Source organism: Podarcis gaigeae (assembly GCF_964106915.1).
Source record: "Podarcis gaigeae genome assembly, chromosome: 1".
Classification (NCBI taxonomy): Eukaryota; Metazoa; Chordata; class Lepidosauria; order Squamata; family Lacertidae; genus Podarcis; species Podarcis gaigeae.
This window is the reverse complement of record NC_139678.1, coordinates 114,528,950-114,817,307: the sequence shown is the minus strand read 5'-3', so window position 1 is coordinate 114,817,307 and position 288,358 is coordinate 114,528,950. Positions and strand designations below refer to the sequence as shown.

At 42.7% G+C, this 288,358-nt stretch overlaps 3 protein-coding genes and 1 long non-coding RNA gene across 16 annotated transcripts; 2 read left to right on the top strand and 2 right to left on the bottom strand.

Annotated features, from left to right (window-relative positions):
- The first annotated feature begins 23,622 nt into the window (after positions 1 to 23,622).
- AGPS (alkylglycerone phosphate synthase) lies at positions 23,623 to 78,524 on the top strand. 2 transcript variants are annotated; one of them, XR_014557278.1, is made up of 20 exons: positions 23,623 to 23,997; positions 39,726 to 39,815; positions 42,143 to 42,233; positions 44,592 to 44,712; positions 44,811 to 44,885; positions 47,371 to 47,442; positions 47,763 to 47,842; positions 48,958 to 49,038; positions 52,472 to 52,597; positions 52,901 to 53,009; positions 55,517 to 55,644; positions 56,900 to 56,951; positions 58,875 to 58,951; positions 60,218 to 60,330; positions 63,592 to 63,661; positions 64,610 to 64,671; positions 66,331 to 66,420; positions 67,935 to 68,034; positions 68,660 to 69,848; positions 70,067 to 70,366. XR_014557278.1 is itself a non-coding variant. In XM_083708028.1 (20 exons), exons 1-20 carry the CDS (start codon positions 23,663 to 23,665, stop codon positions 74,753 to 74,755), a joined length of 2,052 nt encoding a protein of 683 aa, XP_083564154.1. In that variant the 5' UTR covers positions 23,623 to 23,662; the 3' UTR covers positions 74,756 to 78,524. The 2 variants fall into 2 exon arrangements, 1 of the variants encoding a protein (XP_083564154.1); XM_083708028.1 differs by lacking the exon at positions 70,067 to 70,366 and adding an exon at positions 74,634 to 78,524 and having other exon boundaries at positions 68,660 to 68,717.
- Positions 78,525 to 122,418: 43,894 nt separating this feature from the next.
- Positions 122,419 to 125,166, bottom strand: IFT70B (intraflagellar transport 70B). Its single transcript, XM_083708557.1, has one exon. The coding sequence runs from the start codon at positions 124,848 to 124,850 to the stop codon at positions 122,844 to 122,846; it is 2,007 nt and encodes a 668-aa protein (XP_083564683.1). The 5' UTR covers positions 124,851 to 125,166; the 3' UTR covers positions 122,419 to 122,843.
- A 5,206-nt stretch (positions 125,167 to 130,372) lies between these two features.
- On the bottom strand, positions 130,373 to 285,140 carry PDE11A (phosphodiesterase 11A). Of its 12 annotated transcripts, none has more exons than XM_083706742.1 (20): positions 283,291 to 285,140; positions 254,224 to 254,382; positions 226,109 to 226,198; positions 224,793 to 224,933; positions 220,687 to 220,751; positions 216,955 to 217,093; positions 213,899 to 213,974; positions 213,300 to 213,367; positions 210,462 to 210,554; positions 209,230 to 209,280; positions 185,737 to 185,883; positions 185,519 to 185,626; positions 174,736 to 174,845; positions 168,203 to 168,293; positions 164,892 to 164,992; positions 160,037 to 160,114; positions 156,772 to 156,835; positions 151,980 to 152,054; positions 148,719 to 148,802; positions 130,373 to 132,000 (listed from the first exon to the last, which is right to left on the bottom strand). In XM_083706742.1, exons 1-20 carry the CDS (start codon positions 284,110 to 284,112, stop codon positions 131,938 to 131,940), a joined length of 2,625 nt encoding a protein of 874 aa, XP_083562868.1. In that variant the 5' UTR covers positions 284,113 to 285,140; the 3' UTR covers positions 130,373 to 131,937. The 12 variants fall into 12 exon arrangements, 11 of the variants coding, with proteins under 11 accessions (XP_083562868.1, XP_083562864.1, XP_083562873.1 ...); XM_083706738.1 differs by lacking the exon at positions 130,373 to 132,000 and adding an exon at positions 134,190 to 135,576; XM_083706747.1 differs by lacking the exons at positions 130,373 to 132,000; positions 283,291 to 285,140 and adding exons at positions 134,190 to 135,576; positions 256,237 to 256,255.
- Positions 255,584 to 256,557, top strand: LOC310833840. The gene is made up of 2 exons (XR_014558960.1): positions 255,584 to 255,814; positions 256,475 to 256,557. It is a non-coding gene; the product is annotated as an uncharacterized lncRNA (long non-coding RNA).
- Positions 285,141 to 288,358: the final 3,218 nt, after the last annotated feature.

Here is a 288,358-nt window from a genome sequence, read left to right as displayed (position 1 = left end):
ACATTTCTCAGCCCAGCAAACTACGTATTGGCCTCACCAAGGATGATCCCTGGGTCATTCTCCAATATATTACATATAATATATTGTGTCTGTGAGGGTGAGTGATAATTTTGAATGACCCTTCACATTTACAAAGGGAGGGAGGAAACTCTGCATGTAGTTCACCAGGGAGCAAGATTTAAATCAACCCTTAACATATCTTATGCAGAATGGCTTTTATATGTTGGTGCATTAAAAAATATACATACTGCACTTGCATGCTGCATTTTTGAAGTGGCTTAGTCTACAATTCTACCACCTTGTGCTTCTGTTGGAAGTGTCAAGGTGTGACTCGGCTGATGTATCTGCATGAGAAAGGGTAGATAGTGAGAGGAACCTCCAAGCTTCCTAGATTGTCGTCCTTGCGTTGATCTGTGTTGAACTTCTTTCAGCCATGCTCTTAGGCAGTGCTGGATTACCCAATAGGCAGACTTGGCATATGCTTAGGGCACTAGCAAAATAGGAGTGCAAAAAACTGAGAATTCTTTTTTTGAAAGGAATTTACTTTTGACTTTTTTAAAAGCATTGAATAAGTCAACATGGGGAAAAATAAAACCTTATTAGACTTACTTGCCTTCCACTACACACTCTTGCCCCTTTCTGTTCTGTTCTCTTTTTGTTATTTATTTTGAATTTCATTGGAAGGGTACTGTAATGGTTATAAGGGGTTACTTGTGCGTAAGTTGCAGTTACTTTCGGCTAGATTGCCTGGGTAACCATGCCTCGGCTGACAGCCCTCACTCCGTGGCCGCTCAGTCGCTTGCAGAATCTGTCAGTGGGCGTTTCTTGTACCTCTTCCAGCATAGAAGCTGTTTGACGCCAAGTCTCCGCCTACTCTCCCTGCGCGGGACTCTTCTGCGCAAGGAAGGAGTGGGCAGAGGCGTCCCCATGCTCTCTCCACTAGTCTCGGGCGAAGAGTCTTGGAGACCCCTCTCCGAATCCTCCATCTCCCTCCCTTCTCTACTGGTGTTGCGCTGAATTCCTTCCCCCCTGCTGGTCCCCTCTCCTGCATCGCTCGGGAGCCTTGCCTCCACCTCTCGCTCCGATGTCAGTTCCCTGACAGGAACCATAATCTTTCCAGGGCTCAGGGCCTCTAAAGCAGCCTTTTTCAACCTGTGGGTCCCCAGATGTTGTTGGACTACAACTCCCATCACCCCTAGCTAGCAAGGCCACTTCTTCAGTGGCAGGGTGCGGTGGGGTTTTCCTCAGAAACCGATTTCTCCGATGGGTGATCTCCTACTCTTCTGAGAAAAACCCCACCCCACCCTGCCAATATATATAAGGGTCTGGTGACTTCTGTTTCAGTGTATCTGAAGAAGTGTGCATGCATACAAAAGCTTATACCCAGAAAAAACTTAGTTGGTCTCTAAGGTGCTACTGGACAATTTTTTTATTTCGACTGCATCAGACCAACACGGCTACCTACCGGTACCTGAATGTTGGATTATTATTTGTTGATGTTTAGTTTTGCTGTTGAGTATTGGATCCTAATGGATTGTTGAGTATTGCTTTGTTTGATGTAGGTTGCTTATGTTAGAATTATTGTGACTTTTTATATAGGATCTGATCGCTACTATCAATGTTTGAAGTTTTATTATTATTCTAATGTGTGTTGGAAGCCACCCAGAGTGGTTGGGCCAACCCAGCCAGATGGGTGGGGTAAAAATATAAATTATTATTATTTGATTTCCCCACCCTTGTTCCTGATGTAGATCTTCACTCACCCCAAGTTCTCGATGTAGATCTTTATTCCCTCCTTGTTCCTGATGTAGATCTTCACTGAATCCTCCTTCTCTGGCTGGGAAAGTGTCATTGTGTGCTACAAAAAATGTCTTGGGCTAGCCCGGCACAAACCTCAGCCATTACTCAAAATCACAATTTTCCTCTCAGTTCCCTGCATCCCTGATTTACTTAAACTTCTGTTACCATTTTAAACCATTACTTTTCCCCTTTCCGTGTACTTCCCTTCTTGCTCCCATGTCATGGCCACTGCTGTTGTGCAACTGGCCTTCCCATTTGCTCCCCTAACCTAATCTTTACTTCATGCAAAATCCTCCTATGGGGCTTTGCAATGACATTCTTATAGCTCTTTCTCTCTGTCTCTCTCTGTGTGTTAGTCTACGTAATTGTACAGCGCAAGAGTCTCTGATCTAAAATCTTACTAAAAGTTTATTTTATATTTTAAAATTTAAGTGTGGAGAACCAGAGGGAGACTGGGCTACAACCAAAGCACATTTCACTTACAACCACAGTCTGCAATGCATTGTATCTAAACAAGCCCTCTCTTTTAGGAAAACAAGAATGAAATTTCCCCTGGGGAGGGGGAAGTACCAAAGAAATTAGTTTTTAAAATTCAAATTAGTGCTGTTTTGTAAACAAAGCTGTCTTTCCTATTAGTATTCCCATCTGTGGGGCTATAAACTGTTAGCAAGCAAGCTTCTGCTTATATTTTATTGTCTTGTTATCAGAATTAAGTTGGCCTTCTGAATACATTTAAAATGAAAGCACTGTGATTGTTCTCCCCCTCCCTTGGAAAACTATTGGATGAGAAATGCTAATTACTGTTCTTAACAAGCTGAAATATCTATAAAACTTTTGGGTCTACATTTGCTTTTCCGCAACCTTCCAGGGGCCACATAAAAAGGTGGGTGAGGACAGAGACTAAAGAGAGCAGAGCAATTCTCCCACACAGTGGCGTAGTGTTGGGGGGGGGGGGGCAAAGTGGTGGTTGCCCCGGATGCAAAATTGTTGGGGGGCACAAAATATCAACCCCCAGTGCTGCCTTGATACAGCTGCCTGCTTCTGTCACTGGGCTACATTGAAAGCAGCTTCTCCATGCGAACCAGGAAGTGACGTCTCCAGACAATGGAATAACTCATATAATAATAATGTTATTATTTACACTTCGCCCATTTGGCTGGGTTGCCCCAGCCACTCATGTTTTCTTATCTCTGCAGCTGTGGTCTTCTGGGTGACATGGACGCCATTAGGCAGCTGAATGTGCATGCACATTCCCCCTTCCTCTGTGCGGCCACGGGGCACAGGCAACCCACGCCACAGCTCCCACAGCGCAGGAAGCACTTGCCTAAATTAATGGGCAGCTTCATTTCTTGTTGCTTGAAATCTGGGCATGATGATATCTTTGCAACATTAAAGCATATAATCTTTTAGCATATGCGGAAGTGTTAACTTCATTTCAGACTTGGAAGACTATACTTTTCAAAGCCACTAACAGTTGAGAAAGAAGTTTAAGAGCCAATATCTAAAATTGAAGTAGGGTACTTTGCTGTACGGGACGCAGGTGGCGCTGTGGGTTAAAGCCTCAGCACCTAGGACTTGCCGATCGAAAGGTCGGCGGTTCGAATCCCTGCGGCGGGGTGCGCTCCCGCTGCTCGGTCCCAGCGCCTGCCAACCTAGCAGTTCGAAAGCACCTCCAGGTGCAAGTAGATAAATAGGGACCGCTTACCAGCGGGAAGGTAAACGGCGTTTCCGTGTGCGGCTCTGGCTCGCCAGATGCAGCTTTGTCACGCTGGCCACGTGACCCGGAAGTGTCTCCGGACAGCGCTGGCCCCTGGCCTCTTGAGTGAGATGGGCGCACAACCCCAGAGTCTGTCAAGACTGGCCCGTACGGGCAGGGGTACCTTTACCTTTTTACTTTGCTGTACTACCTATTAGTACTGTTGCAAGCCGCCCTAATCTCCACTGAGCAGTGCACAAGATTTCAGGGCTCTTGGCCTTCAACCAGGGTCTATGTATCTTTGGGGAGAAATAAGGTGTGGCAGAATCTGCAGCATCTTTGAAATATGATTTATTAGCATAAATGTGCAATCTGGGTGTAGATGAAGGGAGTGCACAGTTTGCAGCTTTCTTATCGCAGGAGCATCTTGTCCTCCACAAACCAGCATTGCGCTCTGAGACATCCTACGTACCATGTATTTGTTCTTCCTTTTTGCCTCCACAGCAGCCCATGGAATTCTGCCCCACTCCTTCCCAGCAAACATTTAAGGTTTCAAAAAAGACAAATTTTCCCATGACGTTATATCTCCATCATCTTGGCAACTTGCCAATTCTCCTGTCCCTGCCAACTCCTGCGGGGACAGTTGTTTTGCATTGCCAATGGCCCATAATGGCTCAGTATTTGGTTCCCCATCCACTGTAGACGATGCCCTGATGGATCGAATCTGTCTGCAACGGCGTCTCCTTGCCAAGCCAGACCTCACGTTGCCGAAAGCCATTGAGGAGGCCGTGGCCTCAGAAGCTGCTGAACTCTCTGCCCAGGAAATCCGCACGGCCAGTAGCCCGCGTCTTGCTAGGGAACCATTCCCGTGCCAAGTGTCGGTTCAGAGACGCCATCTGTCGGCGATGTTCCAGGAGGTGCCACATTGCTAAGGTCTGTCGATCGGCTCCGTCCAACACCCCCCCCTCGCTATATCGCAAGTCCAAGTCTTTCCCCGGTCTGCCAAGGAAAGCTGCTTCGCCCTCACCAACTGCCACTGCCCGTCCGGAACCATGATTGGTCAAACTGACTCGCCTACGCATCACAAGCTACATGTCACCGTGCTCATCGAAGGAGCTCTGTGTGACATGGAGATTGACACCAGGTCTGCCTTGTCCGCACCGGCATCAACTGCATCTCTGACGCAGAGGGTGATGGCCTAATCAAAGACTTTGCTGTATGTAATGGAACCACTATGATTGTAACTAATGCCTTATCTCAGTGGGGAGGGGTGTTATGTATTGAAGTTCTCACCCTGGCCACTAGGAGTATCATGTATATAGTTTTCACTCAGGTCCAGTTACTTTAGGCGGGAAACCCTGGGTTGTTGTTGCTACAATGTTGACAGCCGGCTGCCTATAAAAGCAGGCCGGCTGACCTGTTTGCTGTTCAGTTCTGTTCTGGCTTGTGAATAAACAAGAACTGTTTGAAGAATCACTGTGTCGTCTGATATGTTCACCCACAACTTAACAGTTTGTTTGTCTTACCTTGTGTGCCTTTACCGTATGTGATGTCACAAAACACTCTTGTCTGTCATAATGCTAATTTCTCATTGTGATGAAGCAGATCATTTCCCCCATTCAGAGCCCCTCCAAACTGATGTTTTTTTTATGTTTCAGGATTTCAGCAGGAAGCAACAGGACATGCTGTAATGGGAAATGAAGCACGATGTCCACCCCAAAACCTTTGTGGATGGAAACAGTAGGTAGAGCATGAGACTCTTCATCTCAGGGTTGTGGGTTTGAGCCCCACACTGGGCAAAGAGGAGGCTGGACTAGATGAGCCTTTGTGATTCTATATATTGAACTGTCTGGCTGGACTGAGAACTGGGGATGAAGCATAAGGTTGGGTCTTGCCAGTGTGGTGTAGTGGTTAAGAGCGGTAGTCTCGTAATCTGGTGAATCAGGTTCGTGTCTCCGCTCCTCCACATGCAGCTGCTGGGTGACCTTGGGCCAGTCACACTTCTCTGAAGTCTCTCAGCCCCACTCACCTCACAGAGTGTTTGTTGTGGGGGAGGAAGGGAAAGGAGAATGTTAGCCGCTTTGAGACTCCTTCGGGTAGTGATAAAGCAGGATATCAAATCCAAACTCCTCCTCCTCCTCCTCTACAATTCTGTGACTCTATTAGAAAAGGAAAACATCATGAACACAAATCATAATGAATGCACAATAAAAATGATGTCTGGAAGTGCCCTCAGGTGGTTTTTGTATATTGCAGAATTCCCCCAACCCCTACACACACACACACGCACACACACACACAACTCTTCTATATTGGAATTAACATGCATAAATCACAGCAAGGATATATCTGCACCGGGAAGTCACTTCCAGTTTTCATTATGTGGAAAACAGCCTTTAGGTTGGAAACATTATGATGCAGTTAATGGACAATGGCCTTGCAAACCTTTTGAATGTTCCTTTTTTCAGAGCTGTAATGGCTTTCCCCCAGTAGCATCTGAAGCCTGGTACAGCCTTCCTCTATCTATTCATTTATTTTCATGTGTTCTGCCTGTGTTTCTGATACTGCAGTGCCCAGCAGACAAAAGGAGCTGCCTTCCCCTTTTCTCTGCAGCCCGCAAAAGCAATAGTACTGCTGTCCAATGTCAGGGCTTCTGTTTTAACCCTTCTCCCTATCAACACACAAGGGAGCCATATCGCTACATAACAAGGCACTGTAAATTAGCTTGCAAGTAAAATGATGGGATTGTCAGAGATGATGACCCACATTTTGATGAGCTATGCAGTTTGCCCATTTGTGATCTGCATCCACCGTGCCTTTTATTCTGCAGTCCTGCGTACATTTTAAGTAAGTCCAACGAAAGCAGTGAGTGTTACTTCTGAATAAACAGGCAGAGGAGTGTGCTAGAAGGCATTGGCCATCCCTTTTCAGGGCCCCTGGGGTGTGGAACCTGTTGCATCTCCTGATCTTGGTTACAACTCCCATCTTCTTTTATCACTGTCCATGGTTGTTGGGTTGAAATAAACAACAGACGAGTAGCAAGTGTCATATGGGAGGCATCTCTCGAGCATGTCTCGGGGAGTCCCTTTTATTGAATATTACAGCATTGCCACATGTGTGCTTGTTGCTGATTGGTTAACACAAGTACAAAGCAAGGGTTGCATATAGGCATTAATCACCAATAGAGAATGAGAAACTTTCTTCTTGGAATAATAGGTTTGGAATTGCCTAAGAAAGATGTTAGAATGTTTTTGTATGCCACAACTGCTGCTAGAACTTTGCTGGCCAAAAATTGGAAATCACAAGAAGTACCAATAGTGGAGGAATGGCAGATGGTGGATTTTTCGGAGCTAGCCAACCTGACTGGAAGAGTCCGTGACCAGAAGGAGGAGGAGTACCAGGAGGACTGGAAGAAATTTAAAGACTATTTAGCTAAATATGCTAAGATAATTTAAATAGAAATACTTGAAAGTACCAGATTGGCCTAGGATTTACATAAGTGATGTTACAGAATAATATGTTTAAAGTAAAAATGAAAAGAAAGAAAGAAAGATGTTAATCGATTAAGTAAATTACATGTGAAAATAGTTTTGGAAAACTGTTAAAATGATACACATTGAAATTCAGCCTGGGGGAGTCGAGGAAGTCACCCAACAATGTAATGAAAAATGGAATTATTATACTTAAGATTTATGTTTGTGTGTGTGTGTGTGTGTGTGTGTGTGTGTATGGAAAATCAATTAAAAAAATTGGAGAAAAAAAGGAGAATGAGAAACTTGCTCTGCTCTTCAGCTTTTAGTATCATCCTCCACAGTCACTCAAAATACACTCAAAGCCCTTGTTAGATCATAGAATTGTAGAGTTGGAAGGGACCACAAGGGTCATCTAGTCCAACCCCCCTGCAATGCAGGAATCTTTTTGCCCAACATGGGGCTCAAACCTGTGACCCTGAAATTAATAGCCTCATGCTCTACCAACCGAGCTATCCTACTGATGTTGCGTTACATTGCACAGTGGCACGCCTAAGTTACAGTGATCTGCTTGCACATAATAGTCGTGTCACGGGTAGATCATCTTTTCGTGGGGATTTCAAAATGATTTGCTCCTAGGCACAAAGATTTGTTTTTAAAAACAAGTTCTGAAAATTAAGTCAGAACAATTTTACACACACACAAACACACACACACAAGGGCACTGGCACGCAGGTGATGACTGGGCTGCTCAGCTCTTCATTCATGACGTCTCTGACATTTGCACAAACCCATTGCTTGTGACAACTGCAAAAGAAATGACAACAGTAACTGGGGGGAAACAAATGAATTGTTACAGAAAATAACCTGGGTTCAAACTTGTGTGAACTTAATGCATCTGAGAAAGTGGGACTTAAGTGTTATCTTCAGATATATATTTCGATGCAGCGCCAGATTCAACAAGGAGTGCGCACAAGGGTTTCCTCTAGTGCAAATGTGAGAGCAAGGTTGATGGTTCTATCTGGAAAGCTTAAATGCTTGTGTTGACAAAATGCTAGCAAAATCTGCTGAATATTTTGAAAAGTGGTTTGTCCAGCCATCTATCCACCTGTTCTCTATAGGTTGAGACACCTCTTGAGACGTCATTGCCAAACTTGGCCCTAGAAGATGGGGGTGGCAATTTTCTGCAATGTTGTGGATTATGCTCATCCATAAATATATGTAAAAGGGCAGAGTGGGCAGATCCAAACCCAACACGCTAAAAAATATGGTCACAAAAAAGAGGCCACAAACATACCTAATAAACCCGGCAGAATAAGGGCCAAAAGAATGGGTAGATTAAAATGGTTTTGGCCAGCATTTAGAAACAGACAGGGATGGTGACAGCTGTGTCTCCCTGGTCAGAGCATCCCACAAACAGAGAGCCACCACTGAGAAGGCCCATTTTTGTGTCCAGCTGCAGCACCTCCCTCAGAGGAAGCATACAAAGTAGGGCCTCAGATGACAAATGCAAGGTCTGAGTTGGTTCATGTGGGGATAGGTGGTCTTTGAGGTAATCCTGTTCTGAGCTGCATAAGGCTTTATAGATCTTAAAGACTTTTTTGAAGGTAGGGACTATAACTCAGTGGTAGACCACACACTTTGCCTGTAGGATGTGTAAGGTTCAACTCCTGGCATCTCCTCTCCCCCCCCCCTTTCAAAAACTGGTAAGATAACAGGTGATGTGCAATATGGCTGTTGCTACCAATCAGAGGTAATCTTTACCATAATAAAAGACAAAAGTGGAAAGGACCTAACAGAAGCAGAAGACATCAAGAAGAGGTGGCAAGAATACACAGAGGAATTATACCAGAAAGAAATGGATGTCTCGTACATCCCAGGTAGTGTGGTTGCTGACCTTGAGCCAGACATCCTGGAGAGTGAAGTCAAATGGGCCTTAGAAAGCACTGCTAATAACAAGGCCAGTGGAAGTGATGATATTCCAGCTGAACTATTTAAAATTTTAAACGATGATGCTGTTAAGGTGCTACACTCAATATGCCAGCAAGTTTGGAAAACTCAGCAGTGGCCAGAGGATTGGAGAAGATCAGTCTACTTCCCAATCCCAAAGAAGGGCAGTGCCAAAGAATGCTCCAACTACCGCACAATTGTACTCATTTCACACGCTAGCAAGGTTATGCTTAAAATTCTACAAGGAAGGCTCAAGCAGTATGTGGACCGAGAACTCCCAGAAGTGCAAGCTGGATTTCAAAGGGGCAGAGGAACCAGAGACCAAATTGCAAACATGCGCTGGATTATGGAGAAAGCTAGAGAGTTCCAGAAAGACATCTACTTCTGCTTCATTGACTATGCAAAAGCCTTTGACTGTGTCGACCACAGCAAACTATGGCAAGTTCTTAAAGAAATGGGAGTGCCTGATCACCTCATCTGTTTCCTGAGAAATCTCTATGTGGGACAAGAAGCTACAGTTAGAACTGGATATGGAACAACTGATTGGTTCAAAATTGGGAAAGGAGTACGGCAAGGCTGTATATTGTCTCCCTGGTTATTTAACTTATATGCAGAATTCATCATGCGAAAGGCTGGGCTGGATGAATCCCAAGCCAGAATAAAGATCGCCAGAAGAAATATCAACAACCTCAGATATGCAGATGACACAACCTTGATGTCAGAAAGTGAGGAGGAATTAAAGAACCTTTTAATTAGTGTGAAAGAGGAGAGCACAAAATATGGTCTGAAGCTCAACATCAAAAATATGAAGATCATGGCTACTGGTCCCATCACCTCCTGGCAAATAGAAGGGGAAGAAATGGAGGCAGTGAGAGATTTTACTTTTTTGGGCTCCATGATCACTGCAGATGGTGACAGCAGTCACGAAATTAAAAGACACATGCTCCTTGGGAGAAAGGTGATGGCAAACCTAGACAGCATCTTAAAAAGCAGAGACATCACCTTGGCAACAAAGGTCCGTATAGTTAAAGCCATGGTTTTCCCAGTAGTGATGTATGGAAGTGAGAGCTGGACCATCAAGAAGGCTAATCGCCAAAGAATTGATGCTTTTGAATTATGGTGCTGGAGGAGACTCTTGAGAGTCCCATGGACTGCAAGAAGATCAAACCTATCCATTCTGAATAAAATCAGCCCTGAGTGCTCACTGGAAGGACAGATCCTGAAGCTGAGGCTCCAATACTTTGGCCACCTCATGAGAAGAGAAGACTCCCTGGAAAAGACCCTGATGTTGGGAAAGATGGAGGGCACAAGGAGAAGGGGACGACAGAGGGCGACATGGTTGGACAGTGTTCTTGAAGCTACAAACATGAGCCTGACCAAACTGCGGGAGGCAGTGGAAGACAGGAGTGCCTGGCGTGCTCTGGTCCATGGGGTCACGAAGAGTCGGACACGACTAAACAACAAAACAACAACACCAATCAGAGGACACAGTACTGAAATACAGTGTACCTCGGGTTAAGTACTTAATTCGTTCCGGAGGTCCGATCTTAACCTGAAACTGTTCTTAACCTGAAGCACCACTTTAGCTAATGGGGCCTCCTGCTGCCACCGCGCCGCCAGAGCACGATTTCTGTTCTCATCCTGAAGCAAAGTTCTTAACCCAAGGTACTATTTCTGGGTTAGCGGAGTCTGTAACCTGAAGCGTATGTAACCCGAGGTACCACTGTATATGGACAAATGTTTTAACTTGGTATAAGATGACATCACTGGATAGTGTAATTATCGTCTTCTACCAATAGGTGACACTCAGTTATTAGTTTTGTAAGCCAAATAGACTATGTGGTTGGTGTACACCGGGGTCCTCAAACTTTTAAAACAGGGCCAGTTCACTGTCCCTCAGACACTGTTGGGGGCCGGCGCAGCACGGCGGCTTCGTGGTGGGGTTCTGCAATGGCTGGGCGGGCTGGATTTAGGACCCTGACGGGCCGTAGTTTGAGGACCCCTGCTCTACTGCTACAGCACTGCGGGGTGCCATACCCTCCGAGAATCACTGATCCAAGTCATGATACACAGTTGTCACTAAGTGACAGTAGAAGGAGAGCCAAAGATCTCCAAAAACCAGTTGAAGGAGAGCCAAAGACAAGGGAGCCGGTGAGAAAGCCTTGCTTGCTCTCTCCTTTGCAGCCTTCTATTTTTTTCTGACTTAATCCAGCCACCCCACTGCGCTCTGCCTACTGCAAGCAGTCCCTGTCGCCATCACTGCATGCTGAAGGCGGCCTAGCATCGCACAGACCTCAAGCGCAGCTTCCGGACAATTTTGAATGTGTCTTTTTTGAGAGTCACAATTCTGTAGTTCGGCCAGTTCCATTTGGTAAATCAGATCAGCAATTTATCCCTCGGTCTCCTTTCTCCCTGCCCTGATGTGTCCTGGCCTTGGGCCTCCATCTCCCCCAGGCTCCGTGGTAAACAAGAGCCCCCTTGTTTCCCCACCCCAGGTTTCCTGACCCCTTCGCTTCTCTGGCGGGGCCTTTCCCTAATGGCCCCTCTCCGTGGCAGCTCAGCTCTTCACACCCCCGCCCCCCATCCCTCTGGCCCTGGGGCTCCTGTCCAGATGGGTCTGTGTCCGTCATTCAAGCGGGGGGGGGGTGCTTCCACGGAACCTCCCCTGCCGCCACTGCCACCCCAGTTTCCCCCTTCAGAGCCTCTCTTACTAGGCTGACCCCAGGCCAAACTGAACTCCAAGTTGAGGTCGATGCGCCTCTAGGCCTCCCTGTTCTCCTGCTTCAGTTTGTCCTCCAAGCAGGACAGTTTCTTCTCCAGCGAGGATGCCGCCATCTTCCCCTCCTCCCCCAGAGCCACTGGCACTGTTGCCACCATGCAGCCAGAATACACAAACACTGCAGTGCGCACGCACCGAAAGGACCAATCAGGCCACCATATTCTCCTCCTCCTCCTCTTCCCACCGCAAAGGCTCAGCTCCAATTTTGCTCGCTGTGCCTGTTTTGCCTCGCGGCTTTTCCTCGCTTTATGCCTGCGCAAGGGCACTAAAGCGCTGCCCGAGCTCAGTAACAACACGGCCGCGCCATCAGTAATATTTTGGACATTCTCCTTGCCAGTACTTGTGCATTTCGGGTGAGCCGTGTTTAGGAGGCTGGCGGGCCGGATCCAAGCTGCGGACCATAGTTTGAGGACCCCTGGTGTACACTGTACAAATATCTCAAACCCCCCCCCCCCGCCAAACCAAACCCTTTCATTTTGAAATAATCACCCTTATGTTTAAAATGAGATTGAAAACCAAAAATGGACTGGAGTTTTTCAAAGTGTACCTAAGAACAAATGAAATCCTAATAATAATGTATAGGGTCATTACTAGATAGGCATATGAATATTTAAATAGCGATGTAGAGGAGAGGAAGGAGTGTTTGATAAATATTTCCGTTCTCATTTAGAAAGAGGGAGAATAATGCATTCATAATGCCATATAATGATGATTAACTACTTTGTGATCCAGCCATAATTAGGGAGGGTACTTATTGGCGCCCGCTAAGAAACATTTTCAGTCAGTATATCTCGCACTGAAGAGTTCTCTGAAGAACTTCCTTAGGAAGGATCTGGTCTACTGACATTAATCATGCAGTATGGAAGAAATTAGCTAGCAGGATGGACCCAAGTAATTATGCTCTGATTAGCACTGTATTGATCCAAGGGCAATTAGTTGAATGACTCAGGCTGCAATCCTAAACACTCTTACAAGGGAGTAAACTTGTCCTCCTATAGGTGAAATAAGTAAAAATTACAGATATACAACTAAAATGTAGTAGATGGACTGGGAAGCTGGGTTCATTCTATCAGTTCCACTGAAAGGCCAGTTCCATCCAGCCTCCTCGATGGGATAACTCTGTTGGTAGAGCATGTGACTCTTGATCTCAGGCTCTTGGGTTTGAGCCCCACATTGGGAAATGATTAATTGTCATTTGGTAGCTACAATTCAGGCTGCCTCCTGGGAAGGAGTCATTATAACAAGACCAGCTCCATCAGGTATCTTCTCCTTTCAGCTGATTCCATTTGAGATGGTCATTGTAAGAACTGTTCTTTGAGAAGAATAGAAGCATAACCATCTGAACCCATCCCACTTACCATTCTCTTCTCCCCCTCTTTCTTCCTAACAAAAAATAAATAAAAATAAATGCTTGATGAATTAAAAACAAAAATCTATTCTACCCTGTTCCCTCTTTGTTTAAACCAATTCATAAACCAAGAACTTATACACTGAACACTAACAATAAACCATATGTTGTAGATATCACTCCACATTTATTTTGATTTTTGTGATATACAAATGACATGAGAAAACTTGGTATACTTATTTGTATAACATTATTCTTGTGTAGAAAACCCAATAAAAAGTTATTTTTTAAAAAACTGTTCTTTAAGGATTGACACCTGAGTTTGCTTATCCCCCCTTCCTCCCCCCCCACGCTTTTGTGCCTTTTTTTTTTTTTTTTAGTTTGTAAAAGACATCTAATTGTTTGTATGTAAGCTGCTTTTTGAGACTTTGGGCTGAAGAGTGAGGTAGAAATGCTTTTAAAAAATATTTGATTGAGTTGAACTACATGTACCTCTCTGTGTGCGTGTGGCAGTGAGGTAATGTGCAATCAAAGACCCAGTACTATTTTTCAGTGGTTCTATTTCATGCCCAATCAGCATGAAAGGGGGTCTTTTTAAGCCACTGCATTCTCCAAAGCTAGACTTTTAGGAACTCTGAAAACGCAGGGTGCTTCAATAGAGGAGTGTGCAAGTTGTTGTGTACTGTGGAACTTTGTGGGAAACACAGCACAAGTCACTCGGAAACAATGGAGCGCTCCAAATCATTGGCCCATGGAAAATAACAGATCTAGCTGAAAGACAACGTGTGGAGCTTTGCAGTGATTGTTGCAATGGATCCCTTCTAGTATTGTGCAATTGTAAGACAGTTGTATAATCTAAGGTTGTATAATTATATGTTTGTTATATAATCTAAATTGTATAATCTAAGAAGGGGCATGGCTGAGAGGGATGTGGTAATGACTTTCATGAAAGGGCCCCTCACTTCTGAATTTGCCACTACAGTAATGATGTGTAGGTGTGTTAATGTAGATGGCCACATAAGGGAGGGTATACACAAACCTATTGCGGGAGGCCCAGATTTAAGAAAAGGTTACAGTCTGGCACACTCCATGCGTAGGATGGGCCTTAATTTCCTTGTGAAAGCAACTTCATACATTATAGCACCTGAAGGGACCAATTGCTGAAGGGACTTTTGTTGAGGTGAACAAGTGTAATAACTTACCTGAACCAGCTTGGGGCAACAGACAGAAAGGCAAGCTATTCTTCTCTTAACTGATTCCTTATTGAGTAGCTGCCTGTAGATTGTCCTCTCTCAGGCTTTACTTCCTGCTTCTTCTCCAAGGCCCCCTCCAGACAGCACTTTTTGTTATGTACTGATGTTCTCACCCTGGGCCAGCTGGGGGATACTGTAGATAGTTATGCAAATGAAGGATCGAAAGTGACGTTCAGTGATTGGATAGTTTGTATGCAAATGAAGGATCGAAAAGTGACATTCAGTGATTGGATAGATTTAGAAAGCTGCAACAGTTACAATTGTTCTGGAGCTCTATATAAGCAGGCTGACTGAGCTCCTCAGTTCAGTTCTGTTCCAGCTTACAAATAAAGAGCTGAGCGAGATGAAAGAGCTTTGGAAGAATCGCTGTGTCGTCTGATATGTTCGCCCACAACTTAACACTTTTATTGTGGGTGCCTATAATAACAAAGAGCTTGACTTCAATGTTCATTTCTAAGGGCTTCGTTCTGGACCATCTGTTCCTCTTCCTCCTCCTTGCAAGTGATATAAAAAATTGGGGTTTGACTTTTGCTGCCCAACTCCCCATGGGACTCTGAGTCCCCTAAGTCCACAATTGGCCAGAGATGAATGGATGGAGGCAGGATGCAGTGGGAAGCAAGGCAGATATTTATTTTTTCTGTTGCAGCAGAGTCCCCTCCCCTCCTTCCAAGGAGAGAGAGACCCTGAACAAAAGTATGCAGGAACCTTTTAAAGACTTTTGACATTGCTCAACCCCCTTAGCCAAAGACCACCTCAAATTCATCATACGTACATCATAGGAGGCGGTCTACAGCAGAAATCGTGCCTGCCAGGATACCTGATAATGGTTGCTGATTGCATTACTTGGGCAGTCTGACCATTCTTTCGTGATGGTTAATACTTTAGTTCCTGAATCCAGGTCATAGGCTCACCGTAAAGGTAAAGGGACCCCTGACCATTAGGTCCAGTCGTGACCGACTCTGGGGTTGCGGCGCTCATCTCGCTTTATTGGCCGAGGGAGCCGGCGTACAGCTTCCGGGTCATGTGGCCAGCATGACTAAGCCACTTCTGGCGAACCAGAGCATGGCACGGAAACGCCGTTTACCTTCCCGCCGGAGCGGTACCTATTTATCTACTTGCACTTTGACGTGCTTTTGAACTGCTAGGTTGGCAGGAGCAGGAACCGAGCAGCGGGAGCTCACTCCGTCACGGGGATTCAAACCTTCTGATTGGCAAGTCCTAGGCTCTGTGGTTTAACCCACAGCACCCTACTAATACACAAATAAGCCCTTAAGACAGGATTTGTAGGCAAAAAGATAATGGGAAGGTTTTCCCCATTTGCCTTCCTTACCGCAGAGGAATATTTGAGGTCATTGGGAGAGTCAAAATGGCTTAAGGATTGCTCTCCTGTACTAATTTCAGACACATGGTTTACAGTATATTTAGATATGTCAGCATTAATTAATATTTATTCTATATTTGAGACCTTAGAATTCTTAAAACACAAGATGTTCTTCTATTCTCCAGCATTATTGTCTGCATTCCTGGCATTCCATTGTTTCCGTCACTGCTGACTGCCTTCACTGTTTTGTTTTTAAAAAACCAGCGGAAGTTTATTGCATTGGGATCCCATGGGAGCCTACGCTCCCTATACAATTCTGCTTCAGTGTAAATGGGTTGTCTTTTTGAGGAAGGAAAAGCAGACACAAATAAACCAAGTGGGGGTTCCAGAGGCATCCTGGCTTTTAGAGATGGACAGAAAGAAAGAGATTGTGTGAGAGGGCAAGGGTTGCAGTCAGGAATAGGGCCACCGACTCTCCTCTTAACTGCTGCTGCCTTCTTTCTTTTATGACCAAAACAGTTTGAGGAAGACTCTGCTGTGTTTTCTTGAGCAACAACAGCCAGGCTAGAAACCTGAGAAGGAGCTTATCTCAGAAAGGCTGAGGATGGGTGACCAAAGGAGAACAAACAAACTCTATATTGTGATTTATGGCAACAGTATTTCTCAATAGGCTTTGAATGTCAAAGGCAGCTCCTTTGCATTGTATATGAGGAGTGACTATCTTGAAATCATTAAAATTAATACTGGGGACTGTCACTGGAAACATCTAATGGTGCAATGGCTTGATATAATCTTTTTTTGTGGTAAAATTAGGTGTTCCTTCAGGTTGCTGTAGATTGGAATCAATGCTCCAGTTTCATTAATACCAGTGAAAGTAGGTTGGTTACCCAGAGTTATTTGCTTGAGACATGATTCTTCATGTGTGAAAGATCCCGTTTTTGAACCAGGATTTGATGCCTTTGGTTCCTCCCTACACATTGTGTTTCACTCGCTGGATCATCACCTTGTCGTGGTGAGTGGGCTTGCACGTTCCTATGACCCTTGTGAGCGAAGCCATCAGGAATCTCGTATTCCCAGCAGGGTCACCCAAGGCAATAAGGTCAAAGGGAAGGAGCTAGACAAAGAATGATCCAAGAAGTCCTCAGCGGCAGAACAGGCAGATGATAACAAGCAGTATGTTACAATGGCTATGAAGGCGGATGAAGGCTGCAACAGATAAGAACCTACCGGTCGTCGTGACTTCTCATGCCATCGGAACAGAGCCCTACTGCGAAGACTCTGTGTTGGTCAGCGTGCACTGATCTACACACATAAAACAAATTCACGCACAGGCATCTTCCAAAAACCCATCCCAAATGCCAAAAGTCCCATGGCGATCAACAAATGACAATGGGGGCAGGATCGTGAAATCTGGAAGCCCCTAGTCATGAACCGGCACATGGGCAGCGGATACAGATTCAGTCGTTCTGACTCAAGGAACGAGGCAGTTGAGCAGCTTGGCAGCTGTATCCATGGCTGAGCAGCCCTTTTTAGGATCCACTCTACTAACTCTGAAAAGGGGAGGGGCTAGAAAAGGTGCTCTAAACATAGTCTGCCTCCCTTTTTCCCTGACTGGATTACCGCGCCCAGTGGGGTCACCACCCAGTGGTCGTAAAAGACAACTGAACTTGTGGAACACAGAATATTCGGACTTTGTCAGATAGCGAGTGTCCTGAATGCAGAATTGCCATCATTGCAAGAGAGCTGTGACATTTTAACATCGATATTGCCGTGCTTCAAGAGACTCAAAGAGCAGGTGAGGGACAACGGATAGAAGAAAAAGGAGGCTACACATTCTTTTGGAAGGTCAAAGCACACCAGTGCAAGTAGATAAATAGGTACTGCCGTGGCAGGAAGGTAAACAATGTTTCCATACGCTCTGGTTTACGTCACAGTGTTCCGTTGCACCAGAAGTGGCTTAGTCATGCTGGCCAAATGACCTGAAAAGGACAAACGCCAGCTCCCTTGGCCTGAAAGCGAGATGAGCACCACAACCCCATAGTTGCCTTTGACAGGACTTAACTGTCCAAGTATCCTTTTCCTTTTGCCTTTTTTACCTTTTACATTGTGTTCCAGTGAAAGCATGTCGTTGGTGATCCAGATTGTTAATCTCTGTTCCTCTCAAAATATTACTGTGTAGCCTTCTCTAAATTAGAAGTGTGAGAGAACAGCTTTTATAGAAATATGGGGTGGAGACCTATTCCACAGAATCCAAAGACCTATTCCACAGAATCCAAAGACCTATTCCACAGAATCCAGAATGCTAAAATGTTCCAAAGCAGTAGCATCCTCCCCCAAAATTCAGGTTCTGTGTATCAAAAATATCTCTAGATTTTCCTCTTTACATGCATGGAAACACAATCCATTACATAGAGAAAGCATCAAAGCCCAGATTCCTTGCATCACAACATTTCCGGCTTCTTCACACCTCACAACCCCTAGCAAAGTTTGACTTACCATTTTTCAGCCTCCGGAAAGGAAAAACCATACATAAACTTGCACGGGCACACACAAAGGTATAATTTTTGCTGTGTAGTCGCTAATATATTTTCCTGGCTTAACTTGGAACTGTTATCTTCAAGGTTGGAACAAACCGCTTAAAGCTTCTTTATTATACTAACAGCTTAGGTTTTTAAAATAAAACATTTCAAAATGGAAGGACAGAACATGGTAAGGGAAAAATACAGTGATGCATAGCTCACTTGGTAGAGCATAAAACTCTGAATCTCAGGGTGGTGGGTTTGAGCCCCATGTTGGGCAAAAGCTTCCTGCACTGCAAGGGGTTGGACTAGACGGTCCTTGTGCCCCTTTCCAATTCTATGATTCTTTAAAATCATTATATGTAATAAGTAACAAATAAGTGTAAACAAGCATTGACTTACTAGGTTGTGAAATACAGAAGTTTGTCTTTCATGCTTTTGCTTTATTAGGGTTGTCTACTTACTAGAATCATTTTTAGATAATACTGTTTCATCGTGACCCCACCCTTGAGCCAAGATTTTATGGCCTTTGTGTCCTCACTACATCCAACTACATCCAGTGAAAACAAATGTTGTTGGTGATCTAGATTGCTCATTTCTGTTCTTCTCAAAATGTTCCCCAAGGCGAAAGGTGAAGTTGGTGAACAAACTTAGGGTCAGGGAACTGCCATCAGTGCCGGAGGGAGAGAGCAAAAGCCAGATGGATTATAGAGAGCCTCCAGGGATCGGGAGAAGTAGCTCATCTTCTGGGGAAGAGAATAAACGCAGCTTCAGTGGAGAGGAGGTGCAGGAGTCGGAAGTGGCGAGGCGGTCACAGGACTCCTTGCCTGGGAGAAGCAAGGAGGGAAGGGGTCCTCCGCTGTCCACGCCCTCGTTGTGCAGAAGGCTTTCGCGCAGAGTGGGCAGGCGCAGACTGGGCGTAAAGGAGCTTCTCTGTTGGGGGAAGTTTAAGAAACGCCCACTCACGGATTCTGCCAGCGATTGAGTCAGCCACGGGTGAGTGGGGCTCCTGACAGATAAAGTTTACTTTGGCAGCCCAGCCAGGTATTCGCAGCCAGCCAGGGAGATATTTGCCTGCTTGCTCACGAGCAACCCCTTGGAAACATAACACTTAGATTATAAGTTATTAGAATTCAGGATGGATTCCTGGTAGCATTCTGAACTCTTATTTGCAACATCATATTTCAAAAAGGACACTTCTGCTTTGAAACTCTGATAAACCTTTTTTAAAAACAACAAGAGGCTTCTAATAGCTTTGTGAGAAGTTTATATTTTGAGGAAATCTGCAGAAGACCAATGAATTTAAGACAACAAAAGAAAATCCCCAAGTAAATAAATAAGTGAAAGGCTTGAGAGAATGGATAGCCCTTGAGTCCTTTTTAGAAAAAGTTAATAAATTAACAGTGCAATCCAACTACACGTACTCAGAAATATATCCTACTGGTAAATACTGATGAGTGAAGGATTGCAGCCTACATAACCAGCCAACCATTATGAGACCAAGTAGTTATTCAAGGTAGTATGTGCCTGTCTGGATGAAAATACAAGCTTTATCTTCATCCCAAGGTGTTGGCTGTACAATTTCTTGCAATCCTCATTCAAACGAACTCTCTGCCTAATTTCACCATAAGGATTATATTTACATCAAGTCATTGCATCACCATGTAAATACAGTTTGTGGGTATTGTTTACTGTACTGTACTTTCATGTCCATTCTGACAATCCTTCTGTGGGTTTAAGAAGGTTTTCATTCAGGGAGTGGGCAATGGTTTTAATTAAGGATTACTACATGAAAATTTCATAACACTTTGTTTAGCAAGGTAGTTAGAAGTGGAAATGAAATCTTTTAATAATAATGGTGCGTGTGTGCACGCGCTTTAATTTCTCAAGAGAGCTAGGCACGCAGGTCAAACCAGAGCAAACAACGAGTGTGATACAGGCACAGCAATCCAAACTAAATCAATCCAGTATGCTTAGTGGCTGCCAACAATATTGTTGTTTAGTCGTGTCCGACTCTTCGTGACCCCATGGACCAGAGCACGCCAGGCACTCCTGTCTTCCACTGCCTTCCGCAATTTGGTCAGACTCATGTTTGTAGCTTCGAGAACACTGTCCAACCATCTCGTCCTCTGTCGTCCCCTTCTCCTTGTGCCCTCCATCTTTCCCAACATCAGGGTCTTTTCCAGGGAATCTTCTCTTCTCATGAGGTGGCCAAAGTATTGGAGCCTCAGCTTCACGATCTGTCCTTCCAGTGAGCACTCAGGGCTGATTTCATTCAGAATGGATAGGTTTGATCTTCTTGCAGTCCATGGGACTCTCAAGAGTCTCCTCCAGCACCATAATTCAAAAGCATCAATTCTTTGGCGATCAGCCTTCTTTATGGTCCAGCTTTCACTTCCATACATCACTACTGGGAAAATCATAGCTTACAATATGCTGCATCCAAGCCCAGCTCAGTGTTGACTGATACTGACAACAGCCAGCAGAAAGTGCCTGATCTCAGCGGAGGACCAAATATTTGCAGCATCTCTAATGCCACCAGACACATTGCCCACTAACTGCTTCACCCCAACTCTCACATCTCACGAGTTGTGCCAACAGCAACAATTGATCTAGTCTTGCTGCCAACACTAGTGCTACTTGAGGGGGCCTCTCAGCATCAGGTGGTGGTCTGTCGCCCTCTACCAAGGGTACGGCCTTCTCCACTCTCTCTAAATAAATAAATATATACATCCCTAATTGATAACAAATCCAATCCAATCCAATCCCAATACAAACAGATAAGACCAAATTACATTTCAAATTAAAGAACATTTCAGAGGGGCTTCCCACGTTCTGGATTTCTGGAGAAATTGTCTCACACATTCCCCCCCCCCCCCCCCGCTTTCTTCGCTGTTGTTATGCCCGTTTCCAAATTCCGATCTTAACCTCTCAAAATATCTTCAGTCGCCGGTGCATATCTCCTCTCATATTAAAGAAATCATTATGTCCATTCCCCTGCTGGAACACAGTTTAAGACATGTTGTTGTCCATCAATAAGAATTCTCAGCGCTGTCTACCTCCCAAATCTGGCCTGTTGTACAAGTCTGCTTCATTTACAGGTTAAAGACGCCGTACGCTCTCAAGTTGTTTAACAAGCTGTTATTCCAACGTTTTTTTGTAGCCCATTTCCTGAGCTGACCTTGTGGATGGGGTCCACGCCAGTTTTACCCGTGAGAATGTTTGGGGCTATTCTTTATAGTCATTAAGTCTGCTGCTGGGTTCCTGTTTGGGAGTGGAACCTAAGGAAACAATATCAGTGGGAGCATCACTTCCTCACTGGTACGACAGCTGTTCCCCATAGTGCCCTACTTTGGAGGGCATAACCTGATTTGGTAGCACTGCTCAAAAGAATTCGAAGAAACAAGTGCAAATACATCCCCATCTTCTTAAAAAAAGCAGTGGTTTTAAAGCACTGTACTGTCTTCACTTGTCAGTACAGAGCGGAGCATCAGAGTTAGCAATGCAGACATTAATGGAGATGAGTTTATCTTGAATTTACTGCTGGAATAAACGATCACTGCTTGAAAGTGAGCCGACACTGCAGTTATCCAGAGGTTATCTTCTTTAATCTAAAGATTCTGCAATTGCAACACAGAATGCTGGCAGCCAAATGCTTTTGGAAGTCAAGTATAATGACTATATTACATCCATATTGTTCCAGTTGCATAGGCAACTACCTATTACTTTCCCAGCTCAATTTAAAGTGTTGCTTTTGACTGTTCCTCCCTTGCTTTGGATGCCAGGTTATTTAAAACACCATGTGCACCATTATGAGCCGGGTCCTGAAATGGGCTTGGGAGCATCTACTCTGTGGCCTGCCCTCAGGATGAAAATCTTGGCCAGAGCAACAGGCCTTTTCAGTAGTGCTTGCACATCTTTGGAACCATGTCCTTTGTGCTTACCTTTAAACTGACCTTAAAACGCTTTTCGATTAACCTAGGATTTTATAGATGTTAGCTGCCACCATTTTTATGAAGTCAGTTTCGAATGATTTCAATGATGATTTTGATTACGTACTGTCACATGCTATTTTTTACTCTAAACTTCTGAAAACCACCTTATTTTGTTTTATTGAAAATGATGTTTGAGAGGAAATAAAATTAATTTGAGAGGAAATGTGAACCCTACTGCAAAAGCATTTTAAAAATACAAATAAAAAATCCCCAAACCATAAAGGTAAAGGTACCCCTGACCGTTAGGTCCAGTCGCGGACGACTCTGGTTGCGGCGCTCATCTCGCTTTATTGGCCGAGGGAGCCGGCATACAGCTTCCGGGTCATGTGGCCAGCATAACTAAGCCGCTTCTGGCGAACTAGACCAGAGCATGGAAATGCTGTTTACCTTCCCGCTGGAGCGGTACTGGTCGGCAAGCCCTAGGCTCTGTGGTTTAACCCACAACACCACCATAGAGAGCACCTGACAAACTAAGACCCATGTCCACCAAAAACCAACGTCTTACTTAACAGGGTCGGACCAGATATTTTGATGCCTGAGGCAAATTACAAAATTGCAGCCTCCTCTGCCCAGCCTCCCTGCCAGTGAAGAAGGGCTGGGTGAAACAGGAGCAAAGGGGGAATAATATCTGGTTGGTCTGCCTAAAATCATTTAGTGATAAATTTAGCTATTTCTTCTCTGCTTTTGCATATCAAACAAAACAGACGTAATCTGAGATTTGAGGCTATAAGGAATATGAATCTTTTTTTAAATTCAATTGACATAAGTGTTTATTGTTATAAGGAAGGGGTTGGATAGTTTATACAAAAGAGTTTATTCTAGAAACTTAAAACATTTTTGTGTGCAGCAACTGTTCACTGCAAACGGCTGTGTCCCTGAGGGGCAGCCTCTGGCTGTGGAAACAAAAGACAGTTAAATCAAGAGAAGTTGCTTCACAAATCGTTTTTGTTGATTGTCGACTGCAGCAATAAAACCGCTATCACAACTTGCCAAAGCACAGCAGATGTGGTTTCAAACTGGATGTCGAGATTCCTGTGGGGTTGGACTAGATGACCCTTGGGTCCCCCAACTCTACAACTCTATGATTCTATGTGATATATATTGGGATCTGCTCTGCTCCATGGATCCTGCCGCCTGAGGTGGCCATGGGTGAGCCGGCCCTGCGCCTAATAAATTGTGCCGGCCCTAAACATTCCTGGATAGCTCTTTTTGGTTATCTTTTGATTTAACACCAAGGTGGCAGGTTCAATCCCTATGTGTGCCAGCTGCATATTCCTGCATTGCAGGGGGTTACTAGATGACCCACAGGATCCCTTCTAACTTGACAGTTCTATAATTCCACCAAGGCGACACCTCTCGCACAGGTAAAGTTTTGCAGGACGGTTTGACCTGCCTGTGTCGCTGGTGGGCCAGGCCCAGGGCCAAGATTCCAACGTTAAGCAGGGGGAGGAGCCAGAAGGGGAGGTGGGCGGAGCCACCGCTCGCGGGTTCCTCTCGTATTGCCCGCTCTCCCAAACAGACTCAGCAGATAATGCAGTGGATAATTTGGGCGGGAAGGGGGGAGGGGCTGGGCTGGGCCGCGCACGCGCGCCGCGCGGCGGGACAGCCTATAACTGCCGCGGGCCGCCGCGTTCGACCTTTCACCCTGACGCTGAAGGCTCAACGCGGAAGCGCGATGGCGGCGGCAGAAGGGCCGGCAGGCGGCAAGAGCGGCGCTTCCCCGTCGGCTGCGCACCGGAGGCTGCGGATCCTCTCGGGCCACCTGAGGAGCGGGCCGCCGGAGGCGCACCTGTCCGCTGCCCAGTGCCGAGGGCGGGCGGCGCCGGCGCCGGCTCGCCCTCAGCCGAGCACCTTCCCCAAGAGGCGGTAAGCGGGTGGGGCGGCGGGGGAAGCCTGGGCGAGGACGCCAGCTGGACGGGGGCTTCCCGAGACAGGGGGCAAGGCCTCGCCCCACCGCCCCTCGCGGAAAGGGCCCGAAGCCGGTGCTTTCCTTGCAAGAAGAAGGGGACGGAGAGGCAGGAAAAAGCCGTTGCCGCTTTCCGCTATTCCTCCCTTTGGCCTCATTTAATTCGAAAAGAGAGTTTGGGGGCACACTCAAGTCTCATTTCTCCATAACATCTGAATTAGGAGATCATATGTAGGCCCTGGGCTAGTGCCTGGGTTATTAAATCTAGCCGACAGGGTCTGATTGGTTGGGTCCAGAGCATGGTTAATGCTTCATTACTTGCGGGGGGAATGGTCTCTGATGTCTTGAAAAAGGTAGGTGTGTGGCTTCTCCTAAAGAAACCGACTTTGAACACCTTAGACTGGAACAGCTGTTGACCAGTAACAAATACACCCTTTTGGAGGATGATGGGGCAGCTACAAGCATGTTTTGATAGCAGATTATTTAGATCTGTTCTAATCTGGGTTCAGGTCTGGCCATGGGACTGAGTTGCCCTTGGTCTTCCTAATGGATATTTGCAGTGGGTGGGAGAGGGTGTGTGTGAGCTTGATCCTGCTTCTTGATCTATGGCTTTTGAGACCATCAACCATGGTATCTTCCTTGACTGGCTCAAGAATGGGAATTTGGAGCACTGTGTTACAATGATTTTGGTTCTGTTTCTGGGACTAAGGAGAGTGGGATTGGGAAAGTACTTTTCAGGCTTCTGGAGGTTACGTTATGAGGTGCTGCAAGGCACTATTTTAACTCCATTGTTGTTCAACACCGATATGAAGCTGGCAGGAATAATCATTAGGAGTTTGGAAACAAGGTGCCAGCAGCATGCCGATGACAGACAGTTCTATTTCTCCATAACATTTGACTTGGGAGAGAGCATTGGAATCTGCATGAAAGCAGTGGCAAGGTAGATAAGGAAATATAAGCTGCGTTTGAATCCGGGCAGGATAGAGGCACTGTGGGCGAGTGGTTCCTGTGCCTAAGAAGTTGCTATGAGCTTCAGGTGCCATGTCCAAATAAAGAACTTGTACACTTGTCCCTACTAAGGTATGAACCCTATACAGTGGTACCTTGGGTTAAGAACTTAATTCGTTCCGGAGGTCCGTTCTTAACCTGAAACTGTTCTTAACCTGAGGTACCACTTTAGCTAATGGGGCCTCCCACTGCCACCGCCGCATGATTTCTGTTCTCATCCTGAAGCAAAGTACTTAGCCCGAGGTACTATTTCTGGGTTAGCAGTGTCTGTAACCTGAGGGGTATGTAACCCGAGGTACCACTGTATAAGGATACAGCTTGTGCATTATACTGCAGGGAAGACACACCCACTCACACCCACCCACCTTCCTGTGTTGGACAAGAAATACAAAAGTTGAGTGGGCAAGTCAGTTGGATGGTAATGTCCAAAGTAGCTCAGATTCAGTTTCCCCCATTTCTGTTACATGAAAGTCTTGAAGACCAAGTTAAATAGGAGTTATGTGGGGGTGGGGTGGGGTGTTTGCAGTGTATATATCTATGAACCTGTAGAGAATAAACCCATTTATGACAGCATTTATTTAACTTAACAGTGCATTTGGTATTTCATATTTCCATTATTGAAGATTATACTAATATGACACTACAGTAGTGACATCTTGATTAGTAGCTGCTGCTTGGTTAGACCCTGAGTTCCTTGTTTGAATGCTTGAAATTTAGTACAGTGGTACCTTGGGATGCAAACGGGATCAGTTCCGGAGCCCCGTTCACATCCCGAACGGAACACAAGACGCGACGGTGCGTCTGAGCATGCTCATGCCGTGTTTCGCCGCTTCCACGCATGCGCGTGACGTCATTTTGAGTGTCTGCACATGTGCGAGCGGCAAAACCTGGAAGTAACGTGCTCCCGTTACCTCCGGGTTGCCGCAGAGCGCAACTCGAACGCGCTCAATCCGAAGCGCATTCAACTCGAGGTATGACTGTATTCCTAATTAATACTTGACAGAACATGAACAGGATGGGGTAGAACAGCCAGGTAGTCAAAACTCCTGTCTGTTTAAATTTTGGTGAACAAGCAGGGCAATGTGACTGAAACACTTACCAGGTTGGGTGGTAACTCTTTCTCCTGAACAATTTTCTTAATTAAAATTACATACAGTATGCATAAGATTTCCCCGCAAGGAAATAGTGCGTTTTTGTGGAGAGTTCATTGGGAAAGCAGTGCAAGGAGAGTGGTTTAACCTCCTTTCCACAGTGCCACGGCCCAGATCTGGATTGGATTCTCCTTCAGCTACTATTTGCTGAAATTCTAAGCAGTGGAACGTCCACTTATGAATCTCAAGCATCTTGTCTTGTTTGGCTTTAAGAAACTTGTTGACTTTATCTAGATTTACTCTCAGTGCATAGTGCCAACAGCTCCCTCTCCCCCGATACCTTTTCTTAAGAAATCAACCTTTTATTTAGGTAAGGATATTCAGACTGTGAGGTAAAATGGTTACAAAACAAAATGTGAATTACTTTGCTTGTTAAGGAAGTTTCCTGGTGGGCAGTAGGAGTTCATGGAATGTGTCAAGAGAAGAGTAGGGTAGGTGCATTGTGAAAGGACTGGGGTTAAGTGAACAGAAAGATCATACCTTAAATGACAGCAAAGCCCAGTATACAATGATGTGCATTATTGATAAGTATTATGTGTCCTGCTAACATATTATCACATGATCTCTTTAACCCCTGCTTTGCCCCTGGCAGGAGCAGACTTACTATCTAAAGTACTACTGACTGTATTTTCAGTCATGAGAAGCCAGTTGCCCAAGGCAGATCAGCCCATAGGCAAGGAGGCCATTAGCAGTTTTTGACTCCTACTTGTTCCTATGATTAAGTAAGCTTTTGCATGACAGCATTGATGGGTTCAGGTTGTTCCCGAGGCCGCAGGTAGTGCAGAATGTGGTGGCCCTATGCAGCTCAAGCCCAGTATACTTGCCCTGTCTTAACCTTTATATACCCAGTAGGTTACTGCATCTTGCAGGAGCGTTTCTCCGTCAAGTTCTGAAGATCTCAAAAGCTTGCTCTACAGTAACAGAGAGCTATGGCTCTTCTGTGGAGTGGCACTCCAGTTGAAATGTGACATGTACCTTCCTTATGCACTTTTTTTGGAAACAACGACATTCTTGTTCCGATAAGTAATTCCAGCTAGATGAATAGGTTTCTGCATAGGTGTCCATTCTGTATTTCTTGTAAATTCATCTTTCGTTAGTTTTGTGCTGTTCTGTTACTGTTTTTAATGTATTTGGGACATCACCTTGGGCATATGTGAAAGTGAGAAATAAGAACAACAACGTTCTTAAACACACACACTTCTCTTTTTTCTGCAGCTGGAGGTTGCCTGGTGGAGAAGGAGAAACCATTGGCATTCCAAAGGGGTGGAGGGAAATTCCCAGCTGGTGGATCAGTTCCAGAACCAAGCCAACCTCTGTGGGCCATTAGATTATACCTCCGCAGTTCACAAACCTATACTGGTTCCTTTTACCATCAAAGAGGAAGCAGAGGCATATCTCTTAGTGCTGTGGTTCATAGCACTAAGATCAATATGTCTGTTCTTAGTTCAGGAAAACCAGATCTCCATGCCTTATGATGACAGGCAACAGGTGTGTGTGATTTGCTTTTCTTCTGCTTACTTCCAACAGGGACATAAAGCAGGAAATTTCAGCAGCACCAGGCATGGCATGCAAGAGGACTGGTGTCTTCTATTACTGTGTTTCTACATTCACATGCCTCAGTCAGGGGTCCTGCTTGCTGTAACTACTGAGACCAAGAAAGTACCCCAAGAAAGTCCACTGAGACTCCATAGCTGCTGGCAAGAAATGTGTTTTTGGTCCCCCATTACATTTTGGTCCCCCCATTAGGCAAATGAGTTGTCATGCTAAGTCATACTCAAACCCATTGGAAGAAATGGTCCTAAGATAGTCATGACAGTTTTAAGTCCACTGATTTCAGTGCATCTACTCAGATTATCACATTGTTGGCAAGATCCATTCATTGACTCCCTTAATTTATACTACAAGTGAAACTTCAGACTGAGTGTTTTGTATTTTTGAAAGTCCCTTACTTTCAAAGTCTCCCTTAAAGACTTTTAAAAAAAATGGCTGTAGATTCTGTTGCAGATCTTTAAAGAAGAAAATGTTCTGCTGCATATATTTTGTTTGGGTGATATTAGAGGTCCACTAAGTTTGGATGGGCTTGGTACTTGGTTATTGTTTCTAGTAGCCAAATTTTTGATGCTGTATGGAAGCAAAGTACATATTGTCTTAGCCATGTAGTTTCACATTTCAAGCAACACATTCATCAGAGGATTAAAAATAGAAAACAATAAGATGAATTTTTTTCAGAGTTGGAGAATCTCTTAGCTGTTTGAAAAACTTTCTTCAGTATGTATCAAGAGCACATTTCTTACTTCAATCATTATCAGCTACTTAATGGCATCTCCTCTTAAGCCAACTGTCAGATCATATTTCAAATGAACATTTTAACCAACAAGAGAAAGTCTCAGTAGTGATTTATAGGAGTTTCAAAAATAATTGAAGAAAGGAGGATTTGCTGGTCTTTGCCCTAGGGACTGAACTCCAGGGTTATTGTGGGGTTTGGGCAAGGTTATGTTTTTTCCATTCCCCCGTCACTCATCCACATTCCTCAAAGATTTCTTGGGCGCACGGCAGGGAGTAATCCTTCCAGAACATTTGGAAATTAATTCCTGTTATCTTTGTCCCTCGCATATAATAAGATACAGTAGCCATCACGAATCACCACTTAATTATCTCTGCCAAGGGTCTTGACAGAGATGACTAACCAGCCATGAGGCCTCCCCGGAAGTCCTGAAACTCACTAGATTTCTGTGGTTGTAAGTTGTTTACAGTTTAAGTTTTTGATACTGTCTTAATTGTTGTAACCTGCCCTGGGACACTGGGGAAAAGTGTGAGATGGCGGCAAAATTATTATTATAAGCTGCAACCCAAGATAAAAGGGCACACCTAGCTACTTTAAAAGAATTGAGATTCACGGATGCTGTGATTACTAAGAACCAGCATGGTTTCTCAAAAACAAGTCATGCAAGACGAATCTCTTTCCTTCTCTCTCTGGATAAAGCTACAAGCCTGGTGGATCATGGGAATGCTATGGATGTTGTGCACCTTGCTTTCAGTAAGGCTTTTGACAAAGTTCCCCATCATATTCTTGTAGAGAAGCTGGTAAAATGTGGGTTGGATGAGATAACTCTCAGGTGGATTTATAGCTGGTTGACTGACCAATCCCAAAGAGTGCTCAATAACTGTTCCTTATCCTGGAAAAAAGTGACAAGCGGAGTGCCACAAGATTCTGTCCTGGGCCTGTTGTTGTTCAGCATCTTTATAAAGAACTTGGACAAAGGAATTGAGGGGATGCTCATCACATTTGCAGATGACACCAAACTGGAGCTGCAGACAGAATCGGGATTCAATATGACCATAACAGATTGGAGAACTGGGCCCAAATTAACAAAATGAAATTCAATAGGGACAAATGTAAGGCTCTTCACTTAGACAGGAAGAACCAGCTGCACAAATATAAGATGGGGACACCTGGCTTACTAGCAGTACATGTGAAAAGGATCTAGGGGTCTTAGTAGACACAAGCTTAACATGAGTCAAAAGTATGATGCAGCAGCAAAACAAACAAAAAAAGCTAATACAAAAAAAAATCCTTCCAGTAGCACCTTAAAGACCAACTAATTTAGTTCTTGGTATGAGCTTTCGTGTGCATGCACACTTCTTCAGATACCATGCATGCACACGAAAGCTCATACCAAGAACTAACTTAGTTGGTCTTTAAGGTGCTACTGGAAGAATGAAAGATGGCAGACTACCTAAAACTTTTTTTGAAATGACTGACAATGTGGACTTGATTGACATATGGAGGGTTAAGAACCCCCTAGGAAAAGAAGGGACTTTCTTTTCTGAAGCTCATCTGACATGGACACGAATCGACCAAATATGGATAACTAGAGGACTGGCACCCAAGACTAGAAAGGTGGAAATCTGCCCAAAAACCTGCTCCGACCAAAATGGAATTGAGACTAAATACAACCGGATCCTTCAGATGGAAAATGAATGACACCTTATTAAGGGACGAGAAAATTGTTAAGAAGGCCCAAAAAACTTTGAAGGACTATTTTGAAATAAATTTAAATACTACTGTGGAAAAAAGAATAATCTGGGACGCAAGTAAAGCAGTCATGAGAGGGTTTCTAATACAACAAAATACGATCAAGAAAAAATTCTGGAATGAAAAGAAGGAGAAGATATTGGAAAAAATAAGAGATGGAGAGAAAAAATTAAGATCTAGGCCAAAGTCGAAGGAGGTGCTGAGAGAAGTGAAATTTTTCCAAGCACAATATTTGAAATTGATAAATCAAGAGGTGGAATGGAAAATTAAACAAATGAAACAAAGATCCTTTGAATCAGCAAATAAGTGTGGGAAACTGCTAGCATGGCAGTTGAAAAAGAGACAAAAACTTAATACTGTTACAAATCTAGAAATTGATGGGAGAATGGTTCAGAGACCCGAGGAAATTAGAAAGTGCTTCCAGAGATATTTCAAAGAACTTTATTCACAAGGGCCACAGAAAGACTCGGAGGTGGACCAATTTCTTAAAACCAATGGATTACAGAAAATACCTCAGGAAATGAGAACAACCCTGAATAGTAACATTACACAGCAAGAAATTGAAAGTGCCATTCAGAACCTACAACTAGGCAAATCTCCAGGCCCCGACGGACTTACCTCCAAATACTATAAGGTTTTGAAAGACTATTTGATACAGCCTTTGTTGGAGGTTTGTAACCAGATTATGGAGGGGAGGAAGGCACCGGAAACGTGGAAAGAAGCCTTCATCACATTGATACCCAAACTAGAAACTGAAAAGACTCAGCTGAAGAACTACCGCCCCATCTCACTCCTAAATGTGGATTACAAAATTTTTGCAGACATTTTGGCAAGTAGGTTTAAAAAAGTGCTTAATGAAGTGATCCATAAAGACCAGGCTGGCTTTCTCCCTGGTAGGCATTTGTTTGGCAACACAAGAAACATCATCGATATTTTGGAACTTCTACAAACAAAATTAAACACTAGAGCGGTGTTAATCTTTATTGACACGGAGAAAGCCTTCGACAATATTTCCTGGATGTTTATGAAGAAAAACTTGGAAGGGATGGGAGTGGGGCGGGGGTTTGAAAATGGAATAGAAGCAATATACTCAGAACAAAAAGCGAAATTGATAGTAAACAATGTGGTGACAGAGGAGTTTAAAATTGAAAAAGGGACACGGCAGGGGTGCCCCCTATCCCCCCTATTGTTTATTTCAGTTCTGGAGGTGCTATTGAACATGATTAGAAAGGACCGGTTGGTACAGGGAATTGAGGTCGGAGTGAAACAATATAAATTGAAAGCATTTGCAGATGACCTGGTATTAACATTGCAGGAGCCTGTCTCTAGTACTAAAAGAGTGTTAGAATTAATTTCGGACTTTGGTCGGGTGGCGGGATTTAAGCTGAACAAACAAAAAACTAAGGTTATAGCAAAAAATTTGACAAGTACAGAAACAGATGAGTTTGTGAAAGAAACAGAATTAAATGTGGTTAAAAAAGTAAAATATCTAGGGGTGTATCTGACCTCCAAAAATTTGAATCTGTTTAAGGACAACTATGAGAAATGTTGGTTAGAAATCAAAAGAGATTTGGAAACATGGTCAAGATTGAAACTTTCCTTGTTGGGCCGAATAGCAGCTATAAAGATGAATGTATTGCCAAAAATGTTATTTTTGTTTCAGACCCTACAGATCGTGGACAAGGTGGAATGCTTTGGAAAGTGGCAGAGGGATATTTCTAAGTTTGTTTGGCAGGGCAAAAAGCCCCGAATAAAGTTTAAGATATTAACTGATGCGAAAGAAAGAGGGGGATTTGCCCTGCCAGACTTGAGGTTATATTACGAAGCTGCAGCCTTCTGCTGGTTGAAAGATTGGATTTTACTGGAAAACACTGATGTCCTAGATCTGGAAGGGTTTGACAATGCTTTTGGGTGGCATGCATATTTGTGGTATGACAAGGTTAAAGTGCACAAATTGTTTAAAAACCACACTGTCAGGAGAGCAATTTTAATGGTCTGGACAAAATATAAAGACTTATTGGAGAGTAAGACTCCGAGGTGGCTCTCACCGGTGGAGGCCAAGGCACGTAAGAGACCTAATATGGAAGCCAATTGGCCTAAATATGGGGAAATTATTGAAAAGATTGGAGACAATTGGAGGCTGCAGAGCTTGGAAAAACTAAAAAACAAGGTGCGAGATTGGTTGCATTATGCACAAATTCAAGAGGTTTTTAAAGTAGACAAGAAGGTTGGATTCCAGGTGGAAAAATCGAAACTAGAGACAGAATTGTTAGAACCAAAAAGTAAACTACTTTCGAGAATGTATAACCTGTTGCTTAAATGGAATACTCAGGATAAGACAGTCAAATCCGCCATGATAAAATGGGCGCAGGATTTGGGGCATAACATCATGTTCGAAGACTGGGAAAGGTTATGGAACACCGGAATGAAATTTACGGCATGTAGTGCCTTGAAGGAAAACATTATGAAAATGATATACCGGTGGTACATGACCCCAGTCAAGCTTGCTAAGATATATCACCTGTCTGATAATAGATGCTGGAAATGTAAAGAGGCGGAAGGGACATTCTTTCACCTCTGGTGGACATGCCCGAAAGTGAAGGCCTTCTGGGAAATGATTCCTAATGAATTAAAAAAGGTACTGAGATTTACCTTACCTAAGAAACCAGAGGCCTTCCTTCTGGGCATGGTGGACCGGAGAGTGTTTAAGAAGGACAGAACTTTTTTTATGTATGCCACTACAGCAGCAAGGATTCTGATTGCAAAATACTGGAAGACACAAGATTTACCCACACTGGAGGAATGGCACACGCAGTTGATGGATTATATGGAACTGGCTGAAATGACTGGCAGAATCCGAGACTTGGGAGAAGAAACATTCGAGGAAGATTGGAGAAAATTTAAAGACTATTTGGAAAAACATTATAAGTTGTATGAATGTTAAAAAATGCACCTTTTAGGAAATTCTAGCTTCAGTAATGTTAAATTCAAGAAATGGAAATTAAGGTACAAGGAGTCAGAGATAGAATAATGAAACAACTTTATCGTGTTAAAATGAAAATGTACATGATTTGGGTTATAATACATTTGAAATTGGGCAACATGATAAAAAGGAAGATACAATAAGTATTGAAATAAGTTAACAAATTGCAGACGTTATGTACCACAGAGAATGCAGGGTTGGGAGGATGTGGGGAAGTCCAACAGATTTGGAAAAAAGGGTAAGAAAAATTTGTAACTTTTCTTTTTGGCTTTTATAATACGTTCTTTATTCTTTTTTCTGTACTTTATAAAACTAATAAAAAAAATACTATAAAAAAAAAATAAGGTGCTACTGGAAGGAATTTTTTTTGTTTTGACTATGGAAGACCAACACGGCTACCTATCTGTAAAAAAAAAAGCTAATGCTAAGCTGCATCAGCAGAAGTCTAATGTTCAGATCAAGGGAAGTAATAATAACACTCTATTCTGCCTGGCGGCCTCTGGTCCATGGGGTCACAAAGAGTCAGACACAACTAAACAACAAATTCTGCCTTGGTCAGACCACACCTGGAGTACTGTGTCTAATTCTGGACACCACAATTTAAGGACATTGACAAGCTGGAATGTGCAGAGGAGAGTGACGAAGATGATCAAGACTCTGCAAACCAAGACTTATGAACAGTATAAACTCTGATATATCAGTTAGGTGGCAAATGGCTCCTTAAACCATTTGGAAGTCGCCAAAACGGAATGTCTAGTTGCCATTTTGGGGCCAGGAGGCTTGAAAGTTGTATTTTTCAACACGACTTCTTGATTCTTGAAATTTGCTCTGTGCAGATAAAATAACACAAATAGAATACTACAGGATGTGTTGCTAGCATGTGAAAACAGGCAAGTTCCAAGGATACCCAGGCATGCACCTCCACATGGTGGAGGCATCGGGTGCCATTCTGGCACCCGGGCATCTTCACTTGGTCGCAAGTGGCTGATAGCCAGGTGCAACATGCTTCTGGTGAATTTCAAATGCTGCTTATGAGGAATGGTTGAGGGAATTGGGGATGTTTAGCCTGGAAGAGAGGAAATTAAACAGCCATCTTCAAGTATCTAAAGGGCTTTCACATGAAAGATGGAGCAAGATTGTTTTCTCCTGCTCCGGAGGGTAGGACCTGAACCAATGGCTGCAAGTTGTAAGGGAGGAGCTTCCAACTAAACATCAGGAATGACTTTCTGATAGTAAGGGCTATTTAACAGTGGAATGGACTCCCTTGGGAGGTTGTGAATCCCCTTCCTTGGAGGTTTTTAAGCAGAGGTTGGATGGCCATCTGTCATGGTTGCTTTAGTTCAGATTCCTGCATTGCAGGGCTTGGCCTTGAGGACCCTTGCAGCTCTGCAACTCTGATTCTTCTTCTTCTAATATTACTACTACTACTAATAATAATAATATTTCAGCCTTTGGCCTGAGCCTCCAGCACTGTTTTTTGCTAAAAATTTGAGAGATAGTGCCTTTTGCATACGTATCTTAAGTACTCCGTGAGAGGTGTGAGCTTTCTTTTTCCAGGTAATCTCTGTTATAGTAGGTCTAATTTGAGACGAATGAACTGTCATCTCCTTATCAACACGATGAAGCCTTTCTGTGGTGCAGTGGTTAAGAGCGGTAGACTCATAATCTGGTGAACTGGGTTTGCTTCCCTGCTCCTCCGCATGCAGCTGCTGGGTGACCTTGGGCCAGTCACACTTCTCTGAAATCTGTCAGCCTCACTCACCTCACAGAGTGTTTGTTGTGGGGGAGGAAGGGAAAGGAGAATGTTAGCCGCTTTGAGACTCCTTCGGGTAGTGATAAAGCGGGATATCAAATCCAAACTCCTCTTCTTCTTTCTCTTTTCTGATCTTCCATATTTGTTAGAGTTGTAAATGTTTGTTCACGGCAATATATCATGGAGAGTTATAGAAGAATAGCCAATGCTCTTCAAGAGAGTTGTGGATATTGTTTCTGGTTGTATATCCAAAAAGAGTTCAGTGACATCTTTCTGTCTTTCATTTTCAAATTGTGATCGCTCAAAATGTAGGCCATTTCCTCCTCCTCATTCAGTGTCAGTCCTGTATTGCTGCAATTCACAGAAGTGCCTCAGTATTTGTTGACATTAACTATTCTTCCGTTAATTTTATCACCAGACAAAGGAATTTCCATAACTTGTTATTCAGCATCCTTATCAAATTTTTCACAATCAAGCCACAGACAGGCTTAATCAGTTTTTCAGCTGCTGTATGTGCTTTGTTGAGCAATCAATTCAGTGAGTTGGTAAGATATAATTTGCATCTTACCTGAGACTTTACTCATTTTTCGAAATATGATCGTTGGCATTTCCACTGTTCCAACTGCCTTTCAAAATACTGAAACATTGCATTTTCGTGTGTTTGGGGGCCATATTGGAATTGGAAAGCTTCTCACCACAGATCAGACACATAGATTGAGGGACATTTTCATCTTCAGTCCATGTGAATCTGAGACTTGGATAGCTATCCACATATTGTTGACTAACTTTCTTTTTTAGAGGTCTGCTTAGACCTGCTACTGGCGTTGAATTAAACTAGTCTTCTCCAGTACTCTGTTTGAATGGTGATTCTGGATCACAACTAGGATTGCTTTCAGCATCACTTGATGCTCATGCTCTCATTTAAAATATATATCCATATTCTGCAAATAAAGAAAGTGATTTTGATACTATACAGTACACTGGAGTGTTCAAATGTTAACCACTGTGTTAAGTTGTCTGTTAAGCTATGGTGTAACATCCACATTTATGATAGTTATCAGATTCAAGTAATGATGTGGGTGGTAGACACACCATGAAATTGTGTGTCTTTTTAAATAAAGGTGGCATCAGATTTGGAATTGTTTTCATAGGTAGATGTGCTTAGATATTTTAATTGTGTGTTAATTTATCAGTGACATGTTTCCCAACCTGGGCTCATTTGGAAGGATGAAGGGATATAAATAAGATAAATACATAAGATCGTTATGAAAATGACATGGATTAGCAAGGAGGAAGGAAGTTCATTCAGTCTGCTGGTGTGGGCGTTTGGAATGGATGTCATTTAAATTAATTTGTTTTTATGTGCTTTTAAATGTGTTTTTGAGAATTGAGGTGTTAATTATTTTAAGCTACCAGCACTGTGGTGTATGCATTGCATGGGTAGGTTAGAAATTCTCAGATTAATTAATGGAGTCAGTATTTCTCTGTCCAGAAGGCAATCCGTGATGGTTTGTTTTCGATTTAGCTGGAACTATACTGCACATACTCAATTTGAGGGGTGGAAACTTCTAAAAGCTCTCCTTATTTTATTTATGTATTTATATATTAAGCTCAAACAATTTCATAGTATACACATCTGTCTGCCAGCGGGATGCACTTTGCTTGAACAATGGGACTTCCCCTTCATCTCCTTCCCCTTGCAGTTCCCTTGTGTGCCTACCCAGACACCTGCAGAGAGTAGAGGGAAGTTCTACATGAAACTCGATTTTACCTATGATTTAGATTTTAAAGATTGGGGGGGGGGGATATGAAGGTACTGAAAACTATTAACCTGCTCAAATAATTATCTAAAAATATATGTATCTAAAATTACAGTTGTGGTAGTTAACTAGTATTGTTCTTGAAACATGAGTTTGACCAAACTGCGGGAGGCAGTGGAAGACAGGAGTGCCTGGCGTGCTCTGGTCCATGGGGTCACGAAGAGTTGGACACGACTAAACGACTAAACAACAATCTGTTCCAATTTCCATATTTGTTTTGTATTATTTCCATTGGCTAGATTACTAATTCAACCATGCATATTTTTTTTCCCCAAACAGACAGCTTCCCACTAACATCACCAGAGTTGAAGTCAATTGTCAATGTGTACCTTAAATCTTAGGGGATGCCGGTCACATATTTTAATTTAGGGATGTGAGCTTCAATGGCACGATTAACAGAGTGGGGAAATCTCTGAAAAGGATATGGTAAGAAGATGTCTTTAGATAGGATGGCTTCTTGGAGCAGTATTCATTTATTTATTTTCTTTTAGTATTCCTTTCAGTATTACCTTTATAGACTACCTTTCCTCCAAGGAGCTCAAGGTGGCCAATACATATTTCTCCCTCTCTATTTTTATCCTCACAACCACCATGTGAGGAAGCTTAGGCTGAGAGACTGTTCATTCAGTCAGTGTCCTAGCTGAGTGACTTTCAAATGCTTTGTCTGCTTCATCAGACTGGCTAGAGAGTATGAGATGTATTTGTGGTGACCCAAATTTCACTGCAAATTTTGACAAATGGGGGGGGGGGCATTCTTGATGTCAGAATGAATGGTGCCCATCATGCAAGGATGGTGCCTGACATTTCCACTATCTGGGGATCAATGGATCAGTTATATTTTTATCTGCGCGATCAGAATGAATTTCTGGAATCAATTTGCTTTTTCTGTTTAGCCTCAGCAGAAGTCATCATGAAGGAAAAGAGGTCTGAATAGGCCAATATATATGTGGACTGTCCCTGAATCAAGTGACTTTTCTTCTTTAAATTCTCAAAGCTCTTAACGTAGCTCACAGTTGTCATCTGAACTAGCTAGATTTTTAACTGAGAATCAATCCCAGTCAGTCCATCATTTGAAAAATAAGATTTTAAAGCCATTGTGCCCCAAAATGGCAACTAGAAATTTTGTTTTGGCGATTGCAACTTTGGTTTAAGGAGCCATTTGGCACCTAGTTTATATATGAGTTTCTAACACTACTCCCTGACTTAATCTGTATGAAGTGGTAGGGTCCAGAAATGAAATCCAAATGACAATTGGCATGTAAGAAACACACATTTAATGTGGCTGAAAGACACTTTCTAACCTTTTGCGGATGAATGAAGTTGAACACTAGTTACATGGCTTTTTTGTAATATCTGCTTGCTTTGATATGAAGATCTTACAAAAGGATTGCCTGTCTCATTCAAATAAATGGAAATATTGCCACCTTGTGGGTGGTGCTTTGTGTGCCATACTGTAGCTCCCTCTTTATAACATTTCCTGATAACATCTGTTGTTGGATTGTGAACAAATAATCTTCCCAGACCCTTTGATCATTCTTCCCTGAATGTCTCCTCTCTCAAATGGTGTGTGTGTGCATATGCATATGTTGTAAGTTTTGTTGCTTTGTAAAGAAATATTAGTGCACTTTTAAAATTGGCAGCGCAAATCATAAAGCTGTATGTTTTGGATGGAGGAGTGTTTTAGAATTACTTAACATCCTGTTTTAACATGCTGTTCTCACAGTTTTAATTTTTCTAAGCATGGTTCTGTGGAAACATTTTGGGGGTGATTTTCTTAGCACTGTAGAGGAATACATCGAAGCAGCAAGCTGTCACTGTCACACCAGATGTGTAGTGCACTTGAGTTTTTGTTTTATTCTTATCAAAGTTAAACCGCCAGACACAGTTGCAATTCTAGTTTATTTTAGCTAGGTTAGGATTGCCTTTATTGAACATTTGCTCTAGCAAATTCTCACAACAGGTCTTTCTGCACACCTAAAGGGTGGGAAACTCAGGCTCTGGGGGCAAATGTGGCCCTCGGGGCCGTGGTCTGGCCCTTGAGACTTTTCTAGACATATTTTTCATCATCCTTGCTTCACACCCTCCTAGAGTGATTTTCTCCTGGCTGGAATGAGTCTGTGCACTTCGATAATGCATCTTGGTTTCCTGGATGGCGGGTGAGAGAGGGTTGTGTGAATTTGTGCAGAAGCTAGTCTACTGTACATAGGTAAAGTTTATATTTATTGCTCCACCCACGTGTGCCTGCGGTTTTGCCTGCTCAGAAGGAAATGTAGTCTTCAAACTGAAAGGTTCCTTATCCCTGGCATATACCCAGCACTCTGTTGCATAGTTAGCCTCACTTCAGGATGCAGATGTTGCATCTACAAATTTCATTCTAGCTTCGCCTGTCCCCTTCTTAAGACTCTTCTAAACTGTGGGAGCAAGTTGCTGACAAACAAAAATCTTCCCTTCATTTACAACAATAGCATGTGGTGCTTCACAGTTTCAGCTGTCACTTGTCAACATACCTACACACCTATGTCGTAACTCTGGGTATTCCGTTAAGTAAATCAGGTTCTGGATAATGTCCTTCTTCAGAATGTCATTAACATAAGAACATAAAGAACATTAAGCATCCTATTCTCAAGAGTGGCATCCAGACCTGTGGGAAACCTTCAAGCACAAGAGAGCTGTCTCTCCCCGTCAGCTTCCAGCAACTGGTGTTCAGAAGCATTGCTGTCATTTTTGGTATACAGAAGCATTAATGTAAGAAAAATGAGTGTTTATAAGCAGCTAAGGGGCTACATACAGCTTTGTACATCAGTTATATAATAATGCAAGCTGATGTAATGTTTCGTCAGAATGGACAGTATCTTAGAATTATAACGTTGACAAAAATGAGCAAACAACACAGTGAACTAACAAGTCATATTCTTTTTATCCTCCTTTCCCTTTTAGGCAAGAAGTTTTTAAGTGGAACGGATGGGGTTACAATGACTCAAAATTCATCATCAATAAGAAGGGACAAGCAGAATTCACAGGGAAAAGGTAACATCCTTGTAGATACATAATATTTCTAAGGGATGGGGGGCAGGAGGGATTTAAAAGCACGAAATGGATATTAAATAGTAGGTGAAGTAATATCATTGGCTTTTGGGTGGGTTGCCCCTGTCAGGTATGTGGTCTGTTGGTTACCTTTATGTGAATAGTTCATCAGTGGCAGACTAAAGCCAAAGCTGTTACCTTGATTGTTGCGTGGATTTGTAGAAAAGGGAGGGGTGATTGGCGTGTCTGGCCACTTCTACTAGTCTGTAGTTTTTGGAGGCTTGGCTTTGTCACCCAGATTCAGATACTCGGGACATTGTCTGACCCCCGTCCCAGCATAACTCCAATCCCATAGGTGATCCATTCCCTTATGCACACCTGTTGCTTCATCCTACATGAGCCAAGATGTAAGAAGCTGCTGGACTTCCAGCTCCCATCAACCCCGGCCACCATGGCCAAAAGTCATTGATGATGAGAGCTGTGCTTCAGTCATGTCTGTAGAGCCACAGGTTAGTTAACTACAAGCACCAGAGGATTTGTCGGAATCCTACCCTTATTATGTATACAGATGAGTTAATTATTCTTTATGTGAACGTAAGAGGGACCCTACGTAAGAGGGACCCTACTGAATCAAACCAAGAGCTCATCTCATCCAACATCCCATTTCCTATAACAGCTGTATAGATGCTTCCAAAAACCCTGTAAGAAAGGCAAGAAGGCAATAACTTTGCCATCCTGGTTTCCCTACTTGGCAAGGATGATCACTGAACGCGGAGATGCTTTTTTGGCATCAGTTCTCATACCTTTTTTATGAGAGGAGACTTCTCCATGAATTTGTCTAATCATCCTCTATAAAACTACTTAAGCCACTGGCTGTTGCCACATCGTAGGATGGTGACGTTCATCAGCTATTTATGTTATGTAAAGGTGTGCTTCGTTTTGCTAATCCTGAATTCATTTGTCTAATACTTAAACCATTTAAGCCACTGGCTGTTGCCAGATCATGCGATGGTGACTTTCATGAGCACATGAAAGGTGTACTGCACATTTTGTGAATCTTGAGGCTATTGCCCAATTAATTTCATTGGGTAAACCAAAGGTCTAGTATTAGAGACGGCTAAACTTATTTCCATTCACTTGCTTCACAGTTTGCATAACTTTTATCTTTAAAAACTACATCCATGTCTTTTTTTCTGAACTAAAAAGCCACAAATGCTGCAGCTCTTCCGTATAGGAAAGATGCTCTAACCCTTGTTCGTCTTGGCTTCTCTTCCCCAGCTGTAGTCTCCTAGTCATCTTTTCTTCAAAAGAACCTCATGCTGTATTCAAAATTTAGCCACACCACTTTTCTTAAAGTACTGCAGCGCTTGGATTCTTCTTTTCTGGAAATAAGTATTTGTAATTCCTCCTGTAGTAAACTTGATGTCAGTTAATATGATGACTTCTAGTTTTTGAAGGAATAAATTCTCTTCAGCTACTGTTTAGTTTTTCAATCTAATTTAGGTGTCCTCCCCTGCAGATTAATCCCTGAAAACTTGAAGGAAATAGGCTTCAACTTCTGATCCTTGTATTTGTCCTGTATTTGGCAGCTATGCGCTAATTCTCTTTGGATGCTGTCTTTGGGGCATCCTGAACTGTACACAATATTCTAAATGTGAGCATGCCATGAACGAATGCAACTGTGGCTTTTTATTTCAGACCTATTCAGCTATTTTGTTGTTTATTTACCCAGACCAGAGAAATATGTGGGAACTCTTTAATGTGCTTCAGACTTTGCTCTGTTAACTACCTTCTCAGGCAACAAGTAGTTTATGTTGCAAATCACCAGATAATTTCTGAAAAAGTTAAATAGCACTGTTCCCAATACCAAACTTTGTGTTACTACCAAAAACAGCAACCCTACTCTCTGGTCATGATTTTAATTAACTACTATCTGTAAGAGGGTTCTTGTCACCTCACTACTATGTTTTCTTCATCTTTGATGGGCTTTCAAAAAGCATTTGGACAATTCAGAAGTATATAACTGTACAAAACTGGATGTTTATTTGACTCGGGATTATGAAAGGTTGTTGAGCGATACTTTCCTTTGCAGAAGCTGTTCTGGCACTTCACCCACAAGACTGATTCTTCTTTCTGCTTAGGAATGGCTCATATTAAAACTCTTTGCAACTTAGCTGGATAGGTGAGACTGACAGATCTATAATTTCCTGGATCCTCGGTCCCATCCTTCCAGAAATTACATACTTTTTGTGTATATTTGAACAAATAAAATACTAGATTTGTACTAGCTTCAGGTTAGAAAGAACTGACTAAAATTCTTTCGAATTCAGGTATCGGCTAGGTGGTACGGTGTTGCCTTTTTTAGTAGACTGGATGGAGAAATATATGAGCGGAAGTCTGGAGCATAAAAGTACTTCTAGAGTAAGTATATAAATGAACATCTAATTTGGTGTAACTCAGTGCGACTTCTAAGATTCCTTTGCATGCAGTTGGAATAAGGTTTAACCTCTGATCCATCGCCATTGTCCTTTTTGTACTATCTGATATCTGAGAACTTGGGCAGAGGCCTTTCCCAAGCTTGCTACCAGTGCCCTGTGGTTCCTTACTATATGGTTCAGTGTGAATCTGTGTCTAAAAATGAAGTACCTTATTTAATCTGATTTGATTAGGTTTCTTTCCTCTGTAACCTTTCTTAGTAACGCTACATTGCTTCCTTTTTGACACAGGTTGAAAATCCTTTTCTTTCAACAGACTTTTAGTGTTTTGCTTTATATTTTTATTTTTTAAATCTATTTTTTATGATGTTACGATTTACTAGTTCTCAGTTGCTCTGTGGATAAAAACGCTGGGATAAATATTGAATAGCTAACATACTAATACTATGTTTCTGCAAGATTTCTTGGTCACTAATTGTTTAGACATTTGATCAGTACCTTTACACCTGCCCTTCAGATACTTGGCCAATTAAGTATAGATGGGCATATTAAATATAGATGGGCAGGTACACTTTTAAGTTAATAAAATTACAGTACAGGTACCTGCTAATTCCAGATGCCCTAGTTAGCTGTGAAGCATTGAAATTGTTCTCTGTACCACTGGTCTCCATCGTTTTTAGCAAGTGTGCCACAAGTCAAGTCCAAAATGAATGTGCCAAGGTCCTTTTACTTTGGGACAGTTTGACTCAGCTAGCATGGGGGGAGGCAGAGAAGTCCCCTCCATGCCATAGCTGGGATATAAGCACTACCTACTCTTGTCCACAAGTGTCGCAAACCCCGCAATCAACAGGTTAGCAATTTGATTACCAAAGCTGAGGACATATTTATTTTTAGCTAGTAACATTGGCACAAATTTAAATGTATATTAAATCTCCTACAAGAGATTGGATCTTAAAGCATGCTTTTAAATCCAGGGGAAAGTGTGTCCTGGTTGTCAGCTGGAAGTTTGGGAAGCAAGCTGGCATGATACAACTTGGTTGCTGTTGAGGTATAATCCTGCCCCTCTGCTTTGCAATCAACCCCGCAATCAACAGGTTAGCAATTTGATTACCAAAGCTGAGGACATATTTATTTTTAGCTAGTAACATTGGCACAAATTTAAATGTATATTAAATCTCCTACAAGAGATTGGATCTTAAAGCATGCTTTTAAATCCAGGGGAAAGTGTGTCCTGGTTGTCAGCTGGAAGTTTGGGAAGCAAGCTGGCATGATACAACTTGGTTGCTGTTGAGGTATAATCCTGCCCCTCTGCTTTGCCTGCATTCTTACGCTAAACTGCATTTCCAAGTATTTCAGTAGAACTTGTCTAGAACAATTGCTTTGCAGTGCAATTGTTAAAGCGTTTGGGGCAGACCTAAATGGAGAAGTAGATGTCTTTTCCAAGAAAGATAATGTTATGAAGTATAGCCTGAGCTCAGGATCTCCTAAAAAGGACTTGCATTTCTACTAGAGTGAAATGGAAGTGGGTTGGATAAATACAATTAAAACTTTCAGTTCTTAGAGCCTTTACCTTCCATTCATTAAGTGTAATCCACTTCAGACCAATATTTTAGGTCAGTGATACTTGATGGCTAGAGTAGAAGCACCATGCAGTAGAATATCCCTTTTTCAGTAGAAATCTGTCTGATGCTTGTGCCTCTCAGCTGGCTGCAGCTCAGGCAGGCAGAAATGAAGCAGGGAGAAAGCAAGTGAGATAGACATGGTACCCTCCTTTTCCTTTAACACCATTGATTCGTGCAACCCAGATGTTGACACAGGTAGCAGAAAATAAAAGTCCTTTGAAATATAACAGTGATGTTGAATGAGCTGAGCGTTGACCACAAGAAAGGTAAAGGGTTTTACCCAATTTCAACACCAGTAAATGGGTTTGAGTCATACTTTCCCTTTGGCTTCTGGGAAGAACTATCAATGGTTTGTCCTTCCTGCACCTTCCCTAGGACTATTTAAAACCTTTGTGACCCGAGGAAAGGTTGAAACAAGGAAGGCCAGGCCAGGAAGCTGTTGCCATCAGCTTCCAGTCAGCTTAAGAAGACTGCATTCTCTAGCACTTTTTGGTGTTAGTATTTCAAAATTGTGTATCGCCCCGGCTGCCTTGTTAGAAAGGCGGTATATATTTGCAATAATACAGAGAAATAAATAGTTTGAAAGGGGACAATACAAAAATGAATTGGTTTCCCAAGAGCTTGGCATTTCTCTTCTTGTAGAAGTACCTTGCCTCTCTGCGGGAGTTTCTTCTTCTGAATAAGTGCACTGAGCATAGCTGTGTTTTTCTTTTACATTGAAGGCATCCTTGAATCTTAGTGATGTGCCTCCTTCTATTGCAAATGAAGAATTTATCAAAGACCTCCAAGCTGCTAAAATATCATATACCCAAGAAGCAGAAGCTAGGATATTCAGAGCTCATGGTAAGAATACACACACGCACACGAGTGCATTTTAACTGTATGTTTATTTTTTAACTTGACATCTTTGTAAACATCGCCCCCCCCCCTTTGTACTTTAGGTCATTGCTTACATGAACTATATAAGCTCAGGGAAGGAATGTTTCAACGAGTTCCTGATGTAGTTGTATGGCCAGGTAAGCTCTTTAGAATGTTTTTCTCATTCTTCAAAGGCTTTCCCCCACCCTGAAGTCCAATATAGCAAAATACAAATCTGGGGGCGGGGGATGAACTTGGAAATGATATTGGAAAATCATTTCCAATGATATTGGAAAGCACTTGCAGATGTTGGCAGAGCACAGAATCTCATCCAGTACTTGGTCCAGGAATGTTGTTTGGAAGTCTGCCAAGAATGCTGCTTATGCAGCCTGGTGAAAAAGCCTTTGCAAAACACAGGCTCTGCTTTACTTGTTTGGTCACTTTCCTCCAAAGTGAAAGAAAACAGTGTCAAAATTTGAAAGGTAGATGCAACATGGGCACAGGATCAAAACATACAAACACGTGAAAGACGTGGAAGCTTTTTTCAGTGTGTGCAAACCTTTAATTTTCTGAAGATGAAATAAAGTTCTGATATGGTAAGCTTTCAACCAGATTTTCACAGGCAACGGATTCTTGCTAAAGAAAGAAACCTGAGCCAAGCTAGCAATTTCAAGAACACGTAATTTGCTGTTCAGAATGCATTACATGGGTTCTTGCTTACAGTTTCTGTGATTTACTGGCCTTTACCCAGCTGGCTCCTTCCAGCTGTGCAACTTAGATGCTGGGAAAACTTGGCTCAGTATCCTTTATTTTTATTTCTAGTTGTTAATACCAGAACACTTGCTGGGGTGCTTTCTGAGCATTTTCCAGAGAAACCAAAGCTTCTTCATTTATGCTCCATTGAAACCAACATAGCAAGTTAGTCGAAACCAACTGGAGAGTTTCATGACCCAGTTTAGATGGATTCAGGCCACTGCTCTAAATCAAGATATGGACACCTTTCCTATTGACTGTTCTTGCTAGTTCATTTTCAACTTTTTTCCAACTAGCAGAAATCTATAGGGAGGAATGTAGCGCTAGGTAAGCTTTTCAGATTTCCAGGCAAAGTAGTCCCCTCTCTCCTTGCCCCTTCCTTCTGGGGGTTCTCATGACCTCTCCAGAGCCAGTGGAGTCCTTATGCAAGCTTCTGTTCCTGGGATGATTCATTGGTTGAATCTAGCCCATACTTTGTTGTCTGTAGATATACAGTATTTTTCAGTGTATTGGACAAAATTTTTTGACTCAAAAATCACGTCAAAAAACTGGGGTCGTCCAATACACGGATAGTGGCATGGCTGGGGGTGGGGGTGGGAGAGAAGCTGTGCGCTGCCAGCCAGCTCGTTGGCGGGAGTGCAACTTCCCCCAATGCTGCTGTGCGCAGGAAATGATCTAGGGAGTGTTTCCTGCCCGCAGCTGCGGGGGGGGGGGGGGAGAGGCTCAACAACTTTGGGCCATCTCCCCTCATTTTCCTAAAATTGAGTCCCCCAAAATGGGGGGGGGGTCTTATACATGGGGGCGTCTTATAGATGAAAAAGTACAGTACTTATTTGCACCTCCATCTCATAACACTTGGTGCATCCATAACTACTTCAAGCACTAGAGTTTTTACCAGCTTGGGCTGGTGCACCAACAATGTCCCTTCCTCCAGAAGCTGAATCTGGCCAGGGTTGCTTTTCAGTAACCTCCAGACCTGAGTACCATAAAGCACTTAACACCAGGCTGGCCTTGAAAAGCTTTTGGAAGCATCAGCTAGTGCAGACTCCTGCCACCAGATGGACTAACACCCACCAACAATCAGAGCGTATTGCAGAGAGGGACCAGACCAGTTGCCTATTGATTTCTGGGCTTGAATGCTGGTTCTTGCTGCTTGAATGCCCTGTTTGGGACTGGAAAATCTTATAGAATGCCTTTCCTTTGTGCACTCTGTTCAGTGTCTAAGATCCTGACTTGCAATCCCACACCAAAGTTCATTCAGTTTTTGCTAGAAGCAGGTGTTTTCCAGTTGTGGCATCAACCTTACGGAATGACCTTTCCAGAAGAACCCATTATGCACCATCATCTTGGACCTTCAGGTGCCAAGTTGAAGCCTGACTTTGTAGAAAGGCTTTTGGCTGGCTGTTGGTTTTACTTTCCTCCTGTGTTATTTCTATTTTCACGGCCTTGCTTTTTTGAGCATCTGCTAAATCTGTAATTTGCTGTTACTTGAATTGTAATTTTGTTGTGAGGTTCTTTTTGATAATTTTAGCTTTTTGTATTTTGTTTTTATTTTAAAAAAGGAAAAGTGTAAGCAACTTTGGTTCAATGTTTAAGAGGAACATGTGAAAAATTCAGAACCAAATAGATGATCTGGGCTCAATCCATTTTTGCTAGCCAGTATTGCATATAGTTCTTCCCTGAGCCCCAATATTGGTGGTGCAGAGACTCCTTTTCATCTCATAGTGAAAGTGTCCAAAACATTGAGACTTTACTTCCTTAACTCTAGTATAGTTGTGGCCTCTGACATCACTGTAACAGCAAGCCGCTGTGAAATACTTTAATACATTTAAATTTTAATCACTGTCTTAATATATGTTGTTAATTCTCTATTTATACTTCTGTTTATAGACTGCCATGATGATGTGGTTAAAATTGTGGAAATAGCCTGCAAGCATAACGTTTGTATTATACCGTATGGTGGTAAGTTATATAGCAATTTTATGCCTTAAGGAGAATAATTGTCTTGTTTTCAGTGGCCAGAATCCAAAGTGCTGCTTCAGACATAGCTAATGGCTTTTGTATGCCCAGTGGGATTTATTTTTATTTTTATTTTTATTTTTATTTTGAAGAGCAGACTCCCTTGCTATGTTGCGTTTTGCTTGAGGAAGCCTCATCCCAAGTTCAAATATAGCACTGTTTATTTCTTTAAAAATGATTTGAGCCCCATAGTTAAGTATCAGAGAACCAGTATGAAGGCACGTGAACGAAAAATAACGTCAATGCGTTTCTTGTATCTGCAGGAGGAACAAATGTTTCTAATGCTCTTCAGTGTCCTGCTGAGGAGAAAAGAACGATTGTTTCATTGGACACCTCACAAATGGTATGTGGAAAAAGCATTTTCAGGCAAAACTGTGTAGAATGTCAGATTGTAAAAAGTATTTCAAATACCAAAAACATAACTTAAGCTGACTTCCCTTACATGGTAACAAAGACTGTGGGGAAGGTGGCAATGGACATCTTTATAAGGCCTTGAGTATTTTTGGTTCCTATCCAAAGAGTTAAGTATTTTGTAGGATCAGCATGCTTGGTAGCAGAGTGAAGATTTTGAGCCTGGCTTTCTCAAGTCCCAAGCCCAGCACTCTTAACCATTATGTTACATTGGCTGTCTGTTGGGAGCATAAAGACTGCCACTGGGTTAGATAGCTAATTGATTTCATAAAGCATGAACTAGGGCTTTCAGCTTTCGAATAACTTAACAGGTAAGTTTGGAGGGGGTGGATTATTTCAGTGAATATGTGCAGCATAAAGATGTCATTACTGAACATCAGTTTGTCCAGAATCCTTTGTCTTAAAAGTTCTGTATAAAATCCCCTTCTGGTTTGCGCATAGGGTGGAGCACTGCATGGCGTGGTGTTTGCCATACTTGCCCAATCTCAGTTCATAGTGCAACACTCAAGTAACTAGGACGAGGTGCCCCAGGAGAAAACAGGATAAAGTTCAGCCATTAATATCCGAAGTAGGCACAAGCACATCTTGTTCCTTTTTTAAAAATCTAGCCTCTAGCAGGATTGAGTAAGAAAAAAAAAATCACCTGTTAATCTTTTTGTATCCTTTACTACTCTGAGTACTTCATCTGCAAACAATTTGCTTAAGACCGTATTGATTGCATTGGTAAATTGATGCATAGTTCTTATATGAATCCATGGGCCTCAGTTCCCTGCGGATATTTTTGCTTTAGGCTATTGGGCCAACATCATTACAATTTTAGTTCCTGTGTGAAACAGTAATAGTTCAGACAGGCAAAAAATACGTATGTTTACACCTTCCCATTTCCAGCCCCTGAAGGCACAATCCTATACACGTCTGCTTGGAAGTAAGCCCTATTGTGTTTAATGGGGCTTACTTTCAGGTAAGTGTGTGGAATTGGCTAAACGCTGTTGATTTTGTCAACTATCAAATCATTTCACAAGTCTTACTTTGGTTTCTTTGTAATAGAACAGGATTCACTGGATAGATGAGAAAAATTTAACCGCTCATGTTGAAGCTGGCATTGTTGGACAAGACTTGGAAAGACAGGTATCTTCTTTGAAAATTACTTTTGGTTTTTACATTGCCAAATGTACTGTGTATATCTTCCAGGTTATTGAGTCAGCTCTGTCTTAATCATTATACCAGTTCGTGTCCTGCAGACATGACCGCGCCAGGGTAGATGTTGCTGAGTTGGTAGTGTGAACATGCTGGGAAAATGAGCTTGGGAGAGCACGTCTTTGTTTGAGACTTGGTTCTGCCACGTGATGCCTCAAATCTTCCTGAGATTGTGGAAGGCATTGAGGCACCGCTCCTGACATGTGTAAGTTTCCCTTGGCTCACTGCCAGAAAGCAGCATGCCCAGCACACAAGCCTGGTGGGACTTCATCTTGGGATTGGTTGTTAGCATCACATTCTCCCAAATGCTTTTGGAGAGGCGAGCCACTGCTGTAGCTGCCTTGCCAGTACACCTATCCAGCTTGGTGTTGATGGAGAAGTTGCTGGTTATGGGGGAGCCCAGGTAGACAAAACTGCCTACCACCTCAAGCATGTGGTCACCAATGGAGTGCAGGCAACATCCTGACCCAGGATGTTGGCCGTCAGGGTGGTGTTAAGGTTGAACTCCATGCAGGCTGGGACAAAATGGTTGGTGAGACTCCGTAGAGCTTCCTGAGAGTGTGTTGTCAATGCTGTTACAAAAAAACCCTCATAGATAAGGACCCGCCATACTTTCGTTTTGGTGTGGAGGCATGCCAGGTTGAATAGACCCCTGTCGCTCCATGAATGGATGTACATACTGTCTTCAGTTGAGCTAAAGGCATATGAGAGCTATGGGGAGAAGAATACGTCAAAGAGAGTTGGGGCAAGAATGCAGCCCTGTTTCACATCACTCTTAAAGGGAAGGTGTCAAAGGATTGCTATAGATCAGGGTTTCCCAAACTTGGTTCTCCAGCGGTTTTTGGACTACAACTCCCATCATCCCCAGCTAGCAGGACCAGTGGTCAGGGATGATTGGAATTGTGGTGCAAAAACACATTTGGGGAGCACAGCTGTGGAACTTGTCTAAAAGCATTCTCAAGTCCTACATACTTTAAAATATGTTTGAATCGTTAACTACTTGCAATACTTAGTAATAGACTTTCTGTAGACGAGTGGTCCTCCTTTAAAAGGGTTCTGTAGCTTTTTCCAAAGAAATGATTTTTGTTGCTAACTACGAACACAGCACTTTCTGATGAGATGGCCTTTCATACTTTTTATTTTTATATCCTCTTACTGTTTGATGTAGTATTTTAACCTTTCCAGAGCTATAGCTTTTTTAAAAAAAGGTTAGAATTAAAATGCACAGAGCATATTCTCTTAATTTAAATGACATTTTTCCAGGCTAGTAACTTCGGATGTTTCACTAACTGTTCCATTCTTGAAATGCCACAGACTCTTGTCCCACTAGAATAAGGCATAATAGCTTCTTTTGCTGCAGCTTCTTTAAAATCAAAGCAATTCCTGCCATTTCTCTTGGGGGGGGGGGGCTTCTTCTGGATCACAAAGATTGTTACTCAGTGTATATTTTTATATAATCAGAACATATTCACAGCACTTTGGTCAACATATGAAGCATATTCAAGAGGATATACTCAAGTATTGTGAGTGTGTCATGTGGTCCTGTAGGTGTTTCTCTGCAGAAATATGTGATCTTGTTCAAAAGAATTTGCATAGCAAGGGAATTTGACATTTGACAGTGTTAGTCCACAGAAGCTCCAGCAGTGCCTATGCTTGCAATCTGTCCAGAGGATGCTAGGGGTTTGGAGTGGTTTTTATTTTATTTTTTAAAGCTTACGTTTCATATTTCTAATAATAAATTCATATACCCTGCTGGTGATTTAAACATAACCCTCATATAATGTGGCTGTTTGGGGGGGGATCCTTCTTTCTTGGTGTTTTATAAGAGGGTAGTGTATAGTATACATTTATAAGTAAAACCGTCTTTTTGCTAGCACACAGTCTTGTGATTTACATTTTAAGAGCTCAAGACTTGCTGTATTATCAGATCTTTAAGATAGGGAATGCCAATCCCTGCATCATTGAAATGTCATGGTGACCATACTGTAGCATGTAATAAAGCAGAAGAAACTGGCAGATATATTTATATATATTGCATTTAAGCAGTTCCAGACGCAGAGCAGCAACACTGCATACGTGGACTTTCCCTTCCTCTCCTCACTCCTGCACCCTGAAAATCTGCTCCATACTGTCCCCACAATACTCCAAAGCAGATTTTGGGGGTGCAGTGTATTTAATTTAATTTAACCAATGGTGTGTTCTGGTGGATGGACACAGTTGAGTTTTACCCTTATTATTATATTACTAAGAGAAGTTGTACCAGAAAATACTTGGGAGCTATTCCATCTCATAGGGCATTCTTGAATAATCCATCTCTCAAATGTTTTCAGCACATAATGTGGTTTCAAACGCAAGCCCATGTGACCAGTTCCTGTGCCAGTTGACATAAAAGACTGCTCTCCTGAGCAGTTTCATTGGGAGAGCTTTGGGGGGGTCAATGTATAAAGGCGTTTCATTCCATTTTTGAGGCAGTGCAGATGGCAAAGCCCAACTAATAAAGAAAAATGAAACCAGTGACAAATGTGTAGAAATTCCTCATCTGCATAGCAAATATACTGTAGTATTGCACATAGAAATCCCAGCCAGATGGTTGTATATTAAGTTGCTTCTTCTTGAACGAATGGAATATAATTGGTTGCTCAGGATTTCTACAGACCCAGCTGCATATTACCAGAACCATAACTAAGTGCTTGCTGTATTGTCTTTTAAGTGAAATCTTTTGAGCTGTAGTCTTCAAGCTAAAATTGTGTCATGTCGAATGTTCTTAATAAGGTATCAGATTTAGGTTTTTTGAACTGTGGGGATAAATAAGGCAAAGCTAACAGCTACGTTTAATACATGCTACTGAGACCTGGGTCCAGTTCATACAATAATCTTCAGCTATTTTTCACCCTCTTCTGATTGTGTATTCATGGGCACAGTACAACATCAGCTTGAGGTACGTTTCTTTGCAACTGTTTTTGCAATAAGGGTGGTGTTAAAAGTACTGCCATGATAGAATCGTAGAGTTGGAAGGGACTTGGAACAGTAATCTAGTCCAGCCGCCCCCCGCCCCCCTGCAAACGATGCAGCAGTCACAGCTAATGCAAACAAATTGTCTCATTGGTGAATCGTCTGTGTACTTCTGGGTGATTGTATACCAGAGGGTGATAATGTGGAGAAGATTTGGTAGCAAAAAGTACAGTTCTGTTTGGAGTAATCATGTTCATGAAAGCAGATTTTATTTTATTGGTGCAAAACAGCGGGCTTTCCTGCCCGTCTCTGGAAAGACACACATCTACAAAACCAAATTCTGGAGTTCAAGTTTCATATCCTTAGAAAGCTGTCCGTTACACAAATGCTGTCTTCTTTTTCACGTGTTTAGCTGGGTGAAAGCGGTTACTGTATGGGCCACGAACCAGATTCAATGGAATTCAGTACACTTGGAGGCTGGGTGGCAACTCGAGCATCAGGCATGAAGAAAAACATTTACGGAAACATTGAAGACCTGGTAATAATCCCCCCCCCCCAGCAAATGATCTCATTACTGTTCATCGGTGTTTGATGCTTGTTCTAGTTCTAATCTTTTTGTCAGTTAGTGGAAACTTAGGTTGTTCTGAAATTCCAAAGATAGTTTTTTTTTAAAAAAAAAAAAAACCCCAGTCTAGTCTTAGAGAGGCAAAGTTGAATATTAAATGTTTGGATCAATAGTGGTATATTTGGGTTTAGGCTAATGATGGTTTTGGTATGCTCACACGCTTTTGTATGTTTCAATTCGTATGTAATTTTTAGGCAAATATATTTTATTATACAGGTGGTTCATATAAAAATGGTAACCCCAAGAGGTGTGATACAGAAAAGCTGTCAAGGACCGCGTATGTCAACAGGACCTGACATCCATCATTTCATTTTAGGATCTGAAGGTATGCATCAAAATAGAATTGCAGTTTTTGTGTGCAGTTGTTTTGAGCCACAACTCCTCTCATCCCTGACCATTGGCCATGCAGGCTGCAGCTAATGGAAAGAGTCCAAAACAACTGGAAGACATTGGATTTGAAAGGGCTTATTCCTTTTGCCATAAAGAATAAGATTTCTGCGGTTGATGCCGTTAGATGCAGTGCAATTTTAACACAGTACATATAGCTGTAGACCTATTTTGGTGTGATGTAATAATTTGTACTGCTAAGGAAGAGGCTGGTGCCTTTTTCTTGGAGCAGCGCCAGATTAGTAATGCCTCTTGCTTAACGCTAACTCTCCTGCATCTTAGACTGCATTTCTAAACACACTACAGTGGTACTTCAGGTTACATACGCTTCAGATTACATACGTTTCAGGTTACAGACTCTGGTAACCCAGAAACAGTACCTCAGGTTAAGAACTTTACCTCAGGATGAGAACAGAAATCACACGGTGGCAGTTGGAGGCCCCATTAGCTAAAGTGGTGCTTCAGGTTAAGAACAGTTTCAGGTTAAAAATGGGCCTCCAGAACGAATTAAGTACTTAACCCGAGGTACTACTGTATTGAGTAAGCCCCACTAAACACAGTGGAACTTTGACTAAGCATATCTAGGGTGCTTTTTGCTTTAGCTACTCCTCTTAAAAGTCATTATAGCTTGGATTTTCTGATCATAGAAACTCTGTGTTCTATGTAAGGTGAAAAAACTAAAACAAATGGAACATCACAGCATTTTGTAACAAGGTAGCCCTGTGTATGCAATAGGTAAAAGGTGAAACACCCCTGGATGGTTAATTCCAGCCAAATTTGACCGTGGTGTCCGGTGGTGATCTCTGCTTTCAGGGCAATGGAGCTAGCATTTGTCCACAGACAGCTTTTCTGGGTCATGTGGCCAGCATGACTCAACCACTTTTGGGGTAACGGGACTCCGTGACTAAAGCTAGAGCACATGGAAACACCATTTACCTTCCCGCCACAGCAGTACCTATTTATCTCCTTGTGCTGGTTTGCTTTTGAACTGCTAGGTTGGCAAGAGCTGGGACAGAGCAACGGGGGCTCATCCCATCGCAGGGATTCGAACTGCCAACCTTCCGATCAGCAAACCCAAGAGGCACAGTGGCTTAGACCACAGCGCCATCACGTCCCTGTTATTCAATAGGGCATTACAGTACAGAGTACCTAGTTTCCTAGAGGTGCTTCATTTGCAGTGGACATCCAGCTAAATGCTGTACAAGAGTACAGAGATAAAAATTCTCTGTCGGGATTAAGTAGGGACAGTATAACTCTGGTGCGCTGTGTTTGCTGAAGCGTTAAACTAATTTATTAAAACCGTTTTAGAGTTCTCATTTGGAATAAGGGAAAAGTGATGGACACATGACAGATAATGTGAAATTGCCCCCTTTTTAGTCTACATTGTCATTTTACAAAATCTGTGCAAGCCTATCCCGTCTGTGCAAGCGTATCAGCTTGCTGGACAGAACAATTCCCTCTCTCCCAGCCCCTTTCTCCTGACCTCCCCAGAAGCCATTGCACTGGGCTTCAATTGATGCTGACACACAATGATGCACAATACATTTCTATGAAGAAATTCTGAGGCACTCTGTGTTGTAGTGCATTGACCCATTTTATTTACTACATGCAGTAGCTCGGTCATGGTGCCAAACTATGGATTGACTTAGTTATAGATTAGAACCCAGACTATTTTGACTACCAAACATACAAGGCAGCCATAGTTATAGAGCTGCCGGATTGCTTGCAGTTTCTTTCTGTTCAGCACACTTCCACTGGTTGGCTGGGCACACGCTGCCTTGTTTCCCAGTACTTTTTTTCTGTTCTGTTTAAATGATTGGCAGGTGCTGTCAAAATATGAGAAAGCCTCTTTTGATGTTCTGCTTGATGCTAAACAGTGCAAAACAATTTCTTTCTATATTGGTCCTTTTGGAAGAAAAACACCTAGCACACTAGTTATAACTTGCCCCTGGTGCTTATATCCAGTGCTTTTTTTCTTCTTAAAAAAATGTTTAGGGGTACTCTCATTTTCCTACTCATTTTGAAATACTGCCCCTCAATGAGGCCAAACATAGATTCACAAAATGTTTAGGGGTATGCGTCCCCCCAGAAAAAAGCATTGCTTATATCATAGTTTTAACTACACTACATTGAAAGAGCAAAGCTTTCTTCACATTATGATGGAACTTTAAAATTATATCAATATTTCATCTTATGAATTGCAATATTTCTACAGTTAGAAACCTAATCCTCACAGTTTGATAAATACTGCGTTAACGGAACATTACTGCGCTAACTGAACACTGCCATTTGGAGGTTCTGGAATGGGAAATATTTGTTAAAGAATTGGGCATGGTTTTCAAAATAAACAAAGATGGGATTCTTAATTTTGCCTATTAAATCACAAAATGATTTTTGTAAATCTTTTGATAATAACAAAATGACCATTTCCCTCTTTTTATAAAGGAACCCTTGGAGTGGTAACAGAAGTTACAATAAAAATTCGACCAATCCCTGAATACCAAAAGTATGGGTCTATAGTATTTCCAAACTTTGAGACAGGGGTGGCCTGTTTAAGAGAAGTAGCAAAGCAGGTAAAGTAACCTTATCTTCAAGTTGTGTTTTATTGCACTTTTTATTTATTTATATAAAAAAGAGTAGTATCAAAATGCTTTCACTAGATGGCATGCTAATGCTCTGCTCTGCTGTCTTTTTCTTGAGGCTGGGCAATATGCTTAAAGGGGAAATCTCCCACTAAGCTTCTGGGAGATTGCTAAATCGAATGTTAAGATTTTATATTTCTCTGGTTTGCTTTCCTGGATTTAGTATCCCACCCCCCACCCCCCACCCCCCGGCTGTAATTAGGCAGCAGCTATTGCTTCAAACTTGAAAACATTTACAAATTAGCATAAAAGGGCTTGGGAAACTATTGCTAGCATACTGAGTTCAGGGTGAGATCTGGGCCAGTTAAAGTATTCAGTGTCCTTATTTAACAAATGACTCATTGTAAAAATGTTGCCCTTTACGTCCTTCTCCCTCTTCTTTATTATATTCCCCAGTCAGTCCAATAAATAAGTAATTCCCTTATTCTGTACCTTTTCCATAGGTCAGTCTTTGTTTGTTTCCCCCCACCCCCTTTGTTAGAATACCTAGTTTCTTGGGTATACACAAAATGTGTGTGCATCTGTCTGCACACAATTATCTTTTGCACTGCATATAAGTTCTGTTCCGTCTTTCTCAGTTAATGGTTGTATCCAGCTAAGTTCTACTCAGAGTGTAGTCTATTTCCATTAATTTCAGTGGGTATCCTCTTAGTATGACTAACATCGTCAGCAACCCAACATATATATATATATAAAACCATTTGCTTACAATTTCTTCTGTTTTATTATTGACATGGGGAACACACTCTTTTTAACAATGACAGGGCATTATTAGTAGGTCCTAGAAGGTACGCCAACTCTCCTCCCACTAAACTTGAATATTTCCCGCATTGTTCCAAGTAGTTTCTAAAACCTTACATAGCATTGATCCATAGAGAGCTGGTTCTATATCTTAAATGTATGTATTTGAGTCTGGACAGACTACAAACAGGGGTATGCTATCAAAGGCCAGATGTTGACCTAATGTAATACAATGCAAATTTTGCAAACCACATTAATCTTAATCAGTCTAGGCCTCTGTGTTAAGATTACCGAATGTGTTTTTTTACAGCATGATGTAACTCCTTTATAGAGGTTCAGTATTTGACTGTATTTCATCCCATGCCAGATTTTTCTTTAAAAAAATACACAATTGCTTTACTTTCTATCGGTGTTCTTTATTCACATGCAACTTGTCTCTTTATAGCGATGTGCTCCTGCATCCATTCGCCTTATGGACAATAATCAATTTCAATTTGGTAAGTTTTTACTAATTTTGCTCATGATTTGCTTTTGTAAACTTGCGCCGAACCTTGTGGTCTGATAGCGGGTATTCCGTGACCTTGGCGATAGGGGATTGAAAATTAAAAATGTGCCCCCTCTTTTCCATACTCCCTTGTCATTCTCCAATTTTTGCCTCTCCCAGCTTTGGTGCCAGTAACCATGGTTCATTGTAGTGACCAATATCTAGAGAACTGCTCAGCTAGTTCTGCATGGCTAAGGCAGTTTTGGACTTGTGGTTCTTGAGCATCCCCTGCTGCCTAGCAAACACCTTTGCAAATAAGTTGGTTTGTCAGCTGTCAAGGAAAAAATTCAAAGAGCTTGACCTCTTTGAATCTAGACTTGGTTAATTCTAACCCAACATTGAAATCAGAATTTAAAGGGATGAGGGCACGATCTGCAGTTGGTTACTAATTCCAATGTTTTCAGTTCATTCCTTTGTGCCATTCATCACTGACGTCAGATGGAGTTGATTATGCAGTATGGATACTTTGATTATTTTCTACCTTTCTGCTGACTGCACTGGGCTCTCAGTGACTCACATAAAATCCAAATGCAGTCAAAACCATTCTTCAAAATTAAGATTGTAGTGTCTTAATTTATTGATTCCCCCCCTCTTTAATTAAAAACCTCTTGATCAACTGATCAGGGGCACCTTAATTAGACAACACATTTTTAAGTGATTTAAAACATATATAGTCTCATTTATCTTAGAGGCATTCCTACCTTCTCTCGCACAAGAAGAAATGTTTCTCCACACACGCATCATCTGAAAACAGAGCATACTTAGTTTTTCCATTCTGTTTATTAGTATGCATACTTTGGTAGGTTTAATCAATTAAAACTCACATTATTTTTCAGTTTCTTTGATTGGATGGTGTCCCTAAAGAGAGAAAGCTTAAAAGCAAGACAAAAAATAGACCCCCATTGTACTGGCAGCAGTCATTGTACTAGCAGTCTCCCCCAAAAGCTTGTTGAAATAATAAAAAGAACCATCTTGTGATTCTTACATCTCTTTCCTTCTACCACTACTTTGTTGGTTTATTCTCTTTAAGAAAATTAGAACATTTTTGGGCAGACAGAGCTTGACTGAGGAAGTTGACTTAGGGCTGCAGTTAATGAAGAAGAGCATTTGATTGTTCTAGAGTTGTGGGAGCAGCCTTAGTGAACAAGGGTTCTTTGTTGCATTGGGGCGTGAAATACCATCTCCCACCCCATTCTGACTTGTCAGCAAAAGCTAGATAATGTAGGCAAAAATAATCTGAGACTAGGTAAACATCTCCTAGCACTTCTACTATAGATAGCATTGAGTCAAAGTCTAAGATTGTTATAGAAGTAGTTGTGAAAAATGTCTTACGTGAATGTCTCCACTAGATGAAAAGCTGATCCACAAACAGAACTTCAGCGCTAGGTTTCTCCCATCGGTGTGTGTGTGTGTGTGTGTGTGTTTGTGATCTGTAAAATAAACCGCCAAATTAACTTTTGAATGCATGAATATACAAGTGGCTTCTAAACAAACAAAAATAGGGAATCTACCTGACTTTATGGACGGGACTGGGGAGTAGCAAATACGCCTGTTCTCTGTAGTGCAGAGGTAGTCATTCTGTAGGAAAGAGAATCACAGACTCCTATTTTGATGTACTTTTGTAAGCAGGCAAAGAATTAGACTTGACAGATTTCACCGAGTTTTCAGATTTCTTGCATTTATGCCTAAACGTGCAGGGTTCCCATAAGTCCCTTGCAACAGTGTTAGTGGTAAGCTTATTTTGCTAAGAAATGGAACACTTACTAATAAAAAACTTTAAGCTCCAGCTTTTCAGTCACATTTCCAAATAAAATTCTGAACTCCATTAATATAGTTGTCTTACATTTTTTTTTCCTTTTTCCTAACTCTTGCCAAGGACATGCTCTTAAACCACAGGTTTCTTCAATTTTTACATCTCTTCTGGACGGGTTGAAAAAATTCTACATCACAAAGGTATTTAATTTTTATCCTCTGCCTCTAATTAATTCAGATTCTAAAAGCTTTGGACACACGTGCCTGCAAAAGCACACTGTATAAAATTGCATGTTAGGTCTTCTCTTCTTCCCCCACACCAAATCTTAACCTGGATTTATTTATTTTTTAAAAAAAATGTGCTTAATGTCTACATTAGTCCAGAGTCTAAGGGTGCAAATCTGCCAGCTGTTTTAGTTGAGAGTAGTAGCACAACGGGACGCGGGTGGCGCTGTGGGTTAAGCCACAGAGCCTAGGGCTTGCCGATCAGAATTTCGGCAGTTCAAATCCCCGTGATGGGGTGAGCTCCCGTTGCTCAGTCCCTGCTCCTGCCAACCTAGCAGTTCGAAAGCACGTCAAAGTGCAAGTAGATAAATAGGTACCGCTCCGGCAGGAAGGTAAACGGCGTTTCCGTGCGCTGCTCTGGTTCGCCAGAAGCGGCTTAGTCATGCTGGCCACATGACCCGGAAGCTGTACGCCGGCTCCCTCAGCCAATAAAGCGAGATGAATGCTGCAACTCCAGAGTCGGTCACGACTGGACCTAATGGTCAGGGGTCGCTTTACCTTTACCTAGTAGCACAACACAGGTGGGGAAGAGAGGTGGGAACTTCTGGTGTCAGAGTTCCTGCATTTATCTGAATGAGAAATATTTTTGCGTGTGCATTGACTTGTTGGCCTCATTGACTTGTTGGCCTCTACCATTAGGGTTGGGGGAGGAAAAAAGCGAAACCACACACGCCAATAGGTTGTTCCTGCTAATCTTGATGCCAACATATTAATTCTGTATCCTCCATTATTTTAGCAGCAGAAGTTTGTTGAACTTGGAAAGTTTCAAAATGAAATTTCATTTTCAGAGAATGAAGATTCACTTATTATCAGAAACACCCACATGGCAGTAGTTGTAAATGGTTGCAGAATAGAAAATAATGGATGCTTTACAACACTTCGGTTGCTCTCCCCCCCCCTGCTTGCGTTCGTAAAAGTGAATTTTCAGATTGGTTCTCTTGACGACATCCTCTTGAGCGTTTCTCTTAAGTATCGCACTTTCAAATATGTGCCATGTTACCTTGCAGTATGCCTCTTGTTTATGCTAAAATGCTTGTGAATCTGCTTTAGAAGAGTTGTATTGTGTTCAGAATAAGTTAGGAACATGAATATATTGTAAATGACTTAAAATGGTCGATCAACATGAATAATGGTATCTTGCTGTACTACCTTCCTATAATGGAGATGCCTGTCTTTCCACAGTTCAAAGGATTTGATCCCAATGTGCTATGTGTCACTACCTTGCTTTTTGAGGGAGACAGAGAGAAGGTTCTTCAGCATGAAAAGCAAGTTTACGATATTGCTGCAAAATTTGGGTATGAAACCTTCATATCTTAATAGTTAAGCAATGTGTTGAAAAGTCCAAAATCTTTGTAGAGCTGAAAACCAGAGGCCTTTTATGAAAATTTATGGAAATCATGAGGTATCATGCATTTTTTCAATAATACAAAACCATTTTGGAAAGTGAGAATGAAATTGTAGACATTAACTAAGAGGTTAGTGCATAAAAATGTACCTGAAAACACAAGAGAGTCATTTGAATTTGCTTGAGCAGAAATGTTTGTAGGGACTTAACTGTGATACGAAATTGAATGCATTTTGCCATAGTCCAGTTGAGGTCAGGGCTATTTCCTTTTCTCTGTAGCACACGAAAGGGACTTTTGTGACACTAAACAAACAAATCTTAACGCACTGAAGGAGAGCATTGTTTTGAGCATTATACCTTAATACTGTGCATTATTGACTAAAGCTGTGACTCAGGCCAGCCTGTTTTAAAAAGGAAATTGTATTTAATCAACAGAACTTGATTAATTATATGTATTCCACCTCCTGTCACTGATTGCTCTGTGCTGTTACAAAGGAACAGAAAACATTTCACTTTAATAACAAGCTGAGTAATGATAGGGTGGTTTGTGTCCATCTGGTTTGATTGATTACAGGACTAATCAATGAAACCACGGTGAAGATATTTGTCTGGGCCACAACTTTATTTCCCATTTAAGCAAATTATTACTTAGATCACTGTGTTTAATGGGGAAAAACAGACACTTTGCAAATGTTCTGCGTTACAGGTTCACTAACCTAATATCTGAATGACATGTTACAACGCTCAACCTCCCATTCTCACCAAAATGTCCTTTCAAGAAGCAGTGAATTGAGATTTAAGGGGCAGGCTGATAGGGGACAGAAGTAAAACACCTTCTGAAATATAGATACTTTGTGAACATTAAGCAATTACAGGATAGCCTGGCAGCTTAAAAAGTAGGAGCTGTCCTGCATTCTTGGTCAAACATCTCTGCCCCTCATCCTTTTCTTCTGTTTGCTACCATTGAAGCTAGAAGATGAGGAGAACTGGAACAGACAGCCACTGTTAGCTGTTTTGGCTACTACCCCCAAAACTCAGCTTGTTTCACCTAGAGGCTGTTTTCCTTGTACTTGCTACCTCTTTGCTCTTCTGCCAGAAGAACAAGGGGATAAAGTGTCATCAGCTTATCCAAGAATATCCCACCATGTTGCCCCAGCTGTCAGCTGTTGCCCATGTTGCTAGAATACTGCCGGGCTGCACATGCCTGGTTGGGTTGCAGAATTTTCTCTGCCTCAAATGTGCCAGTGAAACTGAAAATGCAAAAGTCAGCTTACAGGTCAAGTGCCTATATAGCCAGCAGCACAGCCGGGCTAAGCTGCCATTTCGTTTTTCACTGGGGGGACCCCTCACTTGAGGGAAACAGGCATGTAACAAAAACCATGCTTACATGCTGTTTGCATAGAAGTGTTCTCTTTGGCCCCTGAGGTCTTTGAGTTGAAGCTGCATGCTGTTTTTCATTCATTACCATTTGGTATTTGAGAAAAGCTCTTAAATAAAAGAAAATGTTCCTGAAAATCGTGGACATTTCTCTCACAATTTCTATCACACGCTGCTATATCTGAGCAGGCTGAAAGCAAAGAGTAAGGTTACCGTAACTTCCGTCATAGAGCTTCAACATGCTGATGACAACGTAGTGTGTGCATGCTCAGAGGATGACCGCCAAACCATCCTAAATATCTTTGCAAAAGCTTATGAAAATCTTGGCCTATCACTCAGCATCCAAAAACCAAAGTGCTGCACCAACAAGTACAAAATAACCCCTCTGCAGCGCCACAAATCCAACTCAATGGTGTAACGTTGGAAAATGTCGATCACTTCTTCTACCTGGGCAGTTATCTTTCCACAAGGGCCAACATTGATGCTGAAATCCAGCATCGCCTGAGCTCTGCGAGTGTGGCATTCTTCTGACTGAAGTGCAGAGTGTTTGAGGACTGGGACATTCGCAGGGAAACCAAAATGCTTGTTTACAAAGCATTTTGTTCTACCAACCTAACTGTATGCTTGTGAAACATGGACCACTTATAACCGCCATCTCCAACTCCTCAAGATTCCATCAACGGTGTCTCCAAAAATTTGTACACATCACTTGGGAAGACAGGCGAAATAATACCAGTGTACTGGAATAAGCAAATATCACCAGTGTTGAAGCAATGATTCTTCAATATCAACTTCATTGGACTGGTCATGTTGTGCAGATACCTGATGATCGTCTTCCAAAGCAACTGCTCTATTCCGAACTTAAAAATGGAAAACGTAATGCTGGTGGTCAACAAAAGAGGTTTAAAGACTGTCTCAAGGCAAATCTAAAAAAATGTAGTATAAACACCAATAATTGGGAAATACTTGCCTGCAAGCACTCCAATTGGAGAACAGCCTTTACTAAAGGTGTCATGGGCTTTGAAGACACTCAAACTCAGGACGCAAGGGAGAAATGTGCTAACAGGAAGGCACACTTGTCAAATCCACACCGCAATCAACTTGCGCCTGGAAACCTGTGTCCCCACTGTGGAAGGACGTGTGGATCCAGAATTGGCCTCCACAGTCACTTACGGACTCATTGTTTAAACCGTGTGTATGGAAAGACAATCTTACTCGGCTATGAGTGATCGCCAAAGAAAGAAAGAAAGAAGTTAGGTAGTCTTATTTCATACTGCCAGGTAGCAAAAATCTCTCCCTCTTGTCTCTTTCGGATCTCTAGGAGGCCTCAGCTCTATTTTTAAAACTAAATGAGGATTATGAAGGGAAGCTGGACAAAATCTAAATTAGATGTGCCTGTTCTTTAAACCTAGCAAACTAGCAAAAATCAGAAGGGTAGAGGTGACTGTTGCTACTTGAATTTTAAAATAATAAAAGTAAATGAGATATGACTGCCTGTCACTTTGATATTTTGTTCCTACATGCCTTGCATTTTATTTTTCCTTCAGAGAAAATGAGTTTAGGCTGTCCTGCCACTCTGTTATTTTTTTGGGTCAGCTTCTCAAATACACACACATTTAAACTTAATATGTATTTATTTAGAGCATTTGTACCCCAGTCTTCAGCCAAAATGGCTCCCAGAGCAGCTTCCATAAAAATCAATTAAAATGGGGTATTTTAAACGGAACTTAATTTACCTGCCTAAATTCTTGATTGGAAACCACCATGCTGTAAACCATTTCATGCCATAGGAATAACTAATGTAATATGATATTTTACTGTCCTTAAATTATAGTGGTCTGGCAGCTGGAGAAGACAATGGACAGAGAGGATACATGCTAACGTTTGTCATTGCTTACCTTCGGGTAGGTCTCTTATTTTATTTACTTTTTTAAAAAAAACTCAGTTTCCCATTATGTATTGTGCTGTTGTGTATATGAGACAAGGAAGGGGGGGAGCTGTTGCATATTTTAATGGTTCAGAGTTTTTTCATATACAAAAGAACAACATGCATATTGGGCTACTCCGCTTTCCTGTTACACTTCCTAAAAAATTGTGCAGTTGCAAACTTTTGCCTACAGGATGCTTTCGACCCCATGACAAATGAATCGGTCAGCTTTAGTAGTTTGGGAAGGATTAGATGGGGGAGGAAGTTTGAATCCAGGTCTGTCCACATTCTCTCCCCCCACCCCACCCCAAAACAGCTTGAACAAAGATCTCTCAGCTACCTAGCCCTGAGCATCTCATTAGGTAGATATATGAAGGTCAGTAGGCACTGTCAGGAACAGGCCAGCAATGAGGTGAGGCCATTTGATTTTGGCAGCAGATCTGACCCCACCATTGCACTGTTATCGAGGAGAGGTGAGGGGAAGACAGGGTCCTAGAGTCGTCCCTCCTGCTTCCCAAGGCCCAGTTAGTGCTTTTCCAGTTTGGGGAAGGAGGTAGAAGGGCTCTAGGACCCTGGCAGAGTTATGCCTCCTTCTCAAAACCCAGTGCATCACTTAGTCTGCTTTGGGGACTCAGTGGCGAATCTCTTCCTGATTAAAAAAAACAACATTTGACCTGATAACATGTCAGCTGTGTTCCTGATGTCTAAAGGCTGAAAAGACTCTAGCAATTTGAAGTAGTTGGTAGAATAAACAAATTTACGCACTAGGTCCTGGGAGTACGCTAGGTCTCTTTGACAAATTAATATTCTCAGAATATTAATACACTTGAATGTTTTGGGTTCTGTAATTATACAAAATAGCAGGTTTGAGGCCTATAGATACATAACTTTAGGAGTTCTAATCTGCAAATGATCTCCTCTATAGGACCTGGGCATGGATCATTATATAATAGGAGAATCGTTTGAAACGTCTGTTCCCTGGGACAGGTAAAATCAGTTCATTTTCTGTTTTTGCATTGTCTGAAGTTGTAAAAGCTGTGCACCATATGAAAAGGGTCACAAAGGTTTTGAAAATTATTAAGGTGAGATTATACATTTTTCAGGCCATGTGTGACCTACTTTTGCAGTAGAATTTCTAATGAGGCTTCTTGTTGAATTAAACAAGCCACTGATTTTTATCCAAGGATATATTGAGAAAACAGCTAATTTCTCTCAGCTGATAAGCAAGTGAATGGCTTCCTGTATACATAATTGTTTTCCGTAGACTATCCAAATCTAGTCCTATTGTTCTACAATTCTAGGAGGTCGTTGGGCTCAGATAGTATCTAGAGCTTCATCATGTTCCACATGCATAGTTGTTCTTAACTGTTATCAATTTCCAAATACAATATTCATGTCCTACAACATGCATAAACACAATTTTCTGGGTTAGGCCTTCCATTTGTGAGAAGCTTCTCTATATCTATACCGTATATTACGTAACTTTGACTGACTTCAGGATCATGGCAGTTTTGAAACAACAAATGTAGATTTAGTTCACGTGAAATACTTGCATCCCATGCAAACAGTTTGCAAGCCATGCCCATCGACATCTTAAAGGTAAAGGGACCCCTGACCATTAGGTCCAATCGTGACCGACTCTGGGGTTGCGGCACTCATCTCGCTTTATTGGCCGAGGGAGCCGCCATACAGCTTCCGGGTCAGGTGGCCAGCATGACTAAGCCACTTCTGGCGAACCAGAGCAGCGCACGGAAACGCCGTTTACCTTCCCACCGGAGCGGTACCTATTTATCTACTTGCACTTTGACATGCTTTCAAACTGCTAGGTTAGCAGGAGCAGGGACTGAGCAACGGGAGCTCACCCCGTCATGGGGATTCGAACCGCTGACCTTCTGATCAGCAAGTCCTTGGCTCTGTGGTTTAACCCACAGCGCCACCCGTGTCCCTATATCGACATCTTATATAGGAGCATTTACAAAGTAAGTGTGGGCCATGTTATCTGTTGCAGGATTAACGTTAGGAGGAGCTTGGCAGAAATATATGGTATCTGCTTTGTCAGATTATGCAGTACATACACCTAACTAGAAGAGGATTCCTAAGTAGTGAGCTGTTGGGCAAAATATTGCAATAGATGCCACAGCTGTAACAAAGAAGGAAATGTTTTTGAGAAACAAGGAAATACAGCATGCGCGCGTACACACACCAGCACTGTGTTCAAAACTCTTCCTCCACCAGGAGCAGCCCATTAGTCCTGGAGAGCTATGTGACTTTTTACATTTCTTTTCCTCTGTAAACTCAGCCATTTTCTTTTTGCATTGCAAACGTTAGTATGTCTAAACATTGCATTTAGAATCCTACTCAACTTTATTCTTTTCTGGCAACCTGTGTTTTAAAGCAAACAAGCTGAATTTAACCTTGGCTCCCTAACATTTATAAACTTACAGTGCTGACAGATAAAATTCCACAACAGACTTAAACTTAGAATCATTTCTTTTAACGAAACAAAATGTACTTCAATTTAACATAAATTGTAAAAAAAAAAAAACCCTACTGAAATGCAATATAAATCTCACATAAACCTCTAATAAATATGTACAGAAAATAAGCGGACATTTCTTTCAACTTCTCTGTTATATTTTGTTTCAGGGTTCTAGATCTTTGCCGAAATGTGAAGGAAAGAATAGTACGAGAATGCAAAGAAAGAGGCGTTCAGTTCCCACCTTTCGTTTCCTGTCGGTAAGACACATTAAATTTCAGCTGCCTATGAAATTGAATGTAATCAATCTAAATTAAGGGCAGTAGCAGTCTTGATATTCTTTTGATTTGAGGTGGTTGGGGGGAAAGGGCCAGATCTTGGTTTTGGGACACCACGACCATACTGTCTGATAGATCCACCCTCTCCCGCTACCCAATGCCAGGATTGGTGGTGGTTTATCATTTTTTTCCTGTACATATGCAAATACCAAAGTGTAACAGTGTGTACATTATGGCATCGGTGAAGCAGAAGTGTACGTAGGTCAAAAAAATCAGAATTGTATTTCTCATTGTGTTGCTACTTTTCCCCTTTTGGCCCTATTAGTGAGTGCTGATAGCCATTTTTACCTAGTAAAGCTATCTTGTATTTACCGTATTTTTCGCTCCATAAGGCGCACCGGACCATAAGGTGCACCTAGTTTTTTTTTTGGGGGGGGGAATCAAGAAAAAACATCTTATCCCCCCCCAGCCCCAAAGAGAAAAAAGCTTCTCCCAGAGCTTCTGGGGCTGTCACGGGAAGCCTAGGGTCCCCCCCCCCCCAGCCCCAAAGAGCAAAGAAGCTTTGTTTTTAGCCGCGGGGCTGAGGTGGGGGAAGCCCGAGCTTCCCCCGACCCCAGCCCCCAGAAAAGGTCGGGGAGCGGCGGCAAGGTTGCGTGCAGCCTTGCCTCTGTTCCCGGAGCTTGCGGGGCTGGCGGGGGAAGCCTGGGTTCTCCCCCAGCCCCAGGGACCACACATTCGCTCTATAAGACGCACAGACATTTCCCCTTAGTTTTTAAGAGGGAAAAAGTGTCCTATGGAGCGAAAAAACATTTCCCATTGTCCATAGCATAGCTGTCAATGTTTCCCTTTTTTAAAGGGAAATTCCCTTATTCCAAATAGGATTCCTCGCAAGAAAAGGGAAAAGTTGACAGCTATGGTCCATAGTGGTCTTCATCAAGCATAGTCCTTCCCTTTCTTGCACCTCGAGTATTTTAATGTGTTAAAACGAAATTGTGGGTTTCGTTTTTTAAGAGGCAGCTTTTGTGCCTTTCTGGTCATTGCAACTCAAAAAGTATATTGTAGAGTTGGGAAAGGTTCAGACAAGGGCAAAACGGTCCTGGGGATTGGAGTTCATAACATGATACGTGGCACAGAGAAAGCAGATCGAGAAAGGTTTTTCTCCCTCATTACACTAGAACTCTTGGGCATGTGGTGAAGCTGAATGTTGGAAGATAAAAGCAAGTGCATAGTTAAATCATGGAGCTTGCACCTACAGGTGATAGGCACCCAATTAGATATCTTGGAAAGAGCATTCAGCAAAGGTTATCAGCAGCTGCTAGCCCCAATGGCTATGTTGTGCCTCCATAGTACACCATCTTGTCAACCACGGTGAGAACAGGATGCTGAACTCAATGGGCCTAATCCAGCAGGGTCGGCTTACATTATTATGTATAGAACAGTGTGCTACTTGATCTAACAAATACCATTTTTATATATAAAAAAAAAACAACTCACAGGGTGACGCAGACCTACGATGCTGGCGCCTGTGTCTATTTCTATTTGGGCTTTAACTACAGAGGATTAAGCGACCCTGTTCACGTTTATGAAGAAATAGAGGTAATTGTAACTATTCGTCGCTTTCATGTTATGTAAAACTTGGCTGTAGTAACTCGTTCACTATAACAAGTAAAACTGCAAGTTAGAGGCGGACACCTTGTGGTCAGAGGTTTCGCTGATGAGATCCTCCCACCAGGAAAAAGTGGGGAACAGTTTCTGCTGATTGCTCCCCCCCACAAAGAGAAGCTGCTCCGGAGGGCTGGGGAAACCTACAGAACAAGGTCGGCAAGGAGAAGTGTGGAATTGTTGTCCCCCACCCCAACCCCTTCCTCAATTCCACAAACAGAAGGAGCCCTTTTTGTAGATGGCTCCAACCCTGCATATGTCAATATTCCAAGCTGAGATGCTTCCTTATCTTTGCCAGCCTTTGAGAGGAGTTGTACCTCCTTCATTTATGTGGACTTCCAGTAACGTGTGGTGGAAACCTATCCCCCAATAGGGGGGCGGGATACAACTATTTTGCAATATGCAAGCCGATTCTAAACTTGGCAGAATGTGTAAATAATCTCGATTGCATTGTGTTGTTTGTTTGCTAGTATTTAAAACGAATGAAAGGTGTGTGATTATCCAGATTGCTACATCAACATTGAGCTTAGTGACTAATTAAGTTATTTGCATTCTTTAGATGTCAGCTAGAGATGAAATCCTTGCTAATGGAGGAAGCCTGTCACATCATCATGGAGGTAATGTTTCCAGTTGCTTACATAAGCAGTGTTTGATACCTGGTTTTGTTAAACCTAGCATTGTGCGGTTAAACCTAGCATTGTGGTGCTACTTGTGTTATGCAGGAGAGCTTTGGGAGACTTATCATGAACACGACTTTCAAGGTTTTGACGTGGTTATCTTCTGTGATGATGCTGAGCTTGGTTCAGTCCATGTTTTAAAGCGAACTGATCTGATTTGCATTTCATGCGCTAATACCCAGATCCATAACACATAGCTATCCTTCAGATTGCACACTTCTCCAAATGTTGCGACACAGTTAAGTAGTAGAAAATGGGATGGAGCAGACATATGACTGACCACATGTGTGAAACTAAGTGATTAGAAATAGACCAATACTTCCAACCCTAGGTAACTCCTATTTTAAGTGATTGTCAGAAGAGATATTCTCCTGCGCCCCAGCCAAGGGGCTGCCGATGAAAACCTTTCTGCCTCAGGAAGGTGGCTCAGGAGCACATTAAGCCAGTGCTTCTGGATCTGCACGGACTCCCTAATGGTTTCTGAGCACAAGTTGATACGGTAGCATCGGTAGCTAGTTGGCACTAGTCTCCCTCCTTTCCTATATGCCATCATTATAACTGCAGTATGCTAAAACCAGTGGTCTGACAGTTCTTTATCAACCCTGTGCTGTCCGTATGACTGGCGAGGGTGTAGTGGGAAGGAAGTGTCTTGGAAGGAAGGTAGTAGTATACCCTGAGCTGCCTACGCCGTCACGGACTGTTCCAAGGCTGCAGTATTCAGTTTGGGGTTAGGCCATGTGGGCGTCTTGCCCCTGCTGTCTCATTGGTTCCTCTGGCCCTTCAAGGGTACAGCCTGACACTGCAGCAGAGAGCACCACACACCAGAAACATGTTGAGACTCTTAATCTCAGGGTCATGGGTTCAAGCCCCATGTTGGGTGAAAGATTCCTGCATTGCAGGGGGTTGGACTAGATGATCCATGTGATCCCTTCCAACTCTAAAATCCTATGATTCTATGCATCAGGATAAATATATAAGTATATTCAAAATGTCTTACGGTGGCCTGTCCTGATCCCAGAGATAGAAAAATGGCATGCAATACTGTTGCAAAAACTGAGCGTGGGAGAATTTGCTAGAATGGTGTATAGTGGTACCTCGGTTTTTGGACATCTCCGTTGCCGAACGTTTTGGTTTTCGAACGCCGAAAACCCGGAGGTAAATGCTTCCGCTGCGTATCTGTTGTTTTTCACATCTTTCTCTGTTGACTTGGCAGACTGCCCTTTGCACCTCGGTTTTCAAATGTTTCGGAAGTCGAACGGTCTTCCAGAAGGGATTACGTTCGAAAACAGAGGTACCACTGTACAAGGAATTATGAATTCAATGGCTATAATCCCGGCACATTGGGCGCTTTTCCCCTCCATCTTGTAAATCGCCTTGAGATGGTTGTTTAGAAGGCAATTAATAAATCAATGGTGTCAATCGTCTTCTATGGCGTAGATCACATGATGAAAAAACCTTGAAACTCCCATTTCCCCGCTTTGCCAATGGCGTTTCTGTGGTGATCTGATCTAATATTGTGTGTTAAATTCCTCCTGTGTATCTTAATGTTCCTGGAGTTTACTGTTCAGGATGAAACTGGTTGTATCCTTTTTAAAAAATTATTATTTACTGACCTTCAGGCCTTCCCATGACATTCCCAGCATTACTTTTTAGTTCCTCTGTGAGGAAGAATATTGATGCAATTCCTCTTCAGTGTTTGCCCTATAATTGTGATTAATAACAGTTGCTTTCACTATCTGGAAACAGACAGCCTGGTTAGTCTGCCTACAATCATGTTGTGATAAATGGAGCTATTTTAACTCCGGTTTTGTGTATCAAACAAAACAGATGTAGTCTGAGACTTGGGGCTATAAGGAATATAAAGCCTGTTTAATTCAATCTTCATGGTGTTTGTTGTTTTAAGGAAGGGACTGAATAGTTTATACAGCAGAGTTTATTCTAGAAACTTAAATAGTTACCATTTCCGCATGCAGCAACTGTTCACTCTAAGGGACACGTTCCTGAGGAGCAGCCACCTGCTGTTGAAACAAAACTTGAGACACTTAAGAGAAGTTGCTTCAAAAAAAACCCAACTTCATAAATAAACCAATAAAGAACAATAAAAAGGTTAAGTATATAGGTAGCTCGTTTAACCTAAAACTCATTGAATGCCAACCTTCAACAAGAGCTAATAATAGAGAGAACATGGCATAATGAATATGCAATGTCAACTAAGGGCTTGAAGCAAAATGCTCAGCGAAATTCTCCTTTTTCCATCCGATGGTCCTCCATCCAATGGGAGCATATTTTCATCAATTGGGGCAACTTGGGTGTATGTTCCACACTCCCATCTAGAGCCAGTCTGGACTTTTTCTTCTTCCCTTCCATGCCCTCATCACTATTCTCCAAAATGCCAGAAAAACAGGGGAGTGTGGATTGCGGACCTTTCCGTGTCTGAGACTTGCATTAGCAAGTCTTATTTCTAGTCACAGGCTGCTCAGTGTTGCCAGTTGCTGGTACCAGTCTACAGATATGTGCTGGGGATTCACCTAAGCAGTCCCATCGGTGGAAGCCCTGAGCAAGGACTTCTCCTTCTGCAATAGTCCTCTCCTCCCTGCCCCGAAATTGACTTGGGGAAGGGATTGGGACAATGCCTAGAACAGTGTGTGTGCGTTGTAACATCTGGCAAGCTGCAGTGCTTGCACAGACTGGAAGAGTTTGATGTTGAATTGCACCCCTCAGATTATGCTAAGCATAGCAGAATGTTATAACACATTTTCATTGATGATCCTGGAGTGTTACGAGTATAAGTGCCCAGAAGGAAAACACCATGTGTGGTGAAAAGGCTCTCAAAAATCTACCAAAAGTTCTAGGTTCTTAAATACTGTTAGTGATTAACAGTGGTGTCCAAATTTGATGAAGTGAAGGGCCATGAGGGCCGGCCAAAGTTGTTGACCTTTTTTTAGGATTAAGTTGTTGAGGGTTTCTTTAGGATTTTACCCCAGGAAATAAACTGCCACAGGGGCCAGATTAAACAGAGGATTTTGGACATGCCTAGATTAAAATGTCTTAGGCTTCATCATTTTGTGCCTGTTTCCATTGAACATATTGCTCAGCTGATATGTGCACACAAGGTTGTGGTTAAAAGCCATTACCCCCATTTAGATGATATTTATGGGTTAATTGAACAAATGGTGGTTGTGCATTTTCAACCCGCAATTGTAGTTTAGAGTCTCAAGTCACCTAACTATGACATCAGAGCAGACCAGCTAATGATATTAAGAGGGAGGGAAGGCAGGTGAAAGCAAGTATTGCAATGGATAACTGGTCAGGACTGCAAATAAGCCTAAATGCAGCCTGTCAGCCATGATAGGCTCTACACTAATTATTGCAAAAAAATACTCAATTACTATGCTACAGGTTGTCTTGCAGGCAAAAAGCCTACAAGACAGAAGCAGATCTAGATTAAAGGCACACTCACCCAGTGACTGCTGCATGAACAGATACTTTGGATCTGTGAAATAGCCATCACATATCAGCTATCCCAGAATGGTCCAAGGGAGTTCGCTAGTAGAAAGTACTCACTGAGAAGTCATGGATTTATGCAGCCAGGTGGACAGGAAGTTTGTATATCTCTAGCTCAGTGGTAGAGCACTTCCTGTGCATGGAAGAATCCTTGGCATGTCCAGGGAGGAATGAGAAAGTCTCCCTGCAGGCCGGAAACACCGGCGAGCCATCTGATTCAAATATTCTTTTTGTTCCTCAAGGAAGACAAAATGGTGTTGCTCTTTTTTTAAACGAAACCTTGGTTAGCCCACATAGTTGTGGATAAGCACTAAAGACATGCAGCTTGTAACTTTATGGAACAAAGGGGTTAATTTTTTTATCATCAAATGCGTTCATAAAGGACCACCAGTGTCCGCCGTACGGCTTCTCCTCCCCCCCCCCCCTTGGCTTTCCGGTTCGCTAATCAAATGTATGTTAGATTTATTATTGCAAAAGTATAAAGCATAGAGAATGTGACAAGATAGATGTGTAAATTATCACTCTGACAGAACTAATGATGCACTCCGAGCACCTTCTGTTTTCAAGCACTTGGTGAGCGACTTCATTAAATATGCAATGGCTGTTTGGTGCAGCGGCTGAGAGATCAGTTCAGTCCCTCGTGGAATTGCATTATGACTGGAGGTGGGGGAAAGGCAGGCATGCTAGCTGTCGGACATCCTGCTGTGGCTTTAATGTGCTCCATCTTGTTGGACCAGTTGTTTTCGGTCTTCTTGAGACAATTACATCCATAACCACAGGATACGTTCGCCGAAACAATATTACGGATAATAGCAGATAATAGCATAGACTATTCATTGTCTCTTTAGCTCTAACTGGAATGTGGGTGGCTGGACTTGAGAGATCTCTGCCGTCCTTGGAACAGCCTTGCCAAATTGAGAATAGGAATATGGTCACAGGAAAAGGCCCATCTTTTTCTAACGAAATGTACATTTTCCATACTCTCTCCAAACCACACTGCTTATACGTTTGCGGTTGCCATATGAATTTGATGCCAATAATTGGCTTGTGCTTTTGCCAAATACTTAGAAAACAGATCAGGCTTTTTTTTCTCCTAGCCATTGCTGTTCAGTCAGCTCTGCAACACGGTTTGTATTCCTCAGAGAGAAGAAACAAAAATGCTCTGCTCTCCTTTGGTAATCCCCATCATTAATTATTTGAACGACACTTTAGGTAGAATGGGCCATGCAAGATGGGTTGAATTTAGTTGCAAATACGTGGAAGAGGCAGGGGCTGTGGCATATTGGCTTATACAAATGGATCGTGCCCTTTGTTTGTTTGTTACATTTATATCGCGGCTTTCCTCCCAACGGAGCCCTGGTTGAAGCTAGCAAATATAAATGGGTGTCTGCCTTGATAAGTATTTTAATTATTTAATTATTAAGTAATTAACAGCCATTAAAAGACACAACTGATGGTTAATAATAAAAAAATCTGTACTTTTATGTTGGAATGTTGTAGATCCGCAACTGTATTTGAATTTTTTTTATTGTTTCATCTGGTCGCCCTTGGGCTCTTTGGGGAGAAAGGGTGGGGTATAATTTTAATTAATAAAATAAATAGATTATCATTGAAGTCAGAAAACTGAGTTATGATATCCTAGGCAATATGAGTGCTAAGTCGCACAAAAGTCCTGGCAACTGTCATGGCGATCTTCGTTGTACACATAGTTAACAGCACAATCGTATATATGTTTACTCAGGCGTAAGTTCCATTGAGCTCAGTGGGGACATCCTTCCAGGTAACTGGGTATAGGATTTCAGCCTTAAGTTCAACCACCCACTTTTGTGAGAAACGTGCTTCCTGGCTTGTTAGCCAGATTGTTTTGATTATTATTTTTTTAGTAACTTCCTGCAGCTGCATCCACTTTGTGCATGTTTAAGTGCTCAACATTTAAAAAGCCTCTTTGTATGAAAGCCTACATATTTTTGTATATCTAAAAAAGAGTAAGCCTTAGGATTGGTGTTTCCTTTGCCGTATCTCAATATATCCTGCTCACAGCGTTCAAAATATATGCAGCTTTAATTTAATTTTTAATGTGACGCACCATCTTGGCTTAAACTTTATCTAAATTTCATACTTTGTAAAGAGAGTAGGCAGTGTGGAACACAGGCTTCCTCTGGGAGTACATCGAGCTTAATGAGCTTGATAGTCTGGTGGGCTCAATAAATCAAATAAAGCAAAACATTTCTCATTTTTGAATAAAAGCATTTATCACCCAGTGTTTGTTCATTCATGGTCACAAGATTGATTGGCTCCTGCTATTATGGTGAATATTAAAGACTTTTTCCCCCCTTCCCTTTTTCTTTCCAGTGGGCAAGTTACGGAAGCAGTGGCTGAAAGAGAGCATCTCAGATGTTGGCTATGGGATGCTGAAATCTGTCAAACAATTTGTGGACCCCAATAACATCTTTGGAAACAGGAACCTTTTATAAGCCTGGTTACTATCCAAAGTGAAATTACACACAAAAAAGCGATCGTTTATGAGTCTCATGGCTATCCCAGTGTCCAGATATAGCGTGGACCCAATTTGAAAGCTGTTTACTCCTTACATCTTTAATTTTCTTCAGTTAAATGTGATCATACAATTTACTCATAGCACACTTCCCACAGAGTACTCCAGAACGTTTCTCACACACAACCAGCCCAAAGTATACTGATGTCAATCTAACTGATAACCTGTTTGGATGGCTTCCCCTGCTATAGTGCAAGAATAGCTAAGGCAGATACTAAATGTTTCTGTCATAGGAGACGTTCTTGACAAAGCAACACTCCTGAGAAGCAGATGAAAAATGGGTTTATATTTCTATAAAACAGCTTTTCTATTGAAATTTTTAAACAAACAGGCGATGAAATTTATGCCATGCTGCAATTTTTTTAAAAAACAAAACCCGAAAATAATTTTGGATTACTAGTTCCCCCTATCTGGTATTACTTGAAAGCATTAGTTCACAAAGTGTAGTCTCAATAGCATTTGTAACTTTATGTTCTGAACAATACTTACTGACTCCAAAAAGCAAACATTTATTTTTAAATACAGAAAAACACACTATATTTTTTAAACAAAGTGTAGTGCTTTCATAATTTTGCCCTGCTGATTCTTTTACAGGGCAAAATTTCCCAAGTAGACAAATGGTCCTGTTAATTCTGAAGTGTAATTTGGAGTTTCGGCCATTTCCATTCTGAAACAGTCTATTTTAAATTTTGACTCCTAGCTATGAGTGTAATAATTTAGTCCACAAAAATAAAATGTCATGCTTTTCTAAACAGTATCAGAAAGCATTAGAATGGAACCTACCTTAGAATTGTTAAAATAATTTAATTCTGCCTATAAATACCTACATTTTTAGGCACCAGTTATTTGTTTAAAGTTTTTTCAGATATATATATATATATATATATAGAATACCTGAAATTGTGACACTCACCCCCCAAAATAACGTTTATGTTAATGTCTGCTAGCAATTGGTAATAAATGTGAAGTTTAAATACATCTGTTAAACATCCTGTTCTGATCTCCTAAATTTTTGCTATTTAATCTTAACCCAGCATGTCAACTCAAAGCAGTGTATGGTCAAATCATAGCTACTGCATTCATGCCCTAAAACACCTTCAAAACAGACCCAATGCATAATATCTCATGACGATTGTCAGTTTGCTATTGGTCTTACCAGAACTCATGAAAGCAATCCAGATAGTCCTTTTAAAAATTTAATCCACAAGAGGTTTTTTTTAAAAAATTGCAGCGTGATAGGCCTGAACAATTACTCTCTACTAAAGTCTGTACCTATAGTAAACATTAAGACTGAGCACAACATTAAGATTTTTGTTTCTTAACCATGTACAAGGTATCCTCATTGGCAACAATCTGGTTACACCAGGGTACTCAGTTTTGTATTTGATAGGAAAAAGAGTGTTTTCATGTGCCTAATGAGCACCATATCTAGGATCAGATGTTTGTTTCAGGGAATAAAATTGCCTTTTTGATAGCAAAAGTTTAATTTCCTGATTATTTTTGCTTGCTCTGACCAAGTTTATTCTATTTCCAAATGTGTAGTTTCACTTATGGTGCTTAATTGATTTACTTAATTATTATAGGCTTCCTAACCCTTTGTTACTGAAAATTGCACAGGGAAATGCCCTATGGGGATATTTTTCATAAGTTTATAGATAAATAGATGACAAGGAGTGTTCAAATCATGAAGTATAAACTTGTGTCTTGTTCACACTGTCCTATCTAATGAAGTAACTGGGGGGAGCTGCAAAAAGTGGATAGGTTTTGAGGGGAAAGATACAATGCAGATTACTGTGAACATATTGTAAATTGCTTTACTTACGTCTATTTTGCTAGACCTTTTTTCGTTTTCTTCCTTGTTGAAATGGTTAAATTGTTTGGAGCGTTAGCAAGAGCACCTGTAAAACATATGCAAGTGTGTGAGTGCTAATTCAAAAGACTGAGATGCTCATTAAAAAGTGAAAATTTTCAAATGGAAAGCTATTTACAGTGTATTCATGACACACCAACAGGGCCAAAAGTATTGGTGAAGGATACGCAAGAACATCCATTTAGCTTTCTCTAATGGCGATTTGCAACATCCTACCATCTTTTCACTGAAGTTGTAAGACTTGAATCACTCACTCTTGACTAGGCTTCCAAAGGACCATATATGTGCAACCATACACAACGCCAGCATTCTGCTGGCCTTCAGGAGTGACATCTGGGAGGAGATGGCAGAGAACCCTCCAGATCAGTATCTAGTGTGGTGCTAAGGGTTGACCAAAAATGGAGGCAGGTATAGAGCTATTTTAGAGGCACACACTTGGTTTTGGGGCGCCTGGCCATAATCTGAACCCTCCTGACCATTCATTTTGCTGAAGGTTCAAGATGTCTGCAGTATTGCAGTGCCTCATGGTAGGGAGGAGCTGGCATTCAAAATGCAACACTGCTTTCCATGCCCCCTTTCCATCTGACCAGAAGCAAACGAGAGGGGTGACCTAGAGATTCTGTGTTCTTGCTAAAACCATTGGAACCTCTCATTGAATGCTAAGCTGGTGAAGCAGAGCCTTCCTTGGTTGCTTTTAAGCAGGGGATGTGTAAAAACAACAACACACCGCTGCATGCTGATTGGCAAATCTGAATTCCCAGCACAATGCTGTGAGTGTCTTCAAATAAGGGGTGACTCAAATCCCACAGGACGTACATAGTGTAACTCTTTGGATTCCTAGGATTTTTTAATCTTCTGTTTAAAATTTGAGCGTTGTAGCTGAACTGTCAGTGTGATATCGGGGCAGAGCATAATTCCGTTTAAAATATGGCATAGTTGGCCATATTTTCATTTACTCTTTTACTCCAATGCCACAGTAATGGGCAGGATCCAAAGAACCAGGAAACGTATTCCACACACCTGAGGCCTTGAGTGGTGCTTGCATGCATGGAGAATTGCAATCTGTTTAAATCTGTTAGGAGTTTCCATAGCAGTTTGTGGTGTTGTGAAGGGGAAGAGAACCTAGAATCCCACGGGTGATATGTGAGCTGTGTTGTGTGCTTTAAAAAAAGCTCTTTAGGTCCTGGCTAAAACCCATTTTCTATTTTGGCAGAGTTCACGCCTGTAAAACATGTTACTGACTGTTACATCTTTTTGCAATGGGGTTAGAAGGTTAGATGCAAGGTTCTTGCCAGTCCATAGGTTTTTTGGTTCAGAAATCTGTGGGAAAGTTGGGTTTCCTTCTTAGGAATTTTTTCACACTGAGGGGGCCTCTTATTCTAAGGACCAAACCAGGTTACGTTAAGTGTGTCTATGCACGAGAATCATAGTGGTGGTTTTTAATGGCAGTGGAGTGGCAATGTGGGTCTGGACTGCAACACAGTAGAGAGCTAACCCCTTCTGCTACCCCTGCAATATCAGTCCAAATTGGAGTCTGCCACAGCTGCATTTTTGTTGTTATTATTGCACACGCGAAGACTTATGTAACATAACAACTTTGGGGCCCTAGATTAAATTCACCAGTCTTGTCCACTAGAATACTAACCAACTAAAAAAATACAATTGAGCTTTTGGCTCATAGCGGGAAACCATGTTTATCATATACTGAACAGGTAATTGTACAACCACAGTTATAATGTTGAGATTATAAAAGCTTATTAATCGAACAAAATGTTCCTGAAATTTCTCCTTAAGCTGATTAAATTAATACTTTTTCAAATGGCTGGTTGTTTTTTATTCATTGCCAAGTAACCAGAGAGGCTACAGCAGCACCTGAAACTTTGGGCATCTTATGGAAATAAAAAAGCTTAAGGATGTGGATCTGTAACATTAACTGGGTGGATATAAGCTCAGCTTTGGGGGAGGAAAGGAGGTTAGAGCAGGCGTAACCATGGAAGAAGACGGCTGTTTTCAGGTTTTAAGAGTGACCAGCAACTGGTGGTCACTTAATATCTTGGTTGATGAGGCAGCCTCAGAGTGGTTGGATTTCTCAGATTTTCTTTTTTGCCTACCCTATAGCAGCCCCAGGGATCTATATTAGCCTGGTACGTTTTGGTGCAACAATGGAATACATCCTATGAACTATGCTGTTTTTGGCATTAAACTTGATTTTTGTGTGTGAGATGGATGGGCACATATGATCTGGGGTGGTTTGGCTTAGCAGTTTAGGCTCGCCAAGCAAACCTGCAGTTGTTTGGGGTGGACACAAAAAGGGGAATAGTGTGTGACCTGCGCAGTCAAACCTCGGTTGTCGAACTTAATCCATTCCAGAAGCCCGTTTGGCTTCTTGAAATGTTTGACAACCGAGGCATGGCTTCCGTTGGCTGCAGGAACTTCCTGCACTCAAGTGGAAGCTGCATTGGATGTTCGGCTTCTGAAAAACATTCGAAAACCGGAACACTTCTAGATTTTCGGCGTGTGGGAGCTGAAACGTATGGTAACGGAAGCATTCAGGAGCCAAGGTTTAACTGTGTCAGCCTCTCTAATATCTTCCTCCTAGTTCAGGCAGGCCAGCACTTAGATGCAGCCTGTGTGATTATTATGCCCCTGCACTTTTTTTATCTTTGCTACTCAGTAGCAGGACAGGCAATGGAGGTTGTTGTGTAGTGGACAAGGGCCTCAAAACCAGCAGAAGGTCCATCCCACTAACATTCCCATTTCACACAGAATATCCTAGACTCAGGATTAGATGCAGCCTAAGAATATACATGGCCTACCTCTTCCTGATTTGTTAATTTTTTTTGGAGGGTGTGTATGGCAAGATCCTGAAGGCAACACTGCTCAGTACTATACAGTGGTACCTCAGGTTACATACGCTTCAGGTTACATATGCTTCTGGTTACAGACTCCGCTAACCCAGAAATAGTGCTTCAGGTTAAGAACTTTGCTTCAGGATGAGAACAGAAATCATGCTCCGGTGGCGTGGCAGCAGCAGGAGGCCCCATTAGCTAAAGTGGTGCTTCAGGTTAAGAACAGTTTCAGGTTAAGAACAGACCTCCGGAACGAATTAAGTACTTAACCCGAGGTACCACTGCATTACTGAAGCTGCTAAGATATTCAGGATCATTCCATCCCAATAAGTATGGGTACTGTCTCGCTCCAGTTGTACATATTAGCTGATAGAATATAAACTCCTGAATGTATCAGTTTAAACTTCAAACCTCACCAAATAACTACATTGGGAAATGACTGGCGAGATCCAGAACAGACAGTTGGATAATTGTAATGTGTTTGTCTGGAAGGAGCAACACAGGAATGGGTGAAGGAAAACAGACACTTGATGTTGACACGGAACACGATGCGAGTGCAATTCATCAATCCTGAACAGATGGAGCCCTAGGGAGCCAGAGGCAACAACCTGGGCCAAATACAGCAATTGACCTTTATCCCAAAGGCAAGAATGACGAGGGTTTCATGTCGCAAACTTCATTAGGAGAGAGATCCAGGGAACCCCGACTCCCCCAGCAGCAATAGCTTTCAAAATGTGATTAGTACATTTCCCCCCTCTTAATTGTTTTTTATTGAGTTTTGATACGGAAAACACCCAAATAGCACACAATAAGCATGGCAACCTTTCAATTACATCACTTGCAAATGTAAAAAGTCCATAAACCGTGTCTCTCTGATCAGGCCATTTGTCTTCTGCTATCTTCCGACAACAGTGCCGCTGGTATAACTGATGCATGTTTATGAGAGACTGAAAGGAGGGGGTGCCTACACAAACGAGGGGAAAGGAGAACCAAAAAGAGCAGGAGAGGGAACTCTAGTGACTAAGTAGGTCAGGGATAGGGGACCTATATGTTGGAATGGTGCATCCAAAATACTATGCAAAGGGTTAGTGCTGTAGTATAGAATTTTGAGATGACACACACAGGCATTTTTTTCATTTCAGTTATCAACTGTGAGTTTTAACTGTGAGAGCAGCAAGTTGTGTTGTGCTATGCTGCTGCCTGCCTCAGAGCCAATCTGTAAATATCAGTCCGTCCCAGATAAAAATTCTTGTAAATATGTTTCAGTAAGGTAAGTATCACCTGCCTCTCTTCTACATTCAACCTGATGAGAGCAAGTACAGCAAGCAAAAGTCGTATGTTCCTTTTAAACTTTGAAAGCAAGTATTGAATGGTTGTTTTTTTCTGGGAGAAAAGACAACTATAACTATTTAAAAGAGTCAAACGACATGGGGCAGCTTCCACACAACTCTGTAAAGTATAATTACAACATCATCATCATCATCATAATTTATTATTTATACCCCACCCATCTGGCTGGGTTTCCCCAGCCACTCTGGGCGGCTTCCAACAAAACACTAAAATACAATAACCTATTAAACATTAAAAGCTTCCCTAAACAGGGCTATAGCAGCCAACAGATGAGAGCTGGGGAAGGGGGGGGGTCCACTATTAAGAGCTACCTTTGAGAGAGGACTCTGCACTTTCTCTGTTCTTGTTTTTGTTTAGATAGTTTTTTATCTTGCTGTATTATGAAAAAGCTTTAATAAAATCTTTATTATTATTGCTTTATTTTTGACCATAGGCTGTGATTAACACAGGAGTAAAAAAAGCTCCTGCCAACCTAGCAGTTCGAAAGCACGTCAGAGTGCAAGTAGATAAATAGGTACCACTCTGGCAGGAAGGTAAACGGCATTTCCATGCGCTGCTCTGGTTCGCCAGAAGTGGCTTAGTCATGCTGGCCACATGACCCGGAAGCTGTACGCCGGCTCCCTCGGCCAATAAAGCGAGATGAGTGCCGCAACCCCAGAGTCGGTCACGACTGGACCTAATGGTCAGGGGTCCCTTTACCTTAAAAAAAGACCAGGGAGGATAAAAGTGGCTGTTGGCATCTCTCCGGGAGCCTGCACATTCATGTAGGTCCCTGTACACCAGGGATGGAAAACCTTTCTTTCAGCCCATGGGCCACATTCTCTTCTGGGCAACTTCCCAGATGCTGGTGGCAGAAGTGTCAGCTTGGCCCCGTGACCATGGGTACCATGCAGCGTGCATGGCCCTGGCAACAAAATTTGTGGGTGCCCATCACCTTTATGGTAAGGTTACCAGATGTCCCCATTTCCTGGGGACAGTCCCTGGATTTACAAATCAGTCCCCTGACAAAATCCATTTATGTAATAGGAAGTTGAAAAGTGTCCCTAGATTCATTCAAAAAAAATCTGGTAACCTTACTTTATGGGGAATTCGGTGGGACCGGGGAGTTGGCACCTATGGCTGGGTGGGTCAGAGGGAAAAACGGACAGAGGAATGAATCTATTTTGTATTGTTGTTATTATGTAAATTTTCACACGGCCCTTCGTCCGAGGATCACGGGGCAGTTTATAATATAAAACCAGAAAAATGCACATAACTTTTATGCTAAGCTAGTTTCTACACGCACTCCCACACTTAAATATCTGTCCTCCATTAGGACCAGCAAGAGGCATATATAGTGGAAATGCTGGGCCTTCTCGTGTGCTTTTCAAGTCTTTAAAATTTGACTAGCACTAAATTACTGATTGGTTGAAGGCCCTGCCAGCAAAAGAACTGCAAGCCTGCTTCCTTTTAGAAGCTTAAGATAGTGGTGTCTGAAAGCTTTGGAAACCTCAGTTTTTGAAAATAGCTGCTGGTTTTCCAAAACCCTTTCACTTATGCTGTTTTTTCCATTTATTTCATTCTCTGCACTTCAATAGTTTTTCTCCATTCATGCTGACTCTTTAACAGCTGTGGACTTCACATCCCAAGTGCGGGGGCCTGCTTAGCCTGGTCTATATTTTACCTTCACCTACTTTTCTGGAAGCAGTAATTCTTTTTTGTTTTTCTTCTCTTTTTCTATGTTTCCTGAAAACGGACATTAGAATTTAATTTATTTTCAGACCACTGTATCACATCAGTCTGAGCATGAACTGGCAGTAAACATTTCCAGCTGTAACAGGGGACTCATCCCCTTCCTTTGTTCCTCCTTTGCTCCCACTTTAGGAAGGCAGGCAAAGCTAGAATAAATTAAGAGGAACAGAATACTAAAAGATTTATTAATAAAAGTGATTTGGGATCCAGCGTGTGGTGGCTTGGCTTTTTCTAGTGGGCCAATTGCAGAAAATAAACATATGTGTTTTTAAAACTGTATGCTTCACTTTTTATTAAATTTGTTATACAAATGTGCGTGCGTGTGTTCTTTTGACGGTACCAGCAATGAGGACTATTTTTTAAAAGGCCAGTAGGAGACGTATCAGCTTTAGGTGAGGGGTAATGGTTTTCTGGGCATAAGTGCCCATCTGTGTCAGGGGTGGTAATCTTTTGTGATACAGCGCCAGGCCAAAATTTGGCACCACCAAATGGATCTTCTCAGTTATGGATCTTCTCGATATTGCTTCCCCATGGCTTGGTGCCTTGTGCAGGAAACCCCCCCCCCCAGAGCGCCCTAAATTCAGTGTTAGCTTTGTATGGTAAACTGGAAAGGGTCTAAACTGTTACATACCCTTCAACATGCTTACCTTAAGATCTGGGACATGGCCCCTCTCCCATGTGATAGCCTCAAAACGTGTTTTGGGGCTCCCTGATATCGCACAAGGTCACGATCCCACAAGTTTTTGGGCTCTGTGATCGTGCGTTTTGGGGCTCCATGCTGAGAGCATGCTGCCCGAAACTGGGGTGCCCCAGTTTTATTGGAGCAGTTGACAGGTATGCTATCACAACCGATGGTGGTCATTTTAAATTCTTTGTCATATGCCCCTACAACTGCTTTACAGGAGAGATTCCATGCCTTAATTATTTCAATAAGAGTGACAAAGATTAGTCCTTTAAAAAAAAAAGGTGCTTTTTATGAAGTTGTGTGTTGATGCAGATCTGCCTTTTTGTCTACAATATGTAGAATGACTTTTCATATTAAGCAACAATGACAGTAGGAGTTTGACAGTTGGCCTTTTGGTATGAAGACATTAGAGACATACTTTTTTCCTAGTACTGTACTTACTTAGTCGCGTGAACTGTTAAGCCTGGGTTGTTGTTTTTTAGATAAAGGCTTTTCACATTTTCCCCTAGTGGGGTAGTGGTGCTTGCAGGCCTGCCTTAAAAAAAGTGTTTCTTAAAGCATTGGTTTTGCAGCTAGAGTATGTGTTTTCTCATATTTTGCTTAAATGTGATTTTCCAGCCATTTTGATGCATGTGTTTTCTAGAAGGAGTGCAATGTGCCATGTACGCAGTTTGGGTTTGGAGGTGTTGGGGCAGGAAATCACTTGGGAGTGTGGAATGTTAAAAGCAAGCGGAAAATGAGGACTGCAAGGAATGAAAGCTGGACGGGTTGACTGATGGTTCACAGTTGGGAGGTGGTAGAGCGTGCTTTTGAATTATGGTGCTGGAGGAGACTCTTGAGAGTCCCATGGACTGCAAGAAGATCAAACCTATCCATTTTGAAGGAAATCAGCCCTGAGTGCTCACTGGAAGGACAGATCCTGAAGCTGAGGCTCCAGTACTTTGGCCACCTTATGAGAAGAGAAGACTCCCTGGAAAAGACCCTGATGTTGGGAAAGATGAAGGGCACAAGGAGAAGGGGACGGCAGAGGACGAGATGGTTGGACAGTGTTCTCGAAGCTACAAACATGAGTCTGACCAAACTGCGGGAGGCAGTGGAAGACAGGAGTGCCTGGCGTGCTCTTGTCCATGGGGCACGAAGAGTTGGACACGACTAAACAACAACAACAAAGAGCGTGGAAAGGGATTAGCTGTCTGGGAGTGGTTTTTGGAGTCGACTAATTCTAAGTGCTTTGATCCTTCAGCTTACCTCAGTTTTCGCATGCCTCAGATACCTCCAGTTAACCACGAAGAGTCTGTTGGCGAAATTCTCACGGTCCTTGAAGCTGCACTAACTACAACAACATCTTCACCCAGAGTCTTATTAAACGCTCAGTAAGGCTATGTGGTTGGCACTGTGGGTTAAACCAATCGAATCCCCACGACGGGGTGAGCTCCCATTGCTTGGTCCCTGCTTCTGCCAACCTAGCAGTTCGAAAGCACGTCAAAGTGCAAGTAGATAAATAGGAAGGAAAACGGTGTTTCCGTGTGCTGCTCTGGTCCATCAGAAGCGGCTTAGTAATGCTGGTCACAGGACCCGGAAGCTGTATACTGGCTCTCTCGGCCAGTAAAGCAAGATGAGCGCCACAACCCCAGAGTCGTCCGTGACTGGACCTAATGGTTAGGGTTTCCTTTACCTTTAAGGCTACATACACATGACCAGCTTCAAAGGCTGCTAGGCCAATCTTTTTCTCGATTTGGATCAAAGCTGGTATTGGGGGGGCATCTGAAATGCAGTAGTATTTCCTTTTTAAAAAATGGCAGGATAGATCCAGCATAAATATGGATTGTGGCTAACACTCTGTGTGTGTGTGTGTGTGTGTGTGTGTGTGTGTGTGTGTGTACACAACTTCCCAAACCAGCAATGGGAACATACTAGATGCAGAGCAAATGGGAGATTAAGATTGTGACTGGGGCTGGACGGTACTTACAGAAGGCCTGTGTTTTCACTCCATTTTTTCATTTATTCCACTTTTAGAAAGCAGCTTTCTCGCAGCTTTGCCCCCAAAACAGACTGTCAGCACTGGTGTAGTTTGACTGCTTGCAGGGATGAAAACTTAACAGGGCTGTTGAAAGACTTTAGGGAGGAGCACACACATTACATAGTCCATAATACACTACACTGAGCCTTGTGGAATTTGAAGAGGAATGTTGAAAGATGGAATATGTCACAACCTGAGATAAGTCTTTTAACTCTGCAACAAACACCTTTTCCACACCTTCATTTTTAGAGTTAGAGCAAGTTGAAAGGGAAATGGCAGCTGCTTTTCATTCAGATATGGAGAGAAGAATTACACAAATTGCCTCAAAGGCGATGAATGGCTTACAGATCAGGATTTTAATCTAATACTGTCCACTGTCTCCTCACCAAACCCTGCCTCTCTGTGTCTTGTCTTTTTAGTAAGTAAGTCTGAGGACAGGGCCTTTCTTTTCTTTTTCTTTTTAATTGATGTGAGCAGCTTTTAAAAGACAACACTTGTCTGGATAGCAATATAAAGGGTGGCCGCTCATGGGCAGCCCTTTTAAATGTACTCTCTGTGCATAGACCACTGATAAACAGCTCCCCTAGTACAGGCATGCAAATGGCTCTCCTGGCTATTTTGCCAACGATATAGGTCTCTGGAAGAGGCAAACAAAAGGTCACAATTATCACAGTAATGACAATTGTGATTTTGTAGTTGCACTGCTCAAGGTTGTGAGCGTGCCCCGCCCCCACTTCACTCCCTACCCAAGTAGTTTTGGAATTTCATCACTTACCCAACAGGCATTTAGGTCATAGGAAAATATGGCAGGGTATGCTGCCAGGCTGCTCAGGAAGCAGTTTGCATGCTAAATTAGGGATTATTATTGGCTTGAGGGGTGTGTTTGATCTCACTTGTCAAATACAGGTGATGTGAAAGTCAATGTATTGCTTCACACCTCAACTCACCTCACCTCACCTCAACACACACACACTTTCACTTATATGTATTATGCAGCTATGTAATGCATTCTCTCTCCTGTCCGTCTTCATGCGTAAGTCTGCTTGAAGCAAGGAGAAGCAGTCCTGAGACAAGCTGCAAAAAACAGTCCTGATTTTAAGTGAAGAAGAACTTAGGGCGTATCCGCACTGAACTTTCCTCCGTGCTTTCCAAGCGTAGTCTAAAAGCTCTGTGTCCAAACACTTTCCTTTTCCTTTTCACCTCCAGAGCTTTCCCCACAAAAACAGTTCAGCTCTTTAAAGCTGAATTGGAGCAAACAGCAACCCTGTGGAAAACTCAAATTTCCGTTTGTTGTGCTTCAGCTCAAAAGAGCAGGTTTTTGCGAGGAAAGCTCTGGGGCCCCCACCCACCCACCCCCAAAAGAGTGCTCGGACACAGAGCTTTAAAGAGTGGGTCAAAAAAAAGTTAGGCATGCAAGTATTCCAGACAGCTAGGTATCTCATTTTAAAGTTGGGCTCTCAGCCACTATACTAAAGCTGCACCTGCAGGCAAGGAGAGAGAAAGATATTGGATCTGCAAAAGACCGTCACTGGCTTTGCGTTATAATTATCATAGTCAACAACTTTGCTGCTATGGAGTATAGGAGTTGTGTTAACAGAATGAGGATACATACACGAAAAACAGTGATGAGTCAAAGAATGACTAGGAAGCAATAGGACTGGATTGGGGACAGTTTCTCAACCTACACAATTTCAGCAGATTTAAAGGAGATTTACTTTAGGAACTTTGGCCAATGGTATTGACAACTCGTAAATTTAACGTCATATATGGACTGAAGTCAGGCAAATGTTGGAGATAAGGATTAAGTAAAGCAGACTATACACACGTCTTCTGGAACTGCCTTCAAATACAAACATTTTGGAACTTGGTATAGACCAACATCTTGGATAGGTTAGGATACCCCATACATCCCCTACTCAGTTCTAACCTTGGTTATTTGACGAATGTGATCTCGGAAAGCGATCAAGAAAAGCTAGTCAACCTTATAACAGCAGCAAAGCTTATGGCAGTTAAAAAGCTAAATAAAGAATATACCACATGATTGGAGGGTAGAAACCTGGTTCACATGGTGTAATTTGGCATAATAATAATAATAATAATAATAATAATAATAATTTTTTTATTTATACTCCGCCCTCCCCAGCCAAGGCCGGGCTCAGGGTGGCTAACAAGCAATAATAAAAACAAGTTGAATGAATACAACTTAAAAACAAGATTAAAATACAACATTAAAATATTGAAACATTAAAAATTGTTAAAATGCAGCCTCATCACAGGAGGAGAAAGGAAAAAGAAAAAAGAAAGAGGAGTAGGGGAGGGAATCAAATTGGCTCCAAGCCAAAGGCCAGGTGGAACAACTCTGTCTTACAGGCCCTGCGGAAAGAAATCAGATCCTGCAGGGCCCTGGTCTCATGAGGCAGAGTGTTCCACCAGGCCGGAGCCAGTGTTGAAAAGGCCCTGGCTCTGGTTGAAGCTAATCTAACTTCCTTATGGCCCGGGACCACTAGGGTGTTGCTATTTATGGACCTTGAGGCTCTCCGTGGGGCATAGCGGGAGAGGTATGCAATACCTATGCAATAGGCAATACTACCCCTTGAGCAACATGCTGGCAAGTTTGGTCTAGTCTAGTACAAACCCCTGGGCTAGGGTCAGTGAAAATGCGATGCACAGAATCTCATAGCCTGTTTGCGGTAGAGATTCTGACGAAACATCGAGGGGAAACCCTCTGATGGCAAGAGCTGCCTGGCAGTGGAACAAACAACCTCAGAAGGTGGTTGACTGTCCCTCACTGGACGTCCCCAAGCAGTAGTTAGATGGCCATCTGCCAGGGACTTCCCAGCTGCAACTCCCACACTGCATAAGCTTGCATTTCTCTCCCTAAGGTCCCCCACTGTAATGTGGGGGAACAGCTCTTGAAAGTCCATCGACAATGAGCACAATGTTTCCTGCTGTCTACATCGCCTCCAAATGCTACTTCTGCCATTTGAGCATTGTTTGTTGCTTCTGTAAAGCACTGTCATTCAAAGGATTGCAGAATAAAGCTATGAGAGGCTCAGGATCTGTTTCCACAGGCACTGTTTGTCCATAAATACATTGAGTAAATCTTTCACAAGAAAATAATATAGCAATTAGCTCTTTCTCAATCTGTGCATATCTAGATTCAGCATCAGTGAGCAGCTTTGATGCATATGCCGCTGGTACCCAGTCATCAATATTTTTGAAAGAGCACGGCACCCAAACCAGACTATAAAGCACCTGCTGAAATCCTGACACATCTAGTTGGGTAATAGAACTTTAAAACTGACTGACTTACAAGGAGCTGCTTCAAAGCATTCTGGGAAACAACCAGTTTCCGATTCTTGTGCCATTCATTTTCCTGTTCCAGAAGCTGCCGAAGAGACTTTGCTGCTGTGGAAAAATTAGGGATAAATTTTCCAAGATAATTCCCCCCCCAAAAAAAAAAAAATCTCCAAACACCCTTCTTTGACTGTGGACGTGGCATCATGTTTGCAGACATTTTTTTCCCCTTTTCTGTCTGGTTTTACACCTTTAGCAGAAAGAATGTCTCCTATAAATGTCAATTCTGTAACACCCAAAATTCCTTTTCAGCACTTTCAATGTGGCCTTTTATGCTAAACCTCCTTGGCTGACATCAGTCTGCTAAATTCCCCTGAGAAACAACGCATGGGTGAAACAGCGTTTCATCTGGAATAGCAATCCACAAGCTTCCTGCAGTTCAGGAAACAGGCTCGTCGGTGTTCGCCAGAAAGTTGTATTTTATGGTAGATTTATCACATTTGTTCTGCTAGGACATTTGCTTCATTTTTATTCCAGCTGCAATTTCTGCAGCGAGACTGGTTGCTGAGGTAAACTCATACTCAATTCATTATGAGAGTGTTTGGTGTCTCTTTAGTGAGTCTGTGGCAGCCATTTTTAAGATGCCACATGCACTGGCAGAAGAAGAGGAGTGCGAGGGGAGCGCACCGCCCCCGGCAGCGCGATCCCGGCAGGGTGCCATCGCAGCTCCCCCCCCCCCCCAGCGCTGGGCACCCCGTCCCCACAGGCGGCGCCCCCCGCCCCCAGGATGTGCGCCAGCCCCACCTGCTCTCCACCCCCACCCACCCTGCCCCCAGGACACGCACCAGCCCTGCCCCCGCCTGCTCTCTGCCCCCGGTGCTGGAGAATGAAGTTCTGCCACTGGCCACATGACTCCTTGGTTGCTCTTTGTAAGCCTAGTCATCCTGAACTGAAACTAGACAAGGTATCCACTAGTATTTATTGTTCTTTGTGGGGAGGCTTAGCTGTGGGATTTCTGCAGCCACTCAATACACTGTAAGGAGAGACACTGGGCTTGCTGAAGTTCTGTAGTTGTTAAAGTCACAGGAACCTTCTTTGGGTTCATTAATGAATCCAGTGGTGTCTGCAATGTCTCTCTCTCTCTCTCTCTCTCTCTCTCTCTCTCTCTCTCTCTCTCACACACACACACACACACACACACACACACACACACACACATATATATATAACCTGGCTCCATCTCTAACCAGCTCCACTCCCATGGACAGAAGAGGGTGGGCTGGGTCTTCCTTCCTCTGGAAGCAGCTGGGCTACCTGCAGCTATACCCACATCCTCACCAGGAGCAATGTCTGCAAAGCGTGATAAAGCAAAGCGCAATAAAATGAGTCATGCCTACATTTCGTGCAGGATTCCTCATTTTTCAGCGTACGACAGCACTTCCCTTATCACATGCCAGGGGAAATATTTGTGGCCTGCACACAAGGTAAAAAAAAGGGGGTAAAGGACCCCTGGACGGTTAAGTCCAGTCAAAGGTGAATATGGAATGCGGTGGTCATATTGCTTTCAGACCGAGGGAGCCGGTGTTTGTCCACAGACAGCTTTCCGGGTCATGTGGCCAGCATGACTAAACCACTTCTGGCGCAACGGAAGACCATGACGGAAACCAGAGCGCATGGAAACGGTGTTTAATTTCCCGCTACAGTGGTACCTATTTATCTTCTTGCACTGCCATGCTTTTGAACTGCTGGGTGGGCAGGAGCTGGGATTTGAAACACCAGCCTTCCAATTAGCAAGCAGCAGCAGCAGCAGCAGATGTTAGAACTGTAGTGAGCAGGAGCAAAGCTAAAGCCACGTTGTCAGGGACTGGCCTGATGGGCAGAAGGACTGGTAGAGACCTCCATCTCAAGAGGCTTCTGGGCAGGTGGAAGATGATGCTATTATGGTGGTGGTGGTGAACAGGACACTCCTCAGAAGAAGCAGCCAAGAGTTGGGAACAGGAGCAAGCTTGCAAAGGCTCTGGTCCTGAACAGAGACAGGACTCTGAAGTGGGAGAAACAGTACAGCAGACAGTGGACACTACGTCACTTGAAAGCCTGATGGAACCTCCTTTCTCTGAAGACCAGGCAATTCCTTCCTATCTTAGAGCAGAGAGCCAAACAGAAACAGAAAGATTCCATTGCCGGCCACCATAGGTAGTAAGAAGGGGGTTGGGAAGCTAGAACATAACGCAAGCAGGGAGCGTGGAGCAGGCACTCTGAGCAGTGTCCTGAAATTGAGAGAGCACAATTCTCTCTGTTTGTATTCTGTTGATTTAAATAAAAGAACTGGAAGAAGCTCTTTGCATCTCTGATTTCACTAGGCAGCTAGCCTGTGGGTCATGGCACTTGTGTTTGGTTGCTTCGACATAATGGAGGTGTGGGTTGTTGTTGTTGTTGCACATCACATACTTGGGTTGGTGCCAGAAAGCCACACGGAGCTTTTTGTTGCCATCCATAAGTACTTGTTCAGTTATCAAGCAAATATCCGCCCACACCAAGGTAAGCAGGGCACAGTTGGGAGGCAGCAACAACCACTATCCCATTATACTGTGCAAGGAGAAACTATTTACCCAAATAGAAACCCCCTAGGCAGTGGCGTAGCGTGGGGGGTGCAGGGGGGCTGGCCGCACCAGGCGCAACATCTGGGGGGCGCGCGTTCGCACTCGCAGCTCTCTGCCCCTACCTGGCTCACTCACTCTCTCTCACTGCAGTGTTGGCTGTGCGAATCCGAGCCGCCGGGTCGCCGCCCACTGTGGAGGGGGTGGGTGCCAGGCGTGCGGTGCGGAGAGAGAGCGAGGGACTATCTGGGGGAGGGACAGTGCAGCGGTCGCCCAGCGCAGCGCAGAGTGCGGGAGAGAACCACACCAGACCAGACCAGGCAGCAGCAAGAAGAAGCTGGCAGCGGCGGCAGGTTAGGGGTTAGGGGGCGCAAATTACTTGCCTTGCCCCGGGTGCTGACAACCCACGCTACGCTGCTGCCCCTAGGGCAAAACTAGGTGGTAGGGATGAGAAGAAAGTAGGTGCAGGCTCAAGTTGTTTCTCTTTTAACCATTTCTACCTGTCCTTGAGACACTGGGAAACATATTGCCTTGGAAGGTAAATTACTCGTCCTCCCTCCTTTTCATAAACAAGACTATTCCAAAGGTTCCCTCAACCCCAGGAGCAGAAAGGGGACACAAGTGGTTGTAGAGGGAAGGGAGAAATGGAAGAGTCTTCCATTTCCATGGAAGAAATTCTGTCAAGTTGTTGAAAGGAAAGTTAGGAGCCAAGTGAATCTCTTCCTGCCTGTGCAGAGGAGTTGCTTGAGATAAAAAAACTAAGTAAAAGAAAATAAGCAGCAGGAAGATTGAGCTTGTTATTCTAAGCCAGGCCTGTCTTCTCTCACCTGTTTTCTCCCATTGTTTTTGCCTGCCCCTGAGGCAGTTCAACTGAGTTTACATAGCCTCATGCAGGCATCCAATGAATGATTTCTAACTAAAGTAGAAGGGTTGGGTGCCGCCTCCTCTGCATTGCACCTTTCTGACCTTTTAGAGCCTGAAAACCTTCTTTTCTGTGAATTTCACACGAGGGTCGGGTCGGTGGTTTGTGGTTTTCAGCTCCTTAATCAAGGGGTTTTGCTTTCCTTTAAAAAAATTGCATGTGTGTGTGTGCGTGCACAAATACAGACATGTCACCTGGGAAGTTGGTAAGACAGTGCTTAAGACAAGACAGGCCTGTTTCACTAATCTCACCCCTTAATTTTTTCTCTTGTCAGCGTCACTGGGGAATTGGTGGCAAGGGTGATGATATGAGCAGAAATGTGTGCAGTGTTAAAGACGACACTAAAGTCACCAACCACTCCGTCACACCAAGCAAGGCAATAGTTCCACGGCTATTTCACAGGAAATTATGCAGCCCTTGTGCTGCTGAAAGCTTCTTTTTCCTCAAAAAGCAGTAGCAGTGAGAAAGCACAAGAACGCAACAATTTGAGATAAAGTCGTACGGATTCTCAAGAATTAAAAGAGGGCAGTATTTTGTCAATACTAGATGAATAAAGGTTTGGTGGATGCACTTTGTGCCTCTTCTATGTGGTTCTGTGGGGCATTTCATATTCCTTTGTTTTGTCATGCCCAGATTTACTACTATAAATACACTTGACAAGGAACAACCACAGGCAATCTCTTTTGCTCATAACATATTATGAGTTTGTCTTAGTCATGCCTTGTCTTTCTGTGCATGCTTAAAACAGCTTCTGAGAAACCAAAGTGCAGGTGGAGGAGAGAATGAGGTACTTGGATGAGAAAGAATATTCCGAATACCATTTGCCATCAACACCCAAAGCACTGTGATGAAGTATCTATTGGTGCCGGAGTGTGTTGCTTGCTCTACCTGACTGCCAGAGCTGTAGTTGGAACACTCTAAAACATGAGACAAAAAAAATAATAATCTGTGCCAAACACGATTCATACAAATTCTTAAAGAGGCAGGGAGAGAAGAAGGAAGAAAGAAAATAATAAATAATGGTGGTCTCAAGTGCGTCAATATTTTTGATAACTCCCCAGAGCTAGTGTAAGTCTTTCCTGACCCCAACTCCTCCTAGCCCATTCTGAGCCTCCTGTGGCTGCTTTTCATTTAAAAGGAAGTGTTATAAGAAAAATGGCTCCCTTTCCCTTATGGGGTATGGAGCCCATATAGAGTCCTTAAGTGGTTTCCCTATCGGTAGGAGAAAACAGAGGCCAACCAGAGTATATTGAGAAGCAAAGCAGCTAGTAAGCCTGACCTTTATTCAAGGAACTGTTGCCACAGGGTCCCCCCTCACCACACGCAAGAGGGAGGAGAACCCTGAACAATGGTGCGCAAACCCTTGTATAGACTTTTGAAATGGCCCACCCTGTAACCCAAGACCCCCCCTCAAAAAAACCCCACAGAAATCCTGTCTGCCAGGATACCTGTTAATGGTCACTGATTGCATTACCTGGGCAGTCTGGCCATTCTTTTGTGATGGTTAATACTTTAGTTCTTGAATCCAGGTCACAGGCTCACCCTACTAATACACAAATACACCCTTAAGACAGGATTTGTAAGCGAAAAGACAATGGGAAGGTTTTCCCCATTTGTCTTCCCTTACTGCAGAGGTGTATTTGAGGTCATTGGGAAAGTCAAAATGGTTTAAGGATTGCTCTCCCATACTATTTCAGACACGTGGTTCATATATTTAGATATGTGTGCATTTGTGAATGTTTATTCTATATTTGAGACTTTAAAATTCTTATAACAGAAGAGAGGAATAAGAGGATACAACTGCATAGAATCATAGAATCATAGAGTTGGAAGAGACCACAAGGGCCATCGAGTCCAACCCCCTGCCAAGCAGGAAACACCATCAGAGCACTCCTGACATATGGTTGTCAACATCTAGCATGTAACATCTAGTTTGGTCCTAAAGTTGCCTTTTTGGATCCCAGCTCACAGTGATAACTTTTTATCCCATGTTCCATTGAGACCATATCTGTAATATATATACCCTTGTTGAGTTAATTCAAATCACAATTAGGGTATTCCGTTTCTGGGGTGGCAGTGCAAAAGCTTCCTGACAGATAGGCCTGCAACTTCTTTAAAAGGTTGCCTATGCAATGTTGGGACATAGTTAAGGTATCTTAACTTTTAATTGATGTATAGTTCTTATTTTAATTGATGTATATGCAGATGAAATTATTTCCCAGCAGGGTTACGCTTTGGCAAACAAACAGGTTGCTTAACCCAAGCCTCAAAGCCAGGTCATATGTTAAAATGGTAATAAGATGGCATGCTCCATCAAAGCCCGGGATGTCCCAAGCAGCTTCACTGAAAAATGCAGGAGGTGTGCCCCAAAATACCTTGAAAAGTTGCCTATGACACTGTAATGCAACTCTCAAATTGTGCTGAAGTGGCAAATGATTCAACCATCACACCTGTTCTGCCCCATTTGCAGCAGTTCCCCACGAGGCAAGAGAGCATGTTGAACTTTTCAGCTTTCAAATTCCCCAAATGAGGGTTGTTAAAAAGTTGGAATATGACTCAGGCATTCAAAACACATTTTGGTTAAACTAATATAATTAGCTTTTGCTTGGTAAGTAACTACATAAAAAATATTGACTTGTTTACACCTTTGTGGAATTTTCAATAATTTTAAACTTGTCTTATTATTATGTTTTTGTGAATGTTTTGTGGATATTTGTAAAGTTGCATAAAAATCATGAAAAATGATTGCCGTGTATTCGCAGTACATTAATATTATTTTTTTATTTATATATTATAAATATTTCATATTAAATTGTATAATACAATTACGCACACACTCACAGAGTTCACTAATGTTGTGCTGTAGCTGCATTTGCTTCTTACACAGGTTGAAGAACCTTCATCCGTGTGTTAAAAATGACTACTGCTACTACCACCCTGACCAGTGGGAATTCACTTACAGTGGCTTCTAAACACACGACAAGACTGGAGACATTCACGCATATGGGCAACCTAATTGGAACTGGCAGAGAGTTGTTGCCTTCTGAATTCCCGGCTCTGTGAGACATTATGAGGTGTGGGCTATTGCTAAGAGAACAAAGTGCTAAGGATGTCAGAAACCACCCAGCAGTCAGTCTTGCAAAGGACATTTACCCCAAAGTGCTTGAAAAGTGGGAACGAACCCAGAGCTGTCTTTCCCATTGGTCTTAGTGGTTTGTCGTGCCAGGGCGCCGCCTCTCAGGGGCGCCCCAGCGAGTGGGGGAGCTGCATGGTTTTGCCTCCCCTTTCCCTGCACACCCGCCAGCTGTACCCCACAAACTATATGGCTGGTGGGCGTTCAGCTTCCTTCCCAAGCCTCCGGGGGAGGAGAGTGATCCCTGCAGAGGCTTAGGATGGAAGCGGGTGCCCTGACGCCAGACAGCATGTCCGCCAGCACGTTTTCCTGCTTGATTGCTGCCGCCGCCACGCCAAGGATCGCGGTGGTAGGGGAGGCAGAGGACATTTTCCACCGCCCCCTCCCTTGCTTTGGAGTTGGGTGGTGTGGGTTTGTGGGTACCCCCTTTCCTCTCTTTCTCCCCCCCCCCCGAGTGCACATACACAAACACACACACCCGGCTCCTGCTCCTCCTCCTCCTTGCACCGCCACCCGGTTCAAGGTGTTACTATTAGTATATAAAGCCCTTAACAACCTGGGGCCGGTTTACCTGTGAGATAACAATCCTGTTGTTTAATTCAGCTGTGACACAGGATGCAGGACACCTGCTGGGACACAGGTGGCACTGTGGTCTAAACCACTGAGCCTCTTGGGCTTGCCGATTGGAAGGTCAGCGGTTCAAATCCCCATGACGGGGTGAGCTCCCTAACCCTAACCCTGTCAGTAGATTTCCCCCCCATCAGACGCAAGGATTTCACATTTTGAGGAAAGTGAGGAGAAGGAACAGGGAGAATGCAGGAGAAGCAGCACATGAGGCTGCTGCAATCTTAAACCTGCTTACTTGGGAGTAAGTCCAGTGGTTCCACCCCTAAAAAAAGGTCAACAACTCTGGGAAACGGGGGGCGGCGGAGGGATGTTTGCACCATGGTGCAGGATACGTTTAAGACGGCCCTGAACGAACCAACCGTTCTTTCGTTGCCTCCATTGTAAGTTCACGAGTCACATTTTTAAAGAAGATCCCAGAGAGCTGCGAACAAGCTGAAAACATATCTCCAGCTAGAGGAAAGCTAGATGTCAAAGAAGTTTTTAGCTCAAAACTGGACAGGCATTCTCAATTCCCAGTGTGAAATTTTTCTCTGCTCTGAATTTGGCTGCCCTGCAGAAGCTGGTTGAGAAAAGGAAGGTCACGTTAACTGCACATGCCCTAAGGAGACGAAGATCCCTGTGAAGGAACTTGCTTTCATTAAAGGTCAGAGAGAGAAGACTTGTTTTATTGAACCGTATCAGATTGGCTTGCTAGATCTGCCTGAACATAACAGACAAGTCAAAAAGCAGAAGCAGCAAGATGACACTTTGCTGAATATAAGCAGAGAGGTTAGCAGGATGCTTCAATACCCTCAAATGGAATAGTTTTCTCTGCTGATGAAAGTGAAGAACAAATAGCTGATGCCCTGGACGGAAATGATAGCAGTTACGAATTGGCATTAGGAAAAACAAGTACCACCTCAATTAAAAAAAGACAGAGTACAGCATGCTAGAAATACATAATATTGCTACGCAGAGCAACAGATACAGAGCTGGCCTGCATGCCACAGCTACCCTCACTTTAGGCATTCTTTCGTGATCACTGAAGACGACAAGAGATTTGTAGTTGATCACAATGAAGTCAAGAGGGCTCAATAAAAAGTTATTAAATCCCTGGATCAGGAATGAGCTTCGTTAGAAGGGTGAAATGAACTGCATCTTCTTTGATGGCCATGAAGACAGAACTAAAGTTAGGCTGAAAGCAGATAATTAGGATCAGCAGTTCCGCAGCATCATTACAGAACAGCATTATTCTGTGTACAGTGAGCCAGGTGGGAGATATCTCTACTCCTTCACTCCAGAGAAAGGCCCAAAGAGAGGAAAAACCAGCTGAAGTTATTGCTATGAATCTTGTAGATTTCATGGAGGAGAAAGGCATTGCTAAAAGTCTGCAGGCCATTGGAGGCGATTCTACAAATGTTAACACTGGCTGTCAGGGCGGTACTGTGCATTGGGTAGGGGTCAAGCTTGGTCGTAAGCGGATCTGGTTGGTTTGTGCTCTCCATCATTCAGCAAACTCTCAACTGGAGAACCTCTTACTTCATTGACTGACAGTGTCAAAATGGTCCTGTCTACTGATCCAGGAAAGCACCATGGAAAGCTCCAAGAAAGCAAGTTGCCCCAACGAAGACATGGACTGAGACCTTAGGAGTCCCTTCACCCAGTCTACTTCTGCCACCCACCTCCCGCCCTGTCTGAAGAGTCTGAATCCTTAAAAGCCCAACCTGAGGAGGAACACTTCTCCTTTCTGATGTGGGATGAATCAGCCTCATATAACCAGCATTCTTAGCTCTAGTTTATGCATGAAGGGGTTCAGACAATAGAGTAAGCTGTTTTGCCAGACTTAATTAGGTGGTGGCCCCTCACCTTGAGAGGAAGGGTTAGCAAAGCTTTTGCTCTCCCTTTTTTCCACCATGTGAATCTGACCGGAAAGGACATCTAGGCTTATCGCTCTAAACCTAGACCATGTGGTTTTAGCAAGTCATCTCTGTGTTGAAAATTACGTTTTACTGCTTGTGTTTTCTTGCTGCTGTATGGAAAAGCACATGAATCTAACCTTTGAACAGTGTGTAAGTGAACCATTTTTAACTTGCCGAACTGTGTATGGTCTATTTCTATGCTAAAGGGGAAGCTTTAAGAGTGACTTAAAAAGGAGTGTTTTAAAAGTCTAACAGCCTATATTTCCATGCTTAACTTTGCTGTATGTTTTGTGATTTTAAGTTTCTGTTGGGCTTCTCTCACCAAGACAACATTTGCCCCAAACCTGGATCGAGGCATCTAGGGAATTCTTATTTTATTGTTACCAAATAAACAACCAAAACCAACATCTATGGCTTCCCACTTGGTACACCACTCTGTGCCACTGGACAGGCACAGCAGAGCAGAAGATAACTGACTTCTTGGGCAAATCAGGCTCAGGGCAAGATGCAGTCTCCCCTGACCACTAGTCTCAGGTTCAGCATCACTCCAGTTCCTCAGCTGTACACAGTCATTACATGCACTTCTGATTTGAGGTTTAATAACACCTGTACAGTGGTACCTCGGGTTACAGACGCTTCAGGTTACAGACACTTCAGGTTACAGACGCTTCAGGTTACAGACTCCGCTAACCCAGAAATAGTACTTCAGGTTAAGAACTTTGCTTCAGGATGAGAACAGAAATCGCGCGGTGGCAGCGGGAGGCCCCATTAGCTAAAGTGGTACCTCAGGTTAAAAACAGTTTCAGGTTAAGAATGGACCTCCGGAACAAATTAAGTTCTTAACCCGAGGTACCACTGTATTATACAGGTATTATACACATACAAACATAAACATCACAAATGAGGGTTCTTAGATGTTAATATTTCTGCAATAATTTTAAGAGGTTTATACAGCTAGATACACAGAGATTTCTCTAAGCATTACATCCACTTTGAAGGGGAAGTACATGTGTGAGTGTGGGGAAGGGATTCCTTTCATATGTATTTTTTATTTATTTTTTGTGGGAAGTGGGGGTCAATCTCATATTTACTGATCCCAGGGGGGAATCTCTGCACATGCCTGCCGACTCGTTGCTTATATTTTATGGAGCATGCAGCAATGACAGCATTTACAGGGTGGCAAAACTGAATTTAAAAACAAATTGAATCACACCTTCTGGCCACCACAGCACTTTCTGAATACGGCAATGAGGACGAAGCAGGCAAGATGCAGAAACGCTTATTGGCTCTGAATACACAGGCCAAATGTTCTCTGTCTGCTTCACCTCCCCTCCCCTTCTCCATCACTCATTTCATTTCATAAATATTTTAAACTAGTGTGGCAGCAGATGTAAGGCATGCCTGACCTCATGTGCCTGGTAATATTTAGTTCATCTATGAATCCATATTGCTTTTTTAATATAGTTGATAACAGATAGCTTTATTTCTGGGCTGTTTCAAGGAAACAAGAGGCACGTTAAGACTTAGACAATGCCATCAACTCCATTTGGTGTCCAGGCAAGAGGCATGCATGTACATTTGTATAGAAAACTCAATGCTGCCAGATTTCTGCAGGCGGCTAAATCATAGAATCATAGAATCATAGAGTTGGAAGAGACCACAAGGGCCATCGAGTCCAACCCCCTGCCAAGCAGGAAACACCATCAGAGCACTCCTGACATATGGTTGTCAAGCCTCTGCTTAATGAAACTGCTGGGTTGAGTCAACTGGAAAACAGCCTTGTCCTCCTCTTTGCATTGGTACTGGGAAGATGTAGGTACTGTGAATTGGTGGTTCCCACATCCAGAAAACAGGAAGGTGGGCTGTTCTAGACGGGGGTTGCCCTTCCTCTGAAAGAGCGGGTGCACAGTCTAAGGTTTCTTCTAGATTACAGTAGTGTTAGTGACAGGGAGTGCCTTTTTCCAGTTCTTGCTGTTTTGGCACTGATGGCCATCCCCAAAAACCTGGACACTGCACTATAGTTACTCACTATGAAGTGCTGCCCAATAGCAAGACAACACAATCCAAGCTTTCCCGCCTTGGACCAAACAATCAGCGAAGGTGGAATTCCTGGATTGGAAGGGGGCGGAACACAGAAACCACTGGGTTAAAGCTGACCGAAAGTCCAGAGGTAGCATTATTATCAATTTACAATGGGGTGGTAGGTTCATGGGCTATGAAGGACTTGCTCACAAATTGATTGACAGCTGCATGAATTATGATAGCTAGGAAGTGGAAGGAGCAATCAGAATATAAAATAGAAGAATGGTATAAAGAGGTGTGGGATATAGCTACTAATTATAAATTAACATGTGCCATTAAGGTAAGACGGGGAATACGCAGGTGAAATGATTTTGAGGAGATATGGAAGGTGTTTGTAGAATTTGTACTGTCAAAACGGAAAGGGGTCAAACCATCGCAAGAGGTGTTGAAATTTTGGGAGGTTGGGTAGTTACAATCGAATGGTCTCTGTGGTGGGCTGCACATTTTTATTCTTATTTATTTATGATTATTGCTTTGTCAAAATAAATAAATAAAAATAGGGGGTGGGAATGAAGTGGGGGGGGCAGCTAATTAGTGGCTCATGAGATGGTGTTTTCCAGAACTCCAATTTTGTCACCCACGAAGAATGTTATGTTCTAAACATGGAAATACAATAGGTTTGTGTATTTCTGAAGCTGCAAAGATGGGGAGGGGTCTGAATTTGAATGCATGTCAACTTTTGTAATAGAAGAGTGATGGTCGGACACATTACTTGCTTCCCTGTGTTACTGAGGCATTGCTCAGTTACATCTAAGCAGCCAGTTTAAGGCTGATGTACCCCCTAAGTCTACATTGGTGCTTTAAGGTTGCAAATCTATACACACCTGCCTCAGAGTACATCTGACCATTGAACTTCTGAGCGGACACATGTCGGAGCCAATTCGAGCGCAGCTGGGTGTTAAAAAGCATACAGACCCACCAAACGTAGGGACAAAGTTATCCCCAGTTCCAGCTATTTTACCCTCATTGCTTTCAATACCTTTGGTCCCAATTCAAGAGAAACCTGGTTGAATTCGTGTGAAGCTGAACAGACCAGGAACTTTACCCCTGCACTTTCAAAGCTTAACAGTATAGAGTGGGTCAGGTTGTGAGAGGGCCATGTTTCTTATTACTTCCATTCTCAAAAATGTGCTTTGCAGGAAAACCCCGTGCAATAAGCAAACAAACGTGTTATTTAAGCGAATACTTTAAATACCGTACTCTTATCCCTTTCCATTCTGCCAGTGCCTTTTAAAGAGGTATGTGTGGGTTTAAATTGGACTGGAAAGTAATTTATGTGTAAATGCTGTAAAATGTCTCCGTCTTTTAGTCGCTGGGCAGAGTACAAAAGCTCCAGAGCCTTTTAAAAGGCATATGAGTTTAGTATACTGTAGCAGCCCCTCTCCCTGGCAGCTTGCACGATAATGCTTGTATGCTTTTCTTCACCAACACTGCTCTTTCTCTCCCCCACCCTCTTTCTTATGCATTGTAGAAACAGAAGAGCTCTTTCCTTCTTGTTGCTAATATATTTCCATCCCTGTCCATTCATCCAGATGGGCCTGATGTTGTGATGTGAACCAAGGGAACACACGCGCCAAAATTACATCGTGACATTGACAGCAGCGGTGAGGCACTGTGTGCATTATGTATGCCTGCATTTATGAAAAAGTTACTGGCTTGCCTGATTGAAATATTCATATATTTTAGCACATGGATAGCATTAGCTGTTACTTTAGATTTCAGCTGAGGCAGGCTGCAATGGTTAAACACCTGAATTCTCAATAGGCACAGTGGGCTGTAAAATTTTACAACCATGAAGTGAGGGGATTGCAACATGTAGATTCCATTAAGAAAAAAGGGGGTGGGGTGGGGAATCTGAAAGTATGCTGCATTGCATATTTCAGCGATGTTGTCACTGAGTTGATTGGTCTGACTTTAGTTATTAGCTGTTACTAGAAGCTTTCCACTGAGAAATGGAATTAGATTTGATAATGTTTCACTTGTTGCTTTATTATTATTCACAATCCTGCTGAAGCTAAACTGTTATGAAATGCTGCTCTTTTTTTTTTGTAATGTTAAAGCTTTTGTCGTTAAGAAAAACTAGCCTGAGATGAGGCACAATAGTGTTTTGGAATGGGAAGAGGGCAGCCTATGTTACTAATACTTGTGTCTGTATCTTTGAATTCCACAAGCCCACCATTGTTGTTTACCAGAGCATTTTCCACACAAAGACTGGTTTGATGATCTTGGCAGCATGCTTAACATAATGGTTAATTCAGTTAGTAGCCACTACTCCACATTTCCATGGAGATTATCCTGAGAGATACCTGAGCCATTTTGTACCTTGAAGATAATCATATTCCTGCATTGCAGGGGGTTGGACTAGATGATCCTCAGGGTCCCTTCCAACGCTGCAATTCTATGATTCTAGGTTGTGTATATGAAACAGAGCCGAGAGTGGATTTCATGCTCTTTATTCAGCTCATAGTAATGAGGAGGAATGGAAGTTCCCCCAGGATGTCTGCCTTATATACATTATTTACACAATGGGCCCCACGTGATTGGCTAATTCCGGGATTCTCCTGTAGGCCAATCAGGTTGCGGATTCCCTTCCACCTGGAGCTGGATTGGGCGGCTCCTGTGAACCAATCAGACTGCTGCATTCTGAATCCTATTATTCTAGGACCAATCAGACTGCTGCCTTTTGGATTCTATTCAACTCAGTACATAACAGTATATATGCTATGTATATATCAATATTTGAGTCTTTGGGGAGTCTCATAGATTTCACTAGTGTTTTGCTAGGCTTGCCATACGTTAGGAAAATTCCTGGCATGTCCTGGTTGTTTTAGGTGTAAAAATGGCATCGGGGGGAATTTTGCCATATCGGCAAAATGTCAGTGAAAACCCAGGTGTATGCTCAACAATTTTGGTGGTTTCCTTAAAAAAAAAAAAACTCAAAAACTTTGGGGGTGTTAGTTTTACTTTTTGAAAAATGGCAACTCTGTGGAAAGGGGCTGGCTTCCCCCATAGCTTTTTAATTTTTTTAAAGTAATCCGCCCAAAAATTTTGATCAACTTCATGCTGCAATCACTATAAACCTTTTCGCCGTGATCTATATTATCTGACTGCTCATAATGGCAGTTCGACAGATTTGAAGTGTGTCCATTTTGTGTGTTGCCCTTTAATAAAACGTAGATGTGTGTTGCCCTTTCAGAAACCACAATGACTCCAGTGGAACTAATGGATATATCAGGGAGCAGATATATCAGAAGCCTGAAGTGTCTTTTTTTTCTTTTCTTTCCAGTCTTCATTCAGTAAATCAAAGTGTACGATGCTGCCTGCCTGATGCTTGAAGGGTCAGGGAGACTCTAAGCATAGCACTTCCTTCAATGCCTTCCAATAAAGCAGACACTGCAGTCAGCAAATAACCAGAACAGTTAGCCTCAGAGTGCCTTGCCAAAAGAAAAGATATACATGGTCATGAACGAAGCCTTTGGACCCACACAGAGGGTTTCATCCAATGTTAGTCATACCCAGTGTAGAACCATTGAAGTGAATGGCTAAGCCAGAACCACAAATTTCACATGGTCTTCTCCGAGTTGGCATTCGCTGGATACAACTCAGAGTACCTGACCTCCCCACTCCAAAAGCAAGTAGAAATGTAATCATGGAGTTCCCTGCATGGTGCAAGTCTCACTAGTCTCAGGTTCAGCATTAGTTCAGTTCCTCAGCTGTACACATTCAGTACATCCGCTTCTGATTTGAGGTTTAATAACACCTGTACAGTGGTACCTTGGGTTACAGACGCTTCAGGTTACAGACTCTGCTAACCCAGAAATAGTACCTCAGGTTAAGAACTTTGCTTCAGGATGAGAACAGAAATTGTGCTCTGGTGGCACGGCAGCAGCAGGAGGCCCCATTAGCTAAAGTGGTGCTTCAGGTTAAGAACAGTTTCAGGTTAAGAACAGACCTCCGGAACGAATTAAGTACTTAACCCGAGGCACCACTGTAATAATACTTTAAAAAATGAAATGTGAATAAAAATGGCCTCACAAGAAGGAGTGCACTCCCTACAGCACATCTATAGTGTTTACTGCGCTATACTGTAGACTGGTGTCTATGTACCCCCTTTTTCAAGCAGCTAGAAGTTCAGGGTACCTTTTCCAATTTCCTGTGAAAGAGGCTTATGTCATCAGTACAGGGTAGCTGGCTATCTCTAGAGCCAACAGTGTCTCTTGACTGAGTCTCCCTTTTTGTAGGTTGCAGCTACTGTGCTGCTCCCCGTGTCGGGGCACCTTTAAATTCCCCCCTGCTTGCAATATGGTAGTTTCTTCTCCTATTGTATGAAAAACGAGCAGTATGTCTTTTCAAACAAGAAATAGGACAATAGCATATATCGCCTTTAATAGAGAGTGACGCGGACACTAAGCCGGCGTATAATTATGATCTGTAACTCACAATCTTAATTACAAGAAGAGAGAGAGGGGAGAAAAATTGAATTAGTTCATTAAGGCGGTGGAAAGAAAATGTGACCCACCTGCCAAGTGGCAAGGTGGAAATAATTAATCTGGTCGTTGCAAAGGAAAAGGGGCATTAAAATGCAAAAGCCTCTGGCGGGATGCTTTTAAATTAGGCAATTCTGATTTACAAGTGGCGCATTGTATCGTCAGACCTGGCTTACATGTTTATAGTAGAATCCTATACACAACCACTGAACTATGGACCTGACTTATACCAAATCAGACTATTTGTCCTGTAACCCAGCATTGCCTGCTCAGACTGGCAGCGATTATCCGCAGTCCTGGACAAGGAACTTTCCCATCAATGCTGCCAGATCCTTTTTAACTGGATGGGGACATGGTTCATTCTACACGCAAAGTGCAGGGGCTTAAACAAATTTATGGCTACGAGTCATGAAGGTTCTCCTGTACTAGTGTCTCCAGTAGCAGACGTAGTAGGCTTCTGAATACAAGTTGTGTGCCAAGGTCCTTATATCCTGCTTATGGTCTTTCCAGAGGCATTTGATCGTCCACTACGAGAACAAAATGCAGGGCTAGGATAGACCTTTGGTCTGATCCAGCAGCCATGGATGTCGCTATTTTCATCTGAGAAATGTTGGAGGGTGCGGTGCTCTACAACTGGGCTATAAAGTTCCTCCGTCTATAGTCAAGTGGCTGTATCATCCTTGAGGCAAGCAAAATTGTGAGATGATGCAAAGAAAAGTCAGTATTCCACACTCCCTTCCCCAATTAGGTGGCTGCTTTTTACACATGTGCATTGATTAACCAATGGCTTGTGAGCATACATGAGCTAGCAGAGGTGAAACATCACAGATGAAATTACAGTTAAGTGGGTTTAAGTGTCCTTAGGTTAACTTGGACTGTGGCCAATGCTTTTAAATAGAGTCAGTTCATATGTTTGCTTGTGAGTCACCTATGTTGAGTGACAACGTGATGAGAAACAGAATAACGAACAGGCATGTAGGAACAAGCCTAAAGTCTCCAGATAATCAGGGAATAAAGGGAAAGAAGAACTTTTGATCCATTATGTAATGATGATCAACTGGACTAGGCTATCTACTTGTGCATTGCCATAAAAGAGGATGCAGACTGTCATAAAATTAGCATATATGAATTTATAATGCAAATTTAGAAATAATTACTGTCCAGATGCTAACTGTTAGTGGGAAAACTTGAAGGTCCCTGGTTTTCTTTCTAACTGGACTTGGTTCTGACAGCCCTTGAGGCAAGGTACACCTTGGGTGGTAGTCAACTAAGTTTTACTCATTTTTACACCTATTGACTAATGGACAAGGACTGTACCTGACCACTTAAAAGAGCAACATTATAGAATTTCTTGTGGTTTGAAAATAGGAAAAGCTTGAAAATAAGAGAGCTGGCTCTGCTTACGGTTTTGAGACTAGCGATGGCCCGAAAGCAAGGCTTTGAGGCTGAAATCCCAGTTTGCGGCCTTCTTCCTGCCCCACCCCCTGCCCCCATTCTTCATAAAGCCATTTACCCTTTTTCAACTCCTGAGACACTGACATCTCTGAAGACATCTCAGTCTATTTATGGCCTCAGATACCTCAAACTCAGTAGAATAAGCTGAACTCTGAGGTACACCAGTGCATATGCTCTGTGGAATTGGAGACAGTAAAACAGTTACTTTTCTATAAATACCAGTAACTTCTCTTGACATTTACAAGCGTGTAAGATTCTTTTACAGAGTCCATGATCGCTGGAGTGTTTAGCAGATCAGTGAACTGTGTGTCTGCAGTGAAGGGGCTCAATGCAGGTAAAGATATTTTACACTCTCGCAGAAGCCCTTGCAAAAGTTTAGGACATTTACATTAGTGCCAGTAGATTGCCAAAGCATAAACTGAAAAAAGAAATATGAGTCAATGACTGAATGGGAGCCTAGAGCCTGAGTGCAGTGGCTTGAAGGAATATACGGATGTTATTGTTTTCTTTTATCTACGGTATATATCAAGTCAAGACACCATTTCCTAGTTTGGAGAACAGTTTTGTCCAAAACATACTTTCGGCACCTCCAGTTGCTAAGAAAAGTAATTCAGTAAAAGGAGGAGAGTTCAGTGGAAGATATATTTATTTGCTAAGTGTGAGAGTTGGCAGGCTTGCGGGAAGAAAATATGTAAAACTTAGCAAGAACGAGGAATTTCTGTGATGTGATTAAAATAAGCAGCATGTTTTATATAACCTCTGCAGGAGCCTGGGGGTTGCCTCGTGTGAAGAGATGGAGGAAACAGCTGGAGCAAGGAATCAAAATTCCTGTCAGTAAGGCAAGCTCACCTTGGTCTGCTATGAAAACCACAGCTTCTTTTCCTATATATCTGGGCAGATTCCTTGCAAAATCTTGAAAGATCACATTCAAGGGATTTGAATGTAAGTTCTTTTATACACCTCCGGCAAATTTTGTTTGCCCTGTTCTTAGGCCAAAAAAGTAGGCAAAAACAATGAGCCCTAGTCTGTACCAAATGCTACTATCATTCATCAGGTGAAAGCTCGTCTCCTCTGTTAGAAGTAGTGTGCCCACTATGCCTGTTTATCATGATTTCACAACTAGGTGGAGAAAATGTGAAAGTCCAAGGTACATCACATTCAGCACCTCTGGAGAACACAAGAAGATTTACCTGCTTTTCCAACTCTATGACTGATTGGCCACATACCACGCCAACAAAATCACGTATCCTCCATTGCACTTAAGGCAGGGTGGTCCAACATACATAGCAAGGGCTGCATGCATTTGACACCCCTCCACACGGGCAGCCCTCACACTGCCTTCTCAAAGCTGGGTAAGGAGACTCCGAGGCTTTGGAAAGGAAGCATGAGGGCTCTGACAGGGTCTTAGTCATCCTTATTCCTTCCCAAAGCCTAGTTAGAACTTTTTCAGCTGTGGGAAGGAGGTGGGAAAGCTCTAGGACCCTTCCCAATGCCTGGCACCTCAGTCAGCTTTGGAAAGGCTTTGTCAAATGTTAGCCTCCCCACCTCCACCACCAACAAGGCAGTGTGTGGCTTGCGGGTTCCATGCCAAAGTATACTTAGTATGAAAAGTTGGACCGCCTTGACTTAAGGTGTAAGGCCACTTAAGGCCACTTCCTGCCCTCTGATCTTGGAAACTTCCCTGAATAAAACAGACCTGGGGAATTGAATGCAAACAAGTTATGCTGATGACGTCCAAGGCAAGGGTCTGCAAAGGGGTCAAGGTTGCATGCAGTACTGGATTAAACCATGTGGAGGCCTCTAGGCAGTCGAAATCTCCCCTTGCATTGAACTAAGAAAGTTTGTTTGTAATTTTCTTTCAAGGTCAAATCAATATTATTTTGATCCGTTGGAGTGGGGCCCATAGGCCTATTTGGGAATCCGGCACTGGCTGCATGTGTCTATGTCTAGTAATACATTAATGTATACAAACAGCACATTTACAACAGGGATACAGTGGTTGGGATCCAGTTACTTTACATCCTGTTTAGGTTTTGCCCAGCATGGCTTATACTGCCTTATAAGCAGAATCTAAGCATCTCCCTCCCAATGCGGTATTTCCCATGGTGGGCAAAATGGCATTTTCTCAGCTTCTTGCTGGCAACATGAAGTTTTCTTCTCCTTCTCCTCCTTCTCCTTCTCCTTCTCCTTCTCCTTCTCCTTCTCCTTCTCCTTCTCCTTCTCCTTCTCCTCCTCCTCCTTCTCCCCCCCCCCACTAGGAATTTCTATTGCTCTCGACATTGCCAGGCACAGTATTGATGTAGCAGATGAGCGCCACAGATATAAATTTGCTCATTTCCATGGCAAATACACCTCTACCCCACAACGTACTGGGGCCTTTGGGGAAAATTTTAGAAGGCAATTAAAAAATATGTATAGTTGAATGCCGCTGCAATCTCTGAGTGGGGCGAGTTTCCAGGAGCTTGCCTGGAGTTCAGTTTCCTCATACTATATTTACTCATATATTAAACCCGAGCCTACGATGGAAGGGCTCACAGCATTAACACCCCAAGAAGTTCTTGCTTCTCCCATAGTCACAGCCTTAGTCCCAGTAGAAATCAGGCATGGTTCTATCTCACAGTTGCCCAGTCAGCTGAAGGCGAGGAGCCCACCCATTTGTCCTCCGGCACAGAACCACTTCCTTTGTTGCCTTGGGGACCCGTACTTAGGCGATTACCTCATCAGGAAGTTGGCTTGGCTATGCTACCAATTGAATCCTTGTTGGATTCTGGGCTTAGAAGGGACGCAGGCATACAGCTAAATGCCGCCGCCCCCGTCCAACTCACAACACTGTTTTCATTATGTCCCCCACTATTTTAGAGACTAAATTCTCTGTAGTTTTGTTATCTAGCAGGAATTAATGATTATATTATCATATGTATTTTTTTTAAAAAAATCCCTAGTGAACAACAAATCGGGCATTCTCACGATAGCTCTGACTTTCATTTTGTGAGATTAAAAAAAGGGGGGAAATACCGTATTTTTTGCACCATAACACTCACTTTTTTTCCTCCTAGAAAGTAAGGGGAAATGTCTGTGCGTGTTATGGAGGGAATGCCTACGGGTGGCAGGGGGGATCTGCTACAGTCGTGAGCAGTGGATCCATGGTTCCCCTTCCTTCCCTCCTCCGTGGCTTGCTTTGAAAAAGCAAAGTGTGAGAAGAACCGCTGAGTGGGGAGGAGAGAGGGACAGAGAGCCTGCTTCTTTAAAGGAGCAAAGCAGGAGAGGAGAGGAGCCGCTTACACGAGTGTAAGCGGCTCCTGTCCGGTTGGTTCCTTTAAAGCAAGCAGGCTCTTTGTCCCTCGCTCCTCCCCACTCAGCTCGCTAAATAGCAGCAAAGTTTTTCAGCTCGCTAAGCCGGAGATGAGCGGGGAGGAGGGAGAAAAGCAGAGCCTGCTTGCTTTAAAGGAGCAAAGCGCATGAGGAGAGGAACCTCTTCCCTTATACCCCTCTTCTGCATTATTAGCAGCATCCTTCTCCACCCACCCCACACATGCTCCTTGTCCCTTGAGTGCTTTTCCTTCCCTCCCCACTTAAAATGTGGTTACAAAGCACGGATCCACATGGATCCTCAGGATTTTTGCATTGGGCTACTCCAAACTCACTGTCATATCACATGTCTGTGGCCACAGCATGAACCACAAAAATCATACATCCACTGTTTCGTTTAGAATATTTTTTTTTCTTGTTTTCCTCCTCTAAAAACTATGTGCGTGTTATGGTTGGGTGTGTGTTATAGAGCGAAAAATACGGGTAATAGCAGTGTAACAATCCTGCAGATGGATAGCTAAGAGTCCCATCTGATTTACTCCCAGGTAAGTGTGACCAGGTATGTGTGCATAGCATGGGTGACTAACTTGTAGCCTGGGAGGGGTTGAACCCCTCTCACAACCAATTTTTCTGTTAGTTCAAGACCTCACTGGTTTTGGTAGCCCTGGCAAACAGAAAAAAATAAATGGAGACAGTGTTCTGGTGTGTGGATTGTGTGGCATGTGGTTCTCCAGAGGGTTGACCAGCGTGGATGAAGGACTCAGGCCAGGAAAGGCTAGGCATGCTGGTATGTATAGGATTGATCATGATTTCTGTTTGTTTATTTTAGCCTAACCCTTTCCATCCAGGGAGGCCAGAAAAGGCTAACCATATACCGTATATACTCGAGTATAAGCCGACTTTTTCAGCACATTTTTATGCTGAAAAAGCCCCCCTCGGCTTATACTCGAGTGAAGCAGGCGGCAACGGAGGAATGAGCAGCCCAAAAGGGAGCCCAAAAGGAATATAAGTGCCTCGGCTTATATTTGGGTCAGCTTATACTCGAGTATATACGGTAAAATGTTAAAACAATACCCTAGCCTCTGTGATTTTAGGCAATGCACTTCCATTTTGCAGTCCCTGCCCCTGCCCACCCCCAACCACTTTACAGTGCAAGTCCACTGAGGGGGGGAAAGTCCAGTTCAGTTGAACTTGTATCCGGGAAAGTGTATATATTGCAGTCTTAAAGAACTAATGAAAAACATTGCCCTAGAGCAAGACGATTCCTCTTTCAATAAAACTGAGCTCCCATCCATTCCACGAAGGACAAACATTAGGCTCTTATCCCAGACCTGTGGCCAGTGCCACTGTCCCATTAACTTTAGTGCTAGTAGATAACTCTTTAAGGCTATTAAAACGTGTTTGGAGCCGTTGGTCATCTTGGAAGGAAGGGGATTTGCACTCTGAAAGGCAGTTTTCTTTTGTTAATTACATAGAATGAAAGTCTACCGTCTTTCAGGTGTTAAGAGCATTTCCCTTTTTAATATAAGAATGCTAACTGCGATCTTAAACACATTTGCTAGGCCTTAAGTCACATACAACTCTGTTGACTTTCCTCTTGGTACACCAAGTACACTGAGAAAACTGCTCAATTGCCTGCATTCCCCCAAAGGAGCAAACATTCAATCTGAAGATGCTTCTGGATCCAGCTTTGGCAACAGAGGCCAAGTAGCCTCAAATGGCTAAAAGCATCTTCTACCAGCTGCACTTGATACAACAGCTTTGACCATTCTTGGACCAGAGGAGGTTAACCACAGTAATAATAATAAATAATAATAATAATAATAATAATAATAATATTTTATTTATATCCCGCCCTCCCCAGCCGAAGCCAGGCTCAGGGCGGCTAACAACAATAAAACAGTACAACAGTACAACACAGCACTCTAAAATCATTCATTATAAAATTAATTCAAATCAAACCAATGGCAACCATTGGGCCAGAGCTCCGCGAAGATTGCCGAAGGAGGGAGTCAGGCTGTGCAAGGCCTGGTGGAACAACTCTGTCTTGCAGGCCCTGCGGAAAGATGTCAAGTCCCGCAGAGCCCTAGTCTCTTGTGACAGAGTGTTCCACCAGATCGGAGCCACAGCCGAAAAAGCCCTGGCTCTAGTTGAGGCCAGCCTAACCTCTCTGTGGCCTAGGACCCTCAAGTAGTTGAGGCATTGGTGACATCAAGACAGGATTACTGCAATGCACCCTATGTGGGGCTCCCCTCCCCTACGTAGGCTTGCAGTCCACAGTACAGTCGTACCTTGGAAGCTGAATGGTATCTGTTCTGGAAGTCCATTTGACTTCCAAAGTGCGGCTACTGATTGGCTGCAGGAAGCTTCTACAGCCAATCGGAAGCCACAGAAGCCCCGTTGGACGTTTAGCTTCCAAAAATAGTTCGCAAACCGGAAAACTCACTTCCGGGTTTGCGGCATTCTGGAGCCAAAACGTTTGAGAACTAAGCTGTTCAAACACTAAGGTACGACTGTATACACAACCAGAGCTACGAATACATTCGGTGCATAAGATTGGTGATACTGTTTCTTCTTCTTTACTATAAAAGCCGCCAAGAGGTTACAAACAGCTTTTAAGCAGCCCGCAAAGGCATGCTCTCTAGTGCACAGAACTCTACATTTCCGCAAGGCAATAATTTTAATTCCCAGGAATGCCTTCTAGAGGCCTAGAATTAGGAATTACCAACTGCTGACCATCGTGAGCCTTCAGCTATCTCTGTCTATAACGAGGAAGCCACACTGAGCTCAGACAAGGAAGTTAGGCCTTGCATGTAAAATCATGGCTGAAGTAGAGTGGTGCTTCTAAGTCAGAAGGCTTTTCTGCTCCTAGTCACACATGATGCGGCTTCTGTGCCTTCTGTGTGAATGAGTACTGTAGACCGGCTTTGTTTCATTCACTCTGCGTTCCCTCTTTTATGCAGGGAGAGTTCAGCAGGCTGTGGTATTCAGCTTTAATGTTATGAGAATGCTGACCTCCTGTGGGAGAACAAGGCTCATGATTCTGGAAGCCAGTGTGCAGCTGACTAGCACCCTCTAGAGCAACACAGGAGAATGGTAGGCAACCAAACAGCCTGCCTGCCTACAGACTGGGTATTCTAAACACACAAAAGGCTTAACACATGGGTAGGCAAACTAAGGCCCGGGGGCCAGATCCGTCCCAATCGCCTTCTAAATCTGACCCACGGACGGTTCGGGAATCAGCATGTTTTTACATGAGTAGAATGTGTCCTTTTATTTAAAATGCATCTCTGTTTTATTTGTGGGGCATAGGAATTTGTTCATTTCCCCCCCCCCTCCAAATATAGTTCGGCCCCCCACAAGGCTAAGGGACAGTGGACTGGCGCCCTGCTGAAAAAGTTTGCTGCCCCCTGGCTTAACACAAGGCTTAAACAAACACAAGGGTAAGGGTGTGTGTGTGTGTGTGTGTGTGTGTGTGTGTGAGAGAGAGAGAGAGAGAGAGAGAGAGAGAGAGAGATTGAATTGTTGTTTTTATTTTAATAATATATATTGTAGTTTTTATGTTGATCTTTTCTGTGAACCGACCTGAGACCTCTGGGTATAGGGCAGTATATAAATTCAATAAATCATCATCATCATCATCATCATCCACACTGCCTCTTGTCCCATGGCTTCTCGAGCCCACAACTGTGTAACGCTTCCTAGAAGATATACTTGCAAGTCTTTTGTGATTAGCTGTGAATTCCTCTACACTGGGCAGTTGCAGAACAATCTTATGCATGTTCATTTGAGTTCAATAGAACTTCCTCCCAAGTTAAGTCAGAGGCACTGTGAGCGAGTGGTTCCTGGGTTTGATCAATGGATCAATTGCTTACCCTGGTTGGGGTTGGCCTCTCCGTGATGGAGCTGGTTCGCCGTTTGGGTTGCTTCTGAATCCATCTTTGTCACCGGAGGTGCAGGTAGCCTCAGTGGGTAGAAACGCTTTTCACCAGCTGTGCCTGGTATAACAGTTTTGGCCATTCCTGGAATGGGAGAACTCGGATCAACCACAGCTCAGGCATTGGCGACAGCAGCACACTCCATGTGGGGATTTCGCTTGACCCAGAGACTGCAGCTAGTGCAGAATACTGCAGCATGGTTGCTGACAGGAGTGAGGCCCTGGCAGCATGTAAGATCTCTCCTCAAACATTTGCACTGCTTGCCAGTTTGTTACCAGACCTACGACTCGGCTACATTAGTAAAAAAACACACCAGCATTTTGAATGTGTTATAAACATGCAACACAAGATGGCGCTGGAGAATAAAAAAAAATTCTATGCAGTTTTCCATAGCGTTTGTTTTGTGTGTGTGATAACGATTTAATTTCTGACTTAATTATAGCGGGGGTTTTCTACCCCTAGTTCTAGCAGGGGCAAACATTGACCTTTCAAATTTCTGTAGTACCCTGTGTGAGGCCAAAATTGAGCACCTCATAACCTCTCGCCTGCTCAATTCACTACGTCACAGTTGCGACACCCCACAGTGCCTTCTAGGCTTGGTGCCCAGTGTGGCGGAACCAGTTCTGCTGTCCTAAATCTGCATCTGGTTTGAGGAGTAAATATTGGTATATAAAGCCCTTAATGACTTGGGACCTGTTTTCTCGTTGGGGCACTGTCTCCTGTATGTGCCCACTCAACTGCTTTGATCTGTGGGACTGACTGTCAGTGGCAGGACTATGGAGAGGAGGAAGGGGATCCTAGTGAGGGGTGTAGCCAGGACTGGGACACACCGGGGCAAGCTGGGGATGGGGAAGAAGAGGTTGGTGTAGAAAGTACTCACAGGGTGATGGAGGATGACGAGGGGATGGAAGTCAGTACACAGGAACCAGAGCAGCAGGCCCCATCACCAGAGCCGGAGGGGCCCCTGTCTCCACGAACACGGTGGGCTCTGAGGCATAGGGAGAAGCATGCAGGGTACTCCAGGAGGCTGAGGCAGACAAAGGCCCACAGCTCATCTCCCTAGCTGGCCAGGTGGGGCTCGCTAGCTCTGGGAGGAGGAGTGTGATTCCTCCCTTGGAGCAGGTGAGGGCACTTGCCTCATCAGCCCAGGTGCTGCAATCAGCCTGCAAAGTCCAACAGGGAAGCAGAGCTGAGATGCTCTTATCTGCTCAACTCCCCATGTTGATTGATCTCAGCTTGGATGCTCCAAGATCTCTGTCTTGCCACCAGGTAGGCCATGGATTTCTGGACATTGACATTCTTGCAGGTGCCATATAATACCCATTCTGCACTTGTAAGAAATTGACTGCTCAGTGCGGTGGCACTTGTCTGTTGGCGGGCTGCGCTCTTTTTAACATTTGCTTAAAATGTTTCTGTTTAGGCAAGCCTGTTCCAGACACATAGATGTTGAAGTGTTGTAATTTATATTGCTATTAATTTCAGTAAGCTTTAAATGTTTTAAATTGTTTTCAACTGTGTTTAGGGATGGTTTTAATATTTCTCGTGGGCTGCTTAGAAGTTTTACTGCCGTCAAGTGATATATTCGTATCGTTATATAATACATAAATAAATGGCAGGGGGGGTGGCCGAAATAAAGTGAAGGGTGGGGAGACATATCCACCATCGGTCTATGGTGTCTGGCAGATTACACCCAAAGGAATCCCACCTCTGGTTTATTCCTTATTATCTTCTGTCTGTTTTGCAATGACTGTAATAAGGTTTCCATTGCTAATACTTGTGTTGAAATTGAACAGTTGAGCAGCCTGAAAAAGCCTTCTATTAATGGAATGCTTTGCTAGAAAATCAGCTGCTAGGAGCTACAGGACTATGTACTAATTGTGCCATCCATGCTCTAATGTCTGCATGGTCACGTGGCCAAGGTCTGCTTAAAAGTGGAGAACTCGAGGTTCCCTGAGAACATGTCCTTCCACTCTATTTCTTACAGGTAGCTGTATTTATTGGAATAACATTATGTGCTTGCCACTCTCTGAGTGGAGAGACAGTGGCGTAGCGTGGGGGGTGCAGGGGGGCCCGGCCGCACCGGGCGCAACATCTGGGGGTTAGGGTTAGGGGGCGCAAATCCACTGGTTAGGGGGTGCAAATTACTTGCCTTGCCCCGGGTGCTGACAACCCAGGCTACGCCACTGGAGAGACATGCCATGAAAGAGATTGATACAGCAGCAGGTTAGTCAGGCTTCCCTAGGATGGGCATGACATGAGCAGAGCACATGGAGAGAAAGCATGGGAGGACGGGGTCCTGACTGACTCCAGCTTCAAAAGCTGGAGTTGCTGAGGAGGCCGGAGACCATATTGGCTGTCTCTGAGTCTGAGCTTTTACGGCTACTGTCTGCCATGAACCACCATTGGCAGGACTGGCAGCAACAGCAGCAGATATGGCCTATGCTCCTGATTGTTATGTACTGAAGTTCTCACCCTGGGCCAGCAGGGGGATACTGTAGATAGTTTTCACTCAGGTCCACATATGCAAATAAGGAATTGAAAGTGACGTTGAATGATTGATAGTTACAGAAACTTGTTACTGTTGCATTGTAGTTGAGCTCTATATAAGCAGGCTGGCTGAACCCTTCAGTTTAGTTCTGTTCTGGCCTGTGAATAAACAAGAGCTGTCTGAAGAATTGCTGCGTCATTTGATATGTTCACCTACAACTTAACACTGATAATAGCTCATTCTCTCATTAATTGTGCTGTTTTAAATAAGCGTTTTATATTTGACTTTCTTGAGTAACGTTTTCTTTTGAAATGTCTAAGGTAATATCCTGGCTGCATTAAATGTGCACTCTGTAGCTGACCTCTATTGTAATGTTTTATTTTGAAATCTTTAATGCAACGTTTTAGTTTCCTATTATGTTGCTTTGAATGCGTACCATTTTTCTAGAAAAAGAGGTGCCAGAACTTGCAATGAGCACCTCCCTCATTCTCTTAGGATGGCAATGGTGCCTACCTGAGAGGTGCCAGGGCTGAAAAAAAGCCCTGTGTATACTTTATATTTGACTTTCTCCATTAATGTTTTGTTCTGGACTGTTTTATTTGATGCTTTAAAATCTGCTTTGAGATTTTTTGCTTAAAACACAAAGCAGCATAGAAATGAAATTATTATTATTAAGGAGGCCGCTATCTGCTGTGATGGGAAAACAGGAAGAGGGAAAGAATGTGTTGTTTTGTGTATCCTTTCGTAAACTGGGGACGAAACCATGCTTCATATATTTGCTGCTACTATAAAGACTTTTAAGTGTAAAGATTTCACAGGAGGGAAGTTGTTACTTTTGGCCAGAGGCATTCCTTGTTTTTGATACATTCAACCCCGTAGGGCTGACCCTCCCTCACATGTATATAACCAATATATCTTCCCGCTCCAAGGTTTTCAAAGGCAGCTGAGAAAGGAGGCATTGCGCCATCAGGAAACTTATCCACATCTGATCTTGGCAGTAACTCCTCCTGCCTGCTGTCACTTCTTCAGCTGGGTGGGGAAGGATTGTAAATGACTGAAGGGAGAAAAGATAACAAAGGAAGCGAAAGAGGAGGAGGAGGGAGAAGACAGATCTTTGATGTCTTATCTTCCTGCGCACACTGTGACATTGAAAAAACAACAACCCACCTGCCACAACAGGGTCACACCATTTCTGTTCATAGGCCCGATTCCTGTTCAGAAGGGCAGCTTGAAGTCTGGCATAATTGTCACTGGTTTCCCATGTCAGAACAGGCTACCTGGTGATTAGTTTTTTATATGTGATCTTCAACTTGAAAAGATACATTAGACCCTCCTCTGTTTTTTTGAAGGAGCCAGCCCATCTATAAAAACAGATATTATAGTTACTCACAGTTTCTTATCCAATGAACGCTGGTTGCATTCACGCTGCAGTTTATCCTGTCTTCTGGATGTTTCCTCAACTGTTGTTCTGACACATAATATTTGTGAGCTGTCACGCGATGTAAAAAGCCTCTTCTGGGAAACTAATGCAATACAGCTTAGGTTTAGCGCTCATTTCTGTGTTATTTTATCCCCCTCCACCTAGAAAATTGTGGGAGTTTTGCATGGCAATTTTCCCGCCTTTTTCGCAGGTTCATGCCACAGCTGTCAGGAGGCATATCCCTGCCTATTTCAAAGCTTGTGCCTTTTTTCTTTCTTTCTTTCTTTTGCCTGACAAGAAAGCATGCTGGTATTCCACACAGAAAGTCATGCCCAAAGGGTAAAACCTAGAAGAAATGTGGAATGTAGAGGGAGAGGAACGGCATGTGTGACAGACAGGTACCCAAAACATGGCGGCGTAGTGGTCAAGATGTGACGGAACAGGCTTGTAAAGTATGAAAGGAATGTTAGGAAATGGGACAGAAGCACCAGCCTTACAATCACTTGAGCTAATGCAGGAAACCCTACGTGTCAATACCAGCTTTAGTGCACCAAACCTGACATACTGAAGAAGGGCAAAAAAAAATTTAACTAAGAGGCATGCATGAAACTGCGATGGTTTTTAAGGTTCACTTCCTGCCTGCCCCAAAAGAGAAGCATTATGTCGTCGTCTTCTTTCGCGACCACTCGTAGCCGAGTAAGATTGTCTTCCATAAACATGGTTTTAAAAATGAGTCCATAAGTGACAGTGGAGGCCAATTCTGGATCCATATATCCTTCCACAGTGGGGATATAGGTTTCTGGGAGGGAGTTGATAATGGCGAGGGTTGGCCAAGTGTGCCTTCCTCTTAGCGCCTCCCTTTCGTCCAGAGTTTGAGCGTCTTCAAAGCCCATGACACCTTTGGTAAAAGCTGTTCTCCGATTGGAGTGCTCACAGGCCAGTGTTTCCCAGTTGTCAGTGTTTAGTCTATATTTATTGAGATTTGCCTTGAGAGTCTTTGAACCTCTTTTGCTGATCACCAGCATTATGCTTACCATTTTAAAGTTTGGAATAGAGTAGTTACTTTGGAAGACGATAATCGGGCATCCGCACAACATGACCAGTCCAACGAAGTTGATGTTGAAGAATCATTGCTTTGACACTGGTGATCTTTGCTTCTTCCAGTACACTGGCATTAGTTCGCCTGTGTATATATGTATTGTCTATATGTGTGCTTGTGGTGCTGCAACAGAGACAGGTATAGAAGGGCATGAGGTGCATTGTTGGGGGGCAGAAATTGGGAGGGAAATTGATTTTGGAAGCAGGAAATTATTAAAAATGGAACAGTGTAAACCTGCCCCCCCCGGCCAAACTCTGTCTTGTATACCTTCTGTGGCCTTGAGCAAGTCACTTGTCTCTATCTAGTATGGTATGCTATTCTACGGAATAGGTAAAGGTACCCCTGACCATTAGGTCCAGTCGTGGACAACTCTGGGGTTGCAGTGCTCATCTCGCTTTACTGGCCGAGGCAGCCGGCGTTTGTCCGCAGACAGCTTCCGGGTCATGTGGCCAGCATGGCGAACCATAGCAGCGCACGGAAACGCCGTTTACCTTCCCACCGGAGCAGTACCTATTTATCTTCTTGCACTTTGACGTGCTTTTGAACTCCTGGGTAGGCAGGAGCTGGGACCAAACAACGGGAGCTCACCCCATTGCGGGGATTCAAACCACTGACCTTCTCATCAACAAGCCCTAGGCTCTGTGGTTTAGACCACAGCGCCACCCGTGTCCCTCATTCTAAGGAATACACGGGGTCAAAGGTGTCCTTCTGGTCTTATTCTGATGTCCACCATACCTCTGACCTCCCTGACCAGAGTGGGTGACACTTACAGCTAGGGCTGGGCGACATCTGGTTTTCAACATCACAATATTTCACCAGCTAAGCATTGTGATATAGTGATATATTGTGATGTCCAAAATAAGGATGGAGCTATGTAGAAGCATTGGCTGGCTTCACAGTTTCCCCAAGGGTGATTTTTTGCATAGCAACCCCCCCCCCCCCGTTTTATTTTAATTTCATGATTTGCGATATATGTATTGCCAGGTCAGAAATTATGAAACCGGTATCACGATATGAACCTTTAAACCGATTTTCGGCGGTATGTTGCCCAGCCCTACTCACAGTTCACACTCAAAAATCCAAGTTGGTGACCCCGGGTCCAACAGTATCTAGTCAGATACCTTTGTTTGTCTCTCCCTTCTGGGATTCAGAGGCAAAATACCTCTGGTCCTTAAACTATTGTGGCTAATCTCTATTGATAGAACATCTGCCATAAATCTGCCTAATTCATTTATAAAGCAATCTAAGCTACTGCTTCTTGTGCCAGCAAATTCCATAGTTTAAGTACTTTCCCTTGTTTGTCCTTAACACACGATCAGCCAAATTCATTGAATGATTCAAGCCACATTCACCAAGTTTCAATTGGTGGGGATGGGGGAAATTCAGCTATCCACTCTTTTTAATATACAATAGAGTTCAGAGGGCACAATGGAGGCACGGTGTGCTGTTCCCCTTCATAGCTTACAATAATATTTGTGGCTTTGTTGATCCTTATGTTAAAGTAACGGACAGGAGCTTGACATTCCAAGAGGTGATGCTGGCCATGGAATCTTAAAGGCCAATTCTGAAGGTGAAAATGGGCAGAGCACATAAACACTGCCACGTAGTCAGCCATGAATAAAATCATAAAGAACTCTTCAGCCTCCTTTGCATTGCTTAGAGGGCACTCAACATTTGAACTCAAGCAAATATGCATGGGGATCTGGTTTTAAATGTCCACTGACTTTTACAGAAAATGCACAGTGAACATTAAACAAAGCCCTGCTATTGTTGCCCACAGCCTTTACTCCATTCTCTATAATGTGGGGTGACTTTTAAAAACTTTTTGTAAAGGTCACACTGTTTATACCGAACAATATATAGTACAATTCTCCCTGTAAATTAGAAACATGCTCTACTGCTTGCTGCTCTGCTCCATGAAGGTGAACGAGGTTTGAAATCGTAGACCCTTCCTGATGTGCAAGCAATTGTGGGAAGCAATTTAATATAGGGTGGCAGCAACCAGTACCGCATGCTGACTCTAATCACGTGGATCACCACCAGTCTTGCTAGGCTGTCATCATGTGATGAGCCCAGAATTAGCACACTTCCCAAGCAGTTGTAGCTGATAATGCTCCATGCCACCATATGACTGACATCTACAAAGGGCTGACTCTCTCTGCATGATTATGGAGTCATCAGGGGGGATGTTTTCCAGTGTGACAATGGGGTCAGTGGTTTTCACCCATACAGATAGAGCTTGGCGGCTGTTGCTCCTAAGTCATCTTGGAATGAGCTACAGAAGGCCATTCCATACTTTACTAGCAGCAAAATGGGAGCTTCATTACCATGCCATCACTCCCAATAACGTTTGAGGGAAAGTGATCCCTTGGGTGTGATTGACAGTGCAGTTACTTCACATCCCTGCTTTGCTGGCCCTGTCCATACATCAGCTTCTGTTCAAAGTTGCAGGGAGCAATGTGGGAGATGGCATGCTATATCTGCTTCCATGCCTCTGCTGGTACAGTACCAGAACCGAGAGAGGTTTTGCTTCAAATATTTTATGATTTCAAACCTCTGTATCATTAGATTTCGAAAATGTGCCCCAAGTGTATGTGCATTAAAAAAACCTCCAATCACAGTAAATTTAAAGCAGGTCTTCTACATTGACACACACTCTCGTTTGTTTTTATATGTATTTTTTCTACCTGCATATACCGTATTTTTCGCTCTATAACACGCACCAGACCATAACACGCACATAGTTTTTAGAGGAGGAAAACAAGAAGAAATTCTAAACGAAATAGTGGATATATTTTTGTGGTTCATGCTGTGGCCACAGACATGTGATCTGACAGTGAGTTTGGAGTAGCCCAATGCAAAAATCCTGAGGATCCATGTGGATCCATGCTTTGTAACCACAGAGGAGGGAAGGAAGGGGAACCATGGATCCTCTGCTCACGACTGCAGCAGATCCCCCCCGCCACCCGCAGGCATTCGCTCCATAACACGCACAGACATTTCCCCTTACTTTCTAGGAGGAAAAAAGTGAGTGTTGTGGTGCAAAAAATACAGTAAATTTTAACAGAGAGGCAGTGTTACTTTACTCTTTTGACTTCTGAAAGGTGGTATACATTGTATCCTACCATTGGATACATATTACAATACTCAAATTTACTTGCTAGTTTGGTTTCTTTTTTAAAGACATATTTTCAATCTGCACTACTCTGGTTATATAGCAAATAACTCTTCACTGAAATGTATTTTTAATACACCATTGTGTCTTTCTAGTATACTATAGGGATTTACCACACTTAAATACCCACATGTTCACTTCTCTGCCAGAACCTGCCATTGTTCAGTGGCGCATCACATTTATGAATTTGAGGCCTTTTCTTGTATTAACGGGGGCTCAGTGCCAAAATGGCATGGTGAGGAAATAAGATATCCTCTGATGCATACCTGAGGCCTCTCACAAATGCACAAGCATGCAATTTATCCACTTCAAAACTGGAGATCACAATAGGAGTTTCCATGCAACTACACTGCTCCCACACCATGCCATTTCAATATCCCAACACCCTGCCAATGACCGTGGCCTAAATTATATACAGATCCTGAGACAAAAACATAGCTAAGGCTTTAAACTCACATGTGGGGAATATTTGGTCATTCTATGCTTTGGTTCTACAGATGTTGCTGAACTTACAACTCCAATCATCCCTGGCCATAGTTACTGGGGTTGATGCAACATCTGGAAGGCCAAAGGTCTTCCACACCTGCTTCCCTGTCTGAAAAAGGGTGGTCAGCAGTAGTGATGTTGTACCACTAGGTGGCTGTTTCTAAGAGGCAAGTGAGGAAGCTAAGGCACTGGACAACACACACTGCACTGCAGAAGGCATCAATAACAAACAAGTAGCACCATCCTGGGTAGAGAGACAACTGCACAGGCAAGGCATCAGCAACTAGGGCCCAGCCTGCAGAGGCCACAACAGTTTCCCAGCACAGCAAACTATAGCATGAAACCCCCAGGTTCCATCTTCTCCACCACATAACCAATTACCTAGGGCCCCTTCCACACAGACTGCTTGTTCCAAGAATTGGTCTCCCTTGTAAAGTTTCTAGATAATGGAGGATCTTGAGTTGCTGCATTCTAGCTTCCTGTTCATAAGGTCTCATGACAACAAATGGTGAGGAAGAAACATAATATGTATACTAAATCTTTACCTTTGTCATTTATTTCCCTGAAGAAAACTGGCCACCAAACTATTTGGTCTGTTGGATAAAATATGCGAACATAGGTCTTACCAACTCATCCCTTGTTCATTCCAAAGTAATAAGACAACATTTGGATAGCACAACTTTCTACTTTATTTTGCAAACCTCACTCTATTTACTTTTGTTATATTCTTAAAATATATATCTGTAATACAATGTCTTAAAAGGAAAAATAGTAATTAAAAAATGAACAAGTGGAGCCCAATATTTCAGGGTTCTTTAAGACTCTAGTTCAAACTAGTGTCAAGCTAGTTCAATATTTCCTGCCGAGTTTGATAGGTATAAGTATGCTCCAATATTGAACAAACAGCCTCTGAGGGTCTTACCAGTTTTGTATTAATTTGATATAAAAAGCCCATTTCCATTTCAAACGCTACAACAGACTAAATCGTAAAAACAAGAAAATGAAATATATGTATGTAGTATTTTGAATGGCCCCAGCACCTCACTGTTTTTCTGCTCCCTGGCCATTTTGTATAGGAATGTCAGAGCAGTTACTTATTCCACCCGGTAACTTCATACATCAGTGCCCTCAGCTGCCTAGCTTCATAGGTAACAGTGTTCTTCCCTGTGTGCATTTTCTCTTCCTCAAGAGGTTGTTCAATAACAGCTGGGATATTTCGGCCATACACTTCACAGTGCTCGAGGAACTGGACACATTCTTGAATGACACTGTCACGTACCATGATCACATGCTTGCACATATTTTCCAACAATGACAGGAAACACCTTTTGGCATAATACCAAGTGTCTGTACCCAGCTTTTTATTGTAAGGCTCCAAACTCTTAATTACCCTTGAGATGCCAAAGTCAAAATTCCCTTTGGCACAGTAAAGTGTCCCAATGACTAGGTTGACAATGCAGAGGTGATAGATCTTTTTATCGGGCTCGTGGTAAGAGAGCTGCTCTTCTTCCTTTTCAATCTTCCTCATCAGCTCCTCTGCCTCTTCATTTTGACTAGTCATGATGTAGGAAACACACAGGTTAGCCAGCACAATGGCACTGACCTGAAGGATGTTATCATAGTGCTTCTTTACAATAGGCTCATAGAAACCAATGGCCTCTTTGTATTTGTTTTCTTGCATGAACAATACATGAGCCACATTAAGTTTCCACACTTCATGATCTTTGCAGAAGTCCACTGACTTGTGGAACATCTTCTCCAGCATGGGATAGTTCTCCATGTCCCAATAAATCTTGGCTTGAGCCATAAAGACAGGGACATATCTCTCCAGTGTCTCATCATATTCATTAACTGCCTTCCTTAGAGCTTCATCATCACGATTTTTCCTCGATTCCTGCACCTCCTTGGTCAGCTTTCTCAGCTGCTCAGTCAGAGCCCCTGCCAACTCATCAAGCTTATGGAACGCCTCCTCAGGGGCAGTTTGGCAAGTGATCATGGCATCCAAGAAGTTGTACAGATAGGGTGTGAGAAGCTTATAGGTCAGGTGAGCGTTCTCAGCCAGCACATCTGCAGCCAGGTCATAGTACTGATACTTGCAGTAGAGAAGGAGCAGGTTCCCAAAAGTTTCCGGCGGGCAGGGGTTCTGCTGCAGAAGGAACTGCAGCTTCTCGAAGCCTTCAGTGGGCCGCCGGTCCATGTTCATCAGGGCTTGGTTGTGCAAGGTGACCGGGTCCAGCTCCTCCTCAGCCCGGGGCGGCATGTCCGTGAGCGCCTCTTGCGCCGCCTGCAAGTTGCACAGTTGGTACTCGATGGCCGCCTTGAGGTTGAAGGCCTCGACCAGGGCTGTGCGGTGCAGGAGCAGCGTGTTGCCCACACTGCGGACATCCAGGCCCTCGGTGTTGGTCCCCACGCTCAGCTCCGGGTGCTGCTGCATGCCGCGCTCGATGATATCTGCAATGTGCTTCAGGGCTGGGGCATACTGCTTGGCGGCGTAGCAGCACAGCGCCATGTTGTAGGAGAGCTCGGGGCAGTAGCCCAGCACCTGCATGGCGGACGCGAACTTGCTGCAAGCCTCCTCATGCTGCCCTTCCCGGTACAGCAGGCAGCCCATGTTCACCTCGGCGTCGGGCAGCTCCGAGGGGTCTTCGGCGGCCGCGGGGCTGCCTTCCGTGGCGGCTGCCAGCTGCAGCTCCACCAGGGCCTTGGCGCTGGACAGGTCGCCCTGGGCATAGTGCGTGGCGGCCTGGAGGCGCAAGGCCCGGCTCTGGAAGGCCGGCACGTCGAGCAGAGGGAGCGTGGCGCGCAGGGACTCGGCGTAGAGGCCGGCCTTGTAGAGCGCCTGCGCGTGGTACAGCCGGTACTCGTGCAGCTCCGGGTGCAGCGCCCCGAGCTGCTCGTAGCACTCGGCCGCCGCCGCGAAGTCCTGCAGCTGGTAGTAGCAGTAGCCCAGCAGGGAAAGCCCTGCCCGGGAGCGGCAGCTCCTCTGAAGCTCGCTGCTGAGGATCCCCACCGCCTCCGAGAAGCGCCCGGCCCGGATCAGGCCGTAAATCGCAGCCGTGAACTCCCCGTCCGCTATGGGAGCCACCACCGAGGCCATCCCTCTCGAACAGGCCGCACGCAGGGAAGCGTTACCTAGGCAACGCGCCGCTGTCGGAAGCGGAAGCGCGTCGGCCAACGGGCGTCGGTTTCTGTGGCAACGGCTCTGGAGGAGTCAGAACCGCCAGGAAGAAACGGCCTTCCCTTGCGCCCTCGGGTATTCACATTTTTGTTCTCAATTGTTCTTAATTTCCCGCCTCAGCGACGTGAGGCGATATGTTTTGAAACAAGCAAACAAAATTCCCTAAAAGGGGGGGACGTAAATTGCGAGCGGCGTGGACTTCGTCTCCCAGAATCGTAAGTGACGAGCATTCTGGGATATGTAGTTCCTTTCCGGAGAGGCGTTGGGAAAGAGGGGGCTCTTTTCTGGGTCACGTGACGCTGGCATAGTGGGGCTCGCCCGCCCGCTCTGTTTTGCTTTTTGGCTGTCTGGCGGGCGGGCTTGAGCATTGCGGCTGCGGGCTTTTTGAGTTTGATGCAAAGGAGGACAGGGCTCGGTGGGAAGGTTTAGCTTGAAGGGTCGGACAGTTCCTTCGTTTGTCTGTTGGATTGTCTGCGTGCTTGTACAGTAGTTATTTACGCCATGACTGCCTGTCCTTTGAGCGCTAAAAGGGGCAGATGGAAATAAAATTGGCGTATAATTGGGTGGGTCGGCTGAGAGACTGTGGCTTATGAGAAACCTCTAATGTAAGCTGCTGTTAATATCCCGCAGAATGGCTGGGCAGGGCATGGGTAGGAATGCTGGGACTCCGTGAGAGGCTTACAAGCACCCTGCAGTATAGTCCAGTGTTAATTGCCATCCATATTGCATGTTGAGATGGGTGTCACAACCACCTCCCTATGTTAAAGGTAAAGGGACCCCTGACCATTAGGTCCAGTCGTGGCTGACTCTGGGGTTGCGGCGCTCATCTTGCTCTATAGGCCGAGGGAGCCGGTGTACAGCTTCCAGGTCATGTGGCCAGCATGACTAAGCCGCTTCTGGCGAACCAGAGCAGCACGCGGAAACACCGTTTACCTTCCCACCGGAGCGGTACCTATTTATCTACTTGCACTTTGACGTGCTTTCGAACTGCTAGGTTGGCAGGAGCAGGGACTGAGCAACGGGAGCTCACCCCATCACGGGGATTCGAACCGCAGACCTTCTGATCAGCAAGTCCTAGGCTCTGTTGTTTAACCCACAGTGCCACCCATGTCCTTTACCCCCCTATGTTAGCAACGCCCCATTTCAGATGGGGACCAGAGCTGGCAGACAGATGCTCATTAACAGCTCTCCAGTGAAGCTTTTAGAAACGGTCACCTACTTTATTTTCGCTGGTGAAATGAGCTTCATCCATCCTTTTACATTGCAAACCAATGTTCTACTGTTTTAAACTCCTAATTTGCTCACAAACACCCATTGCCTGCGCATGTGGTCACTTTTTGCTGGCTTCTAGCAAAAGATACCCCATACCTCCAGATGACAGAGAGAAATCTCATCAAATTACCACCACCTCTTTCATTCCCCAACTATTAAGCTGAATCCAGGTGTCTTGTGTTCCCTTCCTTCTGTGCAAATGCATCCTGCTTTTTACTACCTCAAGAGATATTGAAGATCTGAAATCAATGTATAAACCAGTGTGTGTGTTACTTACTGTAGTTCTACAGTTCTATATGAGTGACAGAAGTTGTGCCTATTCACATTCCCTCTAACACAACAGCTAAAAAGTACAGGGGCTTGTTCTTCCTTTGTATTTGATCACCCATTGAGATAGTAGTGTGAGGTAAAAGAGGCAGGGAGAGAAGAGATCAGGAGGGAGCTAAAGCATGAGTAGAATAATAAATTGTAGAGTTGGAAGGGACCTCAAGGGTCATCTAGTCCAACGCCCTGCAATGCAGGAATGTAAAATTTTGAAAGAAAAGGGCTGATAAGCAAAGGATCTTCCGTTAGAGTCCACTAATCTTTTACCTTTTCAAAATGTTTATCCAAACAAGTTTTACAATCTGGTTATAGTACCAATATGCCACTACTCTGTTTAGCAATAATATGCTCCTTATCCATTGGAGGACTACCATGGCTTAGTTTCTTACTCTTTGAGGCACACACAGTCATAGCACAAGAAGTCCATGCAACAATAAGCAGCCTTTTTGGGAACCGAATACTTCCATATCATCCTTGTTTTGCTTCATGGAACATTATGCTTCTCAGCCTAATAGCTGAAGTCACTAAAATATTAATACAAGCCCCTTTCAAACCTTTGCTTTCAAACCTTTATTACTATTTCTTTTTTTTAAAAAAAGCCACTCTTTAGGTGTTTTTAAAGTTAAAGGTTTGGAAATCGACATCATGCAATTAAGCATTATTTTTGGTACAAAACACACATAAAGAGGTGCATTCATGTGTGCACTTAGGGTGTATGTGACTCTTACATAAATATGTAGAGGACTGCACAGTAAGGCACCTTATCCCATGAGGAAAACCACATAGCTATGATCACAAATGGCAGCACTTACTTTTGTTTTAACATTTTAGACATTAGAGTCAGCATTGCAAGTTCTTTCCATGCAGTATTCTTCCTGATCTGCAGGCTGAAGAAAGCATTCCGCATAGACAGATGGTCATTTTCAAATGAAATGAAAACACAAATCACAAACCAGAGTTGGCATGGCCATTTCCTCTAATTTTCACTGTCCAACTTCATTCACTTTTGATAGGACCTTAGGGAATAGAAGCTGGTAGGCAGCACTTTTAGTAGGGTCTTTTAATTAATGCTGTAATTTGGTTAAGCAATAAACGTAATGCAGTGTTATAAAAAGCCACGGAATTAACCCTTCATGGGATTTTACTCAAGTTGCTCAAGAGCGTTGTGAACAGCCTAGGAAAAAATGTAAGGCTAAGGGAAATCAATCCTGATAAAAATTTAGGCTTCTGGCTTCCAAAGGTGGTGAATAAAAATGCACATCATGTAAAATCTGTAATTTGGGCAGTTCCCTAACATTATTGTACTCAAGAATTCATTAAAAAAATTGCCCTTCTCTATAGTAATGTGGTGGAGGGGCACCACTTGTAGCAAAGAAGTGTGTACTTTTAACTCCCTGCGCCTGTTGATTTTCAGGGGTAAGTGGTGGGTGGGAGAAGGATGAGCCGTTTCCTGTCTGATGCTTCTCTTTTGGTAGATCAATTGGAAAAGCAAATATGAACTCACAGGCGTGGTGCCTAAAAAATATTACAGTTTCCCTTCAAAGGAAAGTTCAAATTGACCCCATTCTGCCACACATCATCACAAGGAAAAGAAGCCAAGAAGCATGCAAGTTGCATGAGTGAGATTTTTCTACATGCCCGGAATCTTGCAAATATTGGAAGAAGATGCAGTCTGAGCATGCACTTATGGTACCTGGCAGAAAGATCATTTGAAGATAGTAGGACATTCACAGGGTTATTCATCTGTAGAACAGAGGCCACAAGAACCATGGCACAGATCTGATACCATTCACACACCCATGAAAATTTCGTATTTTTAAAAAAAGGAAAGGAAATGTGAACACTAAAGCTGTCTTCTCTTTTTATGTCACTGAATAACCACTAAAAGTAAGCTGTGAACCCTAATTTTAAAAAAATGTGAGGCATCCATTTAGTGATTTATTCTTTTATTTAGTGAGATAAAACAAACTGAGTTACCCATTTCAAAAACATGCTGTTATAAAAGTTGAATTGGAGTTGTTGGATGAGCTAAGGCAAACCAATGGAGTGAGCTGTAGTAAAGAGGCAGAAATAAATAGACATATATAATCGTACAAACGCAAATTCCACAGAATATGCATGTTTATGGTACACATGATTCATTTGTGGGGTTTTTTTAAAACCTTAATTAAAATATGCTCTCATATACAGACATATTGACAGGCAGTCTGTAACAGTATCTCTCACACCGCTGACTGGTGAAACTCTTAACATGCCCATAACCTCAAACATCAAAATTAGAAAATGTTAAAAAAATTATTCTTTAAAAAATGATCAACATGAGATATTCACACATAAAAGCAAGACATATCTAGTACATAATAAACAATCCCATAGTAACCCCAAGCCCCTCTTTATTATATTTAGTTTGTATCGGGGTGGTAAACCTGTGGTCCTCCGTATGTTGTGACTACAACTCCTGTCATAAGAACATTAGAAGAGCCTGATGCATCAAGCCAATGACCAAACTAGTTGAGCATCTTCTCACAGCCACCTGGGGGAAACCCACAAGCAGGATTTGAGCACAAGAGCACACTCTCTCCTGTGGTTTCCAGCAACTGGTAATTAAGAAGCATTACTGCCTCCAGTGCATTGGCCATGCATGGTGGCTGGGGCTCATGAGAACTGTGGTCCACCCACATCTGGAGGACCATAGGTTCTCCATCCCTGAATTTTGTATTATTTTGGTTTGAATCCTTTTCACCTTACAGAAACATGCCAATTAATTTTTCAGGTTGAAACTGAGGCAGGGATAGAATGGGAAGAGGACCAGCTCTTCTTCCTTGATTGCATTCTCATACTCTGGCAGTCCCTCTCTTTCTTTCTCTTGTTCATGTATGAGCTGGTATGGCATAGTTGAAGGCATGCAGGACCGTAGAGCCTTGGGCTCAAATTTGGACTTGGCTAATGTAAGCTCTCTTACTAAGTTAGGACCAGTAACAGTCTCCAACCCTAACTTGCCTAATAGTGTTCTGAAGGATACCATTATTTTTTTTATAACTCCATGTATTGTGCCTTGATGTTCTTGGGTGGGCAGGAATTGCTACAAATGTGATTGTTAAAATAATGCCGAATTGGTATATTGGTCAAATGCCAAATAAACAATTACATGCACACAACATATAGGATGTGTTTTGTTTTATCATGGCACAGATAGCATTATTACTATGTACTGTATCTGGTTTGAATAAACTACTGATTTTGACATCCTGTAAGTTTATTTTCACATCAGATACTATTGGCTTCAGTTCTTTTAAAATGTAAATAGTAGAGTTGGAGGGGACCCCAAGGGCCATCTAGTCCAAGCTCCTGCAATGCAGGAATCTCAACTAAAGCATCCATGGCAGATGGTAATCCAACCTCTGCTTTAAAACCTCCAGTGAAGGAGTCTACCACCTTCTGAGAGTCTGTTCCACAGTTGAACATCTCTTACCATCAAAAAGTTCCACCTGATCTCCTTTCTTGTAAATAGAAGCATAATGTATGGTGAGTAATATTTTAATGGGAAAATTCTGCTAATTATGGAAGTGGATAAATTGATTACTATCTGTGTTCAGTGCGCAAGCTAGTTAGTGGGATAGTATTCCTTTCCTTTTTCCAACAATGACAAGTTACTTCTGTTCATATGAACAATCCCACATTATATTTTTCATGGCTTTTCTAACTGACTTGAACAGTGTCAGAATTAATATTTACAAGCAGCAGCAAATAAAATACGCTTCATGAGTGACATTACCTCTCTCTGCGCTCATTTAGAGGATGGGGAGAACCTACACTTTTGTGAAAACTGTTTTTTTCTATTTCCCCCACAACTACATGTATTTGGAAGCTACTGTACACTCTTGTAATCAGAAAATACAACTGTTAGATCAATGCTATTGTACATTTTATCTAATACACTTACTATGCAGGTTTGTCTATTTACCTCTTGGTGTCTAGAATTATAGAATAATACAAGATGGGAATCTGATTGCTAGATCTAAATTTAAAAACTGGGGCTCACTACTTAATATGTTTTGACTATCTGGCAAGCACTAGGCAAGTACAACCACTTCCAAATCCAACAAGTAACTCGGGTACTCAAAATATTACAGTATAGAATTGTAATGATTCCCAGCTTCCAAGAAGTTGCTTCAGTATGTAGGAATGGCCTGGTTCACACCTAACACTAAATCATAGTTGTTTAGCTGGAATATAGTTTGTTTGAATGTGTGAACCCAGCCCACCAAACTAACTAGGAAAGCCATTGTTTCTTGTCTGCTTGTGAACCATTGTTTAACTAGGGTTTGCCATAATCTCTGAACCCAGCAGCTTTGCTTAAGCATGTTTTGTTTGTCCATCTTACCAGCGATACTTGTTAAGCAACAAAAGCACAGGGCAAGAGCAGCTGGAAAATAAACCCTTGGCTTATCTGCTTGTCTGTGAGATGATTCATGGTTTGTTGAACCATTGGTTAAACCACTGTTTAGCATCATGTATGAATGCAGCCAACGCCAAATTAGTCAGGAGAGGGGAAGGGAGTTGAAGGGAAGGGGTGAATCAGAACCACAGCATTAGTCAGCAGATTCTGAATTTTGATCCACAATAGAAAAGATACCAAAAGACATCGGAAATAGATGGAGGCAATTACAAATAGCTGTGTGATGGATGGTTGACATTGTTAGGGCTTCGAATGTATGTCAGCTTGCAGTGGTTTTGCATTCCTGTCACTGCCACTGCTGTTGCCATGGGCAACAATGTGCTGAAGCCAATAAAAAGGAGAGGAAATGAGGGAACACTCAACCTTGGAAGAAGCTGTAGGTTATGTGCTATAAATTATGTCACACTTAGCAATATGCTGTATCAAAATTCAGGAAAGCTTTATGCAGCTGCCAGGACCAAGTCAATCACAGTGTCTGTTTTTGCCATAAAGCACATATTATATAAATAAGCCTTATGTGGTTTAAAGCATGCCGTCCCAGTTCTTTATTTATTATTGGGGAAGAAAAGGGGAGGGGAGGTAGTGGAGAGGTAACAAAAACAAGTTCAAACAGTGCAAGTATTCATCTCTGTAGCAAGTAACATGGATTCCCCCATTCCCTGTCTGCTCTTTGGCAAAAGAATTTAGCTGTTTTGCATTTTTGTTAAAATAACATTGTTCATTTCGTTCTTCAAACATTACTACAAACAGAAAATAATATTAAGGTTTGAAGATCATCTGGTAATATAAACAGATTTTCAAAAATTCTTTTGTGAACTTTGTGCTATACAGGAGGTGGCAAATCTTTGCTCCTCCCTCCAGTCTTAAATCTGTGTCCGCAGCATAATAATTCAGGATTCATTCCCACTGATGTTTCTGCAGTGCAATTCATCTACAATGTTTGCAGGCCCTTCAAAAGTGGATGAACATAGCACCTTGTTTTCTTAAGTCAGGTGGTATTAAGATTCTGAAATCCTAATATAAGAAGTATGTTTAATACTGATTGGCATGCATTCAGAAGACACTACAAAAATTTTTTTTCCTTCCAGTAGCACCTTAAAGACCAACTAAGTTAGTTCTTGGTATGAGCTTTCGTGTGCATGCACACTTCTTCAGATACACACTTCTTCAGAAGTGTGCATGCACACAAAAGCTCATACCAAGAACTAACTTAGTTGGTCTTTAAGGTGCTACTGGAAGGGGAAAAAAATTTGTTTTGACTATGGCAGACCAACACGGCTACCTATCTGTAATTCAGAAGACACTGACAGAGAACAAGCAGTACGTTTCATATGTCTGCATTTGATGCTTACTGTATTTAGTGACAATTTGAAACCAACATACCTATATAATACAGCCAACAAGCTCTATCTGCATTCACACAAAACCCTATGCAGCTGCACAATATAGCCGTGAATGTTTCTGCTGTATTCTGCATTAGAAGAGGGTGAACACTCTTCCTTTCACCCAGGACATCACTGTAAAAAAAAACCACCTCCAACAAGTGCTTATATGCAACTACTGTGACATCAGGGAAACTGCCTTGGTACATTTCCCTTTGATTTGCTGGACTTACATATAACTATTCCCCCCGCTAAATTATTATTATTTCTATGATTGCCCAAACCCCAGCTTCAAGGATGAACGGAATGTGGAGGTGTCAGAGAGAAGGGAAAGGGGCGGGTGAAAGAAGAATACTGTGTAACATGACTAAACCATTGAAGGTTTATACATTAGTAAATATCCTAGAAAGACGGGGGGGGGGGACGACTTAAGAGTTGGGCAGTTGCATGTCATGAGGCTAAAAAGCTGTCCTACCTGCACTATAGGGGTATGGTACAAGAAGAGAGAAAAGAAGTGGGATACCTGAGCCCTGTATAGGCCATACTGTTTTCTCCATCTGATCCAGCAGCTGTTCCAAGTTATTACAGGCTCCTTCACATAAGTAGCCCTTTCCTTTCTCCCACATAACCAAATGGTCGATATTCACTCCTATGGGTAAGAAGAATGCTGCAGCTGGGGACACTTGCAGTTAGGGCAATTCCTCCCACCTTTTCTACACTGGCTGGGCTGGCCCTCAATAAGAGCAAGTGCAGTACGTCTTAGTGCATAGAACACACAAAGATGCACGGCTCCCTGCCATGTAGGGAGAGTTCAAGCTGAGTAGGGCTGTGGATGTTTCAAGGCTGGGGGGTGGGGGAGCTTTCCCCTGCTGTGCTATATAGCTCTAGAGAGGGCTGACAGCCTCCAAACCTGAGCATTTACTATTATGCATGGGCACAGGAAAAAGGATTCTCATTCCTTTGCTCTTCTGAAACATATAGTGTGGGGGTGGATGGGTGTTTAACTTCGTGGTGCCCCCCAATCTCTTCCTTCAGGATGCTTACTGTTAAGAAGATTGAAATGGGGAGCAGAAAGAGAGGTCATTTCTCTGTTGTCTGCCGATTCCCATTTCTTTTTTTCTTTTTTCTTTTTTGTTCTGTGTTCAGCTGGCACTTGTGTCTCAGCAGCTGTGGTGGCCAAAGACTTAATTAACAGCCTGACAGTCTACCTGTGCATTTTCATTTCTGCTTCCCCCACTCTCCTCTCCATCCCCCATTCTGGAAATCCTGGAAACAGGTTCTTGTCAAGTGGTTTGGTTCCTTCCAAACCCCCCTCCCCCTTTTACAAAAATCTATACTTCTGAGTACTTAAGACAGTGCCATGTGTACTACCACCCTGGGAGGGTGATAAAAACAGAAAGTACAGGCAGCCACCATTCTGTAGGAAAATCCCAGGTTGCCGTCAGTAATCCTGTCTATTCAGAGGTCCAAGCTGGCATGCTAAGAATGTGAGTTGTGTGGCTTTGTATGCAGCGTGTAAGATGCAGAGGTAAAGCTACCTGGTCTCTTCAGTGAACACCCAGCTCACATAATTAAGAGCTGGGGTCTGGTCGTTTGGTGAAGCAGTTGCACGACACATTCACCATGTGGTGAGCATTGCTTGCTGGTACATCCATGTACATCAACATGTGTAACTGGTTGTATGAAATGAACCTGAACATACCATGTAATTCGAATGCTAACTAGGGAAGAGGATGTGATTCAGCAGCAGCAATGCCATTCCAGCAGTACTGAAATTTTGCTAAATATGATGTGCTTAAATAAAAGAGCATTCATTTCCAGTGCAGGCAACTCCACTGATATATTTCGGTATTAAACATAATTCACACTGATTTCACACAATACGCAAAACGTTCACTGTATCCTCAGTACATGCAATTTTTGACTTGATTTCTGTTGGCTGCAATAATGGATTAGGCCAACATGTTATTGTTAAAAAAACTAAAAACTAAAACCAACCTGGACAGAAAAAAGCAGAGGTAGTCATTGCTCCATTTGTGACATACTCCAGTGTCATACCAATCTTTAACAGTAATAGTCAAAGTTAATGTGATTCAGAAAATATACCAGAAAGCCATGTTCATACCCTATAGTGCAAATTCTCTACCAGAAGGCAACAGATTTCATTTTTATTATGCAATTTTCATGAAATACCATTGGTTTTTTCCTTAGGGCGCAAAGCAGCTTTAAAAATGTTTAAAACAAAATTCTAAAGGAACCCAAATTACCATGCAGAATTTTTACCTTTATAGAAGCTTCTGCCCGCAGAACAATTCAAATTGCATTGCTAGTACGAAAGTCTTAAGGAAGCCAAAACAGGTTGGTGTTTTTGAATGTAATGAAGTTCATATCTCCTCTTCGATAGAGCAAAGACAGGCAGTTCTAAAAACCCTGATCAATCATTTGAAGCTTTGTTGTAAAAAAAGCACACACAACCAAAAACCCCTTCTGTAGAATAAATACAATGCAGGCTTCTCTGAACATTCAAGCACAATAAAAAGGATAACTATGAGAAGTGCAGGTAATAACTGGTTCATATCAGTAAATGCTGAATTAGTGCAAACCCAAGTTATTATTACAAACTATTCTCTCCCGCCGCCCCCCCCCGAGCCCCTTGCAGATGCCTCAGTCATTTTTACAAAATTTCAGCCATGCTCTCTCTTAATTAAACTAAGCTGTAACCTTCATTTACGCCAGTGCTTTATGACCATGTTTGCCATCTTTCAAAATGTCAGCTTGAAATAAGCTGACCGAATACAGGCTGCACCAAGCTGCTCATGTCGCTGCAGATACCAACAGAATTGCAGATCCTCCCTTCAGACCAAGTGAAATTCCAGGAGAAAAAAGGCCTAAACCAGCCAGGTTGTTTTCATTTGAATTAAGCATGTTCGTGACAAAGCATTTGTTTTGTTTGTTTTAAAATGACGCAACTAAGCTTTAAACAAGCCTTTCAGACACTTCCTATCCTAGCAGCAGGAAAACATGTGCAGACTTAATTTATGACCCCCCGAGACATGGCAAAGGTAGAAGAAGAGGACGGCGAGGACGTGGTGGTGGTACTGGTTGCCTGGGAATGCAGTCTTTTTTGGTGCAGCTCCTCCCACCTATTTCTATTGGCCACCACCGAATCCATCATAGGCTTCAGTTTCCCGTTCACTTTCACCAAAGCCTGGGAGAAAGCAGAAGAATAGGAGTCACAAATCACTGGGTTAATAGATGCTCATTTCAGTCCACTGAAAATACAGAATCTTTGCTCAGTTCAGTATTCCCTGGAGCTCTGTGAGATAGGTTTGCTTCTGGAACATTTTATGAGACATGGCATCTTTTTGCTGATATGTACTATTCTAGAATAGGGACGCGGGTGGCGCTGTGGGTTAAACCACAGAGCCTAGGACTTGCCGATCAGAAGGTCGCGGTTCAAATCCCCGTGACGGGGTGAGCTCCCGTTGCTTGGTCCCTGCTCCTGCCAACCTAGCAGTTCGAAAGCACGTCAAAGTGCAAGTAGATAAATAGGTACCTCTCCGGCAGGAAGGTAAACGGCGTTTCCATGCGCTGCTTGGGTCCACCAGAAGCGGCTTAGTCATGCTGGCCACATGACCCAGAAGCTGTACGCCAGCTCCCTTGGCCAATAAAGCGAGATGAGCGCCGCAACTCAGTCGGTCACGACTGGACCTAATGGTCAGAGGTCCCTTTACCTATACTATTCTAGAATACAACTTTTAATGCAGGAGCAGGGAATCTCTGGCCCTACAAATGTTGTTGGTCTCCCAATTCCCATTCCCTTTAGTCACATCGCCAAAGGCCAAGGATGATGGGATTTGGACTCCAGCACCATAAGGAGGACCACAGATTCCTCACTTCTGGTTTAGCAAGCCTGGGTCCACAAAGTAAAATGTAACCACACACACATCCCTACATCCAGACAAGCAACAGACATTATCTCAGTTCAAGCACTAGAGGTGGATGAAGATGTGGCCTGAGGAGGGGCCCAAGGGTTGTAAAGAGTAGCCTGACTGCATTCTTCTGCTGGTCCTGAAGTTCTCCACTTCTACTCTATGGGATCCTTGGAAGAAAAGGGGACTGCTAATGTGCTCTTCTGGAAAGCAAGTTAAAATCATGCAAGTAAAGTAAACCACCTTGAGCACAAATGTATCTGAGGAAAAAGCATGCATACATTCATAAACTGATTATGACCATGCCTTCTATCATTCATACATATAGAACATTTTTATGTATATTAAAAGAGCCTAGCAACTCAGGTGTGTTCAGATTAGCTAACAAGGATGAGGGCACTTGCCAGCCTCAAATGCTCTTCCTTATTGCCTTAGGGTTATTAAAATTGAGTAAAATAAATTGAAGGGGATATTTCCATGGTCTTTGATTTTTCAGTCATAAGTAAAGTATAGGCAATTAATTCTATAGAATAGTGATAAAATATATAGTGTAATTAAAAAATACCATCGTTTGTTATGCACATTAATCAGGTGACATTTGGACTAGAAAAACTCTGAAGGCTAGATTTTATGTATAGGGTATAAAATGCCTTTCTTCAGAGGCTGCTTTGATATTTAAGCCCTATTTGTACATTTTAATACACTTTGGCTTTGGGACACAGATTCACTCTTTTAATTAAACAGACTACTATAATTCCTATGGAAATTAGCCTTTTAAAAATAATTCAGCCACCAAAGCATTACTCTCAGACTTTCTGGATACAAAGTACACTATTTGGATTTTATATCTGCCTGAGATGTAATTAAAAACTCATTTGATTACTATATATTTTGGCTCTCTTTTACTTATTAAATCCTTGTAATCAATTTTCTTTTATGAAGCTTCTGGGAAATTATCTCAAAAGCAACACATTTCTCTTCCCTCCCTGCAGATTCCTTGAACATTTACTAAATAACTTTCTTAGCACCTGTCCGTATCTGAATCAATCCGCCAATTTATTCCTGAGCTGCTCAGATCTTTTGGCTTCAGTACAACTGAGACTCTGTACCTTCAGCTCTTTGTTCTATGTACTGTGTGCCATTTTGTTGAATGCCAGTTGCTTAGTGCTGGCTTTGTGCAGACTGTTTCTCTCTTAATTCGTTCCCTTAAGGATTCTGATAGTTCAAAGTTGTTACCCAACTCCTACTCTAACAAAAATGTAACAAGTTTGAGTTTGGCTTGGTCTCCAAAATCTAACCGTTGCTGGATGATACTGGAGAAGTAAAGTCATACTGAGGATCTTTTACGCAGACAGTGAACAACTACCATTGGAAAATAAATATTTTTCCTGACTGTAGCCGGTAACCATCACATGTAAATATCAGGGCAAGTCATTACAGGTAATGTAGTTTTTGTACAAAAGCACGTGTGGAAGAGAAAACGGGGGAATTTCATTGTAATATTCATACTTTATATTTGGTTGGTAGTTCATTAAAAAAAATTCACGGGCGAAACTTCCTTTGATATTATGAATGGTTATAGCTCTTCAATAAAATGGAACCATTGTGGGCTGGTTCACACTATGCATTTAAAAGCAGTCTGGATGTCTATTGGGTATGGACTCATGTGGACCAATGTGAAGCATGAACTGGGGACATGATACAGTCATGCAGTCTTTAGGGTCATGAATCAGAAACGTATTTGGGAAGCTACTCTTGGAAGGAGGATCCTGAGGAAGCTAATACAGCCCAAGGTTCATGAGTACCTCATTCCTGGGCCATCTCAGGAAGCATAAGGCGACAAAAATGGTATGGTGAATCAGGCCAAAGCTGCACCTGGTCCACCATTCTGATCCTAAGGTATATGCTTCTGGAGAGCCCACAAGCAGGGCAAGGAGTCAACAGCTCTCCCAGGAACCTGTGTTATACTGAATCAGCTCATAGGTTCATCTAGCTTAGTACTGTCTTCATACAGTGACAGCGAGTGGCTTACCAGAGTTTCAGACATCAGCTTTCCCAGCCCTGCCTGTAGAATCCAGGGGTTTAAATGGGAACCTTTTACATACAAATCATGTGCTCAACCACTGAGCTATTAAGTACTCCTTCATTGTTGTTCCCTGGCAACAGGGATTCAAAGGCATAACTATCATGGCTGCTGATAGAGATATCCTTCATGCATTTGTCTAATTCCCTTTTAATGCCATCCCATCGGTGGCCATTACTACACATTGTCAAGCCAATTCCACAAATAAAGTAGTACTTTATTTTGATTGGAGCCTACTGCCAGTCAATTTCTGCCTTATGTATAAATTCATACCTCTTGTTCTCAAAACCATACACGTTCTTATATTTGCAGTGTTCATTTGCAAACTATTTTACAAAGCCCCGTGCTTGCCCTTGCAATTCTGTGAAGTGGGTCACAATATAATATAATATAATATAATATAATATAATATAATATAATATAATATAATATAATAATATAATGATATGATATGATATGATATGATATGATATGATAATATAATATAATATAATATAATATAATATAATATAATATAATATAATATAATATAATATAATATAATATAATATAATATAATATAATATAATATATTCCAGGGCAGTATTACTTCTAATAAGCAGATGGGGGCTGTGACTGAGACACAGTGCTTTTCTCTAGGTTGCCATCCCTGGGACAAAGATGGGACTTGAACATAATTCTTGTGGGTCCAAGCTGTTAACTTGGGGAATTGTTTGGGCTTTCACATTTCTCCTTCCCTGAGGGGAGGCAGTGGCCACTGGGAGATCTGTCATTTGTATCAAAAGCAACATTTAGAATCATAGGTCAAATACACACCATAGATGGAATTGAGCATTGCGCTATTACGAACATTGTATCCGTGTAAGCAGAACAATTCCCCTCTCCTCTCTCACCTGTGTGCTGTTCTGGGGGGTTCTCCTTTAAAGCCATTTACTTGCACTCCTGCCAACCTAGCAGTTCGAAAGCACGTCAAAGTGCAAGTAGATAAATAGGTATCGCTCCGGCGGGAAGGTAAACGGCGTTTCCGTGTGCTGCTCTGGTTCTCCAGAAGCAGCTTAGTCATGCTGGCCACATGACCCGGAAGATGTACGCCGGCTCCCTCGGCCAATAAAGAGAGATGAGTGCCACAACCCCAGAGTCGGTCACGACTGGACCTTTTACCTTTACTTGTACTCCCTGCCCACTTCAGAAAACTCAGAGCTAGAGCATCCCTAATAGATGTCTGACCAGCCTCTGCTTGAAAACGTCCAATGAGAGACAGGCCAATACTACCTAAACAATTGGTTCCATTTCTGAACTGCTCTTACTGTGAAACAGTTTTTCCTGGTGCTCAACCAAAATATTCCCTCCTGCAACTTAAGCCCAACTAGTCCTACCTTCTTCTGAGGCAGCAGAGGGGAAATCTGTGTGCATCGTAATTTTAAAGCACAGCACATGACCTCCCCTCAAATAATCCTGGGAATTGTAGTTTACACCTCACAAGAGTTCCTATTCCCAACATCTTTTAACAAAACAGAACCCTTAAGATTCTTTGACGGGAAATCATATGCTGTAAATGAGCTTGTTTCCCCCCTGTTCTAAGTAGCAAGCCCTTCGGATATTTGAATGATGTTATCACGTTCCTTCTCAGTCTTCTCTAGCTTAAGTACACCCTTCAATCTGTCATCATAGGACTTGCTTACAAAACTTCAGACGATCTTCATTGGCCTCCTCTGGATCCCATTCCAATTTGTCTGCATAAATGTATAGCACTCAGAACTGGACACAGTATTCCAGATGAGATCTTACTAATGCAGAATAAAGTATTACATCCTGCAATTTAAGAGCTATTTTACCCAACAATGTTAGACACCTGTAACTTAAGAGCTTTATAAATCAAGCATCTCTCCTTGCCCCCTAAAACCAGTTCCAAACTGGTTCAGACAACAGTGTGTCACCCAGTGAATTACAAGCAGAACTTTCTGCTGCAATGTAGATTTTTCTTCAGGGCTCCCATCCAAATATTGACCAGTTCTGACTCGCCTGTTTAATTCATGAGCTTTGACAAGATAACAGCACACAGTCGTCTTTCTGCAGATCTAACACTTGTAAAGTGTGTATGTGCAATAAGAACATATAAATTCTCTTTTATTACTGAGCAGAATATCAGAAAGCTACAAGCCACCACAGTCACACTGCTCAGTAACCCACTGGGTTCTAATTAATCATTTTTACTGAGGCAATTGAAAGAGATCCTGGTGACTAGAGGAACTCAAAGGGGGCAAAAGGTGTGAGCATGTGAAACTCCTGCAGAGGTTAATAGAGTCAAAACTGGACTGCGGCATGTCTTTTGCTGACTAGGTTATTCTATAGAATAAATGGGGAATCATTTCACCTCCTAAGGACCCTGGAACTTTCTCAGTTCAGATAAATTATGACCTTTTTTTTAAGGGCCACTGTAAGGATGGAAGTTACAAGAAATCTGGGGCTGCCACGAAAAAACGTAAGTTCTATGTACAGTTACCCCCTTTTGCTCTGTGTAGCTCTCTCTCTCTCTCTGCATGTAGTACAAAAGAAGGTTGGAGACTATCCGCAAAACAAAAAAATGAGCAAGTGCTTCTATATCACTATGAAAAAGAGAAAAAAGCAACCTGGTTACCTATAATGGTTATGGGAATGAGATCCAAAAATGTGCCAGAATTAAAGCAAGCAAATTTCCTGTTGCTGAAAGTTAAATCACTTAGAGCACAGAGATGGGAGCTTCTACTGAAATATGTACCCAGGTCATGAGGTGCCATGTTTGTGAGTCAAATATTTTGTTGCTCCATAATAACTTCATTAAGGGACACGGGTGGTGCTGTGGGTTAAACCACAGAGCCTAGAACTTGCCAATCAGAAGTTCGGCGGTTCGAATCCCCACGATGGGGTGAGCTCCCGTTGCTCGGTCCCTGCTCCTGCCAACCTAGTAGTTTGAAAGCACGTTAAAGTGCAAGTATATAAATAGGTACCTCTCCGGCGGGAAGGTAAACGGTGTTTCCGTGCGCTGTGAGATGAGTGCCGCAACCCCAGAGTCGGTCACGACTGGACCGAATGGTCAGGGGTCCCTTTACCTTAATAACTTCATTAAAATTGAGGATCTGGTCTATAATCTCTTCTGCAAAGAGTGGCTGCTTCAGATTAATGCATAGGCAGCAATCCTTAAAACATTCTTACAGAAGTAGCCCTAGCAAAGATAGCTTGAGAATTGTAACCGTAGGCTTCCGTTTGCTCCTGCAATTCGCCATATCCAAAGAGAGTTGGCAAAACACGAGATGACTAACCATTTACTTTTGGCATTTCTTCCACACAGCAATCAATACTTGCTGCCTTGCTGTTAAACAGATTTTGAAAATCTCTTCAGTCCATATCAGTCTCTTTTCCTTAGTTAGTTCTTTAGATTTACCCTCAGCTGGGAATTTGCCAGCCAGATGTAAGCTGTGATTCCGGTTTGTTCAACACTTACTGCAAGCATTCAATCCATCATCATTTCTAGCCCTTTTCTGAGGCAATAGAGTTTGCTCTTTGTCTTTCTTGAAAACTGAGTAGCTGTTAAATTATCCATTAATCTTCTTTCAGATTTGCTCCAAGTTTTGTTTTGTTTTAAAACGGAGGGTTTACTTCATTGGCCATCTTTTCAAACACATTTTCCAGCTTCTCAGTCTGTCTCCTCGGGTTCTAAATAGGCACCTTGCCCTCTCTGTTCATTTCTACATATCGCTCAGCTAATTGTCACCTCTTACTCGCCTTTTCACTAAATGAAAACATTTACTCGCCTTTTCACTAAATGAAAACATCCCAATTGAAAACATCCCTTTTGTCAACCTATTATTCCAACCTATACAGTCGTACCTTGGATCTCAAACGCCTTGGCTCCCGAACCATCAAAACCCGGAAGTGAGTGTTCCAGTTTGCGAACATTCTTTGGAACCCGAACGTCCAACATGGGCTTCTGCAGCTTCCAATTGGCTGCAGGAGCTTCCTGCAGCCAATCAGAAGCCACGCTTTGGTTTCCGAACGTTTTGGAAGTTGAACGGACTTCCGGAACGGATTCTGTTAGACATCCAAGGTACGACTGTATTATGCTTTAGAGCTGAAGTCATTATCCAGCAGTTTTGTCCTGTGCCCCATACCTGCCATGCAATATTTCCACTCTGCTGAAAGAGAAAAGAACATCAAACTTAATGAAACAAAACAAATCCATCATGGGGGTGGGGTGGGAAACTTATAGTCTCAGCAACTATTAGGCTCACCAGATTCAAAACCAACTTTCAAATCCACTGTTCAATTACAGAGAAACATAACAAACTTTCTCTTATAACCCTGTAACCCTCTCGGGAGGGTTTGCTTTGATTGGTATTAAAGAAATCTCGAAGTAATCAAGGTTGCCCCAGATCTAGTCAGGCATGGTTGCCTCCTTTTGAAGTTCCACCCCCTATTTCGGTTGGCATCACTTCCAGGAGATAGAGAAATCTTGATGCCACTGTTCACAAATAGTTCCTGGAGGTGCACGCATTTTCCAGGCCAGTGGGAACTGCTTATGAAAGTATGTGAAAAGTGGATTATCAAGAGTTCCATTTGTAGTGCTTAAGCTTTGTATCTTGTGGCAATGGCCTCTTTCACATCCTGTTTGCTAAGGAATGCTGCTCCTCCAGCTTCTTCAGATACTGAACAACTGGCACAAGTGATTGTGGAGGGCACAGAAGTGCAATCAGCATCCAAAGCAAAATGTATTCACTGCACTACGTTGCCTACTGCCCGTTTGGTTCACAGCAGTACATTTACCACCCCCCAGCATTTTGCTTTTCATTCAGCATATTGTGCATAAATTAAAGGACTTGTTACAACTGCAGCGTTCCGTTGGCATCACCCAACAGAGTCATTTAATTACAGGGTCACACATAATCTATTGCTTAATGATGACAAGCTAGAGAGGACATCAAAACGTTTTTGCTAGCAGCTGAGGCCATTATGCATGCCCTTTTGTTTGTGTTCCAAGTGTATCGTATTTGATAAAGAATGTTTCCGAGGACTTTCATTTTCCTTCTGTGTTGTGATGTACGAAGCACTGAGAAGACATATAGTGACAAATGCAACCTGACCCTGGAGGGTTGAGATGAAGCAATGTCAATTCCTTTACCCTTTGTACTGCATTCACAGGGATTTAAGAAGGCTCTTTCAAATCCTTGAAAGGAGCATCCCATCTGGAATTCCAAAAAGAGAACAGAGCACTTACAGAAGCAAAGATGCTCTGGATGTCTCCCACAAAAACACATCCTGCTCGCATTCTTACTCAGACAGGGGCAGAGTGCTTGGCCTCCGACCTCTGTATCCTTCCATCTCATGGGGTTGCCGTCTCTGCTTAACAACGCAGAATGGTAATAGGTTGGGATTCTTTTTGGCCTCTTTTGTTATCTGCTATTTCTCATAAGAAGACCCCTGTCCCTTGTGTGTGAAGCACTTCGTTATAACTGAATTGTAGAGAAAATCAGAACAGCTATAAAAATGCCCCTTTGTGCAAACAAACAGACTGCTTTGATTTGAGTCGTTTTGGGCCAAACAGACACACTTGATTTGCTGCAGAGAAGCAGTGGGTTTGGACAAGGTGCTTGCTCCTTTCCCCCTGCAAACCTACCACCACCACTGCAATTCTTGCCACATTCTGGGTTCAACGTATGCTTACCTCATCACAGGGACAACTGACTGGGCACAAAGTTGTAGAGGAAAGAAACAGAGAGCGAGGAAGGTTAAGCTAAGCACCTCTTCCACCCACTTGCCCTCTGCATGCTGTGGCCTTCCCTGTTGCTTTGCAGCTGTTTGGCAATAACCCAGGTTCTCAGACTTGGATTGATCCCTGAGTGACTGATTTGGCCCTTTCCTTACTGCACTGATTTGGCATCTTCTGTTCAAGGCAGATCACAAAGACACACAAATACCCACATTTTAGACACTCATCACTTTAAGCATAAAAACAATGACCACATTTCCTCCAAAGTCTTACAAAGCAGGAGCTGATCCTATCCAACAGAAAAAAGCAAAGACTTTTTAGCAAATGAAGGTAACGGCAAGACAAAACAAGCTGCGAATAAACTAGTTAAGTATAGGGACTATAGTTCCCACGTATATTCCATGTGTGACATTTTGAACTGTAACATACTGGAGCACATTGAAATTAATGCTTCTCTTCCAGCTGCATGCATTTTCCAGTTCTGTAAGAAAATCCTTGTTACCAAATGATGAATTTGAAACCATATTTGTTTGGTAAGTGACTTGCACAAATAGAAGGACTGCTAACTGATGTTATTTCACAAACTGCGAAGAGTTTTGTGATACCTTAAAGACTTAACACATTTATTATGGTATAACATTTTATGGACTTGAGTTCAATTCATCAGATGCATGTAGTGTTATTCTGAGATGGCAGGTTTATATCTATACAAGTAGAAGGAGGAAACGAAAGCCGTGCAAAGGGAAAATTAAATGCAAAAAACCCGAGTGACAACATATGTAAAATAATTACTGCAACAAACTAGCATAGCTAACCCTTCAAGAAATTATTTCAGTTTTAGCTGTCTTGGTTTTGTGTAACACAATCTTAAGCAGGGGTCAGCAGACTTTTTTTGGAGGGGGCTGGTTCACCACCCCCCAGACCTAGTGGCGGGCGAGACTGCACATGCCTGCAGGCCTTAATTTGCTGACCCCTGATCTTAACATAGTTACTAGTCAGAAGTAAGTTCAACTTAATTCAATGGATTTGTTTCCAAGCAAGTGTGCCTAAATCTACTGCTTTGTCCTAGTCATTTGTTTTTAAAGGACAACACATTCTGAAAGCCGTATGTAGCAGAAATATACCCCACATTTGTATCGCCACAAAAAAAGGGGTATGAGAAAAGAGAGGCTGGCCAGGAACAATGCAGGATTAGGAACAACAACTAATCAAGTGATGTATAAAATAATAAAGTAATGTGTGTAGGTGATCAACTACTTTAAAAAAATAACCATACATCCCTATACCATTGTGCTACTTTACAACATGAAGCTGGAATCATCAGATTGTGCATCATCAGTCAAGCAAAATATGCAGGGATGACATCAGGATTTGAGGTAAGTTTTACAACAGATTACAGAGAGGGAGAGCACAACATACAGCTGTTCTCTTAATGGGATGTGCAGACAAACAGACTGGGATGATTTTGGGGGAGTACAGTGGGGGAAGCCCCGTTCTGCTAGCAGGAGCCTTCGCACTGGCTCCCACTTGTGGAACTCCTTAGTTGCATGTGGCTCATTGTACCCTGAATGCATGTTTGCTTGTTTTTAATAGTGACTGTGAGCAAGCCTGAGCAGCACTGGGACTGCAACGGGTGGGGGGGGGGCACGGTTTAACCTGGCCTTCCCCTATCTTGGGTCCCCATATGTTGTTGAACTACAACTCCCATCATCCCTGCCCATGCATGAGTTGGGCCCTGTTGTAGTCCAACCCTTCCCTTGCTATGGTCCTGATGTAAATCTCCCCTCAAGCTGCTACTTTGAACTAATGGCAGCACCAATGGGAGCTTCCTTTCTGATGCAAATAGAAGCTAGAGAAGTTGTTCACCAGGACCATGGCAGCAGGAAAATAATTAAACTCTCCCGGTCTACCTTTTGTAGTCCCTATGGTGCTCAGGTTCCCCCACAGCTGCTAGTAACATTTTTAAACACACACACACACACACACACACACACACACACACACACAAAATCTATCATAATATTTTGTGTGTGGCCTTGCTACATTTGTTGTAATATGTGGTGTCACTAATAGTGTCAAAGATGAGGCATAATAGATAATAAGCACTCTAGAAACTGAGGAAGGAATGGCCCAGAAAACAGAACAGCAGAGAAAGCTGTTCTCTGACAGTAAATGCCTTTATACTGTCAGCAGGCATGTACGTATCCAAGCATTTAGCTGCAAATGGCAGAGAGGGAGGAAAAGAAAGAAGGAGCCCAGATTTTGCACAAGCACAACATGCTATGCTACCATATCTATTACATTCTGTGTTTAGACAAGTTATTACCATTAAAAGCAGGATTTGTGTGGAGGAGGGAAGAATCCCAGAACTGGAGATGTCTAGATCATGATGTCCTAACTTAGGCTTCTTAACCATGCATAAATGGGATTTACAGTGCCTCTATGCATCATTGATGCAATGGCTGCCCTGGAAATTAAGACTCAGCTTTATATTCCAGGGAGCATCTCACTCAGTGTGAGACTGTGACATCTAGTTCTCTGTTTACCCCTAAGGCTGGTATGGCATTAACTTCAAGTTCTGACAATGGAAAGAAAGAAAGAGGGGGGGGAGAGAGAGAGAGAGAGAAGGAAGAGGAGAGAAGAGGAGAGAGAGAGAAGGCAGGAAAGAAAGAAAGAAAGAGAGAGAGAGAGAGAGAGAGAGAGAGAGAGAGAGAGAGAAGCTGAGCAACAGATTAATAGTTGTGCAGCATGAATCAAAGGCCATGGGGGAAGAGAGTTAGGATTCAGTTGTGCCTCTGTTGCCCAGATAACTCCTGCAAGTTTGGAGCTAAGTGGTGCTCTTAGTGTTCCTATTCAGCCCTCTCACACAGCCCTCCTGAGATGCTTTTCTTGCCCGTCCTGCTTACAAATTCTGGCTCTAACAAATCAGTTCTTCTGGTTTAATAGACAATGGTTTTCTTGATTGACCAGTTCCTAAATTTCCCTCCTCCTAACTTCTTCTTGAACTTATCTAAAATGTGACATTTTAAACAATATGTTTATTACAACTTCATTCAGTGCCTAATTGTATTTTGATCTGAAGCTACCAATTATAATTGCATTAAACTTATAAGAATGAGCCATACGTTATACAGCCAAGTGAGCTGAACATCAAGTCAACAGGGTGCAGTGAGGGTCTGCATGGGGAGGGTCTCAATAGTGAAGGACTTCCATAGGAACCACTGAAAAATCTATGTGTATGTGTGTGTGTGTCCGCCATCCAAACCAAACATGTCTGAAAGTCACATTATGCATATAAATGGGTGCCTGCAGCGGGGGCTTTGTGTTTCCTGCTTTAAACAGCAGCTCTTCTGTGATGCATTTGAGAACCAGGGCCGTCTCAAGCATATCCGGCACCGTGGTGCAAAGCCCCCCCCCCCCCCAGTTTCCCAGAGATTTTTAGGGAGGACGATGCTGCCGGTGGGGCTGGAGGAGGCAGGCAGCAACTGGAGGACAGCTCCTCCGGTGGGGAAGAGGCGGAGGCCGGATGTGGCGCCTCCCGGCTCAGCTGGCCACTTCGTGCCGCGGTGGCCATGGCAGACGGAGGCTCCGGGCGCAGTGCTGCTTCGGCGTGGCTTGGTGGCAAGTTGATGCCAGGAGGTGCCACGTCCAGCCTTCGCCTCTTCTCTAGCACCCTCCAGAACTTGGCGCCCTGGTGCCTTGTGCCACTAGCCTCTATGGGTAAGACGCCCCTGTTGAGAACTGTCTGAGATACAGTGGTGCCTCGCAAGACGAAAAAACGTGCAAGACGAAAGGGTTTTTTGTTTTTTGCGTCGTTCCGCAAGACGAATTTCCCTATGGGCTTGCTTCGCAAGACGAAACATCTTGCGAGTTCTTGCGAGTTTGTTTCCTTTTTCTTAAAGCCGCTAAGCCGTTAATAGAGCTGCTAATAGCTGTGCTTCGCAAGATGAAAAAACCGCAAGACGAAGAGACTCGCGGAACGGATTAATTTCGTCTTGCGAGGCACCACTGTACTCACCAAGTTTCAGCAGCAATTCTCTAATTTTGAACAAACGAAGTACCCAAACCCTGCAACCTTTGTACCAGAGCTAAAATGTGCAAAAGGTTTAAAGCATTAAATGTGCAGACGAGGGAGACTGGGGTGGGTGGGTGGGTTACTTGGCGTGAGTGTAGCCGGGGTGTGTGCAGGTGAGGGCAGCTGCCTCCCCTAAATCAAGTAAATAAATAAAAATACTTAACTAACTGACCAACTGCATCACAGGTAACTTAGTTCTGCCCCACCCAACATAATACTTCCCCCCCCCCCCAATAAATCCTGGCTATGCCCATGTTACTTGGCTATTTTATTTCTCTTCCTTACTGACAGAGGATAGAGATTTGGGCCTCATTAGGCACACATTTATTTTACTACATTAGAAATGCCTCGGCTTCTTTTCCTGCCCTGTAGAATGAGTGAGCCCAGGACAGACCTCATGAAGATTGAAAGATTGAAACCTCCTGCAAAGCTGTTACGTAACATCTCCCTTCTCCCTTCTGCAGAGAGGCAGGGCCAGCCAGCCTCCCACCTCTGCAGCAGCGGTATGTAAAATTACCTGATAGAGAGGCGTGCAGATGCTATCAATCCACTCCAGCTGCAATCGAGGCAGTTCATCTTTCCTGTTCCGATCAAAAATAGCCTGAATTGAAAGAGCGGGAGGGAATGAGAGGTTGAAAGTGGAGGGATATGTCATGCTTTATTACTCTGCAGTATTTTACAGATGTTGCTTCATATCCCAATGCTTTGGATCCAGGATCAAATTGGTACAAACTGAATGCTTTTGAAAACCATAATCAATCTTTATGCACACTTTCCTATCTTTTGTCTACGATGGAAAGCAAACCATTTATTCTCCGGCCCTGTTTACAGCATATGTAAGTTTAATTTATTTGACTGTTATACCATGTAATTCCTTAACATCAAACAAATCTACCATATTGTTGGCAGCATTCATGTTGCAGGTGGAAGAGAGGAGGAGGAGGGCAATGATAAAGACATGCAACTGTCCCTGACTTCTCTTCATTCTCTTGGGAGGAAGATGTGCAGTGCAAGTCTATACATGTCACTGAATTCAAGGGGCCTTGCTTCCCGTTAGAGACGGGGGAGAAATTCTGTTTGGTTCACTACCTAATTTGCACTTTCTGGAATACTACACTGCAAAATTTCGAGGAATTTCACACTCCGCGAAATTTTGCAGTGCACTTTTCCAGGCAAAAAGAGCATTTATTATGGCAAATGGTGCGTTAAAATGCATGTAAATAGCGAAAAGAACATGAAAATATCCATTTTATTATGGGAAATGGCATGCAAAAATCTATATATTAGGAAAAAATGCTTAAATCTAAACTTAAAGATTGGAAAAATGAGAAACCAAGAGAAACTGAAATTGAGAGAGAGGTCCATCAGTACTCCCAAGTAAGTGAGTTTAGGACGGAAGCTTCAGTGAATGATCAGCATGGGCTGCATTTCTTGGAAAATGTGTTGTTATGGAACAGAGAATCTATTTAGAAAACAAACTATTTCCTCTTTCTTTGTTTTGTTCATTGGGAATGTTTCTTCTGGGCCCAGGCCTTCTGGGTGAGTGTAGAAAAATCAGCAGCAAAGGCCAAATTGGAAATAATGAGCAGGAGGGCTATAGCTTATTTAGTGTTCTTTGTTTGTTTTTCATTCCTAATAATGTAGTTTTATGTGTAATTTGTCCTGCGCTTAGCCACAACTGAGAGATGCATCATACATACTACATGTTCTCTTCCTGTCATTGTTACCACTATCAGTAATATTCATTATTTATGAACCACTTCAAAGTTTTAGGCACTATAAAAAACCAAACAACTAAGACATGTCCTGTTTGCAGGCTTATAGACTAATGAGAAAAACACCCAGTCAACCCCTGGAAAAAAATAACTTGAAATGGGCTGATAATTTTTTGTAAGGGACCCTATTTATTATGCAACTCAACTCGGCTTTCTCTCAAGACCCAAGCAAATTATTAATTAATCAATGACTCAAATTATAATATCCCCTAGGAGCCCAGGGTGGCCAAAACAAAGGAAAGGGCTCCCTGTCCTGTGAGGATAGCAACTGACTCCTCCCCCTAGTGTGCACATCAGCTCTTCAGTTCCATTTGCTTTTGTCTTGATTTGCACATGGGAATCACCAGTTCAGGTGCAGTACAGAAGACCTTGGATGTGGCTTCTGTTACCGTTCATCCTACTGGAAGAGACACTGCCTTATGTCTTGGCACCAGTGTAAACAATCTACAGAACTCAGTGGCAGAACACATTCTGGCAGAGGTGGCGCATCTTGTCTTGCCACTTGAGGCAAAACAGGAAGTGTTGCCCGGCCCTTCAGCTTGCCTGCATTGCCCAGCTTATTGCCTCCGCTGCCCATTTCAGGAGAGATTTCAGGTGAGATCTTGGCCAAAATTGCCAATATCTCGGTTGAAATTGGCACCAATGCTGGCAGGGCACCACAGGGTGACATCTCGGGGGTTTCTGCTGCCTGAGGCAGTGGCCTCACCCTGTCTAATAGCTGTGCCAGCCCTGCTTCCTGGACTGGACCTACTCCAGATGGCAAGTGGGGCTGCATCTGTCAATGTTTATTCACTGGAAACTCCTCCCTGTTATAGTACATGTCAAAGAGAAGAGTGAACCAGGTGTGAATCAGTGGGCTAATAATGTTGGTCATTTTAGTCAATGATCAGTTCAAAATAGGCTACTTGTGGGGAAAACAAGAGTTGCTGGCCAACACTATATTATAATACCTTTGCGTGCTCAAGAAGTGTTCATTTCAGGAAAGATGCACCACATAAAAACGGACAGAAAAAACATAAAGCCAATCTTGAAATTGTGCTTGCGCATAGAAATATCTCTGGTTATTTCTGGTTCAACTTCTGTGCCTTAGGAAGTTTGACTCATTGATGTCAAATGAATTCACAAGATAAAACTGAGGACTAAATAAATTTATATTGCCTGGAAACGTAGTCTAATCTGTTCTTATCTTTCCCAGTTATCCATTTGTATTTTTATGGAAACCAGGTAGGTGCTACTTGACAAAATAACTATTTTCTTTCTTCTTCTTTTTAAAAAAACAACTAGCGATTTGTTATTCAAGAATACAGTAAGCACAATCAGGGTCCCTATTTTTGTTTTCGCTTTAAAGAGTTTAGTTCCTTTTTGGACTCTTTTTTACACTTTGTGGTTTTAATTGTTACATACCGTATATGCTCGAGTATAAGCCGACTTTTTCAGCAGATTTTTTATGCTGAAAAAGCCCCCCATAGCTTATACCCGAGTGAGGCGGGTGGCGGCAGGACGAGCGGCCCAAAAGGAGCCCTTTCTCGCCACTGGTCCCGCTGCCTCCCGCCTGGGCAGGCACAGGAGTCGCAGTTGGGAGAGGCGCTGCACTATGCTGTGCCTCTCCCAATTGCTGCTCCTATGCCTGCTTTTGTGAGCTGCAGAGGCGGCGGCAGAGGGACAAGCGGCTCCTTCCTCCTCCACCACCTTTGCCGCTGTCGGCGGCGGAGGAACGAGCAGCCCGAAAGCAGCCCTTTTGGGCTGCTTGTTCTTCCTCTGCTTGCCACCACCAGGTTTGTGGTGTGGTGAACGGGCTTATATTCGAGTCAATAAGTTTCCCCAGTTTTTTGTGCTAAAATTAGGTGCCTCGGCTTATACTCAAGTATACATGGTACTTGTGTGTCTTTTCACATTTGTATTTTAACATCTACATTCTTTAAAAAAACAACAGCAACACAAACAAATTTCTTACAGTAGGTTCTCATTTTTACAATGAACTCTAAAATGAGTGGTGAACTTACAGAAGGAGTGAGTTTGAGCTCAGATCTCTCTCTGTCTCCTTGTTCAAAGAACTCGCTTGTTACCAGTTCGGCAACCTAAAACAAATAGCAAATAATCAGTTAGGATTCATATTATTTGTTAACAAATTTCCTGACTGAAACCCTGATTAACGAGCAGAAGAATACGCCCAATTTTAAATATATGGTCGCCTGCAGTCTTTGCTGACTCAGAGCTGAAGTATTTGAATACAGTGGTACTTTGGTTGACAAACAAATTGGCTCCCAGATGCAACTGTTTCGGTTTGCGAACGTTTTTTGGAAGCCGAACATCCGACACGGCTTCCGCTTGAGTGCAGGAAGCTCCTGCAGCCAATTGGAAGCTGTGCCTTGCTTTTCGAATGGTTTCAGGCATCGAATGGACTTCCAGAACAGATTAAGTTTGAGAATCAAGGTACCACTGTAGTCTAAAAGTTACTCATCACTAACCAATAAGTACCAACAGAATAGGCACCCAAATAATTTCAAGGTTGTTGGGATTATATACCAGGTACAGAAGTTTTGGGTGGAACTGGCACACCCATGTACCAGGGAAATCTGGCTGTTAACTCTAGCTTCTCTGCTTATTGTTTCAACTGTGTACATTTCCGATCCATTTAACTTCTGAAATACAGGTGTCACTTCTGTCTTCTGCTCTGAACCACTTAAAACTACCATTTGCATGGACTGAATGGATTGGAGCTAGTCTTCTTTAACTTCATTCGGAGAATGAGAATTTAAATGGGAATGCAAAAGTTGGCACTACTTACAGGTGCCGCACAATACCCATTCTGCATTTGTAAGAACCTGACTGTGTGGCAGCACCTGAACTTGGGAACTCCCTGCCCATTGAGATCAAGCAGGCACTTTCACTGTACAGTGGTACCTCAGGTTAAGAACTTAATTCATTCTGGAGGTCCATTCTTAACCTGAAACTGTTCTTAACCTGAAGAACCACTTTAGCTAATGGGGCCTCCTGCCGCCGCTACGCAATTTCTGTTCTCAACCTGAAGCAAAGTTCTTAACCTGAGGTACTAATTCTGGGTTAGTGGAGTCTGTAACCTGAAGTGTCTGTAACCCAAGGTACCACTGTACTCTTTTCGGATGCCTGCTAAAAACGTTAAGACAAACCTACCAGGTGCTTAGAAAGTTGAGGCAATTTCAATCTGTTTTAGTATTTGAACTTTTTTAGGTTTTAAAGAATGGTTGTGGGTTTCTTGATTTTATTTTATCATTTTGTAAACCGCTTTGAGGTTTGTTTGTCAGTTTGTTTACAATCAAGCTGTGTATAAATTTTATGGAATAAAATAAATAAATGGCACCAAGCTCAAACTGGACAAATAAATGTCCTTTTGAAAACATGTGTTGATAACCTGGCAGCGGCGGAATATAAGCTTAGCCACTGAACTCAAAACTAAGTGTTTCCTTTTTATACCACTGCCATGTGATGTGTGAATGGAGTCACTTCAAAGATAAGCCCCTCGTGAAACTTTTTTTTCCGGGGGGGTGTGTGTGTGTGTTTTGGGGGAATCATAGCTCAGGGGGAAAGCATGTTCTTTCCATGCAAAAGTTCCCAGATTCAACCCCCAGCATCTTCAGGCAGAACTAGTTAAAACTGCTCTCTGAAATCCCAGAAAGCTGTTGCCAGTCAGAGCAGGCAATACTGAGGGTTGGTCTAGAGCAGGGGTGTCAAACTCAAATTCATCGGGGGCCGCATCAGCAGTTTGGTCACCCTCATGCGCTCAATATAAAAACAAGTGGAGGTTTCCTGAATGCATGTAAAGTGGAGGTTTCCTGTGTAGAACGGCCGGCGCCGCTAGAGGGCAGACGTTCTCTGGCTTTTAGGCTGCCGTGCATGCGCTGAAGAGGCGGCTTTCTTTTGTCAAAAAAAAAAAAAAAGGCGAGAATAAAAGGTGAAGGCTGGCGGCCGGAGGCGGCTACACGGGCCACATGACGAGGTCTGGTGGGCCGGATTTGGCCCGCGGGCCTTGTGTTTGACACCCGTGGTCTAGAGGTATAAGGCAGCTTCCAAGATTTCCATGCTGCCGCCAGACAGCTGCTTTGGAATGATACTGAGACAAACCATAACACCGGTCTTGAAAGACCTACATTGGCTCCCAGTACGTTTCCGAGCACAATTCAAAGTGTTGGTGTTGACCTTTAAAGCCCTAAACGGCCTCGGCCCAGTATACCTGTAGGAGCGTCTCCATCCCCATCGTTCTGCCCGGACGCTGAGGTCCAGCACCGAGGGCCTTCTGGCGATTCCCTCATTGCGAGAAGCAATGCTACAGGGAACCAGGCAGAGGTCCTTCTTGGGAGTGGCGCCTGCCCTGTGGAACGCCCTCCCATCAGATGTCAAAGAGATAAGATGTCTTCTGAATGTCTGATAATTGTTTAAGGCAGCCCTGTCCGGGAAATTTTTAATGTGTGACATCTTAGTGTATTTTTGGTCTTTGTGGAAGCTGACCAGAATGGCTGGGGAACAAATAATAAATTATTATTATTATTATTATTATTATTGGAAGGTCTGGCTCACATGGAGACCTCGTGGCCCACAACAAGGTGTCATTGTTCAAGGGAAGCACCATGCAGTGGTACTTGTAGATTTAAGCTCCTTTTGCATGGCAGCCACATTGTGAGAAGTAACCTGTAAAACAGCTTCGTTTAAATAAAATAAATGTAGCCAGTATTTTTATATATATATATATATATATCTCCTACTTCAGAGTCAGCTACATATATCTTGGTTGTACATGAACATCTAATTATAAGAAGAGATTAAGAATGTTTCGACACTTTTGTAATGTTTTATCTACTTCATTGATTTAATTTGCCTTCAGAAAGAGTTAGGTTATAAATCTAATTGAAATAAAGCTAAGGATACATATGAGTAACTTCTGGAAATATGCAGTGTTCTTCTGCAAAGTTAATCCTAATTGGATTTTCAGGTTGTGTTTCTACAGCAATATGCTTTTAAAGAAACAAAAAACAAAACCCGAATGTAGTATCATTTCACAAAAAAAATAATAATGTAAAGATGCAGACAGTAAGGGACGCTGGTATAAACAGGCCCCTTGGCTATCGATGTTCTCTCTGTTGCTAATGTGTGACTACACAATTGCACACTATGTGTTGAAAATCGTATTGGAGATCATATACTATCTGAAATGACAAGTAGCATAATTTAATGGTTTTCTAGCTTATACGATCTGTACTATCCGAAGCCATCATCCTAGGGAGAACACATTGCCTAATGGTCAGCAATCAGGTTCTTCCCCCTTGCCAGGTGTCCCCCACCCTTTTTTTACAACATGTGGGCTGAGTACATACACCATACATTTAAATCACATTTCTGGAAACTGTAGTTTATCCCTTAGGTAAAAGTAAAGGGACCCCTGATCATTAGGGTCCAGTTGCGAACGACTCTGGGGTTGCGGTGCTCATCTCGCTTTATTGGCCGAGGGAGCCGGCGTACAGCTTCCGGGTCATGTGGCCAGCATGACTAAGCCGCTTCTGGCGAACCAGAGCAGCGCACAGAAACGCTGTTTACCTTCCTGCCAGGGAGGTACCTATTTATCTACTTGCACTTTGACGTGCTTTCGAACTGCTAGGTGGGCAGGAGCAGGGACCGAGCAACGGGAGCTCACCCTGTCGCGGGGATTCAAACCGCTGACCTTCTGATCAGCAAGCCCTAGGCTCTTTGGTTTAGACCACAGCGCCACCCGCATCCCTCTAGTTTATCCCTTACAGAGCTACAATTCTCAGCACAAACTACAGTTCTCAGGACTCTCAGGGTGCTTTGAATGTATAACATGTATGGAGTTAAATCTGTTTATAAGAATGCCAACGTTAATGAAAAAGGAAATACAGTAAATACAATCCTGGAAAATGGGTATTTAAAAATGGGTTCTTTTTCAAAGACATTGGGTATTATTCAAAAAAGTTTTACTAATAATCAACACACTCAAATTAATGCACATGACTACAGTATGTTAGGTCAATTAATTGCAATGGGTGTACTCTGAGTTTAAATGTCACTCAGTGCTATATTCTGGAGAGAGAGAACACGACACTCCTGGGCAGGCAGTAGGTATTTCTCCTCTGTGATATCAACCATTTGACATTATTATCAATTAGCTATATATCAATGAGGATTTTAGATGGCATCGATTAAATTACTAGTCTCTTTTAGAGTTGGAAGCTAATCAAATTATAAAGAGGAGTGAAGGGATGCCCTGCAAATGAATACATGGAACCTTTTACAAACGTTTGCTCAGGACCAAATGTTCTTTTTAAATCTATTTTTGTATTTAAAAATATAAAACATATTGCCAACTGTGTGTAAAGCTTTCTAGGTATCTATTCCCCTAAACAGTCCACACTTTTGAAGCTCTCCTCCAATGATCCATACTTAGCATTTTGCCTTCAACATTTTGTGGTAAGAAGGTGGTTCAGGATCTGTTGAACAAAATAGGAAGACGTTCCCTCTTACATTCCTGTGATTTTATATGCAGTGGAAGAGTTAATCTTGTGGCTCTGATGATGGAATCAGAGGTGTTCTTCAGACACCTTAGAAAGACTTAGTGCTATCAAATAAACATGAACAACGAAAGCATTGGGCAACAGAACCATGCCCAGCAGAAAATCTGTGTTATTTTAAAACACAGCAACACTGCTGCAAATTGATTGCATATTTGGCCCCTTCTATGTCAGGTTCCTGGCAAAACAGTTGCATCAGTACCTCCTCTTCCTTGCCCTGCTATTAATCATGACTTGCCTGTCTTGAAATCTCCCACGGTTTGGTCGCAGCTCCAAGGTCACAGGCTGTCATTAGCATTGATCTGAAAAACAGAAATGAACAATACAAGCTGAACAAACCTTTTGTTACTTTCCTAAACAAATGCGCCTCAGCTACATAACTTGTTTTAAACAGTCAGAATTAGCAACTTCTTCCCTTAGAGAAGGGACGGCACAGCTCTGAATCTCAACAGTCAGCGCCGTTTTTAATGCCATTAGATATAGCAGAGCTAATGCATTATAGATCATCAGATAATGAATTTTCAATGCTATCCATTGAGTGCTACAAAAGAAACATGTATCACCACGGACTAACTACTAATTTTGCTGCACTTTGACTAATAAAGTAATATTTATAATATACAGGGCAGCTGGGGTTCTGCCATGATGTAAGAAAAGGAGTTATTACACAATAAATACAGATTGGGCTAATCTATTTGCCTACTTATAAGTGACTACTGTGGTAAGAGAAAAGCTATAACCATGAGAGGCATTCCAGACATTGTTTAAGCAGTTTCTACGGTTCATCTGCAATAAAAACCCCAAGATTTACAGTAAGGACTACACTGTTTCACTGTAGTTTAATACCTGGCTACAATTATGTTTTATAAGTGTTGGGAGAAAGAAACTATTCAGCTGGAGAAAGCATTTATGTACAGTACATGATGCAGATAAAACTATGAGGAAGCTCAGATGAAGAACAAGGACAGTGGAAATAAAAGAAGTGGCATATATACTGCCCCGGCTCTAAAATTGGGAATGAGTGAAATGATATGGAAAAACAGGAAATGACCCGTGCCTCCGCTAAAACACAAGGATCATTCCCATCACATGAATAGCTCCATTCATAAACGGCATGTGTGCATACAGGAGAAAGCTCACGGGATGTTTCTTTGCTCTTTCACAAAAGTTTCTTGGTGGATGTAGAGTGGTGGGTCTGATGGGGCGGATGTAGGGAGGAGAGTTGTGTGCATGTGTGTGCAACAGGCATTGTGGGTGGCGCAAGACCTGCCTGACACAACAGCTACATAACGCCACTGGAGAACATCAGGGCTGTCCTTTCAGCTATACAGTGGTACTTCCGGTTGCGGACGGGATCCGTTCCAGAGCTAGGGTGGGATCCCGAGGTTTCCACAACTGGAGGGACCGCTTCTGCACATGCGCACGTGGCGGTGGAGTGCTTCTGCGCATGTGGCAAAACCCAGAAAAATACGTTTGCTGCATACGTATCCTGAAGGATACATAACTGGAGGTAAACGTTAAGTTGAGGTACCACTGTACAAAGGACTTGAGACACACACACACACAGAGAGAGAGAGAGAGAGAGAGAGAGAGAAAGAGAGAGAGAGAGAGGAAAGAGAAAATGGGTGGCCCACTCGCTGATGCCCCTGGCAGTGCTCATTTCTGGCTTCATCCCTTCCCAGTACCCCGGAGCGAATGGAATTCTCTACTAAAAAAACCCAGGTTGCCCACCTGCAGCTTAGCTAAATGTTAATTGCTAATACCTGTAACAAAAGAGCTGCTTTGAATGGCAGCAATTTTGGGCAACAACTAGATGGGCAAGGAAGGAATGCTTAACTCATCTGTCTCCCACCCCCCTTTTTACTGCAGCTCCCCACCTATGCCACTGCCCCCCCCCCATGGAGTGCAGCTTTGCGAAGGTAAAGAATGTGTCTAGAATGCTATGGGGGTGGAATGAGAGGGAACCGCAGCAGAAAAACAAGGGGTGGGAAAAGATTAAAGTGCCCACTCTACTCTGCTGCTGGAAAGGGGCAAATTGGCAGATCCTGGTTTCTCTCAGTTTCTCATTTTTCCAATCTTCATTTTAACACCATTTTGATTTATTTTTTTAAGTCTTCATGACTTTACCAGCATTTTAGTGAGAATTTATCTTAATATAATGTTTTAATGTAATTTTCCCTAATATAATGCAGTTTTGCAATGCCATTTCCCCTAACACAACACATTTTAATGTATTACTTTCACCAATGTATGCATTTATGGACACTTTACTTAGCATATGAATTTTAGCACACATTACTGGGGCTGCAGAACTGTGTTGCAAAATTCAACGAAGTGTGAATTTTCAAGGAGAGCTGTGATTCGGTTTGCATATTGCTTCAAGACGTACACATTTCTGTAAATCTCTCTTTAAAGGTGAAATGAAATGAATTTCTCCTGCTGCTACTCAACTTAAAAAGCTGTCACCCTGAAGCAGCTTTTGTGCAACAAAAATGGCCATGCAACAACATCTTGGGCAGACCCTAGTTTGATTTCCAAGAGCTTGTTAATGTTATGCTGCTATATATATGGTATATATATTCATAATGTTCTGGTTGCTCGTCCCAGGGTAAGTCTGTTGTGTGACATAGTCATTCTGTGGGCTGAGGAATGCATCATATTTACCAGGGAGAGTCATTCTGCAACAGACAGTAAATAGCTGGATTTTCCTTGACTTTTGAATGGGAGAAACCAAACAGCATGCAAGGTAAGTGGCAGACCTCCCCTGCTCCAGCTAAGGATCTTATAAACGTGAAAGCAGTGTGTGAGATGGAACAATAGAAGCAGGTTTTGCTACAGTGAGACAGATAAATTGCAGCCTGAGAAAGATGGAGAGTAGGTATGCTTCAAGCTAAAAAGAAGAAAAAACTGTGGTTGTTGGTTTCCTTACTGGGCATCTGACACAAGGCAGTAGATTTGCTGCTTTTAGGGTTGCTATGCTTTCTGCCACTACCTATATCCGATTTGTATATTTGTAAATAAACCCAAATATTACAAAAACGTCACAAGCCTGCTGTCATCTATCCTTCCAAAGGAAACCAAAGCTGGGTAGGCACAGTCCCCAGAAAATCTAATCACTCAGAGGAGGAAAGTATAACAGTACTTGTACAAAAATTGTGTACCACAGTAATCATGGAAATCGTATTAAGAGTCTCCACACTCTTGCTCAGGGACATCTGGCAGAGGTTAAAGACTCAGTGTGATGACAGCAATCTCCATGGTGATTTAGGCATTACATCCAGGCGAGGGATCGCTAGTCTTGGAGAGACCCTTTTAGCAATAGCTGTGCAGATCCCAAGCCAGGGACCAGTGTAGGTGGCCACTCTAAACAGCGTCGCTGGCTAGCTCTAAACTTCCAGACGCCTGCAAAGAATATGGTCCTCCGTTGCTGCGGATAGTCTAGTTTCCCACAACAATCTTGATAAACAAATGTGCTGCATACCCAACCCAGATGCCTCACTTACCGAAATATCTCCCGCTGGCTCTTAACATTCCAGTTGTAGTCACCTTTGTTGACAAGTTCAAAAAACTCAGTCCTCCTCCTACAACAAAATGTATCAGTGGAAGGAAACAAGAACATTTATAAGACGTTGTTGTAATGCTTTCAATGGAATTTTGTGTGAGAACATTGTGCTTCACGAACCAGTAAGGTTCTTCAGAAACCACTGAATTGGCCCTCTCCTCTTATTCCCATCAGTGCAGGTAGCAAAAGACCTGGGGAAAAGCTTTCCTCTGCTCCAGCATAGTAAAAAAACTGTACAGTCATACAGCTTAGTTCTCAAACATTTTGGCTCCCAAATGCCGTAAACCTGGAAGTGACTGTTCCGGTTTGTGAACTAATTTTGGAAGCTGATCGTCCAATGGGGCTTCCGATTGGCTGCAGAAGTTTCTTGCAGCAAATCATAAGCCAAACTTTTGAAAGTCAAACTGACTTCTGAAACGGATTCCGTTCGACTTCCAACGTACAACTGTAGTTGCAGGATGAGTTCTTACAGCAGTTCATCAATTTCATAGTCTCCTGATTGTACACTAGCAACAAGGATGTAATTATGGAACATTATTACTCTGAAGAATTAAGTATATTTAATAAATGTTCATGTTTTAGAAATACTTGCCAAAGTATATAATCTTCCCTGGCCCTCAGTCAAGTGCTGTACAATCACAGACAATCAGAGCCCTGCCCAGCTATAAATCTCACTGAATGGTGTTGGGCCAGTCATTATCTCTCAACCTAACCTCCCCACAGGGCTGATGAGGATAAAACAGCATAGCCCTATGTGTCTCTCTCTCACTGAGCTTCTTGGATAGATGGTGGGATACAAAATAAATGATAAATAAGTATATAATTATGAAAATTCTTGGCATGTGACTTTCTTTTTCACACCAAAGTGTCTTAAAACATTCGGTGGCAGCTCTAATACAGAGATTTTATATTTCTATGAAGAAACACAAACTTTGAGTGAATATATTTTTTTTATACAAACAATGCCTATAGAAACCAAAATGCAGGTACTTTCCTATGAAATGAAATGAGAATATCATATTGATGGGGGAAAAGTCAGTTCACAATAGAGCTATATAACCAAAAGCAGCCAAGAGGGTATTAAAGGTAATTTAAACTTTGGAAGAAGATATGTAGCTTGCAATATACCGTATTTTTCGTCCCATAGGGCGCACCTAGTTTTTTTGGGGGGAAATAAAGGGGGAAAAATTATTCCCCCCCCCCCCAACGCGGGGCTGGGACAGGGGAAGCCCGAGCTTTCCCCGACCCCAGCCCCCAGAACAGGCTGCTATCCGCAAGCCGTGGGAGAGCTGCGCGAAGCTCGAAGCCTGGGGCGTGCTGAGTTCCATGGCTTGCGGATAGCTTCCTAAAGCCTGCATTCGCCCCATAGGACGCACACACACTTTCCCCTTCATTTTTGGAGGGGGAGAAGTGCATCCTATAGGGCGAAAAATACGGTAAATCCTCTGCATTATTTGATGCGAATTCTGGAGCTTGCATTGAGAATCACCACACAATACAGAGGATTTGCATGGTAAATATTACATGTTGCAGCCATTACGTGTATTCTTGGAAGCCTTGACATTGGGGCAGTATCATATAAACCAGCTCTCAGGCTTCCTCAGCTAAAGGCAGATGACCTGAGAAGCACAAGGAAAGTTGGCTTATTTAGTTTCTTGCATTTTTATATCTCACCCTTGTTCCATCATGGAACCCAAAGCAAACACCCATTCAAGGGTTAATCCAAACCTGCTTAGCTTTGGGGTAGCCTCATGTACTTCCGACCATAAGCTGGGACCAGTTCTATCATAGTGATAGGCATCAACGGAATGACTTTGGGACAACACAATGGGTTAAGCCATGTAACTTACTGAAAGACAGTATACAGACAGGATCTGAAATCTTGATATTCCATTAACTGTGCTTGGCATAGGGTCTTTTCACATTTGGAATAGTTTGGCTGCCACTATCCCATGCTGCTCGCAATTACAATTTCTACCCTTAAGTCTATAATGGTGGTTATATATATCAAAATGGGGTTGATGCCACCAGTATGGACCATTACAAAAGGCAAATGACCTTCTAAGGTCAATCATTAAAAGGAGACAAAAGAACAATCTGTGTTTTTTAAAAAAATGATCAAACTTTCTGTTTATTTAATATAGTCTGCTAATGAAGACTGAAGTAATATTTTTTCTCCTTTGCACATTTTGTTTTGTACATCCTATCAAAAGTTCATCCTGTTCATTTCTCTCATGCAGATTCATAGCATGATGGTCTAACAGCCCCTCTGGGAATGAGTACTGCAGTGATGACAATTTTAACAGCCCAGACTAGCTGGGCACATAGGCTTTAAATCAATCTTATCCGTAGCTGTTCCCATGCAACGCCGCATTGCGTCAGCGCTGCACAAGGTGTTTTTGAGAGTGGCTCCTTGTTTTATTTAACTAAGAAGAAGGCAACTGCAACTTAAAACACATTTTTCTCCTTCTTGAGGAAACAAGTAACACATTTGAAAATCCAATTTCCCTCATTGTTCAGAATCCCTTGAGCAATGTGTAACAAATTAAAAGAGTAAATAAGATCTTCAGCTGCAATCAAAACATGACCTTCCTGCGCCCATCTTAAACAACTCGTTTTTTAACATCATAAAGGTAAGACAGGTTTCACAAGCATTAGCTTTAGCTAGGAGTGTGGCAGAACACTGGATGCCTTTGTAGCACCTTTCTTACGCCTGAATGTCAAAGAAACGAATGAAGAAAACCATCAAAGGGGGATTTTAGTATTGCGGCAGCTGGGCTCCTGAATTAGATGCACCACTCACAGCTAGCCACATTCAGATTTATTCATTTCAACCATTTATATACTGCTCGACACCTTAGTCTCCAAGCAGTGCACAGTAAGGATAAAAAGATACACTAAAGATAAAATCAGTTAAAATGAAAATTACTTTAAAATGCTTGCTGAAATTATTATTATTATTATTATTATTATTATTATTATTATTATTATTAGCTCTTCACTAGGTGCCAGAAGTTCAACAGATCATCCTGCCTCCCACAGAGAGTGACCACCAAGCAGATGACTCCAGAAAGCCCACAAACAGGGTTTGTAGGGAAATTACCCTTTGCCACTGTCGGCTCTCTAGGAGCTGATAATCAGTGCCACGGCATCTCTGAATCAGTGTTAGAAACCCAGATCTATTAAGCACGGCACCAAACAGCTCCTTGAACTAGAGCTGCCATTTTTGGGCCAGGCAGCTCAAAAGTCGCATTTTTCAATACCACTTTTTGGTTCCTGAAATTCATTCCAATTGTGCAGATAAAATATGTAATGAATAGAATTCTACAGGATGTGTTGCTAGTGTGTGAAAACAGTCAAGATCCAAGGATCCCCAAGGTACGCACCTCCAGATGGTGGAGAAGTCAGGTGCCATCCTGGCACCTGGGCACCTTCACTTGGTTGCACCTGGCAAATTTTCGAACGCTGCTCTGAATATGGGGGATTCATTTAGCTGATGTGCCCAATAGCTTACCGATAGACCTGTCCTTGAATTTGTCTAATACCCCCTTTTTAAAGTCATCTAAACTTGTGGCCATCACTAAGCCTGATTCACACCACCTGAACATCACCTTGCAGCCCCCAGCTACAGCTGCTAGTTCTGTTTCTTTTCCTGTGTCTTTTAACAACATGCACAGCAGGCCAAAATTCAGCAGCTGAACGTTTTCTCAGCAAGGAGATATTGTACTGGGAAAAGCTTCACCCGGTATCAGTATGTAACATCCTTGAACAGCCGCTGGGGCTGTGGTACTCCACTGCTAACATCTGCCCCGTGACTTCCCTTACATTTTTCTGCTGGCAGGCAGGTCTGCAATCGGTGCCAGATACCACCATTTGCATTCCCCACAATGCCCCTCACATCAGCATTGAGCTGATTTAGCATCTGCCATTTTCCCTGCTACCAACGCCCAAAGCAACATTCCTACTAAGGGTACTTTGTTGTCTACCTACAGGAGCGTAAGACTAAATCCATTTATTCCAATGAGTTTACTCCAAGTATGACTAATGTTGGGTATCACTCAATTTTATGTTTGAACAAAATCACATCCAGTGAGACCACACATTCTTCTGATCCAGGGATGTGACTCTGTTCAAACACATTGGCTGATATCCAACCTGAATCACACCTGCAGTGCAACCAAGGAACTTATTCCCATTCACTTTAGTGGATCTATTCTGCCTATGACTTAGCTGGATATGACCCACTGATGCCAATCTACAAATTCAGATTTTAAAAATCCTGTGGGATTGGTTCCATTCTTAGAGTAGACCCACTGAAATCAATGGGACTTAACTTGAGTAATGGTTGATTTGGGTCCCATTTATTTCAGTGGGTACACTCTAAACATGTGTTAAGGCTTTTATGGAGCTGTGCAACTTCATTACAGAGATGGGAAGTTACAAGCTTAGAAGATCCCCAATTAAAAGAGCAAAAAACAAACCCACATGGAAAAGAGAAAGGAGAAAACCTAGCTCCCACCAATGCAATTCTTCCATAAACAATGAAGTGGTTCTGTTTTAACTTTGTAAATTAAGTATATTGTACATTTAAACAACAGAAAACAGTTGCACATAACATACTGAAAACTTTCAGAAAACTAAAATGCACAAGCGCAAGAGTAAATACCTCAAATGATAATTAAATAGTAACTGCTGGTAATATGTGCCACATGCCCTCACTGGTATTTAAAAGGTCGTTAGGAACTGTAGCTCTTTCGGATTTCCATTTGTCAAATTCAGAAAATGCCAATACCTACTCAAAATAGAGAGTGAGGTCTGTTGCCAATATTGACTTCTTCAGAAGCTGCATAAGGTCACTGTAATCCTTGGAGGACAAGTTAGCAAAGATGTTGTGACCCTATAATGAAAGAGATAGCAAAGCTAAATAGCTTAGAATCAATAGACTGTTTTGAAAGGTTTTCCAATAGCTCCGCAATGTGTGTCATTATTACAGCAAATCTCTCTTTTTATTATGCATACTGAAATCATGACAAAAATATTTTCATCAGCCACTTCAATTAAGATGTTTTCCCAGATTTTTCTGCTAGACTGAAATTATGGGCAATTAAAAAAAAGGATTATGCACGTAAATGTAATATATGTAACTGATGAACGACATACCTCCTTTCCCCCTTTTTCTTTTTGCAAATGCCTTTGAGACTATACTTTAGAGAGGTCTACAGGCGACAACAGATTGTTGTTAGGCTGTTGGCCCAATGCTAAAGATGTGTACATAATTTCCAGTGGTTTCAGTGGATCTTAGTTTTCCCTCTTAAGTATGTAGGAATTACACTGCATATCTATTTCTAGGTTATTCTTCCCCTTTCTGAGGTATATGTGTGTACTTCTCTTTGCAGGCTTGCAGTTTATGTGTGAAAAGAACAGCCCAGAAATAAACCTCTGGCTGTCTGCCTCAGATTACCTATTAAAAGAAACTACTTGTGAATAAGAGCCCTAGCTTGCCAATTCAGGGAACATTGTGGGAAAGTTAGCACTACTTCAATGGGCTACCAAGTATATGGAGAAACCGGGGCTCTCAAAACCAAAGGAAATGTCATCCCCCCCCCCGAAAGGTAACACCGAGGACAAGGAAACCTGAAATCAAGGCACACATTGGTTTCCCACCCAGTTCTTTCTGTAAAACGAATGTAAATGCACATGGGGAGTATTATGTTTATTTTTAATCTTTTTAGGATGGACCTACTTGCTATTGCCAGGGTGTCCTGTGATTTACCAGTGAACACAGAATGGTCAAACACTGGCCCAGTTCACACATATTTCTAAGCCACAGTTAATGTTAACCATAGCTAGTAAACCACAGTTAATGTTGGCACATATGACAGATGATCACTTAAATATTGGTTCATTCCATCCCTCCAATAGAGGAAACACAACCCAGAAGAAACACAACCATTCTCCATTTGTGGACTTTGGGGAATGATGGTGGCTACTTAACCAATGTCAAGGAGGAGATCAGGGTTCAGACATAACATTAAGCTATGGTTAATGTAAGTAGCAGGAAAATGATTATGAAATGCTATTCTTTTGGACAAGGCATTTGATGCTAATACTACATACTCTTTTTTTTAATTGGATGTACAGGGGTGAGCTACACCAAAATTCAGTACAGGGAAATATACATGTCTGATAAGATCTGTACAGATACCCCACTGTTGAGTGCAATCTATTGTGTGGCAACTCAGGACAGGGCCTTCTCTGTGGTGGCATCCCAGTTGTACAATTCCCTTCCTCAGAGCTATAACAGGCACTATCGGGTCACATCCACCATACATTTAAAGCACCAAGTTCTGGGAATTGTGGTTTACCCATTACAGAGCTACAATTCTCAGCACACCTAACAAACTACAGTTTCCAAGAGTCTTTGGAGGAAATCAACGTGTCTTAAATGTAAGTATGTATGTGAGCTTTATTTGGTCTTTGTACTGGTTGAGGGAGGTTGATCTGTTAAGGCCAGCTGTAATGGATGGGATGCTTGTTGTCTTTATAATATAGTTTTATTTCAACTTGGTTTTAAATTGTTATATTGCATTTTCTAGCTTTAATGTACAGGTGTTTATGTTTGTAAGCCACCCAGGGACAATATTTCATGAACGGTGGTTAAAAAAGAATAAATAAATGTATTATTTATGCAAAGTACATTAAGCACCTGAACAGATCAATCCTGGGCATGTTTACTCAGAATTAGGTCCCACTGTGCTTAATGGAGCTTGATCCAAGGTAAGCATGTATATAGGATTATAGCCTTAGTAATTGTGAGTTAGAGAAAGACAATATGCTTTTTTAGTTTGCATATGTTTACTATTATCAAGATCAGGTTTTCAACATATTTGGATTCGGCAAGAAGCAGTGTTAACTGAAGCAAACAGAAAAAGCAAGAGAATATAAGAGCTGGGACCCAGAATAAAATTAAGAATTTGGCGCATGTGAAGGCTTGTACAAATGTACGTGCTTCTCACCCTCACCAGACTCAACAGGGAGACCTCATACTGTGTCAGAAAATGTTTCTAAGCCCCCAAATCTCAAGAGTGGTTCAGTGGCCAATGCAGAAGGGCAGGCTCTCAACAGAAAGAAGGAACTTGGAAGTCCCAATATATTTATAGAACATTTGGGGCATGACTCTTTGGATCAAGACCAAGGGTATATAAAGATTGGAACCAGCTCAAAAGTTATGGCCATCATAAACAGCTGCTAAGTGAAAGCATTATTTATTTCACACTTGGGTGTGGGTGCGTGGGGGGCGAAGCTTACAAAGAGAAACCACATCATTACCAACCTTTCTTTATATAAAGCCAACTGATAGTTTAATCTGTAAAACCAACCTGTAAAATGTACATGAGACTGCACCATCCTTGGTATTTCTTTGCTGGTCTTAGCAGAAAAACCATTCACACAGAATTTTATTTTATTTTTACAGTGTCATCTTTAAAAGCCTGCTTAGTGCTGATGAAGGAGGATGTTAGACAGGAAAAACCTATCAATAGTTTACCACACACACACACACCCAATAGTTTTGTGTTTTCTGACTTGACGGGCTTATTTGAATACCAAGAAGGCTGTAGAAAGATCGTATCATAGACTTACTGCATTAATCAAGACAGAGGCAATGTTAGTCTATATTCTGGGGGGAAATGTATTTATGATGCAGAACATTTACTAGACTACTGTGGTTCTGATGGTGTAAACAACAAAAGTCAGAAACTTTTCAATCACATTCTGGGCTGTTTGGATTTGTTTAACTTTTCTGACACAGGGAGCCAATGTTATATATTTAACAGTTTTATAGCCCACTTTTCAGGCAACAAAGCAGCTTACAAACTATGCATAAACATAAATACAGTATAATTTCAAATTACACATGCCTTCTCACAAAACCCAATGACATATGTATCAAAGGAATCTGGAGCGGAACTCAGGATCCCTTTTCTACCAGTTTGCAAAGAAAGGGACGAGTAATAGATGCATTGAACTGATAAAAGAAAAGCAGGTTTATTTTAGATACTTATATTTACATAAGGAGAAGAGGTTGGGCATTCTGCTGGCTTTGTACCTCACTCTGAAGAATCATGACAGCGTGGTTAAAATGATGGTGCTCCAGAGTAGCAGAAGTCCCGTAGAGCTGAGCCAAGGCAGATCCAATCCTGGGGGGGAAATGCAACACACACAAAGGAGCCACACTGATTCTTTCCACATATCATCCAGTCCAAACCCTGGCTCAGTGCAGGATCTGCAACTACAGCATCACGAGCTGATGGTTACTGAACTTCTGCCAAAATACCTCCAGCAAAGGAGAGAAACGCTACTCTGCTTTACCACTCATGAGTTCCTCTTTCCAAAAACCCCAGCCATGCTACAGTGAACGGTGAGAGAAGAGGGAATCCCGGCTGCGCCATGGTTTAAATTTCCCTACCGGCGCTGATTGGACAGCGGGGCCACCCTTGGGTGTGTCCCTGGCCAGCGCCAGCAAGAGGGGAGCGTCAATCTCCGCACCCCGCCGGATCTCCGCAGGGTCCCCGGATGCCTGGCCGCAACGCCACCCACTGGAAAAGGTGACCAGATTTCATACCAGGTTGTGTTTTGCTACGGGGGCAGCCAGCTAGACACTATGTCCATTTTAAGCCACTGTGCTGATCACCACCATCTTACCCAAAGTTAGCAGACAACAGCAAGGCCTGTTAGCCCAATCTAGGATCCTGTACTGAAAATGTTGGAATATAGGCTACAACTCTGATCTTTTGGTGAATGCTCCTCAGAGCAGTGGTTTTAAGGAGGAGCAAATACCCAGAGTCCTACACTTTGAAGGGGTGGGGCAAAACCTTTTAGAAAACCCTGCTTGCCTCCTCTCCTGCAGTCAGTCAGCCTGCCTTGTCTTTAACTCAGCAGCATTGCACGTCCCTCCCTACAAAAACACAAACTTTTCCCCACTTAAGCCAGATCCATCTATATCAGCAGTACACCAGAACTGCCAAGCCATTTTTATACACTTGCTCAGTTCACTTAGGACATGAGGAGGAGTCAGCCGCCATTTTGTTTCAATAAGAGAGGAAAGGGAAAGACCATCACAATTTCACAGGTATTGTCTCACAGTGAAATCTCTGCAAAGTGGAAAAATATTGTTCTTCAGTCTTTTCTGCTGGCTGACGAGAAGATGATGGAGGTGGCACCAGAAAATAACTTGGCTGTTTAACAGAATATCTGCTTAAGACATGGAAAAGGTTGAAGCCTCCTCAAATGCAAACTTACTTGCCCAAAGAAAACTGCAGGCTCCAATCCTATACACACTTGTCTGAGAATCTTCCTTCATATAGTAGGCCTTTTGAGAAAATATGCATGGGATTACACAATTTCCCCCCTCTCTTCTGATCAGTAGAAGAATTTTGGTGAATGCTCCTCAGAGCAGTGGAAGAATTTCTCTCCTGTGTTGGTAACCTACTGTTGTTGCCAGCGCAACAGTAAACACAGCAGCAAAAGAAGGATTTGCATCACATCAACCCCCTTCCTTTTTCTTTAGCCAATCAAGATGGCACCATATCAATAGCATTTAGGATCAACAAAGAGAAAAGCTAAGGCAGTAATATAATCAGAGACAGGCAAGCAATGAAGGGTTTTAGAGAAATACACTGGTATTGCACAAAAGAAATGGGGGGAACCAGTCTCTGATTCACAAGAACAATATGCAGACACTGGGCTGCCTCACACTGTGTCACAAGTGTCACCCCAGTTTGTGTAGTATTAGCAGTATTCTCACTGTACCTGTTGCATCTAGTGATAGGCCATTTTAAAAGTTGAAATTGATTTTTAAAAATACATCTGCGCTCTTCTGTGTTCCAAAAACATCTAGTAGGGTTAGCTCTGGTTTCAGCTGAACGTAAGATTGGAAAAGACTTGGATTACAATTACAGTGATTTGATTGAGGGCCCTGCTCCCAGGAAGCCTCAAAAGAGTTCATTTCATTAAAAAGGGTAGTAGACAATTGACTCTTAAATGATTAATCACTATACTCTTTATTTATCAGTGAACTGGATATCACCAATTCACCATATGTGCCTCCTACCATATCATCTTACAATTTTCTTTTGTGAGACAGGGGGTTGCATTTGTTTACATAAGAGTATCACATACGGAGCTAATGGCTTGTTTCTTTTTTATTTATGATTTATAGTCATGTTATTACAGTGCTGTGTTGATGTACTGCATGAGGTAATATTCTCCACTCCAGTTACAATAAAAATTGGCCACAATAAATGCATTATGAGATATTTATCCATACTTTCATTGCAGTTTCTTGTATAGAATTAAGTGACGTGTTATTGTGCCTGACTTGCTTACAATCCTTTAAGGGGCCTCAAATGATTCTCTTGCCCACGACCCCCAAAACCCTAGGGTCACCTCGGAATGACTTTCCTAAAGTAGCTCCTGTTTGATATACAACAGAAATGCTCTCTTGGACCACAGGTGCTTTATATACTCTTATTATAATAAATGAAGTTTTCTACATAAAGGAGAGTTGTATACATGTAGGGCACATACATTAAAAGATGCACAAAATATACAGTCATAAATCATATATATCCACGCACACTTTTAGGGTGGATGCAGCAATTACCTTTGTTTTGTGTAAAGATACTATTAGTAATATGTAAGCAAAATTTGCAAAAGGGAGGCTAGACATACAAAAAGTCTAGTGCCAATTACAACTTAATTCTTAAATGTAAGCAGCAGCATATAGTAACAAACATGCTACAGTGAACAAGAAAATAGAATGGCATGAAAATGTAGCACCATCAGCACCATGTATATCTACTCAAAAGTAACTTACACTGAATTCAATGGGGCTTACTCCTAGGTAAGCATGTACAGGACTGCAGCCTAACAGTGCAATCGCAAGCATGTTTACTTTGAAGTAGAGACGGGGGAATATTTGGTTTGTTCGCATTTTAACCTATTTAATTCACACTTCCTGAAGCAACGCACAAACTGAAACACAGCTGTCTCTTGAAATTCACATGTCTACAAATTTTGCAGTGCTGTTCTCCAACCCAGAAATATGGGCAAACGTGTGTAAATTAGGGGACAGTGTGCATAAAAATGCACGTTTGTGAAAACGTTAAACGAAAGTGCACCATATTAAGGAAAATTGCTTGCAAAATGTGTTTATTAGTGAAAATTGTACAGAAATGTGTTTATTAGGAGAAATGGTGACGTATTTTCATTAGGACTTTTTAAGATTCACAAACGGATGTTAAAATACGTTGAACTGAACCTAACACTGGAAAAAGGAAAAACTGAGAGTAACTGAAATTTGCAGATGCATCCATTGCTATTTTGACTTAAGCCCAACTATATTCATGGAGCTTACTCCCTAGTAAGCATGTTTAGGATTGCCTTCTAAAGTATGGGTACTACGATCTCTCTCTCTCTCTCTCTCTCTCTCTCTATATATATACATATATATAGTAAGTGTGTGTGTGTGTGTTGCACATCATTTAAAATGCTAAGTTCAACCATTAAAGGAAAACTATGAAAACTAATTTAAAAAGTGAGAATTGTTCGAAGGTGAAAAGCAATGGAATTGGTCTGTCACAATAGATTAATGCATGCAAGCATTTCACTTCTGGGATGCAGCCTTAAGCGAAAAGATGGGGTTTGTCGTGGTAGTGGTGTTTTTTTAAAAAAAGAAATGAGTATAACAGATTATGCTAGGAAGGAATGGGGGTGGGTGGGTAAGGAGTCTCCTAGGAGCTTATACTACAAAGCTGCCCCATACTGATATTTAATCACCATGGGGCAGCTGTATTGGGGTGGGGTGGGGTGGGGTAGAATGACTGGGAACCATAATCCCCCAGAGAAAGCCATGCTGGGATGTATTAACAGAGCAATTTCGGGGAGCTGTGATGCTGTTTTCAATCACATCCCTCTTGATCTTTCATCACACTCAACCCTGGCACTTAAAAATAATGTTAGATTTGATTTTAGGAATGAGCGCATGACAATAAATTGTGGAAGTTACAAGTCCTACAGCTGAAGCACTTGACGTGCTATGTCATGATGTGCCTTTTGTTTAAACTCTGCAGCGATTTCCACAGTATTATAGGAAGACTGTAAGCTCTCTAGACAAGCACAAGGGACAGCAAACAACAAACGATAGCCTTTGATTGATGGGTTGGTTTCCTCTTTAAGATACCTTCCTTCTTTTCTTTTGAAAAGGCAAATTGTGCATCATCCCCACAGAAAAAAAACAGGACAGGCTAAACAGGGTTTTGTTTTGCTTTTTAAAGTCAGGTTGTCTGAGCAATGATTTATTAATCTTTAATCTACCAGGGCATCTTGACAATTCAAAGGCCAGTTCACATGCAGCTTTCTCCTTCACGTAGAAACACAAGCATGTACATCTTCACATATTTATTCTAGGCTCCAGCCACTTATGAAAAGGCTCTTAAGCCTGGCCATAGGCTTGCCATATTTAGAAGAGCAAAAAAGAGGACACATTTGCCTACTTCTTCTTTTAACTATGGATCACTATGATGACACTACCCATTAAAAAAAAGGATGTGTCCTGGAAAAAGAAGACATATGGCAACCCTAACTGGTTGCATTTAAACTAGCCTTTCACTGTCGAATAACAGGACTGGGGCAAAACTTTTGCTGCCTGAGAAAGAGAATCAAATGGTGCCTCCCAAATCGATGCACACAGACTCCAAGGGTCATCCCACAAGCACCTCTTCCTCTCCCTGGCAGTAAAAGCGCAATAATAGTATTGTTATAGATTTATAGGTGCTACAAAAGTAATTAAGGTTTGTAGTGTCAAAGCTAATTTCAATGGAGGCAATAGCCAGACTCATGTGTATTTAAGATGCCTGTTTGCTGCTGTTAATCCCCTGGAACTAGCATATGCAAAGAGTTAATTGATTTAGGCAAACTTCCTGACTTGTGTATCAGCCACTACCTTTAATTCTAGGCCATCAACATGTGTAAAAGCTAATTTCCTTTGGGGTAATGTCCCATTAGCAGGTCAAAATCCAGTCATAGTCGCAAGCACCACAGAAAATGAGGAGGAATAAAATAAAATAAAATAAAATACTATTATCTATTTCTGGTTCCTCCTACAGCAACCATTTGGGTGGAGGGACATTTTTAAAATGCAACACCTTTCCGGTTGCCTTACTATTTCCCATGGTTTAAAAGAGCAGAATGTAAGCATGAATTGGTGTGGCGGATTTACTTAAACTGTACCTCACCTTTCAATCCAGTAGTAACCTTGGCTTATATAAAATACTGTGTCTAATGTAGGGTAGGATCAAGCTACAACAACAGGCTAGTGAAAGGGCAGATACTGTATATGCAAGCCCTCGCACTTACCCAGGCAATTGATACAGTGGTACCTCGGGTTAAGAACTTAATTCGTTCCGAAGGTCCGTTCTTAACCTGAAACTGTTCTTAACCTGAGGTACAACTTTAGCTAATGGGGCCTTCTGCTGCCGCTGCACCGCCATTGCACATTTTCTGCTCTCATCCTGAAGCAAAGTTCTTAACCTGAGGTATTATTTCTGGGTTAGCGGAGTCTGTAACCTGAAGCGTCTGTAACCTGAGGTACCACTGTACCAGCCACCCTTTCTTAACATGTTGTGCCCTTTGCATGTTGGCAAACTAAAGTGGTACCCGGGTTACAAACCCCTTGGGTTATAAACACTTCGGGTTACAGACTCCGCTAACCTGGAAGCAGTACCTCAGGTTAAGAACTTTACCTCAGGATGAGAAAGGAAATCGTGTGGCAGCAGCAGCGGGAAGCACCATTAGTGAAAGCGCGCCTCAGGTTAAGAACGGTTTCAGGTTAAGAACGGACCTCTGGAACGAATTAAGTTCGTAACCAGAGGTACCACTGTACAACTTTTGACTTGCTGGAGTTAAGTGCCTGGCCTGCTGTTGAGCTGGGCTGTGGGCAGCTGATTCAGCTCCAAGCGATCCACTGCTTTTGTGGATTGCCAGCTCACTGTCCTGCAAAATGGACCGCGGAGGACATAGCAAAAAACCTTCCGACCCATAAACTGGAGTAAGAGCTACAGGGATATTACAAATAAGAGGCATCTCCCCCCCGCGTTTTGTAGTAATATGTTCATATTAGCCCAGAAGGACCCCGTTTCTGAAAGCACCTGTTTCTGTTTTGAATGCAATCAGCTATGTTTCTTTTAATATTGCCTGAAAATCTGCATAGCTGCAAAACAGAACCAAGAAAGACAGATGGGGAATTTTCTAATGCTCTCCATTTTGGCATACGCAGGTATGTAAATGAATGTGGTATTCCAAGAGTGGAACAACCAGATTCTGTGTCATGGTTTTTATACAAGGCAGAAATTTACACGGATCAAGCCAAATCAACAGCATGATGCCAAAGTGATTTAAAGTTGTCGGGGAGGTTTGGGGGGGGGGAGGGAAGAATAGGAAATTATTTGGGTGAATAGTCTCTCTTAAAGGCAAGCATAAAAATACTTTGCTGTGCAAGGCAACTTAAAATCAATGCTTTCTTCTGCATTCTTCTTCTAATACATGTAAGGAAAACAAAGAATTAAGAAAGAAGTAACATACTTTGCTTGAAAGGCATTGTTTGTTCCTCTGTGGTCAAGGTCATGGCACAAACATCCCACAATCAACGCTAAAATTTCAATTTCTGTCAGAATCTCCTGAAATCCTGCTGTCTGAAAACAGGGGAAACAAATATTGATGATGTCAGTAACTTCAGTCATCCATGATGCCACTAAAAATTAAAACTGGTACGTAATAGGAAAACGTACAGAGATTGACTTCTTTATTTCTTAGACTATTTTATGCCCCCTTTCGGAGTTAAAACCTTTACAATGTAATTAAAATAAAATACATAAAATATGAAACAATTCATAAAAAATAAAAAGAATAAAACAAAACAAGCATTCAGACAAATATTCAAAGTTCGGCCCCCCCCCCCACATGGAGCTGATCTTTGGAAGACTCTCAGTGAAAGGATAATTTGATTGAATCTGGGAACAGGTTTAGGAAGCAGGGCATAACTTCCCCACTTCAAAACTGTTTAGCTACCCTTCTTGGCGTATGTAAACAAAACAAGTCAGCTAAAACAACGTTCATTTTCCCATTTTAAACTTTGGAAGTGCTTAATACAGGGCAAGAGCTAAAAGCACTTCTGAACTTTCATTTTCGAAAACAAGTAAGCACGCTGATGAACGTGAATTGCAACAATTTCTTTTTCTTGGACAAACAAGTTTGTTTTGATTCATTCATTTATTTGCTTATTTATTTAAATTTTATCTGACGATCACAGGGCCATTCGCAACATAAATATTGTAGTCTACATACTTTTGTGCAGTTGTTCTGTTCTAGAAAAAGTAATCTAAATGTAAGATTTAACGTAATTTCCATAAGAAAAAGAAAGCTAGAATAAGCAGGGTTTTAAAACCCGTTTTTAAAAAACTGTATCTATCTATCTATCTATCATCTATCTATCTATATCAATAGACAAAGAGTGCCACAGAAGTGGAACCACCACTGAGAAGGCCCTTTCTCTCTCTCGAATGCTTCCCTGTTACGCCCAATTTACTGTTCTGAGCTTTGGAACCCATGAATGTGGATTCACAGTGCAAATAAAGCACCAGCCTTGTCTTTGCCAGTAATATACTTGCTCATACATCACAATATTGCCAAAGTGCAATTTAAAAAATAATAAATGCCTCAATTTCATCAGACACTGTGCTTTTCTGATGACATTGTAACCAGGAAGCCAGTTGGCCAAATTTACCAACTGGTCTCGCATCAGTAACTGGGCCATGGAGCAGGAAGCTTTCCATCTGGTGTGGTCATGTAGTACACAGCTATCATGTTAAGAATGCCATAAGGGAAACAGTAAAGGAAGGGAAGCAGAATTAGCCATCTTCGATGCAGTATTTTGTTACTGCAATCTCCTTGCTGATCCTGTAAAAGTCTTTTATTTTTATTTTCTCATTTATACCACCCCCATCTGCCTGGTTCTCCCCAATCACTCTTGTACGAGGCCTCACTATGCAGAGATAGTTGGGCATGGGATCAAGAAGGAACCTTCTTCACCGGTGCTGATGCAAGCCTCTCCCTCACCCCGGGTCTATGCTTTAAGACTTCAGGTTGTCCTTGCCTTTGGGTACCGGGAAGGCAGTAATGGCTGGTGCTGTTGTCCTGGAGGAGAACAGCCTCTTTGTGGTGCAGGAAGCAATGGTGTAGAAAGAGGACACCAAGCCCCCAAGAACTTTTCAAGCTTGCATCCCAGCCAGGGATGCAGTAACAAGCTTTCCTTTATTTTCGCTTCCCTCCCCACCCCTACCCTCAATGGTAACTGGGGCAGATGTGAACCATGATCCAAAATATCATGGTCAGCAGGTTGGGGAAGGCTGATTTAGAGGCTTTTGTTGTCCTCAGTAGTGTAGTGTGGGCTGCCGGTGCCCAGGGCAAGTGTTGTGCCGCCCTAGTGGACCGGGCAGCTGGGGTGAGGGTGCATGCAGAGGGTGAACTGAGCCCACCTCCAACAGGCTCCTTGCCCACCACCTCCACCCACCTGCCCACTAGACCAACCCGCCTGCTGCTGTGCCTCGGCTACCAGGGCTCCATGCCTGTCGTGGGGGTGCCTGATTGCGCCCCCTCAAAATGTGTGCCCGGGGCCACAGCCCCCCTGGCTCCCCCTCTGGTTATCCTCAGTGCCCCATTCTATCCAGCACATGGAACAGCATGTTTCTTCTCTACAGCTCTGGATAATGGGACTATGCCGCATCTTTCGGTGCTAGTTTCCCCCAGTTAAACTATGTTTAGCTATGTACATTATCCTGAGCTCCTTGGACAAAAGGTACGTTAAAAACACAGTAACGAATAAGTAGTGCTGACCTACTTTGCTAAGATGGTGGAACATAACAGGTACGCTTGCAGAGCCAGCATAATGCAGCAAACCATTGCAATGTAATTTGATCCTTTTTTATTTTCTTTTTAATCACCCCCTAATCCTTACTATCTGAAGCTCTATGTGCCACTAAATCAGCTCATAGGATCAGGCTATAATTTATTAATTTTTGCTTTCAGTACAGATTTTATTTGTAAAATAAATAAAATTGTGTGCAAACTGGACGTTTCGTGTCATAATTAAAGAAGGACATTGGCTAAAAGCAGACACAACTCTTAAAGAATAAATTCAGCTGTAGTTGATAAAAAAAGAAATCTTGTAATAAAGTAGGTAAAAATTATTACAAAAGCATTGTTTTCAGTGTATGCTGTGAGGGCAGGAAAATTAACTGCTTAGTAAGGCACTAGACAAGTGATTATGTTTCCCTTTGCTTTTAAAAACTGAAACATGTAAAGGAAAATGCACAGTATAAGATGATAGGAGAGCAAAATTTATTTTCGCCCCAAAATAAATGACCTTAACTCACAAGTGCCAGAGTCTAAAGTGAGTTATGGAGATCATTTTTTCATGTGAGGAAATTAATTGCATCATACCTGGTCTGCTTTTATGTGCTTTGTTGTTAGCACACTGCATTTATGTATAATTATTTGCTATATTTATGAGTTGTGGAAAGTAAAATAAAATGTTGAAGAGTATCTGAAGAAATATGACTGTAAAACAAAAACACACACAAAAAATTGGGCTGATCTTAAGGTTGATCCTACAGTCAAAATTCCTTACTCAAACGAGTAGTCTCATTACAATCAATGAAAGCAGTCATGGGAGTTAAAATGATGGATGCGTAGGTTGCAGCACCAGGTCTGTAGCTCTCAAAGGCCAAGTCATACAGGGGTAACAGTATAAATCACGGAACGTATAAAAGGACTGCAGAGCTGTGAAGTTATTTTAAAACTTTAATGCTGCATTGCATAGCAGGACTCCCTGATGGAATGAAAACACTCACAGCCATACACAGCTTAGGCTGAAACTGTGTTTTTGAAAACTGTGCATTCCTATTCACTCTTTGTAAAAGAATTTAGTGGTTCCCCCACTTTGGGTGCTAGGAAAGTATGAATAGTTCTGTTGATGCCATGTAACAGACTGGACAAAACAAGTCCATGTGGTATAAGTTGCCACAAATTTAGCTTTAATAGCAGCAAACCATTGTGAACATTAAGGGTAACGTGCATGGGGAATTGAACCTTTCTCCCAATCAACGTGGCTTGGTAATCCAAACCTAAGAAGTCCAGCACCATAAACCTAAACGAATTGCCACTGTTTGAAGGAAGCCACCATTCTACGTGGTAGTGGGATCAGAGCCTCACAGCAAGGAGGAAGTTAAGCCAGGGATGAGAAACCTGCAGCCTTCTAGATGTCCCAACAGCCTCAGACTCCATTTTCTGCCAACCTAGCAGTTTGAAAGCACACCAGTGCAAGTAGATAAATAGGTACCGCTGCAGCGGGAAGGTAAACAGCGTTTCCGTGCCCCCTCGGCCTGAAAGGCGAGATGAGTGCCGCACCCCATAGTCACCTTTGACTGGACTTAACCGGATGGAGGTAATTTACCTTCTACCTTTACTTCAAAACATGGACATGCAGAATGCACTAATTAAAATTTTTAAAGCAACAAGAAATTATTAAAACCCTATATTTTATTTTTGGCCTAGGCCATTAGAAATAAGTTCTCATGATGGTACTCTGATTTTCCTTTCTTCAACTTAGTAACCTCAAATATAACCTGGGATTCCAGGCTCAGTGATGTATCTAAAAGCGTCTTTGAAGTACAAACTTAAGTGATTCCATAGCAGTCCTACCAGAGCAGAAATTTAGTATATAAATCATATAGATAAATACAAATTCAGTAGTGATAGCTTTATATTTATCCCTTGATCACAAAGTCTGCTTATCATTACTTCCATTTAATCTTTGATTTACATACTGAATATATGTTCAGTTTCCAAAAAATGGAAGCAATATTGGAATCAATTGTAACTTTGCATAGTATTGGGCTATAAAACAGCACAGAGTTAGACTAGATGACCCTCCTGGTCTTTCCAAGCAACATAATCTTTTATTTCTATAATATATCTTACTGAGATCAGTTTTCTATAAATGCTAAAACTTGGGGGTGCATTCAGACTTGGGGATTTTTTGTGTTAGTTTTCCTGGTTATAATGCTAGTGCTTCTGTCCTGGTTTCTAATGTTCATTTTATACTGCATTACCTGTTGTGTTACAGAACTGTGGCTTTGAGATCAAAGTATCTCCAAGTCACACAAAATTTCATTTACACCAGTGGGCATGGTGTGACACAACAGCAGACCTCATCGGACATGTCACCACATTTTGTGTGCAGGCGTGCTTCTGTTTCTCCTCGATTCCCCCATGAAACAGCAGGAAAGAACAGTATGCCAGAATACCACCCCAAATTACATCATGTGAGTGCGGGCGACGTGATCCATGAAAACTGTGGGGAAATTACGCTGCAAAACTCCCACAATTTCCCAGGTTAACAGGGTTGCAAACATTTATTTTCTGGAAGCAATTAACCTGGAAATGAGTGCAAAACTTCAGTTAAGAGTCCACTAGATTTCCAGGAGGGGCATTTATGTTGTGTGAAAAATCACATCAAAAAAACACAAAGATTATCAGGGAAGGAAACTTGAGAGGAAACAGAATAAAGTGCTGTCTGAGTGGAGCCTAGGTTAGGTGCCCAGTATCATGTAATGTACTTAGTAGGAAGTAGGAAGAAGTATTAGTAGGAGGAAGCATTAATTCATTAAAAAGAAACACACATTCTTTTCTCCCTTGCTATCTATTATTCATTATCCTTCTGTCTCTCTGAACTTGACCACACTGACATCCCCAACATCGTTTTTAAACTTGTAAGATCCACGTTTAAAGATATATAAATAAATAAAAACCAAATAACGTGTCAGTGTGTTTACTGTAATAGCCAGTAATAAAAGTGCTGAACTGCAGCTCTTCAGCATAACCTCATTGACAGTATTACTATAAAATCTAAGATAATAATATACGTGTGTCCCCCCACACATTACCAGTAAGTTGTATAAGATTATTACATTCCATAAGGAGCTGTGTAATGCTTAGGAAGAAAAATGAGCAGAATGGCAAAATATGTGCTTATATTTCAAGGTGTCTTTACTTAAAAGTGTCTATTGTTCTGGAGTTTACTTACATCATTACCACATGTAAGAACAATGCTAATGGAATGGCCATTTATGAGTACAAACTGTAAAGGGAAAAGTGATTCTTCTAGAAAAACATTACACAATGTGTGTATCAGTCACATATAAATTTATCCTTTGGCCTTTTACGTTTGGTCTTGTACTTTTAAACTCATTGGGACTGTCAGAAATCTGATGCATACTCTGTATACTTTTTGCGTAATTAAACATTCTGTTCAATCTAGGTTATTTTAACCGCAAACAACCAAATTGCTAGTCTTTATTCAGGCTTTCAAAAGAGTGATAATAGTTGCATGTAGTGGAATGTGGCAGGATCTGTTCCTCCCCTATGCACATTCATTAGAACATCAATAGAGGTTCTTCATGTATGGCTGTACATGGGATTGGCAGGGTTGAAGGGCTTTACAGATATTTCAATAAACATACATAGGTTGGGGGGGGGGTGGATCCTTCCATTGAATTTTGGTCCCACCAGCAGCTAAGGTCATTATCCCATTCTGAACACTTGAAAAAGCTTAGGTAGCATTAGAATGAATAATTCCGAACCCTTCTGGACAACATGATATTAGTCTCAATTTCACTTTTTAACATATCTTCAACTCTAAATGCTGACTAGCCAGAAGCGCAACTGTGCTAAGTCTGTTGAGAGAAAACATCAGGCCCATGCAGAGCTTTGTCTGAGGCCCAGGGTGGGAGTCTTTTTAGAATAAAGTTATGAACTAAAAGACAAAAAGAGAAGACGTTGCCAGTCCCTGGTGGGGCCCCCTGTTTGGCTTAGCCCTCTGAAGCTCTGGGCAAGTGTACCCAGCTTCCCCGCCCCCTCCAGCTGTTGCACGGGCCTGGAAAACACCAGAGAATCCTTAAAATCAATACACTTATCATTGTATGAGCATTTTGTAGGCAAAACCTACTTCATCAAATGCATAAATGTGGACTGTTATGTACTGAAGTTCTCACCCTGGGCCAGCAGGGGGATACTGTAGATAGTTCAGGTCCACCTATGCAAATAAGGGGTCGAAAGTGACGTTCAGTGATTGGATAGTTACAGAAAATGGTTACTGTTGCGTTCTAGTGGAGCTCTATATAAGCAGGCTGGCTGAACCCTTCAGCTCAGTTCTGTTCTGGCCTGTGAATAAACAAGAGCTATTTGAAGAATCACTGCGTCGTCTGATATGTTCACCCACATCTTAACACGGACAGTAGAAGAGGTGTGTCAACTGTGAGATTAAAAGATAAAAGGAGCAGATCCAGTCACTTGAAGTGAAAGAATCCCACAGATGTAGAACGGCGCAGGCACGTGCACCCTTGGTGTGCCAGACAGAACTGCACAACGCTGCGTGCCACACAATGCTGTCGCTGTGACAGGAATAATACTTATGATTGGACTTGTCCGACGTTGTGTCATTGTATTTTAAAAGCAGCCACAAGAGGGCTCCCATTTTGATTAGAGTAGCAACACTGGTGGAGAGCCCTTCCCCTGAACAATATTCCCTTTGAAACTTCTATTAACCCTGGAAGGTGAAACGCAAGTGCCTATATTGTGTCCATCTTTCTTCTGAAAGGGAGCTACCAGCAGCCGGACTGGTGGAGATTCAGAACAGCGAAGTGGCACAGAAGTACCGCTAGTACCACAGCTCCAATCCAATTCCCACCGGCAACCTGCTCCTTCTGAGTTAACATTAAAATGGTGGGATCTTACCACATCTGTTTGGGACCTTAAACATTTACAGACTTTGTTGAAACCAAGGAGAACAGCACCAGTCTGTCAATGCATTTTCAATTTTCTACTATATTTTTATTTATTTTTTATTGTAATGAGCTTAAGGTCAGAAATCTCTCAAATGAAATGTTCAACCCTTGGTTTCTATGTTTGCTGTGCTTAACATTCAAGTAGTGTCAATACTTCTCTTTTAGACTAGTCAGTCTGTCTTGTGTAGATCTGTATAATACATTTTTTTGGCATATATCATGTTGGTGGATATGGAAGAGAATTGACTCAAAAGAGCATGAGAGTAAATGCAGAAGGGAACAGAATTTGTTCTCTGTTCATGGCGAGTAGCCTGTGATCTGTATACCAATGGAGGCCTTTCATAAGATTGCTTCCAGGGCAAAGGCTTTAACTACGGACTTTATCTGCTATTGCTGTCCTCTAGTAGGCCTAACACGTCACATTATTCACACTTCAAAAAGTATGCATAGTTTTATTTTGAAGGAAACTGCAGCTGTGCAAGACCCTGATCCACCAGCTATGGTTTATTATACACATTCCACCAAAACTTGTGGCCAGTGAAGTCAGGATAAAAGTTTATATGGAAGCAGACTTTCAATTCCATCATGTACATGTTTACTGAGATAAAAGTGTCATTGTGCTCACTGCAGCTGACTCCCAGGTAAGTGTGCACAAGATTTCAAGTGTGCCTAAAACTGAATGCTCAGTATTATTGCAGCACTAGGTGTTTCTTTTCCATCAAGATGGAGCGCTACAAGTCATTCCCATAACTAAAAGTATCTTAGTTGAATATGTAAATACACACATATTCTAGAGTCGCTTCTGGAGTCTCACATCTGACTAAGAACTACACAGTGGTACCTCGGTTTACGAACTTAATCCATTCCATAAGTCCGTTCTTAAACCAAAACCATTCTTAAACCGAGGTGCACTTTCCCTAATGAGGCCTCCCACTGCCGGTGCTCTTCCACCATTCGGCTTCTATTCTTAGACCGAGGTAAAGTTTGCAATCCGGGACACTACTTCTGGTTTTGCGAGTTGCAAACTGAATAGTTCGTACACAGGGCTGTTCTTAAACCGAGGTACCACTGTAGTGACATTCCAACAAAATCCTTTTAAGGCCTAATTCATATAACCATTTGCAACTGTACAGGGACTTTTAGTGAACTTTAGGCAACCATCTCATGACAGGGATGTGTGCGTATTCCATTTTTATGAATGGGGTCATCATGCAACCTACAAAGGTGGAAGAAGGAAGGGTTGTTGCATAGCAAGCCATTCACAATGACAGATTCCCCATGACTCTCTGCCAGTGGGGGATAGTGCCTTGTTGTAGAGAAGAAAAGGTCATGTGAATTTGCTCTAAGAGTTGACACATAAGCAGTGCAGGCTGAGATTTGGGAAACAGTTGTTTGGGAAATAGCTCGCATTTGGCAGTGTTTTGACAATTAGCTGTGCAGATATTCACAGATCCACAGCCAACAGATAGACGTTTTAACCCTATCAAAGCAAAACAACAACAACAAAGACCCGACACTTTCCAAACAATTGCAATTCCATTTGATCCTGCTGTTTGGTAGTTATTCAATCCAGATGAAAAGAAGCTGTTTCATCAAACGATAAAACATGCTGTCATACCTCACCAGCTCCAGAAAGAAACCTAAAACAATTCTGGCCTTTGAGCTCCACCTAGCGGAAGTCTTGCATTAAGGTCTGTATTGTTATGAGCAAAAGCGGCAGCACAAATGTGAAAGCATTCATCAGAACAGTTATCAAGCAGGTTTTGATTTTTATGTAGCAACGAAATATAAAAATGAAAACCTTCAAATAATTTATCTGGGTTGTCAAACATGATGATGGATCAGCTTAAAGTGCACAGATGAGCAGACTGGGGGCACAATGCCATGATTTAAGTGCAAATGTACATGTGTATGTTTTATTAAATGTGGATGTCTAAGGGGAAGTGGGGAATTGACAGCTGGGAAGGACCATCAACTCCAAACTTATTCAGTGAGTGAGGCCTCATATTGTCAAGGTGTCCCTGCTGGCAATTTGTCTACATTAAAAAAAACTGAAGGTATGTGATCAGCACCTTGCATAAATGTGATGTGGAAGTAATAATTCTCGGTGTCTTGGTTAAATTTTCTTATGCCTTCCCCAAAGCCAAAGGAAATTGTTTGCCTGTCTTCATGAAGCTGGTTGTAAACACCTGCCACCGCTAAGAAATTTTGGCACCCTAGAATAAAATGTTAAAATAGCATACTCTCTTGTCCTCCCATTACATCCTTGAACCCCTGAACCTAGCAGCTCTTCTTAACCAGTTCAACCCAGGTTTCCCTCCTTCGTCACCTCTTTCCTTCACCTGAAATGTCCAGTTTACCTGTATCCTTTAACTGTTTCCCTACCACCATAATATAAAGGCTCCTGTTGGCAGCTGCAGCTTACCAGTTAAAGATTCCAGTTTCGGATAAACTGGAATGCTCACTTTACTATTCCCACTGAAGTTTCTTTGCCAGCTGCCTGGTCCTTCCTTACACTTGATTAGCAGCTCAGCGCTCTTTGGGGGATTAAAGTACGGAAATCTTCAGTCCCATTTAAATTCATGCATCTTAAATTCTATGGTTACATGCCCAAGTCCTAATTTCCTCAATGGGAGCAACACGCTGAACTTTCTCTGGATTGCAGGCACATTGGCAGAGTGGGGATTTTATGAAGCAATGACTTCTAGGTACGCTCTCTCTCTCTTTCTATATATATACCGTATTTTTTGCTCTATAAGACTCACTTTTTCCCTCCTAAAAAGTAAGGGGAAATGTGTGTGCGTCTTATGGAGCGAATGCAGGCTGCGCAGCTATCACAGAAGCCAGAACAGCAAGAGGGATTGCTGCTTTCGCTGCGCAGTGATCCCTCTTGCTGTTCTGGCTTCTGGGATTCAGAATATTTTTTTTCTTGTTTTCCTCCTCCAAAAACTAGGTGCGTCTTGAGGTCTGGTGCATCTTATAGAGCGAAAAATATGGTGTATATATATATATGTGTGTGTGTGTATAAACATGAGCTGGCACACACTGAAAGCGTGCCTCCAGTTGTGGTACAGGACCATTCGGTAATTTTTCCTCACTGTCAAAAGCCACCTACACATTATATACATATATATATGTGTGTGTGTGTGTGTTTTTTTTGTGTGTGTGTGTGTGTGTGTGTGTGTGTGTAAAACCCATTCTTTTAAGATTAGGTTCTATAACAACAAGGTCAGCATCATACAACTGCCATCTGTGGTTCCATTCCTTCACCGTGCTCAAACCCTGTCAAATGTTGCCAAATAAGCGCTGCCAAATTAGGTATCAAATTAGGACCCTTTATTCTCTTGGGCGCTTACATCTCAATATTTTTTTTTTAATGCCGTATTAGCAAGGGGAAGAGGAAACAAATGTTCGGACAACAACGTGGATAGTATCATAAGATGCCTGCCACTCAGGATACTCACAGTTAACATGGCAAACATGAGCTGGCACACATTGAAAGCGTGCCTCCAGTTGTGGTACAGGACCATTCGGTAATTTTTCCTCACTGTCAAAAGCCACCTACACAACGTCTGAAATGGAAAAGTACAAATCGCATCAGGGACACTTAACATGGACAAATGGGCACAACCACCGCCAAAACCAAAGCAGCGCCGATTATCTTTGCACAACAGATGGTTACCTCATAGTCAATTTTAAATTTCTGCACCATTCCAAGCTCCATGAACATCCGGAGGGCTGCAGTTATCATGGCGTCCGTGTCGAGGGAGAAGTCATCAAAATGGATGTTGTCTATGCCAAGCTCTGACACAAGTGGAATGTTTGCTGCCTGGAATTACCCAAAGACAATGAGAAAATTTCTCACGCGCAGCTCAGGCTCTTTCTAGCCGCACTTTCTTAGAACAAATGTTTCCCAAATCCATTTAGACAACCTAGAAATGGCAGTTGCAAAATGTATGGTGGAAATCTAGGAAGGGAGAGAAAACTACAAACTGGAAGTGCAATCCCTCTAGTATCAAAACTGCAACAAGATCCATTCTGTTAAATCTGGGATGGGAAACCTGTGGTCCTCTAGATGTTGTTGCATTCCGTCTTGCAGCATGGCCAATGCTGAGGGATGGCAGGTGTTTTAGTCTAACAACCCCTGGAGGGCCACATGTTCTCCATGACTTAAATGGAGACTGCCTAGAAACTTCACTGAAATAGCATTTGGACAAATGGCTGTGTATGTATATGACCTATGTATGCTCAGCAGAATAAATATGTCCTGATTCACAGGTTATGTTTTATGAATGCTGCTCCACCCCCTACAAAAGTCACGTGTAAAGTAGTCCTGAGCTAGCTCTACAGCAGCTGCAATGGATTTGCATTACAAGACAAACTTGAAGAAACACGTAAACGTAATAGGTTATATAACAACAATGGCAAAGTTGACCACCAAGTCCAGTATGTACAAAATGCGATTCCTTTCTAATTTCTTCATCTTCTCTTGTATTTTTCTATCTGACGTATTCCTTAGAACAGTACCATGAAACAGTCTTGTAAGTGTCTAATGAAGATGATAAGGTTGGTAGACATAAGAAACTGGCACTGGTAGATGCTGGCACAGGTAGAAAGGACAAGGATTCCTGGATATTCCCCTGTTTCGCCCCAAAGGGCTTCATCAGCTGTGTGTAGTTCCTTACTGTATATAACAGCTACATGGATCCTATTCATGATAAATTCGTGTTTTCCCCCAATTTTTTTTATTGATTTTCCAGAATTTTAAAACAAACAAACATAAATCTTAACTGTACTTACCTATTCGGGATAGATTCTTAGTCAAATAAGGTCTACCAACCTTATGATCTTCATTAGACACAAGACTATTTCATGGTACTCTTCTAAGGAATACATCAGATAGAAAAATACATGAGAAAATGAAGAAATTAGAAATGAATGTACTACGGGACTGACAAAAAAGAATCGCATTTTGTAGATACCTGTACTGGACTTGGTGGTCAACCGAATAAGCTACATTTTAATATGTTGTCACCATGTTGATTTTGACATTATGAGAAGCTGTATCTAATTTTGAGAAGTAGTTTCCACTAAATAACTTTACAATTGTTATTATACAGCCTATTACCTTTATGTGTTTTTTCAAGTGGATTTGCGTAATATAGGCATTCTAGTGGTTTTGATTACGAGACGAAGTGGCAATTCTAAACCTTGGGAGTTAAGTGGCGAAGGCGAATTTCAGAGTCTTTAAAATGCTCGTCTTTCCAAAGTTGCATCAAACACACCCTTGGCAAATCCACACATGAAGATATTTGGGTATAGCACTGGCATGGATTGTATGAAACTCCATGTGACTGCAGTGCAGTTTTGAAAGTTACATACCAGGGCTGGCAACAGATTCGAAAGTTAAAAACCAGCACGTGCCATCACTTTCACAGCTGGCTGGAAGTGCTTGCTTGTCATATCTGCGAGGGCAACCACCCAGGAAGGTTGAATAATCTGTAGATTGGAATATGGTCTGTGCAACTTTCCTGACTTCCAAGCATACAGAGCAGGTAACTGACAGTGATTGTCTGTACTGTCCAGAGCTACTCTGAGGCAACGAGTGTGGTAAAAAAAAATTGGTAATAAAATGCTCATATCGGAAGTATGAATTTTCTTGGTGCTGTAGCTTGAATAAAACTATCAGGATTTTTCAGGTGGATAAATAACAATATATAACCATTTGATCATAAACTGATGAACAAAACAAGTCAAAGACTTTTTTTTTTAATGACAGGCTTTATATTTATGAAGTTTTACCACCCTATGTTTAAAAAGAAGTGCCATAGTCCAAAATAATCACTGAATTAATAGCCAAGAGGTAACATTTGTATAAAATAACCATTTGCTTTACAGCAGCAGTAAAAGGAATGGCAGAATTATGTACGAAGGTTGGAAAGCAATTTGAATAATGCAGAAAAGGAGAAATATTATATGCGTACAACATCTATTGTCATTCTACATTTGAGGTGAAGCACTGCAAGTTTATAAAGAAGAAAATCATAGAAATTACAGCACGTGGGGTGGGGTGGGGAAAGTAACTTAAAAATGCATACTTTAAGTCCCAGCTACTCAAAAAGGCTTTTAGCTCTCAGATCTTGCATACTAACAAAACAATTGTCATTGTGACAGGTAGGAGGGATGGAGAGAGGATCCATATTTTGAAGGACCCCTGGGAAGGGTTGCAATACATCTCTGTGTGCTCTGTGCGCAGACACACATTGGACACAATCCAGTAATGGTTAATCACAGTCAAATGCCACAGAAAACAAAGGAAACAGACTTGGGGCTGAATGAAACATGATGCAGGGGGGCGGATTCCTGGATTTTATACATATGCATAAATCTTTGTGCGTGTGTGTACGCTGCCTTCTCTTGCAAGAACCTCACCACTTGCTAATACAGTGGTACCTTGGTTTAAGTACAGCTCAGTTTATGAACAACTTGGATTTAAGCCCGGAAGTAGGTGTCTTGGTTTGTGAACTTTGCCTTGGAAGCAGAACATGTTCCACTTCCTTTTTGAGTGTAAATTGAGTCCCCCGCTGCTATGGGAAAGCACGCCTTGGTTTAAGGACACTTTGGTTTAAGAATGGACTTCCGGAACAGATTAAGTTCGTAAACCAAGGTACCACTGTATATTATTTGGAAGCCCTCCTCTGGGTGTTCCCTTCATCTGACGTTTGACAGTACTGGAGAAACAGAAGAGAGAAAGCAGAGGTGGTACCCTATGGTCCTCTAGACATTGTTGGATTCTGACTTCCCCTTAGCGCCAGCAGCACCACTATGGCTAATAGTCAGGGATGATGCAAATTCTAATGCAGCAACATATGGAGGTCCACAGGCTCCAGCATCCCTGGAATAGAGAGCCCTAACCAGCCCAGTGCTTACTACCCCTCAATACTCCATCTCCCATGTAATGTTGTGGCCATTTCCCCAGGCAGAGAAAGGGGCAGCAGCTGCTTTATCTCCACAAAATCAAAACACAGCCTTTTAGGCCTGGAGAAATAAGTAAGATATAAGTTGCTTGGTAAGTTGTAAGTGGCTTTGAGTTGCCTGTGGCAAAAAAGAGGCTAATAAATAATAACAATAACCCTCTCCGCTTCAAGCTCAGCAGCTGTATTTGAGAAAGAAGGAAGGAAGGAGGGGAGGGAGGGTAGCAAGCATTAATTGCAATATCTATGAATGAAGTAAAACTTCATTCTAAGAATGAAGCAAAACTAAAAATGAATACAAGCAAGGTCAAAATTGCTGTCTTACTAATATGTAAGTGAAGAACTTCCCTGATGTTCCTGATATCTTCAAAATGTCGAAAATGAGGCTCAGAGAGACTGAGTGACTTAGGTTTGCTCAGGAAACCTGTGGCAGAGCTGAAGGATCAGTCTACATCCAGTGCAAAGCTCACTTAGGAGCCCACTGAAGCAGAAGCAAGAACACTGCACAGGTGCCACTGGTTGAATGCAGTGAAGAAGGCAAGACTGAGCTGAGAAGGTCTTTCAACAGTAGATGCCCCAACATTCTGAGGAAGAAAAATTTTATACACCGGTAGCAGAATATCCTTTTGGCAGGGGCGAAACTAGGCTTTATTTCACACAGATCAAAGACCCAGTTTGGCACCACTCACACACATTTGTGTACACACCCACAGGCGAGGAGCCTCAATGGCGTCCCTCTGGAGGTTTCACCTGAGACAAAAACAACCTCGGCTAGCTTTCCCCGTAGCTACGACACTGCTTTTTTAGCTGAGGTGACTGGAACTGTACACAGTATTCCAAGTGTGGTCACACAACAGATTTGTATTTTCAGTCCCTTTCCTCATACAGTCGTACCTTGGAAGTCGAACAGAATCCGTTCCAAAAGTCCGTTCAACTTCCAAAACATTCAGAAACCAAAGCGCAGCTTCTGATTCGGTGCAGGAAGCTCCTGCAGCCAATCAGAAGCCCCGTCAGATGCTTGACTTCCAAAAATAGTTCGCAAACTGGAACAGTCACTTCCAGGTTTGTGGCGTTCAGGAGCCAAAATGTCTGAGTACCAAGGTGTTCAGGATCCAAGGTACAACTGTAATCCTTTGCGTGGACGCGTGCAGCCCCTAGATCTGGAGCGGCTCCAACAGCATAGGCTTGGCTTTGCCTTCCCTCAGGTGGGATACCTCAGTCAGTTGTCCAATCCCACCTGGGGGAAGCGTTGCCAAGGAGACCAGGCCAGGTAGGGGAGGGATTACCTGCCCACACAATAGAGGGAGGATCTTACCTGGGAATCCTCACTTGGCTCCAGAGCTTCTCCCACCCTACCCACCCTCAGTTAATGTCTTATTTTGCAAGTTAACTTTTCTTCACAGGTATGTGGGCGCTGCTACGTTAAGGTCGCTGTTAAAGGGCCAGAAAGGAATTTCCCTGCATTGGCAGGTTTTGCCTTTCCCGTAGCAAAACGTCACAACTTTGGCGGTATCAGGCCTTGGGCGGAATCCTTTAGTCCATCTTCCTCTTTGCGGCGGCGATACCAGGGTTCCCCGTTAAAGGGGTTTTCTGAAGGGAGGCTTTGACCGTACGCCGATAGATCGTCATTGCTCTCCCCTGCGGCGGCGGCATTACGGGGGCAGCTATCTCTGCTTGAACATATGTTATCCAGAGCCGGCCCATTCCCCCCCACACACACACTGGATAACCCTGATGCTCCCTAGGTCCCCGGCTGGGGACTGGGGAGGGAGAACGCCCAATGCCTGAGTCAAGGTCTACCCACATTTGAAATTTAATAAAGTTGTGGTCAATTTAATTTCATAGCACGTTGTCTTGAGTCGTTATTCCACATGACAGGGGGACCGCGCGGGATCTGGGGACTCCGCCTGTCCACGCAACACAGAATTCTCCTTTTTCTAACAACCGACGCATACTGGGAAGGCACCTTTATCAAACGACACACTATGACCCCAAGGTCTTGTTCAGCGCGTCAGTCACCGCTTGTTCACAGCCACACTGTCAGTCTTGGACATTGCCTAGCTACCACATTGTAGCATCATGATGTAGCATCATGTGAGCTGGGCCTCCGGTGTCCATTGCACTCCACTAATGATAACAGCATCGACTTTGTTTACAGAAAATAGGTCCCCAAATCTGTAATGGATCAGTTGGGTAGATAGATCTTGCCCCTGGGTCATCTTCTTACTGAACACCCCCCCCCAAAAAAAAACAACCTTTGATTTGTCCAGCTTTGGTTTTATATAGTCATACCTCAGGTTGAAGTACCTTCGGGATGAATATTTTCGGGTTGCGCTCTGTGGCGACCCAAAAGTAACGGAGCGCGTTACTTCCGGGTTTCGCCGCTCGCGCAGACGCTCAAAATGACATTACGCCCATGGACTGCAAGAAGATCAAACCTCTCCATTCTTAAGGAAATCAGCCCTGAGTGCTCACTGGAAGGACAGATTGTGAAGCTGAGGCTCCAATACTTTGGCCACCTCATGAGAAGAGAAGACTCCCTGGAAAAGACCCTGATGTTGGGAAAGTTGGAGGGCAGAAGGAGAAGGGGAAGACAGATAGTGTTGGATAGTGTTCTCGAAGCTACCAGCATGAGTTTGACCAAAGTGGCGAAATGCGACCCACGCAGTCGCGTCTTACGTTTGCTTCAAGATGCGAACGGGGGTCCGGAACAGATCCGGTTCGTATCCAGAGGTACTACTGTATTAGGATAAACAAGGGCATGAGTGTGTCTGATTGTTTTCCAGCAGAAAAATAACACGGGATTCAGCCCACATCCAAGAATGTTGTAGTCACAATCCAATTCACAACTGCTTTTAGTAACAGGCATGGCTAGTCACAACACACACAATCTAAACACATTATTGTTTTTGCTTGTTTGTTGTGAAATATGGCAATTAGGAGTCAAACGCTTCTTGTTTCAGGCTTGATGTACTAGATTCGATTTAAATGGCACACATGTTTGTCTCTCTCTCTCTCTCTCTCTCTCTCTCTCTCTCTGAAGGGAATCTGTATCTAATTGTTTCAGCCAAGGGATACCTTAACACCCAGAGCAAACTTAGTTTTAAAGGCCTCCATCTGTTACTGTGTCCTGCTGACTGATGGAGTCTCTCTGCCCTTCACAATGCTGAATCAGCAACTCCTCGTGATAGATCTGCCGCGGCAGAAGTAGGACGTTAGTCTCTAAAGGAAACTTCCTAAGACAACCTGAAGTAAAATGAGCAAATGAGGAACTGAATAAATGGGAGATCATACCTAGCTTCTAATCTGCTTCAGTACAGAACTCGTGTTTGTTTTCTTGTACCTTCTGTAAGCATTTATCTTTTCATTCATCACATAGATCAGCACGCTGCTGGTTTTGTCAAATCCAGGTTTCTGAATTTGTGAGCACCTTGTAATACTACTAACTACTAATAATTTATTATTTACATGCCGCCCATCTAACTGGATTGCCCCAGTCATTCTGGGCGGCTTCCAACAAATTAAATACATAAAGCACAGTAAAACATTGAACATTAAAAACTTCCCACTACAGGGCTGCCTTCAGATGTCTTCCAAAAGTCAAAAAGTTGTTTATTTCCTTGACATCTGATGGGAGGGCATTCCATTGGGCGGGTGCTACTACCGAGAAGGCCCTACAATGTAGTCCAATGAATGTAGTTCACTGTGTAAAACAAGAGTGCTTTTTTTCAACTGAACATTTATTGCTTTAGATAAATTAAGGGGCAGGAAACATAGTGGATTCGGAGTAAAAGGGAATAGAATAAGGCAGGGTTATTTTAAGCTTGCAGGATCTGCTTTGGTTTGTTACAAGAATCCCAAAGTCCATCAACCAGAACCAGGTTCACACTTACTGTACTTATTATTAAATTAAGATAGTTGTGGGTTGGGTTGGGTTTTTTTGGGGGAGGGGCATGTTTCCACATGATGTCTTCATTATTCAGCTGCTATTCCAGAATAACATACTCAAAAACTAGCTTCTTATTCTCCCATAAAAATCCAAACCTTTAAAAAATAAATAATCCAGAATAAATCATCAATATTTTCATTTGTGTGAAATGGTGAGCACCACCTTATTTTCTGTGTAGAGGAAGTGGGAGTTGGTGGGCATAATTTGTGGGAACATCTGTTTTGCACCACTTCGCTCTGACCTGTGCAAGCTGTCAGTCTGTCTGTCCCAGGTCTAGGCGAAGACCCTATTCCTCTTCTTCAGTAACATAATGGTTCCCTTGCTAAGGGTACATATTCATACCAGCATTCATCTCTGCTTTACTCTTTTTTCAGATTTATTCCTTATTGTCCTCTGGCATTCCAAACCACTATTCACCTATTTCCTTGTCCAAATCTGTATTTCCTTCTCGTGACTATGATTAATGTTAAGGAATAACCCTCAACATTCACTCCATTCTTCCACGCACCACTGACTATGCTAGAATTCAAGCTTGGGCTGTGTTTGTGTTGTTTTCACCGTTTCATTGCTCTTTCTTTCTTTCCGTGTGTTTGTGCATTTCACAACTCTTTCCTCCCTAGCTGCTCTCATCAGCATGGCTTCATTATTGTCAGATTCATTTCTGTTTGTGTGCTCATGGGGGGGGAGTGTTTATGCAAGGGGAGGAATGTTTTTACCCTATGAAAACGTGTTCTCACCCTGGCTAAAGAAAAAATTAGGAACGGCTTAAGGACTCTAACTGGTTTGAAGCTTCTTTGAAAAACAACATATCAAACAGTAGTATCTTATAACGAAGTACAGGACAGATATGCATCAGGGGAACATGGATTCAAAACCCAGCACTGGAAGGAACACAGTGAGCGCACCTCAAACAGGAGTGTGAACACAGTTTTGGAGTGAGAGAAGAGAAAAAGCTGCACTTCTATGGGATTTGTATGAAGCCAAAAAAGTGCAATATCTGGTTTTCGGGTGGTGAAAGAGTGTGTGTATTGGAGTGTGTGTATTGATACAGCCAGCTAGAATCATAGAATCATAGAGTTGGAAGAGACCACAAGGGCCATAGAGTCCAACCCCCTGCAAAGCAGGAAACAAAGTGCAAATTCAGTGCTTTTTTTTTAAAAAAAAATCTCCAATAGCATGGAGGAGAGATATTATGTGAAGTAAGGTACACTATGTAAAGGTTAATACCTATTTAATAAGGTTACTTTCATATTATTATTATTATTTATTATTATTATTATTATTGAATAATGAAGCACCAAGCAAGTTAAATAGAGGGTTGAGGTATATATAGATTGCACAAGCCATGCAAGTACAAATCATTAAGAAGAAATGTTTCAACTTAAAAGAATTATATTCCATATTGCAGTTTGTGTTTATTATAATGGAGGATTATCTGTTGAGGCCAACAGCATCCATGAAAGAAGGGAAATTTGGTACATCCATGTTTTAGATACCACATAAAACTTCAAAGGGAAAGAGAAAACCGTCCTTGAAACAGCCTTTTCCGGAAAGAAGGGAAGACAGGAATGTAAACGTCTCCCGACGCCGCACAGGTTCATCACCCATTATTTTCCCCACATTATTTGGAAGCCTGTCTTTATTTGGAAGTGAACAACAAACAGCTTTCTCAGCTGAACAGTTATCTTGGTTTCAGCTCTGCTCAGCCTGTGCAAGCAACGGCTGCAGCTCTGGAAACAAAGGAAAGCAGAGAAGCTTCAGAGGCAGTGCGCTCTCTGCTTGTCCTCTGCAGACAAGAATACTTTTAGTAATGGAATTGTATCTTCTCTACACACACCCCACCCCTGCTCAGCTCTTCCCCTGCTGTGCAGCTCTGGCTTTAAAAGCCACCTCAGCGACCAAACAGGCACTATGGTATCAGGAACAACTGAGCCAGAAAAAGCAAATTACATGTATTCAGAGCACATCAATTAACATTGCCCTCATGCAGCTTCAAATGTGCCACAAGCACTTACAGCAGGAGGCATTGCCGACCTTGGCTGCTCCTGCAAGTTTTTTTTAAATTTTATTTGCATGAATTAAATGTTACAGAGCATCTGAACCAGAATATCTATCTGTCTCTCTCTCTCTCTCTCTCTCTCTCTCTCTCTCACACACACACACACACACACACAAATCCATGTTTCCCAGACATGCATATAGACCTTTTAATATTTTATCAGCAACATCTGCTACGATTCAAACAGAAATGTCAGGTTTTTCTCACTACAGTGGTACCTCGGGTTAAGAACTTAATTCGTTCTGTAGGTCTGTTCTTAACCTGAAACTGTTCTTAACCTGAAGCACCACTTAAGCTAATGGGGCCTCCTGCTGCTGCTGCTGCTGCTGCTGCTGCTGCACAATTTCTGTTCTCATCCTGAGGTAAAGTTCTTAACCCGAGGTAAGATTTCTGGGTTAGCGGAGTCTGTAACCTGAAGCGTATGTAACCTGAAGCGTATGTAACCCGAGGTACCACTGTATCTGGAAAGGTAGGAGGAGACACAATAGGAACAAATACTCGTTGCTTGAAGTAAAAGCCACGTTTGTGCCAGTAACATGGAAGAAAACCAGCACACCCCAGGCCCCATCTACACTACAAATTTATACTGGTTAATCCTAGCTTCAGCTAGTATTTGTATAGGTTGCAATGTAAAGAGACCCTTTAGGCAAGCCTAACAGCTTATACACCTGCAGCACTGCTTTTAAGCTACACCCTAGAAACACCACTAAAATTCAAAAGGTGTGTTTGGATGGTGTGTGTGTGTGTTAGTTAAAGGATCAGTCGTAGAATGCAAGTTATCAAGTTACAATGAAAAGTTTCTTTTGTCCATGCAAGCATACAAAGCAGTTCAGCAGATGGGAGTCATATGCAGCTATTGCTCTGGCAACACCTATTGCCATATGCCTGCTCTTTGCCAGCGTCACACTGCAGTCTGGATCGCATGGGCTCATCTGCGAGGGTGGCAGGTGTGTGGGTGGTCCTGCCACCCTCACATCATCCCTTCTCTTTCCCTCATGGTGATGTATTTACCCCCTTGCGTGAAAAGACCACCAAGACATGTTTTTCAGCATGAGAACTGTTAACATTTTACGCATCCTCTATGGGGCTGGCTGTTTGCTCCTCTGAGCTGAAGGCAACATGCTCTGCAGAATGCACTGCATCACAGGACTAGCCGAACAGACTTTGGTTCCAGGAGGAAAATAGGGAAATGGGCTCTTGCTGTAACACACTTGAGATATTATGCAGAAGTAAGTTGCACTGCTTACTTGCTAGCCCTGGGTTGTCATCTGTGCTAGGGGAGAGCTAGAAGCTTGGTTGGTAGAGCATGAGACTCTTAATTTCAGGACTGTGGGTTCGAGCCCCATGTTGGGTGAAAGATTCCTGCATTGCAGGGGGTTGGAATAGATAATATGTTTGGACTGGCCCAAGATCAGTGAGCTCTGTGGCTAAATGGAAATCTAGTCAGGTCACATCCAGTACTCTAACCTAGGAGTGGGGGACCTCTGGCCAGTCACAGGTTCCAGTTTGGCCCACAAGGCAGTTTCCCCCAAGCCGTAGCCACTTGCCCCCACACCTCATTGATCAGCACTATCTGCAAGCCCCATGCTCAGTAGGCAGGTGCTATCTGAATCCAAACCATGCCAGCAGACAATACTTCCAAAGCAGTTCACTGTAACCACAAGGATCCATTTATAAAAGGCCTCAGTGCAAAAAGATGACAAGTCAAATCAGCAGAATTAAAACCAGCGATGGGGAGGGCAGAGGAGCATCCAATACCAAACAACTGCTTGAAATAAAAATGTGATTAAAACCATAGGCAATCCCATGTACTTTACTCCACTGTCTGCTCTTTGGAGGAAATATTTAAAATAATATTTATTAGAGTTTCAAAAAATACATAAACTGAAAAAAAGAAAAAAGAAAAAGAAAAGAAAATTTCAACATTTACATTCCATATTTTCAACACCTTCTTTGCAGAACTTCCCCTCGCCTCCCCTTCTTGTATTCCCTGTCCAAAAGTTTGTTCAACAAATTCTTCTTCTTAAATCCTTAACCTTAGATTGTTATTATATTAAATTCACTTTATATTTCAACTTTTAGCATTTAAACATCAATTATTATACTTAAAACTTTTTCTAAGATCGGCCCAGTTCTCCCTCCACGAATTCCCCATATCAATATTAGTAACAACATAGAAAGAAAAAAATATATAATAAATCAGAATATTTTAATACACCTTTTGGATTTCCAGACCCCACCCTCCCTTCCCCGGTTTCGATCCCCAAGCCAATGTCCATTAGTCCATCTGTTATCAGCCCGGCAGTCTCACATCTGAGGCCCTTAAATCTCTCTCAGTCCCTCTCTGCCGGTTTCTTTGAAAGTCTTTTATATTAAACACCAAATCTCGGAGGGGCACTATCCCTATGATGTCCATGTTCCTTCCAGCCGGATCTCCATGTTTAAAATCTTGATTCTCAATCCTTCTGAGTCCAAATAGCCAGAAAGCTCCATCTTCCACCTTGATCAAATTTGTGAAACATAGGTCTTCAGATCCCCACAAAAGGAGATCCTTCCATTCCTCATTTTCCAATTCAAGCCCAGTTTTTATCATCCAATTCTTACTTTCTTTTATGTCCATCTTGACAGACCTCCGGCTCTCCTTTACCTTCTGCAGCATTACAGCCCCTCCTTCCTGCTCCTCCTGTTCAAATTTTTTTCCTTGTTCAGCTGCCTGGGTTTTGTAGATCAAATCCTTTTCCAGCTCAGTAGATTCCTTTGCTGTTGGCTTCAAAGTTGTGGCACTTGTAGACAAAACATGGCCTTGTTCTTGTAACTTACACAACTTTCTCACGAGAAACCTAACCTCATCCAGGCCAGCTAGTATTTTTTGGCCTATTTCCATTTTTGCAATGTCCCTGAGCCCCCACTAGAGGGATTCTGGTTATTTCAGTATTCCTTTCACTTCCGACCCAAAAGCCAAGTTAGTTTGTTTCAATTCTTCTTTAATTTCAACAGTTAACTATATTGTATCAAATGTAACCAGCAAAGACAACAGAAACAAAGTTCTCTATTTTTCCCGACTTTGACAGCTAGTTTGACAGCTGTCAAAATCTTCTATGTCTCCTCCGCAGGCTCCTCTCGCAGATCGCTCCCGGTCCCGGCATGAGTGGCACTTTAATTCAAAAAATAGCTCTTCTCCTCCAGCACAATTACTTATACTGTCAATCCGTGGAATTAATAACTTTTATCAAATAGAAAAAAGACTCTTCTTTCGACCTTAGTAGTTAAGATCCTTGCTTTATATTGTATACAATAGGGGAGAGACGGACTTCCTTTTTGCACCTCCCCCGCTCGTGCCAAATTAAAAAAAAAAGAGTTTTTAGCCCAATTTCCAAATTACTCACGGGTTGTTTTAGTCCCAAATTTTAGTCCAAATTTTCAGAAGTAGTAGTCAGCGCTCTCCGTCGAATGGCATGCGGCTTCGCTCGGCAGGGGAAGCTCTCAGCACCGCGCCGCTCCCCGTCCTCCGCTCCGCAGCCTTTAAAAAGGCTCCTTCGCGGTCGGGGAGGGCGCAAACGGTGCCCGCCGAGTCACCAGGTCCACGGGCTTCCGCGCCCGTGGTTTTTGAGGGTCCCCGCGTCGCCGGCGCGGCAGGACCCGACCCCTGTCGAGCAGATTCCCTCCGGAGCTCAGAGGGAATCCGCCATTCGGCTATGGCGCCAACCCGGAAGTCTGCTCTTTGGAGGAAATAAAGGATGCATATAGGATATACATGGTCACCTGAAGAAGTAGGAATACAGTTAAAACAAAGAACAGTCAAGAAGAAAAAAAGTGGATTCTAAAACAGTATACCTACTTTTGGGCCATGCTGTGTGTACACACGCACGCGCACACATTTATGAAAAAATATATATCACTGCTGTTTACTGGAGGGTTCTCCCGTCCCCCGATAAGAAAATAGGCTTAGGGTGTAGAATGGCTAGGTGAAAAGGGGTAGAGAAGTCTGAGCACCATTAAATACCTGCAAAGGGGAATGTCATGCTTAAATTTCCTCCTCCTACACGGCTATGAAAGTTGCCAAGACCCTGCCCGCTTCTTCACCTGCCTGCCCCAAACTGAATTGCTTGCACACCCCTTTCTGTAGTAACAAGATAATAACTTGGACTGGGGATTTTGCTCCTACAAGAAAACCCATGATGAAGTGCAAATTTCCCTTTGCCACCCCCCCCCCGCCATCATCAAAAAAGGGAAAAAGGAAATGGACCGTAAAAGACATTACATTTTATGTCTCTGATTCTGTATCAACAGCTACAAGGCTCCTTCTAAGTACTGCCTGGAGGCAATGTGCGCTTCAAGCCAGCAAGATAATTGCAAGCGACCCAGGGACCAAGCCTAGGGAGCAAGAAACGTACACTTTTGGGCAGGGGTGGGGTGAGATGAGGGGGTGTTGCTGGCTCAGGCTACAACCCTATTACAACGAGTGAGAAAATGAAGCTAAATTTTAGATCAAAGCAAATAAAATAACGTTTATTTTACATTCTATTAAGTTCCAAAATACGTGACACAAGTGCCTGAGGAAATGGAAGAGGCTTCTAAATGGCTGCTTCACACATCCCACAGATCTTTGAGATTTTTCCTCCTGAAATGTTGCGTTGGGGGCAGGGGGGGGCGGGACAAAAACCTTTCGAAAAGTGTATGGTGGAATTATTGTTTTGTTTGTCATTATGTATTTTTGTATTTTTATATTGTAAACCACACTGTGATCCTCTGATGATGGGGCAGTATATAAATGTAATAAAACAAACAAACAAAATCCCTGTCTACCAAATTCAGTAAGATTTACCAAAGAAACAAAACTAGAAAAAAGCCTACACAAATGCGATTTTCATCGAATTTAGCATGACCCTACGGATTTTTTTACAGACCCCAAGAAGTTTCAGGAAGTGTTCAGTTTTGGACCAAGAACTGTTAACCTACCTCAGTCAACCACACGCCACTGGAATAAAAAGGGTTAACTACTTCTGAATAAAACCTGTTCACACCCTGGGTTAGGTGATTCAAAGTTGAAAGGTGTAGTATTATAAATTGGCATTGTTATAATGAGACTATTATCAGACTGTAATTGAAAACTAATTAAAATTTACTATTAAAAAAACTAAATCGGAATGTGTGCATCGGGTCCAACTTGAAACAGGAATTAAAACATATTGAAGGGAGAAACCTGAAGGTTAGTATAGAGAGAGAGCAAAGTTTGAGGGCAAAAACAAGTGATTTTACCCACGTCAGTAGTTAGAATGCTGGACTAAAACCTGAGAGACCAAAGTACTAACAGCCACTCAAGTCATGAAGCTCACCAGTTGTTATGAGAATAAAAACATGAGGCCCTTAGAAGGAAGTTTGCCTAGGCTGAGCCACAAGCTCAGATTTAGGCAATGTGCTAAAACAAACCTTAGCTTAGCTCAGCACAGCATCAAAATGACTGGGGAGAAGCAAAGTGGTCGCGATCTTCACTATGGGAGCCCACACACATTTTGCTCATTCGTGCAAAGTTGTAGTTTGGTTCAACATTGCCTGAGACTAAGGGCATAAACTGCTGAAAGGACATCTGGTCCAAAGCACATCAGAAACATTAACTGTTTATTCTTGTTTCCGTGGTGTCCTACAGTTTCTACACTTCCGCTACCTAACAAAGAGATATTCCTCATTGCTGGAAAGGTGCGTAGGGATTAAGGGGGAAGATTTCCAGCTAGCCACTGCAGCTTTATTACTGTAAAAAAAGAAAAAAGTTATTGTGTCAGGCCAGGCTAGCAGATGACAGGAAGAGTTTATGCAAACGAATGATGGGAGTAGGTTCCCCCCACCCAAAAGAGGGGGGGGGAATCCTATTTCCAGAGCTTGACTTGATTGACAACTGTGGCTGAAACCTCTTTGACTGAATATAAATCAAATTAAGAGCATCTTCGAACACTGAACATGCATTTGCATGCAAGCACTAGTAAAACAAGGAAGGCTCTCCTACAAAATATGCTTTATCTAACTCTTATTCTTCTCAGCCTCCATCAAATTCTAGTGAGGCGTATTTTGTTTTTAAGCATACCCTGTGGGCTTGAGCTGTAAACTGCATTGTTAAATCACATCTTCAGCAGAGTGATAGTGAACTTAATTTTCCCCTAATGTCATCTACTTTCAGAAAAAAACAAAAAAACATATGGCTCACCTGATTTGAATGTAAAGAAGCAGAAAGAATGTAGTTGGTCAAGGGAAAAGTGGACTCAAAAATGTTGAAAACCTCTGTTGTAACCCATTTGTATCATACATGAGCCCCGCTGAGCACCATACTCACTGCATGCTTCAACACTGGGGATTTTTGCTTCTTCCAGTACACTGGTATTAGCTTTGAAGACACTCGAACTCAGGACGCAAGGGAGAAACATGCTAAAAGGAAGGTACGCTTGGCAAATCCACACCGTGATCAACTCCCGCCCATAAACCAATGTCCCCACTGTGGAAGGATGTGTGGATCCAGAATTGGCCTCCACAGTCACCTATGGGCTCATTGTTAAAACTGTGTTTATGGATGACAATCTTACTCAGCTACGAGTGATTGCCAAAGAAGAAAAAGACTCACTGCACGAGAGCTGGGAATAACATTTAAATGACCCAGTCATGGTGTGTGGAGATCTTTCCCACAGAATGAGCACACACACGATTCCTGGCAAGACGCTTATTCCGTGGCCAGGATCCACACAATCAGCACTCACCTACATGGTTGAGTCATTCAAGTATTATTCCAGCTGCATGAAAAGCAGCATGTGGCTAGTACAGAAATCTGAAAGGATTTAAATATAGTTACACTACAATTTAAACAAAACTCGCTCAGTCAAGCCTCACTCACATGCCCATGTCTTTACAACCTAATGCTTCAAACCCTCCAACATTTCTCCAATGAAAACAAGGACTTCCTAAGGAAAAGCAGGATATTCTGGGACCAAATCAGAAATCGGGATGGCTTCTGTAAATCCGGGACTGTCCCTGGAAAATAAGGACACTTGGAGGGTCTGATGCTTTGAACAGCTGCACCTGAAAGCTATCTCGTTATTTCTGTGGTGTTTAATTGATCTGAATTAAAGGTATTATGATATTTCCCCCTCCAATGGCAAAGCAACTCTTTGGATAAGACGTAAACAGTCTCTTTCTGTGTCCATGGACACCATCTTCAGAACTGTCATCCCACCTATTGATATATTTCTGTTACTAAGATAAAAGTACATGCTGTCCTTTAAGAAACGTCCCCTGATAATCTGTTCAAATCCTGCTGCTTTTGAAGCTACAGGGGCAAGATAGCCTTGTTGACAAGCTGGCCTCCCTAACTGCTGTTGAAGATGCAGGAGTAGGCCAAGGTGGTGTTTTTATGGTCTGCTGTCAAAAGAAGAAGGAAGTGTTACATACAGCCACTGCTTACAACAGGCACCACATTTGCAAATGTTAAAAGGGCACTGCTGCTAGCCTTAACTTGTATAAGAGAATATGCCCATGATGAGCATGCCCGGTTATTATTGGAGGAATCCCAAGGACAAAAGTTTTGCCAATCTGTCAAGCTAACTTCTCTAGGGTTTCGTGTGTGTATGTGTGTGTGTTTATGTATGACAAATGAAAAAGAAAAAGAAAAACCACTTCTACTAGTCAGGGGTAGGACATTAAATCTATCTGTTCCAGACTTGTAAAATCGGTGTGTTCCAGACACATTCTGTGCAATCCCCTGGCACTACAAAATGTACTGAGTATGATTAATCATATGACCAGGTTTTTATTCAAAAGAATTAGGATAAAGAAAGTATTTCCTTTAGAATAAATTCTGGGTTTTTAAAAAACTCTTGTTTTCCCCAAAATGCTGCTAACCTGACGTGCCTACCTTCTGAATCAAAACTGGAAGCGTACTTCTCTCTCTTACACCTGAAAAGGTTTGCTTCTGGACTGTGTAAGAGAAAGGCACTACCTGTTCTCCGAAGAGATGGCCTACTGTGTCCTAAGTGAGTGACTATGTCCCCGTCTGTGAGCAGATAGTTCTGTGACATCTCTGCACTGAAATGCATTGGAAAGGCAGAAGGAAGGGAGTGAAAAATCTTGCAGAAAGGAAGTTTCCTCTTTTGGCAAGGCATTTTTGGGAAAAACCTGATTTTTTAATTAGTTTACTTCTTGTGAAGCACTAGCAGTTCCATCATGGGACACTGGTGTGCCCTGGCATATAGTTTTGGAAGAAGTGGTTGAGGCGTTTTTCATCCACTGGTGAAAAACAATAATAAAAGGTCAGGAGTAGAGAATGAAGGACCTCGTTTCTAAAGAGAGAAAGCAGAGCCTGCCTAGAAGAGTGCATTTTCGCCCTGGAAGGCCTCCCTGTTTCTAACTTTATTATTCTAACTGTGAATGGGTATAAGCTAGTTGTAGTTACTTACTGACGAGGCAAGATATTTTGTGCATGCTCAAAGTACTTCCTTCTTCATTATTATTTCATGAGTTCCAGATCTGAGCTGAACTGGGGTGGGGTGTGTGGAGTGCTAAATCGCACTTTGCGCATGCGCAGAAGTGCCGAATCATGACCGGCGCATGCGCAGACGCACGGGTCGCGGACGCTGCGGGTTGCGAACGTGCGTCCTGCATGGATCATGTTTGCAACCTGAGCGTCCACTGTATAACAGGGTCACTTATTATCATTGCCATGTTCCCCATGCATAAGAGTACTATGATGACTCACGGGGGGAGCATCTTTGAGATGAGTAGCATGATGATATTAACAACTGAACCAAGGGGGGATATTTCCTTTTACGTTGTTGCATTTGCAAGTATGCTTGGACCGGTGGAAGGGTGGGGAGGGGAGACTGCCGATGCTGCCGCCAGATTCTAGCACCTGCCTATGTGCAAACCTTATTACAGTCCCAATTTACGTCAGCACTGCATTGCTTGGAATGTTATGCATGTCTACAGCAACTCTGCGGCTACTGTGAGACTTAACGTGGAGCAAGGATGGCACCCAGTGGCCAAACAGCTTCATCTCAGCTCTTTTGATTATTGAAAACATTCCAGATTCCTATTTCTCTGAAGCTGCATAGCCAGAGATTCTAGTTGAAAAAGCAAAGCATTTGCTTTGACCATATATCTAGAAACCATTTAAGAATTCCTCACATATCTTACTCGAAATTAAATTTTATTTAAAATACAAAACGTAGTAAATGTTAAATGTTCACGCTCTTTCCCCACCCCACCCCAACAACTCCAGTACAATTAAAAAGAACTGAGCCAGAATATTATGCTGGGACAAGGGAAGCCATAACATCCATTGAAGGGTAAAAAAATGAGGTATTTCTATCAATATTTTGCTAGGTGACCTATTATGATCTATTAAAAGGTATTTTATGAATGCTATTTTTAAGTAAAGGCTGATCTTTTCAACCTGATGTAGACAGGGTATAAATAAACACTGTGTGGAAGCAAGTTTGCATGTGTGTGTATATAATAATGGGTCATTTGTCGGGATTTGTGACTCTTCTTAGAGGCTTGGCTATGAACTCTACCTGAGGGTATGGTTGTGACAGCTGTCGTGATGCTCCTATACTTGAACATTCACCCCAAGCTCACTAAAGTGGCTGTGATTGTCCTTGTTTGCTCAGGTAGAAGTTATTTCACAGATTGGGATGGGGGCCGGGGTGGGTATTCAGGATTACCAAAGCCTACTTCCTGTAAATGGTCCTCCTGAGCCAAAGCATTAACAGTTCTCTTTTTTCCAATTTGAAATTGGACAGAACCAGGCTGCAGTGTCACCTCTCAGCAACTAGCCTGGGCACAAACAGCTGGGCTAGGTTGGAAAACAGCACACAGATGTGAGCTTTCAAGCTGCATCCACAGGAAGAAAGAATGTGGGTCAGGCTGGCTTACGCCTTTTCCTCTCAACAACAGAGAATGGCCTGAAGGTTGAGTGAAGACCCAAAACTCTTCATTCCTTTTAGCCAGACCTAACTCCTGCATCACAAGGGACGCAGGCGGCACTGTGGGCTAAACCACAGAGCCTAGGGCTTGCCGATCAGAAGGTCGGCGGTTCAAATCCCCGCAATGGGGTGAGCTCCCATTGCTCCGTCCCTGTTCCTGCCAACCTAGCAGTTCGAAAGTATGTCAAAGTGCAAGTATATAAATAGGTACCGCTCCGGTGGGAAGGTAAACGGCGTTTCCATGCGCTGCTCTGGTTCGCCAGAAGCGGCTTAGTCATGCTGGCCACATGACCTGGAACCTGTACGCCAGCTCCCTCGGCCAGTAAAGCGAGATGAGTGCCACAACCCCAGTCAGCCATGACTGGACCTAACGGTCAGGGGTCCCTTTACCTTTAAACTCCTGCATTAGTTGGGAATACCTTATCAGGAGCACAGTAATAATTGTAGGAACCATATGAAAAATGTGTAGAACTGGAAGACATCTAGCGGGACCATGTGTATGTGCTTGCATATGTGTGAATTAGGGAAATGTGTAATGTGGGGGGGGGGGGAATATGTATGCTCCATGTGTACCCTTCTTGGGACTGGACAGCTGAAGCTTGTCCCTTGCATACATGTGGGCAGTGTGTTGGCTTCATTGGTGGAGGGTTTAAAACATATTAACAGTTATATACTTGAGTATAAGCCAACCCGAATATAAGCCAAGGCACCTACTTTTAGCACAAAAAGCTGGGAAAACTTATTGACTTGAGTGTAAGCCGGTACACCACACCACAAACCTGGTGGTGGAGGCAGCGGCGGAGGAAGAACAAGCAGCCCGAAAGGGCTGCTTTTGAGCTGCTCATTCCTCCGCCGCTGCCGCTGCCAGTGGCAAAGGCGGAGGAGGAAAGAGCAGCCCAAAAGGGTTCCATTCGGGCAACTCGTCCCTCCGCCGCCTCCTCTGCCACTTGCAAGAGCAGGCATAGGAGCCACGGTTGGGAGAGGCACAGCACCCTGTGCCTGCCCTTGCAAGAGGCAGGCGGCGGCGGCAGGACCAGCAGCGAGAAAGGGCTCCTTTTGGACTGCTCGTCTCTCCTCCGCCGCCGCCCACCTCACTCGAGGGGGGCCTTTTCAGCATAAAAAATCTGCTGGAAAAGTCGGCTTATACTCGAGTATATATGGTATATCTATTTATGCACAAATACATGCATCTTTCTAGACTGCCTTTCTATTTCTTACATGCCCAAGACTGGCATAAAGCAGACTACATTTGTTCCTACAAACCCTTAAGATGTTATTCTGCACAATATCTTCTCTCTGCCCAAATAATAAAAAGAATTCCTCTGTGACACAAAAATACAGAATCTCTTCCTTCATTCTTATCTTTTCATTGTGTCTTTTCCTAACACAATCTGCAACACACATTTTACTGGCTTCCTGTAGTTCATCATTTGATGAAGTGGAGATTTATTTATTATCTATCACGAAGCAAAGCTACCTCACACTCATGACCTGAGAAAAATAGCCTTGCACATGCCATCCCCAAGATTGACTGAGTATGGTAGTTTGGAAAAGCATTTGTATCCCTCTCAGTTTCCCATCAGATATTAAAGGTAGAACTAGGTGTTACACAAGAGACATGGAGCTGCCTCCATATTTCTTCCTCCTCTCTTCTTAGCAACATCTACTATAAACATGTGTGATGTGATGAGATCATGCTGAATGCCCCCACACTGGTCACAGCCAATGATGAGGGCAGGAGCAGGGAAAACAATCATTGATCTGGGTGTGAGTCAGATATGGGTGTTATAAATGAGATGCTGCCAGGAAGGCGAGGGAGGGGCGGGGAAGAGTGAGAGAAGTGATTGCTCCAGACCAGTGTTTTTGGACTCCAGCTCTTTTTGGACTACAATTCCCATCATCCATCACCACTGGACCTGCTAGCTAGGGATGATGGGAGCTGTAGTCCAAAAACAGCTGGAGACCTACATTTGGGAAATCCTGCTCCAGACTCTTGTCATGCTGAATATTACTAATACTTATGCTATTTATAGGCTATTAATTTTGCAAAGAATTTCTTTGGATGAATTAATGATTAGAAATTTCTACATGGCTGAATAGTTTGAAGGCAAGAGTTGAACAGAAGCATGAATTTTTTTACCTTCTTCTATAAATAATGCAACATTCCCTAACAGAGGAGGTTTCCAATTTTCCTGGGTTTTTCTATAAGCATCATTTAATGATTAGACAACAGCCGTTTAGGCTCCGCAGCAGATGTAATGGTAAAGAAGAAATAAAAAAACAGCTGCATAATGTACTTGTAAGCCGAACTGCAACAATACAGAAATGCAACATCCCTTTCAGTATGGGAGTCTTATGTGTCAATATCATTGACTTTTCCCCTCAAAGCATTAATTCTTTTAAGCCTTAACTTGCCAACATATTGACTAATAAAAACAGAAATTGCTAATACTGGAAAGGGGAAATTGCCAGTGACACGTCTTTGGTTTTTTTGTTTCTTTGCACTCTTATATTTAGCATACTAATACTAGGAATAAAACAATGCTGGCATTGGGGGTGGGTGGAGTGAAAAATGATTTTCAGCCATTTTCAAAGCATGCTGGAGATTCAAAGAAATTGTGTTGCACTCTACACTCCTGAGTCACAGAATCCTGACTCTCCTCACTGTGCAAGCTTTAGAGTTACACCAGATTTCCCCCTTTGCAGTGAAAAGTGGAATGAAGTTTTTCAGGGAAAGCGCAGCACTCTCCAGGCAGCAGGGAGGTGGTGGGCTGGGTTGTCTCTGAAATTGTGATCCTTTCACTTTGCGTGGCAAAGGACTTCCCAACAACTGCACTGTGGAAGGGTCTCTTTTACAAGAGAATTACAGTGGTACCTCGGGTTACATACGCTTCAGGTTACAGACTCTGCTAACTCAGAAATAGTGCTGGAGAAATGCCTGCAGCCTGGCTATACAGAGATTAATGCCAGCTGTGCGACTGTAGCTGATGGATTAGGGGCGCTGTGGCATCATTTTGTGTGTGTGTGTTACGCCAGACGATGTGTGCATTAAGGAGTCTAGTGTCCATCATCACTAGGCCCCCAACATATGTGGGTGTCATCACCGACTGTCCCTGGTTGGTGGGCAATGGAGCGTTTCAAGGGCACTTTACACTGTTGTTTTTGTTTTTTTTTTGCATTTTCTGGTTGTGTGTTTCCCTGTCACCTCCTGAGCTGAGGACACAAGAGATACAGCAGCTGTTCCACCAGCACAGCAACAACGTATCTCCTTCTCCCTCCACATAATTGGAGTATAGGATTTCTCTGTAAAATTAATAAATAATGAAACAATCCACAATGAGAAACCTCCTGTGGGCAGCCTTTTAGGCTTCATTAGCTACAATGATATAAACATTTCTAGTGAAACCCATGGATTCAATTTTCCACCGATTGCCTGCTCAAACTTCCCATTGTTTTGTATACACACGTGCAAATGAATATATTTTTGCATTCATTCATTCGGCTTCCTCTTTGTCTCACTTTAGGAAATTGTTAAAAGCTCATTTTCCTCTCTTGTATTTCTTTCTTCATGTAAGTTAGTAATGATATTCTTTGACTCATTTTCCTCCCCTTACTTTCTCTCAACTAAGCACCCTTTCTCCCCCAGTTTCACGATGCTTTTTCCTAATGTCTTTTGAGACTATGATGCTGAAAGCAGGGATTTGTGCTTTTTAAAAATGTTGTACTACTACTACTACTATTACTAATAATAATTTATTATTTATACCCCGCCCATCTGGATGAGTTTCCTCAGCCACTCTGAGTGGCTCCCAATCGAGTGTTAAAAACAATACAGCATTAAATATTAAAAACTTCCCTAAATACTTAGGAAATTTTTATTAATAGTACATCATGATGTTGAATAGTCACTAAGGCAAAAATATGGGACAATAGGGAGATGGAGTTAGAGGGGAAGGGGAGATAACAATTCAGAGTCCTAAATGAAAAGAACAGAATAATCCTGACATGAGTATTCATGTGATCACAAAAATGGCAGAGGGAGACAATTACAAGAATTTTATTATGGGCTACAAGTTACCACAGAGAAGATCAGAAATTAGTACTGAAACAAATTTACAGTGCTACATGAAATTAAATCTTTCCCCACAGTTCTGCTTATTTTTGTTGGCTATTTTATTCTTTAAAACCTCTATACAGCCCCTTTCCAGGAAGTAAAATGTTGATAGGTTACCTTAAACTTGTCCACTTCTGCCTTTGAACATGTCGCATGGTAAGACAGCACCTGACCCAGAACAAATTAGGAGGGGAAGGGGAGAAATTCCACAAGTGAGAAGCTCAAATGAAATAGGAGCTTTAAGCAGTCTCTGAAAGGACTATTAAAATTATTTATTAATATTTATGCATCGCTGTGAGATATTACATCACAGGTCATCAATTCTACTTGCAGCATTTATCTCCTAGATAATTTCTTAGGAAATGGTATTTCAGAAATACTGTAATGCCGCAGACAGTGTTATTGTTCTGACGTGAAGAAAAATAATCCAAAGGAAAATAATTATGGGCTGAACCCAAGTGTGCACAGGAAGAAGGGAGCACTGGTGGAAATCAACACCCTTCCATGTGTATTCAGAATCAAATACCACTGATTCCACCCTTGTGTTGTTGGTTTTTTAAACCAAATTGTGATGGTTTTTCATCATTGCCTTCATCAATATTCAGATAAGAGTGTGATCAATCTTTATCTTCTAATAGAGCAGTATCTTAACAATTGATCAATTACATTTTTATGCTGAAATGATTTTTCAGTTACAGAGGCTTTATTTTGTACCTGGATGAGCCTTAAACATACTTTTGACTGTGATTATATACACAGCCATGGCGTGGACATTTGCATGCAGCTGCAATAGTTTTCAAATGTTTATTACAACTCATCCCCTGGCTGAGCTTTTCCAAGTCAGTGGAAAAGAAGCATGCCCATTCTTATCAACAACTTTCAAGCTACTATAAATATCTGATTCCCCATTGCTTATGCCACAGCTATCTAGAATTTTAAGCTTTCTTATCGTGTACGAATATCGTGTAGGAATACGACAAAATCACAGATCTGGACATAGAGTCCTCCTGGATCAGGAAATGGCCCATTTAGCGCAGCATCCTGTTCTCACAGTGGCCAACTAGATGCCCATGGGTACTTTTCAGTCATGATAAGATAGCCTAGATCTGAACTGACCAAGTTCAATTCAGGTCCTTGGAAAACACATGACCAAGATTGGATAGGAAACAGAAGAAAACTAACTTTCTCCCTCTTACATTGAGGAGCACGGGGAGCTAGGCAATGAATTAAAGTAGAAATGCATGCATCTTATTACTACAGCAGGAAGGACTAAAAATCTGTTAAACAAATAGTAAATATATGAATTCTTTCCCTAAGTAAATATTAAGTTGATTTACAGTGATACTCACATCAAGAGCCACAGATTGTTTTGCCCAGGATTTATTCACTTGGTCATACATTATTGTATTGTTGATGCCCAAGCCACAAAATATGACAAAAGCCTAGGAAAATAAATAAAAATAAATAAAAATTTGTAACATGTCATCTCCAGAGATCAACATTAGTTTGTTTGTTAAGAAGTTCTTTAAACACACAATTCTCTGGGAACCTGAGCCAGCTTGTTAAACATAAGGCAAAATAGCCATGACACCAACGCAATGGCATTGTTAGCACCTTATGTGAAGCTATAGCTTATTTCTGTTGTCTGAAAAACAACTAAATCCAGCCCAGGAGCAGATGAACCACAGACGAATAGCAATGTGGAACCATATTTTTTTGTTGGCTTGCAAAATGGTGGTTACTTTTAACTATGGTTTGGCATTATGTTCAAACTGAACCATCTAATTTAGCAATGGGTTCCCCTCTGCCCCACTTCAACTCAGACACTTGTCAAGCTATAGAGGAAAATGGCAAAGGATGGAAGAAACTTTGCCTCTACAAGGAAACAGTTTTAAGAACCTGTAAGTCTAGATAGGACTCTGGGTGGTTTATTACATTGTGCATGCAATTGCTATATTTTCCTAATTGTGAGAAATTGTAGCCAAATATAACTAGCAAGCTTAGGGCTAGTCAACGCATGAAGGGGTTAAGATCACAGAACTGTATTCTCAGACTCAACTAAGTCATGTCCTCACCTGGAAGGAAGGTAACTTTCCTTGATTGTTCATTCTCCTTTCACCCTGTGAACTCAGTGAGATAGGATGCGCCTGAGCTTGCTCACTACAAGTTCAGAATACATACTTATTTATAGTTATTACACTATATTTTGTATGCCAAGATTTCTGCCTGTGTTTACTGTATGGAATAATGCATGAATCTGGCCTTTAGAGTTTGTAAGTAAAGCATGTAAACTTACTAAGCATTTAAACGTACTTGTTCACTGCAAGAGGGACAGAGAGGGAAAGCACTGTAAGCAGCTAGAATTTAAAAGGTCTAACATCCCTACTGCGCTGCATGATTCTGTGTTTTAAGACTCTGCTGATGGGTCTCTCTCTCTCTCTCTTACATGAGTTTACTTGTCCTGCAATTCTGGATGTAGGCATTCAGCACATTCTTTTATCAATCACCCCACACAGGTGATCTATATGTCCCCCCTCCCCCAGGAGAAACAAAGATATGGGTTAGTGTTATGTATAAATTCACTTATAGCCTGTGGAATTCTGTCAGTATTATGTGAGACAGTTGAGAACTACCCATTAGTCTAAAAGGCTGATGCACTACTGCAAAAAATACACATTATCAGTTGAAGCAGTGCGGCTAGCAGCAGCCAACACTAGTATGCAGCACATGGTCAATTCATATACAGTGGTGCCCCGCAAGACGGAAAACCCGCTAGACGAAAGGGTTTTCCATTTTGGAGGTGCTTTGCAAAACAAATTTCTTATGGGCTTGCTTCGCAAGACGAAAATGTCTTGCGAGTTCCTGCGGGTTTTTTTTTCCTTCCCCCCCCCTTTTCCCCAAGCCGCTAAGCCGCTTATCAGCTGATCCACTAAGCCGCTTATCAGCTGATCCGCTAAACCCGCTAAACCGCTAATAGCGCTAATCCCCTAATGGGCTTGCTTCACAAGACGAAAAAACCGCAAGACGAAGAGACTCGCGGAACGGATTCTTTTCGTCTTGCGAGGCACCACTGTACAAAGCATCTCTGTTACCACAAAGCTATGGCTCTGGAGATCTACTGCAAAGCACTATGGATAATAACAAGACAGATGGACCAACGATCTGATTCAGCATGACGCAACTTTCTACGTTCCTATATATACAAGTTTTTAGGTCCAGAGTAGTTTGAAATTAACCAATTCTATCTGATTAGTTATTCTCAAATTACAACTATTTTTGGAGGTAATTCTCCATCCTGGATTCAGAACTATCAACTGAAACATTTTCTAGCCTACAATTTTAGACCTGGGATGATGGAAGCAAAAACATCTCTGTCTGAATTACTACTATTTGAGGTGAAGAAACTGTAGAGGAAGAAATGGAAAGGGTTCTTGTTTTAGATCTATCATGCTCTTAAAAGCTACAGAGTGGGAATTGAAAGCAGTAATTTTCAAACCAAATGGAATAATACTTTGGGAATTGATATTTCAGATTCTGTTTGGCACTTCATTTTTACAAAAGGCCCTGCGGCCTCTCCATGTAGAAAACTGAAGGAAAGCCATTACAAAGGTCCTTTAAAGCTCCGTCTCATCTGGTGAAAATATATAATAGTTACTGTGAGAAATGCTGGAAATGTTACTAATACTGATAGTTTCCATACTTGGTGGAGTTGCAATAAGACTGAGAAAGTCTGGAAGTTGTTACTAGGCTCTTTCTCAGGATTAATAATTCTCAGAATGCAGCCTAGCCACCCTTAGAAGAAAATCCATTCTAGTACTTTCACTGGTATTCATTTAGGAGTATATGTAAAATAAGCGCGGTACGAACATGCCTTTTTGCGTACAACACAAGTGTAAAGGAGACTCCACTTGCAGAAATACATATGCTGTATTCCAGCCTAAGTTTAGCAAATCCTGTTGTTATGAACAGGAGCATTGCAATCCAAACCTATATAAATTTGTTGAGAAGCAACTCCCAGAGTGTTCAGTGGAGCGCAATCTCAAGTAAATGTGCAGGGGCTGAAGCCTTAAAGCAAGCAAATACTTCAGCCCTGCTGAAACAAATAAACATCAGTGTCAAAGCTGGATTGTGTCCATTACCTGTACCACTCAAGTAGAAGTCCCTGCTGCAAACATAACATTTCTCACCTCAAAGAGTCGCTGGTCGGCATCATCGAACGGTTTCCCATCAAGCCTATTCAGCACTTGAGCTACTCCTGCGGAAAGTTAGCAAACATAGTTCATTTTATACATTAATTCATAGCTCCTTGTATTGTAGTAGTTACTGGCTTATTTATCAAAACTGTATGCGTCAGCTAAACCAAATGGGGGAAACTATCTCCTATGCCTGGTCACATTGGCTTAATTAATTAGGCTGTTAGCTGTGCTGCCTTAAATCCTGCATCCTACGAATCTTAAGGTCAACACATTATATAGTGAGCATATCTCAGTATTTTACAGCTAAACTAGAAACAGCTAAAAATATAGAGGGGAGGGGAGCAATAAAAAACAAACAAACAAACAAACATTATATCTATTAAAACATGTAGATCGTTACAATAAAAACATCAAAGCACCATCTCGTTCCTTAAAAAGAGTCACTTACCAAAAGCCTGTTTGAACAAGAAAGTCTACAACTGCAGGCTGAAAGCCAACAAGTAAGAAGCCAGCCAATGTAGCTTCTCTAAGGAGGGAGTTCTGAAGTTTAACAGCACAACCACATTAGTCATTATTGAGTGATATCTTACCAATTATTTGGTGACTGCTATTCCATATAGGCACACAGAGAACAGATCTTATATGAAAGCCAGAAATCTGGTCAGCCTAGGACATGAAAACAATACAATTAGTGACTAGCATGGCATATGACTTAGCATTTGTCCAACACGTCTAGCAAGTGATATGCTCAAAAGGTTGCATTACTATAAACCAATTGAAATTCAAATACAGTACATGTATACAGACTGTACTACTTCCAAGCTCAAAGTGAGCAGGATTTCAACCCTTGACCCTTACATTAGCCTATATGGGAAATTGTCCAAATATATAGAAGGATCCAGATCTGGGCGAGATTGCAGGCACATGCATGACTGCTAGTTAGTGCATGATGGGGTTAAAGATCACAGAGCTGTACTGCTGGATAGGCTGAGCCAGATCTGGAGAGGGAGAAAGTTCACCCTTTTTACTTAAGAGTATGGCAGGTCTTCCTTCTGCATATGATTTGGCATTAACTGTATTTCTGAAAAGCTGAATAAATTAAAACCCACTATTTCCACTGTAAATTAGTCCAGGGAGTTTATCTGAAATATATTGGTTTTTTAAAACATGACTGTGATGACCTAGAAGGCATTTCTTGACCGGTTTCCTATGAACAGAAAACTCTGTAAAATACAGCTTCAGTTGGAATAGCACCGTGTACACTGTTCTGAGCTTTGTGGAGGATGAATAATATACAAAAATATTACCTACAGTGGCTCTAGGGCACTATGATGTCTCCATCTAATTCCCTGCACTATTTTAAAATTTGACTTTCCCCTCAGATTTTATGCCTTTCAGTATAAATCATCGCAAGCGTACATCTCAGAATATTCTTTCTGAAGTATGCTACAAAACCTATTTATCTAAAAACTATCATTTGAAGCAGAGCACATCTCTTGTTAACATACACTTTATTAGATTTTGAATACTTTACATGGTTCTCCAAAATCTAAAGATCAAGTCTAAAGAGGAAGAATAAATTTGTAAGTTAATAAATGTGGAAAGAGTTTTCAATAACAGCCAAGCAGTCTTGTTGTTGTTGTTTTGTAAAGCACACTATTGGATGCTGACTGCAGTCACATGTTGACTCTAACAATACTGGGGCTGCTCTGAGTATGCCCTGTGTTTTATTTTATTTACCTAATTCTCTCCTTCCAGCAATCTCGATTGCACTGCAGTTGTGATACTTAAGCCTCTGACAAGTGCAACGGCTTAGGAAATTTAGTTATTCTCAGATTGGGGTTATCAACATGGTGCCCACGGGCAATCAGACCCCCTCCCCCATGTTAAACCACTCAATGTTTACATTTTTAGAATTGAGGTCTTTGGGGGAGGCTACTTTTTGACATTTGGAATGTCTGTTTTTTGGTGGGTGGTGTCTGATTTTTATTGTCTGTGGGGGTTTTTTTTGGGGGGGGGGGAGTTGTAGGTCCTTTCTGCCTTCTTTGGGGGGAGCCTGGGTATCAGCAAGTTTTTATTCTGTGAAATGAGAATGTTGTGGTGTGGACAACAAATGTGTCCCCATGCCCCAAAAGGTTGGACACTCCTGTTCTAGGAACTGAAGTAGTTTGCAGTCCACCTTCTATGAGGCAAGGGGAAGTTGTTAGTTTGTATGGTATTAAAACTTCACACAAGTGCAGTCTGGGAGTTGGAAAAAAAAATCCTTAAAGCAGAGAAAGCAATAGGCAGGAAGCCCAGAGGCAAGCATGTTAAAGGAAGAGTGCAGGTATTCCAACAGAGTTAAGAAAAGAGAGACTCAATGAAGGAATGGAAAATGAGGATTGGGGGAAAGGGTACAGGAAAAGTGGAACTGGGACAGCAGGAATGGATCAGAATGGGAAAGCTCTGAGTAAACCTCACAGAACTAAAGATTCTGAAAAGCTCTATAGTGGAGGAGAGGGTGGAAGGAGTATTAGGAAGGCTGCTCAAGACAGGGTGGCTGAAGGAATTGGTAAAAAGTAAATTGTGGCCTCAAAAGCAGTAGTCTGAAGAAAAGGTGGCTGGTAGACACATGGAGTTGATGAAATGCAGAGGCATGGTAAAAGGACTAACGTAAGATTGCTTGCCCGAAACTGTTCGACCCCTTCCAGTCTCCGATTCAAATATTCAAAGGGGGCCTGATTCCCACTGCCCAACATGGGGGTGTGGGGAGAACACTCACTTTGAGGGCCAGGCTGGGCTAAGAGATAGTGGAAATGGCTCCCACATGGGAGAGGCCTGCTGTGCATTTTCTCCTCCTTCCAGTTGTTTCGAAAGTGAAGATACTGCCAGCATACACACTGCAGCATCTTCACATCTGAAACTATCAGGGGAAGGAGGAGAGCCTCTCCCACCTTCCTTAAGGGGTGAGTGCCCCTTGAGGGACAGGGGCAGAGTAGTGAGTGGAGGAGGAATGGGGTTTAAACCAACAGAATCAAGGAAGGCACCTGTGGGGCTGTGCCAACCCTGATTTTTGCTCTTTTCAATCTTAGCCTGGACACTCACATTTGCTGTGACTCGGCCCACCCCATCTCTAGAAAGCAGGACTGGGAGAAAGCTAGGGACATAAGAGAGGAGGGGCTGTATGCTATTATTGGTAGGAAGAAAGTGGGAAGACAGGCTGGTTTGGTGGGCTGGGAACTATGGGCTAAAGGCATGTAGGATATTGCAACTAATGAGAATGTGGGGAGCCCCGGTTTCTATTTTCATTGCTGGTTCTGATCTTACTAATCCTATAGAGAAAAGGAGGGCTGAAAAGAAGTGAGGGTGGGAGCAGAAAGATTTGAATTAACTATCCAATGATCTGGTTGCAAGTTTGCAGCTATTACCACATAAATGACTAAACCTAATGGAATAAAGTTAATTCAGAAGAGGGAGAGTGGTTGTGTCCTGAATATGGTTATGTCAGCATCTGATCCGTTGATAAAATGAACACTGAGCCGGCAGAGCAATTTATAAACATGATTCAGATCACAACGGAACGCATCGGATATAATAGAAGTAGCTAAGATTTTGCAATTTAAGATAATACAGAGGTGTGTAATTATGTAGGTAGAGGATGCCTTACTTCTGCATCAAAGCGAGGATCTTGATAAGCATCGCTGATGTTCACTGGGAGGCCCGTGGAAGCTACGAGTTCAGCAATACTATTATTTACTAGCCAGTCTGAATAAGATGAAGACGGTTTCTCCAAACTGTCTTTGAAGCTATCATAAAGGCAGAGCAGAGGAAGAAAAGGGTATAGTCACTGTTGCTTGAAAGCCCATCTTCATAAGTCTGGAAAGCATAGCCTTATATCAGGATTACCTATAAAAATTCAGAGCAGCTCAATGGCATTAGGTACAGAATAATACATCCGTTTTATTTATATGCTTATTTCCAGTATTTATTTATTTTTTTAGAGAAATGAAGGATGTGATCAAAGCGGCTAAACAGGGAAATTTCAATAAATATGCTAAAAGGTAACAGTAAAATAGATGTGGTTATGTAAAAAAGCAGACAGAACTCAATTAACAGCAACAGACAGATCCTGAAAGATAAATCCCAGGAAAGGTTTGCTGAAATAAACCTGGGTCAGTTTGGATGATATATTTGGAGTGGTGCAGCCAAGCACTGGTCCGTTCATCTTCCTCGCAGCATATATGAAGGTGGCCCAAGGTGGCCGGCCTAAAATATTCTGCTCTCTGGAGTGAAGGGCAAGATGGCACCTCTCCATTCCACATACACAAGCTGACGAGGTTGGCAGCTGAATCCTGAAGGACAGCATCTTCCATTGAACTTGGGGGCATCATGCTAGATAAGAAGGCCTGAGGCAGATTGCATTGTACACCAAGCTCTGTCCCCCAACACCTTACACCTGTTCTGTGCCTCCAACTCTATGTCCCTTACTTATGCAGTTGACCCCCTCGAAAAAAAGGTCCTGACATGCTGTCCCCCATGTGAACATGCAATGTGAGGGTGGAGACTGCTACACCGGGGGGGGCAGTGTGCTCTCGCTCTCCTCCACACGACAGGCCAAAAGATATCATCCAAACTGACCGCAAAGGGACCTGGTAAATTTCTCATGGGAGACTGTTCAAAATGACAGATTCCATTGCTGAAAACATCTAATTGCAGGGGAACTCAAAGAAGCAGTTTCTTCTCATGGTTATTTAGAACTTTGAAAGGTCTATATATAAACACTTAGTATTGAGTCTTGAGAATGAGAATTGTAAACCAACGTAGACAGTAGAGCAGGGGTTGCCACCCTTTTTGGACTAGTAAGAACATTTTAAGAGTGCTGGGGGCACCAATCACAATGGCTGCCATGGAGGCGGCATGCAGCAACATAGAATTGGAGTGAACCCCCAGTGTTTTAAATAATGCTTCACTGCCAAGGTTGCGTAAAAATAAAGAGCAACCTCAACATTTATAGAGTGAAGTAATATTTAAAGAATCCAGATGGATGAACACTGCAGACTCTAGCATGCTACCAGGGTAGCGCAGACATTTATCTCATAGAGCTGGCATTCTTAGAGGACACTTTCTCCATCTTCCTTATAATTGAAGGCGATGATGGGGATTGGAACACACAGGTTCTGCATCCCTATTTTAAGTCAATGCAGAATGCTTAGAATTCTAATTGGAGTGTACAGTGGAACCTTGGTTGTCAAACATAATCCGTTCCAGAAGACCATTCGACTTCCAAAACGTTTGACAACCGAGGCGCAATGGGTGGTCGTCAATTTCAATGGAGAAAATTGAGAAACGCACCTCGGAAGCCGTTCTACTTCTGAGGTGCGTTCGAAAACGGAAGCAATTACTTCCAGGTTTTCAGCATTCAAAAACCAAAACGTTCGGCTTCCAAGACACTCGAAAACCAAGGTTCCACTGTATTACTATGGTACAGAATAACTCTTCCATTCATTTAATGCCATTTCAAAATCACATTCAAGGCTGTTACATAGATTACTTTTTTAGCAACGTAACACAAGCCGCTCAATTCACAACCAAATTAAGGTGAAGTGTCTGGATCTAACTCAATTTGCATCAACTCTTCAATGGAACAAATCAGAACTCATTCCAAGTATTTTGGCTTAATTTGCATGTGAGTGACTGAATGGGAGGCTTCATGACGACATCCTCAAAGAAATCTCTGTTTACAGTCAAAACTTCAGTAAAAGCCTAAGATATGAGCCATCATATGAACAGGGGGATGAATAAGCAACATCATATTCAGCTAATTTTGTAAGTTAAAAGTAAAAATAAAATTTAAAAAAACTGAAGGAAAGCAACATAAATTTTCTAACTGTTTTGAATAAAATACCATGACTATCAGTCTCAGAGCAGAGCATACTGAGACAAAAGAGAAATGGATCAGCAACAAAGCAGCTGGATCTATCCGCCACAGAAAAGGGAATAATTTTTAGCTAGCTGCATAATTCTCCATAGAACTGATGTTCTCTGTTTAAAAGGAAAAAGTTTTATAAATAAAACTTACTTTAAAAGAAAACAGGACAGCAAGTCTTAGAAAAATCTCACTCACATGGTTTTCAGTTCAAATAATAAAGTTATACAATACATGCTTTGATAGCAGTATAACATCTAAATGTGTAAAGGTGCAGAAATGCAGCATCTTGTTAAATGTTTTCAGTTTATTTCAGCAGCTTCAGGAACACTGAGGGGAAAAGAGCCTTTGAGGGCAAGGTTCCAATTACCAAAGCACAGAGCTCATAATTGTGTATCTTGCAAAATCCATCATGAAGCAGGCAGAGATTTAAAGCGCACAGCATCAATTAAGATCTTGACATTATTATATGACAAGGGGATGAAATCAGTACTAGATTATGTGTGACAGGTTTTAGGAGCAGCAAAATGCATCCAAGTTAACAAAACAAGAAATAATTCAAGTGAGGGTTCAAACAGTAGGCTGCCTAAACCTCAAGCAAATTTGTGCTTATCGCTACTTGCTTACTGCTGCAACTGATTCCATCCAGATGCTGTGGATTACAGATCCTATCACCCCTGACCATGCTGATAGGAGTTGGAACCCAAAACTTCTGGAAGGCACCATGTTGGCTACTCTTGCTCTAGAGATGTTCTATCAAATGAGAGTTTCTTTTAGATTCAGGTTTCCAAAACTTGGGTCTCCAGCTGTTGCTGGACTACAACTCCCATTATCCATAGTTAATAGGAACTATGGTCAGGGATGATGGGAACTGTAGTCCCCAAACAACTAGAGACCCAAGTTTGGAAACCCTGTTTTTAGAAGGTGGTTCATCTGAATTTGGAGGAGAGTCAATCTATGTTGAACATACTTAGCAATCAGGTTTGTACTTTCGGTGTACTGTAAGCTCCTTACTTTGAATAAGACACATAGTGTTGGTGGCACAAAAAGTTTTCCATCAACTTAGGTTGCTGCATTAGTAGCAACTCTTCTTGAGAGAGGTAACCTGATCACAATAATCCATTGTCTCGCATCACCAGGTCTACTGGTTACCATAACTTCTTGCAGTTTATGCAGGCACTAAACCTATACCTGCACCATCTGAGAAAAGTATTATTTTCTCTGGTACAGCATATTGTAAAATGCAGTTACTTAAAAGAAACAGCACAAGATGGAGGAAGGGAAGTCCTGCTAATTTTGTGCAACATGTAAGAAATTGTGAAATAATCTAATTGAATTGAAAAGATATTAAATTCAGGCCTTTGTGGGGGGGAGGGGAATCACTTTTATAAAACAGCTATTCATAGACAGTCCAACAATAAATTATTATTCATTAAAACATAATCCATTGCAATATAAAACATGAGATCTAACCTATTCTCTGTATCTGCACTGCATTTTGGCGACATCAACTCGAAGGATTTGGTGAATTTCACTACCTGTCATGGTAAAACAAATACATATGAGTCTCTGATACCCCCCCCCCCAGACTTTTTAAAAACACAACAGTGAAAAAACACATGTTCAAGTGATAAAACAGTAGCCACAAAGCAACTAACTATGCTCACTGCATAGAGCCCACTTTCCCCAATTAAATAATGCTGAGTAAATGCAAAACTCATTGACTGCAAAATGATTGCTCATATAGATTAGAGTCACAACTCCAGATCACAAAGTTTACCTCCATAGCATTCTTTTTCACTTTAATGGCTCTCATGGTGAAGCATGTTGAATATTTTCCTTGTTTTTCCCCAACCATGTTTTTGTAAGTAATTCTTATTTTGTTCATCCCTAGCTAGCAGATGATGGGAGAACCAAGTTTGGGAAACCCTGGTCCAGAATTAGGTTTGGCAGCAAGCCCTTGCCTTGGAAACTCACTGTTAGTTAAGAGACCCATTAGCGGCTTGCCACCTGACCTAAGTTCTCAGCAGAAGCACTGCTACCATACAAAACTAGGGTATAAAAATGAAGAAGTGTATACTTATTAGGGGTTTTTTTTGGTGGTATTAAATTATGAAATACCAATAAATAAGTAAAATTAAGGTTTACCCCAAGTCTGGAAAGTTTTAAGATTATTGGAGTAGACCAGGGATGGCGAACCTGTGGCCCTCCCAGTGTTGTGGGACTCCAGTTCCCATCAGTCCCAGCCAGCATGGCCAATGGTCATATGGATGAGGGAAATTTCACTTGAGGGTTATGCAAATTACCTAGATGGGCCAAAGGTTCAGCTCAGTGTAATGCTCCATAATGCATTAACATTAGAGTCAAATTTATCCACACTGTCACATAAACGTGTTCCTTGCCTTCACGTAAAAAAGAGATATGGGGTGACTTTTAAAGAATCAGATATTTAGGATTTTGCCAGTTCTAACACTGAAGAAGGCTACTGCAGGTGCAAAGTTAAAAGTGTATGAAATAAATAAATAAAAACTCTGGTGAGAAAATTCAGATTATAAACTTTCACAGTGCCAGCTTACTCTTCAACATCAGGAAGATAATCATTATGCTAGTAGAGTAATATTCCCTGCCATGCAATCATTTTTCGGCAGCAGTCAAAATAGCAGACAAGAAGCCTATATTCTTATATAATAAGAGTGACAAGAGTCCAACTGAAACTAGTAGCTCCAAACTATAATGAAACCACCACAGGCAACAGGGATCTGAACACCAACCAATTGCTTAGCAGTAACTTCTATGCCTAAAAGACATTGTCAGATGGTCTCCTCAGTACTGTCTGTTTCTTGAAGAACAGTAATACATTTACAAAGCAGTACATACAACATTCACCTTGCTTCTTACACATCTCACGATTCCAGCACTTGTCAATACAAAGTGAAGCTTGCTGCCTAGTTTGTCTCGGTAATACCCCATCTATCTTCTGACAGCCACCTCCAGCAATCCTTCGGTTGCTTCCACATACTTGTGTTTTAACCAAATGTCACAGCACTAGTGGGTAAGTGACTGATATGCTGATTCAGAGCACCAATCAATCATAAATCACACTTTCAGGCAGAGAAAGCAGGGCAGTTCCTGTAGCAATCGTCACAGGGTAAGGGGTGGGGGCGGGGAGTTTGTTGCAGTCACTGTTATAAACAGTGATGATAGCTCAAAACACCATAAGGAGGAGTGAGAAAAAGCACTCTCTGTCTTGGGTGCTGTTATTTCTGTTACCATTGCTCCTAGCAGCAATGAAGGCGGGGGGAGCATTTAGGGACTTGGTAACAGAGGAAAGGTTGCATGCCATTTCTCTGCGCCACCTACCTAAGATTTAACAGACAAACCAAAGTCTCCAATGAAAGCAAAGGGACACGCCATTTTGGTGAACCAGAGTAAATCTCACAGGAATGTCTGGAGAATGCTCTGTTATTTTGGTGTCTGATGTGAGAATCAAACAATTCAGCTTGGCCTGGTTGCCTGGCTTGAGCTCCTGACTAAGTTAGTGACCTGGTATCCCCAAGGTCTTCGTGCAGACTGGGTGAGAGCAAGAGCAGAAGAATTTGGGAACACAAAACTGGAGAAAGAAGCAGACAAGCATGTGTGTCAGTCTCTGAAGATCTGCCTGCTTTAAGATTAAGATGCTGGGACTTAACTGAGAATGATTTATGAAATATATTTTATTATATGCACATTTAGACTTAACGTGCCCAACATGTTAAGACAGAATGACAGCAGTCTGAATGTGCACTTAAAATACCACAAAGTCAGCTTCTCACCATGTGTGCAAAGGCACAACATGAACACGTACTTGCAATCGTGAATGTAAGCAAGCCCCTGCACCTTTCCCTTTCATGAAGTCTTGTTCCTACTTGCCCAAGCATGAACTACATCATTAGGAGAATGTGTTTCTGCCTTATTTACTGGCTACAGGGAGCTATCTATGGGTATAAGTTAGGACGACTACTGCTATTTATACACTGGTGTTTATGTCACCTAAGGGTCTCCCTAGAGTATTCAGAATCTTGTTAAGAGCGGCAATAAGCATATGAGACCAGACAGAAGCACAGGCCAATAGAATAAGCCAGCATAGGCCAACCACTTTGATCAGCAATGAGTCATATCCTATCAAATAAAGTATACCAAGGGGATTTTTTTTTTTTAGAGGCATGTGATTTTCCACCCTTGTCAAATTTTCAAGTGAGGAATTAGTAAACTGCACTGTACAAAATTCAAGGTTACGAAACGGTCACTCTGGGCATATCTGTACTACAAATGTATACTGGTCTTATGGCAGTTCCACTGTCATGGCTTCCTCAAAGGTCTGGAAACTGAAATTTGGTAAGGGTGCTGATAATTCTTAGCCAGATGCCCTCCTAGTCCATTACTGTTGCCAGGATCCTCTGGGAAGAGGGAGCCACTCTTAAACAACTATGTTTCAGTGGTGTAGTTATACTCATCCTGATATAATTCAAATGTTAAGATGAAGATAAAATAATGAAAATACTTCTTTTAAAAATAGAAAATGTGATCAGAAGAGATGCACTGTGTTACATAAGGAACCAAAGGGGGTGTGGGGCAAGGAAGGGGGGAATTATCACTCATCTTCAAGATGTGACAGAGACACATTCCCCCCCCCCCCAAAAAACACAGAGAGAAGATAAAAAAGAACTCCAGGGGTCACGGAGGACCCAAATGCCTAATAGGTTATTTTTGCATCCACAGCAGAAGCTGATTTCGCCAACCCCTAGGTACGACTCTACAGCTGGGAGAAAAGTTGCAGATTGTTTGGCAGCTATGTGATGAAGCAGTGTCAAATTGCCAACCGGTGGCTTTTTCTGTTTGGAGCAGGAAAGACCAGTGGCAGGGGAAACACTGACTGCTACTGCTCAAAAATACCCTACCGATCTCCACCCCCCCCCCCAAATGAGGGAAGCATTGACTGCTGCTTCCTGCAGGTGCAAGGAATACCACAGGACAGCAACACACATCAGTTTCATATTCGCCCCTGACGTTTCTCTCAATAAATCATAAACAGAGGGCTGCATTGGGCACCACTGCCCAAACTCGCTCCATTTATCTTCAGGCAGCAATGCCCAATAGGACACTCATTCCCTCACTCACAGCCTTCATGGAGGAACAGAGGAGTCAACTCCTTGGGGCCGTGGGGTCTTCGGCCTCCCCAGATAAAATATTTGAGCCCTCCCCCAAGTTGATGGGCATTGCCATTCAAATGGTGTGTGTGCACCACATGATGAGATCGATTATGTCGAGCAGGGCTAACCTGCGCTGCCCCCCCCCCCCAATATTTTGTTCAAGTTGGCATCCCTGTGGGGGGAAAGCAGCAGAACTAGAAACTAAATTCTTTGGCAAGGGCAGCCAAAAATGTGTGACCCCTGTACAAAGGGAAACATTTTACTCTGTTGTTGTATCTTGCAAGAGAATTTGCAGAGTAGTAACCTAACAGCATTCAACAGTTATTTATCAGCTAAAAGAAGTCATCTTAACAGCAATACATTAGAGCTGAAATCTGAAACACCACTTACTGGAGACTCAATGTCTTCGAGCAGCAATACCGAGCAGCGGTCACACTTTAGTAGAGTTTGGGCTCGGTGCATAATCTTCTTCACAATTTTCTCTAGGTCTGTCTGTTCTTCAAATAGATCATTAACCACCTCCAGCAAGGCCTATATACATGGGAGGGACAGCTATTACAATTCGAATAAATTATTGGACAATTTCCCCCAAACAAGAGTTCTAAAAGTACCCTACCAGTTACTGTATAACTTACTGACTTTGTAATATGGGCTTACTCCTTCTAAATTAAATTTAGGTGCCCAAAACAGCAACGGGCAAATGTCCCTGTAAAAGATCACAGAAATCAGTCTTTTCGTTTTCTTGTTTTCTCAATGGGACCAGGATAAAAGGCCACTTCAGCTTTTCATGTATGCCTTTATCTATACCAATTAATGGAATTGATTGCATTAGGACTCTATTTGTAGCGTACTTCCTCCCAGACTTTCCTCAGACACACAGGTTCTTTTTGCCAAGATCTATCCCTAGCCTTACATGCCAAACTATTTGATGTGTAAAGTTGCAATAAAGTTGTGTCCTGTTGCTCTCCTGAATATGTGCCAGATCCCTAACCCCTGGCCTCCCGATTTCCTCACAAATGTCACTGACAAGATTCAGGAGGGGGGAGGGGGGAATCAAAGACTCACACTGAAATGTCAAAAATAATGACTAATTTTTTTTCTACAATAGTCAAGTCGTACAGAACACAAGAAAGCTCTTTGCAATGCTTGTGCATTGTTTTCTCATGAGTTGCACACTGTAACATCCTGGTAAAGCTTTTAGTGGTCACCATTTAGCTCAAAAAAATGTTGGCATCATAATGTCAGCGGAAAGGAATTACTTTAGAATTACTACTGGTAGATAAAAAATTCAGGTAAAAACATCCGCAGCTGCAAGATACCCTTTGAATATGAAGCTAAAACTATGAAGAACAGGAATACAGGAAATATATTTATGTACACTACAATTCTAAGCATGTTTACTCACAGAAGTTTCACTGTGTTTATTCCTATGAAAGAGCACGTAAGATTGTAGCTTTACTCATACAATATATTCTTCGCTCTTGAGCAGCAGAACAAAATAATGCAACCAATGGCAAAATACATGCACTGATTAACAAAGTGATGTGTATTAAATGTATGTGTATTTTCAACAAAGTGTCAATGCTTTCTTTAGAAATAATAGTGATTTATCTTCAGTCACCTGACCTTTTATCATGTGATCATGCAGAGATAGCATATGAAGTAAAAGTTAGTAGCAGTGGCCCAAATTGCAATTTTTCACTTACTCTGCTTCTATCATACTCCTTCCTGGAAGCAGCAAACAGCTGAGCGTTAGATATGGCAATCCCACAAAATGGAAGATACATCTCCATTACCTGGAGCAAAAAGGAATTATCAGCTATTAGAAGTTGTTATTGTAATTAGAAGTGCACCTTCAATCTAGTTCTCAAAGAGGTTGGTATGCCTGTCCACTTCACACTGTAGGACTTATATGGTGAAAAACACTCCCCTTTCTCTCCACACACATAACTGGGTCTTGGGGATAAGCACAGTCCAGGAACAAAATGGCTGCCTCAAACTTGTCACTGCGCGGTTGAGAGTTGGGTGGGCTTGTTTCAGAGCTGCACTTCAGGCAACAAATATGGCCACCAAAATGATTTGATCCTGCCTTATTTCTAAAGTTTAGGAGCTGGCCGCTTTTGAGGAACAACAATAAGAGCAGAGTTCTGGATGTTGCCACCATTCTTAAGTGTGCCCCATATAAGGAAACATACACGGCTCAGTGGAGGAGCCTATGATTTGCATGCAGAAGGTCCCTGGCACCTCCAATAAAAGATTCCCTGAATGAAAACTTGGAGAGCTGCTGTCATTCACTACAGAATACATTGGGCTAAATGGACCAATGGTCTGATTCAGCATAAGGCAGCTTCCTATGCTCTTATTCCCAGAGGTACTCTGGGAAACAATACCCTCATGTCCTGATTGTGGGCTTCCCAAAGGCATTTGACTGGCTTCTGTGGTAACGGGATTTTGGACTAGATAGGCCTTTGGGGGGGAGGTCCTCTAATATTATTGTGCTACATTTTTAGGTTCCCAATACCGCCCCATTTCAAAATTTCCCAACATATGGATACCGGCATTTCATGGAGAAATGTTCTAGCCTTGTCTTCTACATGATGAGCTATTCTGTGTGCGTGTGAAGACATAATATGAGAGGCACCATCCAAATAGCATTGTTTTTAACAAAGCTTTTCTGAGATGAAGAGCTGCCATGGCCCATGGCGAGGCTTATATATGTAAAATTTACCTTGTCACCAAAAAACATGCAACTTTAAAGCCATTTCATACATCACACATACCTTACATTATTGTCCCCCTGCCCCTCCAAAAACAACCATTTGCAATAAAATGATTTGGCTTTCCAAATGGGTGTACTTTTGATGAAGAACACACATGCTTGTGATACATTTCAGATGTGCAGTATCACTCTGTAGAAAATGGTGGATTCAATTTTTAGTGCTGAGTTGAACAAGACTGGTGATTTATAAAAAATCTTAGGGATCAGATTTCATCCAGTGCCCATGTTTTAACCTTTGCTCCTCCAATGGTCAAAGGGTGGTTCAAAATAAAATGTCATTCAACAAATAAATTCTTATCTTGCAATTCTGCCATGACACATTAATACTAGCAATACTAGATTACAGGTTCTTCAATATTTTATCAGGAGAAAGAACTTCAGCTAAAGAATAAAAACTGTTCAACACTGTCCAGTACTTGATCCTTTTCACCTCAAAATATTCCTCTTCTTCTGTATGATTCTTTTTTATTCTAACCTCATGGCTATTAAAATAAATGAATAGGTTGAGAGTGGACTATTAAATCTAAATCCATATCCTTATAATTTAGCCAATATGAGACACGCTTCACAAAAGGAAAATACTACAACTCTACAATTCTATTCTTTCTTTTGCAGGAGGATTTTTTTTTTACTTCCCTTGAAAGCTATTTCAACAAAGATTTCATGCATTCAAACATCTTTCTTTTAAATTGGCCACCTCCTTTTATTTATGGAAGAAATGTGCTCCTTAGTATTAACAAACATAATAAATACAAATTCATTTACTTTTTCTACTTTATGAAATAAGATGAATTCAAATACTTCAACTAAGAGATTAAGATGTTTTGTAGGTCACGTAGAGTTCTTGGTTAGTGATGATGTAGTAATAACTTTAACGATAATGATTATTATAATAGTAATAATTTTAAACAGCAAGCATTCAAGCACAAAACATTATATATGACATCTATTACATCAGCATAAGTGTACAAAAGACAAATGAGAAAACTTGAACTCTTTTAAAAAGCTAGAAAATCCCCAATTGCCATAAGTTCCACCTCTGCAAGTTGTACAGATAGATCATTTGAAGACCATGTTTTGAAATAGTTAGCACCAGTGACTGTTATTAAATAATAATTATAACAACTAAAAACTCTAAAAGCAAAAAATAATACTACAAAAATACAATTAATATTTTCTAAAAAGAAATCATTGGAAAATTAATTCATTCTGGGTTTTAAACTGTCCAAACATGCATGTGCCCACATTCATATAAACAGTGCAGAATGCTTTACTGAGCACATGAATCCACAGGCTAAGAATCAATCGCAATATGGTTAGGTGTGAACACTCAACCAAATCACATTATGCTTTGGGCATCTGTGCACGGTGTGTCTGGCAACCCTTACAATCAAGGCCTCTGATCAAATAAGAGCATGACAGAAGTTTGTCCTTCGCAAACATATTTCTCAGGGGAGACCCCTATTTTTATTCAAAAAATAATCCACTGCTGGTGGTTAAAGCTGTATCCTGTGCGCCCTAAATCAGGCTTTACTGGTTTCGTATCAAGAGGAACATATGGCTGCATTTTTTATGTATTCTGTTTTCATAAGGTTTCCCAATTCATTGTCTCTTACCTACTATAATATACTATTCCATGTCCCTCATTCAAATCTCAGACACCAATTTACTGGATGCCCTCTGGCAAGCCACATAGGGAAGATGATGCTGTCCTAACATACAGATTGTCTTTAGGATGCTCAGATTATCCCCGCCCCCGCCCACCCCACCATATAAGGCTGAATCACATTGCAGATATATTAGTCTTGATTCAATGCGCAGAAGGAGCACTTAGTACTTCTTTGGTACTCACACAAGTACTCTGCAACATCTGTTAGTACTTGAGCTAGCACCAAAATATCCTGTGGCACCAGTGGGGATGGGATGCCATTTATGGGAAAAGTACTTTCGATGGGTATCCTGAATCACAGCATCACAGAACTGCAGAGTTGGAAGGGGTCCCAAGGGTCATCTAGCCCAACCCCCTGCAATGCAGAAATCTCAACTAAAGACTCCCTGACAGATGGCCATCCAACCTCTGCTTAAAAACACCCAACGAAGGAGAGCCCACCACCTTCTGAGGAAGTCCATTCCACTGTCAAACAGCTTTTACTGCCAGAAAGTTCTTCCTGATTTTTAGTCGGAATCTCCTTTCTTGTCACTTGAAGCCACTGGTTCAGGTCCTACCCCCTGGAGCAAGAGAAAACAAGCTTGTTTCATCTTCCATGGGACCGCTCTTTAGATATCTGAAGACTGCAGGCCATCAAATCGCATCTCAGTCTCCTCTTTCCTAGGTTCCTCGCCTCCAGTCCGCAGTGACCTCACTTGTTCTTCACGAATTCTCCAAGATTATAGACAGAGGCTCTGAGATTACATCCGCAAACTCCCTTAGTACCCTTGGGTGCAGCTCATCAGACCCTGGAGATAAAGTAGCTAGGTGTTCCCTTACCACCTCTTCTATTGTGGGCTGTAGTTCCCTCCCTGCAGGTTGAGCACTGCTTTACTTTTGGGTGAAGACAGAGGCAATGTAGGTGTTGAGGAGTTCCACCTCCCCTCTGTCACCAAGTAGCTGTCAGGGAACTGCCATCGGAGCCAAGGGTGGAGGTAAGGCTCCCCAATGAGAGGGAGGGAGAGGGAACCAGCAAGGAGAGAGGGAGAGCTTCCGCTGGGGAAGGTAATGAGCGTGATGCCAGGAAGAAAGGGGAGGTTGAGAGGGCTTCGAAGGGAGGGCTCCGAGACTCTTCCAGCGAGACCAGCGGGGAGAGCACAGGACCTCCGCTTGGGACACCCACTCTGCGCAGAAAGCTTCCGCGCAAGGAGGCTAGGCGGAGACTTGGTGTCAAAGAACTTTTATGTTGGAAGAAGTTCAGGAAACGCCCACTGACAGATTCTGCCAGTGATTGAGGCAGTCACGGTGTAAGGGCTGTCCAGCCAGGGGAAAGTTTTAGCCAGACAACCCAGCCTGGAGCAGTTTGCAGCTTATGCACAAGCAACCCCAATTCCCATTACATAGCATTTCTCCATCTTCCATTTCCCATACAGGCCCTTCTCAAATCTCAAATGATCTGGAAGCTCCTTATGCAGCCGCACCGGTTTCTTTAGATGCCTCCCGCTTGTTTTTCTTGCCTACATTTGCGCCTTCAATATTTCACCTTTAAGAAACTCCCATCCATCTTGTACTCCCTTCACTTTTCAGTATTTCTGACCATAGGATCTCACCCAGTAGTTCCTTAAGCTTTTTTAAATATATATAGATAGATATAAAAATCAGCCTTCTCAAAGTCCAGAGTGCATAGCTGACTAAACTCAGCTTTCCCTTGCCTGTGTATCATGAAACCCAAAAGGACATCATCACTTCCTCCCAACTTCCTAGTACTTCCACTTCATTGATGTGTTGCTAGTAACATCCTGTTTTGTCCTAATGCAAAGCTCTCAGATGAAGTTAGCCTGAATTTAGGGGCTGTGAAACATTAGGGCTATTGGCAATGCTTCGCTCCTTCCTGAACAACTGGGCAGGAAGTGTATTTACAACAGCTTCAAATGACTTTATTTGTCTTCCTTCCCTTTCTTCAGGGTGATTTGGCGAAACGTTCGGAGAAAAACAACAACACAGAACAAATGGCTCAGTGAACATTCTGTGAGAACAACATTATGAGCAATGTTACCAGCTTACATCCTGCAAAATGTAGAAACAGGACTCCGCTTAGCAGGGTGCCAGTACTGAAGCTACCAAATGAACTGCTTGATAACTTGCAAATTAACACGTGAAATGTATGTCCTGGTCATATTTCAAAAGGTCTGCTCTACATAGCTGTACACTGGAATTGTTCAGACATTGCTACAGATAAGTCATTTAAGATTTTAGACTTAATACTCTTGCAGGAACATTGCCACCTTCTGTCCCCCACTTTTGATGGTAGTGCATATTACTTGCATTGATAGGGGGTTTCGAATAGTTTACCTTTGAGGTCCCATCCAACTCTATAGAATTGTATGTTTCTACTTCTAAATGTGCTTTGCCACACCTACTACAGTTGCAGGACCTCTTCCCCATTCTTCTGAGCAACACCCTGGAAGTCTGCCCCCAAAGCCCTCCCCGGAAGGCACGATGGTACTTGTGCATGTTTTGACTCAGACAACAAATGTAGATTTTTGGTAGTAGAATTACTACCGCAAGTGTCCAGTGCCTGCAAATGCAAACAAAACACCTGCCAAAGAAAGAGCAAACCAATCTATTTCTATGTCCATATTCTTGAAGAACTGCAACCTGCTTTTCACAAATGTCTGCTATTTCACACCAAATAACAACAGGCTGACTTCTACACAATCTGGATAAATCGCGGGTTCTTTATAAGGTCTGGAAATATTCTTCAGAATGCAGCTGTACATAACATGGGATTATACAAGCGGGAGCCCTGAAAAACAGAACTCCGTCACAAAAAGCAAGTGTTTGTACACACAGGGGCTCTTTCCAGACCTTATTCCAAGCATGTGAAGGCTGGGTACTTATGAGATTCCACTTCTGTGCCACCCACCCATTCAAAGAATGTCGGAAAGGTGCCGGAAGGAAAAGAGCATGAATACACAGATATGCAAAACTAACACATTAGAGTGTTTGGTATACAAAATGCTCAGGGCCGTCTTAATCGTTGGTGCTAGGGATGCATGGCACCCAGGCACCGGGCTCTCAGGGGTACCAGGCCAAGAGTCTGGGGCTGAGTGTTGGAGTCTGGGGAAGAGCCGCCAACAGCCGAAAGGAGCAGAGCCCATCGGAGTGCCGCGGGCTCTTTTGCTGCAGATGGCTCTTCCCTGGACGCCAACGCTCACCCCTGAACTCGCGCCAAGCTGCCCGCAGAACAGCCTGTGGGGCTCAAACGGGCTCTGCTCCACTCGGCTGTCAGCTCTTGCCCCAGCTGCATGGCAGCTGTTTTGGCACCATGCCCGGAGCGCCGTGTAACGTTGTGGGCGCTGCGCGACACATCCTGTTGCATGCACCGAGCTGTGGGTTCCTTTGCTGGCTTTTCCGCTGTTGGTGCACGCTCCCAGTGCATTAACCCAGAACACTGTGAGAGTAAACAAAATTTAGGGTGGTATATCAGCACTGATTTCTTTTCTGCCATTTTCATGGGTTCATCAGGGGAAGCAGAACCTTGCAGGTGTAGAAAGTGTGAGGAAGCAGCCATGTTGCCTGTGATCACTGGTGTGAGCGAAATTCAGTGCAACATACCAGTAAAAGCCACTGGTCCATAACATAACAGGTACGTGGGTGGCATTGTGGGTTAAACCACAGAGCCTAGGACTTGCCGATCAGAAGGTTGGCGGTTCAAGTCACCGCAAGAGGGTGAGCTCCCATTGCTCGGTCCCTGCTCCTGCCAACCTAGCAGTTTGAAAGCACGTCAAAGTGCAAGTAGATAAATAGGTACTGCTCCGGCGGGAAGGTAAACGGCCTTTCTGTGCGCTGCTCTGGTTCGCCAGAAGCGGCTTAGTCATGCTGGCCACATGACCTGGAAGCTGTACGCCGGCTCCCTCGGCCAATAAAGTGAGATGAGCACTGCAACCCCAGAGTCGGTCACGACTGGACCTAGTGGTCAGGGGTCCCTTTACCTTTACCTTTACCTTACTGTGGTGTGAAAGGAACATTAGAAAACGGGACAGAAGAATCATCATTGTAACCAGGAAATCCCCATGTCCCACAGTATTCCCCATGTCTGAATGCACCCTAAAGGAAGTTTGCATTTTGCAGGGCATTCAACTATTCATTTACTAGAAAGTAAGGTCCCACAGCTTTCAAATTTCCTTATTTTGTACTGTCTCTACATTCCGGACAAACTCATTAGCTATGGCATTCAGGAGCCAAACCAAAGCAGCGTCAGGAGCAAAAAGTTATTTCTGCAACCAAGAAGAAAACAACTGTGTACCAAAATGGTTTATCCTATCAAGCCACAGATTTGAGTTTCCCAAATAAAATTAGTTTCATTAAGCCTAGCGCCTCCAGCTTATTTTGCCATGACCTAAAAGTTATATAAAAGGAAGCAAAAGAAAAACAGCTCATATCTAACTTGAGCAAATACACTTTATTAAATTTAACATGTTAAGGTCACTCGGGCGACAAATTCATGTATTATCACAAGCAGCGAGGGCAGCTTTACGGTTTTATTATAAAGTCCTTCTACATGTCGATAGAATTTGTAGCCCGAAGAAAGTAAATCATGACTTCAGTGTCTTCTACTAACTGAAGGGACAGAAAATGTTTCTCTCCCTAGAGCAGGATTGGCAAATCTTTTTCAGGTCAAGAACCACATTTGCTCATGGACAACCTTCCATACCAGTGGCGGGCTGAGTTAAAAGGAAAAAAGTAGACCAAGCAACAGACGTAATCCATAACGTTGTAAAGTAGGCTGCATTCAAATAGAGGAAGCGTGTGGCTGTAGAGTCCGATATGGGAGAAACGTGTTTTATTTCAGGTTTTGCAGATTATGGTGTCTGGTTTTACTGTTACAGGTACACCATGGCGTTTCTTCTCTCTGCATTCCTCCCAGCGGTCATTCTTTCTCTGGCCAGTGCTGTGGATGCACAACCTGACTGTCTACCTCCAAGCATTTGCGATCATCTGCAAGGGATTTCCATATGGCTGGGTTAATGATGCCAACCTTCAGGTCACGTTTGAAGGATGGATATTTTACAGGACGGATAATTCTCCACATTTGGGCTGATGCACAATGCCTTCAGGTTCATCATTGTTGCCTGGTGAACAACCCAAGCAAACTGAAGCACTTCAGTATGATTAAATGAGTTTCAGTTATAGGTACTGGGTTATTGAATGGAGTAATATCCTCAGTGATACAATGGGCACAGTTCATTGGAGTTCAATGGAGATACTGTTAAGTGAAATCAGTTGGCCTTTCAGGTTAATGTATGTAGGGCTAGATAATAGACTATAACTTGTATTTTCTGCTATGGTCTATGGAGTAATGCAACAAACACCGTTCTGTTCTATTCCATAACTTGTTATTGGGATAGGGGATAATCAGTTGAAGTGAGAACAAGTGGAACTCTGCAGCCATGAAGTATCAAGTATAAAAAATGCCGATGCTATAATGACTGACATCCACTTGATGGCACTATAGACATACGATTTCTGTTTATAAAGGGTGGATGACTCTTCCACAAGGTAGCAAGATTTGCAGGTAGAACTGTTGGGGAGCAAAACATTTCAAAAACTGTGTCAAAACTGACTCAATGTCTGGGTCAATAGAAAGATCTGACCTGGGACTTTAACTACTTGTGAGAAAGCTTTACAGAATTCAGTGTCTTCTGAGAAAGTTGCAGAAGAAGAAGGAGTTTGGATTTGATATCCCGCCTTTCACTCCTCTTCAGGAGTCTCAAAGCGGCTAACATTCTCCTTTCCCTTCCTCCCCCACAACAAACACTCTGTGAGGTGAGTGGGGCTGAGAGACTTCAAAGAAGTATGACTGGCCCAAGGTCACCCAGCAGCTGCATGTGGAGGAGCGGAGACGCAAACCCGGTTCACCAGATTACGAGTCCACCGCTCTTAACCACTACACCACACCCAAAAAACCCCAATAAAAACGAGAGTTTAATCAATCAAAACATGAAACTTTTGCAGTCATGAAGTATTAGGTGCTTATTACTCTTATTTTATTATTCATTTGTTTAACATTTATATTCCTCCCCCCTTCCTCCAAGGAGCTTAGAATTGCATATATGAAGCATGGGGGTCACTTAGGGAATATTTTCACAGTAATCCTGTGAAGTAGGTAGCTCTGAGGAATAGGAATTTGTGCAAACACACCTGGATTTTGCACACCCACACCAAGCCACTCTGGTCTAGTCACTATAAGACACTGGTCCCAATTACTAACTTCATAGAAGGAAAACAAACTGATTCACCAAATGCTAATTCACATGGGAGCCCCTAATATATGAACAAATAGTCCTGCATGCATTTAAACAGAGGCAGCTTATCCCCAAGTACATTCCTCCGAGCGGATTTTTTATTCCAATGGGCCTAATCTGAGCATGACTAACAGCGGATATTCAGCCATTATGTGGATGTGCTTTTTCCCTCTCAAAGAATGCCAAGAAAAACAGAAAATAATTCAACACAAAATATCAGATAAAGCAATCTAACAAAATATAGCATAAAACGAAATATAAAACATCATCCATGGAGTGGTCTCTAGTCCACAAAAGCTTATGGCACACTGAAACTTGCTAGTCTTCAAGGCATGGGATAGCCAACCTTTTTGGGCACAAGGACGTGTTTGAAAATCGAAGAAATATCATGGGCAGCTCTGAACATCATTTGTGATTCTTATTTTTATCTGTAGCTACCTTGATTACCACCGGGGGGGGAAGCGGGATATATATAAATATATAATAATAATAATAATAATAATAATAATAATACTAAAGTGGTGGTGCTCAGAAGCTCTCCCAAAACAGGCAAAAATCCTGTCCCCAAAGAAATAACACAGAAGAAAACAAAAGTCAGTACTACCCTCAGAAAATGAGAACAGAAAACAGACAGCTCTCCCAATCAACAAAAATGCCAAAAAAACTGATTCAAAAATAAAAATTGGAAGGAGCACAAGCCCCATGGCACCATAACTGGGGATCCCAGCTTAAAAGTACCACAAGCCTTCCTGTTTTTGCTTCAAGAAACATGTCTGTACATCTGGAAATTAATAAATGAGTGTTATAATTATTGTGCCATAAATTTCAGGTGACTATTCCTCTCCTCCCTCTCATCAACCTCAGGATAACCTCCCTATTTGGGTTCCTGCTATTTCCAATGTGGCGTGTGTGCATTTCATTTGGTCTAGCTTTAGCAGAGACTGATGCTGGCGGCAATCCGCCTGCAAGCTTGTAGAGTGAATTATATTAATGGGGAAACAGCCTCTCTCTTCTCTCACCCCCACCCCCAAGCAAAACATCCCAAAAGCTCACTGAGCAGTTAATGCAGCTCCATGCCTCCTGCAATGCAGACATGAGCCTGGAAGGGGCAACTGAGCTTTTTTAGATCCTTCCAGCTTTTGCAGTAGAAAAAAAAGGAAGCAGGGAGGAGAAGAATCCGCATAGAAAAGTGGTTCCTCTGGGTTCACTTACTTAGTTTTACAATTCATGCTGCTCTGCAGTGACAGTAACTGGAAGCAAAAATGATCAGGTACCACCAGCATTATGCGCTGATTAAATCAGCGGTGAGGATGGACAGAGCCCTATAATGTTAACTCGCTTGCTGAAGCTCCAGCAAAGGAGAGATGCGCTGAGCTACAGAGTGTGTAATCTGATTGTTCCAGCCAACTAGGCACGGCAGCTGATATTCGCTAACTTTCATTATCAGCAGAAACAGACAACAATAAAAACTCAACAGAGCACAAATTTCCGTTGTCTATATAAACTAGGAAACATAAGGGAAATACCAGAAGCGAACGTTAAAATATCTGAAGAAGTGTGCATGCACACGAAAGCTCATACCAAGAACTGACTTAGTTGGTCTTTAAGGTGCTACTGGAAGGATTTTTTTTTGTTAAAATATCTGTTTGTACAACTAAGACCCCAAATCCTGCAATCCTCCTATTGCTTAATAGCATTTTAATCGGTCCAAAAGGAGATGTACTGCTATATGCAGTAATTAGAATACTGTTTCTAACATTTACTGAGCTTCCAGTTTTTCATGGTTTTAATATCCAGCAAACTCCTCTGAGTATTTTATGGAAAACCACCCCATAACATTTAAGGCACATCAGAATTAAAGAAATGCAAACATTCCAGAGAACTGAATATGCATTAAGGTACACTAATGGAGATCTAGGAACATTTACATGGTTCTTGTAGACAGGCAAAAGACAGCAAAAAAACCCAAAACAAAGTTCATATTTGAAGCGTTCACACCAACTACAAATTAAGAGTGAATTAAAATGCCAACCTACAAAGTAAAATCAGGAAAAATGTTACACTGAAGGTGCATATAGCTTGCTCCGCATGGGGAAGAATGAAAATGAATGTTCATAGAGAAAGAAGCAATTGAAGGCTTAATTTCATTTCTAGGTGAATTTTATAGCTGAACAGCCTTCAAAATTGTGAGAATAGCGTCACTGTTTCCAATTCAGAACCATTTTCTTGGATGCCAGGAATGAACACTCATCCTTCCATCCATACTGAAAAGAGGAAAGCTTCTCTCTGTGAGAAAGTGTAATGGTTTCTGATATAAATGAAACTACCCCCACCCACCCACCGACAGGGTGCTGATGGAAGGGGGGCAGTCCTGTATATATTTGTGGCCCTGTCTATTTTTCTAGTTTTTTTCAAATGTGGCTGCTATTTTGGATTGTGCAGACATTCAAGGCAGACATTCTATGACTGGCACCCACACGCCTTTCTAAAAATTCCAGATGTTCTCACTGGTCCAAAAAGGTTGCTGAGCCCAAAGAATATAATAATGCCATCATGCTGAGCAAATTACATGCAACAGTGTGAAATTTATGGAAGGATCACTTATAATTTGAATTCCAAAACCGTATTTTTGTGAAATTTCCAGGGATAGGCTGGGTTCACAGATAAATGGAGCAGCTTCTCTGAACCCTTCACAAGAACATGATAGGTCCCTGTTGCTGCTTGTAAGAAAAGATTAATTTAAAATTTGACAGATTTAGGCAAGTATGCATCAATAATGTGCTTTTCATTATTATACACCAAGGCAATTTATTTACATTACAGTGCATAAGAAGCACAAGCACTTGACTTAATCTTTGCAAACACAATTTTGAAATCTGCTCTTATTCAATTGTAAAATGAAAATCCTTTTAACTTGTTGCTTAAGAGATTCCACAGTGATGATCGTTACTCTGTTGTCATTGTTTATCATGTCCTCTAAGTAGCTGCAGCTGTTAAGCATTCAGGACAAAATTACTGTGATGAACTATCATGGAGGTGCACGTCTGGCCAGACATTTTGATACTCTGTGTGATGTCTGCTTTTAAAAACCAACTCTACTTGAAAATACCCAACAGTATTTATTGTTCAAGGGCAATTTATCCACTTCTCTCCAGTGTCACCTCTATGGACATATTTATATAGTAAGCTATACTAATCCTTGTGTGATGAATTATGTGTTTTCTTGATTACAGCCTTCACAGCTACAAGTTTTTCTAGAAAGAGGATGTCTCAAATACAAACCAATTTCCTCTCTGTACTTATGCTACCCGAGATGGTGATGTCTTGAGAAAACAAATATATGTGTCTTGCCGCAAGGAATTCCTCAGAATGCTGTCAGCATAATAAATACCCCATAAGTGTATTATTGTGACAGTGGGTCATAATTCTCCATATAGTGGCAGATTCTGGAGCAGGAATATGTGCCATTGCTAATATGTCCCCATGAACCACTTCCATCTTAACTCTACACTAGTAAAAGTGAGCACTAAAATGTTTATTTCTGTCGTTACATAGCAGTCATGTCCCACAACAGCCCCGGGCGCCAGCTCTGTCCTTTCATCTTCTGTGAGGAAGCACTTCCTTCCTCACATTTATTTGAGAAATCGGGACAAAAACCTCATGCCAGTCCCATCATCTATCAAACTGGTGCCCATTGGTGGTGGCCCCCAAGTCTGGAATGGTTATCAAGTTCAATGTAACAGATCCAGAATACAGGCCATTTAAAATAAGCTGTCAATACTTTTCTCTTCTGAGAAGTTGCTTACGACATGGAATTCATTTTTCTTTTAACTAGCTTTCTCTGATGTTTCCTCTTTTTTTAAAGTATGAATGTTTCAAATAAATAAGTAAAACATTACTGATCCTACCACCCTCAGCCATGCTATGAGGAGTTTGTTCGCAAGCACTTTCTCTATATCATATGTATCATCACCTGCCAACATTCCCTTTCTGCTGATAGAACAAACTCTATGTAAGAGATTGAATGGACAAACAAATCTATCATTTAAGAAACTACTGAGGCCCATGTTGGTCTGTGACACCCATGCAGAAGATACACAAAACCAATTGTTATTAATTCCACTCTCCGAAGTAGAGATTAAGGAAATCATTCTTTTAAAAATGGCAAATAGTACGACACCTGGATCAGATGGATTTCCAGTAGAATACAGTAGTATAAAACATTCATAGATCTCTTGGTGCCAAAACTTCACCAATTGTACGATAGGATATTTGATAAGGGAACATTATGAGAGGCATTTAACCAAGCCTGCATTGCTGTTATACCAAAAACAGGTAAAGATCATACTCAGTGTGCTAATTATCATCCAATTTCACTGATTAATGATGATACTCTATTGTCTCTGTGCATGTGCACATGCCTCTACACCAGTCAACCTCCCAATGCCTTATCTCTTGTGCCACCAGGATTCTGGCTCCTAAATAAACAAAGTAGATGAGGCCCACAGGGTTTTTAAATTTCAGAATCAGCCTAAATACTGTCAGCAGACTAAAGGCCAATCCAAACAAATCAGGTTGTATACAGCCCTGATAATGAAGTAACACCCTTGATCTGAGTAACTCGTTGGCTTGCTCTCCTTTTTGCCCACATGGCTTGGAACCTTCTACTAGCCCATCATCCACTTCTGGCACTTTAGATCCTGGCATGCATGGACTAGAACCAGACCCTCAGCTGGCCTTGGACTCCACGGCCTAAAAATGAGCTTGGCTGAAGTCTGATGAAACTTAACCTCAACGTTTGACATCTGACCTTAAGCTTGCTGTATACTTAAAACCAACAAAAAAAGAGTCAAAGGGAACAAGAAGCTACAGAAACTAGAATTCGTAAATAACAAGTCAGAATGATGTCCCAGGGTTTAAATGTGGATTATGGAGGGATCCTTACAGAAAACAGCATTGTCTTCCAGTTGGCAAACCATGTATTGTTTCTATGTGTGATGTTTAAGGTTAGAGTATTAGTTCAGTATTTGCTGAACGTAAAATGAAGCTAGAATGAGCATAACAACCTTATTTTCTGCTTTGATGCAACTGCTCTACTTAAATTAGAGTTGTTTTTTAAACCAGCAAAACAATGTCACTGTAAATGGTTTTCAAAGTAGCTAGTGACCTCAATTAAAGAAACATCCTATGCCACCTCCTCCTACATGCAGCCTTAATAATAATATAAATAAATTAAATGGGCTGTAGGTGAGAAAGTGCTCAGAATTCAGTAACTTCTATTGAATAGAATTCATTTCCATTAATAATTTCATATGCAATTCAAATTTTACAACTCTCATTTTCTGATTGTATATTGTTGGAGTTGGTGGGAACTTTCTGAATTGAAGGCAAGGATGCTCCATAGCTTCCCGCTGAAATTCTGTAACTTCTGATGCTACAAATGTTCCAGGGTATTTGGGGCTTTACTTTGTCTCACTTTTGATGTGCTATAGTACAAGTGTAAGGAAAAGGAAAAGGACCTTTCCAGGTTATGTGGCCAGCATGACTAAACCACTTCTGGCGCAACAGGACACCGTGATGAGTGCCAGAATGAATGGAAATGCTGTTTACTTTCCCAGCCACAGTGGTACCCATTTATCTACTCATTCCGGTATGCTTTTGAACTCCTAGATTGGCAGGAGTTGGGACAGAGCAACAGGACCTCATCCCGTTGTCCGGACTCGAACTGCTGACCTTCTGATCTGCAAGCCCAAGAAGCTCAGTGGTTTAGACCACAGCGCCACCGGCTCCCTGTAATGCAAGTGTACCCCTCCAGACTGTAATAATGTGGTAACAATGAGGAAGCATTACAGAAAAATGAATAAGGTGGAGTGGTCCTATATGCATGGATGGTCCTATATAAATCCACCATTAATGGACTATTTCTGGACCAATTATATATCAAACACACACACCCCACATAAAAAACTCAGTCTGGAGGGGACCTATCTGTTATTAGAGTAAGAAGCTAGGAATGGTGGTTTTTTTGTTTTTAAATAATCTTAAAATGTTTAGTGCAATAGGCCATTTTAAAACTGCTTTTAGTCTTTGATAGTTACTGATGTGAATCTCTTTGCTTGGATAATGAAAGTATGGGGAATACAATTTTCAGAACTGTAAGGTTTGATACAGAATCTTATAATGTACTAAGACAGCTCTCTGAAAAGATGGCCTCACTTCCAGTTCTACTTAGTGGAGCTTCTAGATATTTTAATAAGCTCTGCAGAAGCTGTCTTTCCACAGGACATACATTAGCTCGCTTTCACATTTGCGAACCCTACAAAATTATTGCTAAAGCCTTTCGTTAGCATATGCGGTCATAAACAGTGAGACACACCATCTCCCACAATCCCAGTGATGTTAAAAACTGCTAAGTGTAACGATACGTTTTGTTTTTATTTCAACTGGGTAAGTGGCTGCATAAAAAGAACGAATCACACAGAACTTAATTGGCTGTCATTTGCACAGCAGCAACTGGCGAAATAACTGGACAATGTTATTTTATTCCGGCTGAAAAAAATGTCATTGCAAAGCTGACATGCTGCATCTTTTGCTTCCTGTTTATTCATTAGCTGCATGACACTCTGCCACAGCTGCAAGCAATTAGAGAGTTTTGAAATGTTCTATAAGGTCAGTGATAGAAATTTGCTAAAATTAAAAAATCAGCAAAACAGGACAATTATGTTAATTCATCAACAAAGCAGAGGTCTTGGCTGTACACCACCAATGTAGTTGTGTCCAAATATTAGTGGGGAAATGCAGTCTAAGCACTTGCCCGCCTGCAATACATTGTTAAAGTTCAACATTTTAGCATGTTGCCCGATCTCCACCCACCCCCTTTTAACCACAGTCATATCTTGGAAGTCGAACAAAAGTCCATTCAACTTCCAAAACGTTTGGAAACCAAAGGGCGGCTTCTGATTGGCTGCAGGAAGCTCCTGCAGCCAATCAGAAGCCATGGAAGCCCCGTCAGGTCAGACGTTGAGGTTCCAAAGAATATTGGCAAACCAGAACACTCACTTCTGGGTTTGCAGGGTTCAGGAGCCAAAACATCCAAGTACCAAGGTGAGATCCAAGTTTGGGATCCAAGGTACAACTGTACTTATTTTCTTTATTTTATATTTAAAGCACTTTCACCACACTCTTTAGCCAAAATAATCTTCCACATCATCTTCCATACCAATTAAACAACACTTGAAAGGGCAGACCGCGCTCTCAGGCTTACAACCTAAAAACTATGTCACAAAAGAAAAAGGGAGGCGGAAGGAGGAGGGGAAGGAAAGTAATTTCTTATACAAGTTCTTAAAGTTATAGTTCTTACAATGACCAGCTGGGATGGAGATAACTCAGGTAGTCATTGCAGAGCTGCTATTACACTTCCAATTTAAAGCAAAACAGCAATGATTGGATGCTGCTAAACGGTCCAAGTCTGGAAGAACCCAGGATGAAGCTTGTTCTTCCAAAGGTCTGAATTCCCTGATTAAACTTGCTTCAGGGCAGATGGTCAATCATCAACCATCCCATAAAGTATGCCTCTACCAGCCACATCCTCTGAACTTTTTAAAAACAGAGGCATTGAACAAGCAGAGGCACTCAATTTATTGGAGCACTTAGATGGCCTGCTTCCAAAATGCTGTGCAGACACATCAGCTAATCTTTAAACTGCTCCTGGGAGGAAGACAGTGGTATTCATTTCAGAGAAGAGGAAGACATTTAGACACGTTTCCCCCCCTTTCCTGGAACATATTCATTAAACGTAACAACATCTCACAGGTAAAAAGTGGTTGTGACTCATGCATTCAAAATTAAAGAGCAAGTCACTGGCTATTAAAGTTTCTTCTGGACCATGATACTAGCTCCCATAAAAGCTGTTCAAAATACTTTATATCACCAGCATAAATAACACTGGGAGGAAAGCAGAGAGAAGAAAAGTCATGGTGCACCGGTAGCAGCCAAACCAAACTTCTACACCTACAAACCAAACACCCACCTGAAATAAAACATGTCTCTCCCCTATCGGTCTCTACTGCCACAACAGGCGCTGTAAATCTCCAACACTTTCACTTTACCTCTGAAGGCGCACTCTTCCATTGTCTCCCGAGGCAGCCGGATGCCAACAATAATTTAACACTAGTAATATCCAAGAGTGAGATTTATTATGTCTGTTTGTATATGCGGGGAACACAAAAAGAAGAAAATGTAAAATGACTTGTTCACTTCACAGCAATGTCTCATCTAACACCCGACTCCTGGTCTTCAGTACTATTTTGGATAACCTTTATCCTACAAATATTCCTACTATAATTTTTTCTAGCACTTCTTTTACTGAACAATGTGCTTTACAATACATATCTCATTATACCAACTGATTTATAGCAGAACCAAGCTGCAAAATACAAGGTTCTTACCATTTAGAGCCAAATGTATTAGGATCTAAGTCTCTAGAATACTGTTTCCCAAACTTGGGTCTCCAGCTGTTTTAGGACTACAATTCCCATCATCCCTGACCACTGGGCTTGCTAGCTAGGGGTGATGGGAATTGTAGTCCCAAAACAGATGGAGACCCAAGTTTGGGTCTCTAGAAGAAGGCGTCAAGTGGTTTAGGGTTTAGGAATACAATCACTGGGAGAAACTGGGCCACTCATCTAGTAAAACTGCAAGCAGCAAAAGTATTACATAGCCCTGATATGCAATTCCACAACTATTCTCTCCTGAAACAAAATCCTATTTAGAAGCAATCTCACACTGTACCCTAGACTCTACTGGTATCCAGCCTATAACAGTACAGAAACATTCTAAACAACTTGTTACTCATTAAATAACAGTTAGTGAATTTGTGGAGTCGTTTTGGAATGCATCTGTAGTGTTGAATATTTTTTGGTGGTGGACAGTTCCACAGATGAACTGTGTTATGTTAAAAAAGCAAACAAACATGTTTTAAATCTGGTGCAGATAAATCCTCTCTTGCTTCAATACCGTATAAATTTAACAATATTGTTTAACAATAGTAATCTATTGTTCCTTATTTCTCTTCCCACACCATTCATGATTTCATGGACTTCACTTCTTACTAGACATCTTGTATGAGTCTGAAAACTCTTGGAACCCACTGTGTAATGTGCTGGTTCAACTAAATACCAACCAATTAAATTATGCCCATGCCCATACTTCTGCGGCAATCCTTTCTTCAAACAAAACAGTACAACCATTGAAGAGAAATCTAGCATGATTTCCATTGCTTGGTAGTGCTTCGAAAATAATTAGATAACAAAAATAACCAGATTCTTCTTGTTCCAACGTTGTTAGTAAATGCAGCTGATGATCTGATGAGACTATTTGAATGGAATGATTTCCTGTAGGTTTCATCTATTACGTCAGTGAAAACTAGGGCAAATAGTTGAGAAGAAGCTAACAAACCGAGGTTTCTTGATTGCAATGCTGTGGAGGCAAGACTATTTACTGTCTTGTTGAGGAAGTTGTAAGAACGGTTGTAAATGCATTACAAATTACTCTGGTATGCTGAAAATGGGAAATCAATATTCCCCCCCTTTTCAGAGGGCTAGTTCAGAACTTAATAGTATTAAGTAATTACTTTCACTAGTTCTCTTGGGAACTCTAGGAAAGAAGCAACTCCACTTCCTTGCTTATTGCTTACCAATACAGTATTGTTCACTTTAATCAATTTAGTAGTTCAGCTATGATTGCTTTTACCATTGTATTTGGTTAAGTAAAGTTCCATAAGGGGCCGTTTGAATTGATGTTTGACGTGCAATTACTAGTCACTGCCTCATCCCCTCTTAATCTAAAGTTCTCCTTACATTTAGGTATGCAGAACCCAACGCGCATTTCAGTGGGAACAAATATGCTGTACACTAACTTTTGGTGATGGCCAGACAGAATGTTTATGTCCCAAAATAAAGATTTTTTGGGCATAAACATTCTGTCTTGCCATCACCAAAAGGCTCAGAGACAAAAAAATAAATCTTTAACACCTCCAGCTTAGTACACAACCTATGATTACACTAGGGAAGGATATATTCAAGCCTGATCAATTACATTGAGTATTTGTTGGCTTTCCATGAATGGTCCTATTATAAAGGTGCTGGCTAGCTAACTTGGTAGGTGGTAAGGAACTTGGTCTGTAACCTGCAATCTACCATTTGGAAGTGGGTGGCGTGGTGGTCTAAACCACTGAACCTCTTGGGCTTGCTGATTGGAAGGTCGGCAGTTCGAATCAACACAATGGGGAGCTCCCCCAGCTTCTGCCAACCTAGCAGTTTGAAAGCATACCAGTGTAACAGGTACTACTGCAGCAGGAAGGTAAACGGCGTTTCCGTGCGCTCTGGATTTCATCATGGTGTTCTGTTGTGCCAGAAGCGGTTTAGTCATTCTGGCCACACAACCCGGAAAGCTGTCTGTGGACAAATGCAGGCTCCCTCAGCCTGAAGCGAGATGAGTGCTGCACCTCATTGTTGTTGTTTAGTCGTTTAGTCGTGTCCGACTCTTCGTGACCCCATGGACCAGAGAACGCCAGGCACCTCTGTCCTCCACTGCCTCCCGCAGTTTGCTCAAACTCATGCTGGTAACCTCGAAAACACTATCCAACCATCTCGTCCTCTGCCGTCCCCTTCTCCTTGTGCCCTCCATCTTTCCCAACATCAGGGTCTTCTCCAGGGAGTCTTCTCTTCTCATGAGGTGGCCAAAGTACTGGAGCCTCAGCTTCACAATCTGTCCTTCCAGTGAGCACTCAGGGTTGATTTCCTTCAGTATGGAGAGGTTTGATCTTCTTGCAGTCCATGGGACTCTCAAGAGTCTCCTCCAGCACCATAATTCAAAAGCATCAATTCTTCGGCGATCAGCCTTCTTTATGGTCCAGCTCTCACTTCCATACATCACTACTGGGAAAACCATAGCTTTAACTATACGAACCTTTGTTGGCAAGGTGATGTCTCTACTTCTCAAGATGCTGTCTAGGCCTGTCATTGCCCTTCTCCCAAGAAGCAGGCGTCTTTTAATTTCGTGGCTGCTGTCACCATCTGCAGTGATCATTGAGCCCAAGAAAGTAAAATCTCTCACTACCTCCATTTCTTCCCCTTCTATTTGCCAGGAGGTGATGGGACCAGTGGCCATGATCTTCGTTTTTTTGATGTTGAGCTTCAGGCCATATTTTGCGCTCTCCTCTTTCACCCTCATTAAAAGGTTCTTTAATTCCTCCTCACTTTCTGCCATCAAGGTTGTGTCATCTGCATATCTGAGGTTGTTGATATTTCTTCCGGCAATCTTAATTCCGGCTAGGGATTCATCCAGCCCAGCCTTTCGCATGATGAATTCTGCATATAAGTTAAATAAGCAGGGAGACAAAATACAGCCTTGTCGTACTCCTTTCCCAATTTTGAACCAATCAGTTGTTCCATATCCAGTTCTAACTGTAGCTTCTTGTCCCACATAGAGATTTCTCAGGAGACAGATGAGGTGATCTGGCACTCCCATTTCTTTAAGAACTTGCCATAGTTTGCCGTGGTCGACACAGTCAAAAGCTTTTGCATAGTCAATGAAGCAGAAGTAGATGTCTTTCTGGAACTCTCTAGCTTTCTCCATAATCCAACGCATGTTTGCAATTTGGTCTCTGGTTCCTCTGCCTCTTCTAAATCCAGCTTGCACTTCTGGGAGTTCTCGGTCCACATACTGCTTGAGCCTTCCTTGTAGAATTTTAAGCATAACCTTGCTAGCGTGTGAAATGAGTGCAATTGTGCGGTAGTTGGAGCATTCTTTGGCACTGCCCTTCTTTGGGATTGGGATGTAGACTGATCTTCTCCAATCCTCTGGCCACTGCTGAGTTTTCCAAACTTGCTGGCATATTGAGTGTAGCACCTTAACAGCATCATCTTTTAAAATTTTAAATAGTTCAGCTGGAATGCCATCACTTCCACTGGCCTTGTTATTTGCAGTGCTTTCTAAGGCCCATTTGACTTCACTTTCCAGGATGTCTGGCTCAAGGTCAGCAACCACACTACCTGGGGTATACGAGACATCCATTTCTTTCTGGTATAATTCCTCTGTGTATTCTTGCCACCTCTTCTTGATGTCTTCTGCTTCTGTTAGGTCCTTTCCACTTTTGTCCTTTATTGTGGAAATCTTTGTACGAAATGTTCCTTTCATATCTCCAATTTTCTTGAACAGATCTCTGGTTCTTCCCATTCTATTGCTTTCCTCTATTTCTTTGCATTGCTCGTTTAAGAAGGTCTTCTTGTCTCTCCTTGCTATTCTTTGGAAATCTGCATTCAATTTCCTGTATCTTTCACCATCTCCCTCGCATTTTGCTTGCCTTCTCTCCCCCGCTATTTGTAAGGCCTCCTTGGACAGCCACTTTGCTTTCTTGCATTTCCTTTTCATTGGGATGGTTTTCGTTGCTGCCTCCTGTATAATGTTACGAGCCTCCATCCATAGTTCTTCAGGCATTCTGTCCACCAAATCTAAATCCTTAAACCTGTTCCTCACTTCCACTGTGTATTCATAAGGGATTTGACTTAGATTGTATCTTACCGGCCCAGTGGTTTTTCCTACTTTCTTCAGTTTAAGCTTGAATTTTGCTATAAGAAGCTGATGATCTGAGCCACAGTCAGCTCCAGGTCTTGTTTTTGCTGACTGTATAGAGCTTCTCCATCTTTGGCTGCAGAGAATATAATCAATCTGATTTCGATGCTGCCCATCTGGTGATGTCCATGTGTAGAGTCGTCTCTTGTGTTGCTGGAAAAGCGTGTTTGTGATGACCAGCTTGTTCTCTTGACAGAACTCTATTAGCCTTTGCCCTGCTTCGTTTTGATCTCCAAGGCCAAACTTGCCAGTTGTTCCTTTTATCTCTTGACTCCTACTTTAGCATTCCAATCCCCTATAATGAGAAGAACATCCTTATTTGGTGTCACTTCTATAAGGTCTTGTAAGTCTTCATAGAATTGGTCAATTTCAGTTTCTTCAGCACAAGTAGTTGGTGCATAAACTTGGATTACTGTGATGTTAAAAGGTCTGCCTTGGATTCGTATCGAGATCATTCTATCATTTTTGAGATTGCATCCCAGTACAGCTTTCACCACTCTTTTGTTGACTATGAGGGCCACTCCATTTCTTTTATGGGTTTCTTGCCCACAGTAGTAGATATGATGGTCATCCGAACTGAATTCACCCATTCCCGTCCATTTTAGTTCACTGATGCCCAGGATGTCAATATTTATTCTTGCCATCTCATTTTTGACCACCTCCAACTTACCCAGGTTCATGGTTCTTACATTCCAGGTTCCTATGCAATATTTTTCTTTACAGCATTGGACTTTCCTTTCGCTTCCAGGCATATCCGCAACTGAGCGTCCTTTCGGCTTTGGCCCAGCCGCTTCATCAGCTCTGGATCTACTTGTACTTGCCCTCCGCTCTTCCCCAGTAGCATGTTGGACGCCTTCCGACCTGAGGGGCTCATCTTCCAGCGTCATATCTTTTATATGCCTGTTGTCTTTGTCCATGGAGTTTTCTTGGCAGGGATACTGGAGTGGCTTGCCGGTTCCTCCTCCAGGTGGATCACGTTTGGTCAAAACTCTCCACTATGACCTGTTCATCTTGGTGCCCTGCTCGGCATAGTTCATAGCTTCTCTGAGTTCTTCAAGCCCCTTCACCACGGCAAGGCAGTGATCCATGAAGGGGCTGCACCTCATAGTCGCCTTTAACTGGGTCCTTTACCTTTATCATTTTTACCATTCGGAATGCAATACCAGAGCTCAGAATGAACAGAGTCAGCTAAAAGGAGTTTTGCGGTTTGAATTTGTTGAGCAAAACAGAGTTCTAATGGGCTGAAAGGTAGAGCCTCGACAGTGCAGTTGGAACCTGGTGGCAGATTAACAATTGTGTTTGCGCCATACATATGAAGCTGTTTGCTCCAAAACTGCTCTACTTATAAGTGAACAGCAGACATTACAATGGCACTATAAGTCTCCATATGGTACAAGCTTTTGCGTGAGAGAAAAACAAAGAAGTAAAAAAAAAACCTGAAGGTTAAAAAGACATCACAGATCACAGGCTATTGTATTGACAACATTACATGCTGGTGTTATTATCCGTAACTCATAATGTCAGAAAACACCTGTCAGGACTCCACATTAGGAATAAAGCTCTCTGTTAAATTAACAGACACGGATAACTGCAAGCTCATACAATATGCAAGTAAATAAGCAGTACTCGTATACTGAATTGGCCCACAATTCTATACGTAGTTGATGTAAGCCTAAATTGTGCTAAACACTTTAAAGAAAGGACAGCAATGGAATTCTCCTGCCCACCCAGCCCCACTGAAAGAGTTCAATTGGCGTGACCATTTTCTGGTAGTTTTTAAGGGATGTATAAGCAGAAGCTAACACTTGTCTGGTCACAGTGGGGTGCACAGCAAGCAAACAAAAACAGTGATGGGAAATTAAGTAATAATGATAGGGTGGGAAATTGCATTTTCGAATGTTTTGGGGTTTTTTACTGCTATTTCAAAAACAATGCAAAGTAACACCCACATTTCCAACAACAACACACATACAATATATTGAAATTATCATGTATAGCTTAATTTGACAAATCATTTACTCAGTGTACGTGATGCGGTTACTCTTCTCCAGTGCTGCATGATTAGCCCAGGATAAAAGACACACATTACTTAAGAGACTAGAAAGTAAGGGAAGGATACAGAATTAAACTCATCCCAACTACCCAGCCTCTTCTTCCTTTTCAAGTCTTCTTGGAGGCTTTAAGCTTACATATATTTCACCGACACAAATGAAAGGATACGGGCAACAGGACTTTGCCAGCTGCAGACAAACTGTTTCATTCCAAACACCAACAAAGGACATGGGTTATGTCCTAGACACTATCTTAGTCACCGGCGCTAGTTGAGGAAAGAGATTGAGCTACTGAGTTGTTTAGCTTTAGTTCAGCTTAATCTAGTTGAGCTGAAGGTTCAGTTTAGATAAAAGGCAAGTAAAAGGTCCTTTGACAGAAGTTTATAAAATGATGCATGGCACGAATAACGTGGCTAGAGAAAGGTTTCTTTCCCTCTCTCAACACAGCTGAATGTTGGGAGATTCAGGACAGATAAAAGAAAAGTACTTATTCATGCAATGCATAAACTATGGAACTTTCTCCCAATGATGGGAGTGATGGCTACCAGCTTAAAGGTAAAGGTAAAGGGACCCCTAACCATTAGGTCCAGTTGTGGCCAACTCTGGGGCTGCAGCACTCATCTCTCTTTATTGGCCGAAGGAGCCGGCGTACAGCTTCCGGGTCATGTGGCCAGCATGACTAAGCCGCTTCTGGCGGACCAGAGCAGCGCACGGAAACGCCGTTTACCTTCCCGACGGAGCGGTACCTATTTATCTGCTTGCACTTTGACATGCTTTCAAACTGCTAGGTTGGCAGGAGCAGGGACCGAGCAACAGGAGCTCACCCCGTCGCGGGGATTCGAACTGCCGACCTTCTGATCGGCGAGTTCTAGGCTCTGTGGTTTAACCCACAGCGCCACCCAGCTTAGATGACATTAAAAGAGGGTTAAACAAATTCCCTTGGAAGGTAAGGCTATAAGTGGCTACTAGCCATGATGGCTATGCGCTGCCTCCACGGTCAGAGGCAGTAATGCTTCTGAATACAAACTGATGGAAAACATGGGAAGCAGAGTGTTCTTGTTCTTGGGTCTTGCTTGGGGATTTCCACAGAGCTTGTCTGAGGCCTGGATCAGGAGTCTTGTTAGAATAACGCTACAAATTCAAACAAAAAAGCAGGTGGTCCTGGGCAGGTGGGCCTTGCTTATCACTCCAAGGACTGTGGCAAGTGTATGCTCTGCATGGACCTTCTCATTGGCATCTGGCTGGCCACTGTGAGAAAAAGGATGCTGAACTCAACTCTGTAATTTCTGCACTGTATTAATCTCCTTGGACTGCATCCCCCCCAAAAAAAAACCTCTCTGGGTTAAAAAAAAAAGTAAAATAAATTAGCCACACACTGGAAAACCATTCACTATGTGTGACTTTTGCAATCATAATTAATGCTATCATTTAGCATGGTTGTCATGCAATCAAATCCTCTACATAGTAATCTGAGTTCACTAGGACTTGCGTACATAGCATTGAAGCCCTAGATTACACAAAAAATGGAGACACAGAAAACCTGGACCTGTGAAATACATTCAGTTTGCCAGTTTATAAGCACCACTAACTAATGTGATTATATGCATGGACTTGAACAACGGCACGCTGCTAAATATTTTATTTGTTATTAAGGCATTTCTTTTAAGACCTAAGTACATACATATTGCCACTGTGTACTTCTAATTAAAAACAATAATTTAATTTGCAGATAAATCAATAGGTTAGCCCCCTCGCCTTATTTAATCATGCTATTTAGCTCTCTCTTCATTACTCTGACTAAAGCAATGCACAAAGTTAAAAGTATATGTCTGTTGTTTGCTGCGTTTTTAGTTTATATGCTTTTATTCCAAAGGTGCAAGGAATCCTCTACTGTCAGGAAACTGAACAATAATATCTGGAAACTTGTTCAATCTCCATGAGCATGAGTTTATATTCTGCAAACTCTGCATCTGGGAAAGGCTTACTAATTAATGCATTCATGAAAGAAAAATATACCCACCCAGCAACAATACTACAGTGTTAAACTACTTGAAGTGCCTCTAGGATTGCATTTTTAAGTCTTTTGCTCTTTTTTTGGAACCTCGCAACTAGCTGCCTGCTGGCTGCCTGAACTTTCGCTCACTCACCTGATCATGTGATAATCGGTGTAAGAATTTCAATGGGGGAATGGGCTTCTACTCCTTAACCGATACCAACGAGGGCAGCATTTAGCACTTCCCTCAACACTACAGCAGAGAAGTTACATCTTGGGAACGCTCACCTGGGAGAACACGGCTGCACCTACAGTGTGTTTTAATTTCTTTCACATGCTTGGCACATGTATAAAGCTACGTTTCTCTATAACATTGTTTCCTTTCATAAATTCCTTCAGAAATGCTAACAATGTTTGATTTCCCTTTTATGTGTGTTATTATTATTTTTTAAGGCTTTCCTCTCATGGGCAGCCATACTTTCCTATGGCTCACCTTATTTCTCCCATTCTCCCTCTCCTTTCCCTTCTCCTGGTTTTAGTAGAAGCACATACTTTCTTGTGCATGTCGTTTCAACATTCTTATTCCTCCCCTTCCTTTTTCTTTCTTTAAATTGAATCCTATTTGTCTTTTTTATCCCCTTCAGCATCTTGCACTTATGTACTGTCTTCTCTCGTCTCATTACAGACTTCCGATTCCCGATTATCATTCTTCAGTTCTTCTCCTATACCTACCACCCTTTTCCTGTGGGGCTTCCATTTCCACCTTGATTCTTTCTCTGAATTTTCCATCCATCACTTTTATTCTCTCCTCTTTATAATCTCATTCTCTAGATATTAGCTTCCCGCCACCTTTCTTGCACACCCCGCACTGTTGACACAAGAATGAAGGCTGATTTCTTCCCCCTTACACCCACACACTACAAGGAAAAGGAGTCTGCTAGGAGACTGCTTTAGTCATAAATACCAACTTCAGAGATTTTTCTTATGTGCGATTACAGATTGCTGTGTATAGCTATTAATAGGCAAGTAGAGATAGCTAATTTAATGAGCAGGCAGTGTGTCAACTGACGTTTATTAACTAATTCAAGTATACATATCAGCACACAAAATTAGATGCATTCTGGCTCTGCTGAAAGAAATGGAAATATACTGAGAATTTAGAAAATAGATTTTGCCAGTTAAAAGTGTAAATGGATTAGAAGAAACAAGTTGTACTTGACCATAAATCAACAACAAACCGTTAAACTTCATTTCCCCCTGTAATTGTACTTACCTTTTGAAATTTAAAGATTATAGCAATGGCCAAAATATAAGATAACTTCACACACAGTTGAAATTGAAGCCAAACATCTGGTGCCTGAGCCCTTGTACCAGACGATATTACATTTCAAAGCAGGATTTTAAAAATCCAGACTGGTGTTGAGCCTACTGCTGCCTCTGTTTTGGATTCAGTCAAGTGTAATGGGTAGGGAAAATTTAACCAAAAGAGTAGTGAAAAAAGACATGCATGTTGTTAATGATTTCAATTAATTCAGTCTGATCACTTCAGTAGCATAACTGAAGCTGAATACAAATGACCACTTATCAAAGTAGGCATACTTAGCATCCATCAACATGGCAAGAATTTCACCAACACCCATAGGGGCAAACATAAATCCAGCGCATTTCCAGAAAATTTGAAATTCTCCTTTGCGTTTAAGCAGATGTCGCCTATATGGTTACGCATTCACCACATTAAGTTGTTTGGGAAATGAGCATCTCTAGATACCGTGTGTTCTGTGTTGCATACAGATTGGTGAGAAAATACTCTGCCTGCAGATGAAAATGGGGGAAATGGCACCTCCCTGTAGGAAATGAGCCAGCCATTCAATACATTGACATTTGTGACTCACCTTAGGCAGTGATGAGGCTAAAGTTGTCCCTGAAGAGAAAAAGGTCATCATAAGGCAGGTATCTTTTAAAAACAAAACAAAAACTGGGCAGCCTAGAAGTTTTGCAAAATGATAGCCACCAATCGAGAGCTTTCCAGTGATGGCAGTATAGCAAATACAACAAATAAATGGTTGAATATATTGTCTCATATAAGAAGGAAATGCCAAAGAAGTCACTGTGGTTTTAGTGATAATTGTATTGTGAGCTTTATCTCAAAATATGGAATAACAACTTCACCAAGAGTTTTACATAATACAGAGCAGAGGGAGACAGATTACTTAATAAATGTACTGATTCTTAAAGATATGTGGAATAAAGGCACGTCATCTGAACAACACACACAAAAAATACTTGATTACAAATAGAACAATGCATTTGCTTTATGGGAATCAAGATGCAAACCTTAATACACATCTGAGAAAACAGCTATGTAACATGTTATCCATACTGCCAAGGAAAAAGGAAAAAAGATCTTACTTTTTCATCATCATCGGTGAAAGGAGCACCTCCAGGTGTTTTATTTATCGCTTGGGCAACGCCAAGAATTTCTCCCTCACTGTTTCTTATGGGCATGCAAAGCAATGACTTTGTCTTGTATCCAGTCAGTTTGTCAATCTCGTCATTAAAGCGGCGATCCTACACAAACAGAAAGAAAAGGTTATAACTGGGACTTAAAACTGAATGCTTTTCTGCATTCAATCTACTGCAGTGCTGATCATCAGACATTTCCCAGATTGAACTCACCAAACTTGATAGTGATTGCTTCCATCTATCTGGCCTTTGCTAAACCTTAACTTTGAGCATGCTTTTGTAGTGCATGAGGTAACGATCATAAACATAGTCACATATTGCATTTCTGTATATTGTACTTATACAAATGTTATTTCCCTCCCCCCACGTGTTCCTGGTTTTTTCTTTGCTTCTTAGGGTTAAGTATATTTCCCTCCAGTTCGGATTATTCAGATAGAATGCCTATAAATCCACTAGGAGACTTGAAATAGCACTTTTTAAAATATTCACATTAGTTGCAACTGATCAAAAAATCCACCTGTTCAATTTTACTTGAATCTTGCATTGCCTAAGAAGTGAGTCAAAGGTCACGTCAGTTAATTCTTAGGATCTAAGTGTTTCAGAAGTGCCTCCTCTGCACTTTGAGCCCATAAGCCTGTCGTCAGCCTCACAAGAGCTGGAAGTGGCATCTCTGCTCTGTGAAGCATTTATCAGCACTGGTGCCGTCATTAATGTCAAACCACTCCTACATCATATGTGCACCCTGGGTGCTAGCTCTGGGTTTTGCTAGATGTGAGTTCAAACAATTTTTTTCAAATACATAGTAGAGAGCAATAATTTAACTATTCTTACACAACCATCCCAGCCTATTATCTCTCACCCCGACCTAGCCACTGTATCCACGCAATGGTCCAGGCTTGATTATTGTAACTCGCTTTACACGGGGCTGCCCTTGAAACTGACCCAGAAACTCCAGCGGGTGCAGAATGCCGCAGCGAGACTCCTTACGAGGTCTTCGCCGCGGGATCACATTCATCCAGTGCTATACCAGCTGCACTGGCTCCCGGTGGAGTACAGGATCAGGTTTAAGGTGCTGGTTTTAACCTTTAAAGCCCTATACGGCCTAGGACCCTTGTACCTACGGGACCGCCTCTCCTGGTATGCCCCACGAAGGACCTTACAGTCTGCAAATAATAACACCTTGGCGATCCCGGGCCTCAGAGAGATTAGGCTGGCTTTGACCAGGGCCAGGGCCTTTTCAGCCTTGGCCCCTTGGCCTGGTGGAAGGCTCTGTCACAAGAGACTAGGGCCCTGCGGGATTTGACATGTTTCTGCAGGGCCTGCAAGACAGAGTTGCTCCGCCAGGCCTTTGGTCAGGGTTCAGTCTGACTCCCCTTTCCTTTTTGTATAAGAATATGAAAGAGGCCTCCCAGCATTCTCGCAGGCCCATATAAGATCAACGTAAACAGTTGGGCTGATGAACACTTACTGTTCCCAACACTTACCCTGCGGAAAGCCATCTAATTACTTTAATTTGATTTTGACATGTTTTTAGGAGGTAATTTAATTATTGTTTGATTTTATACCAATGTTATGTATCTGATGTTAGCTGCCCTAAGCATGACTTCGGCTGGGGAGGGTGGGATATAAATAAAAGTTTATCATCATCATCATTATTATTATTATTATTATTATTATTATTATTATTACAGCAAGATGGGAGCTTAAGCCCCTGAAAGATCCACACATGCATGCTAGAATTTTATCATGGATATCTTGTGTTGATTATAAATTGTGCAACAACACAAGCATTATATCTAAACAATACCACACAGCATCACCTGAATCAAAGGTTTAAGGGTCTCAAGAAAATGTAAATCCCAGAAATCCAATTTGTTGTATGGTTATTGTCAAAACAGATATGGATTTTTTTAATAACAACAACAAAAAGCACAGCAGAGTATTAAAATATTTTCTTACGCCGGTCCCTTGGTATTTTGCTCACTTCATCTAAATCTAGAACATTCCTACATCCTTGACGATTTGCCTCCAGTCCATTTCATACTTCAAAAAATTTAAGGCATTTGATATTTCTCTCTTGACTGGATCAATTTATGTCTCTACAGTAGTCTCTAATTGGATTCCTCACACTGGTAGAGGTTTACTTATGGAAGATAAAAGAACTATGTTATCTAATCAAAACTTCTTTTCTTTACAGGAGATATAAAGAAGGTCCCAAAGGACCTTGGCTTCACTTCTGCCACCTAAACGAAGAGAATAAATGCATACTTTCCCCCGGAATCTTTTCTCTTTGTGTGTTCCTGTTATATCACTTTTGCCAAGGCTGTCTTGTATCTGGTTGTCTTGTTTTATAAACTACAATTTTTTTAAAGCAAACATTTCCCCTTTGAAATTAACTTTTAAATGTACTTCGAACAGTCCTTATAATAAAAAAGAGGAACCCTTAAAGAAATATTTCTAAGTCTCAGCATAAATACATCCTTTTATATATATAAGTTGCAAAACACATACAGCTTCTTCATAGATTACATAATTTCTCTCTCACTATATTATTATTTTTTCTTTCTTTCAAAAAGAATATGTCTACCAATAGTGTAATTACATAGATATACCAGTTGTCTTTCCTCCTTTTTATAGTAAAAAAAAGTGTTTTTAAGGGAGTGGGAAATGCAACACAATATTGTAGAATATTAATAGTAAAAAATTAAGCAAAACAGTGTCACGGCAATATCCTGGAAACATACCTGCCAACATAATGCTTCTGTTTTCCATGGAAGATAATGTGGGAAAATACAATGAACTACACCAGGGAGTACACATTCAAATAAGTTTAGCCTGGATAAGAGGAGACTGAGAGGAGATCTATCTAAAGGGGTGTCACTGTTAGAATTCCTGCTCCATGACTGCAGTCATGGGATTGTTGTCTTTCACATGACGGTATATGTTTTGACTCCACAGAGTGGGAAGTGACGAAGACAGGATGTTTGTGTAACTGTGTTCCGTGAAGTGGGACTATTGTCCTTTGTTCTTTTTCTCTTTGCTGTCTGATGATAGAGAGAGAGGGAGCCATGATGTATGGTCCGTGTGTGTTTATATGTAAATAAAGTAGATTAGCCAAAATGCTGAGCTGCTGAGGTCTGTCACGCGAACTGCGCAGACTCTGCGGATCCCTAAGTGTGCCGATGTCTGTTGGCATCGGTCGCTGTGATGTTCAGGCTGAAGAAAGCTTTAGAAGCTCCTGAACGATCGACCAGGAGGGAGAGAACATGCCAGTTGGGCATGTGTCTCTACCAGGGTCCTACTCGAGTGTAGGCTGAGCTCCTGACAGTCACATGGAAGATGGAGCAAGCTTGTTTTCTCCTCCAGAGGGCAGAACTCAAACCAATGGATTCAAGCCACAAGAAAGGAGATTCCAACTAAACATCAGGAAGAACTTTCTGATGGTAAGCTATTTGACAGTTGAGTGGTCTCCCTCAGAAGGTGGTGGACTCTCCTTCATGGGATGTTTTTAAGCAGAGATTGGTTGGTCATCTGTCAGGGATGCTTTAGTTGAAAGTCCAGCACTGCAGAGGATTGGACTAGGTGGCCCTCAGGTTCCCTTCCAAACAGAATTATTTGATTCTTGGTTACTTGTTCTTTCAGTATCCCACAGGCACACATCTCAAATTACTGGTATACATAACCGTGTCTTTTAAAAAAATGTTCATCTACCAGTCCACACAGAAATATATTTTATTAAGGAAAGTGTGCATATAAAGTAGAAGTGGGAAAGTATGAATATTCCCTTCCAACTCTACAATTCAAACTATTCTGCCACTTTTTTTGAAAAGAGATCCAATGAAACCAGCCGTCAGTATCAAGGGTCTTGATTCAAGATAATCATGTAATTTGGACTTCCACTTTGTCTACTGATCCCTATAATTTCTCCCGGCTAGCAGATGTTTCTCACAATTCTGCTCACTCCGGTACATCCAGAAAGATTTAGGAGCCTGCCTCCAAATCGAACAAATGGTACTAACGAGTATTTCTACTATAGCTATCAAACATGTATTTAAAAATATTTCATAGAATCAGAATCACAGAGTTGGAAAGGTCCCCAAGTTATACGACAATAAGTAATCATCTTGATTTGCTTGCATGGTGTTTACACATCATTCCATTAGTCATATCTTCATCCCAGACTTATTAATGTGCTCCCCCATCTTAAACAGCAAGAAGTTCAGTTTTATTTTGTTTTTTAATGGAGTTCTTTTACTAGGGTGACAAAGAACTTTAATTCACTTTCAATGTGGAAACCGAAAGTTCTGACAGGCGATTGAATCACTCTCGTAAAATTCTTACGGTTGGAGGCACCCATAAGGCACAAGTTAACTTTTTGGGTATTTATGCAGCAAAGCAATGTTCGACTATAACTCTATACATTTTTACCTGGGTGTAAGTCCCAATGAACTCAGTATGAAGTACCGTATTCTTCGCCCCATAGGACGCACCGCCCTATAGGACGCATCTAGTTTTTTTTTGGGGGGGGGGAATAAAGAAAAAAACATTATTTCTCCCCCAGGCACGGGGCTGGCGCGGGGGAAGCCCGAGCTTCCCCTGACCCCAGCCCCCAGAATAGCCTGCTATCCGCAAGCCTAGGGAGCCGCGCCAGTCTCCCCAGGCTTGCAGACAGCTGTGCGAAGCCCGAGGCTTCGAAATGCAGGCAGCTCTGCGCAACCCTCTGGAGCCTAGCGCGGCTGGGCGCCAGGCTCCGGAGGGTCGCGCAGAGCTGCGCGGAGCCCGGGGGGGGCAGGCAGCTCTGCACGACCTTCCGGAGGCCGGCGCGGCTTAACGCCGGCCTCCGGAAGGTTGCGCAGAGCTTCCTGAAGCCTGGAGAGCAAGAGCCTCTGGCTCTCCAGGCTTCAGCGAAAGCCTGTATTCGCCCCATAGGACGCACCCACATTTCCCCTTCATTTTTGGAGGGGGGAAAGTGCGTCCTATAAGGCGAAAAATACGGTACTTCTGAGTAGACATGTATAGGATTACACCACTATGCTTCTAGTCAATAAAGGGCACCATTCATATATGTATACTGGGTCAAATCTCAACTTCACATATTTTATTGTTTTTCTTAAAGGCAACACCTTTAATACAAGTTTGGATTAACATTTCCAGATTGTGATTCTCAGTTTGAGATGATTTGGTGTGGTTCCTCCCTCCTTCTGCCTTTCTCTCTCTCTCTCTCTCTCTCTCTCTCTCACACACACACACACTTATAATTATATTAGAAGTTCCTATATATTAGGTCTTATTTGTGCCTCAGGAGGATACTTAATGTTAGTTGTTTCTACAAAGAACGCTATATTGTGTTCACAGACAAGTTCTCCCTTAAGTTACTTATGCTTGATCTTAAAAAAAAAAACAAACCAAAAGCCTAAGATAAATGGTTTTTAATAATGCTACTCAGGATGGTGCTGAAAACTTCCTCCAATATACGCAGTACTCTCAAACAAATCTCTGCTGGTACAAATGATCCCAACACATAAGAGTGTTCAGTACTAGGTAAAATAATGCTTACAAAATAGCTCATCTTCTGCCTTCATAACCCAGGTAATGAAGTGGATTACAATGCAATTAGCCCAGAGTAGGTGTCATACGGTTGTGCGAAAAGAAATATCCTAAATATAAAGCAGAAGAGCATTTTATCAAGCCATTACATTCACAGCTGTTCCTTTATTGCATTTGAATTACTGACTGGAAGTCAATTTCTGCAGTGGTACTAAAAAGTTGATTATGTCATGCTCTTTGTTACAGAAGAACCAAAATGCACGCAGCAGCTAATTGCAAAAAGGAAAGACGTGCTACGATTATTAGGGCTTTCTAAATTATTGATCCATGTCTACAAGCAATCATAAAAGCTGTGAGTCCGCAGGGAGGAGCAGAAACCAAAGAATTTACTGTATTTGGTAGATGATGAGAGAAGGCATTGTATATCCAGAAGTAGAGAGTGATATCACTTACAAAACTCCAAACTCTCTGTCTCTAGGGCAAGCATGGGCAATATGGACTTGTGGAGTCCACTTTGTTTTTAACTAGAACCCCAAGGTCCACCAGCACAAAACGGGAGCAAGAGCTGGATGCACACTGAAGTCCTGGCTCTAGAAGTGGAGCCAGTTCCTCCCATGAACCATACTCTGGGATGATCCACATATAAACATTCAAATTTATATCCGAGTTACTGTACACATTAAGTAATATAGCCGTCTACTATCTTGCGTGTGAAGACCCCCAAGACCTCCCAAAGAAAGACACAGTTGACACCAATATTAGTTTAAGGTTATTGACTTTATTGATTACAGAATGTGAGTGGTTCGACTAGCTGCACCTACACCTTTGGCACAGCAGCACTGACAACTGGACACCGGCAGAAGTCAATAAGGGTAAACTTACTGGGGGAGCATTGGTCCTACCACAGATGTAATCTCACCCCAAAATGCTCCCAGGTGCTCTGGCGTGACCCTAACCCAGGGGAAGGCAACCTAAGGCCCGTGGGCTGGATGCGGTCCAATCGCCTGCTCAATCTGGCCCGCAGATGGTCTGGGAATCCGCATATTTTTACATGAGTAGAATGTGTCCTTTATTTAAAATGCATCTCTGGGTTATCTGGGGGCACAGGAATTCGTTGATTCCCCCCCAAAAAAAATATATATAGTCCGGCCCACCACATGGTCTGAGGGACGGTGGACCAGCCCACGACTGTAAAGGGTTGCTGACCCTTGCCCTAGCCCCTGGAAGGGGATCGGACAAAAGCATGGTGAGCACCTGGATTCCTTTAATGGAATACCCTATCGCACATTGGGAGGGGCAGGTGTGACAACCTCCCCTCCACCACACCTTGAACCAACGCCTAACCGCCAAACCTTACAAAGTTGTGACGATTTGCTACGCAGCAGGCAAAACCCAAGTGGCACCAGCCAATCGGGAAAATTCCTACTGGGCGCCTGCCCCAAAAGCAGATGACCCACAACGGCTTAGCAAGGTCATAGCAAGACCCTAAATATAGGTAGGGTGATCCAATGCACGAGGCGCTAAGAGGAAGCTCGACGCAACGTGCAGCGGTATAAATAGGTCCCCTGGCTGCAAATTCTCACAACCCCATTGGCCAGAATTGTCCCAGCAACTGAGGGACCCAATCGGGTTGTTGTGGCTATCCAAATGATCCCACCCACACAAACGGTGAGGTCAATCTTGATTATTTCACCACACCACGTACCCTCCATGATGAGGACACGATTTCTGTAAACCTCTGCTCTAAGGTACCTCTTTTGAATGATCCAACAGCAAGATGTGAAGAAAGAGCAGTATTAGCTCCATATTTTTTTGCGCGGGGGGGGGGGGTGTTGATAAGAAAAGGCACTCTCAAGGGGCTCATTGGATTGCATGAAGTACTGCAGAAGTGGAACGCAACTCATGCAACTAACCTTTCCTTCCTTTAATCTATCTTTGGTGGTTCTGTCTTTAATCATGTATTCCAACTGTTTCTCCAGTTAAGCTAACTGGCCTGTAATTTCTTGGATCCTCTATGGATCCATTTTTAATATGTTAAGAGTTTTGATTTAGGTAGGGAAATGTCTACTGGGTCAACTTTTCTTGATGAAAACGTATGCAAGATTTAAACTTCAGTTACGGCACAATTATATAACGTCGGTGTTTTATGGAAAATATGCCTAGTAATATCACAACTGTAAAGAAGAAAAGAGAAGTGTCCATTTGTCACAGGATATAAAAACTAAGCAACATTTAAAATTATGGCAAAATCATTCTAAGAGCAACTTTGCACCCTTTATTCATTTTCCATGTTTGTAATGAGATTGCTACTTAAGACCTGTAACATTTTTGGCCTTTAATTTCCTGAATTATTGCTGCACTTAAGCTAATTTATCTAGACTGAACTAAGTACTTCCAACTGATGTGAAAGACAGGCATTCTAATTTGTGTTCCTATTTGAATGAAAAATGCAGCCAATCAAACCAGCACTGCCTTCATGTATGGAAAGCAAGACACACACAAAAAATAATGTATGGTAAGACAATGTAAAATGATTAAATGTGAAATTAATTTATTGAAATAAGACAAAAAGGGGAAATTTCCATATCAAGTAGTGTTTGTGAAAGATTTAAGCTGAGACCAGGTCACCTATTAGGGTGTGGAAGTCAGAGAAAACTCGTTAATATTTTTTATTATTTAACTTTTATCCTACTCTTTCTCTAAAGCAGGCATGGCCAAACTTGGCCCTCCAGATGTTTTTGGCCTACAACTCCCATCATCCCTAGCTAACAGGACCAGTGGTCAGGGATGATGGGAATTGTAGCCCAAAACATCTGGAGGGCCAAGTTTGGCCATGCCTGCAAAGAGTTTGGTGTGGTGTGTATGCCCTCCCTTTTTATTCTCTCAACAACCCTGTGAAGTAGGTTAGACAAAGGAATGGTAAGAATTTTTGAAATGTTGCACAACCAACATATACTGACTCAGCTCTGAGACTAGGAATGTGCCACGGGTTTGTTTTTCACTCCTTCGCTTACCTGTGCAGATTACATTTTTCTCTTTCTTTGGTTTATTGTGACATCTGAATCAGGGTACTAACCAAGATATATTTGTTTATTCATTTAGTTTTGCATTTACATCCCACCTTTTCTCCAAGGAGCTCCATTTCCTATCACCCTCACAAGAATCCTGGGTAGGTAGGTTAAGCTGAGGGATGGTGACTAGCTAAAGGTCACCCAGTGAGCTTCACGGCCAAGTGAAGATTTGAATCCTGGTCTCCCAGGTCCTAGTCCGATCTTCTAACCATTACATCACACCAGACTCCTTGTTGTTGTTTAGTCATGTCCGACTCTTCGTCACCCCATGGACCAGAGCACGCCAGGCACTCCTGTCTCCCACTGCCTCCCGCAGTTTGGTCAAACTCATGCTGGTAGCTTCGAGAACACTGTCCAACCATCTCATCCTCTGTCGTCCCCTTCTCCTTGTGCCCTCCATCTTTCCCAACATCAGGGTCTTTTCCAGGGAGTCTTCTTTCTCATGAGGTGGCCAAAGTATTGGAGCCTCAGCTTTAGGATCTGTCCTTCCGGTGAGCACTCAGGGCTGATTTCCTTAAGAATGGATAGGTTTGATCTTCTTGCAGTCCATGGGACTCTCAAGAGTCTCCTCCAGGACCATAATTCAAAAGCATCAATTCTTCGGCAATCAGCCTTCTTTATGGTCCAGCTCTCACTTCCATACATAACTAACCAGACTCCTATATATACTGTATAGTGCATTTACGTATATACCACCTGAAAGTGGTTTACGTTTAAACTACTAAACCTACAAAAGAAGGGTTGCAAAGAGCAAAACTAACAAAGCAACAAATTTCTCTTAGACCTCTGGGGATCTCTTCAAGAGCTGCTAACATGAGAACCACAGCCTGGGCTACTCTTCTGCCTTCCTTTCAAAGTACATAGCTCTTAAGTTCACCCTTGGATGATGTAGGAGCCGTTGACCCACATTAACTTCTACAGAAAACTTTGGTGTTTCTTCAGGAGCTAATAACGTGAGCTCTCCAATCTGTGCTTTTCTCCTAACTTCCTCTGAATTGCCTCCAGGCTATAATCTGAAACCAGTATGGGGTTTTGTAATAACTGAAACAAGCATGGTTTGGGGCAATGATGGTTAGAGCTACCCATCAACCAATATGGGCATCCCAGAAAACTTTGATTACAGCAAGCAACAGAAGGGATTGGGGGGAATATGTGAGAGCTGGGAGGTTAAGGAATTGGAGGAGATTACCCCTGAGGCTTGCACCTTATCTCTGAACCACTATCATCTGAAGAAGCATGATTTCTGTGTGGAATGCTGTGCACTTTATCTACATCACTGTGTTTACATTCTATGTCTTTCAGTATAAAGCACAAAACTATAGTCAGTTTCAATGATGGAACAGCTTTTCACTCATATAGCTTTGAGAGTGTCAATTACAAATTCAGTTCAAAGCACTTTTTGGCTTGTATAACTTCAGAGATCTTTATTATCAGAGGGTATGGGGAATAGCTCTAGCTGAGAAGCTCACAAGTTCAGTTAAAGCAAGTACAGACAAACCTCGGTTGTCGAACTTAATCCGTTCTGGAAGCCTGTTTGGCTTCCGAAATGTTCAACAACCGAGGCGTGGCTTCCGGTTGGCTGCAGGAGCTTCTTGCACTCAAACAGAAGCCGTGTCAGACATTCAGCTTCCGAAAAACGTTTGAAAACCAGAACACACACTTCTGGGGTTTTGGCGTTCAGGAGCTGAAATGTATGGTAACGGAGGCATTCGGGACCCAGGTTTGATTGGAGAAATAACACTGCCTCTGGAACAACTGCAGGTGGTTCTGGTTAACTTCCTCATCAATCATGTGGGCATATATAGTGTGATATATTTCAACAATAAGCAATAGCCAAACATCTCCTATTTGGCTTCTGGGTATTGGACTCAAAATGTGGTTTTCCAGGGATACACATATTAATATGCTTTATATGGGATGCTTTTTTTTATGTTTTAAGTATAAGGCAATCCTCTGTTTTTTTGTATGGTTAGGTTTCACTGTTCGTATTTCTTTTCATGCTATTGCTATAAAGAAAAGAAAATGTAACAAAAATGTATTTATTTGGAAGTTGTTGTTGTTGTTATATTTATATACTCAGAGTTACTTACACAATATTTTCATCCAAAGCATATCTTGGCATATAACACACATAAATGTTTCCCTACATTATTTCTCCTCTCAACTCAATCCTTTGCTGAATCCACTGTATTTACCACCGTTTACTATTTTCTATCTATCTCCGTATGGAAACCAGTGACATATGCTGGGAAACAACCCAAGGCATCCATTAAGGAAATGTGAAAATTTTGGCATCCCGGAGTGAGAGACTGCAGCACCGACACTAGATACAAAAATGGACTCCTCATCCAATATTAAACAATGGGAATGGTGGGCTGGTCTAGTCGAGTTTCCAGAAAAAGGGACCCAGGGCCGGCCCAAAACTTTTTGGCACCTGAGGTGAACCATAAAATGGCATCCGTCCAGGGAAGAGGAGGGGAATAAAGATCTATATCGGGAACAAGAGTGGGAGGAGACCAGGAGTCCTTGTTATCTGACGAAAGGCCATTGCAGAGGTGGCATTAGGAGAGGGCTGCTGAGGAGGTGATGCTATCAGGTGATGCAGTCATTGGAGGCCACATCTGCTGTCCCTATGGATCATGCCGTCTGAGGCACTCACCTCACCTTGCCTCATGGGTGGGCAGGCCCTGCAGAGACCCTTACCCCTAGCTCCCATCTTCAGAACCAGAAGGTGATTCTTCTGGGTCCAGTGATGGGGATGAGAAGTTAAACTAGCAGTGTATAAAGCTAACTCCACAAACACAGATAAGTGAGATCCTGCTGCTGCTTAATATTGTACCACTGAAGGAAGAAATAGGAACCTAAGCAGTCTACATCAAAGCAAAGACCTTAATAAAGACAGGCAACAAGAAAGGGGGTAGTGCACAGTCAGCCTGTGCCATGTGAATGGAAGAATACTTCCAGACTGCAGAGCTGGGTGTCTATATATAGATTTTTAAATTATTGAGGGTGGAGTGGAAACAAAGTCTGCAAAATGAGAAAAATGCATTAATCAATATAAAGGTGCATATACCAATATACATTACTGCAACGTAAATTGTTGTTTTCTTTCCCTAGAATTGCAGTTTAACATGTGCAGTGAGATACTAGCAGGTAAAACTATGCCCACTCTTTCGCTATTATTTTTTCTGTGGACACAATTGCGTTTTTTAACATTGTGGATTTCTTTAAAAAAAATAAAAACAGTCACTGAAATCCTTTTTTTTTTTTTTGCTACTGTTTAAATTAAAATAAACTGAAAGAGTGCTATAGCACTATTTCCCTACTGTCCTTCCAATTGCTATTTTAGCTTCTTCCAATTTGCTCTAATACATTTTTAACTTTTAAAAACACCTTTATAAATCTTGAAATCAATTTGGAAATAGTACTTAAATAAAGAATTTAGAAAAACTTAAATAACTGATCTTTTTTTATAAATGGTCCAGGTTTCTTAATACAGTGGTACCTCGGGTTAAGTACTTAATTCGTTCTGGAGGTTCATTCTTAACCTGAAACTGTTCTTAACCTGAAGCACCACTTTAGCTAATGGGGCCTCCTGCTGCCGCCGCACCGCAGGAGCACGATTTCTGTTCTCATCCTGAAGCAAAGTTCTTAACCTGAAGCACTATTTCTGGGTTAGCGGAGTGTGTAACCTGAAGCGTATGTAACCTGAAGCGTATGTAACCTGAGGTACCACTGTATAATAAAAAAAAGCTAGTCAGGCAAATTGTCCTTTCCCTAATCACATGGCTAAGTCACACCCAGTAGTGTGGAAAAACATAGGCACAGAACAAACATTAGCAGCTTAAAGCACAGCAAGATCGCTTCTCTCCACTATGTTTCAACTCACATTTGCACGTTGCTGTACACACCAGGGAAGGGACAGGGATGTTTTGACCCAGTGTACATTATCTGTTTGGTTTCGCCACACCTGCAACCCCACCAACACATGTTCATGAAGTTATCCGGGCATGTGCAACAGCTATCTCATATGTACACCTCTCAGCTCAACTACAGGTGAATGTGCCTTACACTTTCAAACCAGATGCAAGCATTTCTTGGGGAACTACAGGATAGATATCGGTTGTGGCTAATGCCATGGTTAGATGGTTTCAAACACCAGTAATGGAAGTGTACTGGAGCCAGAGAAAATAGTAACCTGTACACAGCCATACAAAAAGCGCATGACCCCTGGTAGTGTAGAAAGCCAATTTGCAATTCCACTCGCAGCCTAAATTAGAAGGGTAATTAATTTGGGTTGGTTGCAGGAGCTGCCTATTGGAAAGCACCCTAAGATGGCGGAGGAACAGAAGTTATAATGCCACAGAGGCTGACAACATGCTCTCAGGCTCTCTGTTGAAGGGTACTGATTTCATACACACCCATATTTTACAGACGGAAGTAGGGACAGGCCACTGACCACTCGCCTTTCAACAACAACTCCTCTCCACACACATTGCAGCATATATAGTGGAAGGCTCTACAGTACTTCGCTTGTTGTTTTTGCTTGCTTTGCAATTTGTTTTAAAAAGCCACAGGAGTGCTTGTTCTTTTGACTAACGACTTGACTGACCTAGAATATATTACCAGCAGTTCAAAATGAGTCTTGCCAGCATATGAAATGCCAGTCTGTGAACTGAATGGGCTTTAGGGTTCACACACAAGCATTTAAATGCATCCTCTACTTGGGAGATTTAACATTCTTGATGCCATGGGTAGAAAACAATCTTGAAGAATAACAGTGAATCTAGAAACTCACACTATCATCTTCCATTTTCAGATATGCTATGTATTTTTAGCAATGGTGTGACCAGGCAATAAGGCAGTAGCTCATACCTTCAATTCAAAAGGTATCAAGTTCAATCCACAGCATCTCTAGGTATGGGTTAAAGAGACTCCTGGTTGTGACAACATGCAAAGGCAGCGCTTTCCTCCAGAATTTCAGATTGTATTGGTAAACTGGGATAGCTGAAACATATGAAATTTATTTTATATTTAATGAAATATTTTAAATATTCTGACTGCAAAGCCAAGTCCCGCTTACTTCAATGGGATTTACTCCCTAGTAAGTGTGCATAGAACTGGACATTGATTTCCCAATACATGAAGTTCAGGTGCCAAATGCTAACATCTGCCAATTTAAAACCTGGCTACAAGCTGCTGTTTCCTCCCTCCTTCTAGTTAAGGTGCATTCTAGCCGAGAGTGTAACAAAAGACAAAAGGCTGAAATTCAGTGGCAAAGCATCTGCTTTGCATGCAGAATATCTCATGTTCTACATTCAGCATCCCCAACGCAGGGCTGGGAGAGACTCTGGTCTGAAATCTTGGAGAACCACTGCTAGTCTGGGCAGACAGTACTGAGTTCGGTCTGACTCTGTATTAAGTATATTCTTATATTCTTAGGTTTGGGAGGAAATTGTAGTATAGTAGCTTCTAAATATAGGGTGGGATGCGGGTGGCCCTGTGGGTTAAACCACTGTGCCACTTGGCCTTGCCAATCGAAAGGTCATCAGTTCGAATCCCTGCAATGGGGTTAGCTCCTGTCGTTTGGTCCCTGCTCCTGCCAACCTAGCAGTACGAAAGCACGTCAAAAGTGCAAGTAGATAAATAGGTACCGCTCCGGCAGGAAGGTAAATGGCGTTTCCATGCGCTGCTCAGGTTTTGCCAGAGGCAGATTACTCATGCTGGCCACATGACCCGGAAAAACTGTCTGCAGAAGCGGACAAATGCTGGCTCCCTTGGCCTGTAAAACGAGATGAGCACCACAACCCCAGAGTCGTTCGCGACTGAACTTAATTGTCAGGGGTCCCTTTACCTTTACCTTCTAAATATAGGAGGCAAGGAACTAGAGACATTATGGCTTCCACCATGTGTTGGTATTCTTTCCCTTTAAGGTGAGCATCAATTACTCTAATGCTTGTATGACATTCCTGGAATTGTATATATGAGGGCAAGGGCCAGTGGCTACAATGGGAGGGAGGGAATGAGCCATTAATTTCGGGTTGGTTGGTTTTTAAAGGGCCAGGAGCAAGTCAGCAATTAACACACATGGTGTCAGTGAAGTTAACGCTTTATTCAAAGAAAAAGAAAGCTTAAGAGGCCAGGCCAAGGGAGCATAGCAACTCTTCCCAGTAGATCTTGCCCCTATGAGGCAGTTGGGAGGGGCTGAAGGTCGCTGCCTTCCCACAGCTACCTAAGTCTCCTCCTCCCTCAGGTCCTTTCCAAGCAATCTGAGGCTCCGTTGTCTTACCTGCCTTTGCTCCTCCCTCTTCATACCTCTTCAGGTTCTGGGAGTCTAGTGGTGAGGGGAGCTGGTCGCAGCAGGAGAGGAAGACAGCCTGGCTTCTTCTCCAGCTTGATTCATCTCTGCCTCTTGGTCTCCCTCCTCTCCAGCATCCTCTTATGCCCCTGGTTCTAGACTGCTCTCTGCCACATAAACTCCGTACCAATCTCAACTGTTAAATTAAGTCATGAGATGGGGTAGGCATATTTGTTTAGGGCAGTAAATTAGAAGTAATATGACCTGAAAGAGAAATAAATGGACCCCTGTTTACTTATACAGTGGTACCTCGGGTTACGAACTTAATTCCTTCCAGAGGTCCGTTCTTAACCTCATGCCATTCTTAACCTGAGGTACCACTTTAGCTAATGGGGCCTCCTGCTGCCGGCGCGTGATTTCTGTTATTATCCTGGGTCAAAGTTCTTAACCTGAGGTACTACTTCCGGGTTAGCGGAGTTTGTAACCCAAAGTGTTTGTAACCAGACGTACCATTGTAATGAGGGGGAAAAACAGAAAAAAAAATATCAGCTTTGAATGCATGCGTACCTGGAGAATTCAGACAAGAATATATAAATTACACAAAATAATAATGCAATTTGTATTGAGGAATGAAAATTTGTATTACAGGCATCCCCCCGTTTACCTTCTGAGGTACCAACCGCATCGATGAAATTGCGTATAATTGAAACCCATTGAAAAAGCCTGCAAGACGTTATTATGACCTTTCTGGGTCACTTCCAGATTGGTGCAATGCACATAGCCAGAGTCGTGCACATATCGAACGAGCATAAACGGGGGGTTGCCTATATATGATTAAATTTGCAGTCCAATATACACTTACATGGGAGTTACACCATGAGATATACTTCTGAGCAGACATATATCACCACCACATTTCTTTCTCTATAAATATATCTACTGCAATGAACCCTGTGTTTAAATAGTTTTTAAATCAATCCTGCTCGTTTGTTTTTCACATTTGCCAATGTGTCTGTGATGTCTGGTCTCCAAAATACCTGCCACTCTGTGCTTGGAGAGCAACTGGACAGTGCTGGAATTGATCCAGCACTGTCAGCTGTTATCTGCTTATTAAGAGCTGCTGGATAAAGCACATCTTCACATCTTTCTCGTACGCTGCCCTTGCCTCCCAGGACCCGCTTTTAACAGCTCTTTCATACTGGAAGAAGCCCAGTACTTAGCCTGCTAATAACGAATCATTACCCTGTGCAATAAAATACATTTCCCGTCTGTCCATGACTTCCTTTAATGCTGTTGGACTCATAATCAAGGAGCACCCAATTAAAAGGGCAAATTAGGAGCGGGAATTTGACAGCACACTGTCAACTTCACTCCAGCCCTAGGCAAAAACTTTGCCCTGGTTCACATGCAGCAGAATGAGACAGTAGACTCCCAAAACAATTAAGTAACCTGCACCACTATGGGCTGGAGGTGGAGAGGCTGCCATTTTAACATTACCCCCACTTATTTTTAAAAAATCAAATCCATACAAGTAAAAAATGAGCTATGGCTGGGTTTGTTTAGCCTAGTTTGGGGTTTATTCCCAAGCAGAGTGCAGTTTCAAAGGCCCCAGAACAGTTGCACCATTTTGGTTGGAGTGTGGGAAGAACTGGTTCATCAGGTGTGGGCGGGAGGCACATGTCAGAGCAGCAGCATTAAATAAATAAATAAATAAATAAATAAATAAATAAATAAATAAATAAATTTAAGCCACTTCCTGTGTGAGCGGCAATGATGGCAGGCTCTTCCTTTCCTCTCCCCACCCTCACACTTTCCTGCGTTTAAAATTAAAAGTCATAGTTGTATGAACTCCAAAACACCACAGATTTAGCTTTAAAGGTAGAAAGGGGTGCAGGAAGAGAAACAGAAGCTCCCAGAAACCACTCAACTCACAGGCAACATCTTTTTAAAAGTTTAATCCACCGTGGATTGAAACACCCAGTGACTTCACCCTTTGTTAAGATCCCATTCCAGATTGAGACAACTGTGAATCGGGCAGGTCACTTTGAAATGTAATTAAATGTCCAAGATAAAAAACAACAACAGCAGCCCACCAAAGTTTACAAATGAAGAGTGGGTAAAAGCCGCCGGTGTCGCTCTGGTAAGCACTCCCACCCAATGGACAAAGCACCAAGACCCCCAACATCCTTCCAGAAATAACACAAAACTGAAGGCTAATTTGTCACCTTTAGGCAGTGGTGGCAAACTGGGGCAGCCATTTTGGTTCAGGTCCAAAACAAGCCCATTATTAAGAAAGGTTGCTTGGCTCTCTGATATGCTAGTTTTCTGCTAGCAGAGGGATTGTTATGTGAGGAATGGGATCTTGCACCTGTAGCTTGTTGACACCATCTTGGACTGCCACTATACTGAGCTAACATTGTCACTTAAGGCCCAGATGGCCTTGGTGGCAAGGAGTGCCTATTACAAGTTCTGCCTGGTTCACTCATTGCGGCCACTTTGAGACAAGGACAACTTGGCCCTGGTACTCCATGCTCTAGTAACTTCCAGATTTGCTCTTTGCAATGTACTCTTATGCGGGGCTGTCCTTGAGAAGACAACACAGAAGCAAAATGCAGAAGCTAGATTACATGCTGGGGTTTGCTTATAAAACCTTGCTTTGCCAAGGTATTCTAAACGCTTTGTTCAAAAACAGCTACATTGGCTGCCAGTTTGTTTCCGGGTCCAATTCAAGGTGCTCACAATACCATTTAAATGACCTAGGTCCCAAATATCTGAAAGACTGCCTCCTTCTCTATAGACTCCCGCAGGTATTAAGATCGGGAGATGGGGGGCTCTTGGAAGTTCTGCCACCCTCTGAAGTTCAGAAAGGGCATTCTTTCCCACAGATATGTGTCTTGCATCTTTGCTATTATGCTGAACACTCATCTCTGTGTGTTTTGGGGATTCACCACACTCCTGTGACTGTAAATGGTTTCAATTGTTCTTAATTTACGAATTTGAAATTGCTATAACCCGTCCTGGAACCTACTAGTGAAAGACAGGTTATAAATTTAATAAAATAACAAAATTATAACAGCAGCAGCAGCAAATTAAAGGCAGCGATCAGGTCCAACCGTGTGTGTCTTTCACCTGGCTTTAAAAGAGATGTTTATTCAAGTGACTGATGTTTAATGGCCAGTCTTATCACAGAGTACAGCTGCCAGAATGGTGATAAAAAGCAGCAGAGCCGTATCCATTGCCTGGGCTATGTGCAGCCAAACTAATTATATATAATACAGTTTCACTCAAACTAGATAAATTGCTGTCGCTTTTAGTAAGCATCAGCAACTAGCAGACCTCAGGGCCAAATCTAACCCAGTTGAAGCTAGACTACCGTCAGCCAGCCCTGGGAAGGAGGGGGGGTTTGGGTACAGAATGCTGGAAGCTGTTGAAATAGGACTTCATGCCAGACACGTTCAAAGGCAAATGTTGCAAGGTCCCATTAGCGGAAAATCAATTAAGTGGGTGCAATTTAGTTAATGGGTATTATATCCCAATATACTTCTGTATGGTATTGTTAACCACATAGCCATGATAGACATTGTGTGTGTGTATGTTTGTGTGTGTGTTAATTCTGTAATGAAAATAAATACAGTGGTAACTCGAGTTACAGACGCTATAGGTTACAGACTCTGCTAACCCAGAAATAGTACCTTGGGTTAAGATCTTTGCTTCAGGATGAGAACAGAAATCATGCAGCAGCAGGAGGTCCCATTAGCTAAAGTGGTATCTCAGGTTAAGAACAGTTTCAAGTTAAGAACGGACCTCCAGAACGAATTCAGTTCTTAACCTGAGGTACCACTGTAAATATTTTTTTAAAAAATAAATAAATAAGGGCAATGCAATCTGGAAAGAAAAGGTAGGTGTGCACACACACACACTCACACTCACAAATAAGCACTTCTTCCCCCTTTGCCTTTCCACTAGCAATTACACCCCACTAAAGGAACTTCTCCAGGAAGAAAAACTATGTGAGGAGGGAGTTTTGCTACACATTTTGATACTAAATGTGTAGTTTGGCCCTTAGTAACTATCAATATCGGGACGCAGGTGGCGCTGTGGGTTAAAGCCTCAGCACCTAGGACTTGCCGATCGAAAGGTCGGCGGTTCGAATCCCTGCGGCGGGGTGCGCTCCCGCTGCTCGGTCCCAGCGCCTGCCAACCTAGCAGTTCGAAAGCACCTCCGGGTGCAAGTAGATAAATAGGGACCGCTTACCAGCGGGAAGGTAAACGGCGTTTCCGTGTGCGGCTCTGGCTCGCCAGATGCAGCTTTGTCACGCTGGCCACGTGACCCGGAAGTGTCTCCGGACAGCGCTGGCCCCTGGCCTCTTAAGTGAGATGGGCGCACAACTCCAGAGTCTGTCAAGACTGGCCCGTACGGGCAGGGGTACCTTTACCTTTACCTTTTAACTATCAATATGCACCAAATGCCTGGAAATAGTGAGTGACTGTTCTAAGACATGTGCCCAAGTTCAGCTAATGGTGCTAGTCTGCATGTGCATGTCCCAAATTGGTATAGGCAAACTGTGCTGTAAGTGCCGTCTTCCAGTCTAATCCAGCAGCTCAGACTGTGTGTCTGAAGCTCTGTAAAATAAAATGCAGTAATGTCATCAACTATCTGGGAGCTGGATTTCCCCTCTCTCTGCCAAATTATTGGTAGGTAGGGTTCTAACTTATTTTACAGGGCTATGTATACCTACGGTTAGTTCTGAGCCAAAATACAGTATGTTGCTTCCAGGAAGTTCCGAGCTCTGCTGTCTTTTTATAAATTAACACTTTGGTGATCTAGAATCAAGTGTTCTCTATAGTGGCACAAAATAATTGATTTTCTGCAGTTATAGGCACAGTTCAGGACCTTGCTTTGACTAAGCACTGAGTGTTTTCTACACGCCTTTACATCAGTGGAATTTCAAGTCACTCATATGTCACCAGGGACACAATCCAATTCAAAGTGAATCAATAGTAAAGCCTTTCATTGATTTCAATGAGTCCAGGTTCCAAGGAACGAAAGCAGATGGCTGCCAGGGGTGGGAGAGCGAACAGCGACAAATACACCCAATATTCTGTGAAAAATTGAATCTTAAATACAAATACTTTGCCTTATTATGTCTCTGTTCCAAGACATATATTTTTTAAAAAGTAAATGACTAGCATTTACTTATTTAAAGCAATGTCTTTACAAAAGAAGCACCCTCCTTCTTGAGAATCTGAATTTCTAGTTTCAATGTGACTATTCTCTCCTGCAATGTAAATAGGCCCAAATATCCCTTTCTCTCACATTTGTTGTTCTAAAAGATCACTCACAAAAACATTTTCACTTCAAGGCTGACCAGTCACCTATGTTCACCATTAAAAGCACTGTAAAAAAATCCCCACAACTGCTATTAATTTTTAAGTAGCATATTGTGAACAATAACATTTAACCGATAGGGAACATTTGTTGCTCACTTATATTTGTTCAGGATCACACAGCCCTTTTATCCTTTACACACAATTTATATAAGCAATTGTTTCTCTTGTTTAAATAATATGAAATTGTCACACTTCTGATATAGACAATAATATAATTGGAGGTTGACTGAAAACCTGCTTTTTAACTAATAGAAAGCCAACCTTTAATTATCACTTACAATTTATTTATTTTTTTAAGTTTACACATGGAGTGAAGTAGAATTCAAGACCTTGCCAACAACAAAAAACAAATGAACAATTTTGAGGCACGAATGAAGTTATTATTGATTTGTCTGAATCACGCCATTTCTGCTCCAGAAAACAGAAAAACTGGTGTTGAAGATGGTTCGGAAACTTCAGCTGCTGCAGAATTCAGCTGTCAGGTTGCTCACCAGGGCAAGACGGTTTGAGCACCAATCCTGGCCCCAAAGCACTGGCTGCCAATTAGTTCCTGGGCCCAGTTCAAAGTGCTGTTTTTGACTTATGAAGCCTTAAAAGGCTCAGGAACACAATACCTCAAGGAGCGCCTCTCTTCAGATGGACTTAACCCGGACCATGAGATCATCATCTGAGACCCTTCTATTGTGTGCCTCCTCCACAAGAGGCCTGGAAGGTGGAAACACAGAAACAGGCCTTTTCTGCAGTGGCTCCCTATTTGTGGAACGTTCTCCCTGGGGAGGTTTGGCTGACGCCTTCATTATACATCTTTCAAATCAATTGGGGCTTCTAAAAAAGGAGTCAAAATATTGTTGCTAGTTGGGTAAGCAAAGTATGGGTTTTGCATCAACTCCTCTTCCCTCCCCAGAAAACCAGGCAGGGGTTTAATCTCTTTTGGCAATTTTGTGTATCAGTGCCTCTCCCTCCCACCCACCCCCCACACCCAAATGAGCTATTGGGGAGGTTCCCAGCCTTGCTTCTTAACATAAAGGGTAGCATTCGCGGCTTCTATTTCAACTTCTCCTTGGCCGAAAACTCATACCTCTCACAAAGGCATTATTCTCCTACCAGGAAGTAAAGCTTTCCTCCAGGAATTTTTTATTCACGTCTGCCTAGCTAAGCTGCAAAACTGGCTGGGTGCTTTGCCAGACTTTTACATTTGTCAACAATGTTTTCTATTGTATTTTAAACAGTGACCGTATACAAAAAATAACAAGAAAACAGCAAGAGGGAAGAGCAAACCCCCTTTGTATCCTGCTTGTTTGCTTTTTGCAGGCTGTGTATTTGTGATAAAAAGGAGATTTGTGATACATGCCAGTGAAGGGAGCATTTGCTGGGTTCACACAGCCAAGGGTATTGCAGTATTCTTGTGATTGGTAGGTTGCTGTTGGCAGGTTTCGTTGTGTGTGTCACGAGTGGGGGTTGTATCCAATTAGGTTCTACTCAAGAGAAGTTCCATTGGATTAAATGTCCTCAAGCAAGTCATTCTCCTGCGCACCTAGCAGTTCGAAAGCATGTCAAGTGCAAGTAGATAAATAGGTACCACACCGGCGGAAAGGTAAACAGCGTTTCCATGCGCTGCTCTGGTCCGCCAGAAGCGGCTTAGTCATGCTGATCACATGACCTGGAAGCTGTCTGCGAACAAACGCTGGCTCCCTCGGCCTACACAGCGAGATGAGTGTGCAACCCCAGAGTCATCCGTGACTGGACCTAACTGTCAGGGGTACCTTTACCTTGAAGTAAGTCATGTCTAACAGTTTCAATTGGTCTACTCTCAATAGGCCTAGCACTGGCTATAGTCCATTAAAATTAGCATAATAAATAATAAATGGAAATAAATGGAGTAAAATTTATAGAAACAATTTCACCAAAATAAAGAGAAACTCAGACCCAGGCAGAGTTAGAAACTAAGATATAAAAAGCTAGGTGCCAAATGGCTCCTTAAACAGGGTTAAAGTCACCAAAACAAAATGCCTAGCTGCTATTTTTGGGGCCAGATGCTTCAAGTCATGTTTTTCAATACCACTTTTTGGTTCCTTGAAAGTCATTCCGATTGTGAAGATAAAAGATAACTGGTAGAATTCTACGGGATGTGTGTGAAAACGGTCAAGAGCCAAGGATCCCCAGGCACGCACCTCCAGATGGTAGAGACGTCAGCTGCTATCATGGCACCTCGGCATCTTCACTTGGTTGCACATGACCGATAGCCAGGTACAAAATGTGCCTGGCAAATTGGACCCAGGATCTTGCAGAGTAAGTATTCAGAGTTATGCCATCAAAAACAAACACCTTGTTTGTTCGCCACTCTTCATCCACCTTGTGCTTCTTTAAAGAAGTTGTAAATGATAACCGAGAGGAGAAACAACGTAATTTATACAGCTAATAAAGTTTGCTCTGCTGTGGCAGCTTCTGCTCTCAACACTGGATCTTCACATGCTTTTTCTTGTCACCCAAGAGAAACCAGCTGGAGGAAGAGGAAAGGACAGGGGGTGGAGAGTTGTAGGTCCTTTCCCCATCCTTTGGACCCCGTGGGAAACTCAACAAACCTGTTGTACCTGGAACTAGGTGTAGAGAGTGCGTCTGAATGGGACACAGCTGTGGGCAGCCTGAGAAAGTACCATCCACCTTGGGCCTGCCATAAAAAAACAAGTCTAGAGTGAGAAACTAGGGTGACATCTGCTCTTTCCAGGAACTCTTCTTGTTGTGAGAATTTTGCAGGTGAGCAGAGAGTTTGTGGGATCCTAGGTGGAAAAACTGAGACTGATGGTGTTTGTTAGAAGGAAAATGAATTGGTATTGAGATAGATAAAACTTTGTATTAATGTAACTTATTAATATGTAACCACATGTTTGTAATATTTTTATTTAAGTTGTCTGTTGTTGCTTCAGTTTTCTGTGCATTTAGAGATTTAAAAAAATATATTAAGCGGTATAGAAATTAAATAATCAATCATCCTTCTCCTTACTTATTATGCCTTGTGCGGCATTATGCTGGTGCACCATGCGCTTCACAGAGCCTTGAGCTTAATGTTATCCATCAATGTGGCAGGCAGATGCCGTCAAGGATGTATGAAGAATGGAGAAAGGGAAATTGTAATGCTGGGCTGAAAATCAATAACTGGCTCTCAAGTGAAGTAGCATGTGCAACACTGTTTGAAGCGTGTGTTTACCTCACGGGGGGTATTACTATGTGTTCAAGACTAACTGCTTTTTTTCCAAGGATTTCAGAGAAAAACAATGAAGAACAGGACTGGAAGAACTGGAATAGCTTGCCTAGGAAAAGGATTTATCTGAAATAACAGGATACAAAGATATTTGAAAGAGCATTCAAGTTGTCAAAGCAAAAGGCCTCTGATCCCCTGCATTCTGTGGGATTCACTACACCTGTGCCATCAAAAGAGCACGTCTCAAAAGGAGAAACAAAAGGTACTTCCGGTTACAGACGCTTCGGGTTACAAACTCCGCTAACCAGGAAGTGGTTGCTCCAGGTTAAGAACTTTGCCCCAGGATAAGAATGACGCAGCGGCAGCAGAAGGCCCCATTAGCAAAAGCATGCTTCAGGTTAAGAACTGTTTCAGGTTAAGAACGGACCTCTGGAACGAATTAAATTCTTAACCCGAGGTACCACTGAATTGTGCTCATCCCTGCATAAAAGGGCAGTGGGTGCGGTAAAGAGGGTTAAAGCAGCCCGCAGGGCAAGAGGGGATATGATGCTGTAGAAACAAAGGAATGGCTGCTACTGCCAGGAACCTGGTTGTTTCCACAAGTGGCAGGATTCAGCCCTGAACAACAAGAAGTTACCATTACAAAGAAGGCAACTTGAGACTGGGCTAACTTGGAAGTTTGGGGCCTCAAGATTGTTTGACTTTAGAAATTAAGCATTACTGTTTTTACGACTTGTCCAAGACTCCTCTTTGTATCCCAGGACTGGGGCTCACAAATGGGCACTCAAGAGGGCTGGCACTGTGAAGTTTATGCAAACTTCATCCCTGTGCTTTTGAGAGACATGGGCAGTGTAGGTGCCACTTCAGCAGCCAATTTACTATTGGTCACTTTGGGGGTGGGGACTCCTCACTGATAGGAGGCGGCGGCACTGGAGGCAAATCAACAACATCTGGGGACTCAAGGTTGAGAAAGGCTGGTCTAGAGAGTGGAGAGCTGGATGGAGGGAAAGGATGCAGACACTCCTAGCCAGATACCTCCTGTTGTGGATTTGTCTCCAGTGCTGCCTCCTCCTATCAGTGAGCAGATGGGACTACTCCCATCATTTGTAGCCATCATGGCCAGCACGGATTATGGGAGTTGTAGTTCAGGAACATCTGGGGACCCACGGTTAGAAAAGGCTGCTCTAGACTGTTGGCCCCCTCCTTGGGCTTAGAAACTTCTTAAAGGTAAAGGTAAAGGTACCCCTGCCCGTACGGGCCAGTCTTGACAGACTCTGGGGTTGTGCGCCCATCTCACTCAAGAGGCCAGGGGCCAGCGCTGTCCGGAGACACTTCCGGGTCACGTGGCCAGCGTGACATCGCTGCTCTGGCGAGCCAGAGCCACACACAGAAACACCGTTTACCTTCCCGCTGGTAAGCGGTCCCTATTTATCTACTTGCACCCGGAGGTGCTTTCGAACTGCTAGGTTGGCTGGCGCTGGGACCGAGCAGCGGGAGCGCACCCCGCCGCAGGGATTCGAACCGCCGACCTTTCGATCGGCAAGTCCTAGGCGCTGAGGCTTTAACCCACAGCGCCACCTGCGTCTTAGGGGGTCCCAATTTCACCTTCCTTCCCCCATCCCACTAGGAGCCTCCCCAGGCATGTGCAGCTCCAACTGTCCAGCCACCTCCCATTTCTCCACTGGATCAGACCATCGCCTCTGGGACATCTCCACGGGACTCATGACAACAGTAAGGAGAGCTATTGGAAGCCAACAACCCAGAAAAATATCAACAGAAATCTGATGCACTTTGTATGCAGGAGAGTGAAGAAAACAAAACTTCAGAATGTTGGCTGGATGGAATCGGTGGTTGTTGAGAAAGCAAGAGAAGTGGGCATTGTGTCAAGGGTCTCTGTGATTGTGTATGTCTGGCCCCTTCCCCTATTGGGATATTAACCCCCCCCCCAGCTTTTCAATACACCTGAACCCTCAGTCTGAAAATGTTTTTTCACCCCTGCCTTTAAGTCTGATGAATCCTTTGTGAGAGATGAGTTTTGCTTTAGTTCTGGAAATAGAAGAAGAAGAAGAAGAAGAAGAAGAAGAAGAAGAAGAAGAAGAAGAAGAAGAAGAGTTTGGATTTGATATCCCGCCTTTCACTCCCTTTAAGGAGTCTCAAAGCAGCTAACATTCTCCTTTCCCTTCCTCCCCCACAACAAACACTCTGTGGGGTGAGTGGGGCTGAGAGACTTCAAAGAAGTGTGACTGGCCCAAGGTCACCCAGCAGCTGCTTGTGGAGGAGTGGAGACTCGAACCTGGTCCCCCAGATTACGAGACTACCACTCTTAACCACTACACCACACTGGCTCTCCAGTGTAGAGGAGGAGGGAAATCTTCAATCGTCTGGCTCAGACTCTGTACCAGTGACCCAGCTACACTAGAAGATGCGCCAATACCTAAGGGCTGTACTTGCAAAGAATGAATACGACACTGAACATATTTAATGAATATTGCATCTCGCCCCAGTTCTTAGTCCTGAGTAGTTCTCAGGCCATCTGTTCTCTCTGTGTCCAAATGAAATGTCTTGCAGGGGAGGGTGTGTGTGTCCCCCCCCCCAGATTTTTTACAATGAACATGTCTAAAACTCAATACATAAACAAAAGAGTTTACTTTTATATCACTTCCCCCAAATCAATTCATTTTATCTAGCAGCGATAACTTACACCATATCAGTGATTTCACAGGGTAACAAGGTACCAGATAAACTGCAACTATCCTGTGCTTTTTTTTGGTTAAAAAAGAAGAGCTGCAGGGACATGGATGCCAACACAAAATAGCTGCCATGGGCAGAAAAAAGAGGCGACACTACTCCATGACATGGAGTACCTTCATTAAAAAAAGCACCTCTGCAACTATCCTTATAGATTTGTATCTAAAATAAGGCACATTGTATGAGGATTGAAGATTTTACCTTATGATTCACTCAAACTATTTGCTAGAGAAAGTTAAAGAATTGCTTACAAGAAGTAAGCAAACTTAGAATTCATGCCTTCCGAGAACAGGTCATTTTATGGATTAGTAACTTCTAAACAGCAAGCAGCAGAGCACAGGACTAAACGGAAAGCTCTCAAATTGCAGTGGGGAAAGTATAGAATTCCCAAAGGATCTCTACTGAGACTCGGTTTTTTATTTATCAATGATCTGGAGGCAGAGAGGACATAAAATTTCTGGGTCAAATTGTTCAGAATGGTGGTGAGAGCTCAAGTAGACTGTGGAGAGCTTAAAAGGATCTGTAAATAGTGGGTGAAGGGGGAGACTGGAAATACGCAATTGTGCAAAAAATATATGCTAAAGGTTCCGAACTTAAGGAGGCTAACGAAAATCTATACTTTGGGGTAAGTCATGGTGCAAAGATAGCTGAGTGAAAACAAACTCAGAGAAAAAGGAAAATTCCACGCTGGGAATTATTAGGCAAGCTGTTGAGAATGAAACAGCTAGTGCTTGTTACACCTTTATAAATCTACGATGGAAGATAATACAAACCTCTGGTTGCCTCCATCTCAAGATAGGATAGAAAAGGCAGTCAAAATTATTGAGGGGTGGGAGCTATTTCCTATGAGGAAAAGACGAAGCAAGCAGATGTTTTTTTTGTTTAGGCACGGAGAAAGACGACAAAAGGGGAATATGGCTGATGTATAAAATCCTTTGCACAACATATAATTCATTTATGGATCTCACTACCACAAAAACATGGCAATGGCTACTGGCCTAGGGGTTATTTATTGAACTGTTGTGAGATTTGTCCATTTTACCTAAGATATGTCCAGAGCACACTACAAACTGCAACTCAAGTCCCAGTATGTTGAATGAGCCATTCTAAACAGTAACCACTTTATATCACACTCTTAAAGTGTGTTTAAAATAAAGAATTAGGGCAACACCAATTATGGCCACATACACAAGATCACACTTTTACTCCAATTAATTAATCTGAAATAACTACTATCACCAGGCTCCCAAGTGTCAATCACTAAAGAGCTACTTTTTTATGTTCCATACACAGTATTAAGACAACCAAGTGCAAAATATATACATACTGTGTGAGTTGCACATGTATATTTTGAAGGGACATGTATAAGTTTTAATTGACATGCTCCCATGTATACACCCTGTATACTTTCAGGTATGAACTTCAGTATAAAACTTAAGAAATGACCCTAACATGGATCAAAAGTCTAATAAGAGAAGAGTCATAGAATACATGTAGCCGAGTGCTTTTTTTCAGCCTGGGTGAATTCATGCTAACCTGAATTATTTATAACAAAACCAAACTATGGCTTGATCTACACCACCACAAAGTCGATTTGTGTGAAAGAATCACGGCATACAAAATTGTGACCTAGACAAAGTAGAGGACAAATCTCAGGTACTCATCCATCTAAGAACCTGATGGTGCTTCCTAAGAATTTGATGAGGGGCACACTAAGAATTTGGTTCAAATAAGATTCTGGAATTAAAAAGTATTTTGCCAGCTCAGGCAACGAATGGTGTGTTTACCTGCTACAACCGTGTCCTGTCCTTCCTCTGAGATCATCAGAGACATATTTTAGGATGCAACCTATAACCACCACTTCTCTGGAAGTAAACCTCATGGAACTCAGTGAGACTTACTTCTGAGCAGGCATGTCTAGGATTGAACTCTCAAGTCTCCCAACAACTCTGCCAAATTAAGCAAGGCAAGTGAGGACAAGGGACTTTCTCAAGGCCGCCCAGTGACCTTTGATTTTACAGATAACTGTACTACACAGAGAGAATATTTAATACTGAAGCACAAGAAACAGTTAATGAGTGGAGAAGGAACAATGTGCCATCCATGGTATTGACGGCCATGCTAACTACTAAAAACCTTACAATTCACCCGACCCCTTGCCACCTAATAAATGTGTGAGAGAAGCCAAGCCCACACTTGCTTGAAGTCCATTCCAGAGACCACTCAGTACACCAACACTGAGCTTAAACAAGTACAGTAACTGCAATGCACAGCTGAATACTTGTGTGGTATTTTTAAAAGGAACTTACGCATGAACCCCCCCCATATGAATCCTCTAAGCCAGAGGTGAGGAACCCCTACCTGCCCCCCCCCAATGATGCTGGGCTCCTCCTACCCCCAACAGACCACCATCACAGATGATTATCGATGCTGCCCAACAATATTTGGGTTCCCCACCTCTGGCTTTGGAGAGCACGCAAAGGTCTTGAATGGTCCTCTTCCCGTGCTGCTGAAACTAGCATTTATTAAGTTGGTTCCGCGTATGCGCGTGCACAATATACCTGAGTGTTTCCCCAATCAGCTTTAGAGCTTGATGCTGTGCACAAGTGAATTTGTTCCCATTTCACTACTACGACAGCGAGAGGAGAGCTCGCCTTTGCACGGCTGCTGTAGCATAAGCCGCCTCGGGTGCAGAAAGGCGAGCAGCAGAACCAGGAGCCGCCCCCCCCCCGAAGCGCGCGCCCCGAGCCCCTTCCCTACCTGGTAGGCGTCGGGGATGTTGACGGTCTCTCCGTGCTCGGCCACGTAGCCGATGATCCCTTTGCCCCAGGGCACCTGCACCTCGTTGGAGTTCTCGGTGCTGTAGCAAGGCAGCAGCGGGGTGCCGGCGTGCACGTCGAAGACCTTGGAGACCAGGCTCTTCTTGCCGGCGGCGGCGCCGCCTTCGACCAGGAAGAGCGAGCCCCGGTCGGCGTCCACCATGAGGCACACGAAGATGAGGATCTTGTAGCTGAGGGCGCCCAGGTCCAGGTCGTTGGAGATGTCCTTGACCAGCTCCAGGAAGAACTGCCGCTCGTTGTGCTCCTTGAGGTGGCGCTTGTAGTCCAGGGCGGTGGGCGGGTATTGCGGGAGGTTCACCCGGGACTCCAGCAGCGCGCTCAGGATGTGCGCCGTCGTGGGCGGCAGAGAGCTGGCTTTCCTCAGCAGGGCCCTTCTCCGCGCGCTGCTCAGCGGCTCCTGCGCCCGCGCGTGGACGTGCTCGTCGTAAGTCAGGTTCACGTGGATGGCCTTGGAGCGCGCGAAACTGCGCCGAAGCTCCTTCTGCGACGCTCGGCGCTGCAGGCCGCCGGCCGCCGTCTCCGGAGGGGCCACGGGGCCGCCGCCGCCCTTCGCCTTAGAGGAGCCGGGGCCGCCCAGCGCCGTCGGGGTGCCGTTGCTGCTGTGGCCCGGCCGCTCCTCCGCCTCGGGAGCCGCTTGGGCGAGGAGGGAGCTCCTCCTCTTCAGCCACTTCTCCACCAGCTCCGGGTGCCTGTCCAGGAAACTTTCCACCGCCGCGAAGTCCAAGCCGGCGGGGGCCGACATGGCGGCCTCGTCACCTCGAAGGCGCACCGCCGCCACTGCGCGCCAAACTTTGCCGTCCTCCTTACTTCATGCTGAAAAGCGGAAGATAAGCGGCAGCGAGCCGCCGCCGCACTTGCTGCTTGCTAGCGACTGGCGCGCCCGGAGAAGAAACCCAGGGCGGGTTACAAGCCGTTCAGCACGTGGGGGAGCAGAAGGTGCCCGGGCTTTCCCGCCCTCTCTTGGAGCGAGCGAGCAAACGGATCCATCCGCCTCCGAGTCCGGCTTTCTGTGCCCTTCCTACCCCCGGGCTCCTCGCCTTTCTCCTTCACCCCTTCCGTTGTTCCGCGGCGCCCCGTCGTCGTCCTTGCCCTCGTCTCCCGTCCAGGTGGCTCCCGCGGGGTTCTCGCGTCCTTTCGCTCCCGGTTACTTGCAACGGGCTGCTGCTGCTTCTCCGGAGATGCGCGTCAAAGCTCTCTGCTAACTGCTGTTCCTGCTGGCGGCGGCTCCTGCGTAACCCAGCCGGCCGACCACTAAGAAGGCGGGGCGGGGAGGGAGGACGCGTGAGCGGAGGAGGAGGAGGCGGCGGCGGCCGGGAGAGGCAGCCCGTAACCGGAGCATCTTCTCTTTCCACAGGCGATCACGTCGACGGTCGAGCTTCTTCGGAGCGGGAGCAGCGGATGAATGAAGGGGTTTATTGGAGGGGGGGTGCAGTGACCGAAGCAAGTAGATGATGCCCGAAGCTGCGAGGTGCAAATTCCCCCCCCCCACGCATGAGCATCAGTAGCGCAAGGGATAGTTGCGCCACGGTGTTATTGGGTTAATGGCTCCAGAAAGGAAATCTCAACGCATTCGAGGTCTGCCATTAAGAAATGCAAACTCTGGGAGAGGTGCCGCCGGTCAGCTATCGATTGTCATGGGACTATGCGGGAGATTGTGGGGGAGATGTTTCTCGCGTGCGCTTGTGTATTAGTGACCACGTGTCCTATTGTTCGAGAATGTGACTTCTGTGCATATGTTCCTCATAAAAAAATAATAAAAACAAACTACGGTTCCTTTTCCTTAAAATATTTATTTGGAGTAAAGCGTCGATACAGATTTTTAAAGAGCATGCTTCGGTTTCTGAAACATAACAGCCTTGAGCGTACACTCATCTTCTAAGGCAAGAGTGGAGCCTGCTTATTTTTAATAGCAATGCACTTCTAAGTAAGGCAGTAATTCTAACCATAATTTCAAGTATACATATGTAAAAGCCGATGAAACAGCGGGCGTGGAGGTGGGGTCTATAAGATTCGCGGCTTGGGATTGGCAGGAGGTGTTTTTATCTTGCAATAGTACAGTACTGTACTGCCGTGTTCCCTTGCAACCTGCACATACGTCATTATGGGAATCGCTAACGAAGGATACAGCGTTCCATAAGGAGGGAATCCCCTCGCGCCGCCCGATCCTGTTTACTCGGAAGGAAGTCCCAGTGAGTTCAATGGCCTTTACTTCCAAGTAAATGAACGTGGGCTTGCAGCCTTGATTTGCAGCTGCGGCCATTGTCCTTTTAACTCATTAAAATCAATCTGTCACGCTAGCTTTAATGGACTTGCTGGAGCTTAGGAATGCAATCGCATCCTTTCTTCTTGCAGGAGGGGATTTGGATCGCAAAATGGGGAGCCGGAGGCTTGCAACCACAAATACGCGGGGATTATAATACACAGAGACGAGAAGGTGCGCTTGTGCGCCAGATGGTTTATTGTTTTTTATTTACGCTGGGAGCCTCCCCCTGAAGCGGTTGCGCGCACGTGGTCACCTTTCCACAGCAATGTGCAGGTCTCAGAGTCCGATTAAGATGAAGGAACCGCGAGCACACATGCGGCTTCCGCGCCTCCGCCTCTTCCCCCTCCCGCGGCGAGACGAAACCCCGACTGCCTCTCCGCCGAGACAGACTGACGTGGAGCTATTTTTACGCGCACGTGGAGCAGCGCATTCAATGCCGAACCGATGCCTACGCAAAAATGCTGGGGAACCTCAAGTCATGGATCCCAGCACGTGAAAAACGTACGCTGTGTAGGGACCTGAATGAAAGCGATGTCGGTGGGGTGGTGGTGGGGAAATATGAATGAGATGCCAAACCTTCTCAATGGAAGCTAGCACGCACACCGCCATCCTATAGCACCTGAGAGGCACCCTGGATTTTAGGAAACCAGAGAGGCACCCTAAATTTTAGGGTGCTATTATGGTTCGTTTATAGGAACCCCGAGAGGCACCCTAGATTTTAGGGTGGTGTTGAGGCTCGTATAAATGCCAGAATCTGCTTTCAGTGCCAGGGCCAAGTACGTGTGTTCGTGCTTAGAATGTGCAGCGCCTTCAAGCATGTGCAAAGTTCTTTTCTTTGAAATCAAACACGTTAGCATTGAATGTTAATTTCAACGATAGCGTTGAATGTTAAGTGCAATGTTAGCATTGAAATTAATGGACTTCAGTGGGTCTACTCTGAGTAATGCTTAGCAGTGGTATTCAGCTGAGGGCAACCAGGTCAGAATAAATAATATCGCGACAGGTTGAGCCTCGATAGCCCCTTGCCAGCTTTCATAAATTAAGCAAAGATGGGGAGCCCAAGACATCCGCGAGAGAGACGGGGCGATCGAAGACAAGACACGTGGAATTTGATTACGTGGGAGGTGGTTGAAAAAGGACTGAGCTCTCCAGCCTCCGCTGATACATATATTGATTTGCTCTCCTTGCTGCAGTCGTTTGAGATTGTAGGTAGGAGGAGCTACTTGGCGTCTGACGATCAGATAGGACAAACTTTCGACAGAAGCTGTAATTGAAACAGACGGCGGAACGGGCTCTTCAAAGGCTCTGACCTAAATATCCGTCCTAGATTATAACGTTCAATTTAAGGTGGTGGTGGTGGGGGGTGTTTTAAATGCAAGCAAAAGCCAAAGCCAGCTTCTCAGCGCTGCTGTGTTTGCTGGTTGGCTGCAGATCTAGCTTTGATTTGCTAAAAATAACCTATCTCTCTCGGTGCAAGGTGATGGGCTTTACTATACGGACGTAATACACCAACCGATGGCTTCTCATTGAGAAACAGCGAAGAGCAGAGAAACTTGTCAATTGTGATCGCGGGAGGGCGGCAGGCGGAGAAGCCCTTTCCGAGCATGCGCAGAGGCGAGAGGAAGGGATTTTTTTTTTTTTTTGCATGCACGATTTGCCAATTTCTTGCTCCGGAGTGTAACGCTGAAGCTCTTGCTTTGGGTGGGTGGGGAGTACGTTCCCTCCACCATCGATGGCATGGGTGTAGCTGATCCCGCCGCCCCCCCGCCCAAGATCAAGTAAAACAAAATAAATAAATAAATGACCAATCACGTCGGTTCTGCCCCCCCCCAAAAGTCCTGCCCACCCTAACAAAAAATCCTGGCTACGCCCTTGCTCTTCGGGCTTACGAACAAGCTCCGCGACGGCACCCGCTTATGCTACCGCGTAGCCGGGAGAGGGAAGAGCGCTCCACCGAGAAGATGCTTGTCTAGTAACGGGTGGGGAGGGCAGGTTTGCAAACGCAGCTCCCGCTGCAGGAAGCGGAGGCAACGATCTTGCCCTCCTCTGGTGGAGCAAGAACCTCGCGTGCAGACACACACTGCAGGACTTGGGAACTCTCCTTAAAAGGTTTTTTTACCTGTGTTGTTTTTTTAAAAAAATCAAACTCTGGTCTTAATGGTCGGACGCCTCCCACCATACACCCCAAGATATATAAAAAGGTAAAGGGACCCCTGGCCATTAGGTCCAGTCGTGGCCGACTCTGGGGTTGCGGCGCTCATCTCACTTTATTGGCTGAGGGAGCCTGCATACAGCTTCCGGGTCATGTGGCCAGCATGACTAAGCCGCTTCTGGCGAACCAGAGCAGTGCACGGAAACGCCGTTTACCTTCCCGCCGGAGCGGTACCTATTTATCTACTTGCACTCTGACGTGCTTTCAAACTGCTAGGTTGGCAGGAGCAGGGACCAAACAACAGGAGCTCACCTTGTCGTGGGGATTCGAACCACCAACCTTCTGATTAGCAAGTCCTAGGCTCAGTGATTTAGACCACAGCGCCACCCGTGTCCCTCCAATATATATATATATATATATATATACCCGGTAGTTGTAAAATATGGTGATGTCTATGCACGGCCTTGCAGAGCCAGGCAGAGGCCCAGGCCAGGTAGATAATGTGCCCCTCCCTTTTTTTTTTACCTTGGAGATAACTGAAGTCTTATAAATAAGTAAGTATATAAATAATTT

What these genes read in the sequence shown, in the direction of transcription:
- AGPS (XM_083708028.1), top strand. Translation starts at nt 23,663, where the DNA reads ATGCAGTGGATAATTTGGGCGGGAAGGGGGGAGGGGCTGGGCTGGGCC. An exon ending in TAGGATATTCAGAGCTCATG is followed by an intron (nt 44,713 to 44,810) that starts GTAAGAATACAC and finishes TTTGTACTTTAG; the next exon opens with GTCATTGCTTACATGAACTA. An exon ending in TAAGAGAAGTAGCAAAGCAG is followed by an intron (nt 55,645 to 56,899) that starts GTAAAGTAACCT and finishes GTCTCTTTATAG; the next exon opens with CGATGTGCTCCTGCATCCAT.
- IFT70B (XM_083708557.1), bottom strand. Translation starts at nt 124,850, where the DNA reads ATGGCCTCGGTGGTGGCTCCCATAGCGGACGGGGAGTTCACGGCTGCG.
- PDE11A (XM_083706738.1), bottom strand. Translation starts at nt 284,112, where the DNA reads ATGTCGGCCCCCGCCGGCTTGGACTTCGCGGCGGTGGAAAGTTTCCTG. An exon ending in AGGAGTATGATAGAAGCAGA is followed by an intron (nt 224,934 to 226,108) that starts GTAAGTGAAAAA and finishes CCATGTATATAG; the next exon opens with GCCTTGCTGGAGGTGGTTAA. An exon ending in AGCTCAAACTCACTCCTTCT is followed by an intron (nt 148,803 to 151,979) that starts GTAAGTTCACCA and finishes CTTTCAATTCAG; the next exon opens with GCTATTTTTGATCGGAACAG.